The sequence below is a fragment of the Schistocerca nitens genome, chromosome 10 (assembly GCF_023898315.1).
Source record: "Schistocerca nitens isolate TAMUIC-IGC-003100 chromosome 10, iqSchNite1.1, whole genome shotgun sequence".
Lineage (NCBI taxonomy): Eukaryota > Metazoa > Arthropoda > Insecta > Orthoptera > Acrididae > Schistocerca > Schistocerca nitens.
Window position 1 is genome coordinate 86,927,935 of NC_064623.1, and position 288,358 is coordinate 87,216,292.

A 288,358-nucleotide genomic window follows, 5' to 3' on the forward strand; every position below is an offset into this window, starting at 1 on the left:
GGCAAACTTATTTAAATCACTTGACCAATATAAGGTAACTTTTTGCTTCCTGTTCTGTAGGTATACTTAAACCACTCATACACTATTCCATTTATACCATAGAATTGTAATTTCTGTAACATAATGTCATGGTTCACACAATCAAATACTTTGGACAAGTCACAGATAATTCCTATTGGTGACATTTTACTATTTAAAGACTCTATTATGTGGACAGTGAAATTGCATATTGTTGTCTCAGTGGAACAGCATTTTTGAAATCCGAACTGTGATTTACTAAGTATCCCATTACTGCTGAGATGGCTAACCACTCTTGAGTACATTACTTTCTCAAAGATTTTTGCAAATTCTGTAAGCAAGGATCCTGGCTGAAAGTTATTGACATCTGTGGTGTCCCCCTTTTTGTAGAGAGGCCTGACAATGGCATATTTTAACCTGTCTGGGAAAATACTTTGAGTTAGTGATGCATTACATATGTGACTCAGAACATCAGCTGTAATTGCTCTGCATTCTTTTAATAGTTCATTAGGGATGTCATCAACTCCAACAGAACATTTATTTTTCAAAGATTTAATAATTTTACTTATTTTGCAAGAGGTTGTTAGGTGAAACTTAATTTGACCAAATTTTTTCAAAACAGACTCTTCCACATACTGTCTGGCTTTTTCTTTTGAACTGTTCTCATCACTTTTTTCTCCTACACTTAAGAAATGGTTGTTAAATACATTAGCTACTTGTGTACTGTTGGTTAGGATGGTCTCATTCTCTTTAATAGTAATACTACCTACCCCAGTGGTTACTTTTCCTGTCTCCCATATTGATTTTATTTTATTGCTGGAGTTGTTAATTTCTTCTCTAACATACATATTTCCTGATTTCCTTACAACTTTTCTCAGTATGTTACAATGATTTTTATAGTGAAAAACTACTTCTGGATCTTTACTAGCTCTAGCTGTCTCATACAGTTTTATTTTTCTTTCTGAAGACACTTTAATACCTGTAGTAATCTGAGGTTTCTTTGAGAAGTGTGTGGTGTTACATTTAGTAATTTTCTTTGGGAAACAATGTTCAAAAAGGGATATTAATTAATCAAGAAATATGTTGCATTTATCACTAGCATTTGGCTCATTATATACATCTCCCCAATTAACATTTCTTAAGCTTTCTCTGAAGTTGTGCTTCCTCTGAAGTTGATATAACAGGGGTGACCGGAGCAACAGCCAGGCTGGGCTTCAGACCGGCTTCGGAACTATTATGTCTCTGGCTGGAAGAACAGATGGCTTCTCCCATCAAGAGCAGTTGCAGTCTACAGTCCGGCCTCAGAGGCCAAAGACAGTGGTTGAGTGTGTGAGTTGTACTTATGTTAACGTTTGTGTGTTTTCCACTTTAGAAGAAGGCCTTTTGGCCAAAAGCTTAAATGAATAGCAGTCTTTTTTTTTTTTTTTGGTGCCTGTCTGTGATTTCATCTCCTCTATATGATGAGTAGAAATCTATCCTTTTCATAATATTGCCTTGATTCCATTCTGAACTTCCAGCTGAGAATGCCATTTACACATTGACAAACCAAATTTTAAAAGTATTAAATAACAAAATAGTGCAGTTTATATTTTCTATGAGCTATCTGAGGCATTTAACTGTGTGGCTCATATATTTATCTTAGATCACTGAAGGTTTTATAGAATTGATGTTATAGCCAACCAACAAACAATGTCACGTATACACAAAAGAATGCAGAAAGTTGTATATAATATGCAGCCATTTTAAGTAGGATTATTCTGACTGGGAGAAATTGATTAAGGGATTTCACAAAGGGGTTTCACAAAGCTCGTTTATGTAGATGACACTTGTATTGTAATCAATCCAAAAATCCTTAAAGCAGCAGAACAAATGGTAAATAGCATTCTCAGAAGTATTAGTGAGTGATTTACAGTGAATGGTCTAACTCTTAATTTCCAAAAGACAAAACATATTTTGCTCCACACATCTAGAGGTATGATACCAATGACAACTGTAACACACAATGAGGAACCATGTCTAGGGTGGAAACTTCAAAAACATTTATGTTTCCATATTGATGAGAATGTAAACTGGAAAAAAATACCTTTTGCAACACATGTTCAGCCACATTTGCACTTCAGATTATTACAAATCTTAGGGATAGACAAACCATTAAATTGGCATATTTTGTGTATTTTCATTCAATATTGTCAGATAAAATAATGTTCTTTAAGAAAGATGGTCTTCATTGAGCAAAAACATGCTGTGAGAATAATATGTGGTGCCCAACTATGATCATCTTCTAGACATCTGTTTAAGGAGATAGTAAAAATGCCTCATGCCTCACAGTATATTTACTTCATCATGAATTTTTTTGTAAATAATCCCTTGCAGTCAAAAGGAACAATGACGTTCATAATGATAATACCAGACGAAAAAATGTACATTCATTACTCCACATTAAGGTTGTCTTAAGCACAAGGTGCACAATGCTCCCACCAAAGTTTCTGATCATTTAGCAAATGATATAAAATGTCTGAGGGACAGCAAAGTTAAATTTGAAAACAAACTGAAAAAGCTTCTCCTGTCTACTCCTTCTGTTCCATACAAGAATTTCTATTTTAGTAATGTAAAAAAGGTGGTGGATATGAACTACTAACTCATATTTGTATTAGAAAAAATAAAAATGATCAGCTTGTAGCCATATTTACATTAGAATGTGTAATGTAGGTAAAACAAATCCTTTCACATCACTACCATTATTCACACAAATGATCTATGGAACATGAAGTTAACTAACTAAACACATCTGCCCTCATGTTTCTTATCCATTGTCAGATATGATAATCTGCTCCTTGCTGTTGGTCCAATTTCCTAAAATTTTCAAGACAGCAAAAGTGAAATTTGGTTTTTGGAAATGGGAGATCAATAAACAGGGTCCCATATTCGTCTCCAAATGAAGTTTATAGTGCACTCAATGACAAAAAGCATAAAACTGGGGTATATTTTGATCTCACATAGTACATTGATTCTGTCAACTGTGAATTACTTTTGGCACAACTTGCACAGTTTGGAAATAGGGTAAATGCAACAGTTGGTTTGGATCACACTACACAGAGCACAAAGAGCTGTAATAGCCTCAAAAAATGTTGCAAGCATACAGTCAAAGCATTTGTAAGACAAGGCATTCATAGATCTACAGGTTATAGGAGATGATTACGATGAATAATCGTTTGGTCAATGTTCAGTAGAACAATGTTTATCGCTGATAAGAGAACACATACATAAGCATCTGAATGCATTTGAGTCACTAGACTGACTACTGGTCAAAGAGTCTATTGTGCCAGAGCTGTGTTGACCACCAGTGATAACCTACAGAGTAGTATTCCCATAGAGCTCCCTCCTCGCCAGAGCATTGCAAGGGAATACAAGCATGGGGTCAGCAACCACTGAAGCGATGGGTAATGACATGTATGACCTGTCGTGCCATGCCTTAACTTTTGTGAGACACGACTGGACTGTTTCTTGACATTATGATGGGAATGGTATAAGCACTGAGCAGATTGTATGGCTGTGACTGACAAGGGAAGCATCGACTGTGTCCACACAGGACACTGGTGGTATAATAAAAGGGATGGGTGGGGTGCCTGTAGCGAGGATGTCAGGCTGTGGAGGCCATACATGGCAGAGAGAATTTGGCGTGGTCAACCTTCCAATAGGCATGTTGGAAGTTCATTTTATTGGAGAACTTTATTATATGTTGGGTTTTGTCATCATTTCTTTGTTGTAACATCAAATTGTTATATCCCACAGTTTTTATTATTAGTGGATTGCATATATCAAATTAATTTTTTTTGTTTTTTTTTTATGTCCGAGGGAAAATACAACATTACATATTTTGCAACATTTTGTTTTGCATTGCTTTTTTTCGTTTATTTTTTCACAATTTACATGCTATTGTTGTGTTACATCTTAAACATTTTTGGGACACATTATTTTATTTTATGTTTTTGAAGACAACTGAAGCATTTTTTATTTCTCAGTTTTTGTTATACCTCTGGTGATCATAACAAAAATGAAAACTTCAGTACAATAAAATACCTGCTGTAGTTTTATTGTGCTTACTCATTTTTATTACATTGTAAGCACATCACAGTCTGACTTGAATGAGAGCTGCATATAAATTTTCCACTGTTCTTACAGATTTGTCTAGGTTTCTTGGATGCAGGGAACACCTTTGTCTTTTGTTGGTGTGTTGGTGTTTACAGGTGTACTGTGTCTTTTAGGCTCATACTCATATCTAAGAGCAAGAAGACCACTGTGTGCTCCCTTTTGAAGGAACCTCCTATCAAATAGTATTCTGTTGAAGTAAGGATGCACAAGCTGTCATCCTAACTGCAACAGAAACTGCCACCTCTTCTGCTTTGAAGAGGGGCTTTGTGGGTGATAATACAACCATACCAAGTATCGTAGAACAGTACAACAGATCAATGCTTGGTGTTGTGTTTCATGCTACAGGTGCCCACAAGTTGATCACTGGTATCAACACACCCCTTGTGTTTGTTGTAATGCTCTATTACTTCTGGCTTCTTTTCATCACCAACTACAATTCTTGATAAGTGAAGGGGGGAGATATGTATAACTGCTGTTAATTTCTTTGGTGCATGTGATGCTAGTGATATGTAATCAGAAAAACCAAAAACAGATGAATTTACTTCTCTTGAACATTGTGGTTTCATCTCCTTAGAAATATCAATCTTGTTTTTCCTTAGAGTTCCAGCATAACTGGTCTTCACTGACAGCAATTCTCACACTAAAAGTCTTCTACTGAAACAATTGTCAGCTGCAATATTGTGGCGTTCATTGAACCACTTTTTGGTTAGATCTTCTATGACTCAGGAAACCTGATTTACTTCTCTCTGTTGGCCGGGTTGTTTTCTAAATCTGTCCATTCAGTGGAGATGTATTTCTGGAATGCCGAGGCCACCATATTTTTATACCCTCTTTAGCAGACTGGCTTTTCATATGTTGTTGAAATGGACATTTCTCGCTAAATAGTACAGGCTGTTAATCAACAGTTATTTAAAAGTCTAGACTGTGTATGGAAGAAAGCTGTGAACTGAACTTTTCCAAAATGTCTCTAAATACAACTAATTTATCATGAATCATACAATCTTCCCTTGTTTCCTTATTCTCAAACTGTGAAAATGTGTGATAGCTGGAAACCTTTTTAGGTGCATTATTGCCCTGAAAATAGGCCTACTATGTTTCTCACTCCAGAATTCACTCATGTGCTCCCTCCCTGACCCGTAGGTTCCAGAAGATATAAGCAATCCAATATAGGTCTCTAATTCTTCCCTATCTAGTTTCTCCCACACCTTAGGTGTACTATCAGGCTCTGAGAACTATGGGACTCAACATCTGTGGTCATCAGTCCCCTAGAACTTAGAACTAATTAAACCTAACTAACCTAAGGACATCACACACATCCATGCCCGAGGCAGGATTCGAACCTGCGACCGTAGTAGTCGCGCGGTTCCGGACTGAGCGCCTAGAACAAACTTGGCCACTGCAGCCGGCTGTACTATCAGGATAATCTTCATTCCACTTGTTATACACTCACCTACCCTCTTTGTTAGTTTTCCTTACCATGACTGATATTATTTTGGGGTAATTAGGAACTTTATGACTTCTTTTATTGAACTAGGGGTGTCACTTTAGGACCAGGTTTATCCCAAATTATTTTATGAGATGGAGTTTGGCACTCGGTGGGAGGTTCTTTAAACCAAATCATTCCATCTTTGCCAGTGCAATAATCTTTCATAGTGTTGTCATTACTTACTATTACATCATCATCACTATGAATGATATCATCTTCATTATCTTCCTCTTCCTATTCCATTACGTCACTGCCTTCATCTCTTCACTATCTGAGGGCAAGCATTCATCACTGTTCAGGTCAGAAATACTTTCATTATCAACATCAGCATCATCCCACATCTGAAGAAGAGTCTTATCAGCCTCTTTGGCACAAACAAGTTATCCTTCAAACCTAAACAAAAAATTAATACTATATTTACATTCTAACCTAACTTATGAGACAATAGTTTTGCCTCCCTACAATCCCCACACATTTCATAATTTATGACTTACTTACATCATAGAGAACAAATATTCCTTTCTTTTTATTAATAGTATCATACATATGTGAAAAAGTGTAAGATTTGAAAGCAAGTGTTGAGATTGTGCAGTTGTGTGGTAGCTAGGTGCTGAGGTGGGGCACAATGCACTGACGTGTGTGCTTTGCTGTGTGCCTGGGGTCAGTGCCAGTATGGGTGCTCGATAGGGTAAGGGAGGGGTGGGGCACGGATGCTTGGGCAGACATCAGGTAGGTGTGACTACTCAATGGGATCAGGGTCATGTGTGTGCTTTCACATTCTTTGTCTTGACGGTTGTGTGTCAAGGCTGTGGGCTGCTCACACACCAGGATGCAGGCTGTGGATGTCCATTTTATGTTGTGGTACCAGTGTGTTTCTCATGGATGCATTTGATGACTCATAGCAATCGACATAGCATTGGTGAATCACCAACAACTTATCAGGTAAGGAGACACACCTCTTGAGTGTGTCGATGGATGCACGATTGTCTTCCTGTTGTTTGTCTTAAATGGGCATTGTACCAGGTTTGGGTGGAGGTGCCAGGGCAAAAGATCCTGGAATGCAGCAGCCCATGTCAATGTGCAAGAGCATGGAATGTTGAACGACTGGGGAGAGATCAAAGCAATGTAAAACATTCAACCCCAGGTCTGGTTTTATTATGCCTTTAACGGAGTGTGTCCATATGAGGCAGCAAGATGGTGACAGTTGCAGAGTCTGTGTACTGTGATCCAGGAGCTGGCAGCAGTGCTGCAGGTTCATCCTTTGTCAATGAGGTGTGAAGTGGTGAAGGGGTAAGGATGGTGGTAATTGCTGAAACAACTGGTTTTAAGTTATAATGTTATTTTTTCGACACCAGTTTAACCTGACTGCTCAAAATAACTGGTTTCTGAAATGACCGATTTTCAATTTTTTTTGTTCCTATTATTTCCTGTAATAAACATAGAAATCAAACAAAGACTGAAAATTTTGACTCAGTTTGAAGATACATAGAATCAAACTATTAAGTTAAGTAGAAGAAAATTTTATCCATCCACCATTTGTTACTAGTCTTGAAAAGTGATACACCTACTTTCTATTTTTATTGTGCTTTATGAATAAATAGTTGTTAAGTTTCTAATTTATTACTGTTACCATAACCTCTTTCCTGCTTTATTATTTCATAGAAATGGCAGACAAAGCTTTAATCTTTCAAAGTAATTTAAGCGTCATACTTCATTGTTATGCCATTTCACAAGAACGTTTCCAGAATAGAGTTGATGCAGTTCTGCACTACAACATATGTCTGGCAATGACAGTGATATACTACACTCACTTTGGTACAGAAAGGGGTGAATTATGCTGCCACAAAAATCTTTGGTCATTTGCCAAATAATATTAAAAGTCTGACAAATAGTCAACCAACATTTAAAAGCAAATTAAAAAAGTTTCTGAATGACAACTCCTTCTGCTCAATAGATGAACTCTTAGATATGAAGTAGTAACTACAAAAAAATTAATTAATTAATTAATTATTTTGTGCAAAGTAAACTAATGTTAAAGTAACACATTCCACATCATTATGAACTGTCGTATTCATGATCTATGGAACAAGGATTAATGTATGTATGTATAGACCAGGTGGGGGCAAATCTTGCACACTGCTTGTACAAACTTACCTTAAGCTACGAAACACAGTAACATTATTGTCTGAGTAATGCTGTACCAACTCTTTTGCCATCTGTTTGTTGCTCATTTCTGTCAGCATCATTATTAAAATAGCCCTGATCACATTTCCTATTTTCTGTAATGACACAATATTTCAAAATACTGCAAATTCTGCATATAAAAGTTGCTTCTTATTAAGAAAGGTTTTTTAAAAAATGGGAACTACGGTTGATTGATATTTCAGTTTTTTTACTCAGTTATTAGTAAAAAATAAGAAACATGTTATAACTGAGACCAAACAAATACCAAAAAATACCAGTTATTTGGAACTAAAATACTGGTATCGGTTTTAACCAGACAATTTTCCTATCTCTAGTAGAGGATTGATGTCAGAACTTACGTCCGACATTAGGTGGTTTGTCGGAGGGGACGAGGCAGGTGGCACAGTTGAAAATGAGATTCTCGTAAGCTCACCTGACATGACCAGCAGTGGTGAGAGCACATCTGGAGCAGGCAAAGTCCAGTCACCATGCACAGTGTAGAATACACAGATGTCCTGTCCATTGCATTGCAGTGCTGGAAAAGTTCCATTTGATTGGCATCTGGGCACTGTTGTGAAACTGAAGGAAAACCCTGTTGGAAGTTCAGTCTTGTCAAATTGGTGAGCCAGTTGTGGGCACCATCGAGTAGTCACAAAACATGTGACAGTCACATGCAGTGTCATCAAACTGCTTCCATGCAGATACAGTTGCATGTGGGGCGTGGTTAGTAGGCGCACAGTTGTTTGTTTTGACTGGGTGGAGGTCGCTGTGTCTATATGTATGTTCCAAGACAACAGAAGAAGAGGTTTTGCTCAGGTGTCGTGTGGTCAGCCACGTCATGTGGGTGCGTGGGTGTGACCCAGTTGGTGGTGTTCTGCAAAGGCATGGGCACGGCTAGGTCAGTAGCATATTATGGCTGCATGGGCGTGACGCAATTGACAGTGTTCTGAGCAGGTGTGATTGTAGCGAGTCAGCGACATATAGCGGCCGTGCAGGCATGACACGGATGGGAAGGGTCTGTGCAGAGTCAGGTGTGCTGCAGTTGGTGATATTCCACACAGGGATGGGCATGACATGGGGCAGTTAGTGGTATTCCGTATCAGCGCAGCACATGCAGCTGGGAAGTGGGGGTTGTTGGCGTCGCACAAAGGACATTGCTCCAGCCAGGTACTGTGACATCCAAGTTGGAAGCAGTCGGGTGAAACTGGTTGGGTTAGTCCCACCACATGGAAGTAAGCATGCCTAAGCTGATACTGTGGTGCATAGCCTGCAGCATTGTTGCCGACAGCATGAGTGCATTGTCGGTGTTCGGTGAAATGTCCTCGATGTACTTGATTGTCCATTGTCCATGAAGGGCATTCAGCTGTGCCAAACGAGCATGAATCTGAGCAGATAAAATGTTGCAGCTTAGCAGGTGCATGGTATGGGAATGACAATGAGGTCCCCACAGTAAATTGTTTATTGCTTTCAATTGTTCGGGACTAGTTTTATATGTCGAACCACTGTATTGAAGCATGTCACTTACACTACTGAAGACTGTAGGTGGTCAGAAAGTCAGTTAAGAAGCTCTGCACTGTCCAGGTTGAAAACCATTGGCATTGTGTGCAAATTTCAGCATGCGACTGTTACAAAAGGGCCATTGTCCTAATGTAGTAAATGTACCGGTGAGAAAATTACCTCTTATGCTGTTGTCACAAATGTCATGGATGAAGAGACACTGTCCATCATGATGTGAGCTCTTCAGTAGTATTGTGAATGTGTAATTGTTAGAAATGATGAATATCTGTGCTATCACAAACATTAGGAGTCATCTGTGTAGTTTCACAGGGTATAAGAGATGATTAAGATGAAGATATACTCAGTCCTAATGCACTGTTCAACAATATTTATTACCAATAAGGGAATACATACATAAGATGCTGAAGGGGTTATCACAGTGCGTGCATACACTGCATCAGTTACTGGTTTATGCAGTCTGTCTGTAACTGTGGTGTCAGCACTTCAACCATCAACTGCCTAAAGATGGACACTGAAGTGCCGAAACTGGTAGCTACACAATAAATAATATCATAAGGACTGCTGTGGGTGTTTCATTTTCTTACAATAGTGAACGACTGTGGCCCCCAAGACCTCCAGTCAAAAGGATGGACATACAAAAACATACAAAAGCATCTAAACACATCTGATTCACTAGACTGACTACTGTTCAAAGAGCCTGTTGCACCGGAGCTGCATCGACCACCGACGATGATATCTTGTGGAGCAGTGCTCCTACACATTCTTCAAAGTTTCACACTTGGTCCACTTCTGTTTATTATATTTATCAATGATCTGCCCTGAAGCAATCAACAAGGTCTACCAGTAATGTCTGCTGATGACTCCAGTATACTGTATTGAAATCACTGTGCTAATGAACATTGTAACACAAGTTTTGATACATGCTTGAAGCTAGTACACTGGTTAAACACAAAGTGTTACTGAATAAAGGCAGAATTCTGTATATCAGTTTTCATCTGTCACATATAGTTTCATTGAGGATACGTTATGCCAGATTTTAAAATGTGCCTATAAACCAAGAGGTAACAAATAAATTCCTTGTAGTGTGTATAGCTGACACTCTGCAGTAGGGTATGCATTAAAAAAGTTAATAAACAGACCAACCAGTCAGTGCAATGCTTTTAATATCTTGAGTAAAGTCTGTAGCATTGAAACACTAAATGGGCATACTTTGCACTTGTACACTCAGTACTCACATATTGCAGTCCATGTTGTGGAATCTCACACAGAGAGATAGTTATGATGCAGAAGAGAATAATTAAGATAATGAAACAAGTGCCTCTCTCTTTCATCACTAAACATCTTTTTTCTGGAGTGCAATATCCTGCCAGATCTTATATTTATCTTCACAACACAGTATATTTTATTCATGAAAATTTACATATTTTTACAAAAATAAAAAATCATCAGACCCATCATTCCAACAAGGTATCTATTATTAGTCAACAACTATGTAAAGGCCGCCGCAGTGTTAGGCACAACAGGCTACCCAAAATCTTACAGCTGAATAGAGAAGGAGTCAAAACAAAAGTAAATGTGATGCTTCAGAAGAACTGCTTCTAAACAGTAGTAGAATTTATTGATGTCAGTCTAAAATGTCTCTGTAGATAAGAGGTCAGTACGGTTCACTGCCATGCACAGGACATGGGTTCGATTCCCTGTGTTGAAAAGGATTCTTCCCTGATAGGAGGACAGGAATGCACTCCAGTCACTCTCATGATGCCACTTGAGGAGCTACTTGAAAGAGAAGTAGCAGCTACAAGGATTGCAAAACCAGCAACAGCTGGCAGAGTGCCGCGCAGGATTAGCCGAGCGGTCTAAGCCACTGCAGTCGTGGACTGTGCGGCTGGTCCCGGCGGTTGTTCGAGTCCTCCCTCGGGCATGGATCTGTGTGTTTGTCCTTAGGATAATTTAGGTTAAGTAGTGTGTAAGCTTAGGGACTGATGACCTTAGCAGTTAAGTCCCATAAGATTTCACACGCATTTGAAAATTTTGAGCTGGCAGAGCAGTACGCTGGCTTCACGCCCCTCCATACTGCATCTGCAAGAGGCCATGTGGCAAAAAATGATAGCACGGGCAGTCAGTCTGAAGCCAGAATGGCAGTCTAAAATAACCACATGTTTATAGCTCATTTAGTTTATTCCACAGATGTAAATGTTATTTTTGACCCACTGAATTGCAGTCAGGAACAACGGAGAAACTGTTACACATTATAGCTCTTGGTCAAAGCCTAGTGCAGCAAAGAGAAACACCACATACGTACATGACTGTTACGCCTGGACTGGAATGCGACTGTTGTGTGAATAGCAATGTGGAATGTGGCAGGGAAGGGGAAGGGACAGCAAGGTATGGCTGGGAGTGGGGGAGAGAAGAGTGTTGTCTGGCTGGGCATCCAGGGCCTAGATCACAGCCACTTCCAATCTCAACCCCTTGCTACAGGGATCATATTCCAGTGAAAATTCCAAGTGCAAGACAGCCTAATCCATCCAGCAATTCCTGTTCCACACCTCTCATGGGCTTATCAAAGGCTGGGCCACCCGTGAAAACATCCGTGTTGCATACAAGCTCTGCCACAATCACTGCACAGCTTTTTATATTGGTACGACTACCAACCAGCTGTCCACCAGGACTAACAGCCACTGCCAAGCAGTAGCTGAGAGCAGAGTAGAACATCCAGTGGCACAGCATGCAGCCAAACTTAACATGCTTGATTTCAGTGGCTGCTTCACAGCCCAGGCCATCTGGATCCTCCCCTTGTAATGGGACTCACTCCTCTAGCACTGCCTTTTTTTCTTTATAGAAATACGTGATACCAAAAAGTATTTTAAATTTGTATAGATAGGTTAAAATTATCTCAATTGCTTCACTAAAATAATTTCATATGATTTTGAATGTGATGTATTATATTTAAGACTAAAATGTATAAAAAGAAATTAATTTGTTACACTCTGTATCTATGGTTAAAATTATTCTTTTACAAATATTTGAAATTATAAACTTTCTGGCATACTTAAAATTCATATTATTAATTGCACAATCAATTGCAAATTATTAAATTTATTTATGGACTTATTTATAAAATAATTATATAATTTGGTAAAATCCTTCTTTTGTCAAGAAAGCATGTAAAGTCATTTGCTTTGTAAATTCTTTGGAATATTGTGAGTACCACAGAATGTAAGGAGTAGTGGGCATGCCTCAGATGGAAACTGATTTATAATTTTAACAATGTGCATTTGTGTTCTGAAGTGGAAATTGTAAAGTCAGTGTGATATTGAAAAATGTGACAAAAAATAAAATTCAAGAGTAAAACAGGCGAACCTTCAAACATTATTCAGATCAACAGGAACATACAAAATCAAAATTTCAGCCTCAACAACTTTTACCCCTAAACGCGAGAACTGCAGCCAACAACAAGAGAAAATGAAGATAAGTAAAAAGTTTTTCTTTTGTATATCTTACGCCTCTCAAAGCTTTTGAAACTTTTAGAGACAGAGAAATTTAATGGTGATGTGTGGGAAGATAAGATTACACCCTCCATCACCAGCTTTTCTGAACTGTGCAGATGGGAGCTATGCTTAAAACACATTCTCCACTCCCAAAATTATCCCAACTTCAACATACAGTAATCTAGTTCCACACCTTTCACCCAACATTTTTGGCCTGCTCTGCCCTGTCACCACCTCTTTTTTCATGTCCCTCACCTGCGCTGTGTGCTGCTGTCTAACAATGCACCCACCTGTCCTTTTCCCTTTTGTCTTCTGCACTTCTCTCTTTTTCCGCTACCCTCATTTCTTACTCCCCAACCCTCATCCCTGCACTTCTGCACTTAGCAATCTCATCAGGCTGTGATCTAATCCCTTCATCGCCTGCCAGACAGTGCTCTTCTGTCCCTCCACCCATACCCTGTTATCCCTCCCCCTTCCCCACTCCATTCCAGATTGCTACTCACATGATAGTCACATTCTGGTCAGAGCTGCCAGTGCTAGCACTTGTGGGTGTATGAGGTGTGCTTGCTTGTGTGCATGTGTGCTTGTTTTCTTTGAAGCAGAAGGTTTTGACTGAAAGCTATAATGCATAACAGTCTTTAATTGTGCCTGTCTGCATAAATTTCCTCAGCATGTTATAGTCTTAGGTGGAGATTTCAATTTACCAGATATAGACTGGGACACTCAGATGTTTAGGACGGGTGGTAGGGACAGAGCATCGAGTGACATTATACTGAGTGCACTATCCGAAAATTACCTCGAGCAATTAAACAGAGAACCGACTCGTGGAGATAACATCTTGGACCTACTGATAACAAACAGACCCGAACTTTTCGACTCTGTAAGTGCAGAACAGGGAATCAGTGATCATAAGGCCGTTGTAGCATCCCTGAATATGGAAGTTAATAGTAATATAAAAAAAGGGAGGAAGGTTTATCTGTTTAGCAAGAGTAATAGAAGGCAGATTTCAGACCACCTAACAGATCAAAACGAAAATTTCTGTTCCGACACTGACAATGTTGAGTGTTTATGGAAAAAGTTCAAGGCAATCGTAAAATGCGTTTAGGCAGGTACGTGCCGAGTAAAACTGTGAGGGACGGGAAAAACCCACCGTGGTACAACAACAAAGTTAGGAAACTACTGCGAAAGCAAAGAGAGCTTCACTCCAAGTTTAAACGCAGCCAAAACTTCTCAGACAAACAGAAGCTAAGCGATGTCAAAGTTAGCGTAAGGAGGGCTATGCGAGAAGCGTTCAGTGAATTCGAAAGTAAAATTCTATGTACAGACTTGACAGAAAATCCTAGGAAGTTCTGGTCTTACGTTAAATCAGTAAGTGGCTCGAAACAGCATATCCAGACACTCCGGGATGATGATGGCATTGAAACAGAGGATGACACGTGTAAAGCTGAAATACTAAACACCTTTCTCCAAAGCTGTTTCACAGAGGAAGACCGCACTGCAGTTCCTTCTCTAAATCCTCGCACAAACGGAAAAATGGCTGACATCAAAATAAGTGTCCAAGGAATAGAAAAGCAACTGGAATCACTCAACAGAGGAAAGTCCACTGGACCTGACGGGATACCAATTCGATTCTACACAGAGTACGCGAAAGAACTTGTCCCCCTTCTAACAACCGTGTACCGCAAGTCTCTAGAGGAACGGAGGGTTCCAAATGATTGGAAAAGAGCACAGGTAGTCCCAGTCTTCAAGAAGGGTCGTCGAGCAGATGCGCAAAACTATAGACCTATATCTCTGACGTCGATCTGTTGTAGAATTTTAGAACATGTTTTTTGCTCGAGTATCATGTCGTTTTTGGAAACCCAGAATCTACTATGTAGGAATCAACATGGATTCCGGAAACAGCGATCGTGTGAGACCCAACTGGCGTTATTTGTTCATGAGACCCAGAAAATATTAGATACAGGCTCCCAGGTAGATGCTATTTTTCTTGACTTCCGGAAGGCGTTCGATACAGTTCCGCACTGTCGCCTGATAAACAAAGTAAGAGCCTACGGAATATCAGACCAGCTGTGTGGCTGGATTGAAGATTTTTTAGCAAACAGAACACAGCATGTTGTTATCAATGGAGAGACATCTACAGACGTTAAGGTAACCTCTGGCGTGCCACAGGGGAGTGTTATGGGACCATTGCTTTTCACAATATATATAAATGACCTAGTAGATAGTGTCGGAAGTTCCATGCGGCTTTTCGCGGATGATGCTGTAGTATACAGAGAAGTTGCAGCATTAGAAAATTGTAGCGAAATGCAGGAAGATCTGCAGCGGATAGGCACTTGGTGCAGGGAGTGGCAACTGTCCCTTAACATAGACAAATGTAATGTATTGCGAATACATAGAAAGAAGGATCCTTTATTGTATGATTATATGATAGCGGAACAAACACTGGTAGCAGTTACTTCTGTAAAATATCTGGGAGTATGCGTGCGGAACGATTTGAAGTGGAATGATCATATAAAATTAATTGTTGGTAAGGCGGGTACCAGGTTGAGATTCATTGGGAGAATGCTTAGAAAATGTAGTCCAGCAACAAAGGAGGTGGCTTACAAAACACTTGTTCGACCTATACTTGAGTATTGCTCATCAGTGTGGGATCCATACCAGATCGGGTTGACGGAGGAGATAGAGAAGATCCAAAGAAGAGCGGCGCGTTTCGTCACAGGGTTATTTGGTAACCGTGATAGCGTTACGGAGATGTTTAATAAACTCAAGTGGCAGACTCTGCAAGAGAGGCGCTCTGCATCGCGGTGTAGCTTGCTCGCCAGGTTTCGAGAGGGTGCGTTTCTGGATGAGGTATCGAGTATATTGCTTCCCCCTACTTATACCTCCCGAGGAGATCACGAATGTAAAATTAGAGAGATTAGAGCGCGCACGGAGGCTTTCAGACAGTCGTTCTTCCCGCGAACCATACGCGACTGGAACAGGAAAGGGAGGTAATGACAGTGGCACGTAAAGTGCCCTCCGCCACACACCGTTGGGTGGCGTGCGGAGTATGAATGTAGATGTAGATGTAGATGTAGAACTCAACAGGTCATCTTTATGGTGAGTATCAGTCTATCCTTTTCCTAAAATTGTTGTTATTCCAACCTGGAGTTTCCATTGTTTAAATGTTTTTTATTATTATACACCTTAAATAACCAAGTTAAATGTTTTCCTAAATACCATAAGTTGTTTTGCTGATTGATTTCAGTGTACAGCTGTAAATGTTGTTATTCTTATTATAAGTTAATAACAATTTTTATACTAATTGTAACCATGACTTTTCCCATGTCCATGTATAACAACAGGTAACAGGATTTCTGGATCAATAAAAATCAAATGAAATGCATAAATGTAATATAGCATTCAAATTTTTATTGTGTCTCTGTATATAGAGTTAATGTGTAAACAAATTGTACCTTTGTTTAAAGCTGTATTAATTTGATGTGTCTAATATCATTGCAAAATATGATTCTTGGACAAATAAACTACTCCATACCAGACACATCCAGAGGAATAATGGAACAGACCTTACTCTTACTCTTAGAAAAACTTGCATTATGTTATTTGAAACAAATAAAAATGACTAATAGATACCAGAAATAGAGATCAATTGGCATACACTGGATGAGGCTCCATATGTAAAGCACATGGGCATCCACATGGATAATGATCTGAGATGACACAAGCATGGGGATAAGTTAAAAACCAAAAATCTCAATTTGCCAGCCTTGGACTCAGAAATCTCTTTCACTATCGAACAGATAGGCTTATGGGAAATCGAGGTGGTGATACATCACAATACACAGGAAACATTCTCTGAAAACTACCTAAAACAGATAGTTAGGAACCCCACTCATGATGGAAATATATTGGATCTGACAGCAACAAAAATACTAGATGTCTTTGGGGATGTCTATATCAAAATTTCTGTCAGAAACCATGATGCAATTGTTGCAACAATTACCAAAGTACAGAGGACAACTAAAACAAGCAGAAAGATACGTGTGTTCAGTAAACAAGACAAAAAATCAGTAGTGTCATGTCTCAATGAGGAACTTGGAACTTTCAGCACAGGGCAGGAGCATGTAGAGGAATTATGGCTCAGGTTTGAAAGAACAGTTAACCATGCACTGGACAAATATGTACCTAGTACATCAGCTCATGATGGGAAGGAAAATCCATGGTATACAGTCACTGTAAAAAAAACTTATAAAGAAACGCAAATTACTGCATAATAGCTGTGAAACAAGGCAAAGGTTTGAAAGAACAGTTAACCATGCACTGGACAGATATGTACCCAGTACATCAGCTCATGATGGGAAGGAAAATCCATGGTATACAGTCACTGTAAAAAAAAAACTTATGAAGAAACACAAATTACTGCATAATAGCTGTGAAACAAGGCAAAGGTTTGAAAGAACAGTTAACCATGCACTGGACAGATATGTACCCAGTACATCAGCTCATGATGGGAAGGAAAATCCGTGGTATACAGTCACTGTAAAAAAACTTATAAAGAAACGCAAATTACTGCATAATAGCTGTGAAACAAAGCAAAAGGGTATAGATAGGGATAAGCTGAATGAAACCTTTTTGGCTGTCAAGAGAGCAGTGCATGATACCTTCAATGATTGCTGTAACAGAATATTGTCCACTGATATTTCACAAAACCCAAAGAAATTCTCATTGTATGTGAAGACTGTTAGTGACACCAAAAGATAATATCCAATACCTAGTGAATGAGATGGAACTGAAATTGAGGGTAGCAAGGCCAAGACACCCATCTTCATTCCTTCACAACCTCAACACTTTCTCTCCCATCCAATTCACGTAGTCCTCCTCAACCCAGTGTACCACCTTCCTAGATGTTGAGCTCCTCCTATCTGATGGCTCCATCTGCACCTCTGTCTACATTAAACTAACCAACCATCAACAGTAACTGCATTTTGACAGATATCATCCATTTCACACCAAAAAAGTCCCTCCCATGTAGCCTGGCTACCCGAGGACGACATATCTGCAGTGACAAAAACTCCCTTGTTCGGTATGCTGAGGGTCTCACCAAGGCCTTCACAGGCAGGCACTATCCCCCAGACCTAGTCCACAAACAGATCTCCCATGCCATTTCCCCTCACACTCCCAATCCTAGATGTTGAGCTCCTCCTATCTGATGGCTCTATCTGCACCTCTGTCTACATTAAACTAACCAACCACCAACAGTAACTGCATTTTCACAGATGTCATCCATTTCACACCAAAAAAGTCCCTCCCATGTAGCCTGGCTACCCGAGGATGACATATCTGCAGTGACAAAAACTCCCTTGTTCGGTATGCTGAGGGTCTCACCAAGGCCTTCACAGGCAGGCACTATCCCCCAGACCTAGTCCACAAACAGATCTCCCATGCCATTTCCCCTCACACTCCCAATCCTAGATGTTGAGCTCCTCCTATCTGATGGCTCCATCTGCACCTCTGTCTACATTAAACTAACCAACCACCAACAGTAACTGCATTTTGCACACCAAAAAAGTCCCTCCCATGTAGCCTGGCTACCCGAGGACGACATATCTGCAGTGACAAAAACTCCCTTGTTCGGTATGCTGAGGGTCTCACCAAGGCCTTCACAGGCAGGCACTATCCCCCAGACCTAGTCCACAAACAGATCTCCCATGCCATTTCCCCTCACACTCCCAATCCTCCCACCACCCCTAAGAACAAGCCATAAAGGAGTACTTACTTCATTACCCAGTACCACCCTGGACTGGAACAACTGAACCACATATTTCTGCAGGGCTTTGATTGCCTTTCATCGTGCCCTGAGATAAGGGCCATCCTATCCTACATACTTCCCACCCATCCTACAGCAGTGTTCTGCTGCCTACTAAACCTCTACAACATCCCAGTCCATTTCTATGCCACTCCCAAACCCAACCCCATCATCAAGGATCATATCCCTGTGGAAGGCCCAGGTGCAAAACCTACCCAATCCATCCACCCAGTACTGCCTATTCCAGTCCTGTCACAGGTTTATCCTACCCCATCAGGGGCAGGGCTACCTGTGAAAGCTGCCATGTCCTTTACCAGCTCTACTGCAATAATTGCATAGCTTTTTACATTTGTGTAACTACCAAGCAGCTGTCCATCAGGATGAACGGCCACTGCCAAACTGTGGCCAAGAGCAAAGTAGACCACCCTGTGACACAACATGAAGCTGAACATAACACACTTGATTTGAATGGCTGCTTCACTACCTGAGCCACCTGGATCCTCCCCTTCACCATCAGCTTTTCTGAACTGCACAGATGGGAGTTATCCTTACAACACATTCTATGCTCTCATAATTAACCCCACCTGAACTTATGGTGACATACTGCCCCCACACCCTCCACCCAACAGTTTCTACCCCATTATTGTCTCCCACCCTGTTTATTTACAGCCCTCTGCCAATACATCTGTTCATCTTTTCCTGCTCCTTTTTTTCACACCTCCATGCCCTATAACCTTCTGGTGCTGTGCCTGTTGGCAATCTAGTCTCTGCACACTCCATCAGACAGTGTTCATCTCTCACCTCACCTGTACACTACTATCCCTTCCCCTTAACCACCCACTCCAGATTGCTGCTTGCATCCTGTGTGATGTTGCATTCCAGATGTAGTTGGCAGTCGTTCTTGTATGAGGTGTGCTTGCTGGTGTGTGTATTGTGTGTGTGTGTGTGTTTGTGTGTGTGTGTGTCTTTACTGATGAAGGCTGTGGCTGAAAGCTATATGTCAGTGTCTTTTAATTGTGCCTACGTGCAACCTGACTTGTCTTGTTTACAATAAGTAGCTATCAGTCTTTTCCTACATTGTTTAGTTTAGTTTTGATTGATAGACATTTTTATTGTATGTAGACAATTTTAATTTTTGAGCTTTTATCATTTTGTTAGTACTTACTTGCCATGCATGCTTCTTGTGCAAGTATTATGTCATAATTTCTCCTGGATAATTAAACTGTTTCAATATTTTTACTTTCCTATTAATTACTGTTATATGGTTGATTACTAGTGGATCTTCTACCATTGTCTCAGTCTTTTCAAATGGAGTCCTAATTTTTGCACTGAATTTTATAGACTTGTTATTTGATTTATGGTTTTTTGAATGTTATTAGCTAGTAATGCTAAGTCATCTGCTGATCCCAAGCAATTTAAATTTATTTGATCTTTCTTGGTTCCAATTCTTGAGTTTCTATGATTTTCTTTGTACCATTTCCTCATCACATACTCCAGAGCACAGTTGAAAAGTAATGGCAATGTGTCATCTCCATGTCTTAACCCTGTTTTAATTGTAAATGGTTCGGATACTTCTCCTTTAATTTTACTTTAGATTTGATGTTTGTTCAGTAAAATTTATCTGTTTTTATTAATTTGAGATGGCGACTGAAATTTCTTAGCATCTTCATCATTGAAGATCTTTGGATACAGTCATAAGCATATAACTTGTTTTTGTCTTGGGTCTAAATCCTTCTTGATATTCTCCTAGATCTAGTTCAAGCTGATCTTCACAATGACTGTATAGAATTAGTCACATGACTTTATACATGATATCCAAAGGGCAGTTCCTCTGTAGCTATCAGGAATTGATTTGTTTCCTTTTTTGTATAATGGATGTATTGTAGATGTAATCCGATGTTCTGTTAGTTCTTTGTTTCAAATTTTCACTATGCACTGGTGTACTGATATCTTCACTGGTTCTGCTGCATATTTCCAAAGTTTTATAAATGTTTGATCTTCTACACTTGCGTTGTAGTTTTGAACTCTTTCGAAGCTCTATAGATTTCAAGGATTTGGATTTTCTTCCGCTGTTTCAATAGGGTATTCGTGTGTATTTTTTCTGTCGCTATGGGCCATCTTATTATTTTTATCCTTTAACATTGTTGGAGAGTCATTTCTTTGTAGTTGTCTCCTAACTATTTTATAATAATCCCTTGAGCTCGTTTTCTCACTGTTTGTTCCTATCATTAGAAGTATATCTTTCTGATGTTGGCGTTCAACACTTCTTACTGTTTTTTAGTTATCTTTCTTTGTCCTGTGAGTTCCGATTGTGATTCCTCAGTTTGATGACTCTGATACTTAACCAGGCTTCGTGTCTATCTACCTGTGTTTCATTACACTCACATTCCACCACTGGTGCTTTTCCTTGGATTCATTGGCGCTACCTGTTCAACAATTTGTTTCAGTTAGGCAACTATTTTCTCTAGATCAGCTGTTGTTTTTATACTCCTTATTTGTTCTTCATATTTCTTGTTATGTATCAGTTTAGGAGGGTCATAGTTTCTCTTATTTTTGGGGTCCCTCTCAGAACTTTCACATTGTAGATTTCCCTGTTGTAATTTTTATCCCTACAGACATGATCTAGTTGCCATTCTCCTTTTTCCAGTCTGGATTTTTCCAATTTTTGAGCTTATGTGGTGTTTCTGCAGAATTCAATTAGTTTCATGCCACTCCTTTTTGTTCTTTGTGCTGGCCATTTTCTTTTATGTCACTTTCCCTTCCTAATTGAGTGTTAAAATTTCCAATTAAAATTTTGGTGTGATTTTTATTTATGCTTGTTGTCATCTGATCTACAAGCTCCCAAAATTCATCCACATCTTTTGTGTTCTTTCTTATTATTTTTATCTTTACTTGGGATATGGGCACATATTATTGTGTATATTTAACTTGCAACATCGTCTGTTCTACTGGGTACACATCTGTCCAGTGCATGGTCAACTATTCTTTTAAACTTGAGCCATAGTTCCTCTGCATGCTCCAACCCTGTGCTGAAAGTTTCAAGTCCCTCATTGAGATATGATACTACTGATTTTTTATCTAGTTTACTGAACATAAGTATCTTTCTGCTTGTTTTAGTGGCCTTTGTACTTGGGCAACTGTCGCTGCCACAACTGCGTCATGGTCGCTGACACCAGTTCTGATGTGGACATTCTCAAAGACGTCTAGCCTTTATTTTGCAAGTAGATCTAATGTATTTCCATCATGAGTAGGATTCTGAACTATCTGTTCTATGTAGTTTTCAGAGAAGGCATTCTGCAATGTTTCACAGGTTGCTTTATCATGCCTACCACTAACAAAACTGGAATTTTCCCAATTGATTGTTGGATGATTAAAATCTCCACCGATGATAACAGAATGATTGGGGAACTGATGTTTTCTCTAAAGTTTTAGGTTACATCAGGAACTGAATCTGGTGGGTGTTATAAGAATTCAGTTATCATTTCATGCCCACTGCTGATATTGAGTCCTGCCCAAGTAATCTCTCAGTCAGCCTCAGTTTCTATTTTGGGGATTTGAGTTTCCTGTCTGTTACTATAAATACACCACCACCATTTCCCTATAATTTCAGTATACTCTTACATTTTCCCTAAAAGTCTCACTCCTATCAGTTTAGGTTTCAATAAGCTTCCTGTACCTAGTATTATGTGAGCTTCGCTGCTTTTCAGGATTTTAATACTTACACCTGTGGGAGGTATTTCTTTTGATCTTACACTGGTACTTCTAGGTTTCCTACAGCTGTTGTTACCTGGAATAGATGGAGAGTTGCCTAATCTAAATAACCCTTGTGTCCACTCTACATACAGTCAGCTACCTGAGTAGCAGCCTTTGACCCTATGGTGCAAGTCCAGGAAGTTGCAGCCTTGCTTGTCACAGAATCTTCAAAGTCTCTGGTTCAGTCCCTTCACTCAATTCTGGGGACAATGCTGCAAATTGTGAGCTTCATTGAAACTCTTTGCGTAAGGCTGGGCTTCTCAACATTCTCTGCCAGTCACCGGAATGACCCAAGTATGACCTCAGAATACAGACAACAAGCATCAATTGTTTCAACATGCGTCACAAACTGCAGTTGGTTGCACCCTGTTTTGTCAGTGGCTGCCAGGATAGCCTCTTCAGTATGTTGAATGAGGTCGCTAGGCATGCACACTGAGAGCACATGGTGTCCTTTCCTGCCCCTTGCTGCTATTTCTCTAAGGGGTACAATCATTTGCCATACGTTTGAACTGCCAGTGATTAATAGACCCCAACGCTTTTGCATTTGCCTCCTCTTGATATTGGGCAAAACAGGTTTCTCCAAAACAGCTGAAATGAGTCCCACTGGGTCAGTTTCAATTTCAGTGAAAGTCTATATATGTACACACTCAAGTACTAAGTTTTCTATGAAAATGAATGTATCTATGGATATAATAAAGTACAATCCCTATGCGTTTACACTAAATTTACGACACTCTCAGTAATATGGCACTTATGCTAATCTAGCATCCATGCAAGTGGGTACCCAAAAAAAATGGAATTATTGTTTAAAAGCTATATATTTTCAAATTTGTTTACAAACAATCTTACCTCCTTCAAAATATTCTCCATTACAACTAATAAATATGTCCCCCTGGTGCTTCCACTGTTTAAAACATTTTTTGTAGTCATCTTTAGAAATGGCTGACAGCGCCTCCCTCTTTTTTTCTTTGACTTCTCTAATATTGTCAAATCGGTGTCCTTTCATCCCCTGTCCACATGTGGAAATAAGAGAAAGTTGCATGGAGCCAGGTCAGGTGAGTGGGGCAGCGGAACCGTGCTACTTTTAGCCAAAAACTGTCTAACAGAGATGGCTGTGTGTGCAGGTGCGTTGTCGTGGTGGCAGAACCAGTCTCCTGTCTACCACAGATAGGGCCTTTTTTGACGAACACTGTTGTGCAGTGTTCTTAAAACTTCCAAATAAAAGGTGTGATTGACGGTCTGACCTGGTGATACAAAGCTATCAAATTTTTTCAATATTTTCATCGATTCAGGCAGTTGATGGATGTTCAGAATGAGGTTTGTCATCAGTCAACATGTCACCATTTTTAAATTGAGCAAACCACTTGTCCGCATGAGTTTTTTCCATAGTGTCATCTTGGTAACCTGTTTTCAACATTAAAACAGTTTCAGCAGAATTTGACTGAGTCGTAAACAAAATTTCACAGCTGCATATTGTTCAATTAAACTTTCCATCATAAAAAATGAAACAAGAACAGAACAGCACCAGAAAAACAATCATTGCAGATGAACAGTAAAAACCAGGATGATAAAACAGGTGGAACTGAACTGGCAATGAGTTGCGTTATACAGGCCTAGTGGCAGAAATGTGTTACTACACAAGCTCCACACACGGCAATGTTATTCCTTTTTTTTTTGGGTACCCCCTTGTACGTGCAAGGAATGGCCAGATTAGCAACAGCCTGGTGTCCTCCCTTACAAATTCTATATCCCTGTGATTCTATTGGATCATCATCAATATTTCTCATTTCTTGAAGTTCTGTTATTAGACTCCATTTTGCCTGTCAAAATTTTGAGTTTCCCTGGTCATGTGATGGAATTTATGTTGTGTGTTGCTATGTAGTTTACCTGTTCTGTCTTGAGTCTAACTTTTGATCTTCTGTCAGTCCTGGGCGTTTTCATATGTTCTGTCCATCTAAGTTATCTTTAAATTGACTATTCGCCATATCTTAGTGCAGTATTCCTTGACAATTGCCAGGTGGTGGATTTTTCCTTAAAAGATTTACTTCCATGCTTGGCTTTCAGAGGTGGTCAACTTTGTGAAGAGCATGCACCGAGTTACAGCTATGGTTGTTAACTCTAGGGGTAGTCGTATTTGGTCTGCAAGAGCTGTTTTATTTCCCCCAATCTGCCAGCAAGCCAGTATGGACCTTCTGTGTGCCACTTGGGACACGCCAAATCCGAGTATCACTTTTCCACCTGCTTTGAAAGTGTAGCAGGTTTGTGGGCATCTAGGACCATAATATTTATTTTTACTATGCCTGCATGTATGCATGTCTGAAGGAACAGACATTGCTGATGAAGCCATATGAAATATTATGAAACTTATTTGCTGATTGTGGATTCTTTGCCATCAGCTGTATTAGATGTAGAAACTACCAGTCCGAGATGCTGGAGTTGGTGGTCATATGTGCATGAGGTGTGCTTTCTTTACAGTAAGTAGCAATCTCTCTTTTTCCTGTAGTGTTGATATTCCTACCTGAAGTTTCCATTGTTTGATTAAACTACATATTAGTGACACATGAAAGTCAGTGCCAGACCAGGACCCGAATCTGGAATTCCCATTTGTCACAAGTAGTCACCTTTTAACAACTTCAGCCGTCTGTCCATGCTTCCCGGACTGGCTCAAACCTCCATACGTTGCATGGCACATGCATAAAGGTCTGAAGGAAAAAATATTGTAAAAATAAAATTTACAAACCTAGACAGGCAAAATAAATATTCCTCAATCTGCCTATTGAGGGAACCCGAATAATATTGCAAGCATTATGCGGTGTAGACAGTGTGGCATATGGACGTTTGGGTAGTTCCAGGAGGCATGTTACCCCAATCATGGGCTGAATAGTAAAAGATCCACTTCACAACAGGATACATACTGGAACTGGCAGAACTTTGTCAAATATAGGAACAATTTGAAAGAGCATTTCTATCTAAATACTGATCAAGATGCCTGTAGAAGAGGCTTTTGAAACAGATACTCAATCCAGATCTCTTTTGTGGTAAACAGAATGGTCTATGGAAATATTTTGAGAAACACTGAAATAAAACTCATTTCTGGTATGAACCTAGTTCTCATAAAGATGTATCAAGAATTCTGAATGGGAGTTGCTATTTGGGAGAAATTAGTACATGTACCGGGTGATGACTTAGAACAGTTCATATCAATACTAGACTCCATAGACCTGATACAAGAAGTCTTAAAAGTCAGTAATAACAATAGTAATGACAACAATAAGGCACCATCACCAAATCAGCTCCAGATGCGGAACCAGAGCTCTGCTCGGACAAATGGCTATAGTGCTGCCCACATGACACCACTGTCCACATCACCTGGGTATGACACACAGTGTAATGACCACCACCTGCTAAATTTGAATAATAATAGCAGGAGAAAATGTAATAATCAGTATCATCCTGGTTATCAAGTTAACAGGAGCAGATAGTTATATGGGAATAATGGCAACAGTTACTGGCATTTGCATAATGCAAATCAGAACCAAGGAAATGTGAATAATACTCACCTGCAAAAAAATCTGATGAACAATGGTCCATCTGATACTAGCTGGCAGAATCAGGGCACTTCAGTAAATATCACTGAGGTGACCAATAAGCGACAATTGACAACTATAATGAAATTGACTCATGAAACCCTGCAATGGTGGTCATTTCATGGATTTGGGGCAATCAAGGCAATCACATTAACCTGTTAAGATATAATGAAGGTATCAATATAAGAGATGAACTGAGTATGGATAAACACACATGTTCTAATAACACACAAGTATTAGTTAAAACTTTAATCGACACCGTAGTTGGAAAAATTCCTACTTCATTTGTTTTAGAAACAGGTGCCTCTGTTAACGTTATGTCACAGCACTTATTCAATAAGATTAAAGAGATGAACAAAGTGGCAGCTTACTCATTACAGAACTGGGGTATAACTGGAGCTTTAATTGCAACCTGTCAAGAAGCAGACACAAGTAGATGCCATGACAGGAAGTCGAGTAATGTTATGCCTGTTCTAAATTTTGGAGGTCATTCAGTGCTTGCTTGTCATGCAGTTTTTTCCAAGAAAAGTGCACAAAGTAAGACTTTTCCTTGAGTAAATGCCATTTGTGCACCAAAGGCAAAGATATTATCGTTTATTTAATGCAAACTGAAGTTGCACATGGCAAATATTAAGAGTGTATCAAGGTAAAATTCCAGAAAACAAAGAGTACATCTGTAAATAATTCTCTGAGTTGCTATAGTAAGAATGAGGACAACAAAGCTTACATCCTTGACAAAGTAATAGAATCTATTTATCTCAGTTCTGAACAACAAATTTAAGAAGCATGCTTATGAAGTATTTTCATGTATTTCATGAGAAATGATGTGTAATAAATATGTATGTTTACCACATGGATGAGATGGTACACGAGACATTTTGCTGAGAATCCTACTCTGTCCTGTGGGCAAAACAATAGGTTATCACCTGAGAAATAAAATGAATGCATGGTTGTGTACTGCTAGATTCATCAGTGACCATTTCATTGTCTGGCCTAGCCTATGGGTGTATGAAATTGTTTCTTTATTGTGTTCCCCTAAGGAGTTCAATACTCTACAAAGAAATAGCAAACTTCTTTATTGATGACACAATTTTTGTACAGATGCAATGTATCTGAATTAAAAACTATTTCTTGTCTCTAAGATGAGAAAGACACAAGAACACATACTCTCTGTTGGCTCAGAATAATTCACCATCGATATCAGTGATGGTCGAAGTAGAGAGGATATAAAATGTAGACTGGCAATGGCAAGGAAAGCATTTCTGAAGAAGAGAAATTTGTTAATATCGAGTATAGATTTAAGTGTCAGGAAGTCGTTTCTGAAAGTATTTGTATGGAGTGTAGCCATGTATGGAAGTGAAACATGGACGATAACTAGTTTGGACAAGAAGAGAATAGAAGCTTTCGAAATGTTGTGCTACAGAAGAATGCTGAAGATTAGATGGGTAGATCACATAACTAATGAGGAGGTACTGAATAGGATTGGGGAGAAGAGACGTTTGTGGCACAACTTGACTAGAAGAAGGGATCGGTTGGTAGGACATGTTCTGAGACATCAAGGGATCACCAATTTAGTATTGGAGGGCAGCGTGGAGGGTAAAAATCGTAGAGGGAGACCAAGAGGTGAATACACTAAGCAGAATCAGAGGGATGTAGGCTGCAGTACGTACTAGGAAATGAAGAAGCTTGCACAGGATAGAGTAGCGTGGAGAGCTGCATCAAACCAGTCTCAGGACTAAAGACCACAACAACAACAATCAGTGCCCCTGGTGGGTGACATTGAAAGCCAATTGACAGCTGCACTGTAATGATACTTATACATCTGTGCGCACATGACACAACTCTGCACTGCCCTAGACTGTGAGAGAAACTGAAGTTCAGACATTACATCAGCCCTGTCAGGGAAAGTGGAGCATTGTACAGATAGCACATCAGAAAGTGTACCTGCCATACAGATCTCGTTGTGTGTGCGAACAAATGTTCTGTGATGGGTGATAACGGTGTTGATACTGGTGCTGACCGGTGTGGTCAAGGGGTGTCAGGTAGTCAGTTGACATGTGGAACATATGCTGGTTTTACCCAGTCTATGGAGACTGTGATAGGCTTGCTGTTTACCGGTATCTCAAAGGTACTTTCCCCTCACTGCAGCACCTGGTGGAGTCCAGTGTACAGTGAAGATCTGGCACCACACACACAGAGCATGATGTGGGTGCATGTTGGTAGGTCCTGATGCATGTAGACAACAGTGGTGCCATCCCTTGAAAGTTGATGTGGGCAAAATTGTGCAACATGTTGCCTCAGTCGAAGCAGAAAGTCACTATGATCGATACCAGGTAACTGTGATGGTTGTGCTTCTACAAACCCTCCAGGCAGGCACACAATTTCACCATAAACAAATTATGCTCGTGATTCATCTAAATCGAGTTTATATGTCATGTGTAGGCCCAGTAATATAACTGGTAATGCTGTCATCCAATCCAAATCTTGGCTCACTATTTCCGCTTTGACTGCGCAATGCCTGCGCTCTATCATACTGTTACTGGCCGGGTGGTAGGTGGTGGTCCAACAGTGCACTGTGCCACACAACTTTGTTAGTTGGAAGAACAGAACAGCTATGACTTGAACTGGCACCAATGATCAGTCCTTATGTGCAATGGCCAACCAAAGTAAGAAATCCAACTTGATGTGAAGCTGGATGCCAATGTTTCCGTAGATATGTTATTCACTGGGGTTGCTTCATGCCAGCAAGTAAGATGACTGATCGTGGTAGGGATATATCATTCTCTGCTGGAGGAAGGTAGTGGACTCACAAATCGATTTGGATGTATGCAAATCACGCATTAATAATTGGAAATTTCCCAACCGATGCATGTGTGTGATGATCTTGCTCCATTGGCATCTGACACACATGCCAGTCCATTCACCGCAGTCTTTTTGTATTTCAGCCACACAAAGTGGTGGAAGACTAGGTGAACTGTTGACCTGATGCCAGGATGACTTATTTGTGCAGGTCGTCAAAGGTAGGATTGCGAAATGCTACTGGTAAGAATGGCCTCAGTTTTCCAGATTTGGCATCAGCACCAAACACATCGGCTAACCTCAATTCCAGCACAGTTTATGGATTGTTGAGATAGTTTTGAAGCTCTTGATCAAATGTCTGTGCCTCAGCAAGTTGGCTCCAGTGCGTGAGCTGTTTGAAATACCATAGATGTAAGACAGGTAAATGGCCACCACGTTGCCAATACCCAATACATTGTACTGAATTGCGCTATGAAAATGAATTGGTTGTGCTGGCAAGGTGAGCAATTGTTGTTTTTCTGTCAAAATGGATACATCAATGACTTGACGTCTGTAAGGATTGTGAACTCCTTTTCTTCCATTTGTGGGTAGAAGTTTTTATTGCCTTATATACGGTATTAAGAGGAATTCCAGTAGTCTAGTTCTGCTGAGATGATTACAGCTTATGGGAGTAGAAGTCCAAAGGTTGCCACATGCCCTCATGTAGACTGTTGTAGAGCAGCCCTGTTTGATATTTGACTGGCGTCAACTACCAGTACGAAGGATGTTTCTAATTCTGGATGAGCGAGGGGCACTGCATCCGCTATATATGCTTCACTGCTTCAAAGGACAAACTCATGGAGTCAGTACACTGTGTTGGTGAAGTCCCATTGATTTTCAGTCTGGGGAGTATGCTGCCCTTGACGCAGCCCCTAGGAGTACCAAACTTGGTATGTCATGATACTGTACATTATATCAATATCACCATTTCATCGCTGTCTCGGAGATGCTGTGTCCCATCGCTCGTGCATCGACTATAGCACAACGTTAAAACGCACTTAAATCTTGATAATCTGCAATTATAGCAACAGTAACCGATCTAACAACTGCGCCAGACACTTCTTGTCTTATATAAGCGTTGCTGATTGCAGTGCCGTATTCTGCCTGTTTACATATCTCTGTATTTGAATACGCACACCTATACCAGTTTCTTTGGCACTTCAGTGTAATTTGCAAATTCCATACAACAGTTCCAGTTCATGATGCACCACGAACTGATACGCCCACAATTTTCACAGAACCAAAGCTTGACAACATTTCGACATTAAGTTGTGGTGTCCAACAAAATTAGTCAGGATATTATCGCAAGAGGCTGAAGTATCTCACATGGCAGCACATAAAGCTATTATCAAAGAACTGGGGATGCACCCGTAGAAACAACTGCTGTGCACAATTACATTACATGGACCATGCGAAACGAATAGCATATTGTGAATGATTTCAGCAATTTGTTACCCAATGTGGAGTTGGTGTTATAGATCGAAACTTTTCCAGTAGTGAGGCTTGGTTTCACCCATCTGGCTACATTAATTCCGAAAATTCACAAACTTGGTCATCATAGAATCTACATGCCTTAAAAGAAACGCCGTTGCACGCAGCGGAATGTAGCTTGCCATAACGCGAGTGCAAATTATAGAGCCGATCGTTTTGGATAGGCCTACTACCGTCACCTTCGATATATATTAATCGCAGATTATTTATCGATTTATTGCCCTGCTGATTGAAAATCAAATCAATCATCCATTTTTCCAACAAGACAACGCTATTGGTCATATGACACACCAGTCCCTACGACTTTTAGATGAAATCTTTGAAGCCTGAGTAATTACGAAAGGTCTTTGGCCGCTGTGGGGTGCAACTGAAACATTTGGGTATCAAAATAACTCAAAGACAACAGACGAAGTGGAGACGACGGTAATTGATTACCTGCAATCGATAACACGAGAAACACTGGTAAGTGTGTTCCTGAATGAATGTAAACGTGTTGAACTATGCCTTCAAGAAAGAGGAAAACATTTCCAGCGCCTACTGGGATACTGGTGAGTACAGTGTATTTAATTGTAATTAATATAATAATTAATTTCATTGTTATAGTTGTAATAATGTTGATTCCTATCTCCCAACAAAACTGCAGCCACTAACAGTGAATTCCGGCACCTAGCTTATACAGTGACATGAATGTGCTGCCAACCTTACGCTCTCCACATGTCTAGATTCGCGGAGCTCAATGTTGCGGACAGACATTACAGACGAACAGTATTATTAACTTTATCACATAATATGAATGCCATATAATATCGTCCTCTGACACAATTGCACTATGTTCAGGCAATCTACGTATGTAAACTTTGAAACTGTCTTTTTTGGCGATGCTTGGTTATAATAACCTAGGAATTATCTTGTTAATTTTGATATGTTTGCATGTAAATGATATGGTAAACTTTTTAATTAATGTACAAAAGAAAAATGTATAAAATCTTTGAGTTTTTCAGTATTCTTGAGAAAAGTCTCACTTAGGATCTGAGGAAGATTAGGATATCATACATTTTACAAATATATCTCATATTTTTTTGTTTAGACAAGAAGAGAATAAAAGTTTTCGAAATTTGGTGCTACCGAAGAATGTTGAAGATTAGGTGGGTAGATCATGTAACTAATTTGGAGGTACTGAATAGAATTGGGGAAGAGAGGGATTTGTGGCACAACTTGTCTAGAAGAAGGGGTCGGTTGGTAGGACACATTCTGAGGCATCAAGTCACCAATTTAGTACTGGAGGAAAGTGTGGAGAGTAAAAATCGTAGAGGGAGACCAAGAGATGAATACACCAAGCAGATTCAGAAGGATATAGGGTGCAGTAGTTATTTGAAAATGAAGATCTTGCATAGGATAGAGCAGCATGGACAGCTGCATCAAACCAGTCTCTGGACTGAAGACCACAACAACAACAACAACAACAACAACATAGTTTTCTTTCTATTACTTGTTCTCCATCTTTGAGGTTGCCTTTGATATGTGTCTGTCAAAACACCACCACAACAACAACAACAACATAGTTTTCTTTCTGTTACTTGTTCTCCATCTTTGAGGTTGCCTTTGATATGTGTCTGTCAAGTGAACAATGTATGTAATGTAATCATTAATATGCAAGAAATGGCTGTTTTGCTACATTTCAGGATTACATTTTTGTAGAGAAAGGAGTTCCATTTCAGAGGTTTTGACTTAAAACAATGATGTAGAGGCAGTTTTTATTGTTTAAATAGATATAAATTAATACACAATAAGCGAAATAAAGTTCCACATCATTCTACAATACATATGACATAATGTAAGATTAAAACACAATAACAGATTATTATGTACACATTAAAAGTACAATAAAATAATTATAAATATTGTTAAGAAGTAAACAACAACTTGTGATCACTATATACATATATGGAGTCAATCATGACATTCTTCACCGGTTCTGTAGTTGTGCAGGTAGACAGCCCAATTAATGAGTCATGTAGTTTATTTTGATTTTTCAAAAAAAAAAAAACTAACAGAGTTCGAATTATTCACACAGGCTGCTAAAGCACTTTTACTGTGAAAGCTTTTTGCATAGTTAGTGGAATGTCGAATGTAACAATTTTAATAATTAACATTATCATAAATTGAGAAATATTCTGAGGAATGTACTTTCAGTCTTTGTGTTTAACGCTCGTGCTTCTTATGGAAAATCAATGAGAAAACGTACAGCAAGTAATAAACATGGAACGTGGGTGTAATCTAGCTTTCATTCTGCTGTCGTACGGAAAAAGGGAGAAAAAGAAAGAAGAAGGGAAAGTAACGAATGTGAAAGAGTGGTCAGCTGCTTCTCATTGTCTGTCGACTTTGTTCGCAGCTTATAGCCATACATTGGGTGCTCACAATGTATTGTACATCACTGGTTTACTAGAAACCCTGAGCGGAGATTCGTACTGCAAGACAGTGATAATACTCCAAACGCTCTCATTGCATAAATAATGATCTGAGAGATGGAAGACAATTTTGAGCTGTAAAGATGATTAATAAGTTATTAGAGAGCCTGAAACACACAGAGGAATAATCAATGTGGATGAGTGAAATAACTGTGCCCAGAAGACGGTGCTGGACAATTATGAATGGATCAGCGTATCAGATTTATCCATGATTTAGAAAACAACACCAACAGGCAGAAATGTTACAATAATTCACAGTGCATACAGGCCGGATTGGTAGGCATCTATTCCACAGGTATGAATGACATTCTCCACATCCTGTTGACTGGCAAATTGCGTTAGCAAGTAGGGCTTGGAATGAAACCTTACTCCGTCAAATACGACAACTTACTTACCTCCATGTGGCTACATTAGAAAGTGTCTCAAAATAATTTAATATCTCTTCAATTAAAGCATACAGACATAAAATTTTTGTCTCAGAATAATGTACACAATCGGCAGAACAGAACAATGTACAAACTGTTTGTTGCAGGATTGTTACCAAACGTGATTGAGGTGCAGTTGGACAAGCGCGCTTACTCTTAAAAATTCCTCCCCCATCTTCTTGAATAAAAGTTTAATATTCACTTTCGAAATAATAGTAATTTCCACAGTTACAGCGAGGTACTGCCTGCCAATGATCGTCGAACAATGTAGCCAGAATAGGAGCTCGAAGCCAGGAATCATTCCTGATGAAATGAATTATAATAAGGTCGTTGTCGATCATGCATTGTGGAGGAAGATAGCCATTTTGAATTTTAAAGCTTCGAGATAGGCGACTCCTCGAAAACTGTGCATTTGTGTACTTTAACTAGAGAAATATCCAGCAACAAGGTTGTGTACACTATTTTGAAAAGACTATGTGTATGCCAACACATCATCAGTCAATGTACGCACAGTGTTTTTGAGTTGCGACCTCAACTGAAGAGTTTCGAAATATGGCCGTTGGGGCTCTGGGGTCGCTGTACTGCACATGCGCGCAGAGCACCTTCAACTGTTGGCTATACACAAACGCTATTACAGTTTCTTTCGCTGGCAAGAACATTTAGTTATACGCGTGTAAAATGGCTCAGCCGATTGAAAATATCGCCGATTATGAAATACGCGCTGTTACTCGTTTCTCAAATGCGAGAGACGTGAAAGCAGCCGAAATTCATCGGCAGATTAGAAAAGTATAGAGAGGAAACGCTATGAGCGCTAGGATGGTTAGAAAGTGGCGTAGAGAATTTAAAGGCGGCCACACAGGTGTGCACAGTGGGCGACCATCCGTGATTACTGATGACCTGATGCAGGAAGTCGATAAGAAAGTTTTAGATGATGGACACTACACAATTTCATCATTATCTCATGCCTTTCCTCACGTTTTTAGGAGTGTTCTGTATGAAACTGTGACGGACCGCTTAAATCGGAAGTTGTGTGCACGCTGGGTTCCAAAACTGTCGATTTCGTTGCACGAACTCAATCCTTTAGCCAGTGCATTTACGTGCCTCAAGAGGTACAGTGAAGAAGGGAATAAGCCAGACTATCAGTAGTGACGAAACATGGGTTTCTCCCTTCACCAGACTCAATACAATAGTACTTAAAAGCTTCTGCAAACAATTTCAGCCTGAAAAAAATATGTGAACAGGGAGACTATCAGTAGTGACGAAACATGGGTTTCTCCCTTCACCAGACTCAATACAATAGTACTTAAAAGCTTCTGCAAACAATTTCAGCCTGAAAAAAATATGTGAACAGTGTTTTGGGGGACAAGTAGGGTATTTTGCTAGTCCATTTTTTTTTTTTTTGTATCGGATTAACACAGTCAATGCAGACAGTTACTGTGAAATCTTAAAGCACCTGCGTCATGTAATCTGAAACAAAAGACGTGGCGCTCTCAGTATCCCATCGTACATTATGGCTGGGAACAATCTGGTCACCCTCTGTGTACACCTGAGTTAGCATCTAGAGTCTATCGCTTGTTCTTACACGTAGTGAGGCAGCTTGCTGGTCATCGCTATGACGAAGATGATGGTAAAACGCCAGTACAATACTGGTTAAAAAATCAAGCGCAAGAATTCTGTGAGGGTGGATTTCAGAAGCTGGTCGTACAATATGGTAAGTGCCTTGATATAGATGGAAATCATGTTGAAAAGTAGGTTATTGTCCATGCTTTCATGTAAAAATAAAGTTGTCGCAATATTGTTTTTATTTTCAGTAGTTTTTAGGACAGGAAGATCATTGTGTCAAACATGTGTTAAACCCAAAGCCCTTAATCAGATAAAAGAAACTTTGAGCCCAGAGTTTCAAGTACCCTATGCTGATTTTTTAAAAAAAAGCCTACGATTCCCCCCAATAGAGATACACTATTCAAAGTCCTAGAAGAACTTGGAGCTGACAATAAAACAATGGCAATCATTTAGCAAACTTATACAATTTTTAAATTTAAATTTTTAGGTGTAATATCAAAAACTTTCGAAATTGAAACAGGCATGAGATAGGGAAATGGGCTGTTTCCATTATTATTGCATTGCGTTTTGGAAATTTAATATGAAAATGGAGGAAAAGAACAGAAGAAGGGGGCATAAATAAGGTAAAGCTTGTAAGGAAGAGAGAGAACTTTTAAATGGACTGCTTAGTTTTTGCGGACGATTTATCAATTTTAGCAGAGAGCCTACAAGGAACAATGAAACAGATAAACATTCTGCACGATGTAGGACAAAAGAAAATCTGGATTACAAATTTCACTTGATAAAACTGTATACATGACCAGCGTTAAATGTGCACCAAAACATATGGAATCAAAATATGCAAAAATAAAGAAAGTTTAGAGATTAAATACTTAAGACAAATAATTCAGCTAAATGCTCTGGACAAAGCATCTGACATAAATAGAGCCAGAAAAACGGAAATGGAGTTCCACTTAACACAGGACACATGCAATAAGAAATCCTTATCTCTTAATACTTTACGAAATTGAATCATTGCATTGTGGTGATTAAAACTGTGCGTCTTTATGTCTCATCTCCATAAGCACAGCCAAACAGTTAAATGATTTGGAGAAGAAAGAATAATTCGAAAAATTTGGGTCTAAAGTATGAAAGTGGGATGTGGAAACTGAGAAGCAACAACGATGTGTGTGTATAAAAAAACTGAAAATGTAATAAATACAACGAGAAAGCTGAGGATTACACTTTATGGCCACTTTAAAAGAATGGATTAGAAGAGGGTGGCAAAAGAATCAAACATTTGTGACAAAAACCCAAATTTCGTGGTTTATAGAAGTAAGAAAAATCTACAGGAGTTGGGAGTAACAGATGGAGACAGTTTACCAAACCTCCATATTTCAGACACTCAGATCGGTATTCGGTACCATTCGTTGTATATCGGTAGAGTATCAAGGAAAACACCGGTTTAGTTCGTGCTGTATGCTGTCGTCCTGTAGAACATGCGTAAACGGTAACTAAAAGTAATATCAGAACTACAGAGCACAGGAAAAGCGTTTCTGTGAGCGTAGGTCAGTTGGTAGAGGGTGATGTTCTGAAGATCTAGCGTTCAAACCCCACTGGTGACAATTTTTTTTTAATTGTTCACGTGTGGAATTTTTATATGGGAGATCTTTATCTTGACATGTAAAAGGACTTTTCGGAGTTTATAACAATGTTTTTTCGGCAATCTACTTTCGCTTCGTTAGTTTACAGCAGTGAACCTATAGAGTACATTTGAATAGATAGGTGCGGTGTTCTGTTACACATGTCCGACAGAACGCCACACTAGCTATGCAAATGTGCTCACACGTTTGCTACTGTCAACTAACGAAGCGAAAGCAGACTGCCGAAAGAACATTACTACTATCTCCGAAAAGTCCTTTTACATGTCAGGAAAATGTTCTCCCAGAAATAGTTCCACGCGTAAGCAGTTAGAAAAAATGTCGTCGATGGGGTTTGAACGCGGGACCTTTAGAAGAACGACATTACGCTCTACCAACCGACATACGCGAGATCTCCTAAACCATCCCTCACAGATACGCTTTTCCTGTGTTCTGTAGTTCTGGTGGCACTTTTAATTACTATTTACCCATGTTCTACAGGACAACAGCATACAACACGAACTAAATCGGTGTTTTTCTTGATACTCTATAGACGTACAACGTTTGGCACCGATCTCAGTTTCTGACATCTGGAGGTTTGGGTGCAAGAAAAGGTAAAGAATATGATGACATAAATCAGCTGATTCACGTCGATCTGAGTTTGCTAAATTCGAATAATAATAATAATAATAAAAGTTTTTGAACACGAAATATGGAAAAATAAAAAAAATTTCTCAGTTTAAATACTTGGGGGAAATAATGCAAGAAAACTGTCTGGAAAAAGCTGCAAACGAAGTTTGCTATCAAAAAAATGCCAACTGCATTCAGATTAGCACAAAATATTTATAGTAAAAAATCACTTTCTAAATTCAGTAAACTTAGGAATTACGGCGCTGTAATCAAACCTCAGTGTCTTTATGGGACAGGAACTTTAATTTTAAATAGAAAGAGGGATATTGAAGAAATTCAAAAGAAAGATAATTAGGGAAATACTAGGACCCAATTACTGACGGAGAAACTTATAGGCTGAGAAGTAATAAGGAAATAGAAGAGTAGACAGACATACATGGTGACATGAGAAAACGAAGACTTAAATGTAATGGCCGCATTAAAAGAATGACAGCCACTATGTTGACAAAATAAATAGTAGAATTCTACGAAAACAGAAGCAAGGCCAAAACTGAGCCAGTTAAAAGGATTGCTGCGATTAAGGAGGACCTTAAAGTAGCTGATATAACTCAGGCAGACGTTAGAGATAGAAAAATATTCAGGCAAAAGATATGTGATTGGAAAGTTGGTCAGAGAGAAATAAGAAAACGGACTGGAACACCGTGGTGTGGTGAAAGAAAGAGACTTCATTCTTAAAGGATGAAACAAATTTGGACAGGAAGGAAGGCCAACCAACAAAATCGACACTGATTGCTTGCACCTCGCGTGGACCTATTGGGCCCATACGTAAATAATAATAACAATAATAATTGTTTTCATTTTATTTGAGAACGGCTCTTTCTTTAGAAAGGCGCCTCGTGGAATAGAGAGACAGTCGTGCCGGAGGACATCGGCGGAAAGCGCCTTCAAGAAGTTCCCGCGAAAGCGGCATCGCATTAGCACATAAGGCGAACGCCTTTGTAATGGCCGCGGAAAGAGAGACGTCTAGAGAAGTCGTTACGGACACGGCGGTATTTAGCTGTCATAAGTCTGATGGACTGCCTCTACAGCCAGGAGGCAAGCGGCCGGAGGAAACTGAAAGTGAAACACATCGAGTTTCTTGGCTGCCTTCCGGTTTCGGAGAAAGCGCAGAGAGAAAGCAATGCGTTTTCCCAGCCTGCGTTATTCAGGAAGCGGGCCGTTTGCATATTTTACGGGATTGGTTCCTCGCTGGAGGCCATCTCCCAGCTTCCAGGCTTCCTTATTCACTCTCAGCTTTCTCTCGTTCTGAGGAATGGTGTTCTTAGCGACTCCGCTAGTTAAATATCAAACTGATGAAATACTATGAGAACACTGAGATTTGTCTTAAAAAGCCATGGTTCTAAAAACAAATGAGATTTGTTCGTATAAGGAACACGTTTTAAAGCGTATTAAATGCAGCCGGAAGCAAAATAAAGTTTGATGCGTTTTCATTGTAATTGTGGTACGCACTTTAACGCCATTGAGTCATATCGGGTCATTTCGTATTCTTTCCCACAGTAATTTAGTGCCGAAAAACATAAATCAGATCAAATCGTATTATGTACACCGTAGCCTACGGATCAAAAGGTATTATGTTCAGGACATGTTTCCCAGCTTGCTGTTCCCACGCATAGTGGAATATACGGTAGGAGTACCGTGGACATTCCAGCATCTTGCATCTTACCATCTTGTGATTACTTTTTGGTTCCAAATAGTGAAGATAAAATGCGTGGAAGCAATTTTTCATCACCTGACGAAGCAGCGGAATATTATAAAAGCCTGTTCTCTGAAGCTGTCTAAGGAAGAGAGAGAGACATCATTGCTTTAAGGATGGTTTCATAGAATGCAAAAAAATGTATTTTTGGTAAAGCGGGATATTCTGAAAAACAATAAAATCATTTATTTAAAAAAAACTAATCCTTGATTGATTTTTTAAGAAAAATTTTAATGCCGCCCTAGTATTTTCGGGTTATCGACCAAAGCCTGAAGACCACACCGCTTCAGTCCACCGTGTTAATGTCGCCATCACGATATCAGTATAGGTAACGGTGAGTAAAGCAGTGTAGGTTACAAGATTACTGGTGACCATACGCAGCACATGAAGTGGTTTAATATTTAGAGAAGCGATATGAAATACGATGAATACGTGGATTCAGTAGTAGGGGATGGTTCTGGGAGAGCACAATGCACCTCTATACGAAATCGCATACGGGACGCTAGCACGGCCAATTCTTGAGCATTACTCAACGATCGGAAAGTCATTTATGTATGAAGAAACAAAGAAAAGGAAATTAATGGAGACGAAACGTGCCAAGATCAAACTAGTTCCTCCGTTTACATGCCTCAGTGAAACCTTGACGAAAATGGAATCGAAACAAAAGCAAACGAAGTTAGATGCCAGAAGGTGGAAAGTGCATACCGATTTACCCAAAATGTCTACAACAGGAAATGTATCTAAAGCACATGAAATAAAGTTATTATATAACAGTAATTAAACTAGAATGTCTCTATGGATCTATTTTGAACAGTAAAACAGTAACTGAAAACATTGAGCCGAAGGTATGCATAATCATAAGAAATGGCTCTGAGCACTATGGGACTTAACATCTATGGTCATCAGTCCCCTAGAACTTAGAACTACGTAAACCTAACTAACCTAAGGACATCACACAACACCCAGCCATCACGAGGCAGAGAAAATCCCTGACCCCGCCGGGAATCGAACCCGGGAACCCGGGCGTGGGAAGCGAGAACGCTACCGCACGACCACGAGATGCGGGCATAATCATAAGAAACTTACTCGATCCAAAACTTGTAGACTAACAAAAGTGACTCTGAGGCAAACAGAAAATAGAAACAATACCAGTACACAAATGAATTTAGAAAACACATGTTAAGATTCCATGGAGACATTAACACAGCAAGCCCAGACAGACTTGCAAAAGAAACAGTCGACTTCTGCGGCAACGGGAGTGAAGCCGAGACGGACAAGGCGGAATGGATTGGCGATATCAAAACTGATCTTATATTGACAGGAACTGCACCAAAAGACGACCGACATTGCTTTATCTTTCGGTCCAAAAGTCACAAACGGCACGTTGACCAACAGAAAAAACCAAAGAAGAAAACTGGAACAACACGCTCTGAAGTGAGAGAGCTAGTCCACAGGAAGAGAATGAAAGAAATACGGCCACAAGGGAAGGCGAATGTCCACTTCTAAGTGCTTCCTGTAGTCCTAGTGAGCTTATTCGCAAATAACACAACAGACATCGATCGTATTCAGAGACGCGAAGTTTGGGTCGTGGCAGATCTGTATGTCCCCGTACGAAATGCAACGGAATGGCTGTCAGAAAAAGAACGGCGACGTTGTTGGCAGGCAGTCCTGCCCGATAGTTAGAGAATCATAGCAAAACTGGAGATTCACTATAATAAGGTTACCTCTTTGTCTAGCGTGACAACACACTTACGATGACAGGTGGGGCAGACGAAAGCGTTACAACTTTCAGACAGAAAGTCAGTGACATAGTCATCAAACTTTGCAAAAATTATTAACGTATTAATAAGTCAAGAAAAAAAATTGAAGATGCAGCAGTGATTATTATGTCTGTCTTCTACAGATGTGAAAGGTGGTAGGTCGCCCGACATATTCTGCAGATCCCATGGTCACATGGGATATCACATGAAAATGCGTGGAAAGCTACTGAGAGGAGACTATTCACTTTAAAAATAAATAGGAAAAAATGGAGATAGTCAGGAAGTATGCTTAGGAAGCCAGTTGGTGCTGTTGAGGAGGGATTCCTAAACTGAGAGTGCAACAGATATCAGAAAGGATGGAAACGTCTGGAAATGCGCTGTTGATGAGGAATAATTCCAGGAGGCGAAATAAATGGCAGAAATGAAAGTCACGGCCAAATGCAGAGTCATCTGGAGATCTCTGTGAATGGCCTATGCTCCCCAAAACTGTCAGGAAGTCATGATGATGTAATAATGATGATCATTAGGTGGGGAGATATAATTATTATAATGAGGATGTAATAGTAAGGATGGCGATGATGATGATGATGATGGTAATGTAATGGTAATAGTAATGATGATGATGTAGTTCTCATAATGATGATGATGACGATGTAATAACGACAATAACGATGCAATTTTGCTGATGTACTGTTAATGTGATGATATAATGATGATGATGATGTAATGGAAGTGATGATGATGATGATGTAATGATGATGATGATGTAATGATGATGATGGTGTAATTACGATGATGATGTAATGAGGATGATGATGTAATGAGGATGATGATGTATTGATGGTGATATCTGCAGTCAGCTTGTTGCAAATGATGATGCAATAAGAGTCATGATGATGTATTGATGATGATGACGTAATGGTCATGATGATGATGATATATTGATGATGATCACACTTGCATGCAGCTGGTTCCAAATCGAGAGCCCAGTAATATTTCCCTGTAATAGATGAAATGTACATACTTTGAAGTTACTATATTTTATGTCCAATTTATGTACATGCATTTTATATCTGAGGTCATTTTTTACTTCTAAGTTTGCGACAGAAGGGTCTTTAAACAACTCAGTTGTTGTGTCACCAGCTCTCGCATTCTATCAGTCAGCAGGCCTGGAGTAAAAAGGGAAAAAAGTCAAAGAAAGAGAGAGAAAATAGTTTTAGATGCGAGATTACACTTTGTTCAACTAAAACAGTTCGCATGTCTTGTGTCTCAGAACACCACAATCTGTAGTTCTGAAATGGAGGGTCAGCTGGATGGGATGTTGTCTACACTTGTCGCAACAGTGACTTTTGTTGTGTCTGAGATGATGTTGAGGGCGAATGGCGAATCCGTCCGTGAACAAGAATTCTAACAACACGTCTGAGATTGGCTTTCTCATGGGAAATTCCGTTAGGAAGCTAGTTGCGTTGAAGATTCATTACTGTACGTGCACTATCGGCGAGTGTCTGAAACGGTAGAAATCGAAATACAGTGACAGGTGTAGAGCGCTCTCTGGCTGCTACTATTGTAAGCTTGCATCCAACACAATGTTAAATGCGACAAACATGCCGATAAATAAGATGTTGCAGAACTCTGTTGCATTTAACATTTTAATGCTTTTCATTTCTATTTGTACTGACGTAGGCGCATGAAACATTGAGTCGTCTGCTAGCTAACGTTGCCAGCGACCAGCGATAAATACCTGTCAATGCCATTCGATTTCTGTCGAGGCAGCCTGATCGTGGTAGAGTCTTCTTAGAGAACAGTAAAAATATTTTAGTGCGTTTGCGTGTCTCCTGGTTCGTGTCGTACAATACGAGCTGCAAACAGCCTTATTTCTCCCAAGGAACAGTTCTGCTGAATGTGATGCAGTGGACGGACTTTCTTGCTTTGAGTAAGGACGGATGGACCTGCTCGTGCTTACTGTACGTGTCACAGTAAATTCTCCTCTTCCCTTGTGCAGGGCATTTCTCAGTTGCGAGCGTTAGAGTCAACCGAACATCAGTCGCGGTAGAGAGGCTCCAGTTCGCTAGGTTATCAGAACACAACACAGTGTGCACCATTGGCCAGTCGCTATTAGCGTCTCTGACACAGGCGGTGGAAGCACTCCGCCGCCTTCTCGATCGTCTCGCGTCACCGCCTTCTCGTGGCCACCTCAATGCAGCCTCGACAAGTCGCTGGGTGGCGCCATCTACCGCGGTCCCGGCAGAGACGAGCAGGAGAATGCCGAGCAGTCCCCCCTCCTCACGGCCGACATCACGTCGTTCAGGTGGTGCGTCACGGAAGCGTCGCCACGGACCCTGTGAACAAACAAAAGACGTTTTTAGAACGTTTTCCGCAAACAGCTCGGCACAGTTTCAATGTACAATAAATTGAATTGAATGAAATTTTATTTTCGTTTAACTATTACAGCAATTGACAAAGGCAAGTTACATATATACAAGTTGTACAGCATATATACAGGGTGTTACAAAAAGGTACGGCCAAACGTTCAGGAAACATTCCTCACACACAAATAAAGAAAATATGTTATGTGAACATGTATCCGGAAACGCTTAATTTCCATGTTAGAGCTCATTTTAGTTTCGTCAGTATGTACTGTACTTCCTCTATTCACCGCCAGTTGGCCCAATTGAAGGAAGGTAATGTTGACTTCGGTGCTTGTGTTGACATGCGACTCATTGCTCTACAGCAACGTAGCATCAACAGGTTAGTGTTCATCACGAACGTGGTTTTGCAGTCAGTGCAATGTTTACAAATGCGGAGTTGTCAGATGCCCATTTGATGTATGGATTAGCACGGGGCAATAGCCGTGGCGCGGTACGTTTGTATCGAGACAGATCTCCAGAACGAAGGTGTCCCGACAGGAAGACGTTCGAAGCAGTTGATCGGCGTCTTAGGGAGCACGGAACATTCCAGCCTATGACTCGCGACAGGGGAAGACCTAGAACGACGAGGACACCTGCAATAGACGAGGCAATTCTTCGTGCAGTTGACAATAACCCTAATGTCAGCATCAGAGAAGTTGCTGCTGTACAAGGTAGCGTTGACCACGTCACTGTATGGAGAGTGCTACGGGAGAACCAGTTGTTTCCATACCATGTACAGAGTGTGCAGGCACTATCAGCATCTGATTGGCCTCCACAGGTACACTTCTGCGAATGGTTCATCCAACAATGTGTCACTCCTCATTTCAGTGCAAATGTTCTCTTTACGGATGAGGCTTCATTCCAATGTGATCAAATTGTAAATTTGGACAATCAACATGTTGTGCAATCACGTCATCAACACAGATTTTCTGTGATCGTTTGGGCAGGCATTGTTGATGATGTCTTGATTGGGCCCCATGTTCTTCCACCTCCTCTCAATAGAGCACGTTATCATGGTTTCATACGGGATACTCTACCTGTGCTGCTAGAATATGTGCCTTTACAAGTACGACAAAACATGTGGTTCATGCACGATGGAGCTCCTGCAAATTTCAGTCGAAGTGTTCGTACGCTTCTCTACAACAGATTCGGTCACCGATGGATTGGTAGAGGCGGACCAATTCCATGGCCTCCACGCTCTCCTGACCTCAACCCTCTTGACTTTATGGGGGCATTTGAAAGCTCTTGTCTACGCAACCGCGGTACCAAAGGTAGAGACTCTTCGTGCTCGTATTGTGGACGGCTGTGATACAATACGCCATTCTCCAGGGCTGCATCAGCGCCTCAGGGATTCCATGCGATGGAGGGTGGATGCATGTATCCTCGCTAACGGAGGACATTTTGAACATTTCCTGTAGCAAAGTGTTTGAAGTCACGCTGGTACGATCTGTTGCTGTGTGTTTCCATTCCATGATTAATGTGATTTGAAGAGACGTAATAAAATGAGCTCTAACATGGAAAGTAAGCGTTTCCGGGCACGTGTCCACATAACATATTTTCTTTCTTCGTGTGTGAGGAATGTTTCCTGAAAGTTTGGCCGTACCTTTTTGTAACTCCCTGTATACGAGTTATACAAGTTATACAGCATATATACATGGGTTGAAGATCAATATGTCACTACTGGTTTTCCATAAAATACAATATTTAAAATCAAATAATATGAAAAACATTGCATCATAAATTACTCAGTTAAAGAAATTATGCTGTACTCTCCAAACTGGTACCACTATGATATTTTACAGTCATAAAATTCCTGAAGTGAGTAGCAAGGATTTGCAGCTGACCAACTGAATAATTTTTCTTTAAATAAATCAAATGTAGCTTCTATCCATTCTAGTGGCAGTTTGTTAAACATCTTCATACCCACCACTTTGTAGCTGTTCAGTGACTTGGATAATCTGTAGTAAGGTATGTCAAGATGGCTACTATTTCTGGTTCCATGAGAGTGTACATCTCTTCTACGCTGGTCTTCTGGTAAGTTGCTCTTTATATGCAGTAGGGCAGTGTAAATATACATGTTTATAACAGTTAATATTTTTAAGTTGATAAACAGTGGTTTGCAATTGGCCAGTTTATCACTGTTTGTGATAATTCGAATTACTTTCTTCTGAAGTACCAAAATGTCCTGAAGGGGTGAGCTATTGCCCCATATTAAAAGCCCATAAGATATAATGCTTTGAAGAAAAGCAAAGTAGGCCGATCTTACATAGGCTGCAGGTACATGGTTTTTTATTTGTTAAGAAGTGTATTGAATTGCACAATTAATTGATTGCAGAAATCTCTCAGAACAATGTGTGTTGTTAAACTACCGTCAATAGTTTCACATTTTCCTGTGTCAGAGAGGGAGACACCACTATTATGAGTATGCCTGCAACAGACCTGGCGTTCGCCGTGCCTAGCTGACGTGACGTCACGAACAAGCGCCGAGGCCTTCCTTTGAGTCGGTGGTTGCCTCTACGCACTAGCCAGACTCCTGTGGCGGTCAACACTTTCTCCTGCTGAACTTGAACGGCACGCGCTTTCTCTGCCGACACGCCTGTGGAATGCGGCGTCTTCGAGCGAAGCAGACCGTCTTTTTGTTTACGTCACTTTCTACCTCTCTGTCCGTCTCACGACCTGCAGGATCCTAGAGTGTACTCTACGCCCACATACACAGGCATGCAAACCGTTTAGAACGAACGTAACTACCGCATGGTCTGTCACTGTCAAGTAACAAAGCTCGATGAAACTTGGACCATGCATAAGAAATACTTACATGGATATGGTGTCTGTTCTTTCGGACATACACATACATCATGACCTGCAGCCGTCTAGAGCGAAATTAGAATTAAATTAATACCGTCAGCTGCGAACGGGCGTTGATATAGATCAACGGGGGCAGGTGAAAATGTGTGCCCCGACCGGGACTCGAACGTGGGATCTCCTGCTTAGACGGCAGACGCTCTATCCAGCTGAGCCAGCGAGGGAACAGAAGATAGTGCGACTGCAGGGACTATCTCGCGCACACCTCCCGCGAGACCCACATTCTCATCTTGTATGTCCACACACTACATTCGTGTGTCCCACCCCATATCCATATAAGTACACAGGGTGAGTCACCTAACGTTACCGCTGGATATATTTCGTAAACCACATCAAATACTGACCAACCGATTCCACAGACCGAACGTGAGGAGAGGGGCTAGTGTAATTGCTTAATACAAACCATACAAAAATACACGGAAGTATGTTTTTTAACGCAAACCTACGTTTTTTTAAATGGAACCACGTTAGTTTTGTTAGCACATCTGAACATATAAACAAATACGTAATCAGTGCCGTTTGTTGCATTGTGAAATGTTAATTACATCCGGAGATATTGTAACCTAAAGTTGACGCTTGAAACCTCCGACGTTCAGTTGCTTGTTGTAACAAACACGGGCCGCGGTCGGCGAGCAGCATCTGCAGAGACATGTTTACGATGACGACCGTGTTTACGAGTGTGGCTGTAGTACACTGTTGTGGTTTGGTCTAGTTGTCGCAGTGTCCGCATGTAGCGCTTACTGCTATTGTTATTCTGCATTCGTCTCCGCACGCAGACCAACTGTAGTACATCGTGTTACCAGACGTCTGTGATAGTGTAGTGTTGTAGGAACTGTGACCAAGGTGTATTCGAACTCTAAAAACGCGGAGATGATACTCATTTATGGCGAGTGTCGACGAAATGCAGCTGAAGCCTGCAGGGTGTATGCAGAACGGTACCCGGACAGAGAGCATCCAACGTGCCGCACATTGCAAAACATCTACCGCCAACTGTACGCAACAGGTATGTTCGTAGCGCGCAAACGGGTCCGTAACAGGCCCGTCACAGGAGAAGCGGGTGCAGTTGGTGTGTTAGCTGCTGTTGCCATGAACCCACATATGAGTACACGGGACATTGCGAGAGCCGGTGGACAGAGTCAAAGTAGTGTCATGCGCATACTGCATCGTCACCGCTTTCACCCGTTTCATGTGTCGCTACATCAGCAATTACATGGTGATGACTTTAATCATCGAGTGAAATTCTGTCAGTGGGCATTAACAGAGAATGCGTTGCAGTTCTACCTGTTTACCGATGAAGCGGGATTCACAAACCACGGGGCACGGGGTAGTGAATCTACGGAACATGCATTACTGGTCCGTGGACAATCCTCGCTAGCTCAGACAGGTAGAGCGACAGCGACCGTGGACTGTAAATGTATGGTGCGGAATCATTGGCGACCACCTCATTGGTCCTCACTTTATTGCAGGGGCCCAAACAGCTGCAACATACATCGCGTTTCTACAGAATGATCTGCCAACGTTGCTCGAAAATGTCCCACTGGAAACGCGTCGACGTATGTGGTATCAGCATGATGGTGCACCTGCACATTCCGCATTTAACACTAGGCCGACCCTTGACAGGATGTTCGACGGGCGTTTCATAGGGCGTGGGGGATGCATAAATTGGCCAGCCTGTTCTCCTGATCTTACACCTCTGGACTTCTTTCTGTGGGGTACGTTAAAGGAGAATGCGTACCGTGATGTGCCTACAACCCCAGAGGATACGAAACAACGTATTGTGGCAGCCTGCGGCGACATTACACCAGATGTACTGCGGCGTGTACAACATTCATTACGCCAGAGATTGCAATTGTGTGCAGCAAATGATGGCCACCACATTGAACATCTATTGGCCTGACATGTCGGGACACACTCTATTCCACTCCGTAATTGAAAACGGAAACCACGTGTGTACGTGCACCTCACCCCTCATGGTAATGTACATGTGCGTCAGTGAAAAAGACCAATAAAAAGGTATTAGCATGTGTACGTAATGTGCTGTTCCAGTCTCTTCTGTACCTAAGGTCCATCACCGTTCCCTTTGGATCCCTACGTAATTCGGTGCTCTCCGATACACACGATCCAACAGCGGAGGAGTGGTACTCAAGCGTCAACTTTAGGTGACCATATCTCCGGATGTAATCAACATTTTACAATACAACAAACGGCACTAATTACGTATTTGTTTATATGTTCAGATGAGCTAACAAAACTAACGGGGTTCCATTTAAAAAAACGTAGGTTTGTGTTAAAAAACATACTTCCGTGCATTTTTTTATGGTTTGTATTAGCGAATTACACTAGCCCCTCTCCTCACGTTCGGTCTGTGGAATCGATTCGTCAATATTTGATGTGGTTTACGAAATATATCCAGCGGTAATGTTAGGTGACTCACCCTGTATAGTTCTGGCAACACCGGCCATGACCTCCTTCTTCTCTGCGGGACTTGGTAAGAATGTCTTCCACGAATAACGAGTGTGTTGGGGTGGGACACTACGAATGTCGTGTGGGGGCATACAATGTGAGAAGTAAGCAGGAGATCCCGTGTTCGAGTGCCGGTCGGGGCACACATTTTCTCCCGTCCCCGTTGATATATATCAACGCCCGTGAGCAGCTGACGGTATTAATTTAATTCTAATTTCATACATAAGTAAAAGCTATCTGAGAGAAATACGGAAGGAGACGAACAGAAATGAGACTGTCATGTTGATGTTGAAGCTTTTTTGTCTGTGTTTGCTTTAACAACAACATAGGTTTTTGAATGGGGTCCGCCTTTAGTAAAACAGGATTTTGTTTTTTTGTCCCAGACATGTTTCACTGCAGTTGCAGCAGCATCAGTGTTTTTTTATTGTTATGGCTGTTAAACATAAGGAACGTTCTTTACTGTTTAAATACATACAAACATTCGTTTCTAAATCCTAATTACAGTTTTTTGAGGAGCGCGCGCGCACACACACTCACATACACACACACACACACGCACTGAGAAATTCAAAACAATCGCCAATGACACCTTCAACTGTTCCACTGTCTGCCATCTTGTTTTCACACCTTCTACTGCTCCACTGTCCGCCATCTTGCTATCACAGCTGATAGACAGTGACAGTGACAACTCAAAACTGAACTTGACAATGAAGAAGATGGAAAAAAAAAACAAAAAAAAGAAACCGTAAATGAAACATAATGTAAATAGATACACACACACACACACACACACACACACAATATATGGTTCAAATGGCTCTGAGCACTATGGGACTTAACTTCTGAGGTCATCAGTCCCCTAGAACTTAGAACTACTTAAACCTAACTAACCTAAGGACATCACACACATCCATGCCCGAGGCAGGATTCGAACCTGCGACCGTAGCGGTCGCGCGGTTCCAGACTGTAGCGCCTAGAACCGCTCGGCCACCCTGGCCGGCTGTGAGGTGATTATGATGTGCTTGGTGCACAGTAGGGCAATCCTCCCTTGTGGCGGCCAGACGTGGCTGAAGAGTACCTTGTCGAAGAGAATGTCTTCCCGCACGCTACCATGCAGTCCAACATCGGGCCACTGTCACATCTGGATGCCCCACAAATCTACATATTGCACAATTCGACCAGCTGGTGAAATGGACATACAATGGGGCTCCTTTCAAACTCCGCCAGGTGCTGATAACGATATCTCACACAAGTACTCGATATTTCCCGTCCTGGCATGCTTCACGCTATTTACACTGATCAGCCAAAACATTACAACTACCTAATAGCCGGTAAGTCCACCTTTGTCACAGATAACAGTGGAAACGCATCGTTGCATGGGAGCAATGACGCCTTGGTAAATCATTGGAGGGAAGTAGAACCATATCTGCACACACATGTCACCTATTGTCCTAAATTTCGTGGAGGAGGGTGATGAGCTCTGATGCCACATTCAGTCACATCCCACATCTGTCCGATGGGGTTTAGATCTGACGAGTTGGGAAGCCAGCATATCAATTACAAATCGCCGCTGTGTTCCTCGAACCAATCCATCACACTCCTGGGCTTGTGACATGGCGCATTATCTTGTTGAAAAACGCCACTGCCGTCAGGAAACGTGATTGTCATAAAGGGGTGTACGTGTTCTGAAATCAGTGTACGATACTCCATGACCATCATGGGTCCTTGCATTAGTTCCACTGTACACGTGGATGCCCACGTGAATGTTTCCCAGAGCATAATGGAGCCGCCACCAGCTTGTTTCTCTCCCGCAGTACAGGTGTCAGGGAGCTGTTCCCCTGGAAGATGACGGATTCGCACCCGACCGTCGGCACGATCAAGAAGGTATCGGGATTCATCACACCAAGCAATGCTCTGCCACTGAGCCAACCTCCATTTCCGATGGTCAGATGCCCATTTCAGTCGTATTTGCTGATGTAGTGGTGTTAAAGCTGTCAACGGCCTTGCCGCAGTGGTAACACCAGTTCTCATTGGATCACTGTGTTAAGTGCTGTCGGGTTATGCTAGCACTGGTCCGACACGTGTCCCATCGGGGATGGACGTGGCAGTCTTGCTGGCAACAGGAGTACCGCAACATGGCACAGAGAGTTCATACAGACGTGTACTGTGAGTGGGCGAGCATTGTCCTGTTGGAAAATGGTACCACGATAGCGTCACATGATAGGTAACTGTTGTGTACATAGTTCCGCGTAGTCAGCGCGTACACAACTTTCCCACTACAGCGCGAGCGCGCCGCTAAGCACAACAGCGCATGCGCAGCGCTCGTCCGTCTCCGCACTACGAGATGGCGTTGTCTTAGAGACGGACCAAATTCTGCTTCCGCCGATCCGCGTATTAATATGTAACGCAGCCAATGAGATTGCTGCTAATGTAGAACCTTTTCTCCTCGCGGATCACACTCGCGCAGTGATACCTGAACGCTCGAGGTATTATAACGAGTGTACAGACCTCTGATTAGGCAGTCTGCCTTAGTCTGCATTAGTCTGCAGTCAAGTTTCAATCTGCGCCTAATAAGATTATCCTATTCCTGCTCATAGCCATGAAGAGAAATGTATAGACACTTTTGTCAAGTATCAGAGATATGTGAGAATAAGAACAACGTACCAAGACCAAAGGAACTTCAGATTGTCAATTGTAAACAGCATCCAGAATCAAGTTACTTAAAATCTATGATTTTTATTATTTTAATAAATATGTGTGAATATTAATCAAGTTCTGTTTGAAGTTGGTCACCGTCAATCTGCTACTCTAAGCGTGCAAGTGGCATTTCTATCGTCTGACCTAACGGCAGAAGATACACACGCCGCGATAAGATCACGAGACATATTGCTGACACTCGCCTACTTCGTTAGAGCGACAAGTCAAATAATCTGATGGTGTGTGTACCGAAGATCTTACAGTACGCACACCACAGTAACACACGAGGACTCAGTATGTTCTTGAGGTACTATAGGGCCGTCAGAGCTCCGTCAGTCATTACCTGATGGTTCGTCACACCCTGATGCTATCAATTGCTCCACACGCCTCTCCAAAACAGTAGACCAGTGAAACCTCTGCCAAGGCTGTTGATGATGGACATGCAGGGTAGTGCAGAACCGCATTCATTGCTCAAAACAATGCGTTGCCCTTCATCAGGTCTGCCGGGCACTGTTGGAAAGCAGAGTGCAGTCAGCCATTGTGAGGCAAACTGAGGAGGTACTCGATTGAGAAGTAGCGGCTCCGGTTTTGGAAACTGACAAACGGCCGGGAGAGCGGAGTGCTGGCCACATGCCCCTGCATATCCGCATCCAGTGACGCCTGTGAGGATTACATGGCGGCCGGTCGGTACCTTTGGGCCTTCATGGCCTGTTCGGGAGGAAGTTTCAGTTTTTAGTGGTGTTAACGTTGGCACACGGATGGTTCATCGGCAGTGTAGGTCCATCGTTAGGAGTTTCCGGTGCACTGTGTTCAGACACCCTTGCACTCTTCCCAGCATGTTAATTCCGCCACAGTTCGCCGCCTGTCCTGTTTTACCAGCGTGCCCAGCCTACGATGTCCGACATCTGTAATGATGGGTGGCCGCCCAGCCGTACGACGTATGGTCGTGGTTTCACCTTCGTTTGGCCAAGTGTAGAAGACACTCACCACAGCACTCGTGAAACACCCGACAAGTCGTGCAGATCTCGATATGCTCCTGCCGAGCCTCCAGTCCATCACAGTCTGCCCTCGGCGAAACTCAAATAGATCGCCTGCCTTCCCCATTCCACACATGGACAGCACGCCCACTGATACTACATGCACCGTGTGTGCGTGCCTGACTAGCAGTCATTCCTCGCCAGGTGACGCTGCTGTCATTATTTATACAGACAAGGAGACGGCACGACCATTGCCTTTTTAATCAGAATAACAAAGTCTATTGAAAAACATTCAGTTTTTATACATATAATAATTATAAACAAGAACCGCACTGGTAAATATCGTAAAAACAAACAAAGCAATAATTTTTGCGACATCTTGCGCAACATATAAAAGCGGATTTTTTTTACAATCACAGTGCGTTTGCAATAAATCTGTACAAAAACATGCCCCATTAACAATTACGAAAATGTTTCGAGTTTCTGACAATTTTGAGGCAAACCATGCATATTGAATAATGTCTCGGAATATTGGTGACGATAATTGATGGTGAATTATAGAATGAATTTTTGTACAATCTTCCCGGGAATTAATTTCACGATTCTCCTGTAACAATGCGCTGCAATTTTGCAAGCAATAGAAGAAAAAAATAAAGTGCCGGAAGAGGAATCGAACCCGAGACCTTTCGCGTAAGGGTCCGAGCGCTAACCATGTATTTTTTTTTTAACAAGATTTTTTTTTAAATCTCATTTTGTTCGTTTTCGTTCGTTGTATCTGCTCTGGGCGGACGTCGAAAGACACCTGTTTCAGTTCGTTGTTGATCCAATAACTCACCTTTCTTTTTTACAGAGGGCATCTATCCCTCTGACCGAACACGCTGAGCTACCGTGCCGGCATCTAGGCCAGACGGCAGCTCGGCAGTGTACTAACATTTTATACTCATAAGGCACCTAAAAAACTTTGGATCGATTTTTCCCGGGATTTTCCGGGTAGTGCGTCCTAATATTTTAACCACGTGAGGTGTTAGGGGTCCTCTTTCACCACACAAAATTGCGGACGAATCCCCGACCCCACGATCGTGCTGTCTCCGTGTGAGAGTGTGTGGGTGGTCATAGCGATCTCGCTGATCAGTTCGCTTAGCCTACCACGCTTGGTATCAACGCTAAACACAAACAACGCTAATGCATTCTGGTGTCCGTTGTATGTGTCACAGAACTGCGCCTCTAATCACTAACACATCCGATCGTGGATGTACGTGTGTGGAGATGCATTAACGTCTGACCATGTCTTCTGGGTGCTTCACTTGTTTTCTCAGGCAGTGTAAATGGCTTGATATTATATTGGATCCATGAAATATATTTGCAGACGCCAATGTGGACAACCGTCACCTGTGTAATGGAATGACGACGATGGAAAGTTTTGCCGGACCGGGACTCTAACCCGGATTTCACGCTTATCTTTTATTTGAAAGTTTTAAGAAGATTGCACAACAGTCTCGGTGAAAAAAGACCCCGATCTGTGTCAGACAGGAGACTGGTTCTTCCACGATGATAATGCACCTCCACACACCGCCATCTCTGTTAGACAGTTTCTGGCTAAAAATGGCATGGTTCCGTTGCTCCACGCACCTTATTCGAGAGACATGGCTGACAGTGAGAGATTTTCTTATTTCCACGCACGAAGAGGGACTGAAAGGACGCCAATCTGACAAAACTGAAGAAGTCAAGAAAAAAGCGAGGGAGGTGCTGTCAGACATTTCTAAAGATGACTACAAATAATGTTTCAAGCAGAGGAAGCACCGGGGGATATTAGTTGTAATGGAGAGTATTTAGAAGGGGATAAGGCTGTATTGTAAACAGTTTGAAAATACATAGCTTTCAAGAAACGGTTCTGTTTTTTCTTGGGCACCCCTCGTACAGTATATGTTAGGCGTATAGGTACAAATATTGTGATAGCTGATACCTTAATATTTACCCACTTATGTGTATTAGTTGTTATTTCTCTGTGTCTAACAGCCCTCTCGCAGGCATATCACATAATAGGCTATCTGACATACTCTGCACCGTCGTAACTGCCTCTTGAAGTAGACTCCGCCTATCAGTACAGCCAACCCGTGTTGCATCCATGCATCCACACTTCAATCGCCTACTGCACAGGGAAAATGAACAGTAATTGCTTGCTTTTGCCACAGATACTTAGAGATACTAGCCAATCTAAAAACATACCGCTAATAATAGCTGCAATTATTAGTCTGCATATGAAGTAAATACTGATCCAACGTTATTAATTGCACTGTCCTTAGACATGAACAGAAATACACTCCTGCAAATTGAAATAAGAACACCGTGAATTCATTGTCCCAGGAAGGGGAAACTTTATTGACACATTCCTGGGGTCAGATACATCACATGATCACACTGACAGAACCACAGGCACATAGACACAGGCAACAGAGCATGCACAATGTCGGAACTAGTACAGTGTATATCCACCTTTCGCAGCAATGCAGGCTGCTATTCTCCCATGGAGACGATCGTAGAGATGCTGGATGTAGTCCTGTGGAACGGCTTGCCATGCCATTTCCACCTGGCGCCTCAGTTGGACCAGCGTTCGTGCTGGACGTGCAGACCGCGTGAGACGACGCTTCATCCAGTCCCAAACATGCTCAATGGGGGACAGATCCGGAGATCTTGCTGGCCAGGGTAGTTGACTTACACCTTCTAGAGCACGTTGGGTGGCACGGGATACATGCGGACGTGCATTGTCCTGTTGGAACAGCAAGTTCCCTTGCCGGTCTAGGAATGGTAGAACGATGGGTTCGATGACGGTTTGGATGTACCGTGCACTATTCAGTGTCCCCTCGACGATCACCAGTGGTGTACGGCCAGTGTAGGAGATCGCTCCCCACACCATGATGCCGGGTGTTGGCCCTGTGTGCCTCGGTCGTATGCAGTCCTGATTGTGGCGCTCACCTGCACGGCGCCAAACACGCATACGACCATCATTGGCACCAAGGCAGAAGCGACTCTCATCGCTGAAGACGACACGTCTCCATTCGTCCCTCCATTCACGCCTGTCGCGACACCACTGGAGGCGGGCTGCACGATGTTGGGGCGTGAGCGGGAGACGGCCTAACGGTGTGCGGGACCGTAGCCCAGCTTCATGGAGACGGTTGCGAATGGTCCTCGCCGATACCCCAGGAGCAACAGTGTCCCTAATTTGCTGGGAAGTGGCGGTGCGGTCCCCTACGGCACTGCGTAGGATCCTACGGTCTTGGCGTGCATCCGTGCGTCGCTGCGGTCCGGTCCCAGGTCGACGGGCACGTGCACCTTCCGCCGACCACTGGCGACAACATCGATGTACTGTGGAGACCTCACGCCCCACGTGTTGAGCAATTCGGCGGTACGTCCACCCGGCCTCCCGCATGCCCACTATACGCCCTCGCTCAAAGTCCGTCAACTGCACATACGGTTCACGTCCACGCTGTCGCGGCATGCTACCAGTGTTAAAGACTGCGATGGAGCTCCGTATGCCACGGCAAACTGGCTGACACTGACGGCGGCGGTGCACAAATGCTGCGCAGCTAGCGCCATTCGACGGCCAACACCGCGGTTCCTGGTGTGTCCGCTGTGCCGTGCGTGTGATCATTGCTTGTACAGCCCTCTCGCAGTGTCCGGAGCAAGTATGGTGGGTCTGACACACCGGTGTCAATGTGTTCTTTTTTCCATTTCCAGGAGTGTATCTACACTTATACCCCTACCACACTGTGAGGTTCCCTGCTGTTTTGGGGTGGCATTATGTGGGGCCGACGTACTCGGCTGGTGGTCATGGAAGGCGCCGTAACGGCTGTGCGATACGTGAATGACACCCTGCTTTATTTACAGCCTGACTTTCAGGCACCCAAACAATGTAGAAACCATTTTTGATTTGTTCGTGCGGGCTTTGTTCATCGTATTACGTGACTGTTCTGAGGACATTACGTGGACGTGTGCAACGAAGGACACCAGGTCTGTGGAAGAATGGCTCATGGAATCTTCGTCAGGACAACGCGTCGGCCCATAATGTGACGTCTGTGAAGCGGTTTTTGGCGAAAACTAAAATTCCAGTGATGGTACATCCACCGTATTCGCCTGACCTAGCTGACCTAGCACGATGCGACTTCTTTCTGTTCCCAAAACTGAATGCTGCGTTCAGAGGAACCAGGTTAGAGTCCGCGAAGGAAAAAGCGAACAGCGTAACAGAAAAAGACTTGCAGCACTGCTTTCAACAGTGGAAAATTTGCATGGAACGGTGCAGGTGTCGGGGACGGGACTATATTGAAGAGGATAACATTTCAGTTGTGTAAGTTTTTTCAATAATGAATTACAGCATGATTCCGGTTTCTCTATTGCCACAACTCGTATTCCCCCCCTCCCCCCCCCCTTGCCGCCCGCCAAAAATCACCCTATTATATGAGTCAAGGGATGGACAGTCACTTACCCGTCTACTGATGACGATAAACCAAACCTTGACTTATTACAGACCGCCCATAACGAAACTGAGCGCCGACCGCGTTATCGAATTTTTTCCCCATTTGCCTCCACATGATCTGAGCTGGACTGTGCCATACGCGGTCGCCATTCCCGGAATCCTGCTGAAGTTTGAGACTCCCTCCACTACATTTCTACACTCACCAAAAATTGGAATAGAGATCAACGTAAACATCATTTACGCCCTTTTTATTGCTCATGAAAACCACACATTGCGTGTTGTACCACCATACCGCGAGACCTTCAGAGCTGGTGGTCCAGATTGCTGTACACACCGGTACCTCTAATGCCCAGTAGCACGTCCTCTTTCATTGACGCATGCCTGTATTAGTCGTAGCATACTATCCACAAGTTCATCAAGGCGTTGTTGCTCCAGATTGTCCCACACCCCGACGGCGATTCGGTATGGATCCCTCAGAGTGGCCGGCCGCAGTGGCCGAGCGGGTCTAGGCGCTACAGTCTGGAACCGCGCGACAGCTACGGTCGCAGGTTCGAATCCTGCGTCGGGCATGGATGTGTGTGATGTCCTTAGGTTAGTTAGGTTTAAGTAGTTCTAAGTTCTAGGGGACTGATAACCTCAGAAGTTAAGTCCCATAGTACTCAGAGCCATTTGAACCCTCAGAGTGGTTGGTGGGTCAGGTCGCCCATAAACAGCTCTTTTCAACCTATCCCAGGTATGTTCGATAGGTTTCGTATCTGGAGAACATGCTGGCCACTCTTGTCGAGCGTTGTCATTATCCTGAAGGAAGTCATTTACGAAATGTACATGAGGGGGGCGCAAATGCCTCGCCAATATGCTTCCGACATGTTTGTACTATCGGTCAGAGGATGGCATTCACGTATCATGACCACCCTAAAACAGCACCTTGCTGCATCCGCTGGAGGGTGTGTCTAAGGCGTTCAGCCTGACCGGGTGGCTTCCGTACACGACGATTGTCTGGTTGAAGGCATATGCGACACTCATCGGTCAGAGAATGTAATGCCAATCCTCAGCGGTCCATTCGGCGTGCTGTTGGGCCCATTTGTACCGCGCTGCATGGTGTCGTGGTTGCAAAGTTGGACCTCGCCATGTACGTCGGGAGTGAAGTTGCGCACCATGCAGCCTATTGTGCACAGTCTGAGTCGTAACACGACGTCCTGGGGCTGCACAAAAAGCGTTATTCAACATGGTGGCGTTGCTGTCAGGGTTCCTCCGAGCCATAATCCGTAGGTAGCGGTCATCCACTGCAGTAGTAGCCCTTGGGCGGCCTGAGCGAAGCATGTCATCGACAATTCCTGTCTCTCTGTGTCTGCTCCATGTCCGAACAACATCGCTTTGGTTCGAGACGGCTGGACACTTCCCTTGCTGAGAACCCTTCTTGGCACATAGTAACAATGCGGACGCGATCGAACCGCGGTACTGACCGTCTAGGCATGGTTGAACTACAGACAACACGAGCCGTGTTCCTCCTTCCCGGTAGAATGAATGGAACTGATCGGCTGTCGGACCCCCTCCATCCTATAGGCGCTGCTCATGCACGGTTTACATCTTTGGGCGGGTTTAGTGACATCTCTGAACAGTCAAAGGGACTGCGTCTGTGATGCACTATCCACAGTCAACGTCTATCGTTAAGAGTTCTGGGAAGCGGGGTGACGCAAAACTTTTTTTTTTTGATGTGTGTAATGAAACTCATCAAAACGAGTTGTTTAATTCTTTATCTAGCAAACCGAGTATGCAGGATTCCTAAACACAACAATTTCCGACAGGAAGTTTGATATCAGCGCAGGGTGAAAATTTCATTCTGAAACATCCCCCAGCCTGTGGCTAAGCCATGTCTCCGCAGTATCCTTTCTTCCAGGAGCGCTAGTTCTGCAAGTTTCGCAGGAGAGCTTCTGTGAAGTTTAGAAGGTAGGAGACGAGGTACTGGCTATTCACAATATACATAAATGATCTTGCGGATAACATCGGAAGTTCACTGAGGCTTCTTGCGGATGATGCTGTGGTATATCGAGAGGTTGTAACAATGGAAAATTGTACTGAACTGCAGGAGGATCTGCAACGAATTGACGCATGGTGCAGGGAATGGCAATTGAATCACAATGTCGGCAAGTGTAATGTGCTGCGTATACATAGAAAGAAAGATCCCTTATCATTTAGCTACAATATAGCTGGAAGCAGATAATTCTATAAATTATCTGGGAGTAGGCATTAGGAGTGATTTAAAATGGAATAATCATATAAAGTTGATCGCCAGTAAAGCAGATGCCAGACTGAGATTCATTGGAAAAATCCTAAGGAAATGCAATCCGAAAACAAAGGAAGTAGGTTACAGTACACTTGTTCGTCCACTGCTTGAATACTGCTCAGCAGTGTGGGATCCGTACCAGATTGGGTTGATAGAAGAGAGAGAGAAGATCCAACGGAGAGCAGCGCGCTTCGTTACAGGATCATTTAGTAATCGCGAAAGTGTTACGGAGATAAACTCCAGTGGAAGACTCTGCAAGAGAGACGCTCAGTAAATCGGTACGGGCTTTTGTTGAAGTTTCGAGAACATATCTTCACCGAGGTATATTGCCCCCTCCTACGTATATCTCGCGAAGAGACCGCGAAGATAAAATTAGAGAGATTAGAGCCAACACAGAGGCATACCAATAATCTTTCTTTCCACGAACAATGCGAGACTGGAATAGAAGGGAGAACCGATAGAGGTACTCAAAGTACCCTCCGCCACGCACCGTCAGGTGGCTTGCGGAATATGGATGTAGATGTAGAAGTAGAAGATGGTTGTAGACGTAGATGTAGAAGTAGAGCTTTGACGACGGGTCGTGAGTCTTGCTTGGGTAGCTCGGTTGATAGAGCCCTTGCCTTCGAAAGACAACGTTCCCGAGTTCGAGTCTCAGTCCGGCACACAGTTTTAACCTGCCAGGAAGATTCACCTCATTGAAAGTGTCCCTGGCAGGGTGAAAGACGTCGTAAAGGCAAAGGGTTGACACGCTGATAGTTGATTTTGACCAGATAGCGTATTTATTCACTGCTAAGTTTTTTTGTTTTTTTTTTTCCTAAATAATATCAGTTGCCCGCGAAACGAGGTCACGTGTTTGAGTCCCAGTCCGTCAGACAATTTTAATCTGCCAGGATGTTTCAACGGAAGAGCGAAAAGCAACTTTAATTTGGTCGGCGAGCGTACCGGGGCCACATTACAAAATTCATGAGCAGAGCCAGGCTGAACCTGGCGGGCCGCGGTCGCACCCCGCTTCGACGCGGACACGGATGTGCTGCAGAACCTGCCGGCTCGGAATGCGGCGAGTCGACCGGCGAACCGGCTGAGTGACGGCTGCTCAAGGCCGCCCGCCGTGCGGGTGAGCGCCAGCCTGTTGCGATATCTGGACTGCGCATGCGTGGCGCCGACCCGTTGCGATACCTGGAGAAACCGGGCGACCCACTTGGCAAGGCCGCTTCGCCTCGGTTCGATGCCCCCTCGCGGAGCTGCCTGCTCGCGGGAGTGGTCCTCTGTTGATAAACGGCGACAAGAGGTCCCGTTTCCCTATCGCCTGGCTTCTGTCTCCGCCTTTGAACGCCATCTCTCATTTCTTCTCGGTGTGACTGGTACATGTACACGAATATGATGCGAGTCACACTTTCACTACTGGCCATTAAAATTGCTACACCACGAAGATGACGTGCTACAGACGCTAAATTTAACCGACAGGAAGAAGATGCTGTGATATGCAAATGATTAGCTTTTCAGAGCATTCACACAAGGTTGGCGCCGGTGGCGACACCTACAACGTGCTGACATGAGGAAAGTTTCCAACCGATTTCTCATACACAACAGCAGTTGATCGGCGCATGGCTGTAACGGATCCTGCAGCCACGTCTCGATCCCCGAGTTAACAGATGAGGACGTTTGCAAGACAACAACAATCTGCACGAATAGTTCGACGACGTTTGCAGCAGCATGGACTATCAGCTCGGAGACCATCACTGCGGTTACCCTTGACGCTGCATCACAGACAGGAGCGCCTGCGATGGTGTACTCAACGACGAACCTGGGTGCACGAATGGCAAAACGTCAGTTTTTCGGATGAATCGAGGTTCTGTTTACAGCATCATGATGGTCGCATCCGTGTTTGGCGACATCGCGGTGAACGCAAACTGGAAGCGTGTATTCGTCATCACCATACTGTCGTATCACCCGGCGTAATGGTATGGGGTGCCATTGGTTACACATCTCTGTCACCTCTTGCTCGCATTGACGGCACTTTCAACAGTGGACGTTATATTTCAGATGTGTTACGACCCGTGGCTCTACCCTTCATTCGATCCCTGCGGAACCCTAGATTTCAGCAGGATAATGTACGACCACATGTTGCAGGTCCTGTACGGGCCTTTCTGGATACAGAAAATGTTCGACTGCTTCCCTGGCCAGCACATTCTCCGGATCTCTCACCAATTGAAAACGTCTCGTCAATGGTGGCCGAGCAACTGGCTCGTCACAATACGCCAGTCACTACTCTTGATAAACTGTGGTATCGTGTTGAAGCTGCATGGGCAGCTGTACCTGTAAACGCCATCCAAGCTCCGTTTGACTCAATGCCCAGGCGTATCAAGGCCGTTATTACGGCCAGAGGTGGTTGTTCTGGGTACTGATTTCTCAGGATCTATGCACCCAAACTGAGTGAAAATGTAATCACATGTCAGTATAATATGTTTGTCCAATGAATACCCGTTTATGATCTGCATTTCTTCTTGGCGTAGCAATTTTAATGGCCTGTAATGTAATTGTTTATGTTTTCACTTGCTATCAATATTGGTGCCGTGACTCTTCTTTCGGTAAAAAAAAAAAAATGGCCAGGTGCGACTAGGACTCGCGCACTGTGGGCTCCGCAGAAACTTAATTATGTATACAGGTAGTTTATGCCAACGGCCTTGCCGCAGTGATAACACCGGTTCCCGCCAGATCACTGAAGTTAAGCACTGTGGGGCTGGGTAAGCACATGCATGGGTGACAACCGAGCGGGGTGCACTCAGCCCATGTGAGGCAAACTGAGGAGCTACTTGATCGAGAAGCAGCGGCTCCGGTCACAATAACTGACGACGGCCGGCAGAGCGGTGTGCAGATCACGTGCTCGTCCAGTGATGCCTGTCGCCCAAGGATGACATGGCGGTCGGTAGGACCTGATAGTTCTTCATGGCATGTTCGGGCGGAGTTTAGTTGTTATAGACAGTTTACCCGATCCGGGAATCGAGAATCTCGATCATTTTCGGCCGTTATCGACTTCGACACTGGTAAGATATCGGTACCAGCGATTCCAAGATTTTGGAGAATATCGTAAAGTCAATAATATGAATGTGACAAAGTCATGCAGGAGGCGGGCGACCATTATTCTATCATATATGGATATGGTTGGTGTCTGTTCTTTCGAACATGTCCGAAAGAACAGACACCATTGATGACCTGCAGCCGTCTAGAACGAAATAAGAATTATATTAACATCGTCAGCTGCTCACGGGCGTTGATATACATCAACGGTGACATTGGAGATACAGTTAATAATATTGAGAATTATAAACCAATACGCAAAGATTAACTTACGAAAGAATTATGATTTAGTACAAAATACTATAAGCTTCATTAGCAGAGGTATCCCTGATCACAGAATGCAAATAACTGTTGTTTATTTTCGCAGTAAGAAATACGTTTTTGACCTGAGACGTCAACTGTTTTATAAAAATAATTAAATTCAGAATCTTTTTGTACATTTTGGAATGCGTAAGTGCTATAATTAAGAATTAGGATTAATTAGGTAAAATAATTTAATGATAAGCGCAACGCTGTTATTATCGGAGTAACGATTTACGATAAGTCAATATTACGTGGTAGAGTACGACTGTAAAGTATAATTTTCATTAATAGTACTTCGGGATAAATTCCAGTGTCAGATTCCACGCGTCAGCTTTGAGCAATGACGTCATACCTAAAGGAAAGGCGCTACGTATAGGCAACCACTACGAAAAATTATTAAATACTATAGTTACAGCTTCCAAATTTTTCTCTTTTTCATAATAATGAAGATCGCAGTACCATATGCAGAAATCCTGTGACACTTTAGCGCACACACTGTTATTAAAACGATCTAAATAACGAACCGTGGAATGGTTGGTATCGGTAACTAGAGTAATCTATATAGGCCAGTTCCAGTTACAGATTCCAGAATTTGTTGGACCCTACTTTTTTTCAATTTAAGTTGCTTGTGTACTCGTCCCGCTAGATTTAATAATTAGTATTAAAAGTTAACGCCGATTCATAATATTATGACTTCACCATGCGCTATGCTGTGCTGGATTTAAAGGTTCTCTCTGTTTTTCTTACTCGCATAAATTACGATAATAATTTGAGTCATAGATACTTCTCGTTTTCTATTTTTATTTATTTTCGATACCTTTAATTCTTGTCGGTATAATTTGTGGCCAAGTAATTAATCAAGTGGACTGTGTTTGTAATTTTATCGTAGGCTACATTCGTTTGTTTATGAATACGATCAGTTGCTTTCAAAGACTGCCTCTATGTAGCGTCTCTTCCTTTGGTATGACGTCATTGCTCAAAGCCAACGAGTGGAATCAGACACTAGAATTGACCAGTACTTTATACGATACACTCGTTTGCGGTGTGCTAATGATCTCTGTAATTATTTATGAGCTTAATTAAAAAAGGATCCATGAGACCGGCATAATATTATAGTGTTGGAAACATTATCTACCTATTCGATCAGTTAAGCGAGTGCTGATTGTTTTCTGAACTGCTATTACAGTGTTTCCAAGAACCTGTTATCTTATGAGAGATTACGCTGACATCTATTGCTCTCCATAAATTATTAGCAATTCGTTGTATTTATATTTTCTTTCTCGATTTGTACTAGGTTGGGGCGACGCCTGAGCGTTTTATCAGGGCTAGATACTTGGAAACACATAGACGGCAATTCCAGGACAGTGCACAATCTGTTATAAAAGAACAGTAATTAAGAGTTTATATCTGCGATGAAAACTGGATTTTTGTACGCGGTATATAATTAGAAACAAGAGTGAGTGCATTTTTCAGAAAAATGACAGATATGTATTAATTAGCATATATTTAACAAATTTTATATTTATATAATGTAGATATTCTAACTGAAGGGAAAAACACAAAAAAAAATAATAATAACCCGAGCGAGACTCGAACCGCCCATCTGACGATTACCATTCTGCAGCGCTACTGATTTTTACCCACCTTTATGTTTTTTGCGCTTCGCGGAAATCCTCGTAGAATATGTTTAAAAAACCTCGGACGAGGTAGACGAGCTTCCTACTGCAGATCCACGGTGCTCGTCGGAAAACTGAACTGACATCAGGCTACTGAACACCCTCGGAAAACTTCAAAGTCTTTTTTCTTCCAAATTTTTGAGAGTTGTGTCGACCGCTTCGCTTGATTGATACTTGAGTTCTGAACTTCAGTGCCGTAAAAGAAAATTACAAAAAATCGATTGCATGTGGTCTGTTTCTTATTTTTCAGTTTTAAACATGGCTGTCAGGCAGGTGTACCAGTTCCTTTGGCTCTCCAGTGTATATGCTGGCATAAGGTCAACCCTATGCTTGGCTGGACGCTTATCAACCCTATGAGGTACCAAAAGCAATGATATAACATGTATCTTAAAATTTTCTCCTTCTACCTAAAGAGCTGGGGGGATAAAGTCGATAGGATGTTGATGAAAAACTCGAGCCTGTTTTTCGTTTAAGTCGATATCCCTTTGTCAATAGTCAGCGTGACATAAAAGTCGCCTTTACAAACAATCGGAGCATTTAAATACAATAGAACGACATATTTGTGTCTACATAGCGAGACTTCTTGAAGAATCTTCTCATGTCTGTTCCTGCGGAAAGTCGCAGCAATTTCACCTGTGAGATCAGACATGACTCAAACCACAAGACGCGTGTTTTGAGTTCATAAGCATGCCGTTGAGCGCCCTAATGTCAACATCATCACCGTGATCAACACAACAACAAATTGATAACGCCAGAAAACAGTGAGAACACACAAACTGCAGTGACACATATCGAAATACAGACATTAATTGTTGAATATCTATCGTTAATTGCAAATAAAAATTCAGTTATTTAGAAACTCTTGGCAACCTTGTGTTCGTTCAAAAACAGTCTTTCTCTACTTCCATTGTACAGTTACGCGGATAAATAAATGTTTTTAAGATTTTTCGGAAGCTTGCAAACGTATATTTTTTAGAGATTTCGTAAGTTACAAGTGTTGTGCATAACTTATTTCGTAATAAATCGGCAGCCGGCCGCTGTGGCGGAGCGGTTCCAGGCGCTTCAGTCCGGAACCACGCGGCTGCTACGGTCGCAGGCTCGAATCCTGCTTCAAATGGCTCTGAGCACTATGGGACTTAACATCTGTGGTCATCAGTCCCCTAGAACTTAGAACTACTTAAACCTAACTAACCTAAGGACATCACACACATCCATGCCCGAGGCAGGATTCGAACCTGCGACCGTAGCAGTCGCGCGGTTCCGGACTGAGCGCCTAGAACCGCTAGACCACCGCGGCCGGCAATCCTGCTTCGGCCATGGATGTGTGTGATGTCCTTACGTTAGTTGGGTTTACGTATTTCTAAGTCTAGGGGACTGATGACCTCAGATGTTATGTCCCATAGTGCTTAGAGCCATTTGAACCAATAAATCGGCGTTTCTGATTGATCTTATCTTGAACTTACTGTTCAACGAATCGTTCACCTAGGATTTCAGTGTTTATCAACGTGAACAAACGTACATTGTTGAGAATTTTCGCAACTCGCGTGTTTAGGCCATATCCTATTTTTGTAGTAAATCGGCGATTGTGTTTGAGTTGCTGTAACACTCATCGGAACAGAAGTCCCATGTACCTTTCCCTTTCAACAAGAGTGTATATTACTAGAATGAAATTTTCACTCTACAGCGGAGTGTGCGCTGATATGAAACTTCCTGGCAGATTAAAACTGTGTGCTGGACCGAGATTCGAACTCGTGACCTTTGCCTTACGCGGGCAAGTGTTCTACCAACTGAGCTACACAAGCGCGACTGACGCCCCGTCCTCACAGCTTTAATTCCTCCAGTATCTCGTATCCTACCGTCTGTGGCTAAGCCATGTCTCCGCATATCCTTTCTTCCAGGAGTTTTAGTTCTGCAAGGTTCGCAGGAGAGCTGTGATGTTTGGAAGGTAAAAGACGAGGTACTGGAGGAATTAAAGCTGTGAGAACGGGGCGTGAGTCGTGCTTGGGTAGCTCAGTTGGTAGAGCACTTGCCCGCGAAAGGCAAAGGTCCCGAGTTCGAGTCTCGGTCCGACACACAGTTTTAATCTGCCAGGAGGTTTCATAGGAGTGTATATTATCTACTATTTCCGGGCCTTATCTTCAATAGAATTACCTCCTCTATGCCAACCAGATTGGATTCCGGAAACAGAGATTATGTGAAATTCAACTCGAACTTTTCTCACATAACATTCTGAAAGCCACGAATCAACGCAGGAAGGTTGAGTCAGTCTTTCTAGCTTTCCAAAAAGCATTTGGCTCAGTGGCACATCTAGGCTTAACATCGTAACTACGATCATACGGAGCATCAAGCGGTACTTGTGACTGCACAGATGATATTTTGGCATGGAGGACGCTGCATATTACTCGTATCTTGGATGCAGACAGCCATCGACAGATGTAGAAGTTACTTTAGGTATGATCCAGAGAAGTGTGTTGGGACTCTTGCTGCTGGAAGCCATTTCGGCTATTTTTCGACTGTGACCGTCTTACGAAATACACTACTGGCCATTAAAATTGCTACACCACGATATGACGTGCTACAGACGCGAAATTTAACCGACAGGAACAAGATGATGTGATATGCAAATGATTAGCTTTTCAGAGCATTCACACAAGGTTGGCGCCAGTGGCAACACCTACAACGTGCTGACATGAGGAAAGTTTCCAACCGATTTCTCATACACAAACACCAGTTGACCAGCGTTGCCTGGTGAAACATTGTTGTGATGCCTCGTGTAAGGAGGAGAAATGCGTACCATCACGTTTCTGACTTTGATAAAGGTCGGATTGTAGGCTATCATGATTGCGGTTTATCGTATCACGACATTGCTGCCCATGCTGGTCGAGATCCAATGACTGTTAGCAGAATATGGAATCGGCAGGTTTGGGAGGATAATACGGAACGTCGTGCTGGATCGCAACAGCCTCGTATCGCTAGCAGTCGAGATGACAGGCATCTTATCCGCATGGCTGTAACGGATCGTGCAACCACTTTGCAAGACAACAACAGACTGCACGAACAGTTCGACGATGTTTGTAGCAGCATGGACTATCAACTCTGAGACCATGGCTGCGGTTACCCTTGACGCAGCATCACAGACAGAAGCGCCTGCGACCGTGTACTCGACGATGAACCTGGGTGCACGAATGGCAAAACGTCTTTTTTTCGAATGAATCCAGGTTCTGTTTACAGCATCATGACGTTCGCATCCGTGTTTGGCGACATCGCGGTGAACTCACATTGGAAGCGTGTATTCGTCATCGCCATACTGGCGTATCACCCGGCGTGATGGTAGGGGGTGCCATTAGTTACACGTCTCGATCGCCTCTTCCTCGCATTGATGACACTTTGAACAGTGGACGTTACATTTCAGATGTGTTACGACCCGTGGCTCTACCCTTCATACGATCCCTGCGAAACCCTACATTTCAGCAGGATAATGCACGGCCGCATGTTGTAAGTCCTGTACGGGCCTCTCTGGATACAGAAAATGTTCGACTGCTGCCCTGGCCAGCACATTCTCCAGATCTCTGACCAACTGAAAACGTCTGGTCAATGGTGGCCGAGCAACTGGCTCGTCACAATACGCCAGTCACTACTCTTGATGAACTGTGGTATCGTGTTGAAGCTGCATGGGCAGCTGTACCTGTACACGCCATCCAAGCTTTGTTTGACTCAATGTCCAGGCGTATCAAGGCCGTTATTACGGCCAGAGGTGGTTGTTCTGGGTACAGATTTCTCAGGATCGATGCACCCATTGAAAATGTAATCACATGTCAGTTCTAGTATAACATATTTGTCCAATGAATACCCACTTATCATCTGCATTTCTTCTTGGTGTAGCAATTACTAAGTTTTCTCTTCTTCCACAGGATAACCACAGCATTCATGAAAAGACTATGTAACATCAGTACGATCATATTGTTGGTTGGATTTGGGGAAGGAGACCAGACAGCGTGGTCATCGGTCTCATCGAATTAGGGAAGGATGGGGAAGGAAGTCGGCCGTGCCCTTTCAGAGGAACCATCCCGGCATTTGCCTGGAGTGATTTAGGGAAATCACGGAAAACCTAAATCAGGATGGCCGGACGCGGGATTGAACCGTCGTCCTCCCGAATGCGAGTCCAGTGTGATCGTATTGTGATATTGTTTTTGTAATGCCATTTAGCCTGAAGATGAGGTATTCCCTCGAAACATGTCGCAAAATAAATAAATAATACAATAGTTAACGAAGTTTGTGACTGGTAGCGGTAATTTGAAAAACCTTTAATCTTGCTGTTAATGTTGTATATTAATGAGTTTGCAGGTAATAGTAGTGACCTCAGAGTTTTCGCAGATAACACAGTTATCTGTACTGAAATAGTGTCTGAAAATGCTGCACAAATATTCAGTCAGACCTTGATAAGATTTCAAAGTGGTGCAAAGACTGGCAGCTTGCCTTAAATATTCAGAAATATAAGTCTTTGATTACAGTATGAATGGACCAACTCATACAAGATACATGGTTGTAACACTTTGTTGGAATATGAAACGGAAAGAAGATCACGTAGGTTCAGTCGTGGGTAAAGCAGATAGTAGACTTCGATTTATCGTAGAATACTGGGGAAGTCTGCAAAGGAGATTGCTTACATATAGCTCGTGCGACTGGTTCTAGAATACTGCTCAGGTTTGTGGGACCCGTACCAAATAGGACTGACGGGGGATACAGAGAAGGGCAGCACGAATGGTCACAGGTTTGATTAACCCATGGGAGAGGGTCACAGGGATACTGAAGGAACTGAACTGACAGGCTCTTGGACGGTAACTATCCCGTGAAAGTCTACTAACAAACTTGCGAGGACCGGCTTTAAATGATGACTCTAGGAATATACTACAACCCCCTACTTATCCCTCACATATGGATCGTGAGGATAAGATTAGAGTAATTACAGCATACACAGAGGCATGTAAACAATCATTGTTCCCGTACTCCAGACGTGAATGGAACAGGAATTTGCCCCAGTAACCGGTACAGTGGAAAGTACCCTGTGCCATGCACTTCACAGTGGCTTGGAGACCAGAAAGCAGCGAACTGTCGCTGTCCGAACTCCAGTTATTTGAAGCACAAAGTAATTGCTTGTGCAGTGTGGAGGAATGCACATGTCTGCTTGTCAAGTTTGCCGCTGCGTGTGTGGTTGTATTTACTATTCCATACAGTCTGGACACGTCACTCAAATAAGTAATGGTTCCGAAACAATTCCCGTTTGGGTGAAAGGCTCCCAGCGGCGTCATTAGCGATTTTTGTTCGTTGCCACAGCACCGGCTGCGTCTGGGGTCTGCTCGTGTCAGACGTGCGCCGGCGAGAAACGAGGCGGCATTGTTCAGATGGGGCAGTGGATCGGCAATTAGATGTCGTGCAAACAGGCGTGTGAAGCGGGGCGGGCACAAGGCGAGCGGAAGTGGAAGGAAAGCGCAGATGGCGGAGAAGCGAGGAAGACAATTAAGGGAAGGGGAGAGAGTTCACCCACATTCCTCCAGGTTAGGTGGTGGGAGGGAGGTTGGGGGGGGGGGGGGACGCTATCCAGCCACGGGTGAAGACGACGCGATGATTGGGTTTCGAATTTTGGAAACGCCACTGGGCTGTGCCCATCTGACTCCATAGTACGCTTGGGGTTCATGAAAATGGGGGCTGCAGCCGTGTGCGTGTGTGTCCCTTGTAAATGTTTGTGTTTGGCGTTTGTGTGTGTTATTACTCCCTAAAGCCTCTTTCGCACGATCGACTTTCTTTTCTCAGTTGGCTACTCGAGACAAGCGCATTACCGCAGCGCCTCTGGCGTCTTGTTGCCGTACTGAGTCTCGTCGGTTCTGAGTAATCATATTCGTTCCAAGTTAGCAGTAAAGTGGCGGTGTTGCGAGAGCTGTCTGCTGTGCAGTTTGGTAGCTGCATGGCAAAAGTGAGGTTACGAGAGTCTATTCTTTTTCCATAAATATCGAAGTACAGCAACAAACAGTGACAATAGACTTTATTAATGACCAAAGGAAAATTCATAATGGAAGTTCTTTGTACAGGTCGTCTGGTAAATTCTCCACACCTCTCAGAATTGAAAGAATAGTAAAAGTGTCATCCAACATATCAGCACATATACACACATCAAAAAAGGTTTTGCATCACCTCGGTTCCGAGAGTTCCGGAACCTGTACAGAAAATTTGAATAGAGATCACCATAAACAACATCCACGCCCTTTTTTTTGCATCTGAAAACCACACATTGCATGTTGTACCACCATACAGCGTGACTTTCAGAGGTCCAGATTGCTGTACATATCGGTACCTCTAATGCCCAGTGGCACGTCCTCTTACATTGATGCATGCCTGTATTCGTCGTGGCATACTATCGTCAAGTTCATCAAGGAACTGTTGGTCCAGTAGAGCACTTGCCCGCGAAAGGCAAATGTCGCGAGTTCGAGTCTCGGTCCGGCACACGGTTTTAATCTGCCAGGAAGATCCATATTAGAGCACACTCCGCTGCAGAGTGAAAATATCATTCTGGATACAGTTGGTCCAGATTGTCCCACTCCTCAACGGCGATTCGGAGTGGTTGGTGGCTCATGATGTCCATAAACAGCCCTTTTCAATCTATCCCAGGCATGTTCGATAGGGTTCATGTGTGGAGAACGTGCTGGCCACTCTAGTCAAGCGATGTCGTTATCCTGAAGGAAGTCATTCACAAGATGTGCACGATGGGGACGCGAATTGTCGTCCATGAAGACGAATGCCTCGTCAATATGCTACCGATATGGTTCCACTATCGGTCGAAGGATGACATTCATGTATCGCACAACTGTTACGGCGCGTACCACCAGCGGCGTACGTCGGCCCCACATAGTGCCACCCCAAAACATCAGGGAACCTCCACCTGCTGCACTCGCTGGACAGTGTGTCTAAGGCGTTCAGCCTGACCGCATTGCCTCCAAACACATCTCCGACAATTGTCTGCTTGAAGGCATTTGTGAGGCTCATCCGTGAAGAGAATGTGATGTCAACCCTGAGCGGTCCATTCGGCATGTTGTTGAGCCCATCTGCTCCGCGCTCCATGGTGTCATGGCTGCAAAGAGGGATATCACTATGGACGTCGGGATTGAAATTGAGGACACTAGTATGTAGGAAAAAATACCAAGACCTTGTGTAACTGTCCAGTGCGCAACGAAATCAAAGCAGTCTACAAAGATTAAGAAGACATGAAAACCCAAAATCTATTTCTATAATAATAGTGAGCTCATCCAGAACAGGTTGTAACTTCCACTGTTAGCAAATGTTGCCACAGTCCCTTGTCTCTGTACATGCACAGCATACTCAGAAACTTAGAACTCCGCACTCGGCACAACCTATAGATCGTTGACAACTGTAGATACACTCACATCGTGGTTGGTTGCTGGTCTAAACCTAGACACGAAAGGTGCATGCACTTCGAGTAGTCCTTTTTGACCAGAAAGTCGCTCGTGTAAAACAGGCTTAATGTGTTGCATAAATTTTGGTGGTTTGTGCGAAGCTTCAGATGGTTTTTGGCCCAAATGTTGAATGACGAGGTGAGGCGATGCCTGTGATTATTTAAAAAATTTAATTGATTCATGCTTTATGAGTGAGTAAATGGTGGGCTGGTTCAATAAGTCTCATATGCGAGTGCATTTTGGATGTACCTGTTAGCACCTGAAATGATCTGGAAAGTTTTGTTCTGGAGGCGTTGTAGGTTTAGGAGGGTTGTGTCTGGTGCCACAGGCTTGAGCCATACAGGATGACCAGAAGTATGAGCTGGTGGCAGAGGAGGAGTTCGCATTGCATGGCAAATCCTTCACCCTTCAAGAGAGGATACAGCCAGTACAAGAGAGTGCAACCTTTATTCGTTGTTTTAATTATGTGCTTGCACCGTGCGAGGTGCCTATCAGTTTTGAGGCCCAGGTAGAATGCGCACAGAATAATGTGGCCGCCAGATGTACAGTCAGCAGGGCATGCAAAGCTGAGAGTCATAGTGGTGGGGGTACAGGCACGTGCTGTAGGGGAAACAAGCGCTGGAGGGGAAGTGCCATTATGAACTGCAGCCTAAACACAAATTTTTTGTAAATATTAAGTGGAGCTCTTCCACACTCACACTTGCACGGTGACCTTTCAAAAAGTTCTACTCCGTTTTGGTTACTAACTAAGAAGGTCTCTGCTGAAAATGTAACAAAACAGCGATTTACTTTTTCCTGGTTACTTAACCATTTGTAACTTTCAGGGAAGCGTCATGAGTGGAAAATTTTGAGTAAATCCCACACATTTCTCTCGTTGCCATGTAAAAATTTGCTTCTTTTGCCAAAACACCTCACCAGTGTCACCTCACTACCATATTGTGGAGATGTAATTGCAAGAGAATTGTCAAACAGTGGCCTGTTAAGTGAGGAACTGAGGAAAAATAAGGTCAATAGCTTATGAAAAAGTACATCCTTAATACAATCATAAATGTATAATGTCTTCACTTACGTTGTTCCTAAATCCATAATATTTCTTGTTTCACCAGCTGTGGCTGGTCCTTGAAAATTACATTGTCTCATCAAAAAGTTCTGTATTTTGTAGAATAATGAAGATTTGCGTAATACCCATATGGCAAAATACCCTCTCCCTCAAACGATTTTATAGAAATCAGTTTCTGACATGCTATCCACTGGGCCATCTTACCACTAAATCTGACGTGGGTGCGGTGGGGAGTTTCCCTTGTGAGTGTATGCATTTGCAATACAATTTTTATCTGTTCTCTTAGGCTCCTGCCTAACGACACCCTCGTAAACTGCGACATATTCGAATATAAACAACCAAATATTTGTGGCGAGCAGGATGTCATTTCCGCTCGTTTCATTGGCAACAGACGCTCGGAAATCGAGATATTTTACGATAAAACGGCCAAATACTTGTGATAACCAAGAATAGGAATGTCATTGCTTGTCGTTTCACAACTATCAGTTTCATCCATTATTTTCTAGTCAGATAGAAGTCACAAAATCGAAGAAATTCATACCTCTATATATATATATATATATATATATATATATATATATATAACGTTACCGCTGGATATGTTTCGTAAACCACATCAAATACTGACGAACCGATTCCACAGACCGAACGTGAGGAGAGGGGCTAGTGTAATTGCTTAATACAAACCATACAAAAATGCCGGAAGTATGTATTTTAACACAAACCTACGTTTTTTAAATGGAACCACGTTAGTTTTGTTAGCACATCTGAACATATAAACAAATACGTAATCAGTGCCGTTTGTTGCATTGTAAAATGTTAATTACATCCGGAGATATTGTAACCTAAAGTTGACGCTTGAAACCTCCGACGTTCAGTTGCGTGTTGTAAAAAACACGGGCCACGGTCGGCGAGCAGCATCTGCAGGGACATGTTTACGATGACGAGCGTGTTTACGAGCGTGGCTGTAGTGCACTGTTGTGGTTTGGTCTAGCTGTCGCAGTGTCCGCATGTAGCGCTTGCTGCTATTGTTATTCTGCATTCGTCTCCGCACGCAGACCGACTGTAGTAGACCGTGTTACCAGACGTCTGTGATAGTGTAGTGTTGTAGGAACTGTGACCATGGTGTATTCGAACTCTGAAAAGGCGGAGATGATACTCATCTATGGCGAGTGTCGACGAAATGCAGCTGAAGCCTGCAGGGTGTATGCAGAACGGTACCCGGACAGAGAGCATCCAAGTGCCGCACATTGCAAAACATCTACCGCCAACTGTACGCAACAGGTATGGTCGTAGCACGCAAACGGGTCCGTAACAGGCCCGTCACAGGAGAAGCGGGTGCAGTTGGTGTGTTAGCTGCTGTTGCCATGAACCCACACATGAGTACACGGGACATTGTGAGAGCCGGTGGACTGAGTCAAAGTAGTGTCATGCGCATACTGCATCGTCACCGCTTTCACCCGTTTCATGTGTCGCTACATCAGCAATTACATGGTGATGACTTTAATCATCGAGTGCAATTCTGTCAATGGGCATTAACAGAGAATGCGTTGCAGTTCTACCTGTTTACCGATGAAGCGGGATTCACAAACCACGGGGCACGGGGCAGTGAATCTACGGAACATGCATTACTGGTCCGTGGACAATCCTCGCTGGCTCAGACAGGTAGAGCGACAGCGACCGTGGACTGTAAATGTATGGTGCGGAATCATTGGCGACCACCTCATTGGTCCTCACTTCATTGCAGGGGCCCAAACAGCTGCAACATACATCGCGTTTCTACAGAATGATCTGACGTTGCTCGAAAATGTCCCACTGGAAACGCGTCGACGTATGTGGTATCAGCATGATGGTGCAACTGCACATTCCGCAATTAGCACTAGGCTGACCCTTGACAGTATGTTCGACGGGCGTTTCATAGGACGTGGAGGACGCATAAATTGGCCAGCCCGTTCTCCTGATCTTACACCTCTGGACTTCTTTCTGTGGGGTACGCTAAAGGAGAATGTGTACCGTGATGTGCCTACAACCCCAGAGGATATGAAACAACGTATTGTGGTAGCCTGCGGCGACATTACACCAGATGTACTGCGGCGTGTACGACATTCATTACGCCAGAGATTGCAATTGTGTGCAGCAAATGATGGCCACCACATTGAACATCTATTGGCCTGACTTGTCGGGACACACTCTATTCCACTCCGTAATTGAAAACGGAAACCACGTGTGTACGTGTACCTCACCCCTCATGGTAATGTACATGTGCGTCAGTGAAAAAGACCAATTACAAGGTGTTAGCATGTGGACGTAATGTGCTGTTCCAGTCTCTTTTGTACCTAAGGTCCATCACCGTTCCCTTTGGATCCCTACGTAATTCGGTGCTCTCCGATACACACGATCGAACAGCGGAGGAGTGGTACTCAAGCGTCAACTTTAGGTTACAATATCTCCGGATGTAATTAACATTTTACAACGCAACAAACGGCACTGATTACATATTTGTTTATATGTTCAGCTGTGCTAACAAAACTAACGGGGGTCCATTTAAAAAAACGTAGGTTTGTGTTAAAAAAACATACTTCCGTGCATTTTTTATGGTTTGTATTAGCCAGTTACACTAGCCCCTCTCCTCACGTTCGGTGTGTGGAATCGATTCGTCAGTATTTGATGTGGTTTACGAAATATATCCAGCGGTAATGTTAGGTGACTCACCCTGTATATACTTTCTTGAACTGGCGATGCTTCTATCCACAAAACAGCACAGTTTTAGAAAGTATAGTTTGTGCAAAACTCAGCTTGGTCTTTTCTCATGGTGAACTATGTGTGCTGGCATGCTGGCGTAAGCTATGCCAGCACAACGGTTAGCAAAGAATTTGCGAGAAGATCGATAATGGCGCTGAATCAAGCACACCTATCAGGAGAGAGGCCAAAGACAAACTCGCAAGCAACGCACCGCCAACGCCCTCTGTTGGACCAGAGGGCCCAGTCAGTCACAGGCAGTCAGCCCAGTCACAGTCAGAGACAGTCACAATCACCTCAGTTACCGTCTCAGTTACTATTCTAGCAGCTCAACTGGCCCCACAAGGGCTGAGTGCAACCTGCTTGTGAACAGAGTTCGGCAGACAGAACGGGACGTTGTTTTGGGGGACTGCTGCTGAGAAAATTTTGAGAACCTGCATTTGGAGCTGACTGCAGAACGATCCTATCGCTGGCAACATACATTTCACGTAAGAACCCTGAGGATAAGGTACGAGAAATTAGGGTTCATATGAAGGCTTGTAGACAGTCGTTTTTCCCTCTCCCTGTTTGTGAGTGGAATGGGAAAGTGGATGACTCGTAGAGGTGGAGGGTACCTCCCACCACGCAATGTCCGGTTGCTTGCGGAGTATGTATACAGATGCAGAACTGTGCGCTCAGGGCGTTAGGGCTCGTGGTACTCACAGCGCGAGGAAGGCGGCCATCCTCTTCTCCATGAAGAGCGCGGCGTCGTGCGACTGCGACAGCAGCGCCTCGCAGAAGAGCCTCTTGGCGCAGGGCGTGTGCGCCCACGCCGCCGGTCCGCTGGCGCCAGCCACCCGCTGGGCAGCGCTGTGGTCGCGGCTGGCGCCACTCCACGCCTCCTCCAGGAACCTCTCCTGCGCGTCCTCGCCGCCGAACGCAGGAGCGCCACCAGCTGCCGCCGCACCCGTCCACAGCCCGTAGTTGAAGCTCGGGACGCTGGACCACAGATCAACAGAGGAGCCACATTACCAACAAAGCTGTTCATTATACGAAGTCTTTCAAGTCATTTATCTGTACGCGAGATGCCTGTTAACTTGTTTCTTGGGTCCTTTGGCGACGTTCGTTTGACACTTTTCCTGACTTTTCGCCCCTGGGACAGCGCAGTTGCCTCTACGCCGATTTTGAAATGGCTCTGAGCACTATGGGACTTAACATCTGAGGTCATCAGTCCCCTAGAACTTAGAACTATTTAAACCTAAACTAACCTAAGGACATCACACACATCCATGCCCGAGGCAGGATTCGAACCCGCGACCGTTGTGGTCTCGCGGTACCAGACTGAAGCGCCTAGAACCGCACGGCCACACTGGCCAGCGACGCCGATTTTGTATAGCGCCATTGTGCCTAGCACGGTATGCACCGACAAGATAAAAGTCATGGGATACCTCCTAATAACGTGTCGAACATCTTCAATTTTTGTAGTCCTGCCTTCCTCAGTTGTGTGTAATATTACGGTATATTGATAATTTTTACTTATGGACCGTCTGACAGCAACTGAATGAAACACAGTTTTAGTGCCATACGCATTTCGCCTTTATTTTCTGCAAGGCATCATCAGTGGCAGGTTGCGTGAACAATTTCTTACATATTGCGCTCCTGTTGCATTTTTGTTGTTGTTCTTCTTCTTATGAATGCCAATTTGCGGGTTTTTCCCCCACATTCCACAGCACTATGAACTGAATGCTTGTTTTAACGTTTTTCAAAAACACTGCATCAAAACAAGCATTCAGTTCATAGTGCTGTGGAATGTGGGAAAAAAACCCACAAATTGGCATTCGTAAGAAGAAGAACAACACCAAAAATGCAACAGGAGCGCAATATGTAAGAAATTGTTCACCCAACCTGCCACTGATGATGCCTTACAGAAAATAAAGGCGAAACGCGTATGGCACTAGTGTTTTATTCAGTTGCTGTCAGACGGTCCATAAGTAAAAATTATCAATATACCGTAAGTGTCGAACCTCCTTTCGCCTGGCAGCAGCTCGATGTGGCATGTACTCAGCAAGTCTTTGGAAGTCCCCTGCAGAAGTATTGAGCCATGCTGCCACTATAGCCATCCATAATAGCGAAAGTGTTGCCAGTGCAGGATGTTGTGCACAAGTTGACCTCTCCATTATGCCCCCTAAATGTTCGATGGGATTCATGTTAGGTGATCTAGGTGGCTAAGCGATCGCTCAAATTCCTCAGAATGTTCTTCAGACCGTTGCAGACAGTTGGGGCCCAGTATCATGACGCTTTGTGATCCATAAAAATTCTGTCATTGGCTGGCTGCAAATGGTCTCCAAGTAGCCGAACATGGCCATTTAAAGACAGTGATCGGTTCAGTTGGACCAGAGGTCCCAGTTTATTTCATGTAAACACAGCCATTACGAGGATGCACATTGTTTTGTGTCAGCACAAGAGCCAACACCGTGTTACAAGTGGAGGCCGAAATGCACGCGTTTTAGCTCACGCAGGCTAGCGTGGGGAGGGAAGAACTATACTGACGTGAGGTCTGGAACATGACAAGGAATGAGAATTCGGAAAACGGACGTAATTAGTTTGATACTTTAATCCATTAATGATGAACGTCGCTCTTGACTGTACATGATTCACAATATTATCTGTTCAGAAGACATTCTTGACGATAGTAATTATAGTAACTGAATATGGCGCCTTGCTAGGTCGTAGGAAATTACGTAGCTGAAGGCTATGCTAAACTGTCGTCTCAGCAAATGAGAGCGTATGTAGACAGTGAACCATCGCTAGCAAAGTCGGCTGTACAACTGGGGCGAGTGCTAGGGAGTCTCTCTAGACTAGACCTGCCGTGTGGCGGTGCTCGGTCTGCAATCACTGATAGTGGCGACACGCGGGTCCGACGTATACTAACGGACCGCGGCCGATTTAAAGGCTACCACCTAGCAAGTGTGGTGTCTGGCGGTGACACTACACATTGTCTTATTGACAACTTGTGTGCATGGCTTCATGGTGTTTGTACCATACTCGAACCCTACCACCAGCTCTTACCAACTGAAATGGAGACTCATCTGACTGGGGCAAGGTTTTAAGAAGTCTAGTGTCCAACCAATATGTTGACAACCCCACAATAGGCGCTGCAGGCGACGTTGTACTGTTAGCAGACACAATCGCATCAATCCTCTGCTGCCATATCCGATTAACGTCGCACTGTTCTAACGGATACGTTCGTCGTATTTCACGCAGTGTTGCTTGTCTGTTAGCACTGACAACTCTACATAAATGCCGCTGCTGTCGGTCGTTAAGCGAAGGCCGTCGGCCACTGCGTTGTTCGTGCTGAGAGGAAATGCCTGAAATTTGGTATTCTCGGCACGCTCTTGACACTGCGGATCTCGAAATATTGAATTCCCTAACGATTTCCGAGATGGAATGTCCCATGCCTGTAGCTTCAACTACCACTCTGCGTTCAAAGTCTATTAATTCCTGTCATGCGGCCACAATATTGTCGGAAACATTTTGACATGAATCACCTGAGCATAACTGACACCTCCGCCAATGCACTGCCCTGCTGTACCTTGTATACACGATACTGGCGCCGTATGTACGTGTGCATATCCCTACCCCCTGACTCAGTCTACGAGGTGCGATAATAAAGTAATGAGACTGATTTTCTTTGCAAGATGTGGCAACCCTGCAGGCTTGCGTAGGCGCAATATCTTTGACCTTGGTCCATAAGCTGCTTCTAGTCCAAGCGGCACATCGATTTAACTGCTCAGTCGTGAGCTGTCCTGTAATAAGTTAACACGTGTTTGTGTCTCTCGTCATGGAAATGGAACCGCATAATATTGCGCAATGGTACGCCATTTATTTTTGCGTTAAATTGGGTGAAAACGCAACGAAGAATTACGGCAAGCTTCAGAAGGCTTTTAGAGAGGAGGTTATGTCAACAGCTCTAGTTTTCGTTGGCATAAAATGTTTAGTTAAGGCAGAACGAATGTTGAAGATCGAAGACTGCACTGGACGACCATCAACCTCGGGTGCTTCTTTGATTCCAAGCGAATTGTTCATAAAGAGTGGGTGGCTCCTGGACAAAGAGTTAACCAATATTACTACAAAGAAATTTTAGAAAGACTTCGCAAAAGAGTTCTTCGTATCCATGCCAACATTGCTGATAATTGGATTCTGCATCACGATAATGCGCCATCCCATACTGCTCTGTCAGGACAGCAATTTTTAATCTCAAAACAAATTTCAGTGCTGCCACAGCCACCTTATTCACCAGATATCGCTCTGCGCGACTTTTTTTATATTTCCAAGGGTCAAAATGGCGGTCAAGGGACACCATTTTCAAACAACACAAGATATCCAAAAAGCTGTGACGAGGGTCTTGGAGGATATTACAGAAGATGAATTTCAGAAATGTTACCATCAATGGCAGAAGCGCTGGAAAAAGTGTGTGCAGTCAGAAGGGAACTACTTTGAAGGAGACATCACTACACTTGACTAAAACGGTAAGCAACTTTTTTTCACATCATACTCATTACTTTATTGTCGCACCTCGTTTATCAAATTTGCTTAAGTATATCATGAAAATGACTCGTCCGAATTGTAGGTAGTTCCCGCAATAGATCAGAAATTGCTTCATTATTCGTTTCGCAACTATAATCGAATCGGCAGTGTGGTGGAGACTGAAGAGTCCTTGAACCCAAGTTGTCAACAAGGCGCTGTGCAAGCTGGTGATGGCTGGATAATGGTGTGGGCTGTGTTTACATAGAATGAACCAATCACTGACTGTAAATGTTTGTGTTCTGTAACTTGGAGACCATTTGCAGGCATTCATGGACTTCATGTTCCCAAATAACGATGGAATATTTTATGGATGGCAACGCGCCATGTCACCGGGCCACAATTGTTCGAGATTGTTTTGAAGAACATTCTGGCCAATTCGAGAGAATGATTTGGCCAGCCAGATCGCCCAACACGAATCGTCGAACATTTATGGAACATAATGGAGAGGTCAGTGTGTGCACAAAATCTTTCACCGGAAACACTATCGCAGTTATGGACGGCTGTAGAGAGCATGGCTCAATATTTCTGCATGGGGTTTCCAACATCTTGTTGAGTCCATGCCTCGTCGAGCTGCCGCGCTCCGGCGGAAAAAAGGAGGTCAAACACTGTATTAGGAGATATCCCATGACTTTCGTCACCTCAGAGTAGGTGTCTCAATTTTACTGCCATAGATAAACGGTAGAAAGTAGAAAGTATATGTGTAGTGAGTGGATTGTTGGACAAGGAAGATCTTCGTACATTGATTTCACCAGCCGGAACCTCCACAACACTGAATCAAGCGTTAATACTAGTTTGGAAACAAAAATGTAATTACTGGTAACTTGTGTAATCAGCAAATGGTAAAGATCTTTTAAAAGTAATGTAGTTTTGCGATCTAAACGTAACAGAATCCTTTTGTTTTTTACCGCTTAGTAAATTTCATTTTACCCCTCATTGGGTAACTACCCCGACGTTGTGAACCACTGATCTAAGCAGTTGGCCAACAAAAATCGAATTTCAAAGGTTCAGACAATATCTTGTACAATATATTGGACAACCTTCGATCTTGTGCGCAGACGGTCAGTAATACTGCATAATATTATTGACAGTCTAGAGGCCGCTTTACACGATTTTGAGTCAGAAGAACAACTTCTTTGTTCTTAGTGATTTCTTCGGTGCCATAACTTTAAAATGCCGAGTTTCGTATGTAAGTAAGAAATATTACATTTTTATTTTATCTTTACGAACAACTGATGACATTTTCTATATTCTAGGCTATTACAATGTCTAGCAGCAGTAACAACACTGACAAGTTAAAAATATCACATCTGATGTTCAGGTCGTTCCAGAAAAAGCAGATAGCATATAAACTTAAGTTCTTATGTTTTTTTCTTTAGCATGCAAAGATGGATCAGTCAGGACATTAAATGGATGAAAATAACTCGAAGGAAGGCGTAGAGAAACTCAAAGTAATATTTTTAGCATGTTGCAGCAGAGTCAGCAACTGAAAAGTGTACTTATATTAAATTTCAGAGTCCAGTTGCATACGCTGTAATAATGTAGCCCTCTTCAGAAATGTCACAATATAAAATTAAAACATGCCAGATATTGGCCTTGTCATACTTAAAAATATTAGTAGTGCAGTACTTAGTCATAAGACTATGTACTGTAGTACATGTTCGATAAATATGTCTTCTCGAGGAAGAGGAATCTTGTCGACTGTTAAAAGTCGATTCCACTGGCCAATTTGAGGGTGGTTTTGAAAGATTACTTGTGCTCGTCTAGTCGGTTACAAACCCCAGGCTATACTTCCAGTGAGAAAGCCAAAAATTTTATTTTCAAAACGTATTTTGAGCAACATTAGGAAATAGGAAGGATGAAAACAAGGAAAGAAATCCCTTAACGTGATCAAATGTGCTTAGTATGTAAGGAAAATATTGTAGATGAAGTCAGATCTAGTTAGCCTTTCTCAATGTTTGCGGCTTGTTCTTTCTCTTCGAGGAGTATTCATTGATAATTTTTGTTGATGTACAGTGGGATTTTCTCAGTCTTGTGACTATTCTCTGTTGCGATTGTTTCGTATGGGGCTATAAATAAATTTTGTTGTAAACGTTTCCTAGACTTATTTCGTAACTCGCTGGGAACCCTGGGTTTAACCATATGAGAACGTAATTTTAGATCGTTAAATCAAAGAATTCGAAACGACTAGAAAAGATGTCCTCCTACTTTATAGTTTTTTATTCTGGCTAATTTGTGTACTGTTTGGATACAAAATTAATCTATCTATAATTATTAATTGGATTACTATCAGTCGTTTGTGTTACAGTAAATTTTGTATACTTCTTGTCAAATTTACTTCCTGAGATGCGGCACATTTTGAAACTCACCTAATGAGACACTGTATATTAAAAATAGCCATTTAAGAATTTTGCCCTCCGTCCGAACAGGCCGTGGAAGGCCCAACGGTACAGACTGTCTGCCGTGTCATCCTCAGCCCACAGGCGTCTCTGGATGCGGACATGGAGGGGCATCTGGTCAACACACCGTTCTCCCGGCCGTACGTCAGTTTACGAGACCTTAGCCGCTGCTTCTCAATCAAGTAGCTCCTCAGTTTGCCTCACAAGGGCTAGGTGCACCCCGCTTGCCAACAGCGCTCGTCAGACCGAGCGGTCACCCATCCGAGTGCTAGCCCAGCCCGACAGCGCTTAACTTCGGTGATCCCCATGTTACCACTGCGGCAAGGCCGTTGGTCGAATTTTACCCCTCTTGGGAAATTTCTGTGGACACCAATGGTTGCAACTGAAGAGGACAAGCAGTGCTTCAGAGAAATGTGCAGTTTAGACAATATATTCTGATTGAAGTTAAAATCTTCTGGGTTGTTGGGCAGCGTCATGTTTCTTCTAAAATGTTCGACGTTTCGACCCCTCTGCTGGGATCTTCCTCAGGATCTTTTGGTGTCCACTACTGCTAGAACACTGTCTGAGACGAGTGTCGCGTCCACTTATAAAGGGGGAGTTTTCTGGCGTTCGTGCTGGAGAAGTGATAGCATCGGTTAAAATTCAAATGGCTACCATTGGTGTGCCATAGTCATAGGCTAATATTGACCTCTGATGCAGAAGAAGGGGCGTTGGTAGCTCATCGCCTGTGGATACCATTCGCGGTCAATCGTCATTGGATAGAAAGGCTCTATTCCACACATATGCTCGAGAAGAGTTATTGGTTGAAATGCCTGCTACCGCTATTGGTTGGTCATCATCAGTGGCTAGATTCGAAACGGACTAAGCAAGAGACGGGCAATGTTTACCCAAAATATTATTGTCCGCCAGGGTGACTTGCAGCGCGATGTTTATGCCACTCACACACCGCGGCCGCGTATTTACTTCCTTGATGGCGGGGAGCCACGATGCCGGAAACCTATAGCCGTCCTCTCTGTTGAAATTAGATGCATTTTTAGTAATTTCAACCGCTTCACGGGCCGTTCTTCTATAAATGTTTGTTTCTCTAGCCAGTACATGTACGTTATAAAAATCGATGTCAGAGCCATCCAATTTGAATTTTAACCAATGCTATCACTTGTCCAGCACGCAGAATGTCAATGGTGAGAAGTCTTCCGAAGTAAGAGTGATTTCAGGTGTGCCGCAGGGGAGTGTCGTAGGACCGTTGCTATTCACAATATACATAAATGACCTTGTGGATGACATGGGAAGTACACTGAGGCTTTTTGAGGATGATGCTGTGGTATATCGAGAGGTTGTAACAATGGAAAATTGTACTGAATTGCAGGAGGATCTGCAGCGAATTGACGCATGGTGCAGCAGGGAATGGCAATTGAATCTCAATGTAGACAAGTGTAATGTTCTGCGAGTACATAGAAAGAAAGATCCCTTATCATTTAGCTACAATACAGCAGGTAAGCAACTGGAAGCAGTTAATTCCGTAAATTATCTGGGAGTACGCATTAGGAGTGATTTAAAATGGAATGATCATATAAGGTTGATCGTCGGTAAAGCAGATGACAGACTGAGATTCATTGGAAGAATCGTAAGGAAATGCAATCCGGAAACAAAGGAAGTAGGTTACAGTACGCTTGTTCGCCCACTGCTTGAATACTGCTCAGCAGTGTGGGATCCGTACCATATAGGGTTGATAGAAGAGATAGAGAAGATCCAACGGAGAGCAGCGCACTTCGTTACAGGATCATTTAGTAATCGCGAAAGCGTTACAGAGATGATAGATAAACTCCAGTGGAAGACTCTGCAGGAGAGACGCTCAGTAGCTCGGTACGGGCTTTTGTTGAAGTTTCGAGAACATACCTTCACAGAGGAGTCAAGCAGTATATTGCTCCCTCCTACGTATATCTCGCGAAGAGACCATGAGGATAAAATCAGAGAGATTAAAGCCCACACAGAGGCATACCGACAATCTTTCTTTCCACGAACACTACGAGACTGGAATAGAAGGGAGAACCGACAGAGGTACTCAAGGTACCCTCTGCCACACACCGTCAGGTGGCTTGCGGAGTATGGATGTAGATGTAGATGTAGATGTAGAACGCCAGAAAACTGCCACTTTATAAGAGGACGCGACACTCGTCTCAGACAGTGTTCTAGCAGTAGTGGACACCAAAAGACCCTGAGGATGATCCTAGCAGAGGGGTCGAAACGTCGAACATTTTAGAAGAAACATGACGCGGCCTAATAACCCAGACGATTTTAACTTCAGTGACAACGGCCACGAAAGCCTGCAGACTTACATAATATATTCTGATGGTACACCCAAGAACCTTTCGAGCAAGAAGTAAAGTGAAACTTCCTAGCAGATTAAAACTGTGTGCCGGACCGAGACTCGAACTCGGGATCTTAGCCTTTCGCGGGCAAGTGCTCTACAATCTGAGCTACCCAAGCACGACCCACGTCCCGTCCTCACAGCTTTACTTCTGCCAGTACCTCGTCTCCTACCTTCCAAACTTAACAGAAGCTCTCGTGCGAACCTTGCAGAACTAGCACGCCTGAAAGAAAAGATATTGCGGAGACATGGCTTAGCACAGCCTGGGGGATGTTTCCAGAATCAAATTTTCACTCTACAGCGGAGTGTGCGCTGATATGAAACTTCCTGGCAGATTAAAACTGTGTGCCGGACCGAGACTCGAACTCGGGACCTTTGCCTTTCGCGGGCAAGTGCTCTACCAACTGAGCTACCCAAGCACGACTCACGCCCCGTCCTCACAGCTTTAATTCTGCCAGTACCTCGTCTCGTACCTTCCAAACTTTACAGAAGCTCTCCTGCGCACCTTGCTGCGAACCTCCCCATCGCACCCCCCTCAGATTTAGTTATAAGCTGGCACAGTGGATAGGCCTTGAAAAACTGAACACAGATCAATCGAGAAAACAGGAAGAAGTTGTGTGGAACTATGAAAAAAATAAGCAAAATATACAAACTGAGTAGTCCATGTGCAAGATAAGCAACATCAAGGATACTGTGAGCTCTGGAGCGCCGTGGTCACGTGTAGTGAAAATTTCATTCTGGAAACATCCCCCAGGGTGTGGCTAAGCCATGTTTCCGCAATATCCTTTCTTTCAGGAGTGCTAGTTCTGCAAGTTTCGCAGGAGAGCTTCTGTAAAGTTTGGAAGGTAGGAGACGAGGTACTGGCAGAAGTAAAGCTGTGAGGACGGGGCGTGTGTCGTGCTTGGGTAGCTCAGTTGGTAGAGCACTTGCCCGCGAAAGGCAAAGGTCCCGAGTTCGAGTCAGTCGTGCTTGGGTAGCTCAGTTGGTAGAGCACTTGCCCGCGAAAGGCTAAGGTCCCGAGTTCGAGTCTCGGTCCGGCACACAGTTTTAATCTGCTAGGAAGTTTCACTTTACTTCTTGCTCGAAAGGTTCTTGGGTGTACCATCAGAATATATTATGTAAGTCTGCAGGATTTCGTGGCCATTGTCACTGAAGTTAAAATACTAAATCCGAGGGGGGTGCGATGGGGAGATTTCCTTGTAAGAAGTAGTTTAAGAGTGAGAATATCTGAGGGAAATGACAGTTACCTCGGTGCTAAACTGAAGAACCCTTCGAGCGATAAGGGAAGTGTTTTGCGGTGAGAGTATCTGCGGAAAGTGAGATTTACCTCAGTGCCGGTGTAGACCTCTTGGTCCTAACTGGTGTACCCGGTGCCTCCTCGAGCACCAGAATGACGTCGCGGTCGCGGTCGCCGGAGGCCCTCTTCGGGCGCTGGTCGGAGCCGTCGGAGCCCGGTCGGTAGACGACCAGCTGCTGGGGGTCCGCGAGCGACTCCGCGACGGCCTGCAGGGCGCGCTTGTGCTCCAGCGGCAGGTCGGCGCCGGCGTCGTCGCCGCTGCGGCGCAGGGGGTCGACGTCGAGGAAGCGGCCGACGGCGACCGCCCCCAGGCCGAGCGCCGCCCCGCCGGCCACCAGCCCCAGCGCGGGCAGCAGCGCCGGGTGCGCCGCCGCCACCGCCGCCACGCCTCCCATCTTGTCCTGGAAGCCCGAGCCCGAGCCCGGGGCCTGGACGCCGAGCCCCAGGTTGTGCGAGATCTTGTGCGTCGCCTCCACCAGCGGCTCCATCACTGGCCGCGTCAGGTCGGACATCCTCTCCACCCCGATCTGCACCTTCTCCCTGATGGCCTCAGCTACCTGCAGTCAACAGCCACTTCTGTACTGTTTCGTCCTAGATGTCTCTAGGGTGCTTTTGCTGGGTATACGAGGGTGAGTCAAATGGAAACCTTTTTAAATATTATTTACTGTGCAGAAGTGGTACAAAGCTGTATCACTTTTCAACACAATGTCCCCCATGCTCAATGCAAGTCCTCCAGCGCTTACAAACTGCATAAATTCCTTTAGAAAAAATTTCTTTTGGTACTCCGCGCAACAACTCATGCACTGCGTGGCGTACCTCTTCGTCAGAACGCAACTTCTTTCCTCCCATTGCGTCTTTGAGTGGTCCAAACATGTGGAAATCACTTGGGCCGAGGTCTGGTGAGTATGGTGCACAAGGAAGACACTCAAAATGCAGGCCTGTGATTGTTGCAACTGTTGTATGGGCAGTGTGGGACCTTGCTAAAGGATACCCGCTGACAGCAATCCACGTCTCTTTGATTTGATTGCAGGCCGCAGATGATTTTTTAGGAGATCTGTGTATTATGCACTGGTGCCAGTGGTCCCTCTAGGCATGTAATACTCCAAAATGACGCCTTTTTCGTCCCAGAAGAGTGTCAGCATAACCTTCACTGCTGATGGTTCTGTTCGAAACTTCTTTGGTGTTGGTGATGGGGAATGGCGCCATTCCTCTCTCGCTCTCTTCGTTTGCGGTTGGTGGAAGTGAAGCCAGGTTTCGTACCCAGTAACGATTTTTGTAAGGAAGCCATCACCTTCTCGTTCAAAGCGCCGAAGAAGTTTTTCACAAGCATCAGCACGTCGTTCCCTCATTTAAGGAGTCAGCTGCCGTGGCACTCATCTTGCAGACATCTTGTGAAACTGGAGCACATCATGCACAATGTGGTGTGCTGAGCCATGACTAATCTGTAAACATGCTGCAATGTCATTCAGTGTCACTGGGCTGTTTTCCTTCACTATGGCTTCAACTGCTGCAATGTTCTGTGGAGTCACAACTCGTTGTGCCTGACCTGGACGAGAAGCATCTTCCACTGAAGTCACACCATTTGCGAAGTTCCTACTCCATTCGTAGACTTGCTGCTGTGACAAACATGGATCACCGTACTGAACCTTCATTCTTCGATGAATTTAAAAAGGTTTCACACCTTCACTACCGAAACACCGAATAACAGAACGCTGTTCTTCCCTGGTACCATCTTTATACTGCTACTCCGACGGTATATGTCATCTGCACTATGCTGCCACCTACAGGCCATTCTGCACGCTGTTTGTAGCATGCTTACCAACTTATAGGATAACGACGCGAAATTTCGATTTGTTATTACTAGTTTAAGGTTTTCATTTGACTCGCCCCCGTTCTTATAGTGATGAAGGGTTCACCACTCTCACGACCATACAAAATTTTAATTACAAGTCAGATCAGAAAATACAATAAAATAGTTATAATTACATGTCACATCGTAACGTAAGAACTGAGCCGGGTTCTGTATGCAAGATAGCCCGCGAGTGCGACACGGGAAGTTAAACAGGGTACTGGAGGCACCATCTTCAAGTGTGGGCAAATACGCCTGCAAGCAGTATGCTTGAGACCTCGCCAGCAGCACCGAGGGTCGAGATCAACAGAATGGTAGGGCACTTTCCGAGACGCATAATGGAAGAATCCCAATTTAGAATGATAGTCGACCATTAAGACGATCACACGTCGAGGAAAGCTTCCAAGAGAATATTCTCAACAGATACTGAAGAAGACCGCGTGCAGCCAGAGTAGATGTACAGTGAAGAGCCAAAGAAACTGGCCCCCGCGAGCAGAAGTGCCGCAGCACGATGTGAGCGTGGGCTCGATTAATGTCTCGAGTAGTGCTGGAGGGAACTGACACCATGAATCCTGCAGGGCTGTCCATAAATCCGTAAGAGTACGAGGGGGATGTACATCTCTTCTGAACAGCACGTTGCAAGGCATCCCAGGTATGCTCAATAATGTTCATGACTGGGTAGTTTGATGGCCAGCGGAAGTGTTTAAAAGTGTTTAAACTCAGAAGAGTGTTCCTGGAGCCACTCTGTAGCAATTCTGGACTTGTGGGGTATTGCAGTGTCCTGCTGGAGTTGCCCAAGTCCATCGTAATGCACAATGGACATGAATGGATGCAGGTGATCAGAGAGCATGCTTACGTACGTGTCACCTGTCAGAGTGGTATCTAGACGTATCAGAGGTCCATATCACTCCAACTCCACACGCCTCACGCCATTACAGAGGCTCCACCAGCTTGAACGGTCCCCTGTTGACACGCTGGGTCCATGGTTTCATGAGCTTGTCTCCGTACCCGTACACGTCCATCCGCTCGATACAATTTGAAGCGAGACTCGTCCGAGCAGGCCCCATCGCTCGTACCCCGACTATAACACGACGTTCAAACTCAGTTAAATCTTGATAATCTGCCATTGTAGCAGCAGCAACCTATCGAACAGCTGTGCCAGACACTTGTTGTCTTATGTAGGCGTGGCCGACCGCAGCCCCGTATTCTGCCTGTTTATACAGGGTGAGTCACCTAACATTACCGCTGGATGTATTTCGTAAACCACATCAAATACTGACGAATCGATTACACAGACCGAATGTGAGGAGAGGGGCTAGTGTAATTGGTTAATACAAACGATAAAAAATGCACGGAAGTATGTTATTTAACACAAACCTACGTTTTTTTTAATGGAACCTAAAGTTGACGCTTGAGTACCACTCCTCCGCTGTTCGATCGTGTGTATCGGAGAGCACCGAATTACGTAGGGATCCAAAGGGAACGGTGATGGACCTTAGGTACAAAAGAGACTGGAACAGCACATTACGTCCACATGCTAACACCTTGTAATTGGTCTTTTTCACTGACGCACATGTACATTACCATGAGGGGTGAGGTACACGTACACACGTGGTTTCCGTTTTCAATTACGGAGTGGAATAGAGTGTGTCCCGACAAGTCAGGCCAATAGATGTTCAATGTGGTGGCCATCATTTGCTGCACACAATTGCAATCTCTGGCTTAATGAATGTCGTACACGCCGCAGTACATCTGGTGTAATGTCGCCGCAGGCTGCCACAATACGTTGTTTCATATCCTCTGGGGTTGTAGGCACATCACGGTACACATTCTCCTTTAGCGTACCCCACAGAAAGAAGTCCAGAGGTGTAAGATCAGGAGAACGGGCTGGCCAATTTATGCGTCCTCCACGTCCTATGAAACGCCCGTCGAACATACTGTCAAGGGTCAGCCTAGTGCTAATTGCGGAATGTGCAGTTGCACCATCATGCTGATACCACATACGTCGACGCGTTTCCAGTGGGACATTTTCGAGCAACGTCAGATCATTCTGTAGAAACGCGATGTATGTTGCAGCTGTTTGGGCCCCTGCAATGAAGTGAGGACCAATGAGGTGGTCGCCAATGATTCCGCACCATACATTTACAGTCCACGGTCGCTGTCGATCTATCTGTCTGAGCCAGCGAGGATTGTCCACGGACCAGTAATGCATGTTCCGTAGATTCACTGCCCCGTGGTTTGTGAAACCCGCTTCATAGGTAAACAGGTAGAACTGCAGCGCATTCTCTGTTAATGCCCATTGACAGAATTGCACTCGATGATTAAAGTCATCACCATGTAATTGCTGATGTAGCGACACATGAAACGGGTGAAAGCGGTGACGATGCAGTATGCGCATGACACTACTTTGACTCAGTCCTCCGGCTCTCGCAATGTTCCGTGTACTCATGTGTGGGTTCATGGCAACAGCAGCTAACACACCAACTGCACCCGCCTCTCCTGTGACGGGCCCATTTGCGTGCTACGACCATACCTGTTGCATACAGTTGGCGGTAGATGTTTTGCAATGTGCGGCACGTTGGATGCTCTCTGTCCGGGTACCGTTCTGCGTACACCCTGCAGGCTTCAGCTGCATTTCGTCGACACTCGCCATAGATGAGTATCATCTCCGCCTTTTCAGAGTTCGAATACACCATGGTCACAGTTCCTACAACACTACACTATCACAGACGTCTGGTAACACGGTGTACTACAGTTGGTCCGCGTGCGGAGACGAATGCAGAATAACAATAGCAGCAAGCGCTACACGCGGACACTGCGACAGCTAGACCAAACCACAACAGTGCACTACAGCCACACTCGTAAACACAGTCGTCATCGTAAACATGTCCCTGCAGATGCTGCTCGCCGACCGTGGCCCGTGTTTGTTACAACACGCAACTGAACGTCGGAGGTTTCAAGTGTCAACTTTAGGTTACAATATCTCCGGATGTAATTAACATTTTACAATGCAACAAACGGCACTGATTACGTATTTGTTTATATGTTCAGATGTGCTAACAAAACTAACGTGGTTCCACTTAAAAAAACGTAGGTTTGTGTTAAAAAACATACTTCCGTGCGCGGTTCTAGGCGCGCAGTCCGGAACCGTGCGACTGCTACGGTCGCAGGTTCGAATCCTGCCTCGGGCATGGATGTGTGTGATGTCCTTAGATTAGTTAGGTTTAAGTAGTTCTAAGTTCTAGGGGACTGATGATCACAGCAGTTGAGTCCCATAGTGCTCAGAGTCATTTGAACCATACTTCCGTGCATTTTTGTATGGTTTGCATTAAACAATTACACTAGCACCTCTCCTCACGTTCGGTCTGTGGAATCGGTTGGTCAGTATTTGATGTGGTTTACGAAATATATCCAGCGGTAACGTTAGGTGACTCACCCTGTATATCTCTTATGTTTGAATACGCATGCCTGCACCAGTTTCTTTGGCGCTTCAGTGTAAAACTAAACAAAAGTTCAGAGAGCTACAGATTAATCAACAATGACTATCAGGAGATTCGGCGTACAATTTTGGTTGACACACGGTAACTGCAAACGAAGTTGTAATTTTTAGTATTCATCGGAATAGCATTGAAGAGAGACTGCCCATCTCTGTCTCAAAGAACTAAGTTAGGGAAATTTCAATGAATAGCTGGAGCACGTTACTGATCGGTACTTGTCTCTTGTACTATAAGGAAAGTGGCCTTGACTGATAGTGAATTATTTTAAAGTTTTGATGATTTATGAACTAGGCCAAGTGGCCAGTAGTTACCAGACCGAGTGGCAGTGAAGGCGCTCATCTCTAATAAAGTTCCTTCCTAGTGATTATTGAAGGCATCTGAAATCCTATTAAGAAGTTTTGGCCTGACACCTCAATGAAACGCTACTGATGGAACAATAATCTTTTTTTTTTTTTTTGGTCATCAGTCTACTGACTGGTTTGATGCGGCCCGCCACGAATTCATTTCCTGTGCTAACCTCTTCATCTCAGAGTAGCACTTGCAACCTACGTCCTCAATTATTTGCTTGACGTATTCCAATCTCTGTCTTCCTCTACAGTTTTTGCCCTCTACAGCTCCCTCTAGTACCATGGAAGTCATTCCCTCATGTCTTAGCAGATGTCCTATCATCCTGTCCCTTCTCCTTATCAGTGTTTTCCACATATTCCTTTCCTCTCCGATTCTGCGTAGAACCTCCTCATTCCTTACCTTATCAGTCCACCTAATTTTCAACATTCGTCTATAGCACCACATCTCAAATGCTTCGATTCTCTTCTGTTCCTGTTTTCCCACAGTCCATGTTTCACTACCATACAATGCTGTACTCCAGACGTACATCCTCAGAAATTTCTTCCTCAAATTAAGGCCGGTATTTGATATTAGTAGACTTCTCTTGGCAAGAAATGCCTTTTTTGCCATATTGAGTATGCTTTTGATGTCCTCCTTGCTCCGTCCGTCATTGCTTATTTTACTGCCTAGGCAGCAGAATTCCTTAACTTCATTGACTTCGTGACCATCAATCCTGATGTTAAGTTTCTCGCTGTTCTCATTTCTACTACTTCTCATTACCTTCGTCTTTCTCCGATTTACTCTCAAACCATACTGTGTACTCATTAGACTGTTCATTCCGTTCAGCAGATTATTTAATTCTTCTTCACTTTCACTCAGGATAGCAATGTCATCAGCGAATCGTATCATTGATATCTTTTCACCTTGTATTTTAATTCCACTCCTGAACCTTTCTTTTATTTCCATCACAGCTTCCTCGATGTACAGATTGAAGAGTAGGGGCGAAAGGCTACAGCCTTGTCTTACACCCTTCTTAATACGAGCAGTTCGTTCTTGATCGTCCACTCTTATTATTCCCTCTTGGTTGTTGTACATATTGTATACTACCCGTCTCTCCCTATAGCTTACCCCTACTTTTTTCAGAATCTTGAACAGCTTGCACCATTTTATATTGTCGAACGCTTTTTCCAGGTCGACAAATCCTATGAAAGTGTCTTGATTTTTCTTTAGCCTTGCTTCCATTATTAGCCGTAACGTCAGAATTGCCTCTCTCGTCGCTCTACTTCCAAACTGATCGTCCCTAGCGCATTCTCAATTTTCTTTTCCATTATTCTGTATATTATTCTTGTAAGCAGCTTCGATGCATGAACTGTTAAGTTGATTGTGCGATAATTCTCGCATATGTCAGCTCTTGCCGTCTTCGGAATTGTGTGGATGATGCTTTTCCGAAAGTCAGATGGTATGTAGCCAGACTCATATATTCTACACACCAACGTGAATAGTCGTTTTGTTGCCACTTCCCCCAATAAACTAGTTGACGAAAAGCATTAATTTGCTACGCCAGCAGGTCAGTTCTGCCAAGTCCATGAAAATTACCATTCTGCTGTAACCGAACGCCCATCCCATCCAAGGAGGTCTCCTCTCTCTCCCCTCCGCTCTGAAGGTTGATAAACAAACTAAATAAACCGATATTGCCGCTATTTTCCTGACTGCGCCACGCGGATAGCACCGAAGTCAAAACGAAAATAAAAGTGTAGGGAAACTGTGCCGTTAAGGTACACCATTTCAATAGATTACACTCAACTGGATCATATTGTAGGGAATGTTCTTTGGGCAGAACTTCTTATGACTGTATTATGGAGCGTATGCTTGTAGTGGTACGAGTACGCCTTTAGCACAAGCGGCTGAATTTGACGTGACATATCTTGTCGACTCATGTCGGTCTCCCAGTAAGAGCAGGCTGAGGGGTTTGGGTGGTTCGGTGAATTTTACGTACTATTAGTTGACACAGGCGGGACGATGGATTACAATGCTAATTCACCTGTGGCTCCGTCTCACACAGTGATGGGTCCTGGAATGCCTGGGGATAGTGTGGGTATTCTGGAACCCTGGTTCTAGCAGCCAGGGACTCGTTTCCAATGACATAAGTAATGTTGGCATAGGTTATAGATCTAGAATTACGCAACAGAGCCTTCGTGAAGAATATAACTTTCTCAACCCCGATGTGTTCCAGTGGTTAACATGAGGGACTGCCTGTAAGGTATTTGCTGCAGTGCTGCTGTAAATGATCAACAAATTTAGTAATATCTTTTATTGGTTTTAGGTGGTTTTTTCTTTGTTAATTTTATACTAACGAACTCAGCAGTGACTCACAATTGCTAAATGTGTATGCGAAACGGATATACACAGGTTGTTACAAAAAGGTACGGCCAAACTTTCAGGAAACATTCCTCACACACAAAGAAAGAAAATATGTTATGTGGACATGTGTCCGGAGACGCTTTCTTTCCATGTTAGAGCTCATTTTATTACTTCTCTTAAAATCACATTAATCATGGAATGGAAACACACAGCGTGACTTCAAACACTTTGTTACGGGAAATGTTCAAAATGTCCTCCGTTAGCGAGGATACATGCATCCATCCTCCGTCGCATGGAATCCCTGATGCGCTGATGCAGCCCTGGAGAATAGCGTATTGTATCACAGCCGTCCACAATACGAGCACGAAGAGTCTCTACATTTGGTACCACGGTTGCGTAGACAAGAGCTTTCAAATGCCCCCATAAATGAAAGTCAAGAGGGTTGAGGTCAGGAGAGCGTGGAGGCCATGGAATTGGTCCGCCTCTACCAATCCATCGGTCACCGAATCTGTTGTTGAGAAGTGTACGAACACTTCGACTGAAATGTGCAGGAGCTCCATCGTGCGTGAACCACATGTTGTGTCGTACTTGTAAAGGCACATGTTCTAGCAGCACAGGTAGAGTATCCCGTATGAAATCATGATAACGTGCTCCATTGAGCGTAGGTGGAAGAACATGGGGCCCAATCAAGACATCACCAACAACGCCTGCTCAAACGTTCACAGAAAATCTGTGTTGATGACGTGGTTGCACAATTGCGTGCGGATTCTCGTCAGCCCACACATGTGGCGGTGAATCGAGGAAGTACAGTTCATACTGACGAAACTAAAATGAGCTCTAACATGGAAATTAAGCGTTTCCGGACACATGTCCACATAACATCTTTTATTTGTTTGTGTGTGAGGAATGTTTCCTGAAAGTTTGGCCGTACCTTTTTGTAACACCCTGTATATGTGCTATTTGTGGAAAATGTTTCAGGATTCTGCCGTCGGCTCCTCGTCGAACTCCGCCCATTTTGACGGTAGAAATTCGAAATCTTAATAAATCATTTGGAACATGAATGAAAGCGAAGCCTTTCCTATTGTTTTTTACTGTTTTTAAAGCTTTTTAAATTTTTTTTACACGATACTATTAATTTCAGAATATACAGCGTTTTCATATACACACATCAAAAAATGTTTTCCATCACCTCTGTTCCGAAGGTTCTGGAACCTGTACAGAAAATTGGACTATAGATCAACATAAACATCATTTACGCCCGTTTTGTTGCTCATAAAAACCACACATTGCTGGTTCTACCACCATACAGCGAGACCTTCAGAGGTGGTGGTCCAGACTTCTGTACACACCAGAACCTCTAATACCGAGCAGCACGTCCTCTTGCATTGATGCATGCCTGTATTCGTCGTGGCATACTGTCCACAAGTTCATCAAGGCACTGTTGGTCCAGATTGTCCCACTCCTCAACGGCGATTCGGTGTATATCCGTCAGATTGGTTGGTGGGTCACGTGGTCCACAAACAGCCCTTTTTCATTCTATCCCAGGCATGTTCGATAGGATTCATGTCTGGAGAACACGCTGGCCACTGTAGTCGAGCGATGTCATTATCCGTAGCCGTGGTCTGCGAGCTGATAGTCCATGCTGTTGCAAACGTCGTCTGTTCATGCAGATGGTTGTTGTCTTGCAAACGTCCCCATCCTCTGACTCAGGGATCGAGACGTGGCTGCACGATCCGTTACAGCCATGCGGATAAGACGCCTGTCATCTCGACTGCTAGTGATACGAAGCTGTTGGGATCCAGCACGGCGTTCCGTATTACCCTCCTGAACCCACCGATTCCATATTCTGCTAACAGTCATTGGATCTCGACCAACGTGGGCAGCAAAGTCGCGATACGATAAACCGCAATTGCGATAGGCTACAATCCGACCTTGATCAAAGTCGGAAACGTGATGGTACGTATTTCTCCTCCTTACACGAGGCATCACAACAACGTTTCACCAGGCAACGCCGGTCAACTGCTGTTTGTGTATGAGAAATCGGTTGGAAACTTTCCTCATGTCAGCACGTTGTAGGTATCGCCACCGGCGCCAACCTTGTGTGAATGCTCTGAAAAGTTAATCATTTGGCTATCACAACATCTTCTTCCTGTCGGTAATATTTCGCGTCTGTAGCACGTCATCTTCGTGGTGCAGCAATTTTAATGGGCAGTAGTGTATTTAATGGTGTAAACGCATACAGTTGACAGTACACGATACTAGAAGCCAAAACGTCTCAGTAAACATAGGGTCGAAAATGCATACCTTAAGAGCTACGAGCAATTTTTCATCTTTGATACTGGGAAACAAGTCTCCTCTACTGCAGGTTCTTTGCTTTCCATGTTTTGGGAAGTGGTAGTATGGACTAAAATAAGAAAAAAATGTCCAGCAAAACATGTGCTCTAAAACGCATACCTTGCAAGTTACGAGCACTTGATCAATAGAAGAGTTGTGTTTCAAAGTAGCAAAGATGAACAAGTGCTCATAGCTGTTAAGGAATGTATTTTAGAGCAGATGCTGTAAGCGTATTGTCATATCGCTGGCTTAATTGTGGGGTATCTTTGCGGGCAGCCGCGTCTGTAGATTCGAGCGCGGGACACGCATCTGTTATGTTGAGTAGTGTGTAGCTCTGCATGTGAGAGGCATTGTTAGTTGGAAGTTGAAGTCTTGCTACAAGTGCTATTAAAGTGATAAAATAAGAAAATGATTCAGAGTAATGTGCGTCAAGAAGTAATTGAAAATGAGCAGTGCCGTCAATAACGCATTTATGCATCCACTCGTTGCGTGTCGCACAGCATCGATCATCCGCACCAAGTTCGGTCTCCTAGAATGAACTGATGTGAATCAGTAAAAATTAGTTACCATAAAAGAGTGCAGTCAAGTGCCAGTGTCTTGTAGCGAGCGTGAGAACGTGCGTTCGGTCATCGCGTTCCGCATTATCAACAATCAGCCGCGCCGCAACTGTTATACGCACGCTCGTACAAGTGAGAACCGAGAACTGAAAAATTAACTTTACGAACAGTGTTATATCATTACTAGCGTCAAGGAGGACAATTACCAGATATCTGTATGTGTGACGAGTGTAAGAACTTTCGTTCGATCATTCGGCGCCGGCCGAAGTGGCCGTGCGGTTAAAGGCGCTGCAGTCTGGAACCGCAAGACCGCTACGGTCGCAGGTTCGAATCCTGCCTCGGGCATGGATGTTTGTGATGTCCTTAGGTTAGTTAGGTTTAACTAGTTCTAAGTTCTAGGGGACTAATGACCTCAGCAGTTGAGTCCCATAGTGCTCAGAGCCATTTTGATCATTCGGCTTCCGCATCATCAACAATCACCCGCGTCGTGCCGGTTACGCATACGCTCGTCTGAGTGATATTGTGGATTGATAATCATCAAGATTGTTAATTGGGATAAACATTTACGACTTAGAGTGCTAACAGTGCAACCTGTGATTTCCTTATCGTCTCAGAATATAGACTTTCATACCAGACGTAGAACAGTGTTGCGTTTTAAGGTTGAGTGGCTCCCCTAAACCCGCTTGCATATCTCGATAGATAATTTCAGGCAAGCCGGCAGCAGTGTGGAGCAGAAGAGTACGACCACCGCGGGATTACCAGGTACGTGGTGTGGACAGGGTGCACGGTCGAAACGACAACCAGTTTAAGTACCCCCACCCACTCCCGGGCGTGTTACAATGTGACTTTGCAGTAGAAGAGATTTGTTTCACAGTATGGAAGATGAAAAATTGCTCGTAGCTCGTAAGGTATGCATTTTCGACCCTATGTTTACTGAGACATTTTTTGGTTCTAGTATCGTGTACTGTCAACTGTATGCGTTGTAAGTAGGCTGTTTAGGTTATTATATTGGTAACGCCACATAGCGCTCTGAAAATCACTGGCTGTGCTGTGTGCAGTCTGTGGCTGGTTTGCATTGTTGTTGGCTATTGTAGTGTTGGGCAGTTGGCTGTTAACAGCGCGTAGCGTTGCGCAGTTGGAGGTGAGCCGCCAGCAGTGGTGGATGTGGGGAAGTGAGATAGCGGATTTTTTTAGAGCGGATGATCTTGACGTGTATCCATCAGAAACAGTACATGTGTAAGAATGGATGTCTTAGCTGGCAGTAGTGGCGCTCGCTGTATTGCAGTAGTTCGAGTAACGAAAATTTTTGTGAGGTAAGTGATTTGTGAAAGGTATAGGTTAATGTTAGTCAGGGCCATTCTTTTGTAGGGATTATTGAAAGTCAGATTGCGTTGCGCTAAAAAAATATTGTGTGTCAGTTTAAGCACAGTTTGTATAATTGTTCTAAGGGGACGTTTCATATGTCGACCCTTAGCTGAGGATACCTCACTGGAATCTTCTGATTTTTTCTTGTAGTTTGTGCAATTAGTGCAGCCTTTGTTTATTGCTAGCGCGTAATTGTAGAGAGAATTTCCTTTGTAGTTGTAGTTTTTCATTGTTGTACAGTAAAACACTTGTGGCATGCATGTAGATTTGCACCAAGTATTTCGCAGCTGCGCTTGCAATTAACGAGATATTATTTTCAGTGCTATGTTAATGTGTTCTCTTATTTTGCCCTTCAAATTGTGCTTTTCTGCGTTGTCGTGTGAAATATTGTGACAATAATGGTGTGTGAAAAGCGTAATACTAGGCTCCAAAGTAAACTGAGAAATGACAGTGAAGACGAAAGCAGTGTGTTAGCGCCACCGTATAATGAATTAACTAATGTTCAAACTAGTAATTTGGTGATTGTGGATAGGGAAATGGAGCGGTCTGCAAATAATGGTGTAGGCAGTGAAACAATTAGTGAACAGGGAAGCATTATCGATCGATCGGTCGGCAACAGCTTGCCTCAGGAATCCGAAATGACAGGACACAATCTTGCAAATACTGTAGATTCAGGTTTTGGGGCCTCACCGTTTTCTCAAATAAGTCAAAACACATTTTATGCTTGTCAAAATGTGAATGCTGCCGGTGCAAATGCACTGCCGAAATGCATAGAGGAACAGATTCCACACACTAATACATTATTACTGCAATTAATGCAGCAAATGAAACAAAATCAGAGACAAACACAGCAACAGTTAACACAATGGAACAAAACCTTCAAAAGTTAGACACAATGGAAGAAAATCTTCAAAAGTTAGACACAATGGAACAACAACAATGCAAACCAGCCACAGACTGCACACAGCACAGCCAGTGATTTTCAGAGCGCTATGTGGCGTTACCAATATAAGAACCTAAACAGCCTACTTACAGCGTTTACGCCATTAATTATGATACACCCTGCATGCAGACGACAGTAGTATCGTGTACACGAGGTATAAAAGTGCAGTGCATTGGCCGAGCTGTCATTTGTACTCAGGCGATTCGTGTGAAATGGTTTTCGGCATGATTACGACCGCACGACGCGAATTAACAGACTCTGAAGTGGCAGTAGGAGCTGCAAGCACGGGACAGTCCATTTCGGAGATGGTTAAGGAATTCAGTATTCCGAGATGCAGAGTGTCAAGAGTGTGCCGAGGATAAAGGATTTCAGGCATAGCCTCTCACTATGCACAACACGGTAGTCGACGGCCTCCATTTAACAACCGACAGCAACAGACAAGCAACAATTCGTGAAATAACCACAGAAATCAGTGCTGGACGTACGACAGATGTATCCATTTGGACAGTGCGGCGACACTTGTCGTTAATGAGCTACGGCTTCAGACGACTGAGGCGAGTGCCTTTGCTAACAGCACGACGTAACCTGCAGCGCCTGGGCCTGTGACAAATCGGTTGGAGCCTAGACGACTGGGAAACCGTGTCGTGGTCAGATGCGTCCCGATTTCATTTCATAAAAGATGATAGGGTCCGCGTGTGTCGCAGACACTACGAAGCCACGGAAACAAGTTGTCAATAAGGAACTGTGCGAGCTGGCGGTGGCTCCATAATGGTGTGGCGTGTGTTTACATGGAAGAGACCGGGTCCTCTGGTCCAACTCAGCCGATCATTGACTGGAGACCACTTGCGGCGATTCGTGGTCTCCATGTTCCCGAACAACGACGGAATTTTTATGGACGACAATGCGCCATGACACCAGGCCACAATTGTTGTTTGACAAACATTCTGGACAGTTCGAGCGAATGGTCTGCCAGCCATATCGGCCGACATGAATTGCAGCGAATGCATATTAGGCATAATCGGGAGATCAGTTCGTGTACCAAATGCTGCAGCAGCAACAGTTTCACTATTATGGACGACTATAAAGACGGCATGGCTCAGTATTTCTGCAGGAGGCTTCCAACGACTTTTTGATTCCATGCGACGTTGAGCTGCTGCACTATGACTGGAAAAAGGAGGTCCGACACCATTTTAGGAGGTATCCCGTGACTTTTGTCTCCTTAGTGTACATAAAACTCCGCTCTTTTCAAATATTCATGTACGAGTGGCGTCCGAGAGATGGCACCACCGGCGAGTATCGAGGTCATGTTTAGTTAGAAGAAAAAAAAAATAAATAAAAAATAAAAGATTCAAAATGCTCTGAGCACTATGGGACGTACCTTATCAGTCCTCTAGAACTTACAAGGGAACCTCCCCATCGCACCCCCCTCAGATTTAGTTATAAGTTGGCACAGTGGATAGGCCTTGAGAAACTGAACACACATTAATAGAGAAAACAGGAAGAAGTTGTGTGGAACTATGAAAAAATGAGCAAAATATATAAACTGAGTAGTCCATGCGGAAGATATGCAACGCACCGCAGCGTCGTGGTCCCCTGGTTAGCGTGAGCAGCTGCGAAACGAGAGGTCCTTGGTTCAAGTCTTCCCTTGAGTGAAAACTTTAATTTTTTATTTTCAGTTTATGTGACAAACTATTATGTTTTCATCAGTTTTTTGGGAGTCATCACATCCACAAGAAAACCTAAATCGGGAAAGGTAGAAGAATCTTTTTACCCATTCGCCAAGTGTACAAGTTAGGTGGATCGACAACAAATTCCTGTCATGTGACGCACATGCCGTCACCAGTGTCGTATAGAATATATCAGACACGTTTTTCCGTGGAGGAATCGGTTGACCTATGACCTTGCGATCAAATGTTTTCGTTCGTCTACTAATCGCACGGTTTTGCGGTGCGGTCACAAAACACAGACACTAAACTTATTACAGAGAACAGAGACGTCAATGAACGAACGGACAGATCATAAATTCGCGAAAATAAAGAAATTAAAATTTTCAGTCGAGGGAAAACTTGAACCAAGGACCTCTCGCTCCGTAGCTGCTCACGCTAACCACGTGACCACGGCGATACTCGACTAACGCTCTCCTTGATGTTATATATGTTGCGCATGGACTACTCAGTTTCTATATTTTGCTTATTTTTTCGTAGTTCCACATAACTTCTTCCTGTTTTCTCGATTGATCTTTGTTCAGTTTTTCAAGGCCTATCCACTGTGACAACTTATAACTAAATCTGAGGGGGGTGCGATGGGGAGGTTCCCTTGTTAGAACTACTGAAACCTAAGGACATCACACACATCCATGCCCGTGGCAGGATTCGAACCTGCGACCGTAGTGGTCGCGCGGTAGTTAGTAGCATCTTTGGAAAGAACGCACACCAAGTATCAGCCATATTGGTCTATTTGTTTGCGTTTGACATTCGTGTGAATCAAGGGAGTCGTGTGATTGTCAAGAAATGGACGAAAAAGAATTCCGTGCGGTGATTAAACATGACTTTATGAAAGGCAAAACGCCTCAGGAGACTAAAGAGAAGCTTGATAAACATTACGGTGACTCGACACCTTCGATTAGAACAGTTTATAAGAGGTTTCAAAATTTTCGGAGTGGCCATTTGGGCACAAGTGATGCTGAACGTTCTGGACGCCCTGTGGAGGTTAAGACTGCAGAAATCATTGACAAAATCCATGATATGGTGATGGATGACAGAAGAGTTAAGGTGCGTGAGATTGCTGGTGCTGTGGGCATCTCGAATGAACGGGTACATAATATTTTGCATAAACATTTGGACATGAGAAGGCTATCTGCAAGATGGGTTCCGCGATTGCTCACGCTTGACCAAAAACGGAATCGTGTGAAGTGTTGCAAGGATAGTTTGCAGCTGTTCAGGAAGAATCCGCAGGACTTTAAGCGTCGTTTCGTCACTGTGGATGAAACATTGATACATTACTATACTCCTGAGACTAAAGAACAATCTAAATGAAAGGTTAACAAAGGAGAATCTGCACCAAAAAAGGCGAAGACTATTCCTTCGGCCGGAAAGGTTATGGTGACTGTCTTTTGGTATTCGCAAGGGATAATCCTCATCGACTATATGGAAAAAAGGTAAAACTATTACAGGTGCATATTATTCATCGTTATTGGACCGTTTGAAAACCGAGCTGCAAGAAAAACGCCGGCGATTGGAACGCAAAAAAGTCCTTTTCCATCACGACAATACACCAGCACACACCTCAGCAGCTGTGGTTGCAAAATTAATGGAAATAGGATTCCAACTCGTTTCACATCCCCCCTATTCTCCAGACTTGGCTCCCTCGGACTACTGTTTGTTCCCCAATTTGAAGAAACGGCTGGCGGGACAAAGATTTTATTCAAACGAGGAGGTGATTGCAGCAACTAATATGTATTTTGCAGACTTGGACAATTCCTACTATTCGGAAGGCATCAACAAATTAGAACAGCGTTGGGCGGAGTGTATAAGTCTAAAAGGAGACCCTGACGAAAAAAACGTAAGTAGTTTTTATTTTTGCACGGACTTTTCAAACACCCCTCGTACAGAAAGGAAATTATCGTGAAAGCCACAGGAAAGAAATCAGTGTTTGATGAACAGCCCTCGTAAGTAGCCAAACTGCTCTCTGGCCAAGAGCCAAAAAGTTCGCCCATTTGAGTTGTACCTTCTGGCTGCGTCTGCTGTGCGGTCCAGTGACCGTGTCGACCTACCTATCGATTCGATTAATCGATTCCACCTCCGTATCGCTACTCCTTCGTAGAATGTCGCCGGCGTTACTTGGTAGGGGTGCAGTAGAACGTTTCCTGAACAGTCACAAAACGGTCTTATCCGTCGTTGGAGTGAAGGCTGAATACGCAGAGTAAAACTGACTCCGTCACCAAATTTCATCTGTATCTACATACACGCGGAATCCAGCGTACGGTGCGTGGAGGAGGGTACCCTGTACCACTACTAGTCATTTCCTTTCCTGTTCCTCTCGCAAATAGGGCAAGAGAAAAACGACTATGTGCGTCCGTATGAGCACCAATTTATCTTATCTTCGTGGCCCTTAGGCGAAATTTATGTTGACGGCACCAGAATCGCTCTGGAGTCAGCTTATAATTCCGGCTCTCTAAATTTTATCAGTAGTGTTTCTCGGAAAGAAATTCCCCTTCCCTCTAGACATTCCCACTTGAGTTCCCGAACCATCTCCATAACACTTGTATGTTGTTGGAACATATCGGTAACACAACTAACAGCCCACCTCTGAATTTCTTCGATGTCTTCGTTTAATCCGACCTGGTACAGACTCCAAACACTCGGTCAGTACTCGAGAATAGGTCGCACTAGCTTCCTATGAGACAGATGAACCACAGTTTTCTAAAATTCTCCCAATAAACGAAAGTCGACCATTAGCCTTTCCTACCACAATCCTCACATGCTGGTTCCATTTCATATCGCTTTGCAACGTCACGCCCAGATAATTAAACGAAGTGACTGTGTCAAACTGGACACTACTAATGTGGCATCCGAGCATTGCGGGTTTGTTTTTCCTACTCATACGCATTAACTTGTAGTTTTCTGCACTTACAGCAAGCTGCCATTCCTCACTTCAACTACAAATTCTGTGTAAGTCGTCTTGTAGCTACCTACAGTCACTCATCTTCGACACCTTCCCGTACACCACAGCATCATCAGAAACAGCCGCAAATTTCTTTTCACCCTTATCGCTGATGAACGATCTTCATCGAGGACAACACAGGGGGGCCTACTATTTGAGAAGTCTTCAAGTTACTCACGTATCTGGAAACCTATTCCGTATGCTCGTGCCTTCGTTAACAGTCTGCAGTGGGACAACGTGTCAAATACTTTCTAGGAATCTAGAAATTTGGAATCTGGCTTTTGCCCTTCATCCATAGTTTGCAGTTGTTGTTGTGATCTTCAGTTCTGAGACTGGTTTGATGTAGCTTTCCATGCTACTCTATCCTGTGCAAGCTTCTTCATCTCCCAGTACCTACTGCAACCTTCTGAATCTGTTTAGTGTATTCATCTCGTGGTCTCCCTCTACGATTTTTACCCTCCACGCTGCCCTCCAATACTAAATTGGTGGTCCCTTGATGCCTCAGAACATGTCCTACCAACCGATCCCTTCTTGTCGTCACGTTGTGCCACAAACTTCTCTTCTCCCCAATTCTGTTCAATACCTCCTCATTAGTTATGTGATCTACCCATCTAATCTTCAGCATTCTTCTGTAGCACCACATTTCGAAAGCTTCTATTCTCTTCTTGTCTAATCTATTTATTGTCCACGTTTCACTTCCATACATGGCTACACTCCATACAAATACTTTCTTCTTCGACCATCATCAGTTATTTTGCTCCCCAAATAGCAAAACTCCTTTGCTACTTTAATTGTCTCATTTCCTAATCTAATTCCCTCAGCATCACCCGAGTTAACTCGACTACACTCCATTATCCTCGTTTTGCTTTTGTTGATGTTCATCTTATCCCCTCCTTTCAAGACACTGTCCATTCCGTTCAACTGGTCTTCCAAGTCCTTTGCTGTCTCTGACAGAATTACAATGTCATCGGTGAACCTCGAAGTTTTTATTTCTTCTCCATGGATTTTAATGCCTACTCCGAATTTGTCTTTTGTTTCCTTCACTGCTTGCTCAATATACAGATTGAATAACATCGGGGAAAGGCTACAGCCCCGTCTCACTCCCTTCCCAACCACTGCTTCCCTTTCATGCCTCTCGACTCTTATAACTGCCATCTGGTTTCTGTATTTCTGTACAAATTGTAAATAGCCTTTCACTCCTTGTATTTTACGCCTGCCACCTTCAGAATTTGAAAGAGAGTATTCCAGTCAACATTGTCAAAAGCTTTCTCTAAGTCTACAAATGCTAGAAACGTAGGTCTGCCTTTCCTTAATCTAGCTTCTAAGATAAGTCGTAGGGTCAATGTTGCCTCACGTGTTCCAACATTTCTACGGAATCCAAACTGATCTTCCCCTCTACCATTTTTTCCATTCGTCTGTAAAGAATTCGTGTTAGTATTTTGCATCCGTTACTTATTAAATTGATTGTTCGGTAATTTTCATATCTGACAGCACCTGCTTTCTTTGGGGTTGGAATTATTATATTCTTCTTGAAGTCTGAGGGTATTTCGCCTATCTCATACATCTTGCTCACCAGATGGTAGAGTTCTGTCAGTACTGGCTCTCCCAAGGTCGTCAGTAGTTCTTGTTTCGACTCAGTTTGCAGTATATCATTTGAAAAAAGGGCAAGCTGAGTTTCGCACGAGTGATTTCGCACCATGTGATTCGTGGGCGTAAGCTTTCCGGTCCCAAGAGAGATTATTATATTCGAACTGAGAATTTGTTCAAGCATCCTGCACCAAACCGATGCTAGGGATATTGATCTGTGATTTTGCGGGTCCGTTCTTCTGTCCTTATACGCAAGAGTTGCCTGCGCTTTTTTTCCTGTCGCTTGTTGGTTTGCGCTTTGCGAGAGATCCGAGAAAATGCAAGCTAGATAAGGGGCCAATGCCGTGGCATTGGTATTACATCTTTGTAAAACAGAATTGGGATTCCATCCGAGCCTGGCGACATATTCATTTTTAGTTGTTTCTCTACACCAGGGATGATTATTACTATGTCGTCCGTACGGGAGTCTGTTCGATATGGTCAAACGACGGTATATTTGTACGATTCTCCTGTGTGAACGGTTTGCTAAGCGCGACGTTTAAGACTTCAGCTTTTGTTTTGCTATCTTGAACTGCAACATCAGACTGGTCAACGAGTGACTGGTTCGAAGCGTTAGAGCCGCTTAGCGAATGAACGTTGCAGCTTGATTTTTTTCGAGATGATGATTAAAAGTTTCTGGCAAAGTTGTTGTGGAAATGGACTATGCACGTCACCTACACGGTCTAGGCCAGGGATCCCCAAACTATTTTGGACAAGTGACCCATTTTCCAAAATGAACTGCTACCTCAAACCCCCATGGCCAAATTACCTACTTTTAAGATCAACCCCCTTATTCATAATGGTCCGCTAACTCAAAACAGCTGCTACAGAGTGTTATTTTTCATTCTGACTTAGGTCAATAGAAGAAGACAAAGTGAGAATTAGCAATGCTTTAAGTTAGCAGACTATTATGAATAAGAGGGCTTATCTTTAGTTTTTTCCTATTGATACTAAATACCTAGGCACTAAGGTACCAATTGGAAAACTTTGCACTTGGTTAAGTGAGTAAAGTTGACTTCATTTTCTCATCAAAATTTAACAAAATAAAAAGACGTACGCTCGAACTCATTGTCTTGCACAAACTTGTCCAAACAGACTTGCCGAGTTTTTCATCTTGTACAAACTTGAGACTACAACAATGCTATTTACTACAAAAATATTAATTATTCTTAGTATACGTAACACAACATAAACAATACAGTACCTACCTATCTTGAAAGTTTTAAATAAGAACTTGTGTTAATTCTATAGGGGTCGATTTTTAGATCTCGTCGACCCCCAAAATCAGTTTTCGTTTATGTCGACCCCTCGGAAACCGATATCGACCCCAAGGGGTCTATATCGACCACTTTGGGAATCCCTGGTCTAGGCGGTATGGCAAAATTTCTGGTATTACATTAAAATTTCTTCCAACTTAAATTTTTGTGTGCAGTGTTGGTGTACAAAGCTAAGTACAGAGCAACATTATCGCCTTAACAGAGGTTGTTCGTTCCCATAAAATGCGCTGACTGACAAGCAAGTGTGCGCCGCTTCAACAGCCAATAAGGAGCGTGGGAGAGAAGTCACATGATGGGTCCCGGACGCTGCTGGAGGATCGCTCCGAGTTAAGACTCTCCAGCTCCAGCCTGCAGCTCCGGACTCCAGCTGGACATGACGCGTACTCTCTCCTGTCTCCCCATCTACATCTACACTACGCAAGCGAATTAAAGGACTACTTTTTCAAAACCACTGTATTGCCTCCCGGTGCGACGCGTAAGTTTGAAATTTGTTTCAAAGGTGCCTACAGACTTCCTCTGTAAAGGTGCAAAAGCGTGCCGCCCTGCGCAGTCAGCCTTTGGCTCGGATACGCTTCAAACAGCATCAGGTGACACATGCTGAAGTAAAGGCCACACATCAGGAGTTCATGTGAGCTGTAGTGTGAGTTAAGGACGTCGCACTGGTACGAAATTTCACCACAATTCTGCCCAACGCCACCACGGACGTGTCACGCGGTGATAAGGTCGTCACATCCTCTCTCACCCAGATTTCACCTCTTCTTTTGATGTCTTTGCGATGGAGGTGAGAACCACGACATCCAGCGTTGAAATTAACCTGTTTTCTTGTGGGTAAGCGAGGAAAACATTACAGACAGACCGCGGCTCATAAGGAAAACTCCCCACCGCACGATCGTCACATTTAATGGTAAGACGACCCAATGGACAGCCCGTCAAAAACACTGATCAAGCATAAAAACAGGGCGAACTGTGAAAAATGAAGCAAAATAGAAACAGTGAACGGTCCAAGATCAAAGCAAAATAACTGATGATGGTTGAAGAAGAAAGTATTTGTATGGAGTGTAGCCATGTATGGAAGTGAAACGTGGACAATAAATAGATTAGACAAGAAGAGAATAGAAGCTTTCGAAATGTGGTGCTACAGAAGAATGCTGAAGATTAGATGGGTAGATCACATAACTAATGAGGAGGTATTGAACAGAATTGGGGAGAAGAGAAGTTTGTGGCACAACGTGACGACAAGAAGGGATCGGTTGGTAGGACATGTTCTGAGGCATCAAGGGACCACCAATTTAGTATTGGAGGGCAGCGTGGAGGGTAAAAATCGTAGAGGGAGACCACAAGATGAATACACTAAACAGATTCAGAAGGTTGCAGTAGGTGCTGGGAGATGAAGAAGCTTGCACAGGATAGAGTAGCATGGAAAGCTACATCAAACCAGTCTCGGAACTGAAGATCACAACAACAACTGCAAACTATGGATGAAGGGCAAAAGCCAGATTCCAAATTTCTAGATTCCTAGAAAGTATTTGACACGTTGTCCCACTGCAGACTGTTAACGAAGGCACGAGCATACGGAATAGGTTTCCGGATACGTGAGTAACTTGAAGACTTCTCAAATAGTAGGCCCCCCTGTGTTGTCCTCGATGAAGATCGTTCATCAGCGATAAGGGTGAAAAGAAATTTGCGGCTGTTTCTGATGATGCTGTGGTGTACGGGAAGGTGTCGAAGATGAGTGACTGTAGGTAGCTACAAGACGACTTACACAGAATTTGTAGTTGAAGTGAGGAATGGCAGCTTGCTGTAAGTGCAGAAAACTACAAGTTAATGCGTATGAGTAGGAAAAACAAACCCGCAATGCTCGGATGCCACATTAGTAGTGTCCAGTTTGACACAGTCACTTCGTTTAATTATCTGGGCGTGACGTTGCAAAGCGATATGAAATGGAACCAGCATGTGAGGATTGTGGTAGGAAAGGCTAATGGTCGACTTTCGTTTATTGGGAGAATTTTAGAAAACTGTGGTTCATCTGTCTCATAGGAAGCTAGTGCGACCTATTCTCGAGTACTGACCGAGTGTTTGGAGTCTGTACCAGGTCGGATTAAACGAAGACATCGAAGAAATTTAGAGGCGGGCTGTTAGTTGTGTTACCGATATGTTCCAACAACATACAAGTGTTATGGGGATGGTTCGGGAACTCAAGTGGGAATGTCTAGAGGGAAGGGGAATTTCCTTCCGAGAAACACTACTGATAAAATGTCCAAGACCAAGCAACTCTTGCTGCCGTGGTCATGTGGTTGGTGGGTTGGCTGATTTGGGGGAGCAGACCAAACAGCGAGGTCATCGGTCCCATCAGATTAGGGAAGGATAGGGAAGAAAGTCGGCCGTGCTCTTTCAAAAGAATCATCCCGGAATTTGCCTGAAGCAGTTTAGGGAAACAGAAAACCTAAATCAAGATGCCCGTTTGCGGAACTCGCGGACTTCGAACGTGGTCAGGTGATTGGGTGTCACTTGTGTCATACGTCTGTACGCGAGATATCCACACTCATAAACATCCCTAGGTCCACTGTTTCCGATGTGATAGTGAAGTGGAAACCTTGAAGGGACACGTACAGCACAAAAGCCTGCAGGCGGACCTCCTCTGTCGACTGATAGAGACCGCCGACAGTTGAAGGGGGGTCGTAATGGGTAATAGGTAGACATCTGTCCAGACCATCACAGGATCCACTGCAAGTACTATGACAGTTAGGAGGGAAGTGAGAAAACTTCGATTTCATGGTCGAGCAGCTGCTCATAAGCCACACATCACGTCGGCAAATGCCAAACGACGCCTTGCTTGGCGTAAGGAGTGTAAACATTGGACGATTGAACAGGGGAAAAACGTTGGGTGGAATGACGAATCACGGTACACAATGTGGTGATCCGATGGCAGGTTGTGGGTATGGCGAATGTCTGGTGAACGTGTGTAGTGCCAACAGTAAAAGTCGGAGGTGGTGGTGTTATAGTGTGGTCGTGTTTTTCATGGAGGGGGTTGCACCCCTTGCTGTTTTGGCTCTATCACAGCACAGGCCTACGTTGATGTTTTAAGGGCCTTCTTGCTTCCCACTGTTGAAGAGCAATTCGGGGATGGTGATTACATCTTTCATCACGATCGAGCACTTATTCATAATGCACGGCCTGTGGCAGAGTGGTTACGCGACAGTAACATCCCTGTAATGGACTGGCCTGCACAGAGTCCTCACCTGAATCCTATAGAACGCCTTTGGGATGTTTTCGAACTCCGACTTCTTGCCAGGCCTCACCGACTAACATCAGTACCTCTCCTGAGTGCAGCACTCCGTGAAGAATGGGCTGCCATTCCCAAAGAAACCTTCCAGCACCTGACTGAACGTATGTCTTCGAAAGTGGAAGCTGTCATCAAGGCTAAAGCCGTCGGCACACGGGCCGTGCTGTCGAACGTCAACGTTGAGCGTGCCAAGTTCAACGTGCTGCTGAACGCTCAGAAACGATGCGACTTGTGAATACGGTACGTGGGCCCCAACGTGGTATACGCGATCGCAACGCACTCCAGCGGCACTTTGAGGGATGTTTCTAGTTCGTAAAGGACACTGTTTACTCAACGGTCGCGCGTAAAATTCCCATGTTAGCTCTATTAAAACGCACATTTCCTCCATCGTCCGCCAAAAGGAACGTATCATGTCCAACACAGGCTTATAAAAGTTCCATTGCAAACAGTGCGGTACAAGTTTGGAATACTTCTCCGCATGAGATAAACATTATTTCATCATTTCCACATTTTAGTAAAACCCCGAGGTCAGTCTTACTTGATCACTGTTCCTACCCAGTAGCAGAATCTTTGCAACATGTGAGTTACGAAGCATGAAAGAAAGCGGAGCAAAATATCTTTATACAAGTAGCGCAAGCTGTCCTGTAGATTAAGCCAATCAAACAAAGTCACCCCTCAAAAAAAGATGAACTTATATTTACATAACATCAAATATTATAGCATATACTTATTTTAAACTAATAATAAAGTATGAGAAACTAATAAAAACGCGAATGGTAAGAAAAAAAATTGGAAGTGTTACGACGCGAACCACCGCCTCAACAAAAGCTCATTTATGGACAGAGACGCTACTCATTACGCTAAACCAAGAACATGCTTCTTGTACTTAATCATTTGTGTTAGCCCTTCCTAAAAATGTTAATCGTAGATAATTATGTTACTAACTGAAATTTAATTATAACAAATTGTACCAAGAACAATGCGCTTTTTGGGTGGATCTTCAGTGTGTCGCTGCCTTCAAATATCCTACTCTCAAATACGCAAGTTACAATAACTCTTTTGCCACGAATATGATGCTTCTCATTAATTTATTGGAAAGAATCACACAACTAACAACGGGTTTTCCAGTGATTATCAATTTGATGGTGCTCAGAAACGGCATATATACATATAGGCTTGAAATGAATGCCAATATGGCGCCTCACACCTCTGTACTGATGGGTGACGGCGTGCGTGTGACGTAGGTGGCGTTGTGCCACCTCATTGGCCAAAGGTCAGACGCACGGTCAGAATATCTGACATGCCAGATACTGCTCTGCACGTTCGGAAAGACTCCCGAGCGTGCTATTCCACGCTATGACGTCAGAAACTCGGCACGCTCAACGCTCAACGTTCGGATGCACGGTCCGTGTGCCGACGGCTTAAGGATGGGCCAACACCATATTGAATTCCAGCATTACCGATGGAGGGTGCCACGAACTTGTAAGTCATTTTCAGCCAGGTGTCCGTATACTTTTAATCATATAGTGTAGTTCACACCCCGTTTATTTATTTATTTATTTTAAATTTCTGTGAGAGGTGTACGAGGCATCTGGCCTGCTCTCACTTTTCATGACACTTACTTGCGACGGTAATATATTCCTACCGGATGACTCATATTCTATAACCAATGTATAACAACTGTGAAGACTACAGAGGAACAGACACGTCAGTGACCGGAAGGAGAGTTCGCACATTTGTGAAAAAAGACATGCTGTGCGAGGGAGGTCCCCCGCTTTACAGTACAATACCGTAACCACACAAGCACAACGCAATGGTTCTCACGTGTCGCTCGGTGTTGTACATCTTCAGCTTGAAGAGTTCACTGCTTCTATTTTGCTCCTTTTTTCACAGTTCAGTACAGTTTCCTTGCTTCATCTGTGTTCAGTCATAGGTCAAGAACTTCTCGAGATATTATCTTACAATAGTTCCCGTGTACGTCTGAATGTCTATTAGACTACCGTATAAGTGCAGTACATCGGTCAAGACGTTTTTGAGACTCTGGCAACAACCTCAAACAACGACCTGTGCTTGTACATTAGTAAAGATTTTATATGGCCGGGTATATGGAATATATATTAAAAATCGTACCCTAATAACCTTTCTCCTATATATACAGCCAGTGTCTGAACGTTTATTAGAATACGGTGAAAAAATATGAAATAAATCGATTAAGAACTTTTCGTGATTTTTGGTAACAACGTTAATCAGCGAGTTGTCTTTATATAACAGTGTAGAATTAAGCTGCATCACTATATCGACTATATCACTTCTAAGTCTTGACTGGAATTCTGAAGTCTATATTCCGTCTTATTATTTGCACTTTGTTGCGACATTAAAACTGCAACATTCACTGAGGACTTCGAATGCCTAATTGTTGGCATTCCATCTCGGGCACACACAGTTGTATACTGTGCACCAGTATACGGCCTGTAGCTCTGAAAGGAATTATTTTATTAGAAAAGTGCTCCCTACAGATAACCTCAACGGAATTCGACCTGATCAGGACCTGGTCTGCACCTGTACGAGACTATAATGGTGGTGGTGGTGATAAGTTCCTATGGGACCAAACTATTGAGCTCATCGGTCCGTAGGCCTACACACTACTTAATCTCACTTAAACTATCTTATGCTAAGGACAACACACACACCCATGCCCGAGGGAGGACTCGAAACTCAGACGTGGTGCCTCAGGCCACGCGGCTATAATGAGTGAAGAGCCAGATAAATAAATACCTTCTCCCAGAAGGGGCGCTCTTCGACCCTCTGCACGACGGGGTAGTAGTAGGCCGGCTTCCCGTGCAGGGCGAACCTGTGCAGGTGGAGGCTGTCGCCGCCGTCCACGTAGCCGCCGTACGGGAAGCGGCGGACGTACTTGTCGCTGGCGAGGCCGTAGGTGTCCGGGTCCTGCAGCCGGCCCTTGGGTGGATGCTGCTGCTGCTGTGGCGGCGCTGCCTTGCCGCGGGGCTCCTCGGGCCTGGACGTGGTGATGTCCACCGTCTCGGGGTCGGCCACCTCGAAGCCTCCGACGTAGGGGCTGCGGTCGCTGTGGATGTCGTCGGCGAAGTAGGACAGCGCCAGGGAGTTGCCAGCGGTGCGCTCCGAGTCCTCGCGGTCTGCCTGCCGGCCGCCTCCCCTCCTGGCGCTGGAGTCACCGCCGTGGGTGTGGCTCTGACCCTGCGTCTGGGTCTGGGGCTGGGGTTGGGGGTGGGTCGCCCTCCTGCGGTCGAGGTCCTCGTCGCGCTCCACCTCAACGTCACTCAGCGAGCCCTCGTCCTCCGTGTCCTCGCCGTCCTCGTCCTTCTTGCGGACCACTTTGGCCGGCTGCACCCCGAGTTCTGGGTGTGCGTAGTGCAGTACGGGCGGGCGCACGCCTTCCTCGAAGGACAGCACCTTGAACGACAGAGACACGTTTTGCGACGTCATCAAATGGGTCTGAGCACTGTGGGACTTAACATCTGAGATCATCAGTCCCCTAGAACTTAGAACTACTTAAACCTAACTAACCTAAGGACAACACACACATTCATGCCCGAGGCCGGATTCGAACCTGCGATCGTAGCAGTCGCGCGGTTCCAGACTGAAGCGCCTAGAAACGCTCGGCCACACCGGCCGGCGCGACGTTATCACCAGTAAAAGAAGGTGCCATTTTCCTCTTTTGCTGTACTAATTTTAGAGATCTTAGAGACATTTCAGTCTCATCTTTATCTACAATATGGATGGACGCTGAAGAAGTGAATTAAAAATTTGTACCACAGCCAGGACTCAAACCCAGGTCTCCTCACTTAAGTTTTATTTTGTTGATTTCATGTTGTTCATTACTGTTCGTTCTATTTGTTGGGGGCGGAGTCCCATGACTCTTGTTCAAGTTCATTGCTGATGCATTAACTCAGCCTTTTATTAACAGAACGCAGCATGTCATTTTCAATGGAGAGAAGTCTTCCGAAGTAAGAGTGATTTCGGGTGTGCCGCAGGTTGTAGGACCGTTGCTATTCACAATATACATAAATGACGTTGTGGATGACATCGAAAGTTCACTGAGGCGTTTTGCGGATGATGCTGTGGTATATCGAGAGGTTGTAACAATGGAAAATTGTACTGAAATGCAGGAGGATCTACAACGAATTCACGCATGGTGCAGGGAATGGCTATTGGATCTCAATGTAGACAAGTGTAATGTGGTGCGAATACATAGAAAGATAGATCCTTTACCATTTAGCTACAAAATAGCAGGTCAGCAACTGGAAGCAGTTAATTCCATAAATTATCTGGGAGTAGGCATTAGGAGTGATTTAAAATGGAATGATCATATAAAGTTGATCGTCGGTAAAGTAGATGCCAGACTAAGATTCATTGGAAGAATCCTAAGGAAATGCAATCTGAAAACAAAGGAAGTAGGTTACAGTACGCTTGTTCGCCCACTGCTTGAATACTGCTCAGCAGTGTGGGATCCTTACCAGATAGGGTTGATAAAAGAGATAGAGAAGATCCAACGGAGAGCAGCGCGCTTCGTTACAGGATCATTTAGTAATCGAGAAAGCGTTACGCAGATGACAGATAAACTCCAGTGGAAGACTCTGCAGGAGAGACACTCAGTAGCTCGGTACGGGGTTTTGTTGAAGTTTCGAGAACATACCTTCACCGAGGAGTCAAGCAGTATATTGCTCCCTCCTACGTATATCTCGCGAAAAGACCATGAGGATAAAATCAGAGAGATTAGAGCCCACACAGAGGCATACCGACAATCCTCCTTTCCACGAACAATACGAGACTGGAATAGAAGGGAGAACCGATAGAGGTACTCAAGGTACCCTCCGCCACACACCGTCAGGTGGCTTGCGGAGTATGGATGTAGATGTAAATGTATTACGGAGGGCAGCTAACCCTCTGACCGAACACACTGAGCTACTGTGCCACCATACTAGGCAGGAATGCTGAACGTTACACCGCTGCATGGCCAGCACTGCATGAACGGCATAAGCCCAGTACCCTCCCCAACACAAACTTCATATCTTCAGCTTATTTTCCCCTTATTTCTTTCTTTCTTTCTTTCACTGGTGCCATGTCCCACGCTGGCGCAGGGGCGGCATTGTTAGGAGCGGATTAGGCAAGGTTAGTGGAAAGGGGTGGCCGGATGCCCTCCCTGCCGCCACCCCGTTCTCTCCCCGGGATGGAATTAGTGTACCCCTGCTGTCTGCGACTAGTATAATTCGTGGAAGAGTGCGAACGTGTTCAGATGTCTGCGAGTCGGGTAACTGAGGCGGAATGTGGGGACCAACCCGGTATTCACATAGCGGGATGTGGAAAACCGCCTAAAAACCACATCCAGGCTGGCCGGCACACAGGCCCTCGTCGCCTGTTGGGCGGATTCGATCCGGGGCCGGCGCGCCTACCTGAGTCCAGGAAGCAGCGCGTTAGTATGCTCAGCTATCCTGGTGGGTCTTATTTTCCCCTTCATTTTCCATAAATATCGTAGATAAAGGTGAGACTCAAATGTCTCGAGGGGGCTTTAGTTATATGATCACCTACACCTGAGGTACAGGATCTCCCCATTACATCCAACACTGGGGTGCTATTCCGGCGCTGGAGAGCCCCGGCAATGGCGACGATCTGAGAAGGGGAAAATAAGCTGAAGATATGAAGTTTGTGTTGCGGAGGGTGTTGGACTTGGGCAGTCTATGCATGCAATACTAGCCATAGTGCGGCAGTGGTGTGATGGTCTGCATTTCGTCTTAGTAAGCAAGGGCACTCCAACTCCTAGCCACGGCAGAAATTTTAGTTCATTTCTGCAGCTTTCACCACTGTATTAATTTTATTTATTCACAACTAGTTTCAGCCTTCTAGTCCATTCTCAAGTCATTTTGTGGTTCTGTACAAAATAGAATATACTATATTACCTCCACTTCTCACAAATGGTACAACCAAAGCACTATAGTACTTCACTCTAAGACAAAAAAGGGGCAACATTAAGGAGTCATGCAAATTCGTCAGACATTGATATTCATACATTTGTCGGCGGTAAATACAAACTGTTAACTTTGGCAGCCAACAGATGAACATTCGACGCTGCAGCGCAGTTTCACTGCACAGCTGGCAAGGATGCTAAATAGGTGGCATGTCGATAGCGGGGTAGAAACTCTTTGCGAATTAAATTACATATAGTCAGTTGGACAGTAATTATGCCTCGCACACAGGTGCCTGAACAATACATGCAAGTGTCAGCATTTGACAGACGACATGTAGCTGGGCTCAAAGTTGGTTCGAATAATTAGCTAATCGCTCGACATTTGAATAGGAGCGATGCCACTATTCACTCACGCTGACAGGAATGGGTGAACCGTGGCCGAACAAAGCATGAAGAAGTGAGTGGTAGGCCTAGAGACACGACAGAACGTGGCGACCGATAAATCGTTAGGCACTCAGAGCCTTGGGTTCATCATTATCATCGATCAGACCTCCAACTGGTACTTCACTGACCACAAGGACTATTAACAAGTGGCTCACAGAAAGGGGGCTGAACTCACTGCGCCCCTTATGCTGACTACCTTTGACCTCGGTACACCAGCAAGCCCGTTTGCAGTGGTGTCGGCAACATTCGGCCTGGAATCTCGTTGACTGGAATAGACTGGTCTTCATGAGACCAGTGAAAACGTGTCTGGGAACGCATCACACTGCGGATACCAACCTGACTGTTGTCCACCATACAGCCTGCCAACCAACCGTGGTGGTTTGGCATACCGTTCCATTTCAGGGCATAACTGCTTCGGTTGTTATCCACAGGACCCGTGCAGCATAGATGTACATCGATGGTACTCTACGCCCCATTTTGTTGCCGTTCATGCGAAGACATTCTGGGGTTACAATACACCGAGGTGATGCCCACTTGCCAAACCCTACTTTCGGCAGCAAGGTCGCCGGATCTTTCCCAAATTGAGAACGTTTGGAGCGTTTCCAACCATCTCGGGATTTTGACGATCTAACGAGCCAGTTGGATAGAATTTGGTACTATGTCCCTCACGAGGACATCCAAGAGCTCTGTCAATCAACGCCACATAGCCGCCGTACACACGTGTTACTGACTTTCTGAATTTGTGAAGCTTTTTTTCTTGAATAAACCTCCCAAGTACTCTGAAACTGTAATACTTTTTTTGTGTGTACGAGTACATCACATCTACCGTTCTCGGTCGCATTTGGGTAGTATCATCATGGTCAATCTCCTTTTTATTTTTATTTTTTTTAAGAATATCCTTTACACCAACGTCAGGAATAAAGAGTGATGCTCACTCGTACAGCACTGATACGTTAATACAACAAAGGACCAAATCTGCAAGTTGTTCAATAGATATTTTCAGGAGGTGGTGCAGCACAGCTTTTTTATATTCGCAACACGTCATATACTACTGGCCATTAAAATTGCTACACCACGAAGATGACGTGCTACAGACGCGAAATTTAACCGACAGGAAGAAGATGCTGTGATATACAAATGATTAGCTTTTCAGAGCGTTCACACAAAGTTGGCGCCGGTGGCGACACCTACAACGTGCTGACATGAGGAAAGTTTCCAACCGATTTCTCATACATAAACAGCAGTTGACCAGCGTTGCCTGGTGAAACGTTGTTGTGATGCCTCGTGTAAGGAGGAGAAATGCGTACCATCACGTTTCCAACTTTGATAAAGGTCGGATTGTAGCCTATCGCGATTGCCGTTTATCGTATCGCCACATTGCTGCCCGCATTGGTCGATATCCAATGACTGTTAGCAGAATATGGAATCGGTGGGTTCGGGAGGGCAATACGGAACGTTGTGCAGGATCCCAACGGCCTCGTATCACTAGCAGTCGAGGTGACAGGGATCTTATTCGCATGGCTGTAACGGATCGTGCAGCCACGTCTCGATCCCTGAGTCAACAGAAGGGAACGTTTGCAAGACAACAACCATCTACACGAGCAGTTCGACGACGTTTGCAGCAGCATGGACTATCAGCTCGGAGACCATGGCTGCGCTTACCCTTGACGCTGCATCACAGACAGGAGCGCCTGCGATGGTGTACTCAACGACGAACCTGGGTGCACGATTGGGAAAACGTCATTTTTTTGAATGAATCCAGGTTCTGTTTGGAGCATCATGATAGTCGCATCCGTGTTTGGCGACATCGCGGTGAACGCACATTGGAAGCGTGTATTCGTCATCGCCATACTGGTGTATCACCCGGCGTGATGGTATGGGGTGCCATTGGTTACACGTCTCAGTCACCTCCTTTTCGCATTGACGGCACTTTGAACAGTGGACGTTACATTTCAGATGTGTTACGACCCGTGGCTCTACCCTTCATTCGATCCCTGTGAAACGCTACATTTCTGCAGGATAACGCACAACTGCATGTTGCAGGCCTCTACGGGCCTTTCTGGGTACAGAAAATGTTCGACTGCTGTCGTGGCCAGTACATTCTCCAGATCTCTTCCCTATTGAAAACGTCTGGTCAATGGTGGCTAGCAACTGCCTCGTCACAATACGCCAGTCACTACTCTTGATGAACTGTGGAATCGTGTAGAAGCTGCATGGGCAACTGTACCTGTACACGCCATCCAAGGTCTGTTTGGCTCAATGCCCAGGCGTATCAAGGCCGTTATTACGGCCAGAGGTGGTTGTTGTGGGTACTGATTTCTCAGGATCTATGCACCCAAATTGCGTGAAAATATAATCACATGTCAGTTCTAGTATAATATATTTGTCCAATGAATATCCGTTTATCATGTGCATTTCTTCTTGGTGCAGCAATTTTAATGGCCAGTAGTGTATTACTGCCTTGAGATGCTGGTAAAGTACTGTTTCATAGATGCAGTATTTCATTCCACATAAATGACATTAGGGTGTACTGCTGCAGCAAAATTCAGCCCAAATGTCATTTATCCTTTCACCTGGAGTTTTAGTTCCCCCGCTGACGCTTTCTTTTATTTCCGTCAGTGATATAGCTTGAACATTAGGGGCGAAAGACTACATCTCTGTCTTACACCTTTTTAGTCCGACTTTTCGTTCTTGCTCGTCCTGTCTTATTGTTGTCTCTTGGTTCTTGTAGATATCGTGTATTAGGTGTGTTTCCAGTAGCTTACGTTTATTCTTCTCACAGTTTAGAATATCTTACACCATTTTATGTTGCCGAATGCTTTTTGCATGTGGACAAATACTATGAACGTGTCTCCATTTCTCTTGTCTTGCTTCCATTATCAATCACAACCCGAGTACTGCCTCTGTCGTGCCTTTACCTTTCCTAAAGCTAAACTGATCGTCATGTATACCCACAGACATAAATGATCTACCTTTTGCAGGATATACAGATTTAAGCATACCAAGAAACAAATGAGTAGTTATCTTTGACATGGCATATAAATTATTGTACACCCAGAAAGAAAAGAGCAGCTACTTTCAAATGATAGAGCACACCCAATCAGTCGTCCTTTCCCTGCAGGTCTTATTCGGAAAAACTAGATTTCGGCTAGTGCCTAGCCATTATCAATGCACCATTTCATAGTATCAATGTCTGTTCTAGCACGTCAGTCCCCTGTTGTTCACGTTTCTGTCAGAGTAGTGTTGAAACAACTGTGGCAGAAGCCCGAACATTAGGGAACTGATGTACTGGAACAGGCATTGATACTATGAAATGGTGCATTGATAATGGCTAGGCACTACCCTAAATATAGATTTGCCGAGTAAAACATGCAAGAAAAGGATGACTGATTGGATGTACTCTGTCATTTGAAAGTCATATCACAGAGTGCATCCACGCTCGTAATGGAAGGTAACCTGATGGAGCTACTACTTTTGTGAGGCCGTACAGAATGAAGTACAGTCGTAAACTAATGAGCAGGTACCTTTGATGTGGTCGAGTACAGACAGAAATGAATTACCTGCCTTTGGTAAAATATACAGAGTTAAACACACCAACAAACAAATGATCAGCAACCTTTGGCTGGGTGTGTAGAGTTAAATACACCCACAAACTACTGAGCAGATGCGTTTAGCAGGGTATACAGAGTTAATCATACCCAGAAACAAATAACTGGGAACCTTTGGCAGGGTATACAGAGTTAAGTATACCCTCCAGTTAATAAGCATCTACTTTGGGAGGGTATACGAAGCTAACTACATCCACAAGTAAAGAAGCCGCTACCTTTGCCAGGGTATGCACAGTTAAATACACCCAGAAATAAATCTGCAGCCATTTTTGGCAGAATATACAGAGGTAAGTGCACCAAAAAAATAAGCATCTACATTTGGGAGGGCATACAGAGTTAAATACACCCAGAAACAAATGGGCAGCTATCTTTGGCAGGGAATACCTAAATACATCCAGAAACAAATGAGCAACTACCTTTGGGAGGTTATGCAGAGTTAAATACACCTAGAAACAAATAAGGAGCTACATTTGGGTGGGTATATAGGGTTAAATACACCCAGAAACAAATGAACAGATACATTTGGGACGATATACAGAGTTAAATACATTCAGGAACAGAGAAGCAGTTACAAGCTTTGGCAGGGTATGCAGAGTTAAGTACATCCAAAAAATAATAAGCATCTACCTTTGAGAGTGTATACAGAGTTAAATACACCCAGAAACAAATGAGCAGCTATCTTTGGCAGGGAATACCTAAATACACCCAGAAACAGATGAACAGATACATTTGGGAATATATACAAAGCTAGATACATCCAGGAACAAACAAGCAGTTACAAGCTTTGGCAGGGTATGCAGAGTTAAGTACATCCAAAAAATAATAAGCATCAACCTTCGAGAGGGTATACAGAGTTAAATACATTCAAGAGCAATCAAGCAGCTACCTTTGGCAGGGAATGCAGAATTAAGAACACCCAAAAAGTGATAAACAGCTACTTTTGGGATGGTATACAGAGTTAAATACAGCCAGGAACAAATAAGCAGCTATCTTTAGGAGAGTATAGAGAGCTCAATACATCCAGGAATAAACAAGCAGCTACAAGCTTTGGCGGGGTATGCAGAGCTAAGTACACCTGAAAAATAATAAGCATCTACATACAGGAGGGTATACAGAGTTAAAAACATCCAAGAACAAACAAGCAGCTACCTTTTGCAGGGTATGCAGAGTTAAGTACACTCAAAAAATAATAAGCAACTACCTTTTGGATGGTACACAGAATTAAATACAGCCAGGAACAAATAAACAGCTACCTTAGGAGGGTGTACGAGCTAAATACATCCAGGAACAAACAAGCAGCTACAAGCTTTGGCATGGTATGTAGAGCTAAGTACACCCAAAAAATAATTAACATCTACCTTGAGAGTTAAATACATCCAAGAACAAACAAGCAGATACTTTTGGCAGGGTATGCAGAATTAAGTACACCCAAAGAGTGATAAGTAGCTATCTTTGGGATGGCTTACAGAGTTAAATACAGCCAGGAACATATAAGCATCTACCTTTAGGAGGGAATACAGTGTTAAATGCATCCAGGAACAATTGAAATGCTACCTTTGGCAGGGTATGCAGAATTAAGCACATGAGTCGCCTAGATGCAAAACTATCCATGTCCTCCATAACCGGTTTTGAGAAAAAGTGGAAAAACTGTTTTCACTGGGTAAATACACACTGCCCTACACTGTATGTTGTATACATAAGTATGGATTAGTACAAAACCATTTGGGCTATTGAAAAAAAATCAGGAACTCAATGCATGTAAGATATAAGCAAAATAAAAATGGACTTGGACAGTTTTGCATCTGACTTTGCAGATGGCCACTTTTGCATGTAACTGAAATGGACATGGACAGTTTTGAACCTGACTAGTTGTACATGAGGAGAGGATATGGGGTGAACATAAAACTGTGTATTCAGTTTTAATTTCTTTTAATATTTCTGAAGGTACATGGTGTAACAACTGACAAACTGCAATGTCTTCATCTTCTCCTGCTAGGCATTCTGATTCAACTGATGCCCCTGACCCGCTGGAACCTAGTAATGTCATGTACCACGACAGGGATTCACGTTCCCTCCAGGACTCACCATAGTGTTTCTCGAGGGGTTTTGAAACATCCTCCAGTTTCTTTTCATTAATAGGAACAACCGTGTTCGTAATGCAGCTCGAGTTTATGTGTCCTAAGTGTTGCCCACGTTTGCATACGGACACTGGTAGGTTGGTTTCAGAATTATAATTAGGCTCCCCTTGGACTTTTATAGCATTCTGAGAATGTGTATAACTTTCAGATTAAACAGCTGTAATACACCACACAAGTACAATGTTTACATGCTTATGGTAGCCATCTCGCATTACAGTCACATGACCTCAGCCTTCAATGCGATTTGTCAAAAGGGACAAGGCAAGTTTTGCATCCAACTTACTGATGGACATGGACAGTTTTGAATCTAACCACACCTTTCGTGAGCTGTTTTCTATAGGACATGGAGAGCTTTTAGCATAAATAGCATTTCAAGCATGTGTAAAATGTCATGCTCTACAATCCAGAGTTGCCAACTCAATTTTTTTTAAAAAGTGGACATAGTTTTGCATCTAAGCGACTCACATGCAGAAGCACCTGGTGTTGTATGCAGGGTGAAGCACACTCAGAGAGACATGAGCACCCAGCTGTGGTGGGTATGTAGGATGGATGGGGCAGCTAGCTGTCTACCTTTGGCGGCTTGATCTGCTGTGGGGCTGCAGCGTACAGTGCCGCCGTGGGGTAGACCTGCGCGCCGGGGTGGTGGAGCAGCCTGGCCCTGAACTGCTGGTACTGGGTGGCGGCCGGGTCAGACCTCCTGGCGTGGATGCCGAAGGCGTGCCTCCTGTTGACGGCGCTGATGTAGTCCAGCAGGCGGTCCCTGTTCGGGTCGCGCTCCAGCGTCGCCACGCGCTGCAGGATGGGCTGGAAGCCGTCGTCTCCCTGCCCTGCGGTGCCCGCAGCTTCCGGTGCTGGGGTTGGCCTGGCCGGTTCCCAGCCAGAGTGGTCCGCCGATACCGACCTGAAACAATGCAACAACCGTAATGATCCCTCTTCTCACGTTCAGAAGCTGTGCACCTTAAAATACGACCGCGACCCGGTGTCGCCACCCAGACTGAGTGGCATAATGTGGGTCTATGTTGAAAGGCATAAACACAGGGTAAAAGTTTGTAAGAAAAATTTACATACCGGTATTTTTAGGTTAGACAGTCTCGGGAAAGCACAAAAAGGGCTCCAGTCTCAAAGGGTACAGGGCAGAGGAACGACGACAATCGACCAAGCAACAGTCGGTATTTTAGTAGTAAATTGTCGTAGCTGTGTTGGAAAACAAGGCAAAAAAAGAAATAGTCTACCTCTGTAACGAGATATATGACAAAGCGAAATGGCCTGAGGACTTCGCTGCAACAGTTATGATACCAATAGAGAAAAAGAGAAATACTAAAAAATGTGAAGAGCACCGGACCATCAGTCTAATTTCTTATGCAGCTGAAGTCTTGCTGAGAGTGTTGAACAGGAGGTTATATGGCAAGCTAGATAGAGAGATTGTAGAGGAGCAGTTCGGATTTAGAAGAGGAAAAGGAACAAGAGATGCTATTGGCCTGCTAAGAACTATAAGGGAAAGATATATGGAAAAGGATAGAGAAATCTTTGCTGTTTTTATAGATTTAGAAAAGGCTTTTGACAGAGTTCAGTGGAACAAGCTGATGGATATCTTGAAGAGGAAAGGAGTAAAGAGAGACGACTGATACAGAATCTATATTTACACCAGAAAGTAAGGATAAGGATTGGAAATGAAATGTCAGAAGGAAGCAGCAGTGGACGAGGTGTTAGACAAGGTTGTTGCCTTTCCCCGCTGTTGTTTAACGTATACCTTGAAGAGATTATTGCGAAAAGTTTAGATGGGAAAAGAGGAATATGTATTGGTGGAAAGAGAATAGAATCTATAAGATTTGCTGATGACATGCTATTAGTGGCAGAAAGTGAGCGGACAGTGAATAACATGCTCAAAGATCTGAATAAAGCTTCTGTGGAATATGGGATGCAAATAAACACAGCAAAAACAAAGAGTATGGTCATCAGTACAAGACGCAGACTGTCCAATATTAAAATAGGAGAGTCTACCATTAGGCAAGTAAGTCAATTTAAATATCTCGGAAGCACAGCAACTGAAGACTTGAGATGTAATCAGGAGGTGAAAACTGGAATTGCCATAGCGAAGGAGGCATTCAACAGAAAGAGGAGACTCTTATGTGGAAAATTAGATAAAGGACTAAGGAAAAGGATTGGCAAATGTTTTGTCTGGAGTGTTGCACTATATGGGCCAGAAACATGGACACTGAGACGAGAGGATGAAAAAAGGTTAGAAGCATTTGAGATGTGGATGTGGAGGAGAATGGAGAGAATAAGCTGGATGGAAAGAGTGAGTAATGAAAGAGTATTGGAAAGGGTTGGTGAGAGAAGATGTCTGCTGAAGGTTGTAAGAGAAAGGAAAAAGAACTGATTGGGACATTCATTGAGGAAGACTGAGAGGAAGAAGGAGATACAAGATGACATAAAGGGAAGAGGAAAAATTATGCAGACCTGAAGAGGATGGCAGAAGACCGGACAGCCTGGAGAACTACCATGTGAAAACCTGCCTTTAGGCAGAACACTGATGATGATGATGATGATGATGGAAAAGTACCAGAGCTTCAAGCACTGAAGTTGAAATCGTTATAGGAACAGAAAGGTGCCTAAAGCCGGAGATAAATTCTGCCGAAATTTTTACAGAGGTACAAACTGTGTTCAGAAAGTATAGATTAAATAAAGTAGGCGGTGGTGTGTTTCTGTCTGTGGGTAGTAGTTTATCTTGTAGTGAAGTTGAGATAGATAGGTTCTGCGAATTACTGTGGGTAGAGTTTACACTCAACAGCCGTAGCAAAATAATAATTGGCTCCTACCGACCCCCCGACTCAGATGATATAGTAGCTGAACGGTTCGAAGAAAACTTGAATCTCATTACAAACAAGTATCCCACTCATACAGTTATAATTGGTGGAGACTTCAATCTACCCTCGATTAGTTGGCGAAAATACATGTTCAAAGCCGGTGGTAGACAGAAAACATCTTCCGAAATTGTACTAAATGCTTCCTCTGAGAATTACTTTGTACAATTAGTTCATGAGCCCACACGAATTGTAAATGGTTGCGAAAACACACTTGACCTCTTAGCCACAAATAATCCTAATCTAATAGAGAGCGTCATGGCGGATACAGGGATTAGTGAACACAAGGTCATTGTAGCGAGGCTCAAAACCATATCAACCAAAACCACTAAAAATAAACGCAAAATGTATCTGTTTAAAACAGCACATAAAAATTCGCTTGATGCCTTCCTAAGAGAGAGTCTCTATTCCTTCTAAGCTAATTACGTAAGTGTAGACCAGATATGACTCAAATTCATAGACACAGTACCGACAGCAATAGATTCATACCCCATAAGTTAATAAGAGACGGGACTGATCCACCATAATACACAAAACGCGTCAGAACACTGTTGCAGAAGCAACGAAAAAAGCGTTCCAAATTCAGAAGAACTCAAAATCCCCAAGACTCGTTAAGTTTAACGGAAGCTCGAAATTTAGTGCGGATGTCAATGCGAGATGCTTTTAATAGTTTCCACAATGAAACATTGTCTCAATATATGGTAGAAAACCCAAAGAGATTCTGGTCGTATGTAAAGTACAGCAGTGGCAAAAAACAGTCAATACCGTCACTGCGCGATAGCGATGGAAATGTTACCGACGATGGTGTCACTAAAGTGGAGTTACTAAATACAGTTTTCCGCAATTCCTTCACGAAAGAAGACGAAGTAAATATTCCGGAATTCGAAACCAGAACAGCTGTTAGCATGAGTGACATAAAAGTAGATAGCTTAGATGTTGCAAAACAACTCAAATCACTTAAGAAAGGCAAGTCTTCCGGTCCAGATGGTGTACCAATCAGCTTCCTTTCAGAGTATGCTGACACAATAGCACCTTTCTTAGCAATCATATACAACCGCTCACTTGACAAAAGGTCTGTTCCTAAAGACTGGAAAGTAGCACAGGTCACACCAATATTCAAGAAAGGAAATAGGAGTAACCCATTGAATTACAGATCCATATCACTGACCTCAATTTGCAGTAGGACTTTGGAGCATATACTGTACTCGAACATTATGAATCACCTTGAAGAAAATGGCTTATTGATACATAACCAACACGGATTCGGAACACATCGTTCTTGTGCAACGCAGATCTCTCTTTATTCGCATGAAGTAATGAGTGCTGTCGACAAGGGATCTCAGATCCATTCCATATTCCTAGATTTCCAGAAGGCTTCTGATACCGTTCCTCACAAGTAACTATAATCAAATTGCGTGCATATCGTCTACAAAATCATCAGACGATCAATTCCAATTACAAAATTATCTAGAGAGAATTTCTGTATGGTGCGAAAAGACGAGGTCATCCACATGGGTACTAAAAGAAATCCGATAAATTTTAGGTATACGATAAATTTCACAAATCTAAGGGCTGTCAATTACCTATGAATTACAATTACGAGCAACTTATATTGGAAAGACCACATGGATAATATTGTGGGGAAGGCGAAACAAAGACTGCGCTTTGTTGGCAGAACACCAGAAGATGCGAAAGACCCACTAAAGAGCCAGCCTACATTACACTTGTCCGTCCTCTGCTGGAATATTGCTGCGCGGTGTGGGATCCTTGCCAGGTAGGATTGGCGGAGGACATCGAAAAAGTGTGAAGAAGGACAGCTCGTTTCGTCTTATCGCGCAATAGGGGTGAGAGTGTCGCTGATATGATACGCGACTTGGGGTGGCAGTTACTGAAACAAAGGCGGTTTTCTTTGCGGCGAGATCTATTTACGAAATTTCAATCACCAACTTTCTCTTCCGAATGCGTAAATATTTTGTTGACACGCACCTACGTAGGGAGAAACGATCATCATAATAAAATAACAGAAATCAGAGCTCGAACGGAAAGATTCAGGTGTACCTTTTTCCCACGCGCCGTTCGAGAGTGGAATGGTAGAGAAGTACTATGAAAATGGTTCGATCAACCCTCTGCCAGGCACTTAAGTGTGAATTGCAGAGTAACCATATAGATGAAGCTGTAGATGTATTGAGCCAGAGATGGTCAAATGTAGTATCGATTGTGTAGTAGCGTCGCTGCTCAACAGCGATCGCTGGTTCAAGGTGTTATGGGTAATGTGTTAGAGTAACTCTAGATAGAGAGAGAGGTATGGAAGACATGCAAGTGTAAAAATGTAAAGAGTAACTTTAGATAAAAGATGTATGAAGGACTCTCAAGAGTAAAGACGTGTTGTATTTGATGTGTGTTGGGTATATACTTACTCGCTACGGGCAGTAATGGTTTTTATTTGCAAGATACCATACTGGAAATAATTAAGGTAAAGAAAGTTGTTTGTTACCAATGCAATGGGCATATTCGCAAGTGATGATTGAGACAATGTATAGCACTCGCATCCAATGATTTTGTAAGCCTAATTGTTAATGTATAATTAGTTTATTGTGTGTTAATTGTCAGAATTATTAACTTTCAAACAGTCAAGATACAAGTTTTAAAGTTAGTATCTTACTGCTACTTACCCCAAGTCAATACTAGTTGCCAGACCCATGTCATTTTTGATTAAGAATTTTGCTCGAAAAGTTATTGTCTCAGTCATATTCGATTTACGTAAAATGTATGCTAAGCAATAGTCTTGCACAATGCAACTGTACTATGCAATTTAAAGTACTAACAGAGAGCAGTGCAAAGAGCGATAGCATTCATTAAGTACAGGGACCATTTTTTTCAGATTGCCAAAGTTTTATTTCATTACCAGGGTCAATTTCAAAGCAATAGTATTGCAACCGATTCAGTTTTGTGTTACGCAAATTTATGCAGTTTTGGTTTGGTTTAAAGTTATTGATAGTTTACATTCTTGCAGTCAGAAAAGATCAGTACAGGGCAAAGCGCATAAGTGACGAGATAAAACATGCATTCGAAGGCCATTCCCATTCTAACAGATGTGCTGCAGACTACTGCCAGCTACGTACTTTCAGTCACATTAAAAACTTGCTCCGGACACTGCGAGAGGGCTGTACAAGCAATGATCACACGCACGGCACAGCTGACACACCAGGAACCGCGGTGTTGGCCGTCGAATGGCGCTAGCTGCGCAGCATTTGTGCACCGCCGCCGTCAGTGTCAGCCAGTTTGCCGTGGCATACGGAGCTCCATCGCAGTCTTTAACACTGGTAGCATGCCGCGACAGCGTGGACGTGAACCGTATGTGCAGTTGACGGACTTTGAGCGAGGGCGTATAGTGGGCATGCGGGAGGCCGGGTGGACGTACCGCCGAATTGCTCAACACGTGGGGCGTGAGGTCTCCACAGTACATCGATGTTGTCGCCAGTGGTCGGCGGAAGGTGCACGTGCCCGCCGACCTGGGACCGGACCGCAGCGACGCACGGATGCACGCCAAGACCGTAGGATCCTACGCAGTGCCGTAGGGGACCGCACCGCCACTTCCCAGCAAATTAGGGACACTGTTGCTCCTGGGGTATCGGCGAGGACCATTCGCAACCGTGTCCATGAAGCTGGGCTACGGTCCCGCACACCGTTAGGCCGTCTTCCGCTCACGCCCCAACATCGTGCAGCCCGCCTCCAGTGGTGTTGCGACAGGCGTGAATGGAGGGACGAATGGAGACGTGTCGTCTTCAGCGATGAGAGTCGCTTCTGCCTTGGTGCCAGTGATGGTCGTATGCGTGTTTGGCGCCGTGCAGGTGAGCGCCACAATCAGGACTGCATACGACCGAGGCACACAGTGCCAACACCCGGCATCATGGTGTGGGGAGCGATCTCCTACACTGGCCGTACACCACTGGTGATCGTCGAGGGGACACTGAATAGTGCACGGTACATCGAAACCGTCATCAAACCCATCGTTCTACCATTCCTAGACCGGCAAGGGAACTTACTGTTCCAACAGGACAATGCACGTCCGCATGTATCCCGTGCCACCCAACGTGCTCTAGAAGGTGTAAGTCAACTACCCTGGCCAGCAAGATCTCCGGATCTGTCCCCCATTGAGCATGTTTGGGACTGGATGAAGCGTCGTCTCACGCGGTCTGCACGTCCAGCACGAACGCTGGTCCAACTGAGGCGCCAGGTGGAAATGGCATGGCAAGCCGTTCCACAGGACTACATCCAGCATCTCTACGATCGTCTCCATGGGAGAATAGCAGCCTGCATTGCTGCGAAAGGTGGATATACACTGTACTAGTGCCGACATTGTGCATGCTCTGTTGCCTGTGTCTATGTGCCTGTGGTTCTGTCAGTGTGATCATGTGATGTATCTGACCCCAGGAACGTGTCAATAAAGTTTCCCCTTCCTGGGACAATGAATTCACGGTGTTCTTATTTCAATTTCCAGAAGTGTATAATCAGCTTAACAGCTCATGCATCCGAGTTACTGCCAAGAATAATATACAGAAGAATGGAAAAGAAAACTGAGGATTTGTAACATGCTGCTCAATTTGGCTTTAGGAAAGGTAAAGACATCAGAGAGACGGATCTGACGTTGCGGTTGATAATGAAAGGAAGACTAAACGAAAATCACGGTTTTGTCTGCATGGAAACATCGTTTGACTATGTAAAGTCTTGCACAATGTTCGAAATTATGAGAAAAATAGGGGTAAGCTCTAGGAAAACCTGAGTAGTATACAATGTCTACAAGAGCCAAGACGGAACAATAGCACTGGAAGATCAGGAACAAAGTGCCCTGATCAAGCAGAGTGTACGACAGAGATGTGGCCTTTCGCCCTTACTGTTCAGTCTCTACATCGAAGAAGCTTAATAGAAGCTTAAAAGAAAGGTGCAAGAGTGCAAAGTGAAAGGATATCAATGATAAGATTGGCTGATGGCACTGCTATCCGCAGAGAAAGTGAAGAAGAATTACAGGATATGTTGAATGGAATGAGAAGTCTAATGAGTAAATAATATGGATGAAGGGTAAATCGAAGAAAGATGAAAGTAACGAGAAGTACCAAAAATGTGAACAGCGTGAAACTTAACATCAGGATTGGTGATCAGGATGTAGATGAAGTTAGAGAATTCTACTACCTAGGCAGCAAAATCACCCATGACGGACGGAGCAATGAGGATATAAAAAGCATAATAGCACTGGCAGTAAGACCATTCCTAGCCAAGAGAAGTCTACTAGTTTCAAATATAGGCCTTAATTGGAGAAAAAAATTTCTGAGAACGTACGTTTAAAGCACAGCACTGTATGGTAGTGAAACATGGACTGTGGGAAAACCGGAAATTAGGTTGACGGATACAGTAAGAAATGAGGAGATTTCCCGGAGAAAGGAATGTATGGAAAACACTGAAAAGAAGAAGGCACAGAATGGGAGGACATCTGTTAAGACATCAGGACCGAGCGAGGTAGCGCAGTGGACTCGCGTTCGGGAGGACGACGGTTCAATCCCGCGTCCGGACATCCTGATTTAGGTTTTCCGTGATTTCCCTAAATCGCTCCAGGCAAATGCCGGGATGGTTCCTTTGAAAGGGCACGGCCGACTTCCTTCCTCGTCCTTCCCTAATCCGATGAGACCGATGACCTCGCTGTCTGGTCTCCTCCCCCAAACAACAACCCTTGCGGCAACAATAAGACATCAAGGAATGGCTTCCGTGGTACTAGAGGGAGCTATATAGGGTAAAAACTGTAGAGCAAGACAGAGACTAGAATACATCCAGCAGATAACTGAGCACGTAGGTTGCAAGTGCTACTCTGAGCTGAAGACGTTGGTGCACCAGAAGATTTCACCGCAGTAAGCCAGTCAAAAGACTGATGACATACACAGTATGGAAGATTACACTTTTTCATCGTTGCAGTAGTTGTTACATGCATTTCCCAAAGCGGAATGGTTTACGACCAGCAGCGGTCATACAAGTTTCGCGAAACCACACCCCGCAATTATACCTGATCCATTTCCCTCTCTTCACTCATCAAAGGTAGCAACCAGAAGGTACGCTTTCTTCCTCCAAGTCAGATTTTGGTGATGATGATGAAAATTAATCGTCTTCTGGATTTCGAGGCTTCTCTTGAATATCCAACGCATTTCTGCAGCCCTTGACTTTCTTTCCTTGTCTGTTTTCAAATTCCGATATATTCTTCCATCTTGCACGGTTGAGATAAACTAGTGAAGCCACATGGGAAGCTGAATTTTTCTCTTCCCTCGTTTTTGTGGTACAAGGATGGTTTTCGTTGGCAGTGGTAAAACAGAAGAAAACGGTAAACATGATGTTGCTGAACTCCGACTTCTCGAATTCCTTGAAAGATCAGTAGGGGGACCTTGGTTTACGTCTGATTCTATGATATCAGAGAGGGGCATCACTGAGGAATGCGGACGAAGGAAGAAATTTGTGTGATGGTAGTTTGTTGGGCTAAAGGGAAACGTTCCATCCATTCAGATACCTTCACAGTATTTCCTACATCCATATCTCCAGACCGCCTCAGCAAATCTTTTATTGGCGGCCAAGGGATCATTGTGTATAATTAGGCTACATGGATTCTTTAACAAAAAATAATACATATTCCTATTTAGAAAGCCCTTCGATGACCGTTTCGTATAATCACATTCCCTTGAATTTTTTAAAAATGTGAGCGGTTCCTCTAATTTGTAACAGATACCGCTAGTTGTTTTGTTGACCGATCTGGTGGATCCCATACAACTTGTAGCGGAAAGATATGTAACTAGCATTCACGCATTTCAGCAATATACCTCATTTTAAACAGATTTAATATGACGTGCCGGATTATTATAAACAATACAGTCTTACCTCTTCTATTTTCTTCTGGGTGATCCCTGTCTGGGTTATATACAGAGGGGTCCAAAAAGATATATCCACTGTTTCAAAGTCCATGACTTGCAAACTAATTGACGGAGTTGTCTTGTTTTGGTGAACGTGTAGCTTAAAGTCCAACTTAAAGATATCACTGTAGGTGTTCGAAATGGTCACCATTAACATCCACACACAAATGATGCCGCCGAACTGCAGCACGAACTACTGACTGCAACCCTTTTTATTGCTCATGAAAACCACACATTGCATATTGTTCCACCATACAGCGAGACCTTCACAGGTGGTGGTCCAAATTGCTGTACACACTGGTACCTCTAATACCCAGTAGCACGTCCTCTTGCATTGACGCATGCCTGTATTCTTCGTGGCATACAATCCACAAGGTCATCAAGGCACTGTTGGTCCAGCTAGTCCCACTCCTCAACGGCGATTCGGTGTAGATCCCTCACACTGGTTGGTGGGTCATGTCCTCCATTAACAGCCCTTTTCAATATATCCCAGGCATGTTAGATAGGGTTTATATTTGGAGAATATGCTGGCCACTCTAGTAGAGCGATGTCGTTATTCTGAAGGAAGTCATTCACGAGATTTGGGGGTGCGAATTGTGGTACACAAAGACGAATGCCTCGCCAATATGATGCCGATATGGTTGCGCTATCGGTCGGAGGATGGCATACACGTATATTACAGCCGTTACGGCACCTTCCATGACCACCAGCGGCGTACGTCGGCCCAACATAATGCCATCCCAAAACAGCAGGTAACCTCCACCTTGCTGCAGTCGTTGGACAGTGTCTCTAAGGCGTTCAGCCTGACCAGGTTGCCTCCAAACACGTCTCCGACGATTGTGTGGCTGAAGGCATATGTGACACTCTTCGATTCATTCGGCATGTTGTTAGGCCCATCTGTACCGTGCTGCATGGTGTCTTGGTTGCAAAGTGGGACCTCGCCATGGACGTCGGGAGTCAAGTTGCGCATCATGCAGCTTATTGCGCATACTTTGAGACGTAACACGACGTCCTGTGGCTGCACGAAAAGCATTATTCAACATGGTGGCGTTGCTGTCAGGGTCCCTCCGTAGGCAGCTGTCATCCACTGCAGTAGTAGCCCTTGGGCGGCCTGAGCGAGTCATGTCATCGACAGTTCCTGTCTCTCTGTATCTGCTCCATGTCCGATAACATCGCTTTGGTTCACTCCGAGACACCAGGACACTTCCTTTGTTGAGAGCCCTTCCTCGCACAAAGTAACAATGCGGACGCGATTGAACTGCGGTATTGACAGTCTAGACATGGTTGAACTACAGACAACACGAGCCGTGTACGTCCTTCCTAGTGGAGTGACTGGAACTGATTGGCTGTCTGACCTCCTCCGTCTAATAGGCGCTGCTCATGCGTGGTTGTTTACATCTTTGGGCGAGTTTAGTGATATCTCTGAACAGTCAAAGGAACTGTGTCTGTGATACAATATCCACAGTCAAGGTCTATCTTCTGGGGACCGGGGTGATGCAAAACCTTTTTTGGTGTATGTAATTTAGGACCTGTTAAAGACAAGATTAATTTCTTCAGCTTTGGAATATGTTACCAAAGTTTGTTGTTCAATTATTTTTTTCTGTGTACAACTGTTGTAATTGTCTATAGTTTATTAGTTTAGCATATCACAAATTTTATCTTAGTTAAATAATCTTACGTCGCATTTACAGTGAAAATAATTCCTCTTGTTTTTTTCCTAATTCTAACATTAACATTTTTAGTCTCCGGAAATAGAGATACACTGTGCATGCACTAATTTAGAATCTTTGATCCAATAAAATTTCACTCCACCACATACTTATCTTTGTACCTGATGATGGCGTAACAACCGAAAACCGGTTCGTGAAACAAATAATGGATACTATAGAATTTTACCCCAGTGTTGCGTGAAATTCATTCACTACGTTCAGCATTTTCAGTGTTGCTCTTCTTGGAGAACGCTAGCTTCACACCATGTCAGCCATAGTCGTTCTATCGCAACACGAAATTCAGATGATTAATTTCAGAAGCCAAGTGGTTCTCCTAACATATACTTTTCTCCCCGTGTACCAATGTATATAAAACTGTTCTCTTCTGGAATGGGTGTCAAAAGCTCTGGGCGCTACGATATGAATCAGTGTGTGTCGGCTTGCGGTTCTCTACTTGACAGAGTCGTCCATCCGACTTTCGTTGTACAAAAATATCTAAAAAGGCAGCCTTCCTTTTTCGTCTGTTTCGAAAGTGAACTCGATGTTCGGTTTCATCTTGTTCAAATGTTCAAACTGGTCTCGGTAGGTCCAGCGGGACCGACCGGCCGCCACGTCATCCTTAACCCTTAGGCGTCATCCGATGCGAATATGGAGGGACATGTGGTCTGAACACCGCTCTCCCGTCGTTGTCAGCAAGTAGCCACTCAGTTTGTCTCACATAAGCTGAGTGCACCCCGCTTGCCAACAGTGTTCGGCAGACCGGATGGTCACCCATCCGAGTGTTAGCCAAGCCCGAGGGAGCTTAAATTCGGTGATCTGACGGGAACCGGTGTTACCACTGCGGCAAAGACGTTGGCTTTACGCCGTATGGCCAAACCATAAACGTGTCATCGAGATGGCGCTAAAATGAAGACGGATGAAGGGGAGCCAACTGTTTACAAAAGTTCCTTGTGGAGGACACACTGAAACTGTTGGCGGAGCATTTTCCTGAAACGATACAGTTATTCCGACATGTTATGACGACCAAGTACTTGTTGTATGGTGGTAATTTTTGTGAAATGACGGGCAGAATGACTGTTGCTAGTCTCCAGCAGTGGCGAACCTTTTTTATGGAACATTTTGATGAACGTGCATTAAATTCGGTTCCCATTCGTCCATCTTCACTTATTGATGTAATGATTGTAAGTAGGCCAAATGCCTTCAAGTCGAAGTGACGTTGTAACTAATTCATGTCACTATGCTTACATGTTCCGTTTTTATATCTTGCCACAGCTACACTACCCCTGTTAAGAGGTCCATGACTAAGGAATTTTTTGCTAGCGCACTCGAGCAGATGTAATTTCGATGGATTGCTCACGCGCTGCCTGGGATATGTAAGCTATAAGAGAATCTCAGACCAGAGAGCAGTGTTGACTGCAGTAGGAACTATGTGGTAGTAGGAGTAAGTAGTAGCTAGCACCGAGCGAGGTGGCGCAGTGGTTAGACACTGGACTCGCATTCGGGAGGACGACGGTTCAATCCCGCGTCCGGCCATCCTGATTTAGGTTTTCCGTGATTTCCCTAAATCGCTCCAGGCAAATGCTGGGATGGTTCCTTTCAAAGGGCACGGCCGACTTCCTTCCCCATCCTTCCCTAATCCGATGAGACCGATGACCTCGCTGTCTGGTCTCCTTCCCCAAACCAACCAACCTAGTAGCTAGCAGTATGGTGTATCGAGTTGGCAGGGCCGGTCGTGGGGACCGATGGCGGTGCCTGAGCGATGTAGTATAAGGTAAAAGCAGCCTCGCGCATATGTACTATTGTTATATCAAGTCCCATGTAAATATTTTTAAAGAAAATCTAATAATAATAATCTTTCTCATAAAAAGTTACTTTTGACAATCATTCATTTCAATTTATAGAATTTACTAAATTCTCCAATCCATGGTCATTCCGATTATTGTAAAGAAAAATCAGTTGTTTCTTTTTATACGTGACAAATCTATCGGCCAGCATTGCACTGGGCTGTGCCAGAAAAATTTCTTATAGGAGCAGATATATACGCGTTATCCGGCGACTTGATTGAGGTAAGAATTTTCAATTTATTCAGTATGGTCTTTCAGGCCCATGACGCAGCACCGCTGACGTCCAAATTTACCAGTTTAGATTCACAGTCAGTCAATTAGTGAAAGGTTATAAGTGAGTCACATTTTTTATTAGGAGGTTAGTCATATTTTATTATTGGTAGGTTACGGAATTTATTTATTGGGAGGTTACGCTGAATGTGAATGCTATACATATTATTATTTTATCTGTTGGGAAGTTACACCCCCACAACCGTCCAGATATATAATACAGGTATACCTTATGATGGTGAATAGTTAGGCAATTTGAAATCTGTCATGGCAAACACAAATTGAAGAATCACAAAAGATCGCTGGTTGCAGTAATTTCTAGAAACGTTTGTTCGCTGATTGTTTTCACTTGCAAAATGTCCTGTCCGCTTTTCCCAGTTTTATATAGATTCAATGAAACCTGAGGACCATTTAAACCCTCACATGCAGAGCCATTCAGTCTAAACCCCAGTGTACCAGTGAAAGGATAAAACTGGGGCTCATTTGTATGTGGCACCCGAATATGATTTTGTAAACAATGTATGTCTTTGATAGGCTTTATATCGCAGACCCAGAGATACTGATAGTGTTGGAGTAAGACAGCGCTTGGCGCACAGTTGTAGGTAGCTGTCTGTGAGGGAAAGACGACGGAGTAGGCAGTTTTCGTAGTGTGCTGTATGAAGTCACCAACTGTTAGATTAATGTAGGTATTTCAGTATTGTTGAACATGGGAGAAGAAGTCTTCATGCAACCAAGGTAAAGATGTTAAATCATTACGATTTCTGTTTTTGCCAGCGAGTTAGTATAGACAAGTTGGATGATGATTTTCAATTGTTGAGTAACCCCAGAATGTACGTGAACTGTTTTGATAAAAAGGCTAGTTCGATATTTCACTTTTGTAATGTTTCTAAGATTTGTTAACAGAGCCATATGTAATTTGATGATCTGAGTTTATGTTGGATTGTTGTTGTGGTCTTCAGTCCCGAGACTGGTTTGATGCAGCTCTCCATGCTACTCTATCCTGTGCAAGATTCTTCATCTCCCAGTACCTACTGCAACCTACAGCCTTCTGAATCTGCTTAGTGTATTCATCTCTTGGTCTCCCTCTATGATTTTTACCCTCCACGCTGCCCTCCAATACTAAATTGGTGATCCCTTGATGCCTCAGAACAAGTCTTACCAACCGATCCCTTCTTCTAGTCAAGTTGAGCCACAAATTTCTCTTCTCCCCAGTTCTATTCAGTACCTCCTCATTAGTTACGTGACCTACCCATCTAACATTTAGCATTCTTCTGTAGCACCACATTTCGAGAGCCTCTGTTCTCTTCTTGTCTAAACTATTTATCGTCCATGTTTCACTTCCATACATGGCTACACTCCGTACAAATACTTTCAGAAACGACTTCCTGGCACTTACATCTATACTCGATGTTAACAAATTTCTCTTCTTGAGAAACGCTTTTCTTGCCATTGCCAGTCTGCATTTTATATCCTCTCTACTTCGACCATCATCAGTTTTTTGCTCCCCAAATAGTAAAACTCCTTTACTACTTTAAGTGTCTCATTTCCTAATCTAATTCCGTCAGTATCACCCGACTTTATTCTAATACATTCCATTATCCTCGTTTTGCTTTTGTTGATGTTCATCTTATATCCTCCTTTCAAGACACTGTCCATTCCATTCAACTGCTCTTCCAGGTCCTTTGCTACCTCTGTTGGATTAGTGAAGCCAAATAATACGTGCTGTTTAAATCTCATTGTTTGTGAATCAGTTGTGAGTAATGTAACCTCAATTGTCAGATGTTTTTGAGAAGGCAAACTTAACTTGCAATATAATTTTGCTAAGAAACTTAGTGTTAGTAATTCAACATAATCAGTACCGCCTCCCTGTCCAGGACATATTTTTTAAAGAAACTGAATTTTCTTATATGTTCTCGTTTATCAGGAAATGAATTACATGTGCATTTCAAAATATTATGGCCAGCATCGCACACTGCTGAACCTGTACCTAGCATATTTTTGTTTTTCATGAGAGACCAGAATATATCGCGTTCCACCGTTGCTGCTTTAGAGGTAAGACAATTTAATTTATTTGTGATGTGCACAGGGACCAAAGTTATCAGTTTTGAACAGGGCCAGTTGATTCAGTGCCTAAGGGGAGTGACTGTATTTCTTTATTGGTATTGGGAGTTGCATTGCCCAATCAATTACTGTAAAGTTTTGCTAACAATAACACAGAGTAAAAACATCACTTGCGCTTACAACACGCAACACGAAAATTCGAATTCAGTACCCATTGCACAGATCAGATCGAGCATTATTTCATATGTTTAAAGAACGTTTCACCAGGAACAGGCCCTTTATTTTTTTCAAGTGCGCTAGTAATCTTACGGACTAGTCAGAAGTATCTGGACAATTCTCTGTGGAAATCAGCAGCAGATGTGACAAGATGGCGTCCTGCCAGCATAAAAAGAGGCGGGGAATATTATGCTGTCAGTGGAGAAGAAGTAACAGCAAAGAAATGGTTCAAATGGCTCTAAGCACTATAGGACTTAACATCTGAGGTCACCAGTACCCTAGAGTTAGAACCACTTAAACCTAACTAACCTACGGACAACACACATATCCATACCCGAGGAAGGATTTGAAGCTGCGACTGTAGCAATCGCGCGGTTTCAGACTGAAGCACCTAGAACCGCTAGGCCACCGCGGCCGGCAAATGGGAAGGACCAACCACAGCTAAGTCAAGACGAAGGAGACCTTGTGTAGTGATGGGCAGGGACCGTCGAGCATTGGGTGGTGCGATCAGTGGATGGAATCATTCGTGAGTTCTGAAGTGCTACCAGCAATTCAGCGATGACCGTGCGTAGGAAGTTAAGAAGAAGGGGATATAATGGTCTAGGACCTCCTCTTAAGCCACACACTTCTATAATCAATGCTAAGCAACGCTTGAGGTCGTCTAAGAGGAACACCAGTAGACTGTATGTAGGTATGAATTAAACCAGGGATCTAGAAACCATGGAGAGGCTTCGTCCCGTCATAGCCCTCAGTGGTTCACATCTCCACAACAGGCCACAGCAGCCCACCCACCCCACCACCGCCCCACACAGAACCCAGGGTCATTGTGCGGTTCGGCCCCCAGTGGACTACACCCACCCCCTCCCCCTTGGGAGCGTCTTATACCAGTCGAGTGTAACCCCAAATGTTTGCATGGACAGTGTTTGTGCAGCAATCGCTGGCACAGTGCAACTGAGGCGGAATAAGGGGACCCAGCCTGCTTTCGCCAAGGTAGATTGAAAAGCGCCTTAAAAACCATCCACAGACTGACCAGCACACCTGACCTTGAAACCAATCCGCCAGGCGGATTCATGCTGGGGACCGGCATGCCTTCCCACTCCGGAAGCAGGGACCAAACTGATAAGGTCATCAGTCCCTAGACTTACACACTACTTAAACTAACTTATGCTAACAACAGCACACACACCCATACACGAGGGAGGACTCGAACCTCCGGCGGGAGGGGCCGCGAAATCCGTGTCATGGTGCCTCAAACCGCGCGGCGACTCTGCGCGGTTTTTTGTCTCTGCTTCGACGGTGTATAGATGGAATAGTAGAGGCAAAAAGTGTACATTTCTATCCTACACCCCTTATAATCAGAACACGTTCGTTCTCAGTCTTCCATTTTTATTGACCCTCTGTGGTTCTTATACTTAAACTAACTTATGCTAAGAACAACACACACACCCATGCCCGAGGGGGGACTCGAACCTCCGGTGGGAGGGGCCGTGCAATCCGTGATGTGGCACCTCTCACTCTGTGGCCACTTCGCGTGGCCGGGCTAGTAGACAGTAATTGTCTGGAAACGAGTGGTTTGGAGTGATGAATTATGCTATATACTTTGGCATGGATGGGTCTGGATCTGGTGAATGTCTGGAGAACCTTACTGCAATCACTGTTCTGACAACAGTGAAGTATGGGGGAGGTATGGAGTTGTTCTTAATGGTTATGGTGCTGTCGCCTAGTTGCGATTCAGAACACAGTAAACGTGGAAGGATAGGAACACTTTTTCAGTATTGTGCACTGCATACAGTAGCGGAATAGTTCAGGGACGAAGATTCTTTCTATCAGCATCACAGTGCACCCTGTCATAAAGTGGTATATGTGAGGCAATGCTTTGTTGTCAGTAACACCTCTGAAATCGACAGACCTGCTCAGAGTCCCTACCTGAACCCCATGGAACACATCTGGGATGAGTTAGGTCGTCGACTTCGCTCCGGATCTCACCACCCAACACCACTACCTTGTCAGACCCAGGCTCTTCAGTAAGAGTGGGCTATGATTCCTCCACACACATTGAGACCCTTGATTGAAAGCGTCTGCTATAGAGTACAAGACGTCATAATGGCATTGAATAGACCACGAAATACTAATGTCCACTAAGCCCGCGGCTGGTCCCGGCGGAGGTTCGAGTCCTCCCTCGGGCATGTGTGTGTGTGTGTGTGTTTGTCCTTAGGATAATTTAGGTTAAGTTGTGTGTAAGCTTAGGGACTGATGACCTTAGTAGTTAAGTCCCATAAGATTTCACACACATTTGAACATTTTTAAACTAAGCTCGCCCAGCTGGTCACGCGGTCTAAAGCGCTGCTTCCCGAGCGGGAACGCGTGCCGGTCCCCGGCACGAATCCGCCCAGCGGATTATTGTCGAGGTCCGGTGTTCCGGCCAGCCTGTGGATGTTTTCAAGGCGGTTTTCCGTCTACCTCGGTGAAACCGGGCCGGTTCCCCTTATTCCGCCTCAGTTACACTATGTCGGCGATTGCTGTGCAAACACTGTTTCCAGGTACGCATACACCATAATTACTCTACCACGCAAACATTTGGGGTTACTCTCGTCTGGTATGAGACGTTCCTGGCGAAGGGGGGGGGGGCAGCTCCACTGGGGGCTGAACCGCACAATAAACCTGGGTTCGGTGTGGGGCGGCGGTGGGGTGGGTGGACTGCTCTGGCCTGTAGTGGGGTTGTGAACCACTGAGGGCTACGGTGGGACGAAGCCACTCCGTCGTTTCTAATATGTGGTTAGCTGGACAGAGTACACTGAAGGCTTATACAAGGGAGAAGACTTGTCTGATGGCGAGATGGCGTCCTGCCAGCCTAAAAGGAGGCAGCGAATATTATGCTATCAATGGAGAAGCAGTAACAGCAAATAGGAATCGACAGAGAAGAGATAGGGGATGCAGTATTAGAATCAAAATTTAAAAGAGCTTTGGGCCAGCCAAGATCAAATAAGGCAGAAGGGATGGATAACATTGCATCGGAATTTCTAAAATATTTCGGGGAAATGGGCAACAAAACTTTCGGAAAAACGTCATCCGCAAAATCTAGAATATTGCAAGAGCTGACAATTTTCGCACAGCCTAAGAACTCAGTGCATCCAACTTTCCGACAAGAATAATGTACAGAACACCGTAAAGGAAAACTAGGGATCTGTTAGATGACGATTAGTTGCCTGTAGGGAAGGTCAAGGCACCAGAGAGGTAACTGTGACGATCTGTTTGAGAATGAGGGCAAAGTGGAGAAAAATCAAGTCACGTTTATAGAATTTGTCGATCTCGAAAAAGCGTTAGACTATGTAAAACTGTGCAGGATGTTCGCAAAATATGGGAAACCAATAAGGAAAGACTTACAAAAAGCAAGAGGGAACAATAAAATTGGAAGACCAAGAACGAAGTGTTCGGATTAAAAAGAGTGTAAGGCAGGGTTGTAGTCTGTCGCCCCTACTGTTCAATCCGCACGTCGAACAAGCAATGATGGAAATAAAAGAAGGGTTCAGCAGTGGAATTAAAATTCAAGGTGAAAGGGTATTAATGATACCATTCGCTGATGACATTGCTATTCTGAGTGAAAGTGAAGAAGAATTACATGATGCGCTGAATAGAATGAACAGTCTAATGAGTACAGAATATGGACTGAGAGTAAATCGAGGAAAGACGAAAGTAATGAGAAGTAACAGAAATGAGAACAGCGAGAAACTTAACATCAGGATTGGTGGTCACGAAGTAGATGAAGTTAAGGAATTCTGCTACCTACACAGCAAAATAACCAGCGACGGACGGGGCAAGGAGGACATCAAAAGCAGACTAGCATTGACAAAAAGGGCGTTCGTGGCCAAGAGAAGTCTATTAGTATCAAATATAGGCCTTAATTTGAGGAAGACATTTCTGCGAATGTACGTTTGGAGTACAGCATTGTATGGTAGTAAATCATGGACTGTACGAAAACTGGAACAGAAGAGAACCGAAGCATTTGAGATATGATGCTACAGACATATGGTGAAATTTAGGTGGACTGTTAAGGTAAGGAATGAGGATATGACGGTTTGCCTTTAGAAAAGGTAAAGGCACTAGAGAATTCGGACGTTGCAGTTGATAATGGAAGCAAGATTAAAGAAAAATCAAAACACGTTCATAGGGATTGTTAACCAAGAAAAAGCGTTAGACAATGTAAAATGGTGCAAGATGTTCGAAATTCTGAGAAAAATAAGGATAAGCTATAGGGAGAAACGGTTAACACACAATATGTACAAGAACCAAGAGGGAATAATAAGAGTGGACGACCAAGAATGAAATGCTTGGATTAAAAAGTGGGTAAGAAAGGGACGTAGTTTTTCGCCCCTACTGTTCAATATGCACACAGAAGAAGCAGTGTGGGAGATAAAAGAAAGCTTCAAGAGTGGGGTTAAAATTAGGGGTGGAAGGTAATCAATGATAAGATTTGAAGATGACGTCGCTATCCTGAGTGAAAGTGAAGAAGAGTTACGGGATTGCTCAATGGAATGAAAAGTATAATGAGTACAGAATAAGGACTGAGACTAAATCGAGGAAAGACGAAAGTAATGAGGAGTAGCAGAAATGTGAGCAAAAAAAAAAAGGACAGAGCAAGAAGGACATAAAAAGCAGTGTAGCACTTGCAAAAAGGAATTCCTGAGCAAGAGAAGTCTGCTAATATGAAATGTAGGTCTCAATTTGAGGACGAAATTTCTGAGAATGTAAGTTTAGAGCACAGCATTCTATGGTAGTGAGACACAGACTGTGTGGAAATCGAAACAGCAGAGAATCGAAGCCTCTAAGATGCAGTGCTACAGAAGACTGTTAGGAAGACTGATAAGGTGAAGAATGAGGAGGCAAAATGGACGAGGAAAGGAGCATATCGAGAAAAATGACAAGAAGGGACAAAATGATAGGAAATCTGATAAGACATCAGGGAATGATTTCTATGGTATTAGAGGGACCTGTAGAGGGTAAAAACTGGTAGACGAAGACAGAGATTGGAATATGTCCAGCAAATAATCGAGAACGTAGGCTGCAGTTGAGACTATGAGATGAAAAATTGGGCGCAGGAGAGGATTCGTGGCGCGCTGCATCAAAACCTTTCAGAAGGCTGAAGACTAAAAAGAAATGTGTCCAGATACTATTGGGCAGATAGTGTAGTTTGAATGTTTGGGGAGGTTTGACACTTGAGGTAAAATTTTGGATGAGACTGGGTCTTGCATGGGTGAGATGCGACGTTACTGGAGTATGGGGATGGTGACGGGGTGGGATGGGGTGTCGGCTGCCCTACCTTGCAGGGTTGGCGGCGTCCCAGACGTTGGGCACGAGCACGTTGTCGACGACGCGCGCGTTGCGCCACGTCTGGAAGCGGTCGTACTCGTCGTCGGGCACGCGCACGCCGTGCACCACGGGGATGCCGTCGGCGCCCACCTTGAGCACGCTCTTCTGGCGGCGCCACCAGTCCTCGGAGGAGTCCTTGCTGGCCGAGGCGTCGCCGGCCACCAGCAGCTTCCCGGAGCTCACGAAGACCGGCGCCGGTACCCCGAGGGGCTGCGACACCAGCCGCTCCTGCCGGCCGCCGGTCGACGCCGCCGGGGGGTCGTCCTTGAAGACCAGGCCCACCGGGGACACGCGGATCGACACGCTGGAACCTGGTGACAAGCAAAGCCGGTCTCAATCTCGCTGCAGCCACTGCCTGTGGTGAGATCCTGGAACACTATGTGATCAAAAGCATTCGGACACCCCCAAAAACATACGTGAGAGAGCAGAATTGGATGCCCCGCAGAACTCATGGACTTCGAACGTGGTCAGGCGATTGGGAGTCACTTGTGTCATACGTCTGTACGCGAGATTTCCACACTCTTAAACATCCCTAGGTCCACTGTTTACGATGTGATAGTGAAGTGGAAACGTGAAGGGGCACGAACAGCACAAAAGCGTACAGGCCGACTTCGTCTGTTGACTGACAGAGACCGCCGGCAGTTGAAGAGGGTCGTAATGTGTAATAGGCAGACATCTAGACAGATCATGACACAGGAATCCAAAACTGCATCAGGATCCACTGCAAGAATTATGATAGTTACGTGGGAGGCGAGGAAACTTGGATTTCGCGGTCGAGCGACTGCTCATAAGCCACACTTCATGCCAGTAAATGCGAAAGGACGTCTCGCTCGGTGTAAGGAGCGTAAACATTGGACGATTGAACAGTGGAAAAACGTTGTGTGGAGTGACGAATCACGGTAAACAATGTGGCAATCCGATGGCAGGATGTGGTCTCGGTATGGCTAATGCCCGGTGAACTTCATCTCCCAGCGTATGTATTGCCAACAGTAAAATTCGGAGGCAGTGGTCTTATGTTATGGTTGTGTTTTTCATGCGGCTGGTCGCGGCGGAGGTTCGAGTCCTCCCTCGGGCATGGGTGTGTGTGTGTTTGTCCTTAGGATAATTTCGGTTAAGTGGTGTGTCTCGAGTGATGACCTTTAGCAGTTAAGTCCCATAAGATTTATCACACATTTGAACATTTTTTTTGTTTTTCATGGAGGGGGTTGCGCCCCATGCTGTTTTGCGTGGCACTATCACAGCACAGGCCTACACTGATGTTTTAAGCCCCTTCTTGCTTCCCATTGCTGAAGAGCAATTCGGGCATGGCGATTGCATCTTTCAAGACGATCGAGCACCTTTTCGTAATGCGGAGTGATTACATGACAATAGCATCCCTGTAATGGACTTGCCTGCACAGAGTCGTGACCTCAATCCTATAGGACACCTTTGGGATGTTTTGGAACGCCGACTTCGTGGCACGCCTCACCGACCGATATCGACACCTCTCCTCAGTGCAGCACTCCATGAAGAATGGGCTACCATTCCCCAAGAAACCTTCCAGCACCTGATTGAACGTATGTTTGCGAGAGTAGAAGCTGTCATCAAGGCTAAGGGTGGGCCAACACCTCACTGAGTTACAGCATTACTGATGAAGGGCGCCACGAACTTTTCAGCCATGTGTCCGGATACTTTTCATCACATCGTGTACCACACAGCACAATGTAATGAAGCAAGTGAACACAGAAGCAATTAGTTGAAGGCAGGGGCCGACGAGATTTCGGCTGTCCCGGGCACGAGTGGCAGGCCGCTGAGCCTCGCTGCACGTTTCCCCCACCACCACGCTACTCTGTCTGAGTGCGAGGGGGTGCAAGAGGGGAAAACTGCGAACGCGTCACATTTAAACGGCAGTGCAGCAACACTGCATAGGCTCTGTCTTATATTTCACATCTCTCAACACTATAGATGAAAAGAAAACAATTTTTCAGTATTGTTGAACTACACTCCTGGAAATTGAAATAAGAACACCGTGACTTCATTGTCCCAGGAAGGGGAAACTTTATTGACACATTCCTGGGGTCAGATACATCACATGATCACACTGACAGAACCACAGGCGCATAGACACAGGCAACAGAGCATGCACAATGTCGGCACTAGTACAGTGTATATCCACCTTTCGCAGCAATGCAGGCTGCTATTCTCCCATGGAGACGATCGTAGAGATGCTGGATGTAGTCCTGTGGAACGGCTTGCCATGCCATTTCCACCTGGCGCCTCAGTTGGACCAGCGTTCGTGCCGGACGTGCAGACCGCGTGAGACGACGTTTCATCCAGTCCCAAACATGCTCAATGGGGGACAGATCCGGAGATCTTGCTGGCCAGGGTAGTTGACTTACACCTTCTAGAGCACGTTGGGTGGCACGGGATACATGCGGACGTGCATTGTCCTGTTGGAACAGCAAGTTCCCTTGCCGGTCTAGGAATGGTAGAACGATGGGTTCGATGACGGTTTGGATGTACCGTGCACTATTCAGTGTCCCCTCGACGATCACCAGTAGTGTACGGCCAGTGTAGGAGATCGCTCCCCACACCATGATGCCGGGTGTTGGCCCTGTGTGCCTCGGTCGTATGCAGTCCTGATTGTGGCGCTCACCTGCACGGCGCCAAACACGCATACGACCACATTGGCACCAAGGCAGAAGCGACTCTCATCGCTGAAGACGACACGTCTCCATTCGTCCCTCCATTCACGCCTGTCGCGACACCACTGGAGGCGGGCTGCACGATGTTGGGGCGTGAGCGGAAGGCGGCCCAACGGTGTGCGGGACCGTAGCCCAGCTTCATGGAGACGGTTGCGAATGGTCCTCGCCGATACCCCAGGAGCAACAGTGTCCCTAATTTGCTGGGAAGTGGCGGTGCGGTCCCCTACGGCACTGCGTAGGATCCTACGGTCTTGGCGTGCATCCGTGCGTCGCTGCGGTCCGGTCCCAGGTCGGCGGGCACGTGCACCTTCCGCCGACCACTGGCGACAACATCGATGTACTGTGGAGACCTCACGCCCCACGTGTTGAGCAATTCGGCGGTACGTCCACCCGGCCTCCCGCATGCCCACTATACGCCCTCGCTCAAAGTCCGTCAACTGCACATACGGTTCACGTCCACGCTGTCGCGGCATGCTACCAGTGTTAAAGACTGCGATGGAGCTCCGTATGCCACGACAAACTGGCTGACACTGACGGCGGCGGTGCACAAATGCTGCGCAGCTAGCGCCATTCGACGGCCAACACCGCGGTTCCTGGTGTGTCCGCTGTGCCGTGCGTGTGATCATTGCTTGTACAGCCCTCTCGCAGTGTCCGGAGCAAGTATGGTGGGTCTGACACACCTGTGTCAATGTGTTCTTTTTTCCATTTCCAGGAGTGTATTTTTGAATTTTGAATTTGTGGTAAAATCTTATGGGGCCAAACTGCTTAGGTCATCGTTCCCTAAGCTTACACACTATTTAATCCAACTTAAACTAACTTACTCTGTGGACAACACACACACCTATGCCTGAGGGAGGACTCCAACCTTCGACACTGGGAGCCGTGCAGACCGTGACAAGGTGCCCTAGACTGCGTGGCTACCCTCCATGGTGAATTATTTTTGATGCAATGAAGATATGCACATAATTTTTATCTGATAAAAAGTGTCATTATTCAGACAGAAGCAGAGAAGTTCACAGATTTTCGTACTCAGGTTGCCACATAATCGGACTTATTCAGTTTCATAATGCAAAAACGCTCTTTCAAACACACATGTCGCTCGAAATACTGTAGCAATTTTACAAACTCTTTATGAAGACATGGAAACTACCTGACGAAAGCAGTGTAGAACACCTTGCAGTGTCTTAATATGGCCAGCGTGCAGTCACGTCCACTTAAAATCCGAGGTCAGAAATCCATTCCAGATGCACTCCTTTTTCCTTTTGAACTTTAAATCGAAAAATCGTACCAGGCATGCCCCTTTACTTAACCAACGTACTTTGCAGTAATATATGAACTTTCCATCTTCTTTGTTCAGTTTCACTGAAAACTGTCGCATCTGACACCCTGAATGAACTTCAGAAATTTTGCTATTCGTACCACCAATTTCTTCATGTGCTCCGTGCATGTAAATTTAGCACAAACTGCTTTTGATATACATACCAATGAATCCCATCTGTCGATCGGTGTGTCTTTACTCTTTCGTCGCCAACTAAATCTTTAAATTCTTTGTACGTGGTATTGTAAAGTCGTTTTATAGCACACTTGTCTGCCCACGGTAGCTGAATGGTCAGCGTCACGGATTGTCAGTCCTCTGGGCCCGGGTTCGATTCCCGGCTGGGTCAGGGAATTTTCTCCGCACAGGGGCTGGGTGTTGTCTTGTCCTCATCATCATCCTCGTCGACTGCTGGTCGCCGAAGTGGCGTCAAATTGAAAGACCGGCACCTGGCGAACGGTCTGCCAGACGGGGGGCCCTACCCATAAGATTAAAAAAAGTAGCAAATTTGGAGCACCCGTCTCTTTTTTTCTGTTGTTTGAGTCATCAGTCTCTGGTTTGATGTGGCACATCACGAATTTCTCTCTTGTGCCAACCTCTACATCTCCGAGTAGCACTTGCAACCTACGTCGTCCATTAATTGCTGGATGTATTCTGTTGTGTACATAGTTCCGCTTAGTCAGTGCGTACACAACTTTACCACTAGAGCGCGCCCCGCTAAGCACAACAGCGCAGGCGCAGCACTCGTCCGTCTCCGCACTACGAGATGGCGCTGCCTTAGAGACGGACCAAATTCTGCTTCCGCCGATCCGCGTATTAATATGTAACACAGCCAATGAGATTGCTGCTAACGTAGAACCTTTTCTCCTCGCGGAACACACTCGCGCAGTGATACATGAACGCGCAAGGTATTATAACGAGTGTACAGACCTCCGACCAGTCAGTCTGCATTAGTCTGCATCAGTCTGCATTAGTCTGTACCAGTCTAGAGTCAAGTTTCAGCCTGCGCCTAATAAGATTACCATATTCCTGTACACAGCCATGAAGATAAATGTATAGACTGTCAAGTATCAGAGATGTGAGAATAAGATTAACGTACCAAAACCAAAGGAACTTCAGACTGTCAATTGTAAATAGCATCCAGAATCAAGTTAAGTAATTTTATGCTTGTTATCATTTTAATAAATATGTGTGAACATTAATCAAGTTCTGTTTAAAGTTGGTCACCATCAATCTGCTACTCTAAGCGTGCAAGTGGCATTTCTATCGTCTGACCTAACGGCAGAAGATAAACACGCCACGATAAGACCACGAGACATATTGCTGACACTCTCCTACTTCATTAGAGTGACAAGTCAAATAATCTGATGGTGTGTGTACCGAAGGTCTTACAGTACGTACACCACATATTCCAATGTCTGTCTTCCTCTACACTTATTGTCCTCTACATTGTGTTGCCACTAGAGACGGAGTAACAGCTGAATGGGTCCATGAGAAGGGTTCAGTAACTGCGAACATGGGTTTATCATTGGATGTCGCCTGAGTAAAAAATCTATCAGGGACATTTCAACCCTTCTAAAGCTGCCCGAGTCGACCGTCGTGATGTGACTGTGAGGTGAAAAAGCGAAGAAACAACCACAGGTAAAGCAAGAGCAGGCTATTCTCTTGCACTGACGGGCAGGAATCGTCGAGCATTGCGGACGGTGGCTGTAAAAAATCGCATGTGATCAGTGGCAGAAATGGCTCGAGTGTTCCGAAATGCTACCAGCAGCCCAGCTGGTACAATGAATGTGCGTGGGGAATTAAAAAGAACGGGACACAATGATGGAGCACCTGCTAATAAGCCGAACATTTCTGAATTAAAGTTCAGCGACGTCCTTGGACAGTGGATGATTGGAAGCGAGTGATGTGGACTATGAGTCACGCTATACCCTGCGGGAGTACGACTGAAGTGTTTGGGTTTGTCAAATGCCTGCCATCAGATGTAGCGCCAACAGTGAAGTTCGGAGGACACGATGGTACGCTACAGGGAAGTTTTTCGTGATTAAGGTGAGGTCCTCCTTTACTAAATTTTTTTAATTTTTTTTTTTTTTTTTTTTTGAGTCATCAGTCTTCTGGCTGGTTTGATGCGGTCCACCACGAGTTTCTCTCTTGCGCCAATCTCTTCATCTCAGAGTAGAGCTTGCAACCTACGTCCTCGATTACTTGCTGGGTGTTATTCCAATCTCTGTCTTCCTTTTACAGTTTTTCCCCTCTACAGTTCCCTCTAGTACCATGGACGTCATTCCCTCATGTCTTAACAGCTGTCCTATCATCCTTCTCCTTGCCAGTGTTTTCCATACACTCCTCTCCTTTCAGATTCGGAGCAGAATCTCCTCATTCGCACCTTATCAGTTCACATTATTTTCAATATTCGTCTGTAGCACAACATCTCGAATGCTTCGATTCTCTTCTGTTCTGGTTTTTCCACAGTCCATGTTTCACTACCAGACAGTACTGTGCTCCAAACGCACTCAGAAATTTTTTCCTCAAATCGAGGCTTATATTTGATACTAGTAGACTTCTCTTGTCGAGGAATGCCCTGTTTGCCATTGTTAGCCTGCTTTTGATGTCCTCCTTGCTCCGTCCATCATTGGTTATTTGCTGCCTAGGTAGCAGAATTCCTTAACTTCATCTGCTTCGTGACCATCAATCCTGATGTTAAGTTTCTCGCTGTTCTCATTTCTGCTACTTCTCATTACTTTCGTTGTCGTCGATTTACTCCCAGTCCATGTTCTGTACTGTCAAACAATGAAAAATCCAGGCAGTGTGGTTTCAGTTGCCTGAGACTGCAGTTGTGTGTGCGAGTTGCGTTTGTGTGTGTGTGTGTGTGTGTGTGTGTGTGTGTGTGTGTGAATGTATGTCTGTCGTCTATTGTTGACGAAGGCCTTAACACATGAAAGCTTTATTGTGAGAGTCTTTTTGTTGTGCGTGTCTGCAATGCAGCGTCTCCGCTATATGGTGAGTAGCAACTTTCCTTTTCATAATTGTTACATATTCTGTACCGGTTAGACTCTTCAGTCCGTTCAGCAGATCATGTAATTCTTCTTGACTTTCACTCAGGACAGCAATGCCATCAGTGAATCGTATCATTGATATCCTTTCAACTTGAATTTTAATTTCACTCCTGAACCTTTCTTTTATTTCCAACATTGCTTGTTCGATGTACAGGTTGAACAGTAGAGGCGAAAGGCTACATACCTGTCTTATACCCTTTTTAATCCGAGCAGTTCGTTTCTAGTCGTCCACTGTTATTATTCCCTCTTGGCTCTTCACACATTGTACCAGGTGATCAAAAAGTCAATATAAATTGAAAACTTAATAAAACACGGAATAATGTATATAGAGAGGTAAAAATTGACACACACTCTTGGAATGACATGGGGCTTTATTAGAACAAAAAAAAAAAAAAGACACCCCATATTGCTAGACGCGTGAAAGATCTCTTGCGCGTGTCGTTTGGTGATGATCGTGTGCTCAGCCGCCACTTTCGTTATGCTTGGCCTCCCAGGTCCCCAGACCTCAGTCCGTGCGATTATTGGCTTTGGAGTTACCTGAAGTCGCAAGTTATCGCGATCGACCGACATCTCTGGGGATGCTGAAAGACAACATCCGACGCCAATGCCTCACCATAATTTCCGACATCCTTTACAGTGCTGTTCACAACATTATTCCTCGACTACAGCTATTGTTGAGGAATGATGGTGGACATATTGAGCTTTTCCTGTAAAGAACATCATCTTTGCTTTGTCTTACTTTGTTATGCTACTTATTGCTATTCTGATCAGATGAAGCGCCATCTGTCGGACATTTTTTGAACGTTTGTATTTTGTTGGTTCTAATAAAACCCCATGTCATTCAAAGAATGTGTGTCAATTTGTACCTCTCTATCTACATTATTCCGTGATTTATTCAGTTTTCAAATTTATACTGACTTTTTGATCACCCAGTATATTTCCAGAATGAGATTTTCACTCTGCAGCGGAGTGTGCGCTGATATGAAACTTCCTGGCAGATTAAAACTGTGTGCCGGACAGAGACTCGAACTCGGGACCTTTGCCTTTCGCGGGCAAGTGCTCTACCAACTGAGCTACCCAAGCACGACTCACGCCCCGTCCTCACAGCTTTACTTCTGCCAGTACCTCGTCTCCTACCTTCCAAACGTTACAGAAGCTCTCCTGCGAACCTTGCAGAACTAGCACTCCTGAAAGAAAGGATATTGCGGAGACATGGCTTAGCCACAGCCTGGGGATGTTTCCAGAATGAGATTTTCACTCTGCAGTGGAGTGTGCGCTGATATGAAACTTCCTGGCAGATCAAAACTGTGTGCCGGGCCGAGACTCGAACTCGGGACCTTTGCCTTTCGCGGGCAAGTGCTCTACCACTTGCCCGCGAAAGGCAATTCCCGAGTTCGAGTCTCGGTCCGGCACACAGTTTTAATCTGCCAGGAAGTTTCACCCGGTATATTACCCGTCTCTCCCTATAGTTTACCCCTATTTTTCTGATAATTTTCAACATCTTGCAGCATTTTACATCGTCGAACGTTTTTTCCGCGTCGACAAATCGTTCTATTTTTAGTCTTGCTTCCATTATCAACTGCAACGTCAGAATTGCCTCTCTGGTGCGTTTACCTTTCCTAAAGCTGCTTATTCCAGTGCATAATATGTATAGGGATTTCTCATCTCTCTCATTTTTAAATGCGTATGACGATAGGTCGCTAGACTGAGTCTTTCGGTGCAAACAGCTGTGGGATCTGTGAACGTACTTAATAGCACGAACAAATAGCAAAGGGTAAACAGCGCTGAAATCACGATTCTGCCGAACTGAAGTGAGTTATGCGGACCGAGAAATGCCACACTGCATCACTAATGGCGCTGTTCCCAGAACTTACGAGGAGGAACGAAGCCCAGACAGTCCGAGCCTTGGTCCGCCCCTGCACACATGAAATCTGAAATGGCCAGACCTGCGTTAGGTAATGTGCCAGGGAGAATGTTGTATTATTTGCCTTCCAGCACTGACAATGACAGGCGTGTGTGCCTCGCGCCTATTGGCTGCTACAGTTAAAATTTCAAATGAAAGGAACATACACTCCTGGAAATGGAAAAAAGAACACATTGACACCGGTGTGTCAGACCCACCATACTTGCTCCGGACACTGCGAGAGGGCTGTACAAGCAATGATCACACGCACGGCACAGCGGACACACCAGGAACCGCGGTGTTGGCCGTCGAATGGCGCTAGCTGCGCAGCATTTGTGCACCGCCGCCGTCAGTGTCAGCCAGTTTGCCGTGGCATACGGAGCTCCATCGCAGTCTTTAACACTGGTAGCATGCCGCGACAGCGTGGACGTGAACCGTATGTGCAGTTGACGGACTTTGAGCGAGGGCGTATAGTGGGCATGCGGGAGGCCGGGTGGACGTACCGCCGAATTGCTCAACACGTGGGGCGTGAGGTCTCCACAGTACATCGATGTTGTCGCCAGTGGTCGGCGGAAGGTGCACGTGCCCGTCGACCTGGGACCGGACCGCAGCGACGCACGGATGCACGCCAAGACCGTAGGATCCTACGCAGTGCCGTAGGGGACCGCACCGCCACTTCCCAGCAAATTAGGGACACTGTTGCTCCTGGGGTATCGGCGAGGACCATTCGCAACCGTCTCCATGAAGCTGGGCTACGGTCCCGCACACCGTTAGGCCGTCTTCCGCTCACGCCCCAACATCGTGCAGCCCGCCTCCAGTGGTGTCGCGACAGGCGTGAATGGAGGGACGAATGGAGACGTGTCGTCTTCAGCGATGAGAGTCGCTTCTGCCTTGGTGCCAATGATGGTCGTATGCGTGTTTGGCGCCGTGCAGGTGAGCGCCACAATCAGGACTGCATACGACCGAGGCACACCGGGCCAACACCCGGCATCATGGTGTGGGGAGCGATCTCCTACACTGGCCGTACACCACTGGTGATCGTCGAGGGGACACTGAATAGTGCACGGTACATCCAAACCGTCATCGAACCCATCGTTCTACCATTCCTAGACCGGCAAGGGAACTTGCTGTTCCAACAGGACAATGCACGTCCGCATGTATCCCGTGCCACCCAACGTGCTCTAGAAGGTGTAAGTCAACTACCCTGGCCAGCACGATCTCCGGATCTGTCCCCCATTGAGCATGTTTGGGACTGGATGAAGCGTCGTCTCACGCGGTCTGCACGTCCAGCACGAACGCTGGTCCAACTGAGGCGCCAGGTGGAAACGGCATGGCAAGCCGTTCCACAGGACTACATCCAGCATCTCTACGATCGTCTCCATGGGAGAATAGCAGCCTGCATTGCTGCGAAAGGTGGATATACACTGTACTAGTGCCGACATTGTGCATGCTCTGTTGCCTGTGTCTATGTACCTGTGGTTCTGTCAGTGTGATCATGTGATGTATCTGACCCCAGTAATGTGTCAATAAAGTTTCCCCTTCCTGGGACAATGAATTCACGGTGTTCTTATTTCAATTTCCAGGAGTGTAGATGCGTGAATGCGCCTTATAGAGAGGGCCGTCTTCAAATGTGGTACATATTTGCAAGGAATATGAAATAAAATTATGCTGTTGTACAATGCAATGAGTGGAGAGAAATGACATTCAGAGCTTTGAGCTTTTAGCAAACATTTGTAACCGTGTGTCATAGTTAAACGCATTACTCAATGTAAGTACACTGAAGCGCCAAAAAAAAAAAAAAAAAAAAAAAAAAAAAAAAAAAAAAACTTGGGTACGCATGGTTATTCAAATGTAGATATACGTAAACAGGGAGAATAAGGCACTGCAGTGGGCAACGCCTATATAAGACAACAGGTGTCTGGCGCAGTTCTTAGATCGATTACTATTGCTACAATTGCAGCTTATCATGATTTAAGTGAGTTTGAACGTAGTGTTATAGTCGGCGCACGAGTGATGGGACACAGCATTTCCGAGGTAGCGATGAAATGGGCATTTTTCCGTACGACCATTTCACGGGTGTACCGCGAATATCAGGAAGCTGGTGGAGGCTCTGTAATGGTGTGGGGCGTGTCCAGGTGGAGTGATATGGGACCCTGATACGTCTAGATACGACTCTGACAGGTGACACGTATGTAAGCATCCTGTCTGATCACCTGCATCCATCCGTGTCTATTGTGCGTTGCGACGGACTTGGGCAATTCCGGCAGGACAATGCGAGAATTGCTACATAGTTGCTCTAGGAACACTCTTCTGAGTTTAAACACCTCCCCAGACATGAACATTATTGAGTATATCTGGGATGCCTTGCAACGTGCTGTCCAGAATGGATGTCCAACCCCTCGTACTCTTAAGGGATTTATGGACAGCCCTGCTGGATCCATGGTTTCAACTCCCTCCAGCACTACTTCAGAGATTAGTCGAGTCCATGCCACGGTGGGCTGCGGCACTTCTGCGTGCTCGCGGGGGCCCCACACGGTATTAGGCAGGTGTACCAGTTTCTTTGGCTCTTCACTGTACAGTTACTGGTATTAATCAGTTACTCGTCGAGTCACTGAGACAACACAATAATAATTCGTGAGGCAGTTACAGTCCCACAGTTTTCGAGTCGCTGAGAGTGGCAGAACTGTGAATCAGGTATCAGTCGACACAAAGTGCTTCGAATGGTGCCGACTTTTAAGGATCAATCCTTTGGGCCTGGGAGCCGGCAGCCATCTTATCGCACCTTTACAATATCTCATCTGTAAAACATTCACGACGTGCTAATTTATCTAGGTTAACAATCAATAACAAGGTCGCTCGAGGGTTTCAATGACGTTAGCCGCATCTTGGCGTTGAAGTGTATCAATGGTAGCAGGCGAAAACTAGTGTCGAACCCAGACTTACCGCTCAACACGAACGGTCCCCTTAACCGCCTCGTCCATACGAGATTGCCTTCGTTCCAACCCCAGTTCCCATCCTGTCACTCACTACAGACGTGGTGACAGCCACCGATTATCCCTTTATCTGATATTTGTTCTTTTTTAAATATGATACCTAAATACAGGGTGTTTCAAAAATGACCGGTATATTTGAAACGGCAATAAAAACTAAACGAGCAGCGATAGAAATACACCGTTTGTTGCAATATGCTTGGGACAACAATACATTTTCAGGCGGACAAACTTTCGAAATTACAGTAGTTCCAATTTTCAACAACAGATGGCGCTGCAAGTGATGTGAAAGATATAGAAGACAACGCAGTCTGTGGGTGCGCCATTCTGTACGTCGTCTTTCTGCTGTAAGCGTGAGCTGTTCACAACGTGCAAGTGTGCTGTAGACAACATGGTTTATTCCTTAGAACAGAGGATTTTTCTGGTGTTGGAATTCCACCGCCTAGAACACAGTGTTGTTGCAACAAGACGAAGTTTTCAACGGAGGTTTAATGTAACCAAAGGACCGAAAAGCGATACAATAAAGGATCTGTTTGAAAAATTTCAACGGACTGGGAACGTGACGGATGAACGTGCTGGAAAGGTAGGGCGACCGCGTACGGCAACCACAGAGGGCAACGCGCAGCTAGTGCAGCAAGTGATCCAACAGCGGCCTCGGGTTTCCGTTCGCCGTGTTGCAGCTGCGGTCCAAATGACGCCAACGTCCACGTATCGTCTCATGCGCCAGAGTTTACACCTCTATCCATACAAAATTCAAACGCGGCAACCCCTCAGCGCCGCTACCATTGCTGCACGAGAGACATTCGCTAACGATATAGTGCACAGGATTGATGACGGCGATATGCATGTGGGCAGCATTTGGTTTACTGACGAAGCTTATTTTTACCTGGACGGCTTCGTCAATAAACAGAACTGGCGCATATGGGGAACCGAAAAGCCCCATGTTGCAGTCCCATCGTCCCTGCATCCTCAAAAAGTACTGGTCTGGGCCGCCATTTCTGCCAAAGGAATCATTGGCCCATTTTTCAGATCCGAAACGATTACTGCATCACGCTATCTGGACATTCTTCGTGAATTTGTGGCGGTACAAACTGCCTTAGACGACACTGGGAACACCTCTTGGTTTATGCAAGATGGTGCCCGGCCACATCGCACGGCCGACGTCTTTAATTTCCTGAATGAATATTTCGATGATCGTGTGATTGCTTTGGGCTATCCGAAACATACAGGAGGCGGCGTGGATTGGCCTTCCTATTCGTCAGACATGAGCCCCTGTGACTTCTTTCTGTGGGGACACTTGAAAGACCAGGTGTACCGCCAGAATCCAGAAACAATTGAACAGCTGAAGCAGTACATCTCATCTGCATGTGAAGCCATTCCGCCAGACACGTTGTCAAAGGTTTCGGGTAATTTCATTCAGAGACTACGCCATATTATTGCTACGCATGGTGGATATGTGGAAAATATCGTACTATAGAGTTTCCCAGACCGCAGCGCCATCTGTTGTTGAAAATTGTAACTACTGTAATTTCGAAAGTTTGTCTTCCTGAAAATGTACTGTTGTCCCAAGCATATTGCAACAAACGGTGTATTTCTATCGCTGCTCGTTTCGTTTTTATTGCCGTTTCAAATATACCGGTCATTTTTGAAACACCCTGTATGTACACACACCAGTAAGTTGGTTGTTTTTGCTGCGTGCATGAACTGTCTTCCCACAAACACGTCACAGACTTTACAACCTGATGCTGTTTTGCATGATCAAAACTGCACTACTGAGTGGACTACACCTGTCACTACAGACTCGTCGTTTTGTCTCCATGTATCCACACTTCAACACCTGACCCGCTGCCCAGCAGAAAATAAGCAGTAATAGCTCCCCTTACGACATGTACTTAGAGATGCTAACCAGCCTAAAACATTCTAATCCTAATAGCTATAACTATTAGACCGAAAATGAAGTAAATGCTAATGTATGTTGTTCAGTACACTCTACTCATTACCACCAAGAATAACTCTAGCTATAACTATTAGACCGAAAATGAAGTAAATGCTAATGTATGTTGTTCAGTACACTCTACTCATTACCACCAAGAATAACTCCGAAAGTATGGTGGCTGTTGTTCAAGTGTCTCTGAGCACTATGGGACTTAACTTCTGAGGTCATCAGTCCCCTAGATCTTAGAACTACTTAAACCTAACTAACCTAAGGACAACACACACATCCATGCCCGAGGCAGGATTCGAACCTGCGACCGCTGTGGTCTCGCGGTTCCGAAAGTATGGTAGGAGCTGAAAAGTATGTGGGACAAAAGTTGCATGGGACAGCGGGGCCATAATATGACGTTGGTGTTTTGTTGCTAGGTGGGGTCGCTTCAGAGATATGAAGATCAACTTTGCTTTTTTAAATGGGATGCTATAGTTTGAACACTAAGGTCTCTGAAGGCCACAAAGGTGGCACGAACGTCCATTTATGGAAGGTGTCCGAAGTATTGGTATCAATACAGTGCTGCAATCTTCTTATCATAGACTGAGTGGTATTCCTTCTCACTTCGCCACATCGAAGCACATGCTCTGACAATTCTCTCTCGCATATCTTCAGGTGTAGTTGGAACGTCTTTATAAACAATGTCTTTTACGAATCCCCACAAGAAAAAATACAGAGGCGTCAAGTCTGGCAAACGAGCCGGCCACGACACATCTCGTCCGCGTCCAATCCAACGATTTGGGAATTGTCTCTGCAACTCATTTCTTGACATCCGCGAAAAATGTGCCGGACACCCATCGTGTTGATACAACATTCCGTTCCCTGTTTCTAAACGTATTTCTTCCAATAACAGACTTACTGTTTCTTGCAGGAATGTGGTGTACTTCCTACCATTAAGGTTTCCTTCGATGAAATAGGGGCCTATAGTTCTGTTCCCCAGAATCCCACACCATACATTCACCGACCACGGTTTTTGGTGAGCAACTTGCCGCAGCCAACATGGATTTTCAGTTGACCAATAATCCATGTTATGCAAATTAACATTTCCATGGTTTGTGAATGTAGCCTCGTCAGTAAATAAAATCAAATTAATAAATGTGTCATCCCTCTGAATCTGAAGTTGAGCCCATCGGCAGAATTCAATGCGACGCATGCAATCCGTTCCCGGTAATTCTTGGTGGAGACTGATGTGGTAAGGATGATGTCTATGGCGATGCAGAACACGAACAACACTACTCTGGCCCATGCCAGATTCCCTTGTGATTTGACGCTAATTAATACAAGGATCTCGAACCACAGTGGCAAGAGTACCAATTTCCGTTTCCTCGTTAGTAGTTTTCCTTTGCCGGATATGTTTCCGATGCTTTAAAGATACAGTTGTTCTCACTTTATCATACACATACACTCCTGGAAATGGAAAAAAGAACACATTGACACCGGTGTGTCAGACCCACCATACTTGCTCCGGACACTGCGAGAGGGCTGTACAAGCAATGATCACACGCACGGCACAGCGGACACACCAGGAACCGCGGTGTTGGCCGTCGAATGGCGCTAGCTGCGCAGCATTTGTGCACCGCCGCCGTCAGTGTCAGCCAGTTTGCCGTGGCATACGGAGCTCCATCGCAGTCTTTAACACTGGTAGCATGCCGCGACAGCGTGGACGTGAACCGTATGTGCAGTTGACGGACTTTGAGCGAGGGCGTATAGTGGGCATGCGGGAGGCCGGGTGGACGTACCGCCGAATTGCTCAACACGTGGGGCGTGAGGTCTCCACAATACATCGATGTTGTCGCCAGTGGTCGGCGGAAGGTGCACGTGCCCGTCGACCTGGGACCGGACCGCAGCGACGCACGGATGCACGCCAAGACCGTAGGATCCTACGCAGTGCCGTAGGGGACCGCACCGCCACTTCCCAGCAAATTTGGGACACTGTTGCTCCTGGGGTATCGGCGAGGACCATTCGCAACCGTCTCCATGAAGCTGGGCTACGGTCCCGCACACCGTTAGGCCGTCTTCCGCTCACGCCCCAACATCGTGCAGCCCGCCTCCAGTGGTGTCGCGACAGGCGTGAATGGAGGGACGAATGGAGACGTGTCGTCTTCAGCGATGAGAGTCGCTTCTGCCTTGGTGCCAATGATGGTCGTATGCGTGTTTGGCGCCGTGCAGGTGAGCGCCACAATCAGTACTGCATACGACCGAGGCACACAGGGCCAACACCCGGCATCATGGTGTGGGGAGCGATCTCCTACACTGGCCGTACACCACTGGTGATCGTCGAGGGGACACTGAATAGTGCACGGTACATCCAAACCGTCATCGAACCCATCGTTCTACCATTCCTAGACCGGCAAGGGAACTTGCTGTTCCAACAGGACAATGCACGTCCGCATGTATCCCGTGCCACCCATCGTGCTCTAGAAGGTGTAAGTCAACTACCCTGGCCAGCAAGATCTCCGGATCTGTCCCCCATTGAGCATGTTTGGGACTGGATGAAGCGTCGTCTCACGCGGTCTGCACGTCCAGCACGAACGCTGGTCCAACTGACGCGCCAGGTGGAAATGGCATGGCAAGCCGTTCCACAGGACTACATCCAGCACCTCTACGATCGTCTCCATGGGAGAATAGCAGCCTGCATTGCTGCGAAAGGTAGATATACACTGTACTAGTGCCGACATTGTGCATGCTCTGTTGCCTGTGTCTATGTGCCTGTGGTTCTGTCAGTGTGATCATGTGATGTATCTGACCCCAGGAATGTGTCAATAAAGTTTCCCCTTCCTGGGACAATGAATTCACGGTGTTCTTATTTCAATTTCCTGGAGTGTATTTACATGTACGACGTGTAGGGTGAGTACGTTGAGGATATTTTTCAGAGTATTAAGTCTCTAGCTCTCACTGAATTTCGTTGGCATTTTCCGTAAATGAGAAGCATATCGAAGGAATATATCATTCACATTCGCTTGATTCGACGATGCTAGTCTTACCGATCCTATTAGTGTAGTATTGCGAAACTGTCGAATGGCGTTTACATGTCAATGGCACGTTAGATGGATGCGCCGTATTCGGTGAATATTTACTATTTGTACGGTATACGAGAGAGAATTGTCGGAGCATGTGCTTCGATAAGTGCCGAAGTGATAAGGAATACCACTCAGTCCATGATAAGAAGATTGCAGCACTGCATTGATACCAATTGTCATCACTTCGGACACCTTCTGTAAATGGACGTTCATGCCACCTTTGTGTCATTCGATGACCTTCAAAAACCTTACTGTTACACATCATTGGATTCGTCTCAATAGCCGCTATTAGAAAATAAGTACCAAACTACTGCATCCCATTTAAAAAGACAAAGTTGACCATATCTCTGAAGCGACCCCACCTAGAACAAGAAACCAACGTCGTATTACGGCCCCCGTTGTCCCATGCAACATTTGTCCCAGTTATTCTAGGTGTCAATAGTTAGTGACTGACACTGTATATAATACCTATACATATGTGGCCTGAGGTGCTGCTCCATAATGCCAGTATTGGCTCTTGAGCAAAAGAGTCTGACGATCACTGGTGCTGTGAAACCGTCCAACATGTTTGCAGTCGTAGGGGATACGAAACGCACTTCCATATGCCATGGTTCACACTGACATAATTTTATACAAGTTACGTAGAGGTACCCACCGGTGGGCTTGACTTTTTGACACCCTCTATACGGTTATATAAGTTAAGACCCAGGTATCACACACTGCAGCCATCCATACTGGTGGGCCCTCATTCGCGTTTAATTGACGAAAAAAAAATTCAGAATTTTGTGTGAAACTCAATAGCGTTAAAAAAGTTGTATTGAACGGTTTGGTAGCGCGGTATAGTGGATAGGGTAGTAGCTATACATACAGGAGATTATGGGTTCGAATCTCGTCAAGTGCAGTAAATTGGTTTTTTTTATTTTTAAATGTTTATCAAAATGACTTTGATCATCATTTTTATTCAATTAATTGATCTAAATGTAATTTTTTATTTCCATTCCTTTCTCACATCATTTTAATCATACGCCAGCTTCTTCATTTGCTCTCATTTTTCTTCCTGTCATTCTTTTTCCCCTTGAAATCTTTGGCCATGTGTTTTTCATTAATTTTAAGTATTAAATTCGATTTGTTCTCTTTCGTTTCATCATCCTGGTTCTTCATTCACATTATGGCTTTCATTATATCTGTTTCTCATTTTGTTTCAATTTCTTTACTTATAAGCCCTTCTTTCAAATAAATTTTCATCTGCATCATTTTGTCCATAATACAATAGGTATTTAGGTTATGCTTTAAATGTTTGCATGACGATTAACACGCAAAAAGTTACACATCCGGCAAAGAGAAGTACGTTTTTCACACCACTACACAGTCAAGACAAGCAGATTATTTGGTCTTTTGTATTTTAATTTATAGATCGTAATTTTCAAATAACTGAATATTATGATAGATAAATATAATTCATTTCATATTCACAAAAATTCAGATTGGGAAAAAGAATGATACATAGAAAAAATGAAACAAATGAAAGTAGTTTATATGGTGATTAACATAATGTGACAAAGAAATAAAAATAAAAAATTACGTTCAAACTAACTGAATAAAAATAATGATCAACGTAATTTCGATAAGGATTTAAAAATAAAAACTTTTATTTTACCTGACGATATTCGACGTCACCATCACGTGAAGCTATTATCGTATCCTATATACCACGCAACCAGACTATGTAAACTGACTTTTCTAACCTTACTGAGAATCACGCAAAATTTCGAAATTTTTTTCGTCAATTACTTGTAAACGATGGTCGACCAGGTTGAATGGCTGCAGGGTGTGATACGTGGGATCTTAACCTACATCAACTTATATTTGAAAGGCAACCCCCCGCCCCCCCTTGTTACTAAAAAAACTTTTTGTAACCAAGATAGCATAAGTACTTTTTTATTTCCGATTGCCGGTTTCGACAGGCGCTGCTGTCATCTTCTGGTCTTCAGAAATGTTTGTTACACAACCTGTTCATCGTGAATTGGAACCTCATGCTAAGTCGTCCTATTAGTTGGTAAAAAGCAGCGCATTATGCAAATTGTTAGAAATAAAACTACAGTGAAGAAGCACGTTGTCCTCGTTGGCATTTCCGTATATGCAGCGCTCTTAAAAAAGTCTTAATAAGATGGCCAAATGCGAGTACCATTCAGGCACTGAGTGCTCCATCCAAACTTAATTATATACATAAACAGTTTATCCATTCCGAGAATCGGCAATCTCGACCACTTTTATCTATTATTGACATTGATACTGGCAAGTTATCGATCGGTCCCAGCGATACCGAGATTTTCGAGAATGTTTTACTTTCAATAATATAAATCTGACGTAACATCATGCAGGAGGCATTATTACAATTATTATTACAATAATCTGTATTTATAGTCTAGACTAGTCTGCGAATGTTTGTTTCACTTACAGCTTGAAACGCCAAAGCCATCTTCAGTAATCGCTCCTGCCTATCTGATGATGGATAAATTCTAAAACACGTCATATGAAAGTCCTTTGCTAATGTTTGACTTTCACCATTGCGACTTAAGGGGCTCCGGAACGCCCTATACTTGCAATGTTAAAATAACGCTTATAAATTACATCTTTCCTCACAAAGTATTTGAGGTAGGAAGTTGAACTTTTTACAGATTATTTATTGGAATATGGGCTACAACTTAACACAGGGATTTTACAAAATTTTAGTTCAGTTATTAAAGATGATTTTTTTTCAATTGTAATGAAAATTCACAACATTTTTTTGCAATTTTTTATTTATATATTCAAAAATATACAGTTTTTTTGGAAAAAGGCTGTGTTAAATTATGCAGAAGGTACTGTGTAACACTTACTGAACGTTTGAAACAAATATGTTTGTAAGATCCTTAGAAAACATGTAATTAGTATGAGAAAATAAAAGTTTTGGGAATCGAGCGACAAAGATTGGATTAACTTTTTAGTGCATTCCAGGTCCATAGGATGGATTATCTTCATCCTCTGCAAACTCCTCCTCCAGCTTCCTCTTGTTCCTCCTCCTGTTTACTCTTGCTAGTATTTCTAGACTCTTTACAGCCCTGTCTGCAGCCCGAAGGCGTTCCTTGTCTAAAGCAAGCATCGCTCGTACCATGTTAGAACCTATCTTCATTCCCATATTTCTAAATACCTTGCACCTTACAATGTTGCCATCATTGAAAGTCGCAACAGCATAATACACACCAAAGTGAAGTGTTTCTATTCCAACAAATACAGTCTTGGGGATTCTCGACCATATAACACTATTTACACTTTCATTGGGGTTTTGAGTTTTTCCGTGAATACACTTTTTCAACAGTTCAGGTGCTGCTAAGTCTCTGAAAATAGGTTTTATCACCTCCATTATTGCATGAGGCAGACTATCCTTATGAGTGTACACTTCACAAGTTAGCAATCCTTTGTTATATTTACACCAACTCTCTTCTTCTTTGGGACACAAGCTATGTTGGGGATTTTCATCGTCTTTATTGTTTACAGTAATAACACATACCTTTGGCTTTCCAACATTTCTCCTTTTCTTAAAAGCCTTCAGAGGATTTCTAATAACTTTACTTTTACTCATTATTATACTTCAACAAAACAGAGACTCAAGAAACAGAATTAATTACGAATATTTTCGAGATAACGACAGAGTAAATAAACACGAAACAATCGACAATCACACCAGCGATATATATTGAACCATCACAGGTTAGCCACAACACATACTTTATCTCACATCACTAAAATGTACCTGATGAACACGGACGTTAATAATAACACCATTTGACAGCAGTTTAACGGCGCCACAGTGGGTCACGCCCATGTAGAACGCATTTCAAAAAAGATTTAAAAATAGTTGTAGTCTTCGGAATTGAATAAATTATATATCTATTAAAAGGTAATAGTCTGCAGATTCAGAAATCGCAAAAAAGTAAAAATTGAACTTTTCATGATTTTGAGCCTTTCCGGAGCCCCTTAATCAGCTTGAATGCAGAACCTCTGATAACAAATACTAACATACTAAAAGATTAAATAACTTAGCTATTGCGAATAAAACACGAGCAGGTCTTTCAAATGTGAGCTCGCAAACAGCAATCACAGTTTATCATCGGTGAAGAGCGGCATCATGGACTAATTATTAAATTGCTTATCCTGCCTCAGCATGTCGCCTATATAAATATTAAAAAGAAGCGGAGAAAAACTGCATCCTTATCTTACTCTCAAATTTGTAGTGGTCTTAGATTTTCCGTTTCCTGCAATGGCGGCTTTTGATCCTCGGTACATGTTTCCTGCTACCTTTAATATGTGCAGATCATTGTCTTCCGTAGCTTTTCTGTATTTACTCCCTCTTTAATGACCACATTGTTGACGGAACTTTTCTTCGTTTCTTCCCTGTGTACTTTATCGAAAGCTTCACCATAGTCTATGAACAGTTGATGTGGCTCTAAACTGGCCACTCTGTGTTTCTCAACGAAGTGTCTAATAGTGAACGAATTCTCCGTGTACTATGATTACTCTCACTCGACAAGAAACGAATTTACAAGGGAGGCACTCCAAAAGAAATGCACACTATTTTTGTAAAAATACAGTTTTCATTCTGCATATGAGAAAGTTTTACAGTGTGTAGATACATCCTTCCTGCTTGTTTTCAAACTTAGTTCAACCTATTCCCGTGAGTGGCGCCGTCACAGCATGTCTTCGATATGGCTGCAATACTTGACGTTCCTCAGAAGCAACGTGCTGTCATAGAATTCCTGTGATGTGAAAACGAGACAATGGGAAACATCCACAAGAGGTTGAAAAAGGTGTATGGAGGTGCTGCGGTCGATAGCAGTACACTTAGTCGGTTGGCAAGCAGGTTACGTGATGAAAGCGGGCACGGCAATATTGAGGATTGTCCTCGCAGCGCAGGCCTCGTACTGCACACACTCCAGGCAATGTGCAGAGTTAACGAACTGGTGACTGCTGACATCACAGTGAACGAATTGTCGCCGGCCGGAGTGGCCGAGCGGTTCTAGGCGCTACAGTCCGGAGCCGTGCGACCGCTACGGTCGCAGGTTCGAATCCTGCCTCGGGCATGGATGTGTGTGATGTCCTTAGGTTAGGTTTAAGTAGTTCTAAGTTCTAGGGGACTGATGACCTCAGCAGTTAAGTCGCATAGTGCTCAGAGCCATTTGAACCTTTTTTTGAACGAATTGTCACGTCATGTTGGGATAGGGGAAGAAAGTGTTTGCAGAATACTGAAAGGGTTGGCGTTAAAAAAGGTTTGTGCCAGGTGGGTTCCCAGGATGTTGAGAGTGGCTCACAAAGAAAAGAGAAAAACGGTATGCAGCGAACTTTTGGAATATGATGGAGAATGGTGGAGATGAATTTCTTGGAAGAATTTTGACAGGTGATGAACCATGGCTCCATCATTTTTTCGCCAGAGACGAAGAGGCAATCAATGGAGTGGGGGTAATCCAAATTGACCCAAGAACAAAAAAAAAATCAAAACCACACCTGCTGGAAAAGTTATGGCTATGGTGTCTTTCGATTCCGAAGGACTCTTGCTTGTGAACATCATGCCAAGTGGAACCACCATAAATTCTGATGCATATGTGACGACACTGAAGAAACTTCAAGCTCGACTGAGTCGTGTTCGACCACATCGGCAAAAGCAGGATGTTTTGCAGTTGCACGACAATGCACGGCCACATGTCAGTCAAAAAACCATGGAAGCGACCACAAAACTCGGATGGACAACACTGAAACACCCGCCTTACAGTCCTGACCTGGCTCCATGTGACTATCACCTCTTTGGGAAACTGAAAGACTCTTTTCGTTGAACAAGGTTTGAAGATGAGGACTTCCTTGTGCACGCTGCCAAACAGTGGCTCCAACAGGTTGGTGCAGAATTTTACTGTGCGGGTATACAGGTGCTGGTTCCAAGATGACGTAAGGCAGTTGAGAGGGATGGAAATTATGTGGAGAAATGAAAATATTGTTCCTGAAGGATGTATCTACACACTGTAAAACTTTCAAACATGTAGAATAAAAGACGAATTTTTAAAAAAAATAGTGTGCATTTCTTTTGGAGTGACTCTCGTAGATGTTATGAATAGATCACAGAATATCGAGTATATCTACACAGGTGTCCAAAATTAAAGCAAGAAATCGCTATTTCCCCGTGTTGTACGTAACTCACAGTGTAATCATACAAAATGTCAAGAGACGTCCGTACAATCGCGTTCTTCACGAAAGATGTCATTCCGGACAATGAACAACCACGTCAACAATGACATCAGGGCACCTATCAAACGCACCTATCTGACATCGCAGCATCCCCTGGAGATGTTGTATCGAGACACACAGTATACAGAAGGCTTCGGCATAGTAGCGTTTATTGTCGGAGACCTGATGTATGTGTACCTCTGATGCGCTTTGACAGAAGCGAACGTCTAGAGTGGAGTAGTCAATATCCACCTAGATGGTCGAACAACGGGCCAATGATGTTTTAGCAGATGAGCCCCGATTTGGTCTGGAGAATGATTCTCGACGCATTCGCATCTTGAAGGAAAGTGGAACGTGATTTTGAAATCCAGAATTTGTGGAAAGGGATCGATATCGAGGAGGATCCTTAATGATGTAGGCAGGCTACGTTGACCACTCGAACACCTCTTCACGAAATTGTGCGGGTGAATCGGAAAGGTTTAACTGCTGTCAGGTACCGCGACGAGATCTCGGGACCTCACGTGCGGTTGCTGCGCGGTGCTGTGGGCCCAGACTTCGTACTGATGGATGATAATGCCCGACCTCACAGAGCAAGAGCGGATGATGTTTTCTTGGAAACGACAGATACTGCACGCATGACGTAGTATGCTCGCTCTCCCGATTTGAATCCCTTGCCGGCCGAAGTGGCTGTGCGGTTAAAGGCGCTGCAGTCTGGAACCGCAAGGCCGCTACGGTCGCAGGTTCGAATCCTGCCTCGGGCATGGATTGTGATGTCCTTAGGTTAGTTAGGTTTAACTAGTTCTAAGTTCTAGGGGACTAATGACCTCAGCAGTTGAGTCCCATAGTGCTCAGAGCCATTTGAACCATTTTTTGAATCCCTTAGAGCAGGGGCGGGCAAACGTTGCACGCGGCTCATGAGCGCACAGCGCTGCACGTGTGCTGCTCGCGTGCAGGCGTCGACCGGGGCTGTGGCGACAGCCGGCAGGTTGCGGCAGTGTAGTGCCAGGCTAAGCTGCGGACGTTGATGCGAAGCGAGCACTATGTAGTGAGCGTTGTATTTCAAGAAACGGAGAAGTGGAGATTTGCTGTCTTTTAAAAAGTAATGGGAAAATCATTTTTTCTTTGTGCAAAAACGTGAAAATTCGAAATGTTTAATATGTGGCAGTATTCTCGCTGGTCAACGGAAGTTTAGTATTGAAGGCCATTATAATAAATTTCACACGGACGAGTACAATTTATTGTCGGATTCTGAGCGGATGGGGAATTGACTGAGCTTAAGAAGAGCGATCTGACGATACCAGATGAATCTGTCGTAGTTGGCCGGCCGGAGTGGCCGAGCGGTTCTAGGCACTACAGTCTGGAACCGCGCGACCGCTATGGTCGCAGGTTCGAATCCTGCCTCGGTCATGGATGTGTGTGATGTCCTTAGGTTAGGTTTAAGTAGTTCTAAGTTCTAGGGGACTGATGACCACAGCAGTTAAGTCCCATAGTGATCAGAGCCATTTGAATTTGTCGTAGTTGCTGTTGTCATGAGAGATCTGCGACTTTCTCTCGTCATGTCTCTCATCTAACTGATTTAACATTTTATGGAGCACTGTTTTCAAGTTTTCAGGACGATAACAATAATAGCCCAGCGGTATGTGCAAGTTATAAGACTGCGCTTAACATAACGAGAGCTGGAAAACCATTTGCTGAATTAATAAGTCTCGGTTAAGAGCAAACATCAGTGATGAAAATTTACGTAACTGTTTGTGTTTGTCTGTATGTAGAAATTTTGTTCGAGATATTAAACGTATTGTAAACTCCACCTCTGATAATTAAATAAAACGTATCGTAGGTAATAGGTACTCTTTCAAACCATGATTTCCTTCAAGCACTCCTACTAACCTTATTCATTCACTCAATAAAGCAAGCTAGGAAACAAAACGCATTACAGAGGAAGGAGCGGACAGTGGGGATGGGAGATAAGCGGGTGGCCAGCTTGCCCCTGTGTGCACGCGGAACACCTGTTAACTGCACGCGTGCAAGTGCACCGCACATGTGCAGGATTCCTGCCCGCCCCTGCCTTAGAGCATGTTTAGGCTGCACTAGGGAGACGGATTGCATCACGTCAGCATCCACAAAGGACTCTCCAAGACTTGCGAACAGCTGTGCAAGAAGAATGGGCATTACTGCCTCAACACGAATCTGATGACATCATTCACAGCATGCACCATTGGTAGCGCATGCTGCTGTTGTGCATATAGCAGTTGTTCACGTTCTGTATTCTTTACATTGTTCCTACTTTTACACTGTTTTGTGGCAAAATAAACGCAACTTTGCAAAATTTCCGTACACCAGTGTATATCACAGGGAACAATCAGCGTAGTTACGCCTCTCAGAACATTCAAGATAATGGCAGTAATTACCCAGGTCCAGAATGGAACATCAGAGAAGGACTGTGGAAGGGATCCAGTCAAAGTGATGAAGGCGGTGGTATTGCGGTTTCCCTCAGCTGCGTCAAATGTTGCCTTCTGATTTCCCAAGACTCTGCTCACAGAACGAATAAAACGAGAATACGACCACGTGGATGTAATGAAAGCGGTGAAGTAATGACAGCGGTCACGAACTCTGTACAAATTGCGCTGTCGAGGAAACGAGGTCTGGGCGAAATTCCAGACCTCAGATGAATTCAGCGTGGCCTGGTGGCCGCGAACATGACTGCTAGTGTGGTAAGAGAAATTACACAGTAAAGCGGAAGAGTGCTTTGTACCGGATTTAAATTACCTCAGTTTACTTATTTTTTTAGAGTACTCTTCCTTGACACAGATACGAGAACTACCGCAGCAAGGTCACTTAATCTCCCCCAACTCGAAATAAAAACAAGAGAGTGCGATCTGCAATTTGGTTTACACTTACTGAGACTATCCGGAGGTTACAACTAGGTACACTTTTGTAGCTCATAAGCAGTACGGGGGATGGTACTTCATGCCAGCCTTTCTCGTGTTTGACATGTCTTATTTCACAGACATGGTATATGACACAGTATTAGTGAACCACAGGTATAACCTCTTATTCGACGTAAGGGTTAGACTGTTTGATGACATTTACCTGTTGCGAAGTTTTTTGAAGGATAAGTAAAGACGTGCATCCTCAGCGAAGAGATCCGTCACTCTAAACATTCTGCCCCGTTTTAGATTTACAACTGCAGCTACACGACTACTCTACAACTCACACTGTGATTGGGAGAAGGTGCTTCAGACTGTCTCCACCACTTCACTCTCAAATACGAGGCGTCTTTTTTAAGTAAGTACCGTTTTAAAATTAAAAAAAAAAGACATGCTAAGATATCTCAATAATTTTGTTTTTACATGAAAACCTGTACCTTAATCTATGCACTGACGCCATTACAGTCTGATTCTTCCTTGTTTACGTTGTGTACTGAGTGTTGAAGATGCCTCAGATAATCGCGAGTCCCGCCGACTGTGAAGTACGGGCTGTTATAAGATTTCTTAGTGCTAAAGGCCTAAAAGCGATCGATATTCATCTGTGCAGTTTACGGAGAAAACATTACGAGTGATGGAATGGTAAGAAAGTGGGTGAGAGCATTTAAAGATGGCCGCACAAATGTGCATGATCAACAACGGAGTGGGCGTCCTTCGGTCGTTAATGGAAGTTTGGTGCAGGAAGTGGACAATAAGGTGAGAGAAAACAGACGCTTTACGGTTTCCTCCTTGCGGGATGACTTTCCTAATGTTTCTCGTAGTGTTTTGTATGGCACTGTGACCGAGCACTTGAATTACCGAAAACTGTGCGCACGTTGGGTACCGAAAATGTTGACGGATGTGCACAAAACCAAACGTTTAGACATTGAATTGACTTTGCTTAAGCGGTACCACAACGACGGTGATGATTTATTAAGCCAAATTGTTACGAGCGATGAAACATGGGTGGCCTACGTCACACCAGAATCAAAGCAACAGTCCATGGAAGTTGAGCAAGGGCATCGTTTTGCTGCGAGACAATGCCCGTTCGCATGTGGCGAATCAGACCAAAGATCTCATCACATATTTTCGGTGGAAAACTGTAGATCATCCTCTGTACAGCCCCGATTTTCCTCCCAGTGACTATCATCTGTTCCTGCACTTGAAGAAACACGTGGGCGGTCAGCGTCTTCAAGACGATGACGAAGTCAAAACAGTGGTGATGCAGTGGTTAACAAGTCAGGGGGCAGATTTATACGAGGAGGGTATTCAAAAACTGGTACAACGTTATGACAAGTGCCTCAATATTGACGGAAATTATGTAGAAAAGTAGATTAAGGTACAGGCTTTCATGTAAAAATAAAACTATTGAGATATCTTAGCACATCTTTTTTAAATTTCAAAACGGTACTTACTTAAAAAACACGCCTCGTATCACGTGCGATGAATAAACGCCAAAATCTTCAGTCAAATGAAACTACACTCATATTCAGAAAAGAACAGAACACCTTGAACGAGTAGAGATAGGACGTTCGTATTCACAGGCCATGTACGTGGGCAGTTCAATAAGTAATGCAACACATTTTTTTTCTCGGCCAATTTTGGTTGAAAAAACCGGAAATTTCTTGTGGAATATCTTCAAACATTCCCGCTTCGTCTGGCATAGTTTCATTGACTTCCGACAGGTGGCAGCGCTGTACGGAGCTGTTAAAATGGCGTCTGTAACGGATGTGCGTTGCAAACAACGGGCAGTGATCGAGTTTCTTTTCGCGGAAAACCAGGGCATCTCAGATATTCATAGGCGCTTGCAGAATGTCTACGGTGATCTGGCAGTGGACAAAAGCACGGTGAGCCGTTGGGCAAAGCGTGTGTCATCATCGCCGCAAGGTCAAGCATGACTGTCTGATCTCCCGCGTGCGGGCCGGCCGTGCACAGCTGTGACTCCTGCAATGGCGGAGCGTGCGAACACACTCGTTCGAGATGATCGACGGATCACCATCAAACAACTCAGTGCTCAACTTGACATCTCTGTTGGTAGTGCTGTCACAATTGTTCACCAGTTGGGATATTCAAAGGTTTGTTCCCGCCCTCGTTGTCTAACCGAAAACCATAAAGAGCAAAGGAGAACCATCTGTACGGAATTGCTTGCTCGTCATGTGGCTGAGGGTGACAATTTCTTGTCAAAGATTGTTACAGGCGATGAAACATGGGTTCATCACTTCGAACCTGAAACAAAACGGCAATCAATGGAGTGGCGCCACACCCACTCCCCTACCAAGAAAAAGTTTAAAGCCATACCCTCAGCCGGTAAAGTCATGGTTACAGTCTTCTGGGACGCTGAAGGGGTTATTCTGTTCGATGTCCTTCCCCATGGTCAAACGATCAACTCTGAAGTGTATTGTGCTACTCTTCAGAAATTGAAGAAACGACTTCAGCGTGTTCGTAGGCACGAAAATCTGAACGAACTTCTCCTTCTTCATGACAACGCAAGACCTCACACAAGTCTTCGCACCCGAGAGGAGCTCACAAAACTTCAGTGGACTGTTCTTCCTCATGCACCCTACAGCCCCGATCTCGCACCGTCGGATTTCCATACGTTTGGCCCAATGAAGGACGCAATCCGTGGGAGGCACTACGCGGATGATGAAGAAGTTATTGATGCAGTACGACGTTGGCTCCGACATCGACCAGTGGAATGGTACCGTGCAGGCATACAGGCCCTCATTTCAAGGTGGCGTAAGGCCGTAGCATTGAATGGAGATTACGTTGAAAAATAGTGTTGTGTAGCTAAAAGATTGGGGAATAACCTGGTGTATTTCAATGCTGAATAAAACAACCCCTGTTTCAGAAAAAAAATGTGTTGCATTACTTATTGAACTGCCCTCGTATATTAGTGTGTTCTGCAGAAACGATGAGCATTTGAACCACGTCGGCCCGTGGGTTAACATCGACATTGTGGCGCAACACCAACTACAGGCAAAATGTGCCCGCGGCTCTGGTTGTCGCTGTAAACCGAAGGTAATGGATGAGTGTGACGTGAGCAGGCGCGCAGGGTGCCCCGCAGACGTACGCACGAACCGCACCGCCAAGTGAGTGAGTTTGAAAGGCGGAGCATTATTGTCATGAGCGAATGTGCTGCTCGTGTGGGACTCAAGTGTTTCGGCAGTGCAACGGGTGTGTGCAGAATGGTTCACGGAAGGCCGTAGAACACGACGAGATGGGTCAGGTCGCACAACCCAGACCCCCCCCCCTCCCCCTCCATCGAGAAAATCGACACGTCATCCGAACGGCATTTGCAGGACAAATCTGCGTCCCTCTTGGCTCTGGCGCAACAGTGGTACAGTATAACACATTGTACGCTAGCAGAGGTGACAGTCCACGACCGTTTATTATGGTATGGGTTACGTGCGCATCGTCCACTACCTACCTTTAACGACTGTGTAGAAACGCGCTAGAGGTCAGGTGTGTATGGAACTATGTCATTATGGAACATATTTTGTGTTGAGACATAATGACCTTTCTAGACTCTTAGAAGCTCATCTTCAGAAGCCAGCACGGTTTTAGGAAACAGCAGTCATGCGAGACACAGCTGGCCCTCTTTGTGCATGATATACAACAGGCTCTAGATACCGGCTCCCAGGTTGATGCCATATTCCTCGACTTTCGAAAGGCGTTCGACTCAGTTCCGCACTGTCGCTTGCTCTATACGATGACATATATGACATATACGGTTGAATAGAAACTTTTCTAACAGACAGGGAGCAGTATGTCATCCTGAATGGGGTGACTTCAGCAGAAACAAGCGTAACTTCAGTTGTGCCCCAGGGCAGCGTAATAGGTCCGCTCCTTTTTACGATCTGCACAAACGATCTGGTTGATGGTATTGACAGCGGCATTAGACTGAAGAGGGCCCATTGAGTTCCCTCCAAGGTAGGCAGTTCTAACAGCTATGGACTTTTACTTGTGGGGAACTGTGAAAGATAACGCCTATCGACGCAAGTCACGCACGCTGGAGGAACTTCTCCAGGAAATTACAGCGACATGTGCAGCGATCTCGACTGTAACGTTGACTGACGTAGTTGCGGCGACAGCTCGTCGTTCTGCTACGTGTATAGCCGCCAACGGTGAACATTTTGAACGTTTAAAGTAACCATGTGCTAAACTAAAGGTTGTACAACATCCGTGATCAATTATTAAATGTAAAATAAACACTTAAGTAATACTTTTCGTTCCTTAAAGTGTGTATACACTTTGCTGCTGGTATCTGTGTTATGACCGCTCCCCTCCGCGGGTGGCGTTATGGGCACGTGACGCCGTAAAAAAGTATGTAAGCGAAGATCTGCGAATGGGCTACTATACTGTGATTAGCTCCTTTGATAAAGGGCACATTATTATTATGCAGAGCCTGTGAACGAGTATCCCGAAAACGGCGAAGGTGGTCGAGTGTTCACGTGCTACTGTCGTGAGCATCTACGGAAAGAGGTAGGACAGTGAAAACTGCCGGCCGCGGTGGCCGAGCGGTTCTAGGCGCTTCAGTCCGGAACCGCTCTGCTGCTACGGTCGCACGTCCGAATCCTGCCTCGGACATGGATGTGTGTGATGTCCTTAGGTTAGTTAGGTTTAAGTAGTTCTAAGGTCTAGGGGACTGATGACCTCAGAGGTTAAGTCCCATACTGCTCAGAGCCATTTGAACCATTTTTTTTAAAATGAAACTAACATTACGCGCTAAATGGTTCAAATGGCTCTGAGCAGTATGGGACTTAACATCTGGGGTCATCAGTGCCCTACAACTTAGAACTACCTAAGCCTAACTAACCTAAGGACATCACACACATCCATGGCCAAGGCAGGATTCGAACCTGCGACCGTAGCGGTCGTGCGGTTGCAGACTGAAGCGCCTAGAACCGCGCGGCCACTCAGGCCGGCCAGAACGTGGGGTTCGGAGGCTTGCCCACTGTGTAAAGTAGGATAGATGGTGATCTGTGGCATCTCTGGCGAAAGGGCACAATGCTATTATAGTCCGATCCACAAACGACGTCAGTTGGCGCATGTCGAGGCACGAACGAGGATTGCGTTGTTGACGATTCCAAACGATAGTTATATGCGAGTGCAGGCTTTCTCGGCGAATTTCATATGTGAAGTCTTCACGGGTTGTCAGCCGAGTAGCGTCATCGTCTCGTAGCAACGTTTCGATGGAATGTGTCTCCATCATCTCCATGTAGACGCATTTCATCGAAACGTTGCTACGAGCCGACGACGCTACTCGGCTGACAACCCGTGAAGACTTCATACACCAAACGATAGTTGCCGTACATGCATACGCGGGCTTTCCGCTTGAAGAAAGTATACGTCCTGCACATTAAGTCTCTCGGTTGCTTATGCGGACTGTATCACATACCACCAAACTCAGCGACTACAGCTCGCAACAAATGGAATAAAACCCGCTAAAGAAACGTTTAATGCTCGCATTAGCTACGGCATTCAGAGCAGAGCGCTCGGAACACTACTGAACATTCATTGGCTGTCAGCGAATACGTGATGTAGGTGCAACTCTGCAATTCACTTTTAAGTGCTTGGCAGAGGGTTCATCGAACCACAATCATACTATCTCTCTACCATTCCACTCCCGAACAGCGCGCGGGAAAAACGAACACCTATGTAGGTTGGGCTCAACAAAATATTTTCGCATTCGGAAGAGAAAGTTGGCGACTGAAATTTCGTATATAGATCTCGCCGCGACGAAAAACGTCTTTGCTTTAATGACTTCCATCCCAACTCGCGTATCATATCTGCCACACTCTCTCCCCTATTACGTGATAATACAAAACGAGCTGCCCTTTTTTGCACCCTTTCGATGTCCTCCGTCAATCCCACCCGGTAAGGATCCCACAACGCGCAGCAATATTCTAACAGAGGACGAACGAGTGTAGTGTAAGCTGCCTCTTTAGTGGACTTGTCCCCTCTTCTAAGTGTCCTGCCAATGAAACGCAACCTTTGGCTCGCCTTCCCCACAATATTATCTATGTGCTCTTTCGAACTGAAGTTGTTCGTAATTTTTACACCCAGGTACTTAGTTGAATTGACAGCCTTGAGAATTGTACTATTTATCGAGTAATCGAATTTCAACGTGTTTCTTTTGGAACTCATGTGGATCACCTCACACTTTTCGTTATTTGGCGTCAATTGCCACATGCCACACCATACAGCAATCTTTTCTTATCGCTTTGCAACTGATGTTGGTCTTCGGATGACCTTACTAGACGGTAAATTACAGCATCATCTGCGAACAACCTAAGAGAACTGCTCAGATTGTCACCCAGGACATTTATATAGATCAGGAACAGCAGAGGTCCCAGGACGCTTCCCTGGGGAACACCCGATATCACTTCAGTTTTACTCGATGATTGGCCGTCTATTACTACGAACTGCGACCTTCCTGACAGGAAATCACGAATCCAGTCGCACAACTGAGACGATACCCCATAGGCCCGCAGCTTGATTGGAAGTCGCTTGTGAGGAACGGTGTCAAAAGCTTTCCGGAAATCTAGAAATATGGAATCAACTTGAGATCCCCTGTCGATAGCGGCCATTACTTCGTGCGAATAAAGAGGTAGTTGCGTTGCACAAGAACGATGTTTCCTGAAACCATGCTGATTACGTATCAATAGATCGTTCCCTTCGAGGTGATTCGTAATGTTTGAATACGGTATATGCTCCAAAACCCTACTGCAAACCGACGTCAATGATATAGGTCTGTAGTTCGATGGATTACTCCTACTGCCCTTCTTAAACACTGGTGCGACCTGCGCAATTACCCAATCTGTAGATACAGATCTATCGGTGAGCGAGCGGTTGTGTATGATTGCTAAGTAGGGAGCTATTGTATCAGCGTAATCTGAAAGGAACGTAATCGGTATACAATCTGGACCTGAAGACTTGCCCGTATCAAGCGATTTGAGTTGCTTCGCAACCCCTAAGGTATCTACTTCTAAGTTTAATGGAAACGTGTAGGTTTTTGGATGAATCACACGTTTGTTACGTCCAGGGTCGTATCCACAAATGCTGTCGTCGAGGTGAACGGCGGCGTACCACGGATGCAGGGTGGTGGGAGCAGTATAATGGTATGGGTAATATTCTGCTGCGCTTGCGTGGGAGCTTTAGTAGCGATGGAAGACACGCTGACAGCTGCGAACCACCTGCATCCCTTCAGGCTTCATGACTTCCCCGACGGCGATGCCTTTTCTCAGCAGTGCAGTTGTCCGCGTCTAGGAGCCAGAAGCGAGCTACAGTGCTTTGAGGAGCATTATGCTGAACTCGCATTGATGTCTTCGCGACCAAATACGCCTGATGTGGATCCTATTGAAATAATCTGGGGCGCCATCACCGTATAAGCAAATCAGCGGCCAGTTGTTTACGCCAATTACATGACCTGTGCATAGGCATCTAGTGCAACATACCTCGACAAATGTAGGAACAAACTGTCGGACCGCTGATACGCAGAATCAGAGATGTATTTCGTTCCAAAGACGGACATCAAAAAAAGTTAGGCATCACCCTGGTTCCCAGAACTCCGGAAGATAGACGTTGACCGTGCATATTATATCACAGACACAGTCCCTTTGAATCTTCAGAGATGTCACTAACCCGAACAAAGGTGCAAACAACCGTGCATGAGCAACGCCTATTAGACAGAGAGGGTCCGACAGCCGATAAGTTCCAGTCATTCCACTAGGAAGGGTGTACATGGCTCGTGTTGTCTGTAGTTCAACCACGTCTAGACGGTCAATACCGCGGTTCGATCGCATCCGCATTGTTACTTTGTGCCAGGAAGGGCTCTAACAAGGGAAGTGTCCAGGTCTCTGAGTGAACCAACGTGATGTTGTTCGGACATGGAGGAGATGCAGAGAGACAGGGAGTGTCAATATCATGTCTCACTTAGGCTGCCTAAGGGCTACTACTGTAGTGGATGACCGCTACCTACGGATTATGGCTCAGAGGAAACCGGACAGCAATAATGCTTTTTGTGCAGCCACAGGACATAGTGTTAAGACTCAAACTGTACGCAATAGGCTGCATGATGCGCAGTGTCTCTCCCGACGTCCGTGGCGAGGTCCATCTTCGCAACCACGACACCATGCAGCGCGGTACAGATGGGCCCAACAACATGCCAAATAGACCGCTCAGGAATGGCATCACGTTCTCTTCACCGATGAGTGTCGCATATACCTTCAAGCAGACAATCATCAGAGACGTGTTTGGAGGCAATGCAGCCAGGCTGAAGGCAGACACACTGTCCACTGAGTGCAGCGAGGTTGAGGTTCGCTGCTGTTTTGGGATGGCGCTATGTGGGGCCGACGTACGCCTCTGGTGGTTATGGGTAGCGCCGGAACGGCTGTACGGTACATACACGTGAATGCCATTCTCCGACCGATAGTGCAACCATTTCAGCAGCATATTGGCCTCCCCATCGTGCACATCTTGTGAATGACTTCCTTCTGGGTAACGGAATCACTCGACTAGAGTGGCCAGCATGTTACCCATATATGAACCCTATCGAACATGCCTGGGATAGATTGGAAAGGGCTGTGCCGGCCGCGGTGGCCGAGCGGTTCTAGGCGCTTCAGTCCGGAAGCGCGCGACTGATACGGTCGCAGGTTCGAACCCTGCCTCGGGCATGGATGTGTGTGATGTCCTTAGGTTAGTTAGGTTGACGTAGTTCTAAGTTCTAGGGGACTGATGACCTCAGATGTTGTCCCATAGTGCTCAGAGACATTTGAACCATCTGAAAGGTTCAAAATGGTTCAAATGGCTCTGAGCACTATGGGACTTGACATCGGTGGTCATCAGTCCCCTAGAACTTAGAACTACTTAAACCTAACTAACCTAAGGACATCACACACACCCATGCCCGAGGCAGGATTCGAACCTGCGACCGTAGCAGTCGCGCGGTTCCGGACTGAGCGCCTAGAACCGCTAGACCACCGCGGCCGGCATGACATCTGAAAGGCCTGTTTATGGACGACGTGACCCACCAACAACTATGAGGGATCTACACCTAGTCGCCGTTGAGACGTGGGACAATCCTGACCAACAGTGCCTAATGAACATGTGAGTAGTAGGCCACGGTGAATACAAGCGTGCATCAATGCAAGAGGAAGTGCTACTGGGTATTAGAGGTTCCGGTATGTACAGCAATCTGTACTGCCACCTCTGTAGGTCTCGCTGTACGGTGGTACAACATGCAATGTGTGGTTTTAATGAGCAATAAAAAGGGCGGAAATGTCCTCCCTATATAAGCGGGCATTGCACGCCAACGGAACCATTCGGCTGTGAGCTCTGTCTGCAACAGCACTGAAGCCACTATGCCCCGTCGACGTGTATATCGTCAACGTCGCCATCGCATGCCAGTTTGCAAACACATAATGAGCCTCGAGAATGAACTTGGAAGTAATGGCAGTGCACAAAGTGTCATATTAAATGGACCCATTTTTTTCCGTGGATGTCGAGTTAATTTCAGTCTTGACTCTGGCACAGGGAGTTCTGGAAGTGGGTAGTTTACTCTAGCTATCGTCCGATGTGAGAATGCCTCTCTACCTGGATTGGAATCGTTCGCCGACCGAGATGTTATCGCCTACAAGACCTGGCATTGTGGAATAGATGCTAAGTCCCAATCCAGACATATACACTCCTGGAAATTGAAATAAGAACACCGTGAATTCATTGTCCCAGGAAGGGGAAACTTTATTGACACATTCCTGGGGTCAGATACATCACATGATCACACTGACAGAACCACAGGCACATAGACACAGGCAACAGAGCATGCACAATGTCGGCACTAGTACAATGTATATCCACCTTTCGCAGCAATGCAGGCTGCTATTCTCCCATGGAGACGATCGTAGAGATGCTGGATGTAGTCCTGTGGAACGGCTTGCCATGCCATTTCCACCTGGCGCCTCAGTTGGACCAGCGTTCGTGCTGGACGTGCAGACCGCGTGAGACGACGCTTCATCCAGTCCCAAACATGCTCAATGGGGGACAGATCCGGAGATCTTGCTGGCCAGGGTAGTTGACTTACACCTTCTAGAGCACGTTGGGTGGCACGGGATACATGTGGACGTGCATTGTCCTGTTGGAACAGCAAGTTCCCTCGCCGGTCTAGGAATGGTAGAACGATGGGTTCGATGACGGTTTGGATGTACCGTGCACTATTCAGTGTCCCCTCGACGATCACCAGTGGTGTACGGCCAGTGTAGGAGATCGCTCTCCACACCATGATGCCGGGTGTTGGCCCTGTGTGCCTCGGTCGTATGCAGTCCTGATTGTGGCGCTCACCTGCACGGCGCCAAACACGCATACGACCATCATTGGCACCAAGGCAGAAGCGACTCTCATCGCTGAAGACGACACGTCTCCATTCGTCCCTCCATTCACGCCTGTCGCGACACCACTGGAGGCGGGCTGCACGATGTTGGGGCGTGAGCGGAAGACGGCCTAACGGTGTGCGGGACCGTAGCCCAGCCTCATGGAGACGGTTGCGAATGGTCCTCGCCGATACCCCAGGAGCAACAGTGTCCCTAATTTGCTGGGAAGTGGCGGTGCGGTCCCCTACGGCACTGCGTAGGATCCTACGGTCTTGGCGTGCATCCGTGCGTCGCTGCGGTCCGGTCCCAGGTCGACGGGCACGTGCACCTTCCGGCGACCACTGGCGACAACATCGATGTACTGTGGAGACCTCACGCCCCACGTGTTGAGCAATTCGGCGGTACGTCCACCCGGCCTCCCGCATGCCCACTATACGCCCTCGCTCAAAGTCCGTCAACTGCACATACGGTTCACGTCCACGCTGTCGCGGCATGCTACCAGTGTTAAAGACTGCGATGGAGCTCCGTATGCCACGGCAAACTGGCTGACACTGACGGCGGCGGTGCACAAATGCTGCGCAGCTAGCGCCATTCCACGGCCAACACCGCGGTTCCTGGTGTGTCCGCTGTGCCGTGCGTGTGATCATTGCTTGTACAGCCCTCTCGTAGTGTCCGGAGCAAGTATGGTGGGTCTGACACACCGGTGTCAATGTGTTCTTTTTTCCATTTCCAGGAGTGTATATATATATATATATATATATATATATATATATATATATATATATATATATATGCCTTGTATACCCGCTCCTGTCGTAAAGTTAGTAATGATGAAAAAATACATGTATGGATGAAAGGACTTGGTGTACTTGCTGAGAATGTAACTTGTAAGTAGGCTGTTTAGGTTTTTATGTTGGTAACGCCACGTAGCGCTCTATATGAAAATCACTGACTGTGCTGTGTGAAGTCTGTGGTTGGTCTGTATTGTTGCAATATTGCTATTGTAGTGTTGGGCAGTTGGATGTTAACAGTGCGTAGCGTTGCGGAGTTGGAGGTGAGCCGCCAGCAGTGGTGGATGTGGGGAAGTGAGATGGCGGAGTTTTGAGAGCGGATGATCTGGACGTGTATCCATCAGAGACAGTAAATTTGTAAGACTGGATGCCATGAACTGCTATATATGTTATGACTTTTGATCTCTATTAAGGTAAATACATTGTTTGTTCTCTATCAAAATCTTTCATTTGCTAAATATGGCTATCAGTAGTTAGTGCCTTCAGTAGTTAGAATCTTTTATTTAGCTGGCAGTAGTGGCGCTCGGTGTATTGCAGTAGGTCGAGTAACGAAGATTTTTGTGAGGTAAGTGATTTGTGAAACGTATAAGTTAATGTTAGTCAGGGGCATTCTTTTGTAGGGATTTTTGAAAGTCAGATTGTGTTGCGCTAAAAATATTGTGTGTCAGTTTAAGCACAATCATTCATTAATTTTTCTAAGGGGACGTTTCAAACTTTAACTGGTGATGTAACCCTGTACCACAATTATTAATAAAGTGTGATCTGTAGCGTCAGCCATCAACTGGGGAGCGTACATCGCGAACCGGGGGTTCAAGGATGCAACAGTTTGAAAGAAATTCAAAAGCATATTGCTGCACAGCCCACTGAGCGCCTAGCAAGTCGGTGACACAAAGCGCCCGACTCGGCTTTGCGCCAAGAGATAAGGACGGCGCACCAGCAGGAGCGCGCTGCTACAGCTACTACAGCGCGTGTACGGGATAACGCCCTCATTCTGGTGCCTGCAGAGTCTAAGTCCCTTATCAGCTGCGATACGTAAGCAAGGTCGTTCGCTCCCTATATAAGAGGGCAGCGCGCGCCAGCGGAACCGTTCCGCTGTGAGCTCTGTCTGCAACAGCATTGAAGCACTATGCCTCGTCGACGTGTATATCGTCAACGTCGCCATCGCATGCCAGTTTACAAACACATAATGACCCTCGAGAATAAATTTGGAATTAATCGCACTGCACAAAGTGTCATATTAAATGGAGCCATTTTTTCCGTGGATGTCGAGTTAATTTCAGCCTTGACGCTGGCAGAAGGAGTTCTGGAAGTGGGTGGTTTACTCTAGCTATCGTCCGATGTGAGAATGCCTCTGTACCTGGATTGGAATCGTTCGTCGACCGAGATGTTATCGCCTATCTACATCTACATGACTACTCTGCAATTCACATTTAAGTGCTTGGCAGAGGGTTCATCGAACCACAATCATACTATCTCTCTACCATTCCACTCCCGAACAGCGCGCGGGAAAAACGAACACCTAAACCTTACTGTTCGAGCTCTGATTTCTCTTATTTTTTGATGGTCATTCCTACCTATGTAGGTTGGGCTCAACAAAATATTTTCGCATTCGGAAGAGAAAATTGGCGACTGAAATTTCGTAAATAGATCTCGCCACGACGAAAAACTTCTTTGCTTTAATGACTTCCATCCCAACTCGCGTATCATATCTGCCACGCTCTCTCCCCTATTACGTGATAATACAAAACGAGCTACCCTTTTTTGCACCCTTTCGATGTCCTCCGTCAATCCCACCTGGTAAGGATCCCACAATGCGCAGCAATATTCTAACAGAGGACGAACGAATGTAGTGTAAGCTGCCTCTTTAGTGGACTTGTCGCATCTTCTAAGTGTCCTGCCAATGAAACGCAACCTTTGGCTCGCCTTCCCCACAATATTATCTATGTGGTCTTTCCAATTCAAGTTGTTCGTGATTTTAACGCCCAGGTACTTAGTTGAATTGACAGCCTTGAGAATTGTACTATTTATTGAGTAATCGAATTCCAACGGATTTCTTTTGGAACTCATGTGGATCACCTCACACTTTTCGTTATTTGGCGTCAATTGCCACCTGCCACACCATACAGCAATCTTTTCTTATCGCTTTGCAACTGATATTGGTCTTCGGATGACCTTACTAGACGGTAAATTACAGCATCATCTGCGAACAAACTAAGAGAACTGCTCAGATTGTCATCCAGGACATTTATATAGATCAGGAACAGCAGAGGTCCCAGGACGCCTCCCTGGGGAACACCTGATATCACTTCAGTTTTACTCGATGATTTGCCGTCTATTACTACGAACTACGACCTTCCTGACAGGAAATCACGAATCCAGTCGCACAACTGAGACGATACCCCATAGGCCCGCAGCTTGATTGGAAGTCGCTTGTGAGGAACGGCGTCAAAAGCTTTCCGGAAATCTAGAAATATGGAATCAACTTGAGATCCCCTGTCGATAGCGGCCATTACTTCGTGCGAATAAAGAGGTAGTTGCGTTGCACAAGAACGATGTTTCCTGAAACCATGCTGATTACGTATCAATAGATCGTTCCCTTCGAGGTGATTCGTAATGTTTGAATACGGTATATGCTCCAAAACCCTACTGCAAACCGACGTCAATGATATAGGTCTGTAGTTCGACGGATTACTCCTACTGCCCTTCTTAAACACTGGTGCGACCTGCGCAATTATCTAATCTGTAGATACAGATCTATCGGTGAGCGAGCGGTTGTGTATGATTGCTAAGTAGGGAGCTATTGTATCAGCGTAATTGAAAGGAACGTAATCGGTATACAATCTGGACCTGAAGACTTGCCCGTATCAAGCGATTTGAGTTGCTTGGCAACCCCTAAGGTATCTACTTCTAAGTTTAATGGAAACGTGTAGGTTTTTGGATGAATCACACGTTTGCTACGTCCAGGGTCGTATCCACAAATGCTGTCGTCGAGGTGAACGGCGGCGTACCACGGATGCAGGGTGGTGGGAGCAGTATAATGGTATGGGTAATATTCTGCTGCGCTTGCGTGGGAGCTTTAGTAGCGATGGAAGACACGCTGACAGCTGCGAACCACCTGCAGCCCTTCAGGCTTCATGACTTCCCCGACGGCGATGTCTTTTCTCAGCAGTGCAATTGTCCGCGTCTAGGAGCCAGAAGCGAACTACAGTGCTTTGAGGAGCATTATGCTGAACTCGCATTGATGTCTTCGCGACCAAATACGCCTCATATGGATCCTATTGAAATAATCTGGGGCGCCATCACCGTATAAGCAAATCAGCGGCCAGTTGTTTACGCCAATTACATGACCTGTGCATAGGCATCTAGTGCAACATACCTCGACAAATGTAGGAACAAACTGTCGGATCGCTGATACGCAGAATCAGAGATGTATTTCGTTCCAAAGACGGACAAAAAAGGTACGCACATCAAAAAAAGTTTTGCATCACCCTGGTTCGCAGAACAGCTGAAGATAGACGTTGACCGTGCATATTATATCACAGACACAGTCCCTTTGAATCTTCAGAGATGTCACTAACCCGAACAAAGGTGCAAACAACCGTGCATGAGCAACGCCTATTAGACAGAGAGGGTCCGACAGCTGATAAGTTCCAGTCATTCCACTAGGAAGGGTGTACATGGCTCGTGTTGTCTGTAGTTCAACCATGTCTAGACGGTCAATACCGCGGTTCGATCGCATCCGCATTGTTACTTTGTGCCAGGAAGGGCTCTAACAAGGGAAGTGTCCAGGTCTCTGAGTGAACCAAAGTGATGTTGTTCGGACATGGAGGAGATGCAGAGAGACAGGGAGTGTCAATGTCATGTCTCGCTTAGGCTGCCTAAGGGCTACTACTGTAGTGGATGACCGCTACCTACGGATTATGGCTCAGAGGAAACCGGACAGCAACGCGACCATGTTGAATAATGCTTTTTGTGCAGCCACAGGACATCGTGTTACGACTCAAACTGTACGCAATAGGCTGCATGATGCGCAGTGTCTCTCCCGACGTCCGTGGCGAGGTCCATCTTCGAAACCACGACACCATGCAGCGCGGTACAGATGGGCCCAACAACATGCCAAATAGACCGCTCAGGAATGGCATAACGTTCTCTTCACCGATGAGTGTCGCATATACCTTCAAGCAGACAATCATCGGAGACGTGTTTGGAGGCAATGCAGCCAGGCTGAAGGCAGACACACTGTCCACTGAGTGCAGCGAGGTTGAGGTTCGCTGCTGTTTTGGGATGGCGCTATGTGGGGCCGACGTACGCCACTGGTGGGTATGGGTAGCGCCGGAACGCCTGTACGGTACATATACGTGGATGCCATTCTCCGGCCGATAGTGCAACCACTTCAGTAGCATATTGGCCTCCCCATCGTGCACATATTGTGAATGACTTCCTTCTGGGTAACGGAATCACTCGACTAGAGTGGCCAGCATGATCTCCAGACATAAATCCTATCTAACTTGCCTGGGATGGATTGGAAAGGGCTGTGCCGGCCGCGGTGGCCGAGCGGTTCTAGGCTCTTCAGTCCGGAAGCGCGCGACTGATACGGTCGCAGGTTCGAACCCTGCCTCGGGCATGGATGTGTGTGATGTCCTTAGGTTAGTTAGGTTGTAGTTCTAAGTTCTAGGGGACTGATGACGTCAGATGTTGTCCCATAGTGCTCAGAGACATTTGAACCATCTGAAAGGTTCAAAATGGTTCAAATGGCTCTGAGCACTATGGGACTTAACATCGGTGGTCATCAGTCCCCTAGAACTTAGAACTACTTAAACCTAACTAACCTAAGGACATCACACACACCCATGCCCGAGGCAGGATTCGAACCTGCGACCGTAGCAGTCGCGCGGTTCCGGAGTGAGCGCCTAGAACCGCTAGACCACCGCGGCCGGCATGAAATCTGAAAGGCCTGTTTATGGACGACGTGACCCACCAACAACTATGAGGGATCTATACCTAGTCGCCGTCGCCGTTGGGACAATCCTGACCAACAGTGCCTAATGAACATGTGGGTAGTAGGCCACGGTGAATACAAGCGTGCATCAATGCAAGAGGAAGTGCTACTGGGTATTAGAGGTTCCGGTATGTACAGCAATCTGTACTGCCACCTCTGTAGGTCTCGCTGTACGGTGGTACAACATGCAATGCGTGGTTTTAATGAGCAATAAAAAGGGCGGAAATGTCCTCCCTATATAAGCGGGCAGTGCACGCCAGCGGAACCATTCCGCTGTGAGCTCTGTCTGCAACAGCATTGAAGCACTATGCCTCGTCGACGTGTATATCGTCAACGTCGCCACCGCATTCCAGTTTACAAACACATAATGAGCCTCGAGAATAAACTTGGAATTAATCGCACTGCACAAAATGTCATATTAAATGGAGCCATTTTTTCCGTGGATGTCGAGTTAATTTCAGCCTTGACGCTGGCAGAAGGAGTTCTGGAAGTGGGTGGTTTACTCTAGCTATCGTCCGATGTGAGAATGCCTCTGTACCTGGATTGGAATCGTTCGTCGACCGAGATGTTATCGCCTATCTACATCTACATGACTACTCTGCAATTCACATTTAAGTGCTTGGCAGAAGGTTCATCGAACCACAATCATACTATCTCTCTACCATTCCACTCCCGAACAGCGCGCGGGAAAAACGAACACCTAAACCTTACTGTTCGAGCTCTGATTTCTCTTATTTTATTTTGATGGTCATTCCTACCTATGTAGGTTGGGCTCAACAAAATATTTTCGCATTCGGAAGAGAAAATTGGCGACTGAAATTTCGTAAATAGATCTCGCCACGACGAAAAACTTCTTTGCTTTAATGACTTCCATCCCAACTCGCGTATCATATCTGCCACACTCTCTCTCCTATTACGTGATAATACAAAACGATCTGCCCTTTTTGCACCCTTTCGATGTCCTCCGTCAATCCCACCCGGTAAGGATCCCACAACGCGCAGCAATATTCTAACAGAGGACGAACGAGTGTAGTGTAAGCTGTCTCTTTAGTGGACTTGTTGCATCTTCCAAGTGTCCTGCCAATGAAACGCAACCTTTGGCTCGCCTTCCCCACAATATTATCTATGTGGTCTTTCCAACTGAAGTTGTTCGTAATTTGAACACCCAAGTACTTAGTTGAATTGACAGCCTTGAGAATTGTACTATTTATCGAGTAATCGAATTCCAACGTGTTTCTTTTGGAACTCATGTGGATCACCTCACACTTTTCGTTATTTAGCGTCAACTGCCACATGTCACACCATACAGCAATCTTTTCTAAATCGCTTTGCAACCGATACTGGTCTTCGGATGACCTTAATAGAGGGTAAATTACAGCTTCATTTGCGAACAACCTAAGAGAACTGCTCAGATTGTCACCCAGGTCATTTATATAGATCAGGAAGAGCAGAGGTCCCAGGACGCTTCTACATCTACATCTACATTTATACTCCGCAAGCCATCCAACGGTGTGTGGCGGAGGGCACTTTACGTGCCACTGTCATTACTTCCCTTTTCTGTTCCAGTCGCGTATGGTTCGCGGGAAGAACGACTGTCTGAAAGCCTCCGTGCGCGCTCGAATCTCTCTAATTTTACCTTCGTGATCTCCTCGGGAGGTATAAGTAGGGGGAAGCAATATATTCGATACCTCATCCAGAAACGCACCCTCTCGAAACCTGGCGAGCAAGCTACACCGCGATGCAGAGCGCCTCTCTTACAGAGTCTGCCACTTGAGTTTGCTAAACATCTCCGTAACGCTATCACGGTTACCAAATAGCCCTGTGACGAAACGTGCCGCTCTTCTTTGGATCTTCTCTATCTCCTCCGTCAACCCGATCTGGTACGGATCCCACACTGATGAGCAATACTCGAGTATAGGTCGAACGAGTGTTTTGCAAGCCACCTCCTTTGTTGATGGACTACATTTTCTAAGGACTCTCCCAATGAATCTCAACCTGGTACCTGCCTTACCAACAATTAATTTTATATGATCATTCCACTTCAAATCGTTCCGCACGCATACTCCCAGATATTTTACAGAAGTAACTGCTACCAGTGTTTGTTTCGCTATCATATAATCATACAATAAAGGATACTTCTTTCTATGTATTCGCAATACATTACATTTGTCTATGTTAAGGGTCAGTTGCCACTCCCAGCACCAAGTGCCTATCCGCTGCAGATCTTCCTGCATTTCGCTACAATTTTCTAATGCTGCAACTTCTCTGTACACTACAGCATCATCCGCGAAAAGCCGCATGGAACTTCCGACACTATCTACTAGGTCATTTATATATATTGTGAAAAGCAATGGTCCCATAACACTCCCCTGTGGCACGCCAGAGGTTACTTTAACGTCTGTAGACGTCTCTCCATTGATAACAACATGCTGTGTTCTTCCCTGGGGAACACCTGATATCACTTCAGTTTTACTCGTGATTTGCCGTCTATTACGAGGTGCATTCAAGTTCTAAGGCCCCCGATTTTATTTCTCCAGACTGGAAAGAGATAGAGACATGCGCATTCTTTTAAAATGAGGCCGCGTTCATTGTCAATACGTCCCAGAGATGGCAGCACCGTACGGCAGATGGAATTTTACCGCCAGCGGCGAGAATGAGAACTGTTTTAAATGCTTAAAATGGTGACGTTTTCCTTACTTGAACAGCATGCAATCATTTGTTTTCTGAATTTGCGTGGTGTGAAACCAATTGAAATTCATCGACAGTTGAAGGAGACATGTGGTGATGGAGTTATGGATGTGTCGAAAGTGCGTTCGTGGGTGCGACAGTTTAATGAAGGCAGAACATCGTGTGACAACAAACCGAAACAACCTCGGGCTCGCACAAGGCGGTCTGACGACATGATCGAGAAAGTGGAGAGAATTGTTTTGGGGGATCGCCGAATGACTGTTGAACAGATCGCCTCCAGAGTTGGCATTTCTGTGGATTCTGTGCACACAATCCTGCATGACAACCTGAAAATGCGAAAAGTGTCATCCAGGTGGGTGCCACGAATGGTGACGGACGACCACATGGCTGCCCGTGTGGCATGTTGCCAAGCAAGATGAGACGTGGATGCCATTTTTCAATCCAGAAACAAAGGGCCAGTCAGCTCAATGGAAGCACACAGATTCACCGCCACCAAAAAATTTCGGGTAACCGCCAGTGCTGAAAAAATGATGGTGTCCATGTTCTGGGACAGCGAGGGCGTAATCCTTACCCATTGCGTTCCAAAGGGCACTACGGTAACAGGTGCATCCTACGAAAATGTTTTGAAGAACAAATTCCTTCCTGCACTGCAACAAAAACGTCCGAGAAGGGCTGCGCGTGTGCTGTTTCACCAAGACAACGCACCCGCACATCGAGCTAACGTTACGCAACAGTTTCTTCGTGATAACAACTTTAAAGTGATTCCTCATGCTCCCTACTCACCTGACCTGGCTCCTAGTGACTTTTGGCTTTTTCCAACAATGAAAGACACTCTCCGTGGCCGCACATTCACCAGCCGTGCTGCTATTGCCTCAGCGATTTTCCAGGGGTCAAAACAGACTCCTAAAGAAGCCTTCGCCGCTGCCATGGAGTCATGGCGTCAGCGTTGTGAAAAATGTGTACGTCTGCAGGGCGATTACGTCGAGAAGTAACGCCAGTTTCATCCATTTCGAGTGAGTAGTTAATTAGAAAAAAAATCGGAGGCCTTAGAACTTGAATGCACCTCGTACTACGAACTGCGACCTTCCTGACACGAAATCACGAATCCAGTCGCACAACTTGCCTATGTTGATGTCTATTTCATTTCTCGGTACCGAGGTGATGCAAAACTTTTTTCGATGTGTGTATTAAGCAGGTGGTCATAATGTTTCGGCTATCAGCATACGCTATAGGCGGCAGCGAGCGGCGAGTCGGTACGAACCGTCAGTGGAGTCCTGGGGCTGGAGGAACAGAGATTTGGCCGACGGCGAAGGCGACGCCTGCTCGCCGAAGACGACCTTGACGGGCCGCGGCACGACGTCGAGCGTCGACGCCTGGTGGTGAGGGTCGGCGAACGTCAGCTTGCCCCTGACCGCGACGCTGCGGTCCGAGCCGCCGGCGTCGGCGACGGTGAGGGCGGGCGACGCGACGCTGACGGGGCGCGGCGGAGGCGGCGTCGCCGCCTTGGCGCCGCGGCGCTTCACCAGCAGCGTCGCGACGTCGCCGGAGCGCGTGCGCACCGCCAGCGTCTCCGTGCCGGCCGGGTCCAGGCTGCGCGACACGTGCAGCGCCGTGCGCGTCACGGACGCGCCGCCGCCCGAGGTCGTGCCGCTCGCGCTGGTGGTCGTGGTCGTGGTCGCGGAGGCAGTGGTGGTGGAGGTCTTGGTCGCCGCCGTCGGCGACGGCAGCGGCGGTGACGCTCCGGGGTCAGCGTCGGCCGCCAGAGACGGCGATAGAGCTGCGAGGAGCAGCGCCGCGGCGACGTACGTGGGCCGCCTCATCGCTTCCTGCCAACACCACCACCACTGTCAGTCTCTGTGTTCTCGTAGCGTTTTAGCTGAGCCACAAAATTACGGGAATTGAATTGTTCAAAATAACACTCATAATCGCATTTTTTATTTTGTCGCCAACCAGTTTCAACCCGCGATGGGGTCATCTTCAGGGCTATTTACACCATTTGGTCGCTCACTGCAGTCGTCACCGTGCCTGTGCACTGCCTTGAAGATGACCCCATCGCGTGTTGAAACTGGTTGGCGACAAAATAAATACAGTAGAGCGTCGATTATCCGAACGTCGGTCAACCGAAGGACCGCTTAACCGAACTGTGTACTCGCTCGCACCTGTTACTCTCCATCACCCCCCTCACTCCCAAACCAAGTTTCCCACAGTAGTCGCCGCACTGGGCCACCGCTGGCGGAACATTGCTTCTAGTGGGGGCTTCACAAGGCGCTGCTGACCGGCCAAGCCACCAGTCGCTGGTCGCTGTGTTTCAACAATCAGCACACTCCTATCGCCTTGGCACTGGCAGTAGAAGTAGCGGCAGTATCAAAGCTGTTCACAGCAACAGCTGCGCCAGCTTGGAGGCGTGCCGCTCCGCGCAGTTTGAAGGATTTGAAGGATTGCGCCCCCCCCCCCCCCCCCACCCTCCCCTCAAGAAGAGCTTCTCACGGTCCAAACAGTCACCTTCTGATCTCTGTTACGACCACTTGTGTGCTGCTGCGTGAAGAAGTGAACTTGACGATACAAAATGCTGAAATGTAAACGTGTTGTCCTTTCTATCAGGGACAACTACGAGATTATTACTGTATATTCCTACTGAAGTTGCCTTTGTATGTTACTTTGTAATACTAAAAGAGATGCCTCTTTTTATGAATAAATTTACTGTACACTACTTCTTTTTGGCAAATAAAAATGTACAGTTCGATTATCCGAACAAACCAGTTTTCCGAACACCCATGTCCCCCAATTATTTCGGATAATCGACGCTCTACTGTAATGAAATTGTGACTGTCATTTTGAACAATTGGTTATAAGTAAACCAATCGCTGTTATTTCCCTGCAGCTACGTTGTCTAAAAATTTATATGGGAATTCAGCTGCAAATGTATGAATGGGAATACTGAGACATCCCACATGAAGTGGCGGCTGCTCTATAAGAGCACAAGAGCACGTGAACCCGCTGACTTTTGACACCTTTCCGAGTTGTTAGTTATTTTTCTTTGAATGCTGTTAAACACAATGTAGATGCTGTAATGTGAAATATTCGGCGTTAAATCTACTGTGCTGTACTTCATTGTTACTCCTCTACACTCCGTGGAACTTAGTATCACGGTCGCGAGCACACTTTGGGTTGTGCACGTTTTAAGGAGCCTTTGCGCATGCCCAACTGGCGTGACGTCATTGCCATACAGGCCAAAGACGTACGGATTTGATAAACAGCATGCATGGCTCAAGGCGTGCACTGCTAGCCCTTAGCACTCAACTAAAAGTTTACAGCAGTGCCACCAGATGGTAGCACATTGCAGCCAACTCTTGTTCTCCTTCGTTTCGCACAAATCCCGCTAGATGGTAGCACACTTCACAGATGTACCAATTCACCCCGTATACACCAGGTGGTTATAATTAAACTTTCATTTAACACGTTATACACGGAGACTAATTACTGTATGAGTACCAAACTTGGTAGCATTAATGTCGAGAGTATAGGGTGCTGGATTCCCATGCATCACAGTGCCACCGTCCAGTTCCAACTATGGCCACCAGCTGCCATGATCAGTCATCCTGATGTGTAGTCTCGCGCACACCTGACCAGTTGCAGTGCACTTGTTGATGTGTCGACATGAGCTTGGACAAACGGAGCAGGGCATTATTGATGAAGCTCTGTTAACAAAACAACAGTAATGGTGCAGCTGCACTTCGAGAATATTACAGAGAGGATTACAGAAGGGTCCTCTTTCTCCACCTACTGTGCGCAGCATGATTGGAAATTCGAAGCAACTGGAGAACTGGGCGTAGCTTCAGGAAGAGGCCAACGACCGGTTACACCAGAGGTGGTTGACGAAATCGCTGTTGCTATGGCAGGCAACGCTGCGCCCAATTCCCGATCGTCAGGCAGTCCGTGTAGTGTGTCATGACAGTTGAACATCCCGTGGTCCATTGTATGGAAGGTGCTTCAAACCATTCTCAAATGGTATCCATACAAGGTCCATATCGTACAGCAGCTTGCACCACAGGACGCACAACGACGATCTGACTTCGCTGTCCACATTCTCGCAAGGATTGAAGTTGACGAGGGCTGGCCCTGGACCATCCCATGGACAGACGAATATCATCTTTCTCTGACGGGATGAGGTGAACACACAGAACTGCTGAGTGTGGGGATCTGATGATCGCGATCTGATGATCACACAGTTGAGCGCCCCAAAAAACAGACATCTTCACCGTTAAAAGAGATGAGACCTGGTGCTACAGTATGAACTAGACACCAGACGACAGTGAATCGCATGGACTTTGTCTTCTCTGCATCCAAAAAGAGTTGGCTCCCAAAATTCAAGAACAAGACGATGATCATCCCATTTTTCTACCTAAAGGAAAGGGGAGGGGGTGGGGGCGGGACGATGAACACCATGCCACTGACTGTCACTTGGTGGGATGACATTGGCAGCACCAGGTCTCATCCCCTGTGATGATGCAGATGTCCAACAATATTCGATACGTAGAAGAACCAAGAGGGAACAATAAGAGTGGAAAACCAAGAAAGAAATGCTCAGGTTAAAAAGGGTGTAAGACAGTGACATAGTCTTCCGCCCCTTTTGCGCAATCTATATATAGAAGAAGCAATGACGGAAATAAAAGAAAGATTCAAGAGTGGAATTGAAATTCAAGGTGAACGTATATCAATGATAAGATTCGCTGGTGACATTGCTTTCCTCAGTTAAAGTGAAGAATAATTGCTGGATGTGTTGAATGGAGTTAACAGTCTAAAGAGTACAGAATATGGATTGAGAGTAAATCGAAGAAAGACGAAAGTAATGAGAAGGAGCAGAAATGAGAATAGCGAGAAACTTAAGGGGGCTAGGGCGTCACGCAGAAGAGGCACCACAGGACATTTTAATTTCCACTGTCTATACTTTTACAAATAAATTCATAAAACTTTGTCAGCATGACCAGGAAAGATTCAGGATTCACACTCATAGCAGTGAAAGTTAAAAAACATAACAAAATAAATTTCTTTTACATGTGAAATTTCATCATTTTTCACTTATTATTGGCTGCATTTGTTATATGTACACTGCTATACACTATGTGTACACTGCTATATGTACACTTTTCTTAAGTAAAAGAGATTCTTCCATGAATTTTGCACAGCATACAAACCATACTTACAGCTGTATGAAACTCTAGACTTTATTTAATTTATGAAAAAAGGAATGAGCTGTTACATTTTAAACTTCATGTTTAGAAAAAACTCAAATTTTATAGTTAATTTTTTCTTTTTTTACCCCAGTTTTTAATAGATTTCGAAAATTCTGGTTTTGCGCTAAGGAATTTGTGTTTAATAAGCATCCAAAGTTTGAAACAAGTAGGATTCTTATTTTGCATGTTACATTTGAAATGTAGAAATTTGTGTTTTAAGGAAAATGACCGTTAAAGTTTCTGCTTGTATTTGGCATTCTTTTAGAACTGTCTACCACCATAAGCACGAACTTTTTCATTTTCTAAATCAGTTTTCTTCCTTTTCACATTCCTATGATGCACTCTTCTTAATTTTATCACCTCCAAAAAAGACTTATCTGTTTTCGCTACACACTCTCTCTCTCTCTATCGCATACAAAGGTTTGGTGCAGTTCACTCCGGGCTTAATTCCCATTTTCTCGAAAACATATTTCCTGCATTGCAAACCACCAATAAAACATGAAGCTGCATCATAAACAACAACAGCAAGAGCATTTATTCCCACAAAAATGGTTTTTTGGCTATCTTCCCCATACAGCTTGGTAAAAACTTTCAGTAGGGTTTTGGGTACAGCCATGAAGACATTTCTTCAATAAGTTTTCATTTGCAAGCTCCCTGAATATAAGTTTGATGGATTCCATTACAGTAGTTGATACAAAATTCCTGTGATGATATTCTTCACCACCATCATTTGACATTTGGTAGCCACACCATGATTCACTTCCTTTTGGGCACAAGTTGTGGATAGGGTTATTGTTTGTGGACATTTTTTGGAAGTGTAAGGCCCCAACTCCTTGCTTCATAATTTTCAAGCCCCCTGTGTTCCTTGTTATTGCCAAATCAAAATCATTTCGAAATTCACAACACCACACTACAAGCTTTTCAAAACAGAGAACAAACAAAATCAATGTCTATAGCAGCAGCAAAGGTAGTCTTTTGTTTCACATATGACAATCCCTACATCTACATCTACATGATTACTCTGCAATTCACATTTAAGTGCTTGGCAGAGGGTTCATCGAACCACAATCATACTACGTATCTCTCTGCCATTCCACTCCCGAACAGCGCGCGGGAAAAACGAACACCTAAACCTTTCTGTTCGAGCTCTGATTTCTCTTATTTTATTTTGATGATCATTCCTACCTATGTAGATTGGGCTCAACAAAATATTTTCGCATTCGGAAGAGAAAGTTGGTGACTGAAATTTCGTAAATAGATCTCGCCGCGACGAAAAACGTCTTTGCTTTAATGACTTCCATCCCAACTCGCGTATCATATCTGCCACACTGTCTCCCCGTTTTTGCACCCTTTCGATGTCCTCCGTCAATCCCACCTGGTAAGGATCCCACACCGCGCAGCAATATTCTAACAGAGGACGAACGAGTGTAGTGTAAGCTGCCTCTTTAGTGGACTTGTCGCATCTTCTAAGTGTCCTGCCAATGAAACGCAACCTTTGGCTCGCCTTCGCCACAATATTGTCTATGTGGTCTTTCCAACTGAAGTTGTTCGTAATTTTTACACCCAGGTACTTAGTTGAATTGACAGCCTTGAGAATTGTACTATTTATCGAGTAATCGAATTCCAACGTGTTTCTTTTGGAACTCATGTGGATCACCTCACACTTTTCGTTATTTAGCGTCAACTGCCACATGCCACACCATACAGCAAGCTTTTCTAAATCGCTTTGCAACTGATACTGGTCTTCGGATGACCTTACTAGACGGTAAATTACAGCATCATCTGCGGACAACCTAAGAGAACTGCTCAGATTGTCACCCAGGTCATTTATATAGATCAGGAACAGCAGAGGTCCCAGGACGCTTCCCTGGGGAACACCTGTTATGACGAATCCAGTCGCACAACTGAGACGATACCCCGTAGGCCCGCAGCTTGATTAGAAGTCGCTTGTGAGAAACAGTGTCAAATCCCTGGAGCAAATATAAACATTCGAATTCTAGAGAGGGAAATACACTTAAGTATGACAGGAGAATATGTGCAAAGGGGTGTGGCTCTGCATCTTGGTACACTTAAGAAGAAATAACGACCGAGTGAGGTGGCGCAGTGGTTAGCACACTGGACTCGCATTCGGAAGGACGACGGTTCAATCCCGCGTCCGGCCATCCTGATCTAGGTTTTTCCGTGATTTCCCTAAATCGCTCCAGGCAAATACCAGGATGGTTCCTTTGAAAGGGCACGGCCGACTTCCATCCCCGTCCTTACCTAATCCGATGAGACCGATGACCTCACTGTTTGGTCTCATCCCCCCAACCAACCAACCAACCAAGAAATAACGTACATTGTAATCTCTCAAATATATATGTTTTATACATCAAACTATTCAGGAAGATGTGCGCTACAAAATAGGCGTATTTTTGTGAACTCAAATTTTTATAAATTTTTGACGTCCTAACCAGTTAACATCAGGACTGAAGATCACGAAGAAAACGAAGTTAAGGAATTCTGCTACCTAGGCAGCAAAATAACCCATGACTGATGCAGCAAGGAGGAGAGAAAAGGCAGACTAGCACTGGCGAGTTCCTTGGATTAGGGAAAGATGGAGAAGGAAGCTGCTGTACTCTTTGTAAGGAACCATCCCGTCATTTGGCTTAAGCGATTTAGGGAAATCACGAAAAAAACCTATATCAGGATGGTCGGATGCAAGTTTGAACCGTCGTCTATCGGAATGCGAGACCCGTGTGCTACCTACTGCACTTGGAGCGGTATTGGCGCTCCGTACCGCTATACAGCCTTGTATTGCAGACACTCTACAGCGGTTTTCACAGCAACACTGCCGCAACCACACATTGCAGTAAAATATGGCCTGTGCAAACGGAAATATCGAATATTCTTCACCACTGGAAACACAGCGGTAATACATCGGCAATTGCACTATGTGATCAAAAGTATCCGGACACCCCCAAAAACATACGTTTTTCATATTAGGTGCGTTGTGCTTCCACTTACTGCCACGTACTGCATATCAGCGATGTCAGTAGTCATTATACATAATGAGAGAGCAGAATGGGGCGCTCCGTGGAACTTACGGACTTCGAACGTGGTCAGGCGATTGGGTGTCACTTGTGTAATAGGTCTGTACGAGAGATTTCCACTCTCCTAAACATCGCTAGGTCCACTGTTTACGATGTGATAGTGAAGTGGAAACGTGAAGGGACACGTACAGCACAAAAGCGTATAGGCCGATCTCGTCTGTTGACTGACAGAGACCGCCGACAGTTGAAGAGGGTCGTAATGTGTAATAGGCAGACACCTATCCACAGCATCACACATGTATTGCAAACTGCGTCACGATTCACTGCATGTACTATGATAGGTAGGAGGTGAGAAAACTTGGATTTCATAGTCGAGCGGCTGCTCATAAGCCACACATCACGCCGGTAAATGCCAAACGAAGCCTCGCTTGGTGTAAGGAGAGTAAACATTGGACGATTGAACAGTGGAAAAACGTTATGTGGAGTGACGAATCAAGGTACACAATATGGCGATCGATGGCAGGGTGTGAGAGCGGCGAATGCCCGGTGAACGTCATCTGCCAGCGTGTGTAGTGCCAACAGTAAAATTCGGAGGCGTTGGTGTTATGGTGTGGTCGTGTTTCTCCTGGAGGGAGCTTGCACCCCATGTTGTTTTGCGTGGCACTATCACAGCACAGGCCTACATTGATGTTTTAAGCACCTTCTTGCTTCCCATCGTTGAAGAGCAATTCGGGGATGGCGATTGCATCTTTCATCACGATCGAGCACCTGTTCATAATGCACGGCCTGAGGCAGAGTGGTTACACGACAATAACGTCCCTGACCTGAACCCTATAGAACACCTTCTGGGTGTTTTGGAACGCCGAATTTGTACCAGGCCTCACCGACTAACATCGATACCTCTCCTCAGCGCAGGACTCCGTGAAGAATCGGCTGCCATTCCCCAAGAATCTTCCAGCACCTGATTGAACGTATGCCTGCGAGCGTGGAAGGTGTCATCAAGACTAAGGGTGGACCAACACCATATTGAATTCCAGTATATCCGATGGAGGGCGCTACGAACTTGTAAGTCGTTCTCAGATGGTGGCCGGATACTTTGGGTCACATAGTGTACTTGCAAAAGTCCGATCAGTTCAAAATGGTTCAAATGGCTCTGAGCACTATGGGACTTAACATCTGAGGTCATCAGTCCCCTATAACTTAGAACTACTTAAACCTAACTAACCTAATGACATCACACACATCCATGCCCGAGGCAGAATTCGAACCTGCGACCGTAGCAGTCACACGGTTCCGGACTGCAGCCCGTAGAACCGCACGGCCACCGCGGCCGGCAATCGATCAGTAATATGCCCGTTCATACGCCTGTATTGCCGTGTACTGCTGCCAAATAGCTGCAATGTTGGCGAGAACACTATTGCGGAAACACTTTGCAGTAAAATATGGTTCGGCAATTCGAAACATTCTCTATCCTTGGTGGTCGGCGCCGCTAACATCTCGGAACAACTAACTGAAGGAATCTGGTCCATCAACAAGACTGCCCATCCATTCCGCAATATTGTTCTGTATTGCAGCCATATTTCAGCAATGTTTGGGGCTACCCTATTGCTGCCACTCAATGCAGCAAAATTTAGCCAGAGTGCCCTCACCTTTAGGAGGGGCAACTCTCGCGTCAGGCTGGGGAAAGCGGACAGCAGCGGTGAGGGGCCGACTTCGCGGAACGCTGACTGCCTGCTCTCTCTCTCTCTCTCTCTCTCTCTCTCTCTCTCTCTTCCTTCCTGCTTCCTCACGCATCTGCGGGGCCGCCTGCTATGTGGACCGAGACACGTGACCCCTTCACGGCTAGAACAGGGACGCCAGCCACGTACATGCGCTGCCGAGGAAGCTATTAAGCCTGTCTTACACGACGCGCCTAAACAGTAGACCTATGCACCAGTGCTCCAAGTGTGCATATCTGTAACCACAGGCTAGTTCATGTAGACCTGTTACATCTTCCACGCGGGATATACCTGGCGCCCATGGGCAGTAGACAGTAGACAGTAGACAGTGATAAACTGCGAAACGCCAACAGAACTGTCTGACCTCTTGTAAAGTCATTCGTTCTACCGCGCGAAACACAATGGGGACCGTGTGACATATTGGAGCATCATCCGTTCGAATTATTTATGTGACTCAAGGTTCCTATTTCATAAGAAATTATTTTTTATCATTATTTATTAAGTAATCGCTCTTCTCTTATGTAGGTTCCTATTGTTCTGAATTACAGACTCAGCAGTTAGTTTTATATTACGAGACTTGGTTACACAGGTATATGTATTTATGCAGCATTTTGGACATGGAGGACGCACTTGTTTTTGTAGGTATTGCCCTGGCAGTGACAGTAAATCTTTGGATTGGGGCAGAACGACGACGAAAACAAAAAGTCCGACGTTGTTGAGTTCGGTCCTGGCTGAAAAGAAGGGACAAAGGTAGGGGAGTATATTTACTGCTTATGCAAGAACTGAGGCCCAAAGATCCGCATGAATTTCGGAGCTTCGTGAGGATGGACATGGCCTGTTTCGAGAAGCTGCTGTCTGTGATAGAAGATGGAATTAGCAAGTCGGACACAGTCATGAGGGAGGCTGTCTCACATTATCGAAAGTAACAATTAAGTCATATGTTTATACGTTTTGTGATCATACCAGACTATATCACAAATAAAATACCGGTAAACGCCCTGTTACGTTGCAGGCTGGTTGGAACATTACGTCTCCTTGATGAGATTTTCACTCTGCAGCGGAGTGTGCGCTGATATGAAACTTCCTGGCAGATTAAAACTGTGTGCCCGACCGAGACTCGAACTCGGGACCTTTGCCTTTCGCGAGCAAGTGCTCTACCAACTGAGCTACCGAAGCACGACTCACGCCCGGTATTCACAGCTTTACTTCTGCCAGTATCTCGTCTCCTACCTTCCAAACTTTACAGAAGCTCTCCTGCGAACCATGCAGAACTAGCACTCCTGAAAGAAAGGATATTGCGGAGACATGGCTTAGCCACAGCCTGGGGGATATTTCCAGAATGAGATTTTCATTCTGCAGCGGAGTGTGCGCTGACGAGATACTTGCAGAAGTAAAGCTGTGAGTACCGGGCGTGAGTCGTGCTTCGGTAGCTCAGTTCAGTCAGCCTTCGGCGGCGCAGCGGTTCAGACGGTGTTTACGTCCCTGCCGCACGTCTGCGCGAGAGGTGTTTACGTTACGTGTGTAGCGGTGTGTCGCGGTAATACATAGAACGAATCATGGCCTTGTCGTTCCGCAAATCGACACTAAAATTTAGTTTTGCTAACGAATATGCTCGACCGAAGGCTTACGAGATCGAACGTTATTTACGGGACGAGGTGAAAATCGAACCTGACGTTCTAGTTGGTATACACTTATCTATAGTCAGCAGCGTGGTTTATGTCAAGCTTATAAATGAAGCGGCATGTGACGAACTACTAATTCGACACCGACAAGGACTTCGTTTCTGTCATTCGGACGGGAATGTTGGAGCGGTAACAGTTGAACACGCCGGCATGGGACTCCGAACGATCCGCGTCTTTGAGCTTCCATTCGAAGTGCCAGAAGAATTGGTGACAGACGCCCTGCGTCCTTACGGAACGGTCCTATCCCACGTGGCTGAAAAATGGGCGAGTTTCAAGACGTATCCTGTCCTCAATGGCGTCAGACAAATACGGATTGAACTCCGAAAACACGTCCCGTCATACTTGTACATCGCCGGTTGTAGGGCGATTGTCATTTACGACGGACAACCAAGGACGTGCTCTGGATGTGGGAAGGAGGGACACATACGTTCTGAGTGTGCTCACCGAAGGTTATTACAGCTGCCACGGGATGATCCACCCCTCACGCCGCATCCGACTGTGCTCCCCATGACTTACGTCGCCGCATTACGCGATGACGTGGGCCGCGAGACAGACGCGTCCCAGAACACACAGACAGCGGCGGATCGTGACGAGCCACAGAAAGACGACGTTGCGCTGGACCGCCTGCAGCAGTCACAGGACGCCCTCTCTTCGGTTCCGCTTGCGGCCCCTTCCGATAAGGCACTTGGAGACGTCGATAATACGACGGCACACGGTTCTGACGTCCCCCACGAACAACTGGAGACCATGCTGACCTCTGATTCCGAGGCTCGGCAACGTAAACAACGCTCACCAAAACGCCGGAAGAAGCGCCGCCTCACGGTGGAGAACGACCACTCTGATCTGGCAGATACTTCTGAGCAGTTTACGGGTACAGAACAGACGACCATGGATACGGAAGAACTGCCTAGCGTGGATGCAACGGTGGCCAGCGGGACGGCGACACGACCTACCGCTGATGATGCTCCAGACACAGCGAAGGAGCTCAATAGACGGCAACAGGCTACTGAGGAGGCTACGTCGCCTGCACCGCACGACAACGATGGGACACTAGGGGACTGGTCAGAAGAGCCACCACCGTGGGGGTCAGATGATGCCGGAGGAACTGCTCCCACGCACTCTCCCGGTGTTAGATCGGCAGAGTGCACGGAATAATGGCAGACCATATGAGGGGACGGCGGGGGACGTTAGTCCGACAGCAGCCTATGTACGGCAAAATTAGCGACCGTACGGTACCCTATCTACGTAGACCGCCATGCAACAAGCTTATCGGATAGGGTCTGTTAACATCAATAGCATTGGGACGCCGGTCAAAATCAAGATGCTCAGTGACATGATAAAGGCTGCGGATTTAGACATCGCACTATTACAAGAAGTTCGGGTACTTCCCCCTCGGACTTTTACGGTTACGACGTTTACTGTTCCCCCTGTGACGAGAGAGGCGTTGGCACAGCTATATTATTAAAGGAAGGGATACGTGCAGACGACGTAGAGTATTTGCCTTCTGCCCGTGGTACGGCCGTGACCATAGGAGGAATACGTTTGATCAACATATACGCACCGTCAGGCTCGGATAAGAGAAGGGACAGAGCAGATTTTTACGCACATGAGGTTGCACCGTTGTTCCAGGGACGATACGATGGTTGCATACTCGGCGGAGATTTTAATTGTGTGCTTGACAGAAAGGACCAACAACCTAACTATACTACTAGCCGAGAACTTAGGGAGCTGGTCAACGGGATGGAATTAGTCGATACATGGGACCTGAAGTATCGCAACCAACCAGGATATACATTTTTTACTAGCCACTCCGCGGGCCGTTTGGACCGAATATACGTTTCAAGGGCGTTAGCAGTGTCGACGGTGGACGCAGAAATATGGCCGACAGCTTTTACGGACCACGAGGCATATATTTGTACGGTTAACCTTGATAGACAGCAGGTATGGAGACGGAGGGATAATTGGAAGATGAACGTCTCCCACCTGCGAGATGCAGAATGACGACGCATGGTGGAGGACGCGTGGCATGGCTGTCTCCGTCGCCGAAATTCTTTCGGTTCTATCCTGCAGTGGTGGATCGAGTGCGCGAAGCCAGCTTTACGGCGGACGTTAATAGGTTACGGGAAGGAGGTTTCTCAATGGCAGCGCACGACCAGTGAGTTTTACTTTACGGCTCTCCGGGAACTGTTAGCTCAACCACCTACACCAGAACGCCAAACGGCCGTCCACCGAGTTAAGGCGAAGCTGGTACAACTTGCGAAGCAGAGGATGGCAGGTACGATGATACGCGCGAGGTCGCAGGATTTCCTGCCCAACGAGGTTCCCTCGATGCATTATGTGATAGAGGAAAGACGAAGAAGACGCAGGAATTTAATACATGAGATCGATCTCGGCGATGGCCGTCGTTTTACAACACAAAGGGGCATAGCACAGGCGTTCACGGATCATTTTAGCAGATTCTATGCGAGCAACGGGGAGGGTCAGAGGGAGCTGGGGAACGTCCTGGAAGAGATCCCAGACGCGACGAGTGTGAACGGGGAAGCAGACGGGTTGTCTGAAATTACGTGTGAAGAGCTGGAGGAAGCGATTACACGAGGTGCTTGCAACAAGTCCCCAGGTCCAGATGGATTCCCTTTGGAATTTTACCGTGCCTTCGTGACCATTATGACACCGATGTGGCTATGTATGTTTAATGAGCTTCTGCGGCAAGAAGTACCGGTTCACATTCAATTCACGGAAGGGCTCATGATACCGATACCGAAGCCCCGTGGTGGCAAACGGCCTTGTGATTATCGCCCCTTGACCCTCCTTAATAGTGACTACAAGATCTTCATGCGCATCCTGGGAAGTCGTATCAAAAAGTCGCTGGAGCATCGAATACATGCCGATCAGACTTGTCTTGGCGGCATCAGTAATATCCACACAGCCTTGGGAGACTATCGTGACGTCGTCGCCCTCGCGGCTGCATGCCGCCTCCGGGGGGCGATGGTTGCTGTAGATTTCGATCATGCTTTTGATCGCGTGGATCATGTGTACCTCGCGGCGGTGATGAACAGGATGGGTGTCTCGCCATTACTGACCAATGCTGTGATGCGGCTGTTGCACGGCGCCAGATCAGCGATGGTGGTCAACGGAGGGAGAACTGAGTATTTTCAGATCGTAAGATCAGTGAGACAGGGTTGCCCCTCGTCGATCCTCCTTTATGCGATCGCCTTGGACCCGTGCCTCGCAGGCCTTCGCCGCCGTCTTACCGGGATCTCCCTACGGCATTTATCATTCAAATGCAGAGCATACGCGGATGATATTGTGTTCCTCGTGCGGAATGAGAGGGAGACTCAAACAGCACTGGATTGGCTACAGACGTATGGGATGGCAGCTGGAAGTGTGGTCAGCTACCGAAAATCACAATTCATGCATGTGGGGCGTGGACTAGAACCGGGAACGGAAGGGCCCTTACCTGCGGTGGAAACCCTCCGCTGTTTGGGTATCACCTTTCATAAAGCGACAGCGGGAACGGCTGCGGACAACTACCGAAGACTGTTACTCAGAGTCCGCACGGCAGTACGACTAAACGCCCTACGGTCGATGGATATGCTGCAGCGAGTGTTACTCGTCAACCTTTATCTCGCGCCCATGATGTGCCACCTGACACACCTTCTCCCCTTGACGCGTACGATGGCTATGAGGATTCAGGCGGCTTTTGGGTACTATGTGTGCCTGGGACAACTCTTTAAGGTACAGTACAACACGCTTACCCTCCCAGCGCGGGAGGGGGGCGTTGGTTTAGTGAACGTGCACGAGAAGGCGCGTGCCATGTTTATTAATACTATGCTCAAACGGTGGCGCAACAGGAACCACTCGCTTACGGGGACGATCATCGAAGAACTCGTACCAACATCGCATCTTCCTCCAGTCAGTGTCGGCCATATATCGCCCCCTTTAACGTATGTGCGCACGTTCATCGTGGAACACAGTTACGTTGGAGAGCGTTTACCGACGACCCGACGGTCGACATCGAAGGACGTGTACCATCTGCTTCTTCGACAGATCGCCCGGAATAGGGTGGAACGCAAACATCCAGCTGTTAATTGGCACGTGGTGTGGCGCACGGTCCACCACCCCCACCTACCTACATCAGTCAGATCAACATGGTACATTGTCGTCAACCGAAAATACCCTACAAACGATAGAAAGTACGCAATACATTTGGCGGATTCGCCCTTGTGTCAGCAATGCGGCGTGCTGGATACGGACGACCATCGGCTGGTCTGCGGCGAGGCATTGGCTGTCTGGACTCTCGCAAGAAAGATAATAGCGTTCATGCGGCGCACTATCTATACAGCAGTCTCTTCTGACATAGTATTTTTTCCAGAGGAAACGTATTTTCCGCGTCATAAGACGAACGCGGTGACGTGGATCACAGGTATGACGGTCCATTACATCTATAGAGACTCACGTACGAACTTACTGCACGTCCTGGATTACTGGCAATACTTGCAAGATGGACACACAACACTATTACGGCTATGAAAGTACAAGGATTGGTATGCCAATTTCCTAGTAACGGTTTTTGCGGACCCGCCATATACCTGGGGTGTGCCGGGTGCGCAAAGATGAGCGGCGGTGCTGTCGTTGTGAAACCGACCAAGTTAAAGTGACTAAGACACTATGCGAGTATGCGACCTACGAAAAACTTACGCTTGAACAGTTATCACACGGATGTATTTCAAATATTGTTTTCATATCCAACATACTTTTCTTTAGGGTGCCGGAGGTGGCCCCACTTCGATTTCGTTGTTATTTCATGCTGCACGGTAGGACGGCAGCGAGGATCCTTCCAGAACAGTTATCATGTGGCAGGACGTACTATGTTTATTTTGTGAATAATAAAGGTTTCTGTTTCTCCTACCTTCCTTCATATTAAATAAATAAATAAAACTCCTCAAAAAAAAAAAAAACAAAAAAAAAAGTTGGTAGAGCACTTGCCCGCGAAAGGCAAAGGTCCCGAGTTCGAGTCTCGGTCGGGCACACAGTTTTAATCTGCCAGGAAGTTTCATTACGTCTCCTTGCTACTGAGCCAGACTCTTATAAGAGTCTCGCTTTTATCCATAGAACAGCATAGCCCACCAATTCAAAAGTCGTTGTGGATATATGCACTGCAATTTGCGACACTTTGAAGGACCAATACTTAAAGGTGCACTTGTTATTTCCGAGCGGTTCTGGCGCTACAGTCTGGAACCGCGCGACCGCTACGGTCGCAGGTTCGAATCCTGCCTCGGGCATGGATGTGTGTGTTGTCCTTAAGTTAGTTAGGTTTAAGTAGTTCTAAGTTCTAGGGGACTTATGACCTCAGCAGTTGAGTCCCATAGTGCTCAGAGCCATTTGAACCATTTTGAACTTGTTATTTTTCCAAGTTTGGAATTAACGGAGGGGTCCAAAAAATGTATCCACTGTTTAAAAGTCCATAACTGGCAAACTAATTGACGGAGTTGTTTCATCTTTGGTAGTGTAACGGTTTGTAGTTCCGGCAATCGCCACACAAGCGTTGTATTGCGTCGTTTTGTTTTGGCAGATGACAGTCGCCATATACTCAGTGTTTTCTTCTTAGTTGCACCTAGTTACTCGAGTAAACATGGCTGGCGCAAGGCTTACATTCGATGAAAGGAAGTCAGTTTTGAAGTGGTATTAAAAGTACGAAAACATTAATGAGGTTCAACGGCAATGGCTAAATGAGAATCGTATAGGGCCACCGACACGTTTAACGAATCGTCGCATTCGAGACAAATTTGAAGCCGAAGGCTGTGCTAAAGATGAACACAAACGACGATCTGGACGACCTGTAACAGTAACAAGTCCAGCTAACTCCCGTCGTGTGTTACAACAATTCACTCGCTCACGACAGAAGTCTGTGAGACAGTGTGCCCGTGAAACTGGAGTGAGTCGCTCAAGTGTTCGACGAATTTTGAAGCCAGCAAAGTGGAAGTGCTAAATCCCACGACTGCTACTCGCAATGGACGAGGACGACCCAGATCGTAGAATGGAGTACTGCGAGTGGTTTACTAACATCCGAACGCCCATGTAGACAAAGCCGTGAATTTGCCAGGAGTAAGTATGTGGTGTGGGTTGTCTTACCGGGTCTTGATTGGGCCAGTCTTCTTTGACGGCACAGTTACCTGTTAGGTGTACCTTCAGAAGCTTCAGACATCCATTTTACCTGCCATCCGAGACTTGTATGGAGACGGAAGAGTTTACTTTCAACAAGATGGTGCCCCAGCCGACTACCAAAATCGTGTTATGGCGTATCTCGACGAAAATCTACCAGGAAGAGAGATAGGGCGTAGAGGTGCTGTGGAGTATCCACCACGTTCCCCAGACCTATCATCCTCTGGACTTTTACCTGTGGGGAACACTTAAGGACGTCGTTTATCGACAAAAGCCACGCACAATGGATGAACTTCGAGAATCCATCGTACATTCATGTGCAAATAGCCAACTGAACACGTTGCAGTCAGTAGTTCGTGCTGCAGATCGGCGGCATCGTTTGTGTGTGGATGTTAATGGTGACCATTTCGAACACCTACATTAAGCTACACTTTCACCAAAAATGAGACAACTCCGTCAATCAGTTTGCAAATTATGGACTTCTAAACAGTGGATACATTTTTTTGGACCACTCTGTATATATGTGCTATTCAGAGTTTTGCAGTCCTCGTCTGTCGCACTGTGCAAAACTGCACAGATTTTCTGGCCTATCACTTCCAGTTTCTCTTTTCTGGCATGCTGAAATACAGCAAGAGATGCAATCAAATCAAAAATGAACCTTCGTAAACTAAGGCATTGCGATACATTTCGAAAACCACCCTATAACGTTATTACTGAGAAAGAAACGATTGCCGACGTACCTTATTATGATACAGCGGGTCATACATACACCTTTCCTCGCTGTATGCGTGAATTAAGACGCTTAACGCCTCTTTGCTCCATTTGCTTTCTGGAATACGAAGCAATGAATAGAAAAAATGCTTTCACAAACAGCTAGTATAAAAGAGAGTCTACTGCAAAAAGAAGTTTTTTTCCGTATTTATGAAACCTACTTACTGAAAAAAAACAACACTGGCTGTCGCGCTAGACCAGTACCATTCGCGGCGGATCGTCTTGTTATACCGACTCTAAAGCGTTTCGCTAGTTGGCTCAGCTCGCAGTCATACAAGCTGAGACGTTGCCCAGTTGTGCTGGCTGCCTACTACGACGTGCGTTTGAAAACTTCTGTGAATGGTCCCGGAGAGTAAACGAAACAAAAGTTAAAACAAAATACCTTTACTGCCTTTCAAAGTAATTAGTCACAACACGCTTCTGGCATCGGCTGTAAGGTTTCGTAAACTATCAGAATACGGTTCTTGTGGAATTCCTCACGTTTTTTTTTCTGTTTTTTTTTCCGAAGTGTTCCCAGCAGCCCAGCTGGTACAATGACTGTGTGTGGGGAGTTAAAAAGAACGCGATACAATGGTGGAGCACCTGCTAATAAGCCAAACATTTCTGAATTAATTATGTTCAGCGATGTCTCCAGCCAGTGGATGATTGGAAGCGAGTGATGTGGACTATGAGTCACGCTACAACCTGCGGGAGTACGACTCAAGTGTTTTGGTTTGTCAGATGCCTGGACGACGTTGCCTGCCATCAGATGTAGTGCCAACAGTGACGTTCAGAGGACATGATGTTACGCTACAGGGAAGTTTTTCGTGTTTAAGATGAGGTTGCCCCTTTATTGACCTTTTTTTTTGGGGTTCATCAGTCTTCTGACTGGTTTGATGCGGCCGCCACGAATTCCTCTCCCATGCCAACCTCTTCATCTCAGAGAACTTGCAACCAACATTCTCAATTGAAACTTCCTGGCAGATTAAAACTGTGTGCCGGACCGAGACTCGAACTCGGGACCTTTGCCTTTCGCGGGCAAGTGCTCTACCGACTGAGCTACCCAAGCACGACTCACGCCCCGTTCTCACAGCTTTAATTCCGCCTGTACCTCGCCTCCTACCTTCCAAACTTCACAGAAGCTCTCCTGCGAACCTTGCAGAACTTGCACTCCTGAAGAAAGGTTATTACAGAGACATGGCTTAGCCACAGCCTAGAGGATGTTTCAATAATGAAATTTTCACTCTACAGCGGAGTGTACGCTGATATGAAACTTCCTGGCAGATTAAAACTGTGTGCCGGACCGAGACTCGAACTCGGGACCTTTGCCTTTCGCGGGCAAGTGCTCTACCGACTGAGCTACCCAAGCACGACTCACGCCCCGTTCTCACAGCTTTAATTCCGCCTGTACCTCGCCTCCTACCTTCCAAACTTCACAGAAGCTCTCCTGCGAACCTTGCAGAACTTGCACTCCTGAAGAAAGGTTATTACAGAGACATGGCTTAGCCACAGCCTAGAGGATGTTTCAATAATGAAATTTTCACTCTACAGCGGAGTGTACGCTGATATGAAACTTCCTGGCAGATTAAAACTGTGTGCCGGACCGAGACTCGAACTCGGGACCTTTGCCTTTCGCGGGCAAGTGCTCTACCGACTGAGCTACCCAAGCACGACTCACGCCCCGTTCTCACAGCTTTAATTCCGCCTGTACCTCGCCTCCTACCTTCCAAACTTCACAGAAGCTCTCCCGCGAACCTTGCAGAACTTGCACTCCTGAAGAAAGGTTATTACAGAGACATGGCTTAGCCACAGCCTAGAGGATGTTTCAATAATGAAATTTTCACTCTACAGCGGAGTGTACGCTGATATGAAACTTTCTGGCAGATTAAAACTGTGTGCCGGACCGAGACTTGAACTCGGGACCTTTGCCTTTCGCGGGCAAGTGCTCTACCGACTGAGTACCCAAGCATGACTCACGCCCCGTCCTCACAGCTTTAATTCCACCAATTACTTTCTGGATGTATTCCATTCTCTGACTTCCCCCACTGTTTTTACCTTTTACAGCTCCATGGATGTCATTCCCTGACGTCATAGCAGATGTCCTATCATCCCGTCCCTCCTCCTTGTTAGTGTTTTCCATACACGTCTTTCCTCGCTGATTCACTACAGAATCTCCTCGTTCCTTATCTTATCAGTCCACTTAATTTTCAAAATTAGTCTGTAGCACCACATCTCAAACGCGTCGATTCTCTTATGTTCTTGTTTTCTCACAGTCCATGTTTCACTACTATACAATGCTGTGCACAAACGCATATTCTCAGAAATTTCTTCCTCAAATCAAGACCTATATTTGGTACTAATGACTTCTCTTGGCCAGAAATGCCCTTTTGCCAGTGCTACTCTGCTTTTGATGTCCGCCTTGCTCCGTCCGTCAATGGTTATTTTGCTGCCTAGGTAGCAACTTCCTTAACTTCATCTACTTCGTGACCATCAATGCTGATGTTAAGTTTCCCGCTGTTCTCATTTCTGCCACTTTTCATTACTTTCGTCTTTCTTCGATTTACTCTCAATACGTACGCTGTACTCCTTAGATTGTCCGTACCATTCAGCAGATCATGCAATTCTTCTTGACTGTCTCTCAGGATAGCAATGTTGTAAGTGTTCTGTTTAGGTTTTTATGTTGGTAACGCCACGTAGCGCTCTGTATGAAAATCACTGACTGTGCTGTGTGCAGTCTGTGGTTGATTGGACTCATTGTTGGGATATTCGCTTGTGTAGTGTTGGGCAGCGCGTAGCGTTGTGCAGTTGGAGCTGAGCCGCCAGCAGTGGTAGAAGTGGGGAGAGAGACGCCAGAGTTTTGAGAGCGGACAATCTGGATGCGTGTCCGTCACATAAAGGAAAAAAAATAGTTCAAAAGGCTCTGAACACTATGGGACTGGGCTGGCACTATTGGCGCTCGCTGTATTGAAGTAGTTCGAGTAACGAAGATTTTTGTGACGTAAGGGATTCATAAAAGGTACCGTATAGGTTATCGTTATTCAGGGCCATTCTTTTGTGGGGTTTATTGAAAGTCAGATTGCGTCACGCCAAAAATATTGTGTGTTAGTTTAGTGTTGATCAGAATAAGTAAAGAGAGAAATGTCTGAGTACGTTCAGTTTTGCTCAGCTGTTTGAAAATCAAATAATGTAAGAGGTATACTAGCACAGTCATGCTTAATTTTCCTAAGGGAACGTTTCAATGTCATCAGCGAATCGTATCATTAATATCCTTTCAGCTTGAGCTTTAATTCCACTCCTGAACCTTTTTTTTATTTTCATCGTTGCTTCTTCGATGTACATATTCAACAGAAGTGGCGAACGGAGTACATCCCTGTCTTAGACCATTTTCAATCCGAGTATTTCGTTCTCGGTCTTCCACTCTTATTGTCCCCTCTTTGTTCTTGTACATGTTGTGTATTACCCATCTTTGCCTATAGCTGATCCAATTTTTGTCAGAATTTCGAACCATTTTACTCTGTCAAACGCTTTTTCCAGGTTGACATATCCTATTAACGTGTCGCGTTTTTCTTCAGTTTCGCTTCTATTACGAACCGCAATGTCAGAACTGCCTTTCTTGTGCCTTTACCTTTCCTAAAGCCAAACTGATCGTCACCTAACACATCCTCAGTTCTCTTTCCCACTCTTCTGCGTATTATTCTTGTCAGCAAGTTGGATGCACTAGCTGTTAAACTGCTGCTGCGATCATTCTCGCACCCAGCGGCTCTTGCAATCTTCGGAATTGTGTGGGTAATGTTTCTCCGAAAGTCAGATGGTATATCGCCAATTTCATACATCCTACACTCCAACGTGAATAGTCGTTTTTTTTGACACTCCCCCCAATGACTTTAGAAATTTCTATGGAAATTGATCTACCCCTTCTGCTTTATTTGATCTTAAGTCTTGCAAAATTCTTTTAAATCCTAGTTCTACTACTGCATCCTGTATCTCTTCCCTATCGAGTCCTGTTTCTTCTTCTGTCATGTCATTAGATAAGTTCTCCCCCTCACAGATGCCTTCATTGTACTCTTTCCACCAAATCACTCCCTCCCATTGATATTTAACAGTGAAATTTCCATTTCACTCACCAGTGGAAACTCCCGCGTGCATGTGGGCAATCGGCTGTCGTTTTATGGCAGTATAAGTAGCCCCATTACTGTGCACTTCCAACTTGTGGCTGTCTGGAAACTTTCGCTCGATTCGGCGTCCGCCACCTCGCTCTGGCCTTACTGCTGTGTGTCCTTTTTCCCCACCATGTGAGCACCCATCCAGGAGCGTAGCTTTTGTTGAGAGGGAAAGCAAGAGTGCGGCATTAAAATGCGGCCGATGTCTTGCCCGACGAAAGCGGCGCTTCGCGATCGAGAAAGTGATCCGCGAGAAGAGCGGCCGACTTCTTTTGTTCGGCGCGTGGCCTGCTTCTGGTGTGCATTGTGTGCGCCCCAGCCTGCGCTGTCCACGCGACAGAAGAAGGTGCCCACCGGCCGTGACGAATGCTCGCGCCTGCGCACGGCGGTGCGTGGCCGAGTGTCACGCAAACTTCTTCTCTTCTCCCCTTTCTGGCCCACCGTGTCCGGGAGCCCTAGTCTGTATCGTTCATACCGATCGGTGCAGTAGGTTAGCCTCGGTAGTGACGTCATTTTCGGTTCTTTATCCCAAGTTGCTATTCTGTAAGGTTCTGAGACCTGTTACTGATCGGCCCTCCTGCTGATTGGACCAAAAGGAAAAAAAGTTCAGTAAACATGAGCTCTAAAATGCATACCTCAACAGCTGTGAGCACTTGTTCAATCGAGATGTGTTTCATGTTAGCAAAGATAAACAAGTGCTCATACCTCTTAAGGTATGTACTTTAGAGCCCATATTTACTAGATATTTTTCGACGCTTGTAACTTTCGACTCGTTCAACTGCATAATTTTATGATTTTTAAAACTAAATATATAATGTATGGTCGGTTATGGTGTATTTTGTTGGTAGTCTCCAATTTTGAACTTTGAAATCATGGAACATGTGTTTTTTACAAATCAGCTGAGTTTTTTTCAAAGTCTTGACAATGTAACCTAGTTTTCAAATGGGAATTTGTGTCGCTTCCCAGTAGCTTCTGTTTAAAAATGTATTTACTGTAGAATTGGTTTTGGATAATATTTTGATTTAATTTAATTTCACTTACCGATTGTTGCTGTATTGTAGAGGAATAAGGTTACAGATTGACTACTGAATACGGTACTGTCAACATACATTCACTGGACGAATGTCGGATCGCTTCATTATTTGGTGTTTTTTTCCTATGTGAAATTTTATTTACATGTATTTCTTAAGAAGATGCGTTTGTGTCCGTCGAAACCATTGTCAAAGGTTGAATAAAACCAGCGTTTGTTGCACCCTGTTGGCTGCTTTGGATTCGTATACCAGTACTGACAAGATTTTCTCGATTACAACTCTTTTAAATGTCAGCAGTATATTTGTTCCTTAGCACATGACCGTTCTACACCTTGGAACATCTTTTCAGATTTGGGAAAACCTTACTTTTCTGGAGTAATTTTTGTAATTTCAGGGAAAAACTGCAGCATACAAAAAGTGAATTCCATGTGCATCTGTGTATATTAATAAATCTACATGACGAGTCTACAATTCACAAGTAAGTGTGTGGCTGAGGATTTATCGAACCACCTTCAAGTTATTGCTCTACTGTTCCACTTTCAGCGCTCTGGATAAACGAACACTTAATCTTTCCGAGCGAGCTCTGATTTCTCTTATTTTATTACGATGATCATTTTTCCGTTCGTACGTGGGCGTCAACAGATTTTCGCATTTCGTGGAGAAAGTTAGTTATTGAAATTTCTTGAAAAGATCTCGCTGCAACGAGGAGCGCCGTTGCTTTAATGACTAGCACCCCATCTCGCATCTCATTTCCGCGACACTTTCTTCCGTATTTCGCAGTAGTACAAAACTTCCTGCCTTTCTTTGAACTTCCTGTCTGCCATAAATCTCACACTGTGCAGCAATACTTCAGAAGAGGTAGGACAAGTGTTGTGTCTCTTCAGTAGACCTGTTGCATTTCCTAAACGTTCTGCCGATAAATCGCAGTCTTTGCTTAGCTCTCTCCACAACATTATCCATGTGATCTTTGCAGTTTAAGTGTTCGTCACTATAATCGTTAAGTATTTAGTTGAATACACAGCCTTTAGATTTGTGTGATTTATTTTGTAACCGGAACTTAATGGATATATTTTAGTACTATAGCGTCCCCAGTGCCATATTACGAAAAGACTTAAAAACAATATTTATAAAGAAAAGACATTCATAAATTGAATAATATATTTTTTTCATGTAGCCGTAAAACAATAATATCTCTGTCGAGAAATGCAAAGAAATGCAATGCAAAGAAATATAACAAAGTGATCTAAAGAGACGACAAGATACGCTCTTTTGTTAATTTTTTAGTCGTCTTCACTTCTTCTCTTGTCTTTATTGTGTATCGACGGACATCTTTCGAGTGCTAGCAAATGTAAGCATATTTGTATGAGTTAAGCATATAATATAATGATTTAATATTATTGTGCACTTTTAATTTGTAAGAGGTGATCCCGATTTCATGTCCGCCTTCCTTGAATTAACCTGCATTCAAGTAATTTACAGGTCAACAATCGCAGCGGCCGATGCAGCCAACGACGCCATTACGTGGCGATATTAACTTATGAAAAATTAGCGGAAGCGGAAAACTCGCCCGCTATTAACATAATATTAATTTTTCTCCACAGCCGCCCGACGTTGCAGAAAATACTTAGCTTTAAGATTCTTATTTTCAGTACCATAGCCGAGACCCAGAGCCAGGACTCCGACTACAATACAATGGTTAACGGAGGTAAGAAAAAATACTCTCGCGCGTGTGTGGGCCGCAATTGTAATTAATAACTAAAGATCTTTTGCTTTAAAGTGAATTGACTAGCCGAGGAAATTAATATGAAAGGTTTATTACATTGTTCAGCTTGTATGCTCATGTTTTAAGATGCAGCGAGTCTAACATTCATTAACGTAACAAATAATTTGAGATTAATATTGTTAAAAAGGAGAATTTCAGGAAAGCATTTAATCGTAAAATCAAAATTAAATGGATATATCATTTTTATTAAGGCCCACCACGTAAGTCGGCAACAATCAAATAATAATAATAACAATAATAATATATTAAATTACGACGGCCGACGGACGCGAGAGTACTCATATGGGTCTTCGCGTTTTCCATTATTTTGAGTCAACTGCCGGCTGTCACGCCATACAGATGTCTAAATAATTTTGCATTTGGTTTTGATCACCTAATGACTTCACGGGATGGTACATCGCTTCCGCTTTACTCAATGACTTTCTGTCAAGTAATACAAACTGTTACCTTTCTCACGGGAAATCTTGAATCCAGGAATGCAATTTGATTGTTAGAGGGCGCTTGTGACGAATGGTGTCAAAAACCTTCTGGAAATCTAGAAATATGGAATCAGTTTGAGCTCTCCTGTTGATAGGACTCACTCCTCTGTGTGAATAAAAAGGTAGTTGTGTTTCACAAGAACGATATGTTCTGAACCCATGTTGTCTGGCAATAGGTCGTTTTTCTCTGAGGTAACTCATAACGTTAGAACACATTATATGTTTCAGATCTTATCGCATATCGGCGTTAGTGATATTGACCTGTAATTCAGCGGATTACTCCTATGTCCTTTCTCGAGTATTACTGTGACCTGTGTATCTTTCCAGTCTTTGTGTACGGATGTTTCGTCGAGGGAGGTATGGTGTATTATATTAGCATACTCTGAGACTTTAATTCAAAATTGTAACAGCAAAATATATTAAACATCTAGTACAGGAGTGCTGGCTAGCGGTGAATATACACTACTGGCCATTAAAATTGCTACACCAAGAAGAAATGCAGATGATAAACGCGTATTCATTGGACAACTATATTATACTAGAACTAACATGTGATTACATTTCCACGCAATTTGGGTGCATAGATACTGAGAAATCAGTACCCAGAACAACCACCTCTGGCCGTAATAACGGCCTTGATACGCCTGGTCATTGAGTCAAACAGAGCTTGGATGGCGTGCACAGGTACAGCTGCCCATGCAGCTTCAACACGATTCCACAGTTCATCAAGAGTAGTGACTGGCGTATTGTGACGAGCCAGTTGCTCGGCCACCATTGACTAGACGTTTTCAATTGGTGAGAGATCTGGAGAATGGCTGACCAGGGCATCAGTCGAACATTTTCTGTATCCAGAAAGGCCCGTACAGGACCTGCAACATGCAGTCGTGCATTATCCTGCTGAAATGTTGGGTTTCGCAGGGATCCAATGAAGGGTAAAGCCACGGGACGTAACACATCTCAAATGTAACGTCCACTGTTCAAAGCGCCGTCAATGCGAACAAGAGGTGACCGAGACGTGTAACCAGTGGCACCCCATACCATCACGCCGGGTGATACGCCAGTATGGCGATGACGAATACACGCTTCCAATGTGCGTTCACCGCGATATCGCCAAACACGGATGCGACTATCATGATGCTGTAAACAGAACCTGGATTCATCCGAAAAAATGACGTTTTGCCATTCGTGCACCCAAGTTCGTCGTTGAGTACACCATCACAGGCGCTCCTGTCTGTGTTGCAGCGTCAAGGGTAACCGCAGCCACGGTCTCCGAGCTGATATTCCATGCTGCTGCAAACGTCGTCGAACTGTTCGTGCAGATGGTTGTTGTCTTGCACACGTCCCCATCTGTTGACTCAGGGATCGAGACGTCGCTGCACGATCCGTTACAGCCATGAGGATAAGATGCCTGCCATCTCGACTGCTAGTGATACAAGGCCGTTGGGATCTAGCACGGCGTTCCGTATTACCCTCCTGAACGCACCGATTCCATATTCTGCTAAGTCATTGGATCTCGACCAACGGGAGGACCAATGTCGCGATACGATAAACCGCAATCACGATAGGCTACAATCCGACCTTTATCAAAGTCGGAAACGTGATGGTACGCATTTCTCCTCCTTACACGAGGCATCAAAACAATGTTTCACCAGGCAACGCTGGTCAACTGCTGTTTGTGTATGAGAAATCGATTGGAAACTTTCCTCATGTCAGCACGTTGTAGGTGTCGCCACCGACTCCAACCTTGTGTGAATGCTCTGAAAAGCTAATCATTTGCATATCACAGCATCTTCTTCCTGTCGGTTAAATTTCGCGTCTGTAGCACGTCATCTTCGTGGTGTAGCAATTTTAATGGCCAGTAGTGTATATACATTGCCGGAAAAAAGTCAGTACACCTTTTTAGAGTTTCCAACTCACGCAACCTATATTGTTGTGGAAGTGTATATAGAGCATATGAAGGGCTTATTTCAATAGTTGTGCAAGTCCATTTTTGTTCATTCTGAGATACAGAGTCCTATAGTTAGAAGAGCACTGTTTTAACTTTAGGACTCTGTATCTCAGAATGAACAAAAATGGACTTGTACAACTATTGAAATAAGCCCTTCATATGAAATGATTAGATTTACATATCAGTAGCACAAGCGGTTTCTGATTCAGTCGATCGTACAGATGGTGAAAACTGTCCCGCGATAAGTTGTGCCACTCCTGCTCGACCTGTTCACGTGGTTCCGTAAGAGTTGTTGGTTGACGAGTCATCTCTCGTTCCATCATATCCCACACATGCTCGACTGAAGACAAGTCTGGGGGATCATGCTGGACAAGGAAGTTGCTGCATGTCTTCCAGAGCACGTTGAGTTTCACGGACAGTGTGTGGGCGAGCATTATCCTGTTGGAATATCTCATCATCTTCCTGTTGCACGAACGGCAAAAGAACAGTTATAACAACATTCTGCTAGTACCGAGCGCTGATTAGCGTCTCCACCAGAAACGATTGTGAGTTGTAGTTTATCACATGCCAGACAGTAAGGCCTGGACGGGGTGGGTGGGGGGTAGTATACCGTGGACGAATGCACCCTACGAGACAGTGTAACATTACGAGTCGAGATAGATGTAACGGAACTTGAATAGCGTATTTGCCTCTATTGGTTACGGTAGAGAGATCGATATTTCGGTCCTGTCTGTATATTTATGTATAATGTTGCCTGAATAAAGGCTGGGCGAGTGTAAAGCTATCGTTAAAAACGCACGCCGCGCGATTTGTTACGATTTGGTCGGTCATAATAATAATAACATGCTTTTGAATACAATTAAAATATAACGGCGATACCTTTTTAGTGTTATTGGAATAATATGTAGTAAATTAATGAGTAAGGTAGCCGATCCTATAAGAAGAGGTAAAATTGGGCATATTAAGATGTTTTGCTTTATATCGACGAAGCCGATGATACGGCGTCTTTTTTTCCGTTTACTCTTAGAAATAAACAAGTAAAGAAGTGCTAATTGTGCGTAGTGGAAAAATGTAGGGGCGAGTTTTAAATAACTACGGAATACAATCAGACTAACAAATTGACATTCAGTTACACGAAATCGCGGATAGCGAAGTGTGGTCATTAAATTGAGTACATCTACAGGGCGGTCAATTCCGGGATAAATCTATACGCATCTCACGAGGGACGCGGTATTGAGACCGTTTTTTTTTTTTTTTTAATTATATCGCGGAGAGCGGGCTTCAATTTATGAAAAGGAGAAAAACTGTATCATTATCATTGACTGTTGGTGTCAAGCAACCAAAACTGTTCATCAAAGGGTTTCGGTGAATGAGTGGTGAATGCGAAATAAAACTGTGAACAAAGCTATGTTAAATAAAACAGAAGAAACAAGACAGTTTGGTCGTATCTGTTATTATTCCGTGAACTGTAACATTTCTTCTCGTTGTACGAAGCGTTTATAGACGATCGTTATGACAATTTGCTTCGAAGGGATCTCGTTACGAGTTAAGTTTTGGGGACCTGGTCAAGAGGAGGTAGTTCGTAGATCCTAACTACAGCAGCTATTCTGGAATCAAGTGTTACCGTGACCGTTGTGTGTTGTCAATGACTTAAGGTTACCATATCTCTTTCTCTAAGATCGACGCGCCTTTCCTCTTGGTATAACGGTGTCTCACGGCAACAACGACAACGCCGACGACGAAGGAAGATACGGTAGAGCAGCACTCATGAGGTCTACATCGCACGCGCAGACGATCATCACGTGCATGCAGACAGAATCTGCTTTTGTCGCCTAAGACCACAGACTGCCATTCCATCTTCCAAGTGGTGCTCTGACACCAGTCGACGTTGCGGAGTGAGTGGAAGACAGGCTAGAGTTGTGCGTGCCCGTAGTCCCACTCCTGATAACCGGTTCACAACAACTGTTCTTGTTGGCGCGTCTGGGGTCACAAGCCCTCTTATCTATATCGTGCTAGCTGTACGATCTGCCACTGCTGTCCTTACAATACGACGATTCCTGGTGGGCGTCGGAAGCGTGGACGTCGAGAACCTCGTCTACGGGTGTGTGAACGTTCACCTGACCACTGATACCAGCACCGTTGCACAACTGACACAGCACATCAAATTCATGTGATAATTCTCCAAAAGGACAACCTACCACTCGGAAGGCCAAAATTTGAACCCTTTCAGACTCACTCAGATGGCTGCAGGAAACACCAGCCTGTCTCTGTGGGCTGGTTGCCTTTTTGCTTCACACTGCTCGCACCACACCGAGCCTTGTGGCTGTAGACACAGATGGTGCCTTGGTAGCTATGTCGCCAACCTATCTATTGACGGACAACGTTGAAACCATCATCATTGCATCTGCTATCCCTCAGGTGGAATCTACATCTACATCCATACTCCGCAAGCTACCTGACGGTGTGTGGCGGAGGGTACCTTGAGTACCTCTATCGGTTCTCCCTTCTATTCCAGTCTCGTATTGTTCGTGGAAAGAAGGATTGTCGGTATGCCTCTCTGTGGGCTCTAATCTCTCTGATTTTATCCTCATGGTCTCTTCGCGAGGGAGCAATATACTGCTTGACTCCTCGGTGAAGGTATGTTCTCGAAACTTCAACAAAACCCCGTACCGAGCTACTGAGCGTCTCTCCTGCAGAGTCTCCCACTGGAGTTTATCTATCATCTCCGTAACGCTTTCGCGATTACTAAATGATTCTGCAATGAAGGGCGCTGCTCTCCGTTGGATCTTCTCTATCTGTTCTGTCAACCTTATCTGGTACGGATCCCACACTGATGAGCAGTATTCAAGCAGTGGGCGAAGAAGCGTATTGTAACCTACTCCCTTTGTTTTCGGATTGCATTTCCTTAGAATTCTTCCAATGAATCTCAGTCTGGCATCTGCTTTACCGACGATCAACTTTATATGATCATTCCATTTTAAATCAGTCCTAATGCGTACTCCCAGATAATTTATGGAGTTAACTGCTTCCAGTTGCTGACATGCTATATTGTAGCTAAATGATAAGGGTTCTTTCTTTCTATGTATTCGCAGCACATTACACTTGTCTACATTGACATTCAATTGCCATACCCTACACCATGCGTCAGTTCGCTGCAGATCCTCCTGCATTTCAGTACAATTTTCCATTGTTACAACCTCTCGATATACCACAGCATCATCCGCAAAAAGCCTCAGTGAACTTCCGAAGTCATCCACAAGGTCATTTATATATATTGTGAACAGCAACGGTCCTACGACACTCCCCTGCGGCACACCTGAAATCACTCTTACTTCGGAAGACTTCTCTCCATTGAGAATGACATGCTGCGTTCTGTTATCTAGGAACTCTTCAATTCAATCATACAATTGGCCTGATAGTCCATATGCTCTTACTTTGTTCATTAAACGACTGTGGGGAGCTGTATCGAACGCCTTGCGGAAGTCAAGAAATACGGCATCTACCGGGGAACCCGTGTCTATGGCCCTCTGAGTCTCGTGTACGAATAGCGCGAGCTGGGTTTCACACGATCGTCTTTTTCGAAACCCATGCTGATTCCTACAGAATATGCCATCATCGCATCAAAATTGACGTTGCCCGGTCCCTCGCCGACGCAGGCCGTGTTGGGACTGGAGTACCAGTAACCAGGAGTCGTTCAGTGGATGGCTGGCAGGGTTAGCCAGCCGCTTCATGCATACGCAGCTAGACAGCGGGCGCGCCCGCGTGACGTAACCGCGCGGTGGGCACGTCTGCAAACAATGGCGCGTAAAGAGCCAGGTGCTCAGCTAACCGCGCGGCTGCTCAGCTATCGGTAGGAGCGGGCGGGGTTGAGCAACTCAGCCCCCAAATGTTGTCGCCGCGCCCTCGTCAATGGCTGGGCTCTCCAGCGACACGCGTCTCTTACCGCCGACACTGTCATGACTGGTTCCAGGGACAGGTGAAGAAAAAAACTTCGGCTTCTTTCATACAATGGCTCGTTTATTCATCACGTTCGATTGGTTCCATCAAGTAGGCAAACCTTTAGATATTTCAATGAATGACATTATACAGGGTGATTCAAAAAGAATACCACAACTTTAAAAATGTGTATTTAATGAAAGAAACATAATACACTCCTGGAAATTGAAATAAGAACACCGTGAATTCATTGTCCCAGGAAGGGGAAACTTTATTGACACATTCCTGGGTTCAGATACATCACATGATCACACTGACAGAACCACAGGCACATAGACACAGGCAACAGAGCATGCACAATGTCGGCACTAGTACAGTGTATATCCACCTTTCGCAGCAATGCAGGCTGCTATTCTCCCATGGAGACGATCGTAGAGATGCTGGATGTAGTCCTGTGGAACGGCTTGCCATGCCATTTCCACCTGGCGCCTCAGTTGGACCAGCGTTCGTGCTGGACGTGCAGACCGCGTGAGACGACGCTTCATCCAGTCCCAAACATGCTCAATGGGGGACAGATCCGGAGATCTTGCTGGCCAGGGTAGTTGACTTACACCTTCTAGAGCACGTTGGGTGGCACGGGATACATGCGGACGTGCATTGTCCTGTTGGAACAGCAAGTTCCCTTGCCGGTCTAGGAATGGTAGAACGATGGGTTCGATGACGGTTTGGATGTACCGTGCACTATTCAGTGTCCCCTCGACGATCACCATTGGTGTACGGCCAGTGTAGGAGATCGCTCCCCACACCATGATGCCGGGTGTTGGCCCTGTGTGCCTCGGTCGTATGCAGTCCTGATTGTGGCGCTCACCTGCACGGCGCCAAACACGCATACGGCCATCATTGGCACCAAGGCAGAAGCGACTTTCATCGCTGAAGACGACACGTCTCCATTCGTCCCTCCATTCACGCCTGTCGCGACACCACTGGAGGCGGGCTGCACGATGTTGGGGCGTGAGCGGAAGACGGCCTAACGGTATGCGGGACCGTAGCCCAGCTTCATGGAGACGGTTGCGAATAGTCCTCGCCGATACCCCAGGAGCAACAGTGTCCCTAATTTGCTGGGAAGTGGCGGTGCGGTCCCCTACGGCACTGCGTAGGATCCTACGGTCTTGGCGTGCATCCGTGCGTCGCTGCGATCCGGTCCCAGGTCGACGGGCACGTGCACCTTCCGCCGACCACTGGCGACAACATCGATGTACTGTGGAGACCTCACGCCCCACGTGTTGAGCAATTCGGCGGTACGTCCACCCGGCCTCCCGCATGCCCACTATACGCCCTCGCTCAAAGTCCGTCAACTGCACATACGATTCACGTCCACGCTGTCGCGGCATGCTATCACTGTTAAAGACTGCGATGGAGCTCCGTATGCCACGGCAAACTGGCTGACACTGACGGCGGCGGTGCACAAATGCTGCGCAGCTAGCGCCATTCGACGGCCAACACCGCGGTTCCTGGTGTGTCCGCTGTGCCGTGCGTGTGATCATTGCTTGTACAGCCCTCTCGCAGTGTCCGGAGCAAGTATGGTGGGTCTGACACACCGGTGTCAATGTGTTCTTTTTTCCATTTCCAGGAGTGTATAACCTTCTGTTATACATCATTACAAAGAGTATTTAAAAAGGTTTTTTTTCACTCAAAAACAAGTTCAGAGATGTTCAATATGGCCCCCTCCAGACAGTCGAGCAATATCAACCCGATACTCCAACTCGTTCCACACTCTCTGTAGCATATCAGGCGTAACAGTTTGGATAGCTGCTGTTATTTCTCGTTTCAAATCATCAATGGTGGCTGGGAGAGGTGGCCGAAACACCATATCCTTAACATACCCCCATAAGAAAAAATCGCAGGGGGTATGATCAGGGCTTCTGGGAGGCCAGTGATGAAGTGCTCTGTCACGGGCTGCCTGGCGGCCGATCCATCGCCTCGGGTAGTTGACGTTCAGGTAGTTACAGACAGATAAGTGCCAATGTGGTGGCGCTCCATCCTGCTGAAATATGAATTGTTGTGCTTCTTGTTCGAGCTGAGGGAACAGCCAATTCTCTAACATCTCCAGATACTGTAGTCCAGTTACAGTAGCACCTTCGAAGAAAAAGGGACCAAAAACTTTATTGGCTGAAATGGCACAGAATACGTTCACCTTAGGCGAGTCACGTTCATACTGAGTTGTTTCCCGCGGATTCTCAGTGCCCCATATACATTGTGACAATTGACTTTCCCGTTAGTGTGGAAAGTTGCTTCATCACTAAACATCTGATGAGCGGTCGCCATCTTAGCGTCAACTGACGCTGACGCCTAGTCAACAGCGCCTCAAGCGAACAAATGTACAACTAAATGAAACTTTATAGCTCCCTTAATTCGCCGACAGATAGTGCTTAGCTCTGCCTTTTGTCGTTGCAGAGTTTTAAATTCCTAAAGTTGTGGTATTCTTTTTGAATCACCCTGTATATACGCTGGAGCGCCAAAGAAACTTGTATAGCCATGTGCATGAAAATACAGAGATATGTAAACACGCAGAACACGGCGCTGCGGTCGGCAACGCCAATCTAAGACAACAAGTGTCTGGCGCAGTTGTTAGATCGGTTACTGCTGCTACAATGGCTGGTTATCAACATTTAAGGGGGGTAGGACGTCAAACGGGCCGACTTGGAACGGGAGAGGCATCACAGGTCATTTTAATTTCCAGTGTCTATAAGTTTACACATAAATTCATAAAACTTTGTCAGCAACACCAGGAAGGATTCCGGATTCTAATGCATTGCAGTGGAAGTTCGAAAACAATACAAAATAATTTTTTTTACGTGCGAAATTTCATCATTTTTTCACTTACTAATGGCTGCATTTGTTGCTATAGGTACACTTTTCTTCATCAGTTAGAGAGATTTTTCGATGAATTTTGCACAGCATACATGCCATACTCACAGGTGTATGAAACTCTAGAATTTATTTAATTTATGAAAAAACGAATGAACTGTTGTATTTTAAACTTCATGTTTAGAAAAAAAACATATTTTATAGTTAATTACCCCAATTTTTACCACAGTTTTTAATAGATTTGGAAACTTTTAGAGTTTCATCACCTTTAAGTATGGTTTGTATGCTGTGCAAAATTCATCGAAGAATCTCTTTTACTTATAAAGAAAAGTGTACCTATAGCAACAAATACTGCGATTGGTAAGTGAAAAAAATGATGAAATTTCACTTTAAAAAAAAATCATTTCGTTATGTTTTCGAACTTCCACTCCTATGAGTGTGAATCCTGAATCCTTCCTGGTCATGAATTTATTTGTAAAAGTATAGACACTGGAAATTAAAATGTCCTGTGGTGCCTCTCCTGCTGCAAGTCGGCCCGTTTGACATCCTACCCTACCCCCCTTTAGTGATTTTGAACGTTGTGTTACAGTCGGCGCATGAGCGATGCGACACAGCATCTCCTAGGTAGCGATGAAGTAGGGATTTTCCCGTACGACCATTTCACCGTGAATATCAGGAATCGGGCAAAACATCAAATCTCCGACGTCGCTGCAGACGGAAAAAGATCCTGCAAGAACGGGACCAACGACGACTGAAGAGAATCGTTCAAGGTGACAGAAGTGCAACCCTTCCGCAAATTGCTGCAGATTTCAATGCTGGGCCATCAACAAGTTTCAACGTGCGAACCAGTCAACGAAACGTCATCGATATGGGTTTCGGATCCGAAGGCCCACTCGTGTACCCTTGATGACCGCACGACACAAAGCTGTTCCGTCGACGGGTGATGTTTGAAGCGGTCGCTGTAGCAAGTAGATATCTAGTAATAACAGTACTGCTGGCCCCTGCTTCGATCACAAGCGAGGTAGAGTATTCCTACTCGTCGGTCAGGGGCCTGAAGATGGCGCAATAAAGCGCCGAAACTGGTTGCCTAATAAAATGTTGAAAATTGACGACTGAAAAGTGTTTAATTTGACCTTCACTTTCCTTTTACTGTTAAACTTTCTTCTTGCCAAATTTCACGATCCTACAGTATAGTTTTTGATGAGTGGGTTAGCAAGTTTCGACATGTGTGACATAAATGGCCGAATCTTTTGATTGAATTGACTTAGAAGCTAAGATATTTTATATCTCCAACGGATCATAGACTTTAGCGTGCGACATAAATTTTAACTTGATACGCCATCATGTTCCACAGAAAAAGCGGTCGTAAGAGACGAACAGGCAGAGATGGATAGAAAATGATAAAAATATATTCTTTTCGTGTGATATACTTTTTTCCTGTTTTTTGCTTTACTTTTAGCGTGAAACTGTTCGTCTTTGCAGATTTCGTGATTCTAGGTCAACCGGAAGTACTCTAGAGGTATGGAGATAGTAACTATTCTCGAAAGAACGGATACCATTGATAACCGTGCAGCTTCTCGAGAATAAATGGTAATTAATCCAAACCCTCAGCTGCCGAGAGGTGGTGTTGATATACCTCAATGAGGACAGCTGAAAATGTGCGCCCCGACCGGGACTCGAACCTGGGACTCCTGCTTACATGGCAGATGCTCTATCTGTCTGAGCCACCGAGGACACAGATGAATATCGCGACTGCAGGGACTTATCCCTTGCACGCTTCCCGTGAGACCCACATGCCATGTAAGCAGGAGATCCCGGGTTCGAGTCCCGGTCGCAGCACACATTTTCAGCTGTCCCCACTGAGGTATATCAACAACACCTGTCAGCAGCTGAGGGTTTGGATTAATTATCATTTACTCTATAGGTCTTCATGAGTGAGTTTACGAGTGTCAAGATAAGTGACAGACGCCCGTTTATTTTGACTGCATTGATTTAGAAGCTTCAAATTTTTACACCTCCAAGGGACTATAGGCCTTAGTACGTGCCATAAATTTTAACGTGATGCGCCAATCTTTTCAAGAGAAGGGGTCGTAACAGACGGACAGACAAAGAGGCAAACGGATAAAAAATAATAAATTTTTTTCTGTTATATAATTACAAATGAACAATTTTCGGATTTTTCTTTTGATTCTAGTGTGAAACTTTGCTTCTTTGTATCATGATTCTACGACAACGGGGAGTATCCTGCAAGTTTTGATGAGTGTCAAGGTAAGTGACAGAAATGGCCATATCTTTTGACTGCATTCAGTTACAAGCTCGAGTTCCGTACACCGACGAGGAACCATAGACCTCATTGTGTGTCATAAATATCAACTTGATACGTGTATCTCTTTCTGAGGAAAGTGTTCTTAAGCACCGGACAGACAGGCTCATGGACAACAAAGTCATCCTATAAGAGTTCCGTTTTTAGCAGTTGAGACTGGAATGTTGCACAGGTGACACCAATATTCAAAAAAAGTAGTATGAGTAACCCACTCAATTACAGGCCCATATACGAGGGCGGTTCAGAAAGTAACCTCCGATTGGTCACAGTGCGGGTTGTGGCGGGAGTAGCGACGCCATCTGTGCGTTCACGCACTCAACAGGTCAGTCGGCATCAAGCCGTGGTCGAGTGAACGTCGTACCTGCGCTAGTTTAGTTTTTGTGGCAGTTTGAAATGTGTGCTGCAATAGAAAACCCCGCCAAATGTGAAGTGCGTGCTGTCATAAGGTTTTTTACAGCCAAAGGATATTCTGCAGCAGCTATTCATCGTGAGCTTTGTGCCGTGTACGGACCAAGAGTTATGAGTGAAGGAGTTGTCCGTGAATGGGTACGTTTATGTAAAAGTGGACGAGAAAACGTTCATGATGATGAGAGGAGTGGTAGACCATCATTGGTGACTGACGAACTCGTTCAGACAGTTGATGCAAAAGTTCGTGAAAATCGACGTTTCTCAATGTCGGAGTTGTCTACTGGTTTTCCACAGATTTCTAAGACTCTCTTGTACGAGATAGTGACAGCAAGATTGGGTTACCGTAAGTTCTGTGCACGATGGGTGCCCAAAATTCTTACCGACCACCACAAAACTCAAAGAATGATGGCCTCTGCATTAGACTTTCTGTCACGTTATGAGGACGAAGGAGAACCATTGTTAAACAGAATCGTGACCGGTGACGAAACCTGGATTAAGTACGTGAACCCTGAGACAAAAGAACAATCAAAGATGTGGGCACATTCAAATTCGCCTACCAAACCACGAAAAGCCTCGCAAGATTTTTCTGCCAGAAAACTGATGGCAACGGTGTTTTGGGATGCCAAAGGGGTGTTGTTGGTTGAATTCATGGAACGTGGTACGACCATTAATCAAGACGTGTACTGTGAAACAATAAAAAAGTTACGACGGGCTATACAGAACAAACGCCGTGGTATGCTGACTTCCGGTATCGTTTTTTTGCACGATAACGCCCGTCCTCACTCTGCTCGCAGAACAACGGCCCTTCTTGAGTCCTTCAAGTGGGACGTTATCAACCATCCACCTTACAGCCCAGACCTGGCGCCAAGTTCTTATCACCTCTTCATGCATTTTAAGAAATGGCTCGGGTCACAGCGCTTTGATGACGACGAAGAGCTCAAAGATGCGGTCACAGGCTGGCTCCAGGCACAAGCGGGTGATTTTTATGCAGAAGGAATTTCAAAGCTTGTGAAGAGATACGATAAGTGCCGCAATCGCTATGGAGACTATGTAGAAAAATAGTGCAAAGATGTAGTTGTAAGATGTATATATTAAAATATTTTTATTTAACTTGGTGTATTTTTTTAAATCAACCGGAGGTTACTTTCTGAACGGCCCTCGTAGTTAACGTCGATAAGTAGCAGGATTTTAGAACATATATTGTGTTCGAACATTATGAATTACCTCGACGAAAACTATTGACACACAGTCAACATGGGTTTAGAAAACATCGTTCCTGTGAAACACAACTAGTTCTTTATTCACATGAAGTGTTGACTGCTATTGACAGGGGATTTCTGGATTTCCGGAAGGCGTTTGACACTGTACCACACAAGCGGCTCGTATTGAAATTACGTGCTTATGGAATATCGTCTCAGTTATGTGACTGGATTTCTGATTTCCTGTCAGAGGGGTCACAGTTCGTAGTAATTAACGGAAAGTCATCGAGTAAAACAGAAGTGATTTCTGGCGTTCCCCAAGGTAGTGTTATAGGCCCTTTGCTGTTCCTAGCGATTTGGTAGACAATCTTAGCAGCCGTCTTCGGTTGTTTGCAGATGACGCTGTCGTTTATCGAGTAATAAAGTCATGAGAAGATCAAAACAAACTGCAAAACGATTTAGAAAAAATATCTGAATGGTGCGAAAAGTGGCAGTTGACCCTGAATAACGAAAAGTGTGAGGTCTTCCACGTGAGCGCTAAAAGGAATCCGTTAAACTTCGGTTACACGATAAATCAGTCTAATCTAAAAGCCGTAAATTCAACTAAATACCTAGGAATTACAATTACGAACAACTTAAATTGAAAGGAACACATAGAAAATGTTGTGGGGAAGGCGAACTAAAGACTGCGTTTTATTGGCAGGACACTTAGAAAATGTAACAGACCTAGTAAGGAGACTGCCTCCACTACGCTTGTCCGTCCTCTTTCAGAATACTGCTGCGCGGTGCGCGATCGTTACGATTGGACTGACGGAGTACATCGAAAAAGTTCAAAGAAAGGCAGCACGTTTTGTATTATCGCGAAATATGGGAGAGAGTGTCACAGAAACGATACAGGATTTGGGCTGGGAATGGTTAAAAGAAAGGCGTTTTTCGTTGCGACGGAATCTTCTCACGACATTCCAATCACGGACTTTCTCCTGCGAATGCGAAAATATTTTGTTGACACCGACCTACATAGGGAGGAACGATCACCACGATAAAACAAGGCAAATCAGAGCTCGTAGGGAAAGATATAGGTGTTCATTCTTTCCGCGCGCTGTACGAGATTGGAATAATAGAGAATTGTGAAGGAGGCTCGATGAATGCTCTGCCAGGCACTTAAATGTGATTTGCAGAGTATCCCTGTGGATGTAGATGTACGAAACCCTAAAAATAGCTCAGGGTGGTCACTAAATCTTAGTCGGACCATTCTGTTTTTACCCTCAGAAAGTTTCATTCTACCCCTACTGGTGGTAATTACCCACAGTGTTGGGGATCACCGTTGTAGTGCAACCTAGGGGCGATATCTTAAGTGGTATGCGGAGCGGTATAGAACAGGATGCGTCGCCTTTTTATCGCCGCCGTACAGCACTTACGCCTTTGAGCGCTCTTCTGGGAGGATAAGCAAAACACTGGGGATGTGGGCGTGGTGGCTGGAAGTGTGCCGCACTACGCGAAAGCGGTTTTCACTGCCGGCGGAGGTCACGAGAGGAGTGAATGGTTGGAGGGGGCTGGAGGAGGGGCAGCCAGAGTTGTCGAAGCGCCGGGAAGACGAAGCATGCGCGGTCCGCTGGCCCGCCCCGTGAACGAACAAACTTGTTTGTCGACGCACCCTCGTCTAGCCGCGGGTTTCTCAAACGAGCCCGTACACATACAAACGGAGTCTGTAAGTTTAACCTCACTCTTTGAAGCAGAAACTGTTCGTATCTTGACAGTAGTGAGAATGGCCACAGATGCAGACAAAAGCAGTCCTGGAATTGACTTTCGCGTTGTGTTTGAAGAAGAAGAGGAAAGGAAACAAGACATTGGCCCAGGGAGTGGATTACAATAAGAAATTTACCCACGAAAATTTTCTAAAGGAAATATTACACTCAGGACCCGATGATTACACGAATTTCTCTTCGAATGGAAAATGCAACTTTTAAAAACTACGATGGTGAGTCAGATGAAAACCTTAAATTTGTAATAACAAATCGAAATTTCGCGCCGTTGTCCTGTAAGTTGGTAAGCGTGCTACAAACAGCGTGCAGAATGGCCTGTAGGTGGCAGCATAGTGCAGATGCGCACATACCGTCGCAGTATCAGTATAAAGATGGCCGCCCCACTTGCGTCTTGCACCAGCGAAGAACAGCGTTCTGTTATTCGGTTTTTGCGTAGTGAAGTTGTGAAACCTATTGAAATTCATCGACGAAGAAGGTTCAGTACGGTGATGCATGTTTGTCACAGCAGCAAGTCTACGAATGGAGTAGGAAGTTCGCAAATGGCGTGACTTCAATGGAAGATGCTTCTCGTCCAGGTCAGTCACAACAGGTTGTGACTCCACAGAATTTTGCAGCAGTTGAAGCCATAGTGAAGGAAAACGGCCGTGTGACACTGAATGGCATTGCAGCATGTTTACAGATTAGTCATAAAAAAATTAAACTTATCACTCGAGGGAAGACTTGAACCAAGGACCTATCCTTCTGCAGCTGCTCACGCTTACCACGGGACCACGGCGCTCCTGAGCTCACATTATCCTGGATGTCGCCTATATTGCGCATGGGATACTCAGTTTGCATATTTTGCTTATTTTTTCATAGTTCCACACAACTTCTTCCTGTTTTCTCGATTGATCTGTGTTCAGTTTTTCAAGGCCTATCCACTGTGCCAACTAAATCTGATGGGGGTGGGATGGGGAGGTTCCCTTGTAAATCATTAAAGTACGACATGAACAGCAGCGGTTCTGTTACACTCACTCGCCTAAGATACAGCAGACGTTACTTCAGCGTCTGCCGAGGACGTGCCATCCAGGATGGCTCCTGGCGGTGCTCCGTATTGCTGGCGCGTCGCCTGCCCGTTAGACGAGCCGTTGTTGGCGCCAGTGAAAGTTGGCGCGCCAGCGGCCGCGTGTAGCGGACCGGCGCGGCGACCGCGTAGGCAGCTGGTGCCAGGGACATTGGCAGTGGGCAGCGGCTGTGGCCGGCGAAAGTGCTGCAGTTCAGAGCTAGCTGCAGCTTAAGCGGCAGACCGCCTGCGTCGCCGAGTCCCAGACACAGCGGGGCAGCCAGGTTCCCGCTGCGGGAGGGGAAACGCTAGATTCACCTCGGTAACACTCTTACGTCGTCACGATCAAGTGTACATGTACCGGCCAGGGTAGCTCAGCGTGTTCGGTCAGAGGGCTACGTGCCCTCTGCAATAAAAAAAACTGAGTTAATCGATCATCAACGAACTTAAACGGGTGTCTTACGACGTCCGCCCCGAGCAGATGCAACGAACAAAAGCGAACAAAATGACATAAAAAAAAGAGCGCTAAGGCGCTGCTTCCTGGACTCAGGTAGGCGCGCCGGCCCTGAATCGAATCCGCCCGGCGGATTAACGACGAGGGCCGATGTGCCGGCCAGCCTGGGTGTGGTTTTTAGGCGGTTTTCCACATCCCGCTACGTGAATACCGGGCTGCTCCCCATGTTCTGCCTCAGTTACACGGCTCGCAGACAATTGAAACACATTCGCACTGTCATACAATGAAGGCTTTCACGACCGGATGGTACTGTTGTTGATACTTCTTCCGGGTTATATGGCCTTGCTCCATGGAATACTTCTATTCCTAACGTTTCGTCCAATACTACGTTGTACATCTTCAGAGGTATGGCTGGTCCTGTTGACCACGGCCATATAACACGGAAGAAGTATCAACAACACATTTACACTAATTCCATGGATTACACTCGACGCAGACAGTAGGGGTACACACATTCCATCCCGGGGGAGTGCGGGGTGGCGGCAGGAAGGGCATCCAGCCACCCCTTAACCATTAACATGCCAAATCCGATTAACGATGGCTGACCCTGCGTAACTGTGGGACAAGGCTCAAGCGATAGAACAGAATAGATCAAGTGTAGATGAGCGGTTTCGAACGTCGAGGACACTTCTCCACTTTCGTGGTCGTATCGAGTCTGAGGGCGGTGAGTTTCCCGTGGAACGGCCATCCGTCTCGAAAATAGTTCAGATGGCTTTAAGCACTATGGGACTTATCATCTGAGGCCATCAGTCCCCTAGACTTAGAACTACTTAAACCTAGCTAACATAATGACATCACACACATCCATGCCCGAGGCAGGATTCGATCCTGCGACCGTAGCAGCAGTGCGGTTCCAGACTGAACATCCATTTCGTGTTTACTGGTAGGTATCACCACAGTGAGCCTACAGTCGCACGTTTTCGCTTGGTCATCGTTCTGCTGATACACGCCACTACCGAGCCAACGGTTTTGCAAAAGCAGTCAACCGATCTGAAATAGCGTGACTGGTTGCTGTTTTCAGTAACAAATTTTTCCAAGCATGAAAGCAATGTGGGTCAACGGCTTTGCCGCAGTGGTAACACCGGTTCCCGTCAGATCACCGAAGTTAAGCGCTGTCGGGGTGGGCTAACACTTGGATGGGTGACCATCCGGTCTGCCGAGCGCTGTTGGCAAGAGGGGTTCACTTGAGGAGTTACTTGATTGAGAAGTAGCGGCTCCGGTCTCGTAAACGGACAAAACGGCTGGGAGAGCTGTGTGCCCCTCCATATCCTCATCCAGTGACGCCTCTTGGTTGAGTACGACACGGCGGCCGGTCGGTCGCGTACGACCTTCATGGCCTATTTGGGAGGAGTTTAGTTTTTATAAAAGTAATGTGAGGATAACAAAGTTATGTCCTTTTCATAAATGGTCTGCGAATACTCAATCATTGTGTGTGCCTCTTTAGTATTAAAAAATTGAACTTCTTGGCTGCGTATTAGTGTATAAGTCACATCTTCCCTCATATTATTCGATTTGACATGTTTATTGACTTCGTTTTAATTGAGATAAATATTCAAGAAAAGTAGTACGAGTATTCCACTAAATTAGAGGCACGTATTATTAATGTCGATATGCAGCAGGATTTTGGGGCACATTTTACGTTCGAGCAATATCAGTTACCTTGGAGAAATGAAATGATCGCGTGATATAGTCGGTGGATTGGTCAAGATGGTTTGGTAGTGTGACCACCTCGTTCACTGGACCTGAACCCATTAGATTTCTGGTTACGGGGACATTTAAGGCCATTGGTGTAGCTCCAACCCATCGACAATGTGCAGACGTTACAGGTGCCAGGTGTATTTCAGAGAGTTGCTGACTCACTGTGAAGAAAGGCGAAGCAAGTGTCTGGATATGTGGTAAACCCATGCAATACCGGCCATAGGGTCTACTTCTAGGTAAGAAGCAGTTCGGAATAAGATCACAGTTTTGCGCATAGATCAACAGGTATTGGCTTGCCTCCAATTTTTACCACTATACTCCGTTCATCAGAAGAATAAACCTGATGTAAACAAACACAAACGCGATGATTGGTCAGAAGCCGCAGCACTCGTACGGTGGTGTTGTTACGCTCTTGAAAGTAGGTCCTACATATGTATTAGTTATATTACTACTAAGTTAAATGAAACTTTAAGGTATTCAAATGTATTAACAGCCATAAACGTTTTTCTTAATACGCTTTAACTATGTAGTTTTTATTTCGAAAGTCATGTACAGCCACAGCCTCTGTACTTTTCTGCTCTGATTGTCGCGCTGTTAATACGCAGTGCGAAAATCGCTGAGGCTGCTTTCTATTACGTAGTGAAACACGCGTGTGGGACACAGTTAAAAAGTGGTGAGAAATAGCCTGTTCTTAATGTTTTTCATAAATTTACGGAGGTAATCAGCTTTGAAGTTTTCCCAGCGTTGTATACAATGCAGTAGATAAAGTTCCACATTGAATTTGTAGGACAGTCGATATCGTAATGGAATGAGGGCCAAATGCGATATTCGTGCGTTGCTTCAAACCAGTTGGATTTTTGTTCTCGTTCAATTTGAAATACAGTACCTACATCTCGTAATTATAAAACTCATCATTATTTTTTTATGAATAATGCACTTCTTCTTCTTTCTAATTGCATATTGGACGCATAATTCCTGTTTGCATTTCAAATACAAATTCTTAATTATCGATGTTTTATGACAGAATGTTCATAAAAAATGTTTAAATTAAGAAAACATAACAATGTATTTTTTAGGGCAAAAATGAAAAACCAAATCCTCTTTATTTGGATTATGTTCATCGTTTCATACCACAGAAGTAGATAAGTATCGTAGAAACATGAAAAACAATCATTTTCACAGTATTGAGCACGCCATACAAATGCTGCATTTATACATTTGCCACTGAACATTAGAATACGAACTTAGCAGAACTCATCTGGAACCAAGTCCGAGAAATAACAAGACTGTTAAGCTGCCAGATGTACTGGAACTAAAGCACGTAGTTTTTTCACACTTCCCTGCCCAACGCTCTGGTTCAAATGGCTCTAACAAGGGAACCTCCCCATCCCTCCCCTCAGATTTAGTTATAAGTTGGCACAGGGATAGGCCATGAAAAACTGAACACAGATCAATCGAGAAAACAGGAAGAAGTTGTATGGAACTATGAAAAAAATAAGCAAAATATACAAACTGAGTAGTCCGTGTGCATGATGTGTCACATTAAGGGACCTGTTCACTGAGGAGCACCGTGGTCCCGTGGTTACCGTGAGCAGCTACGGAACGGAAGGTCCCTGGTTCAGCCCTCCCTCGAGTGAAAAGTTTTAATTTTTTATTTTCAGACAATTATCAAAGTTCATGCACTCAGACATGATCAACTTTGCTCTCCAGAATTCCAGGACATGTTCAGATTTGCTTGGACACATGCAGGATTTGACGGTCTACACACGGAAAAACTTGAAAACGTTAAAAACGTTTGTTTTGACAGAGCACAGGGAAAACTGTGCGACTGTGAAACTGTTGCATTCATTTGTTGCAGTTTATGTGACAAACTCGTATGTTTTCATCACTTTTTTGGGAGTGATTATCACATCCGCAAGAAAACCTAAATCGGGCAAGGTAGAAGAATCTTTTTACCCATTCGCCAGGTGTGCAAGTTAGGTGGGTCGACAACATATTCGTCATGTGACGCACATGTCGTCACCAGTGTCGTATAGAATATACTAGACGTGTTTTCCTGTGGAGGAGTCGGTTGACCTATGACCTTGCGATCAAATGTTTTCGGTTCCTATTGGAGAAGCACGTCCTTTCGTCTATTAATCGCACGGTTTTGCCGTGCGGTTGCAAAACACAGACACTAAACTTATTACAGTGAACAGAGACGTTAATGAATGAACGGTCAGATCGTAACTTTGCGAAAATAAAGAAAGTAAAATTTTCACTCGAGGGAAGACTCGAACCAAGGACCTCTTGTCCCAGAGCTGCTCACTCTAACCACGGGACCACGGCACTCCTCAGCTCAGGTTCTCCTTGATGTTGCTTATCTTACACATGGACTAATCATTTGTATATTTTGCTTATTTTTTCATAGTTCCACACAACTTCTTCCTGTTTTCTCGATTGATCTGTGTTCAGTTTTTCAAGGCCTATCCCTGTGCCAACTTATAACTAAATCTGAGGGGGGTGCGATGGGGAGGTTCTCTTGTGAGAAAGCTAGGAAACGTTTCAGTGTGTAATGGATTACGAATGGGACATGGGCAGAAAAGCTCATAGTCGTGAGAAACGCATATGTGGAAACTTTCTGACAGTTTAAAACTGTGCGCTGGACCGAGACTCGAACTCGGGACCTTTGCCTTTCGAGTTTCGGTCCGGCACCAATTTTAATCTGCCAGCGATCACTTCGCTGCAGAGTGAAAATTTTATTCTGGAGGCATAATGTGGATTTTACTATCAAATACCACTTACACAATTTGTTCAGTATGAACACCGGAGACGTCGACGAGATACAGCGCCAGATTTGCATCTGGTGGCGAAAATTAGAACTATTTTTTTCCAGCATTAATCGGTTCCGCATTAAGGCGCTAGCATATCTATTACGTTTCGCTGACATACTATAATTACAGCTCACAATGGACTTCTGTGAGTAGCTGCACTTTAATTGTAACCGCCCTGTACTTCGTGCAGGAATATGGGTAGCTCGACGTTCAAGAAATGCTGTGGGACAGCTGATCGGGACGTGCAGAATGGAGGGGATATTGACGGACTGAGAGACTGCTCGGAAATAAGAGGTTGCCGCTGAGGCTGCGAGAGCCGACCACCTGTTGCCGCTGGTGCCGGGACGGTACCTCTGATGTTTAAGGTATGTGCCAGTTAAGGCGCTCAGCTCCATTCCGCGTGACTGATCGAGGAGTCGGCACCGCCGCTAAGTGGAGAAAGTCTGAAGGAGATGCGGCCGACGTATCTCATTACAGGGTCGGGCGGACTGAGCTGTTGTAGCCAACAGGTGGATGAAGTCACACACCGCGTCATGTCGCTGGAAAGAGGCCAGATGTCGATCAAGGCGGATTTCTCAGAACTGATGACCGAGTCTGGTCGTTCAAGAGTGTTGGGCATGGCGGACGGCGCATTTTTGATGAAGACAGAAAAGGCTTCCGGTTTCGGTGTAAAGTAGTGGAAACCACACATTCGAAGAGCTGACTTTCTCGCAAAGCGGCGTTTGACACTGGAAGACCGAAACACACACAGAAGAATGGAAAAGAAAAATTGAGAATCTGTTAGCTGACGACCAGTTTGTGTTTCGAAAAATTGCGGTCACCAGACAGTCAGTTCTGACCTTGTGGTTGATAATGGAAGCAAAACATAAGAAAAATCAAGATGCTTTCATAGGATCTGTTGACCTAGAAAAAGTTTTCGACAGTGTTAAATGATGCACGATGTTCGAAATTTTGAGCAAAAAACGGTAAGCTGTAGGGAGCACCAGATAATATGCAATACATATAAGAACCACAGAGGGTCAATAAAAATGGAAGACTGAGAACGAACGTGTTCTGATTATAAGGGGTGTAGGATAGAAATGTACACTTTTTGCCTCTACTATTCCATCTATACACCGTCGAAGCAGAGACAAAAAACCGCGCAGAGTCGCCGCGCGGTTTGAGGCACCATGACACGGATTTCGCGGCCCCTCCCGCCGGAGGTTCGAGTCCTCCCTCGTGTATGGGTGTGTGTGCTGTTGTTAGCATAAGTTAGTTTAAGCAGTGTGTAAGTCTAGGGACTGATGACCTCAGCAGTATAGTCCCCAAGGAACTCGCACTCATTTGAATATTTTTTTTTTTTTGAGCAGTGACAAAAATTAAAGTTAAAAAGCAGAATTAAAACTGAGGGTGAATAGATACCTATCATAAGATTCACTGATTACATTGCTATCCCCCATGAAAGTCAAGAAGAATTACAGGTCGTGCTGAACAGAATGAATAGTCTAACGATAACAGAAGTTGCAAATGGCTCTGAGCACTATGGGACTTAACATCTGTGGTTGATGACCTCCCCTGGAACTTAGAACTACTTAAACCTAACTAACCTAAGGACATCACACACATCCATGCCCGAGGCAGGATTCGAAGTTGCGACCGTAGCAGTCGCGCGGTTCCGGACTGAGCGCCTAGAACCGCTCGGCCACCACGGCCGGCTGACAGAAGTTGCATTGAGAGATAACCGAAGGAAGACGAAAATAATGAGAACTACCAGAAATGAGAATAGCGAGAAACTTAACATGAGAATTGGGGGCCAGGAAGTAGAAGCAGTCAAGAAATTCTGTTACCTTGGAAGCAAAATAATACTTTATCGAGGAACCAAGCAGGACATAAAAACCGGATTAGCATTGGCAAAGAGGGCGTTCCTGGCCAAGAGACGTCTGCCAGTATCACATACTGGCATCAGTCAAATGTTCAAATGTGTGTGAAATCTTATGGGACTTAACTGCTAAGGTCATCAGTCCCTAAGCTTACACGCTACTTAACCTAAATTATCCTAAGGACAAACACACACACTCATGCCCGAGGGAGGCCTCGAACCTCCGCCGGGACCAGCCGCACAGTCCATGACTGCAGCGCCCCAGAGCGCTCGGCTAATCTCGCGCGGTGGCAACCGTCTGTGGAAGAAATTTCTGAGGATGTACGTTTGGAGCGCAGTAATGAAAGGCAGTGAAACCGACCGTGGGGAAGCCTGGACAGAAGAGAATAGAAGCAGCTGAGACATGATGACGCAGAACGCTGTTGAAAGTTGGATTGATTGGTAAGATAAGGATTGACGAGATTCTCCGCAGTATCGGTGAAGAAAGGAACACGTGGAAAACACTGACTTGAAGAAGGAACACGATGATAAGACATGTGTTTCATCGAACAAGGTTGATGGTACAAGAGGGAACTGTAGACGGTAAAAGCTCTGCCATTCATCTCTCTGGACCATGGGAGTGATCACGCCCATACGGAAAGTAGAGGTTATCGAGGATCCATAGGTGGGCTAATGAACTGACCCTCTGGGAACTATGAAGTCTGTCTAGTGAGAGTGAATGCCTATTACGTCAAATCAGTTGTATGAAACATCCCCTTTGGATGTAAATAATGACTGATCTCGTAAAACTTCTTCGTTACTTGATTTTCAAACTCCAGAGTGAAACTGAACGTACCGAGACTGTTTTCTGTTTACTTATTCTGATCATCACTCAGCTGGCACACAAAATTTTAGCGCCACGCAATGTGACTCTCAGTAATCCCTACAAAAGAATAGCCCTGACTAACAATAACCTATACCCTTCATGAATCACTTACCTCACAAAATCTTCGTTACTCCAACTACTGCAATACAGCGAGCAGCACTACACTGGTGAGTAACTCCAACGACGAATCCAACCAGCCACAGACTCTACACAGCGCAGTCAGCCATTTTAATACAGAGCGCTACCTGGCGTTACCAACATAAAAACCTAAACAGCCTACTTACAGTTGCTACAGTTGAAGACTGTGTTGAGCAGACGAAGAGGTCTTGCAGCGAGAGTGAACTGGAAAGAGCGCTGAGGGTTATGAGAATCCAAATCATTTATTAAATGAAGGTAAAAATCTTGCAAGATTTTAGGAAGCACCATGTTCCTCTTCAATTTCTTCTACACGTTTCGACCCATCTGCTGGCATCCTCTTTAGGATATTCGCGGCCATCTGAACACTATCAAAGACCTGTGTCGAATTCATTCGTAAAACAGAGTTTTCACGCGCCTATTCTGGGGTTATTGCGTAACATTATTCTGGCAACGGTTGGTGGGCCATCGTAATTGGGCAGTAAGGGAGACAGGCAGCGCAAGAGAGGGAGGAATGTTCATCAAAATATTGGTCGTGCCAAACAGAGAGGTTCCTGGTCATTGTATGTATTCCTCGCGCACCCTCACTGCTTGCTTACTTCTTTCACAGCGAGGAAACCACGAAGCTGCAAGCCTGTACCCGTCTGCCTATGTAGGTGGGAGTCGACGAAATTCCTTATCATTCGGAGGTGGCGACCGGAATTTCGTGGAAAAACCTCTTCGCAACGAAAAACGCCTTTGACAAACTGCCTATTGGCTTCTGTCTCGGGTTCTTCGGCCGACGTTCAACTGTCAAACCACCACCCGAGCCAGAAAAGAGGCATGATTAGTACGCTCGTAACGAGAGCAGGACGAATATGTGAGCCGCAACACCTCAAACGAGAAATGCAACACCTGGAAACTGTCCTGAGGAGCAATGGTTACTCCACAAATTATATTAGAAGTGTAACAGAGCCCAACCCTCGGCGAAGTAAGGAACCGGAAAAAGAATTGTCGGGTACGGCCTTTCTGCCATACATTCCCAGAGTGACGGACAGAATCGGCCGTATATTGCGCAAACATGGCGTAAAGACGATTTTCAAACCGACAAGGAAGATCAAAGAGTGTCTTAGATCGGCGAAGGAGAAAAGAGACCCACTTGCAATGTCGGGAATATACCGCATACCATGCACATGCGGAAAAGTTTATGTCGGAATGACTGGACGATCCATTAACACCAGGATCAAAGAGCATAAGCGACATTGCAGGTTGGGGCAGGTGGAGAAATCGGCCGTGGCAGAGCACGCACTGAATGAGACCGACCATGTAATAAAATTCGCCGACACGGAAGTTCTGGCTGTAGAGAAGCACTATCACACGCGCTTGTTCAGAGAAGCTGTAGAAATACAAAAACACGCGAACAGTTTGAACAAGAAAGAGGAAAGCCTTAAGGTCAACGGATCCTGGCTTCCCGTACTGCAGCGAACGACCGTCGCAGGTAGCAAGAGGAGAACCGCACCGGAAATGACCGCGGAGAAGCCCTCGGACGTTGGCGCGCCAGGTACATATAGCCTGCGCCCGCGAGCTCAACATAAAAGACCAAAAGATATACTTGTAAGGGCATAACATCTATGGCCAAGCATACGCAAACATAACGGCACAGGCGAGCCCCTGTTAATCAGACGCTATTACTGGATATCCAGCTGAAATACACTGCCGAACAACTGGCACCACACAGGGAAGCCGTACCGTACACTGCATGCAAACAAGCTCCACACATCCCCCACACAGTGAGACGATCTATGGCCGATCTCCCACTACTGTATAACGATCTTGATTGTTCCAGGAATGTAGCAGCTGCAGCCACTGGGATACATCGCCATCGCTTGTCACGGTAATGATGCATGATACCCATACTAACAAATCCAACCTTGCATGAGCTATCGCAGCTAGTAAGCCACTACTGCTCTTACTACCCATCCCACTGTCGCAGAGGTTTTTTTCCCACGGCACGAGCCATGGCACTTTTTTCCCTCTGCTCTTCAAATCGCTACCCTCACTCGCGTTTCGTCCACTATCTATCACCTGATGGACCGTGTTAATGCGTAGTCTTACCCAGACGCACGGACAACATCACAGCCCAGCATCCTGTGATCCACTTACTAGATAACTAACATGTTTTACGGAGGTGACAGTAGAACTTTTGGTTTGGTCACCACGTTGGTGCGGGCGTGGAGGGGCCCCATCTCTCTTTAGCTCGGCTCCAGTTCACCACCGGCAATGGAGGGTGAAGCTTTGACAATGCCAGCCACTCGTGCTGGCGAAACGTCAGAAAAATCATTAGATGAACGTCGGCCGAAGAACCCGAGACAGAAGCCAATAGGCAGTTTGTCAACAAGTGGCCACGAAAGCCTCAACAATTTTGTAAAAACGCCTTTGTTTTAATTATTGCCACCTCTGCCTGCGTCACATATCCGTGATATTCTCCCTCCTATTACCTGATAATGCCAAACGAGCTTTCCTTCTGTGAGCTTTTTCGATCTTTCCTCCGGCAGGGTTGCCGTACCGCACAGCAGTACTCTAGAATAGGACAGACAAGGAAGTGTAGGCAGTCTCTTTAGTAGATCTGTTGCGTCCGCCAAGTGTTCCGCCAATGAAATGCAGTGTTCAGTTCGCCATTTGCATGTAATGGTTCCAATCAATTAAACTATTCCCTACGTGTTAAGTTAAAATGACAACCTTAAATTGTATGTGGCATACCGGATATCTCTTTTTTTTTCTTTTTAGCTCACGTCTTACCCCATTTACTGCTTAGGGTCCATTGTCAATATTCGCACTATACAGATGTCTCGTCTAAATCATTTTGCAGTTCTTTTTTATCTTCCGATGACTTTGCGGGGCGGTAAACAGTAGCATCATTTACAAACGAACTAAGTTGCTCCGATCCATGTTACGAAGCGGCTGAAAGCAGTAGCACAATCCCAGTTGCAGGTTGACAGTCTAAACAGCTCGCAGGAGCGACAAAAATTTAACTCTCATTATTTCAGATATTACTGACTGAATTCAAAATACTGTCATAATCTGCTCATGACGAGGTATGACCTTGTGTTGAAGGTGTGACGCAGTACTCACGTATTAAAATGGGAAAGTTGTGTACAATATTATGTCTTTTGGGGCAAAGTAATTGACGTCGCACAACTTATTCACAAGGGGATGGCACGAAGCTGGGATCACAGATTTACATCAAACCTTTAGTAAGCTATCAGAACAACATAAAGTGCAAACAGTAAGCTGCAGCACTCTAGCATGGTGGTCACGTGGTTAGAGTACGAACTACGTATGACGAACATGTATTAAGCAACGGTTCGACTCCAGCTCAGACTTAAACTAAATTTTTTTCATCACTGGTCATATTAGATAATTTACGACATTTGATGGGTAATATAATTAGAAAACCACGTGTATTACCATAAAGTGTTGCTGAATTTCACGTTATTTGACTACTTACTATTTTTAATTAAATTATTAGAACAAACATACTTATAACTATAGAAAAGTAAATGAAGAAAAGAATAGAGTTTTCCTAAAATTGTATGGCTGTCGTGATTTGAGAAATCACTCACAGAGGCAGTCTGGTAAGGTACCTGGAATTGGCAGGTCCCTTAGTGTAGGTGCAAATTTTTTGAATATCACAGAATTTACTCTGTAATGCAAAACTGAAGGCTTGAGCGGGAGTCGAACCGTCGTCCCGTCCACGTTCGTCTTACGAAGCTAGAAAGCTAACCACTTTTTTATTTTTATTTTTATTTTGTTCATCTCGTTTTGTTCGTTATTTTTCCTTGCGTTTTTGTACGGGGCAGAAGTCCGATGACACCCGTTCAAATTCATAGTTGATCCGTTCCCTCAGGTTTTTTTTTTTTTTTATTACAGACGGCAGCTAACCCTCTGAGCGAACACGCTGAACTACCGTGCCGGCACCACTTAACCACTATGAACTGTATCGTCCAGAGCCTATGCACAGATATACTATGCTCTCTCACGCAGAAAAGGGTGCTCCGTGGAACTCACGGACTTCGAATGTGGTCAGGTGACTGGGTGTCACTTGTGTCATACGTCTGTACGCGTGAGTTCCACTCTCCTAAACAACCATAGGTCCACTGTTTCCGATGTGATAGTGAGGTGGAAACGAGAAGGGACACGTACAGCACAAAAGCGTACAGGCCAACCTGACAGCCGACAGTTAAAGAGGGTCGTGATATGTAATAGGCAGACATCTACCCAGACCATCACACAGAAATTCCAAACTGGATCAGGTTCCACTGCAAGTGTTATGACAGTTAAGTGGGAGGTGAGAACACTCGGATTTCATGGTCGAGCGGCTGCTCATAAGCCACACATCACGCCGGTAAATGCCAAACGACGCCTCGCTTGGTGTAAGGAAGGTAAACATTGGACGATTGAACAGTGGACAAACGTTGTTTGGAGCGATGAATCACGGTACACAATGTGGCGATCCGATTGCAGGGTGTCGGCATGACGAATGCCTGGTGAACATCATCTGCCAGGGTGTGCAGTGCCAACAGTAAAATTCGGAGGTAGTGGTGTTATGGCGTGGTCGTGTTTTTCATGTAGGGGGCTTGCACCCCTTGTTGTTTTGCGTGGCACTATCACAGCACAGGCCTACATTGATGTTCTAAGCACCTTCTTGCTTCGCAATGTTGAAGAATAATTCGGAGATGGCGACTGCATCTTTCAACACGATCGATCAGCTGTTCGTAGTCACACGACAATAACACCCCTGTAATGGACTGGCCTGCACAGAGTTCTGACCTGAATCCTATAGAACACCTCTGGGATGTTTTGGAACGCCGACTTCGCGCCAGGCCTCACCGAGCGACATCGATACCTCTTCTCAGTGCAGCACTCCCTGAAGAATGGGTTGCCATTCCCCAATAAACCTTCCAGCACCTGATTGGACGTATGCCTGCGAGAGTGGAAGCTGTCATCAGGACTAAGAGTGGGCCAACAGCAGACTGAATTCCAGCATTACCGATGTAGCTCGCCACAAACATGTAAATAATTTTCAGCCAGGTGTCCGGATAGTTTTTATCGTGTTACAAAAAGGTACGGCCAAACTTTCAGGAAACATTCCTTACACACAAATAAAGAAAAGATGTTATGTGGACATGTGTACGGAAACGCTTAATTTCCATGTTAGGGCTCATTTTAGTTTCGTCAGTATGTACTGTACTTCCTCGATTCACCGCCAGTTGGCCCAAAAAGGAAGGTAAAGTTGACTTCGGTGCTTGTGTTGACATGCGACTCATTGCTCTACAGTACTAGCATCAAGCACATCAGTACGTAGCATCAACAGGTTAGTGTTCATCTCGAACGTGGTTTTGCAGTCAGTGCAATGTTTACGAATGCGGAGTTGGCAGATGCCCGTTTGATGTATGGATTAGCACGGGGCAGTAGCCGTGGCGCGGTACGTTTGTATCGAGACAGATTTCCAGAACGAAGGTGTCCCGACAGGAAGACGTTCGAAGCAATTGATCGGCGTCTTAGGGAGCACGGAACATTCCAGCCTATGACTCGCGACTGGGGAAGACCTAGAACGAAGAGGACACCTGCAATGGACGAGGCAATTCTTCGTGCAGTTGACGATAACCCTAATGTCAGCGTCAGAGAAGTTGCTGCTGTACAAGGTAACGTTGACCACGTCACTGTATGGAGAGTGCTACGGGAGAACCAGTTGTTTCCGTACCATGTACAGCGTGTGCAGGCACTATCAGCAGCTGCTTGGCCTCCACGGGTACACTTCTGCGAATGGTTCATCCAACAATGTTTCAATCCTCATTTCAGTGCAAATGTTCTCTTTACGGATGAGGCTTCATTCCAACGTGATAAAATTGTAAATTTTCACAATCACCATGTGTGGGCTGACGAGAATCCGCAATTGTGCAATCACGTCATCAACACAGATTTTCTGTGAACGTTTGTGATGTCTTGATTGGGCACCATGTTCTTCCACCTACGCTCAATGGAGCACGTTATCATGATTTCATACGGGATACTCTACCTGTACTGCTAGAACATGTGCCTTTACAAGTACGACACAACATGTGGTTCATGCACGATGGAGCTCCTGCACATTTCAGTCGAAGTGTTCGTACGCTTCTCAACAACAGATTCGGTGACCGATGGATTGGTAGAGGCGGACCAATTCCATGGCCTCCACGCTCTGCTGACCTCAACCCTCTTGACTTTCATTTATGGTGGCATTTGAGAGCTCTTGTCTACGCAACCCCGGTACCAAATGTAGAGACTCTTCGTGCTCGTATTGTGGACGACTGTGATACAATACGCCATTCTCCAGGGCTGCATCAGCGCATCAGGGATTCCATGCGACGGAGGGTGGCTGCTTGTATCCTCGCTAACGGAGGACATTTTGAACATTTCCCGTAACAAAGTGTTTGAAGTCACGCTGGTACGTTCTGTTGCTGTGTGTTTCCATTCCATGATTAATGTGATTTGAAGAGAAGTAATAAAATGAGCTCTAACATGGAAATTAAGCGTTTCCGGACACATGTCCACATAACATATTTTCTTTCTTTGTGTGTGAGCAATGTTTCCTGAAATTTTGGCCGTACCTTTTCTTAACACCCTGCGGAACTGCTGTGGTCATGGGTCCCTAGACTTACACACTGCTTGAACTAATGCTAGAACAACACACACACTCATGCCCCAGGGAGGACTCGAACCTCCGTCGGGAGGGGCTGCGCAGTCCGTGATAGGACGCGTCAAACCGCGTGGCTTATTGACAGGAAATCACGAATCCGTTCGTACAACTGAGACAATACTGCATATGGCTACATAAACGTAGAAATCGAAAAATGGAATTAATTCACAAATTTACAGTCAGAATATGTCGAACGGTGGATTACCAGGCGACAAGTGAAGCTGTAAGTTGCTTCTACAACTGTGTACTTTTCGGTACTGTGTGCGTACTGTTGTGCGGCAGGTCGCCGACCTGTGAGAGAGAATTATGACGTGAGACTGGCGCTTTCTCCGGCCGTGCTCGCGAGCAATTAGATTGCGGCCAGCTAGCCGGCCATTGTGCTGAGTAGGCGGCAGCTCTTACCGCCAGCAGCGAGGAAAGTCAGCCGGAGCTGCATACAGGATGCGTTCACAAATAACGGAACCACCCGGGACTTAGTCATACACACAACACTCTCACACAGCGCTCCGGGAGACCAGCCGGCAGACAATGCGCAGTCCAGTCTCACCACATTTACGAATGATGATGAAATGGTGAGGACAACACAAATACCCAGTCCCCGGACAGAAATAATCCCCAACCTGGCCGGGAATCGAACCCAGGACCCTGTGATCCAGATGTAGCAATGCTAGCCAAATTTTTTTTCCTCTCTTCTTTGATATGGCCTTCGAAAGTTCAAGAATTTTATTCGAACTGACGTGGCATGAAAACCGAGCAGATTTTACTCAACTAAACCTGATGCACATAAGAGCACGGTACTTCCTGGCAGATTAAAACTGTGTGCCGGACCGAGACTCGAACTCGGTCCCGAGTTCGAGTCTCGGTCGGGCACACAGTTTTAATCTGCCAGGAAGTTTCATATTAGCGCACCTCCGTTGCAGAGTGAAAATCTCATTCTAAGAGCATGGTAGTCACTTTCTTATTAGTTACTGTCCACTTACGGAGACATCAATCGCATCCATAAAGGCTATAAAGATGCGCACAACTTATTGCTCGGTAAGCTGCTAAATTGATAAGGCAACAAATTGGTTACCTCCACTACAACACCGCAATTGATGGTAATAGATTCAAATGAATTCATATAAAAAATAGATCACCATCCCTGTAACAAGCTAGGTTATAATGGCCACAGTTAATTTGTTTACATTCATCTCCATGACTTAAATTAGCAAATAAAGGTGTTGCTCGGTAATTACCAAATATGACTTTAGTTATCATAATTTTAGACTTTTCTTCGACTACTCTCTCTGTTAGTATCATTGGTGGAATATTCACTGCTTACAACACAAAATTTAGTGATTCCAACCAAATAGACACTATTTCTGATACAAAATTAATTGATTTATATATATAATTCAATTACTGCAATATAAAATTCGCTGCTTATCGGTACAGATTTGATTAGTTTCGACATATATGCAACTGACTGCTTCTGACATAAAATTGGTTGATACTGGAGGAAAGTGATCACACGTTGGCGTACTTGCACAAAAATGATGAATTCGATGTTGTTTAGTATATACACAATAATTCACATACTGCTTTTAACATGAGGGACATACAAGATGCGTTGATGTTTTGCATATTCTACATATTCATGGATTATGCAGTCAGTTTCTCGGAGATGGCAAACAATATGTGGACGTCTGCACTGTCGTCTGTACTCCATATCACACCTCGTAACTGCACGTGCCGAAGGCCGGTATTACACTATCAAATTTCTTTGTCCAATATCTTTGTCAAATATCTTTGTCAAAGAAATTTTATGATGTAAATAGGGAACTTTGTCAAACGTCGTCAAATATTTGATCAATCTGTAGATTTGATCAAAGAAGTCGCTTGTCTTCTGTTCACTGCAATGTGACATGTTACCACGTGGAACGCTAGCATCGCTGCAGCGTTCTGTCGTCTGTAGTGTTTTTATAAACATTTCCGGTAAATTCAATTGGTCTGTACTGACCACTAAAAATTAATAGAGATGTATGAAGCTGATGAGGCGCTTTACAACGTGAGGCACCCTGAATAGCCTGCCGCAGTGGCCGTGCGGTTCTACGCGCTACAGTCTGGAGCCGAGCGACCGCTACGGTCGCAGGTTCGAATCCTGCCTCGGACATGGGTGTGTGTGATGTCCTTAGGTTAGTTAGGTTTAATTAGTTCTAAGTTCTAGGCGATTGATGACTTCAGAAGTTAAGTCGCGTAGTGCTCAGAGCCATTTGAACCATTTGAACCACCCTGAATACAAAAATAGATTAAGAGGATTGGAGACCTGACCTGACCTAACCTAACCTAACCTAACCTAACCCTCTCCTGTAGCAAGGAATCGGAGTGTTACAGTGAGCCTGTCTTCTGAAGATGTAGCAGTTCTTAAGTGAATATTGTGCTTTGTCATATGAGGTTACACTTCACTGAGCACATACAGAAATGTATGCTCATCCATTCTTAAGTAATTGATGTACGACTTGACATCCTCCACTGTAAGCTCACGCAACGAATTTTGTTGAATGCTTTTATCGTTGTAAAACCCACGGCTTCACCCAGGTACGTTTCCTTCCCTTTGGTTTGCTCTACTCACAATATTATCTATGTGATCGTTCCAGTTTAGGTTATTTGTAATCGTAATCCCTAAGTATTTAGTTGAATTTACAGCCTTCAGATTTGTGTGACTTATCGCGTAATCGAAATTTAGCTGATTTCTTTTAGTACTCATGTGAATAACTTCACACTTTTCCTTACCCAGGATCAATTGCCACTTTCGCACCATACAGATATCTTATCTAAATCATTTTGCAAGTCGTTTTGACCATCTGATGACTTTGCAAGACGGTAAATGACAGCACCATCTGCAAACAACCTAAAACGGCTACTCGGATTGTCTCCTGTGTCGTTAATATAGATCAAAAACAATAGAGGGCCTATAACACTTCCTTGGGGAACGCCGGATATTACTTTTGTTTTACTCGATGACTTTCCGTCTATTACTACGAACTGTGACCTTTCTGACAGGATATCACGAATCCAGTCGCACAAATGGTTCAAATGGCTCTGAGCACTATGGGACTTAACATCTGAGGTCATCAGTCCCCTAGAACTTAGAACTTCTTAAACCTAACTAACCTAAGGACATCACACACACCCATGCCCGAGGCAGGATTCGAACCTGCGACCGTAGCAGTCGCGCGGTTCCGGACTGAAGTGCCTAGCACCGCTCGGCCACCGCGGCCGGCTCCAGTCACACAACTGAGGCGATACTCCGTAGGCACGCAGTTTGGTTAGAAGACGCTTGTGAGGAATGGTGTCGAAAGCTTTCTGGAAATGTAAAAATATGGAATCAATTTGACATCCCCTGTCGATAGCACTTATTATTCATGAGTATAAAGAGCTAGTTGTGTTTCACAAGAACGATATTTTCTGAAACCGTGCTGACTATGTGTCAATAAATCGTTTTCTTCGAGGTACTTCATAATGTTCGAATACAGTATATGTTCCAAAACGCTACTGCAAATCGTCGTTAGTGATATGGGCCTGTAATTCAGCCGATTACTCCTACTTCCCTTTTTGGGTATTGGTGTGACGTGTGCAATTTTCCAGTCTTCAGTGACACAGAAATCCGGTCTCGGAAACTGTCACGTGGGCTGGATTGAGCGGAGTGATGAGCACATGCCCCTCCATATCGCCGGCCGGGGTGGCCGAGCAGTTCTAGGCTCTACAGTCTGGAACTGCGCGACCGCTGCGGTCGCAGGTTCGAATCCTGCCTTGGGCATGGATGTGTGTGATGTCCTTAGGTTAGTTAGGTTTAAGTAGTTCTAAGTTCTAGGGGACTGATGACCACAGCAGTTAAGTCCCATAGTGCTCAGAGCCATTTGAACCATTTTGAACCCTCCATATCCGCATCCAGTGACGCCTATGGACTGAAGATGACACGGCGGCCGGTCGGTACCGTTGGGCTTTCATAGCCTGTTCGGGAGGATAGTTTAGTTTTAGCGATACAGAAAAGTTGACTAGTCTAAAAGTATAGCTTCCAGTTGGAAATGAGCGTTCGGCATTGTGAGCTGGGAGTCCCCCATTCGGGAAAGTTCGACCGCCGGGGGCAAGTACTTATACCATTTCTTTTTTCCACATCGCTGAGAGATGCATGCTACGTTTTAGGGTAGACTGAAAAAGTCAGTGGTTCGACCGAGATTCGAACTCGCGAGGTTTCGGTTCCCAGGCACACGCATTACCGCTTTTTTTGTGTTCGCGCTCCGAAGCACTTATTTAAGGCAATCAATTAAAATAAAACAAAAAAGTAATTTCGACAAAAACAAAAGGGTTAAATAAAAAAACGTATATAAAGGAATATGGCGTTAATTTTAACGTTCACGCTTTTTTTCCTCCGTCGTGTGACATTTAAATCCAAACAAGACTGTCCTCAAAAAGGGGGGGATTTCAACTCATTCAACTCCTTGTCGATATTAGAAGAAAGCTCTCGATAACGTGGCATACTGAGCCTCGTCCAATGGGCTGTGGCCATATATTGCGATAAGGCACTCGGATCTTCGTCATATCCACTCACCATCACGTAGTGAACATAATGTCCAACAAGCCACATGATGGCATTGTTCTTCGATCGGGGAAAGAAGGCTGAATCGGGACGCACGAGAATCTCCCCTGAAATAGCCGCCTCCGACGTCCTGAGAAGAAAAGCCAGGTGTCGGCGAAGCCATTTCCAATGGCGCCACGAACTTGTGAGTTATTTTCAACGAGGTGTCCGGATACTTTTGATCACGTAGTTTATTTTTCTAAACGCTTGGCCATCTGGAGCTCCGTCTTGTATCACCTACATTTCTGGTCAAGTCTTGCATATACCGCTAAGGCCGGTATTACACTATCAAATTTCTTTGTCAAATATCTTTGTCAAAAATCTTTGTCAAAGATATTTGATTGTGTAATAGGAATTTTGTCAAATGTCGTCCAATATTTGATCAAATCTAGGGTCTCGCTGTAGATTTGATCAAAGAAGTTCTGTTCACTGCAATGTGACATGTTACCACATGGAGCGCTAGCATCGCTGCAGCGTTCTGTCGTCTGTAGTGTTTTTATAAACATTGCCAGTAAATACAATTGGTATGTGCCGACAACTGCAAAATTAATAGAGATGTATGAAGCTGATGAGGCACTTTACAAAGTTAGGCACCCTGAATACAAAAATAGATTTAGAAGATTAGAGACCTGACCTGAGCTAACCTAATCTAACCTAACCCTCTCCTGTAGCAAGGAATCGGAGTGTTACAGTGAGCCTGTCTTCTGAAGATGTAGCAGTTCTTATGTGAATATTGTGCTTTGTGATATGAGGATACACTTCACTGAGCACATACAGAAATGTATGCTCATCCATTCTTAAGTAATTGATGTACGACTTGACGTCTTCCACTGTCAGCTCACGTAACAAGTTTTGTTGAATGCTTTTATCGTGTCATCGTAAAACCCACGGCTTCACCCAGATTAGATTAGTTTTTCGTTCCATAGATCCGTGCTGAGGAGATCCTCGTGGATGTGGAACATGTCGATTTTTTTTTTAAGCTGAAATAACAATACTAATAGTATGAATAAATACAATACATCATTTGTTTCTATTAAAAATTTCGTCAATGGAGTAGGAGTTGGCCACTAGTAAGTCTTTCAGGCTCCTTTTAAACTGATCTTTATTTGTAATTAATTCTTTTAATTTTCGCTGGCAAACTATTGAAGATAAGTGTTCCTGAGTAGTGGACCCCTTTTTGAACTGAAGTAAGTGCTTTTAAGTCCTTGTGCAGATCATTTTCGTTCCTGGTATTGTATGTATGAACTGAGTTGTTTGTTGGAAAAAGAGATATATTATTTAGGACAAATTTCATTAAGGAGTAAATATACTGAGAGGCAATAGTTAGTATACCCAGTTCTTTGAAGAGGTTTCTGCAGGACGTCCGCGTATTTACTCCACAAATAATACGTATTACACGCTTTTGGACTCTGAAAACTTTTGTTTGCCTTGAAGAGTTACCCCAAAATATTGTACCATATGCCATTATGGAATGAAAGTAGGCAAAATATGCAAGCTTTCACATTTTTATGTTGCGTATGTCTGCTAACACTCGAATTGCAAATACAGATTTCTTAAGGCGTTTCTGCAGTTCTGTGGTGTTCTCCTCCCAACTGAATTTATTATCAAGTTGTAATCCCAGGAATTTAAGACTGTCAACCTCGTATGTATGGTTCCTTTTTTTCCCCCACTTCTTTTCCGCATGTGCACACAATAAAATTGCGGTACGTGCAACTGCTGCGGTTAATAACAAGTTGTTGTCAGCCATCTTGAACTTTGACGAAAAATTTGATGACAGTGTAATACCCCTTCTAGCGCTACGTCAAAGATCTTTGTCAAATATATTTGACGAAATATTTGATCACATCTTTGATCAAATCTTTGACAAAGAAATTTGATAGTGTAATACCGGCCTAACCGCTAATCTGGAAGAAATCGGTGACGACATGCAGGCGCGGTCGTCTTATGAGTCTTTATTTCGCATCCCTGCGGACAACTACACCCAGATATTTACAAGAGTGGATTGGATCTATTGTGAGTCACTGACGCTACGGTCACAGTCTATTGGACGCAAGCACACTTCCCATACTCCTCTTGTGCTTCGTATCGCCATTGTTCTCGGAAGCGCCCAGCTAGTTCCCTCTGGTACGCCTAGGGACGTCATTCGAACAAGTGTAGGCGCATTGTCGCCGCGTGTTTGCCCCGTTGGTAAACAATGGTGGATGTTATGCCGCAAGGTCGGGAAACAGAGGCTTCGGTTCCGCTACAATAGCGGCGTGGCCTTCGAGCGGCATGAGATCACGGCATCTGCTCGTGTGTGTGTGTGTGTGTGTCGACTACGTAGCTGCGCCGGTCTCGTGCACCCACGCACGTAAACATGTTGGTGCGCCGCACCCACGGAACTTTTAATTTGATAAAAACACTGTAAAATTAAATATTTCTCACTCGCCTTTATCAAAAAGTAATGAACACTGAGACGGAAGCTAAAATTTCTGACCTCCAAAACACATCTGTTTATACCAGATGTCTTTATGCAAAAGCAACCGAGCTTTCTCGAAGCCCCAGAATAACAGTCGCACTGTACTGTGAATGGAATCCTATTTTTCGGCTTGCTTTCATGTTTCCTTACAATACGCCAACTCTATTCGTCAACAATTGTTTTAAAATATCTGCTTGCCAATATTGAGCAATAACAAAAGGATAATCCGAGATACAATGGAGCCGATTATTACAGACTACCTCAATAGTTTTTTTTTTAACAAAACAGCCGCGTGTTTTAAGATTTCTTTGTTTTTACTTAATATGGATTCTTATAGTTTTGTTTGTTGAGGATGCGGGAGCTGAAATTGTAGACGGAGGAGGCATTACTGCATTAATAGCTATACACTAGTCATCACAAGAACAAACGTGATGTATTCTTCCGCGTTTCCCTGAATCGCATTGGATTGCGTTTCACGTGGAGTGGGAGACAATCTATGTCCAGTTCAGTCAAGTACGGTCACAAGAATACGTCTTTATGCTGTGTTACAAGCGAGCGATAATGCATTTCATCAGCTTTACCGGGGCATTAAACTTGTACGGCTCTGGCCAGGAACTGGTCCAACCAATTTGCAATGGTGTGAGCAGTTGCAGTTCACACGTAAAAAGAGGCGAGCAGAGAATGTCATCTAATTTTTCTCGAACTGTCATCTGCTACGCTGATAACGAATCAGTCAACAACAGAATCCACGAAGCCATCCAGGCGCCGCATTTTCTCCGCTTCTTTAATGCGGTGCGGTTCTACATCCCACCAGTGTTCGGGAGTGACGTCTGAAAAAGCTGCGTCTGGCAGCTTAACAGCAGTCTCCTTATTTCTCGGGCCATATTCCGTAACTTGGCTCCAGATCACTTCTGTTGCCGGCCGCTCTGACCGAGCGGTTCTAGGTGTTTCAGTTCGGAACCGCGCTGCTGCTACGGTCGCAGGTTCGAATCCTGCCTCGGGCATGGATGTGTGTGATGTCCTTCGGTTAGGTTTAAGTAGTTCTAAGTTCTAGGGGACTGATGACCACAGATGTTAAGTCCCATAGTGCTTAGAGCCATTTGAACCATTTTCAGTTCTGTAATGCTACAGTGGCAAATGTAAAAAAGCAGCATTTGTATGATGAACTCGATGCTCTGAAAATGATTGTTTCTCGACACTTATGTACATCTGTGGTATAAAAAAGCAATGGACATAGTCCAGATAAAGAGTATCTGGTTTTTCACTTTTTCCTTCAAAAAGTAAACTATGTTTTCTCAATGTAAGCAACCTTATTTAACAGTCTTTCATAAAATATCGATAGTTAAGAATTTGTATTTGAAATGAAAACAGGAATTTCACGTACAGTATGTAATTAGAAACAAGAAGAAGTGCATTATTCATCAAAATGATAAGGAATTTTACAATTACGAGATGCACGTATTTCGAATTGAACTAAAAAAAAGAGTGAGGGAAGACTTGAATCAGCGAACCATGCACGGCAGGTACAAGCTGTTAGGCTACCCATAGCGCTATACATGTATTGTTAATTAGTGTCTCAACTGTATATAATACAGTGAATCGAAAAACTTCAGAGCCAGTTATCTCTGTGAATTTATGAAAAACGTTAAGAACAACCTATCTCTCGGCACTTTTTAACCGTGTTCCAGACTCGTGTCTCATTACGGAGCAGAAAGCAGCTTCAGCCATTTTGCACTGCGTATTAACAGCGTGACAATCAAGAGCACAACAATACAGAGGCTGTGGCTGTACATGATTTTTGAAACAAAAGCTAGATAAAGTGTGATCAAGAAAAACGTCATGGCTACTAATACATATGAATATCTTACAGTTTCATTTAACGTAGCTTAGTAACAATATGTTGTTTTTGTTGTTGTCTTCAGCCCACAGACTGGTTTGTTGCAGCTCTCCATGCTACTCTATCCTGTGCAAGCTTCTTCATCTCTCAGTACCTACTGCAACCTACATCCTTCTGAATCTGCTTATCCTTCACGCTGCGCTCCAATACTAAATTGGTGATCCATTAATGCCTCAGGGGTAACGGCCTTGCCTCAGTGATTACACCGGTTCCCGTGAGATCACCGAAGTTAAGCGCTGTCGGGCGTGGTCGGCACTTGGATGGGTGACCATCCAGGCCGCCATGCGCTGTTGCCATTTTTCGGGGTGCACTCAACCTTGTGATGCCAATTGAGGAGCTACTCGACCGAATAATAGCGGCATCGGCCAAGAATACCATCATAACGACCGGAAGAGCGGTGTGCTGACCCCACACCCCTGCTAACCGCATCCTCCATTGAGGATGACACGGCGGTCGGATGGTCCCGGTAGGCCACTCGTGGCCTGAAGACGGAGTGCTTTATTTAATGCCTCAGAATATACCCTACCAACCGATCCCTTGTTCTAGTCAAGTTGTGCCACAAATTTCTCTTCTCTCCAATTCTATTCAATACCTCCTCATTAGTTATGTGATCTACCCATCTAATCTTGAGCATTCTTCTGTAGCACCACATATCGAAAGCTTCTATGCTCTTCTTGTCTAAACTATTAATCGTCCACGTTTCACAGTAACAATATATCTCATATATAAGTAGGACCTACTTCTAAGAACGTAAAACATCAGTGTACGTGTACTACGGCTTCTGACCAATTATCGCGTTTGTGTTTGTTCACATCAGGTTTATTCTTATGATGAACATAGTTGAGGTCTGCTGACGGGATGCGTGAAACAAAAGCTCTTCGCCCGGCAAAAATTTTCACACTTTTCAAACGCTGCGCGATTACAGCACGCGCATGGAAAGCTAAAACATAAAACTAAGAATTGCTTCTATACACATCTCTTTGTTTATTTTACATGGGATTTTACAACGCACTCCATTACTTTTCTGTTGCTACTTGCTCTAATGAAAGTTACGTTGGTTGACGATAGGTAATACAATTTATGTTAGGGGGTCAGGACTTTTATTTTGCAGGCGGGCCTGTATCGCGTACGTTGTACCTCTGGGGCTGTCGGTTCGTCCATTTGAAGCCGAGTTTGATCTCATTTCTATTGCTTATAAGTCAGATGTGCTATCGACCGAGCTATGGTAGTCTCAACGTATGCTTATAGTACCGGTACGTTTTGCTTTATCACAGCACAGATCTTTGTGACACAGTCAGTGTTCGTGTTGTTGTTGTGGTCTTCAGTCCTGAGACTGGTTTGATGCAGCTCTCCATCCTACTCTATCTTGTGCAAGCTTCTTCGTCTCCCAGTACTTACTGCAATCTATATCCTTCTGAATCTGCCTAGTGTATTCATCTCTTGGTCTCCCTCTACGATTTTTACCCTCCACAGTGCCCTCCAATACTAAATTTGTAATCCCTTGATGCCTCAGAACATGTCCTACCAACTGGTCCCTTCTTCTTGCCAAGTTGTGCCACAAACTCCTCTTCTCCCCAATTCTATTCAATACTTCCTCTTTAGTTATGTGATCTACCCATCTAATCTTCAGCATTCTGTAGCACCACATTTCGAAATCTTCTATTCTCTTCTTGTCCAAACTATTTACCGTCCATGATTCACTTCCATACATGGCTATACTCTGTCTTACCATTATACACTCCTGGAAATGGAAAAAAGAACACATTGACACCGGTGTGTCAGACCCACCATACTTGCTCCGGACACTGCGAGAGGGCTGTACAAACAATGATCACACGCACGGCACAGCGGACACACCAGGACCCGCGGTGTTGGCCGTCGAATGGCGCTAGCTGCGCAGCATTTGTGCACCGCCGCCGTCAGTGTCAGCCAGTTTGCCGTGGCATACGGAGCTCCATCGCAGTCTTTAACACTGGTAGCATGCCGCGACAGAGAGGACGTGAACCATATGTGCAGTTGACGGACTTTGAGCGAGGGCGTATAGTGGGCATGCGGGAGGCCGGGTGGACGTACCGCCGAATTGCTCAACACGTGGGGCGTGAGGTCTCCACAGTACATCGATGTTGTCGCCAGTGGTCGGCGGAAGGTGCACGTGCCCGTCGACCTGGGACCGGACCGCAGCGACGCACGGATGCACGCCAAGACCGTAGGATCCTACGCAGTGCCGTAGGGGACCGCACCGCCACTTCCCAGCAAATTAGGGACACTGTTGCTCCTGGGGTATCGGCGAGGACCATTCGCAACCGTCTCCATGAAGCTGGGCTACGGTCCCGCACACCGTTAGGCCGTCTTCCGCTCACGCCCCAACATCGTGCAGCCCGCCTCCAGTGGTGTCGCGACAGGCGTGAATGGAGGGACGAATGGAGACGTGTCGTCTTCAGCGATGAGAGTCGCTTCTGCCTTGGTGCCAATGATGGTCGTATGCGTGTTTGGCGCCGTGCAGGTGAGCGCCACAATCAGGACTGCATACGACCGAGGCACACAGGGCCAACACCCGGCATCATGGTGTGGGGAGCGATCTCCTACACTGGCCGTACACCACTGGTGATCGTCGAGCGGACACTGAATAGTGCACGGTACATCCAAACCGTCATCGAACCCATCGTTCTACCATTCCTAGACCGGCAAGGGAACTTGCTGTTCCAACAGGACAATGCACGTCCGCATGTATCCCGTGCCACCCAACGTGCTCTAGAAGGTGTAAGTCAACTACCCTGGCCAGCAAGATCTCCGGATCTGTCCCCCATTGAGCATGTTTGGGACTGGATGAAGCGTCGTCTCACGCGGTCTGCACGTCCAGCACGAACGCTGGTCCAACTGAGGTGCCAGGTGGAAATGGCATGGCAAGCCGTTCCACAGGACTACATCCAGCATCTCTACGATCGTCTCCATGGGAGAATAGCAGCCTGCATTGCTGCGAAAGGTGGATATACACTGTACTAGTGCCGACATTGTGCATGCTCTGTTGCCTGTGTCTATGTGCCTGTGGTTCTGTCAGTGTGATCATGTGATGTATCTGACCCCAGGAATGTGTCAATAAAGTTTCCCCTTCCTGGGACAATGAATTCACGGTGTTCTTATTTCAATTTCCAGGAGTGTATAATCTATCTGATACCTTCTAGTATCTCCAGGATTCTTCCATGTATACAACCTTCTTTTATGATTCTTGAACCAAGTGTTAACTATGATTAAGTTATGCTCTGTCAAAATTCTACCAGACGGCTTCCTCTTTCATTTCTTACCCACAATCCATATTCACCTACTATGTTTCCTTCTCTCCCTTTTCCTACTCTCGGATTCCAGTCACTATTAAATTTTCGTCTCCTCAATATCTGAATAATTTCTTTTGTCTCATCATACATTTCATCAATTTCTTCATCATCTGCAGAGCTAGTTGGCATATACACTTGTACTGTTGTAGTAGGCGTGGGGTTCGTGTCTATCTTGGCCGCAATAATGCGTTCACTATGCTGTTGGTAGTGGCTTACCCGCACATCTATTTTTTTATTCATTATTAGACCTACTCCTGCATTACCCCTATTTGATTTTGTATTTGTAACCCTGTATTCACCTGACCAAAAGTCTTGTTCCTCCTGCCACCGAACTTCACTAGTTCCCACTCTATCTAACTTTAACCTATCCATTTCCCTTTTTAAATTTTCTAACCTACCTGTCCGATTAAGGGATCTGACATTCCACGCTCCGATCCGTAGAACGCCAGTTTTCTTTCTCCTGATAACGACGTCCTCTTGAGTAGTCCCCGCCCGGAGATCCGAATGGGGGACTATTTTACCTCCGGAATATTTTACCCAAGAGGACGCCATCATCATTTAATCATACAGTAAAGCTGCATGTCCTCGGGAAAATTTACGGCTGTAGTTTCCCCTTGCCTTCAGCCGTTCGCAGTACCAGCACAGCAAGGCCATATTGGTTAATGTTACAAGGCCAGATCAGTCAATCATCCAGACTGTTGCCCCTGCAACTACTGAAAAGGCTGCTGCCCCTCTTCAGGAACCACATGTTTGTCTGGCCTCTCAACAGATACCCCTCCGTTGTGGTTGCACCTACGGTACGGCCATCTGTATCGTTGAGGCACGCAAGCCTCCCCACCAACGGCAAGGTCCATGGTTCATGGGGGGGCAGTGTTCGTAAAAGATTATAAATGAAAAGTAACCAGTTTAGAAAAACGATATTCCCCCAGAAAACATATACTACGTTCCGCCTTTGGTATGCACCCACAGAGATTTTGGAAAGCCGGCGCCCTAGTGTGCGGTGGTTCCGTCTGTGTGCCTGGCTCGGCTACCCACTTGCGAGGTTTGCGTCCTTCGCTGGAAAACGTGACGCAGCCGCCAGCACGAGTGAGCCTAGCCTGGACTGGCCTGGCCTGCTGCCACAGATGCTGGAGAAAGCCGACGTCTGTTCGCAGGAACGCCGGTGCTCGCTACTCGCAGCGATCGTAAACCTCGGGTCGCTCCCTGCTGACAATGTGTGCACAGCGCGTCTGGATCACTGCACCACGTCACTAAATAACGAAATCCACGTGGTCCATTAAATTTCAAGAGTGGAACCGCATAAATTGTGTTTCTTATTCTTCGTTTAATACGAGGAACGTTCAATAATTCGTGGAGGTATGTTCTGTCTACGTAACTAATTGAAGGCAATTTGTTTAATGTCATACGCGTTTCGCCTCTTTTATTTGAGGAGCATTTCCAGTGGCCCATAATATATGTTTTTTTTACACATATAATAAATGTATTACTTGATAGTGCAATATGTTACTATATTACATTTTGTCATGGTTTTCCATTGTTTTTTAGCTTAGTATCGTTTTATGTCACGATCTTCACGTTGTTAGCCAATTTATGTGGTCCTGGAGATGTGGTCATTAGTCTTCGTGCTCCTGTTGGTCGATTTTCGGCGAACTTTCACACACATTTGGTTCAACACATCTTTTACATGACTTGCACTTTATATTTTGTGTTGGTTGGTTGGTTGGTTTATTTGAGGAAGGAGACCAGACTGCGATGTCATCGGTCTCGGGAAGGACGGGGAAGGAAGTCGGCCGTGCCCTTTGAAAGGAACCATCCCGGAATTTGCCTGGAGCGATTTAGGGAAATCACGGAAAACCTAAATCGGGATGGCCGGACGCGGGATTGAACCGTCGTCCTCCCGAATGCGAGTCCAGTGTCTAACCACTGCGCCACCTCGCTCGGTTTTTGTGTTCAACATGTGTGTGTTTTCGCTGTGTGTTGTTGGCAACTGTCTGTGCGTTTCTCTCTCGCCTTTTGTTTGTGTCTTGTGTGTGGTTTGACATTTTAATTTGTTGTGCGTGTGTGTGTGTGTGTGTGTGTGTGTGTGTGTGTGTGCGTGTGTGTGCGTGTGAAGAGACAGAGAGAGAGAGAAGTGGAGGAGTGGAAGTTTAATTAACTTTTTATTCTGGCTACACTCTCTAAAGTGCAAATCATGTATGTGATGTGTTAAATGAAATGTGGGTGAAAGAACGCCAAAAGTCGAGCAACTGCAGCATGGAGAATAATGAACATATCTGCAGCACAACCCAAATGGGCTAACAACGCTTGAAATCGTAGGTAGCACAGAACGCAAATTTCACATCACGAAATTTGTGCTACAGAAGTTGATTATAACCTTAAAAACAATAGACAAACATGGCAAAACGTAACATAGTAGCATATTGTAACTACCACATAATACATTTATTATACGTACAAAATGAAAAATGTATTACAGGCCACTGAAGATGCTTCAGAAATAAAAGAAGCGAAACACGTATGGCAATAAACAAACTGCCTTCAACTAGCTGCATAGACGGAACATAACTCCACGAATGTTGAAGCAAAACAGAAAAAATGACGAACTTTCAATAACTACGCTTCCCGCGCAGTGCATCCTTCATTGGGCCAAACAGATGGAAGACAGAAAGTGCGAGATTCGAGCTGTGGACTGCGTGAGGAAGGACAGTGCAATGAAGTTTTGTGATTTGCTCTTGGGTGTGTAGACTTGTGTGAGACCTTGCGTTGTCATGAAGAAGGAGTTCGTCTACACTTTTGTGGCGACGAAAACGCCAGTTGGCAGTTGATGGTTATCTGCGTATCCAGTAATGCTGGGAACTGATGTGATATATATAGGAACCATATCAACCCGTACCGTATCAACAACAGCCTGAAGATGACGCACTGAAGCGTTGAAACTGGTTGCAACAAAAAATAAATAAATAAATAAAATCATAAGGACGGCTGTAGGTGTTTTAAATTGTCACAATTTTCTAGCAATATTGGCAGATCATTTTGTAGAAACTCGCTGTATTTTGCAGCTGTTTGGGTGCCTTCAATGAAGTGAGGACCAATGAGACGGTCGCCAATTACTCCGCGTCATACATTTACATTCCACAGTCACTGTCGCTCTACCTGTCGAAGCCAGCGAGCATTGTCCACGGACCAGTAATACTTGTTTCGTGAATTCACTGCACCGTGGTTTGTGAAATCTGCTTCATCGGTAAACAGGTGGAATTGCAACGCATTCTCTGTTAATGCCCATTGACAGAAATTCACTCGATTATTAAAGTCCATGTAATTGCTGATGCAGTGACACATGATACGGGTGAAATTTGTGACGATGAAGTATGCGCATTGCACTGCCTCTAGCGATGTCACGTGAATACACCACCTACACCTGCTTCTCCTGTGATGTGTTTGTTACGGACCCGTTTGAGTGTTACGACCGTCCCTGTTACATACAGGGGCGGTGGCAAGAGGGTGGGGGGGCTATGGGGCTATAGCCCTCCCCGCACCCCAATGGAGCATCATATTACATTGAATAAAATGACTTCAGAAATCAGCGAATATATCACTCCAGTAGGTTCATTCATTTTTTAATAATTATGTAGCAATCTAGGTTGCAATGTATTTCAGACACGTTTTAACAAAAGAATATGAGTAGCAGATAGCTTACTATCTAAACCAATAAATGTCATTTAACTTAAAATGGGCGACTTATTATTTATTAATACACATTTTTTAACCTGATCTCCAAAACAGTTACCACAAACTTCTTTAGGCAAAACCAAATTTTACCAATTTTTCGGGGGAGGACCCGGTATGTTAAGCGACATCGATTCCTCCAAACCTTTATTGTATGATTAGAAAATTGCGGAACAATCACTGGAAGTAGATACTTCCATATCCAGAAGTATGCGTAGGGAGCTATTTGAAGCGGAGCGACCACACGAAATTAGTCGCGATTAAGGCAGATGCTAGACTTTCATTGAAATAATGTTGAGCAACGTAGTCCATCAACAATGGAAGTAGCTTACAAAACACTCTTTCCACCAATACTTGAACACCGATCATCAGTATGGGGGTTCGTACCAGACACTACTGACGGAGGAAATAAAGAAGATCCAAAGAAGAGCAACACGTTCCCTTACAGGTTTGTTCAGTAGGTGTCACGGAGGCGCTTAGCCAAATCATGTGGCAGACGCTCCAAGAGAGGCGTTCTGCACCACACCTATCAAGCACCATCTGTGCACATTTAGAATATAAGCTAAACGATTAGCACACTCGTAAATGACGCTAGCTCGCATTTTTTGATAAAAACACTTCCGCTGGGAACTAATGTTTGGGGCAACTAACATGGCGGACGTCGGCTTCAAATTTGTGATAACAACTTTTCTTCTTATACGCCATTTACAGCCACATCTGTACTCCGCAAGACTTCTTACAGTGTGTGGCGGAGGGTACTTTGTGTAGCAGTGTGACGTTTCTCTTCTCCTGTCAACCTGATGGTTCCTTTCGCGAGATATTCGTAGGAGGAGTCAATATACACCACTGGCCACTAAAATTGCTACACCACGAAGATGACGTGCTACAGACGCTAAATTTAACCGACAGGAAGAAGATGCCGTGATATGAAAATGATTAGCTTTTCAGAGAATTCACACAAGGTTGGCGCCGGTGGCGACACCTACAACGTGCTGACATGAGGAAAGTTTCCAACCGATTTCTCATACACAAATAGCAATTGACCGGCGTTGGCTGGTGAAACGTTGTTGTGATGCCTCGTGTGAGGAGGAGAAATGCGTACCATCACGTTTCCGACTTTGATAAAGGTCGGATTATAGCCTATCGCGATTGCGGTTTATCGTATCGCGACATTGCTGCTCGCGTTGGTCGAGATCCAATGACTGTTAGCAGAATATGGAATCGGTGGGTTCAGGAGGGCAATACGGAACGCCGTGCTGGATCCCAACGGCCTCGTATCACTAACAGTCGAGATGACAAGCATCTTATCCGCATTGCTGTAACGGATCGTGCAGCCACGTCTCGATCCCTTAGTCAACAGATGGGGACATTTGCAAGACAACAACCATCTACACGAACAGTTCGACGACGTTTGCAGCAGCATGGACTATCAGCTCGGAGACCATGGCTGCGGTTACCCTTGACGCTGCATCACAGACAGAAGCGCCTGCGATGGTGTACTCAACGACGAACCTGGGAGCACGAATGGCAAAACGTCATTTTTTCGGATGAATCCAGGTTCTGTTTACAGCATCATGATGGTCGCATCCGTGTTTGGCGACATCGCGGTGAATGCACATTGGAAGCGTGTATTCGTCATCGCCATACTGGCGTATCATCTTGCGTGATGGTATGGGGTGCCATTGGTTACACGTCTCGGTCACCTCTTGTTCGCGTTGACGGCACTTTGAACAGTGGACGTTACATTTCAGATGTGTTACGACCCGTCGCTCTACCCTTCATTCGATCCCTGGGAAACCCTACATTTCAGCAGGATAATGCACGACCGCATGTTGCAGGTCCTGTACGAACCTTTCTGGATACAGAAAATGTTCGACTGCTGCCCTGGCCAGCACATTCTTCAGATCTTTCACCAATTGAAAACGTCTGGTCAATGGTGGCCGAGCAACCGTCTCGTCACAATACGCTGGCCACTACTCTTGATGAACTGTGGTGTTGTGTTGAAGCTGCGTGGGCAGCTGTACCTGTATACTACATCCAAGCTCTGACTCAATGCCCAGGCGTATCAAGGCCGTTATTACGGCCACAGGTGGTTGTTCTGTGTACTGATTTCTCAGGATCTATGCACCCAAAATGCGTGAAAATGTAATCACTTGTCAGTTGTAGTATAATATATTTGTCCAATGAATATCCGTTTATCATCTGCATTTCTTCTTAGTGTAGCAATTTTAATGGCCAGTAGTGTATATACAAATTTTACAGAGATATACAGTAGGAATTGTAAGAATAGTTTTATTCGCTCCACAACTAATCCTTGACAACTTTTTGACCTTTGTAGAAATGAAGTAATTACGGTAAGTAGGGTTATTTGTACGTAGGGAGAGTTGTACTTACCGAATAACAAAAGTTCAGGTCGCTTGCAAGTGCGCGTCTCCCCTCTTTCCTGAAAAAAAAAATTTTCGTTTTTACACAACAGTAATAACATTCCTCATGAAATGCCCGCTACACAAATTACTAAATGTTGAATTTAAAAAAATGAAATTAGACAGGTTGTCGGGCTGATGTTATTCAGTAGCCCCAAATTGTCGACATGGAAAGGGAGCAAAGCCAATTTTTTAATTCAATACTATTTTATTGTGTTGTTATTTTTAGACCAATTTACTGCAAGAAATAAAATATATAGAGTGAAACGGGAATAAGGGTAGATACTTTAATGTCTGGTACCTTAATATGGACACACATTAGTGTGTTGGTTGCTTTCTCTCTGCATCGAAAAGTCTTGCCGAAGACATATCACTTAATTTACAACCTCATGTTTTCTGCGTGGTTGTAACTGCACCACTAAGTGGCAACCTCTTTCAGTACAGACTAACCATTTTGCGTTCATCCATCTATACTTGTACACCTGACTACTGCCCAGGGAAAAATAAGCATTAATGGCTTGATTAGTTTCGTCTTTCACAAATATTCTTCTAGCACAAGACATTTGTAATCTCCTTTGCATGAAGGTGATGACGATGTTTGGTTTGTGGGGCGCCCAACTGCGCGGTTATCAGCGCCCGTACAGAGTCCCTAGTCTAATTTCTTTTGACAATTCAATCTACTCACTCTCATAAATGATGATGATGATGATGAAGACAACACAAACACCGAGTCCCCGGACAGAGAAGATCCCCAACCACACAGGGAATCGAACCCGGGACCCCGTGATCCAGAGGCAGCAACGCTAGCCCCTAGACTTCGATCAGCGGACTCCTTTACATGAAGATAATTTGTATATATGAAGATGGTATCTGTTCTTTCGAACATGTCCGAAAGAACAGATACCATATATATATATATATATATATATATATATATATATATATATATATATAGTTGAGGCTCACCGGCCATCTGACCATGTTCTTCTGTGCGGGTGCACAAACAGTGCCAAAACTCTTACGGGAATCGGCGGTAAAGCCGCGAGTAATAATTATGATGGGCAGGGGCAGTATGAATATCGCGCGGGACAATAAGTTGCGAATGTGGGTCTCACGGGAGGCGTGCCAGAGATAAGTCCTTGCAGCCGCACTATCCTCTGTGTCCTCGGCAAGCCGGCATGGCAGCTCAGCGTGTTCGGTCAGAGGGTTTAGCTACCGTCTGTAGTAAAAAAACTGAGTGAATGGGTCAACGAATAACTTAAACGAGTGCCATCGGACGTCCGCCACGAACAAATTCAACGAACAATGTAACAATATAGAACAAAATGAGATGGCTAGAGTGTCTGGCATGTAAGAAGGAGATCCCGGGTTCGAGTCCCGGTCGGGGCACACATTTTCAACTGTCCCCGCTGACTTACATGAACTACAGCTACAGTATGCAGCTAAGGGTATTCATTTCATTGTAAGATAATTTGGGACAGGAACGTGGTAGCAATAATAGCGCTTTTTCATAGCAGTTGATGGAAATAAACTAGGATTTTTGACATTTATTTTAGTTTTGTCGGAAATAAATTAGGATTTTTGACATTTATTTTAGTTTTGTCGTGTATTTACCTATTGATAAATTGCCAGCTTGCACCTACACGATGAAGCGAACCATGTACAAGCAGCGTCTACACTAACTCTTTGCGCCTCATTACGACTCAAATCGTACATAGCCTCTGTGGAATAATCGACTAACAGACTAATTACAAACGCTAGAGTAAAAGAAAAAATAATAATATTAAAAAATTTCTCGAACTCGACTGTCCGTTCAGAAATTTTAGAAGTTTGCAGCAGAAACGCCAGTCGGTTACGAGTTTCATACATTAATAACGACAATACACATCACTGTTATCTATTTTATGTATTTCTTAGATTACGAGTTGTGGTTAAGTTATTTTTCAAGTGGACGCTGAATATCATGTAGAATCATCTACACTGACTCAGACGAACTCATTCAGCAAGTAGATCACTGCGTGAAGCGACCATACCTTGACCGTCTACTCGTCGTAACAAGACCGACAACCATAAGTGTCAGACGACACGAAAAATAAATAGACGTAGCTCAGTGTAGGGATAGCGTTTCTGCTCGCCTAGCGACACGGCTCAAGGCGAACCGTGTGTGACATTGAGGTATAGAGTAACTGGTAAGGCGTTGGCAACACTACACTCAGAGCGGGTCGGAATTAGTCGCTCCTACACTTGGCACGCACACTGCTTTCTCCTCCGTTGTGGTACCGCGAAACGAAAGTTAACAGCTGAGTCTGCTTCGTATGTGCTACACTTTCCAACAGTAAACACACACACACACACACACACACACACACACACACACACACGAGGGTACAATAAATATTACAGAAAACAAAGTTGCCCCTTTGTTCTGCCTATCACTGACAAGCGGACCCTCCATACTGTAAATCACCGATTTTGATGCGCTTCAGATATGTTGTACAGACACTTACCCCACCTCGCCATCCGGTTTTTTTGCGACCGGCTTTGGTTTTTAAGAACATCGATTTTGAAGTTCACTGCGCGCTTTGTTTACCCGTAACATTAGATATATTGCGAGCAAGTCAGCGTAGCGCAGCGGTAAAGGTTCGCGGCTACCGCGCTGGAGGTACCGTGTTCGAATCCTCCTCCTATATGTTTTTTTTATGTATGCAAGAACCGTCCGGAAAATTTGGTCCCAACGTTCAAAAACAAGTAGACGAATTATCTGGGCAATACAGAAATGAAGTCGTGTCCTGTACGAAATCCGGAAAGTTCACGAAATTGTTGTACGAAGAATTTTTGCGTTCTGTAATTCAACCGTACTTGGGACAGAATTTTTTTTGGTACTGTATCGATTCGTGGGGAGGGCAAACCGATTCATCTTTATACGATGATCTGTTCATTGATGAAAAGAAAGCGAGCACCTGCACTCTAGAAGTGGTCCCACCAAAGTGCACTCCTTATTGCCAGCCCTGCAATGTTTACTTTTACCGACAGGTGAAAATTTTCCCGAAAATTATTCAGAATGCTCCCAACGTGATGAAAGACAATAGAGAGATCGCTTCTAGGGAAGATTCGATAAAACTACATTCGCTAATCCTACATCAATTCAGTGCACCTAATTTTGAAAGCATGATTAGATACGCATGGTTCGCATCGAAATTAGCGGATGAAAGAGAAATCTTTTTGAATGCAAAAGAATTGTGTTTCCCCGGTACCGCTCATGAAGAAACTGTGCGCCTGTAAGACGTTTGGTTTCATAAAATGCGCGTGGTGCTGCGAAAATTTATGCTTCGGTTGTTCCTACAACAAGTTCAAAATGGCTCTGAGCACTATGGGACTTAACATCTGAGGTCATCAGTCCCCTAGAACTTAGAACTACTTAAACCTAACTAACCTAAGGACACCACACACATCCATGCCCACGGCAGGATTCGAACCTGCGACCGTAGCGGTTCCAGACTGTAGCGCCTAGAACCTCTCGGCCACATCGGCCGGCTATGATAAGTATAATCCACAATATTGTTCTGGCACATCTAGCAATGTGGACGATGAAAAATAATATTTTGTAATATTGTTTGATAGAAAAAAATTAATAACTGAATATACGAGGGCCGTTCAGAAAGTAACCTCCGGTTGATTTCAAAAAATACACCAAGTAAAATAAAAATATTTTAATATATACATCTTACAACTACATCTTCGCACTATTTTTCTACATAGTCTCCATAGCGATTGAGGCACTTATGGTATCTCTTCACAAGCTTTGAAATTCCTTCTGCATAAAAATCTCCCGCTTGTGCCTGGAGCCAGGCAGACGAAACCTGGTGACGAAACCGGTGACGAAACCTGGATTAAGTACGTGAACCCTGAGACAAAAGAACAATCAAAGATGTGGGCACATTCAAATTCGCCTACCAAACCAAGAAAAGCCTCGCAAGATTTTTCTGCCAGAAAACTGATGGCAACGGTGTTTTGGGATGCCAAAGGGGTGTTGTTGGTTGAATTCATGGAACGTGGTACGACCATTAATCAAGACGTGTACTGTGAAACAATAAAAAAGTTACGACGGGCTATACAGAACAAACGCCGTGGTATGCTGACTTCCGGTATCGTTTTTTTGCACGATAACGCCCGTCCTCACTCTGCTCGCAGAACAACGGCCCTTCTTGAGTCCTTCAAGTGGGACGTTATCAACCATCCACCTTACAGCTCAGACCTGGCGCCAAGTGATTATCACCTCTTCATGCATTTGAAGAAATGGCTCGGGTCACAGCGGTTTGATGACGACGAAGAGCTCAAAGATGCGGTCACAGGCTGGCTCCAGGCACAAGCGGGTGATTTTTATGCAGAAGGAATTTCAAAGCTTGTGAAGAGATACGATAAGTGCCTCAATCGCTATGGAGACTATGTAGAAAAATAGTGCAAAGATGTAGTTGTAAGATGTATATTTTAAAATATTTTTATTTAACTTGGTGTATTTTTTGAAATCAACCGGAGGTTACTTTCTGAACGGCCCTCGTATCTTTATAATTTCGCACACCTTACACTGTTTGTTGCTATTCTTTGAAAAAAAAAAATTGAAAAATTCCGTCGATTTTGAAAATATGAGACGCCCCAACTGTGCTCATGTCAGGGGTTGCACTGTGGTGGAGAGTTTCTTAAACACGTTTATTGCGTGCCAGACGACGACACAGCGAGTAGGACGCCATGGTTGAGCCGGACACAGTACGTAGAGGTTAATACAAAATTTCTTGTGTTTGGAGTTTTTGCGACATCGGTGTTGAGACAATATTTCAGCTTAAAGGGGAGTGGATATTACTGCACTCTTTTATTGTTGTTATTTGTGACGTTATTACCTATAATTATTGACAATTAGGTTCATTTTCCAACGAAAGTTGTTAGCAAGTGCGTGCTTCTTTGTGTAAGATGGCAAAATTCCTAATATGCGATAGTATGGGGATCCAAATACGCGACAGTGTCGCACATTACGATACCTATCCCATCTTGGGGGGAACTCGTTCTCTCACGATTTGTTATATGTAATTTACGCAGTACTGTCATGAGATAACAATATTTCATCATTTATTGTAGTAAAATTTTGGCAACTGCGTTTATTTTAATTCGATTAAATTATCATAAACAGGAATTACTTTGACTAGTCTTATGATCAGAAATTGGAATGTTTTCTGGAACTTGATGGACGGTGCACCTGCAGGATCAATATAAGCTTGTCATCCAAGTGGCTGGATACAGACTCACATTTTTACTCAGTGGTTTGATCATTTTGTGAGTCATGTAAAGCCATCTTCAAATGACCCTGTCATTTTGATTCTTAATGGGCATTATTCCCACACAAAGAATCTCGATGTGTTAGACAAAGCACGTGAAAATAATGTTCATATTGTATATTTGCCACCTCACTCAACGCATAAAATGCAGCCACTTGACGTCGGATTTATGGGGCCTTTGAAAACCTACTATCCCCAAGAGATAGAAACGTGGTTGGCAAGTAACCCAGGTCGTGTTATCACCCCATTATTAATAGCCGACTTATTTGGGGCAGCTTACAACCGAGCAGCAACAATGGAAGCACCTGTGAATGCCTTCAGAAAAACAGGTATCATCCCATGCAACAGAAACATCTTTAGGGAACATGAATTTTCAATTCATCACCATGCTAACGCTCTTCAGGAAAGAGATGCCAAAAACGAAAATAAAGCTACTGATGGTAATGGTCAAGCTGTCAGCCCGGCAGACATCAGACCTCTCCCACACATCGCAAAACCACCTGGAGTTAGTCAAATAGCTCAAACATCGCGTTCGTGCTCTGCTGCGTTACCAACTTCAACTCCTTATGTGAAGCAATTGCAAGAATCTAAACAGAAGAAATCAGAGGCTGAAGCTAAGAAAGCAGTCAGAAATTTGTTTGGGGAGGAGAGTGGAAAATCTTCCAATCGTAGACCTAAAGCAGAAGAATCGTCTAGTGACTCGGCATCCGATGTCAATCTTGATGACAGTGGGGATTCAGACAGCAGTGATGACGATGACGCAGAGTGTCTGTTCTGTAGTGGGCGCTTTTCTGAAGACAAACACAGGGAGAAATGGGCACAGTGCACGAAATGTTGTCGCTGGGCTCATGAATATCGCGGTGTCACAGAAAGACAATTTTGTTTGCCCTGGATGTCGTAAATATAAAACCAAGTAGTGTGAAACGAATGAATGATAACAGAAATGAATGAACATGTAAAAATTGTACATTCATATGTCATTATTATGTAATAAAATAATTAAAGCAAAATATTATTACTGTCTCATATTAGGAAACCTTGATCTCATTTCTACGAAATGCCTTGGGTAAATGGTTCAAATGGCTCTGAGCACTATGGGACTCAACTGCTGTGGTCATAAGTCCCCTAGAACTTAGAACTACTTAAACCTAACTAACCTAAGGACAGCACACAACACCCAGCCATCACGAGGCAGAGAAAATCCCTGACCCCGCCGGGAATCGAACCCGGGAACCCGGGCGTGGGAAGCGAGAACGCTACCGCACGACCACGAGATGCGGGCAAATGCCTTGCTTGTGAAGATTTAATCTCTGAAAGATTGTTTATGATTGCAAATTGATAATTGTATGATAAAATTAAATAATGCAAGATCTTATTACCATCATAAAAATACAACTGCACTTAGTTTTAGGTCTTTCAAGTGGGTTTTCAAAAGTGTGTCAAGTGTGTCTCATATTAGGCACCTTTCCTCTACCTCCACCGCAGTAGCCGTGAACCTTCACCGCTGCGGTACGCTGACTTGGTTGGAATATCTGTAATGTTACAGGTACACAAAGTGCACAGTGAACTTCAAAATCGATTTCCTCAAAAATCAAGGCCCGTCGCAAAAAAAAAAAAAAAAAAAAAAAAAAAAAAAAAAAAAAAAACGCATAGCCAGGTACTCAGGGCAAGTGCCTGTACAACATATTTGAAGCGCATCAAAATCCGTGATTTACATACAGTATGGAGGGTCCCCTTGTCAGTGTTGATGTTCGGCCACTGTCACTGGAGGATTGCGAAACGGGAAAATAAAAGGAAAGAAACTCTTTGTGCTGTCACTAAACCGTAATGGCCGATAAAGTTTCCGTCGTTTCTGGAGCGCACACGGAAGTAATGAAAAAGTCATATGCAGACGGCGATGCTATCGCGTACGGAAGGCATAAAAGTGCAGCGTGTTGCCGGAGATGTCATTTGTACTCAGGCGATCCCTGTAAAAAGATTTCCGACCTGTTTATGACCGCACGACGGGAGTTTAACAGAGCCTGAACGCGGAATGGTAGTTGGAGCTGGAAGCATACGACATTCCATTTCGGAAACTGTTATGCAATTGATTATTCCAAGATGAGCAGTGTCAAGAGGGGCCCGAGAATACAAAATTTCAGGTATTTCTTCTCACCACGGACAAGGCTGTGGCAGACAGACTTCACTTAACGACCGAGAGCAGCTAACGGATCAGCAACACTGCATGAAATAACCGCAGATATCGATGTGGGACGTACGACTAACGTACCCGATAAGGCTGTGAGGCGACAACTGGCGTTAATGAGCTGTGGCAGCAGACGACCGATGGGAGTGCCTCTGCTAACAGCGCGACATCGCCTGCAGCGCCTCTGCTGGGCTCGTCACCAAATCGGCTGGAACCTAGACGACTGGGAAAACATGGCCTGGGCAGATGAGTCCCTATTTCAGTTGTTTACAGCTGACGGTAGAGTTCGAATGTGGCGCAGACCCACGAAGCCATTGACCCAAGTTCTCAACAAGACACTGTGGAAGCTGGTGGTGACTCCATAATGGTGTGAACTGTGTTTAGATGGAATGGACTGGCACTTCTGTGTGTTCGGCAACTTGGTGACCATTTGCAGCCATTTAGGGACGCGATGTATCCAAACATCAGTCCCATAGAACTATTGCGTCATAATCGAGAGGGCAGTTCATACACAAAATCCTGCACTGTCAACGCTTTCGCAATTATGGATGGCTGTGCAGGCAGCAGTTTTGCTATTTGGGGAGCAAAATTACTGATGATGATCGAAGTGGAGAGGATATAAAATGTAGACTGGCAACGGAAAGGAAACCGTTTCTGAAGAAGAGAAATTTGTTAACATCGAGTATAGATTTAAGTGGCAGAAAATCTTTTCGGACATGTACATCTACATCTACATGTGAAACGTCCCCTTTGAACAATTATACAAGACTGTGCTTATCCTGACACACAATATTTTGTTAGCGCAACGCAATCTGACTTTCAATAATCCCTACAAAAGAATGGGCCCTGACTAACATTAAACCATACCTTTTACAAATCACTTACCTCACAAAAATCTTCACTACTCAAGCTACTGCAATACAGCGAGCGCCACTACTGCCAGCTAAATAAAAGATTCAAACTACTGAAGGCACTAACTACTGATAGGCGTAGTTAGCAAATGAAAGATTTTGATAGAGAACAACCAATGTATTTACCTCAATAGTCATAATATATAAAGCAGTTCATGACAAATTTCAAAACTCCGCCATCTCTCTCCCCACATCCACCACTGCTGGCGGCTCACCTCCAACTGCGCAACGCTACGCGCTGTTCACAGCCAGCTGCCTAACACTACAATGGCAGACAACAATGCAAACTAGACACAGACTGCACACAGCACAGCCAGTGATTTTTATACAGACCGCTACGTAACGTTGCCAATAAGAAAACATAAACAGCCTACTTACACATGGATACTCTCCAAATCACATTTAACTGCCTGGTAGAGGGTTCATCGAACCACCTTCACAATTCTCTATTATTCCAGTCTCGTATAGGGCGCGGAAAGAACGAGCACCTATGTCTTTCAGTACGAGCTCTGATTTCCCTTATTTTATCGTGGTGATCGTTTCTCCCTATGTAGGCCGGTGTCAACAAAATATTTTCCCATTTGGAGGAGAAAGTTGGTGATTGGAATTTCGTGAAAAGATTCCGTCGCAACGAAAAACGCCTTTCTTTTAAAGATTTCCAGCCAAAATCCTATATCATTTCTGTGACACTCTCTCCCATATTTCGCGATAATACAAAACGTGCTGCCCTTCTTTGAACTTTTTCGATGCGCTCCGTCAGTCCTATCAGGTAAGGATCCCACACCGCGCAGCGGTATTCTAAAAGAGGACAGACAAGCGTAGTGTTGGCTGTCTCCTTAGTAGATCTGTTACATTTTCGAAGTGTCCTGCCAATACAACGCAGTCTCTGCTTAGACTTCACCACAACATTTTTTTATGTGTTCTTTCCAATTTAAGTTGTTCGTAATTGTAATACCTAAGTATTTAGTTGAATTTGCGGCTTTTGCATTTGACTGATTTATCGTGTAACCGAAGTTTAACGAGTTCCTTTTAGCACTCATGTGGATGACCTCACACTTTTCGTTATTTACGGTCAATTGCCACTTTTCGCACCATTCAGATATCTTTTCTAAATCGTTTCGCAGTTTGTTTTGATCTTCTGATGACTTTATTAGTCGATAAACGACAGCGTCATCTGCAAACAACCTAAGACGGCTGCTCAGATTGTCTCCCAAATCGTTTACATAGATAAGGAACAGCGAAGGGCCTACAACAGGACCTTGGGGAACGCCAGAAATCACTTCTGTTTTACTCGATGACTTTCCGTCATGACAGTATTTGTATGGAGTGTAACCATGTATGCAAGTGAAACATGGACGATAACCACGTAGTTTAGGCGAAAAGAGAATAGAACCTTTCGAAATGTGGTGCTACAGAAGGATGCTGAGGATTAGATGGGTAGATCACATAACTAATGATGAATTATTGAATAGAATTGGGGAGAAGAGGAGCTTGTGGCACAACTTGAGTAGAAGAAGGGATCGGTTGGTAGGACATGTTCTGAGGCATCAAGTGATCAGAAACTTAGTACTGGAGGGCAGTGTGGAGGGTAAAAATCGTAGAGGGAGACCAAGAGATGAATGCACTACGCAGATTCAGAAGGATGTATGTTGCAGTAGGTACTGGGAGATGAAGAAGCTTGCACAGGATAGAGTAGCATGGAGAGCTGCATCAAACCAGTCTCTGGACTGAAGACCACAACAACATGGAGCCGGGATGGCTGAATATTTCTGCAGTGGACTTACAACTACTTGTTGAATACATGCCACGTCTGGTGGCAAAAGGACGTCCGACCCTATGTCAGAAGATATCCCACGACTTTTGTACCTTCACTGAACGTTTCCGAAACGGTAAAATAAAAGGAAAGAAGCTCTTTCCCTGTGTGTAAGCCGTAAGGGGCGACCAAAAATCTTCCGTTTGAGAGGGATGTTGCAGCGTATGTGCCACGTAGAGCGATGCAGGTGTATAAGCATCGACATGTAGGCAAGGGATTAGTGTCGCATTCGTGTCTTTCCGACGTGCGTGCGGCGAATGCGGACATCTGAATTACGCCGACGTTATTACTAAATGTGTCCAAACAGGACCAATGCGCTGTTATTCTTTTCTTGCCTGCTGAAGGACAGACACCGGTAGACATACAATGGAAGATGAAGAATGTGTATGGGCTAGCGCGTCTGTCGAAAACCACCGTTTTGAAATGAAAACTTCGACATGGGCTGCTGCTGCTTCATGACAACGCGTGTCCGCATATCGCAAATGTCGTGACGCGAAAGTTACGCCAACTGAAGTCGGAGACAGTAGAGCTTGAGGCTTGGTGTAGCCTCAAGCGCTAATTACGCCAGCGGTGCTTTAAATAGGCCTTGCAGGGCCGACGAGGATGTGCAGCAGCCAGTTCCGGACTTCTTCACGCAGCAGGAGACGGTGTTTTACCAAAAGGGTATCTTCAACCTCGAGCGTCGGAGGGATTCTTTGCCACAATGCCCTCGGCGATTTCGCGTGATTGGCATACCGGTTCTGGGCTGCACGGCTTTGAAACAGAAACTTTTTCATCGCCCCTTACGAGGGAAAAAAAAAACGGAGTAACATTGCCGTGGGCAGAGCTTGTGTAGTACGCATTTCTGCCGCTAGGAGCTTACACCGCTACTCGTTGCCAGTTCAGTGTCGCCTGTGTCGTCGACCTGGCTTCTTCTGTTCATGTGCAGTGATTGTTTTCGCTAGCGCGGTTTTTTTCTTGTTTCGTTTTTTATGATGGCAAGTTAAAGTACACAACGTACAGCTATGAAATTTTGTTTTCTACCTGGTAAAAATGCTGCTGAAACTGTTTTAATGTTGGACGCAGCTTATTAAGATCACGATACGGGAAATATCCAGGTGTAGGAGTGGTTTGCATGATTTAAAAATGGCAACATGTCGATTGACGATCAACTTCGTTCTGGACGTCCATCAACTGCCCACATCGACGAAAATACTGAAAAAATTCGAGAGCAAAATTTTATACATGGCTGCACGTTCAGAGACCGTGGATAGTTACAATTGAAAGAAAACAGCCCTCGGTCACTATTTTCGTTAAAAATAGTGACCAAGGGCTGTTTTCTTTCAATTGTAAAATTCGAGAGCTTGTGCTCACGCGCTTTTGACAGACCTATTATTTGGAAGTTTTAAGAAGATTACGCAACTGTGTTCATCAAAAAAATAAAAAAAAAAAACGGTTTGTGGCAGACAGGAGACTGGTTCTTCCAGCACGACAACGCACCTGCACATACAGCCATCTCTGTTAAACAGTTTTTGCCTAATAATGGCATGGTTTTCGCTGACCCACGCACTTTACTCGCCTGACCTGGTTCCTTGTGACTTTTTCTTACTCCCATGCATGAAAATAGGCTTGAAAGGACACCAATTTGACAAAATTGACGAAGTCAAGAAAAAAACGAGGGCGCAGCTGTCAGCCATTTGTAAAGATGATTTCAAAAAACGTTTCGACCAGTGAAAGCACCAGTGTGACAAATGTATTAGCTGCAATGGAGAGTATTTTGAAGGAGATAAGGTTGTTTTGTAAACAATTTGGAAATACATAGCTTTTAAAAAATAATTCAGGTTTTTCTTTGGGTTCTCCCTTGTATATTGTAAGTAGGCTGTTTAGGTTTTTATGTTGGTAACGCCATGTAGCGCCGTATATGAAAATCAGTGACTGTGCTGCGTGCAGTCCGTGGCTGGTTTGCATTGTTGGAATTTGCTATTATAGTGTTGGCCAGTTGACTGTTAACAGCGCGTAGCGTTGCGCAGTTGGAAGTGAGCCGCCAGCAATGGTGGATGTGGGGAGAGAGATGGCGGAGTTTTGAGAGCGGATGATCTGCATGTGTGTCCATCAGAGACAGTAAATTTGTAATACTGGATGTCATGAACTGATATATATATATATATATATATATATATATATATATATATATATATAATGACTTTTGAACACTATTAAGGTAAATACATTGTTTGTTCTCTATCAAAATCTTTCATTTGCTGACTATGCCTATCAGTAGTTAGTGCCTTCAGTAGTTAGAATCCTTTATTTAGCTGGCAGTAGTGGCGCTCGCTGTATTGCAGTAGTTGGAGTAACGAAGATTTTTGTGAGGTAAGTGATTCATGAAAGGTATAGGTTATGGTTAGTCAGGGCCATTATTTTGTAGGGATTATTGAAAGTCAGATTGCGTTGCGCTAAAAATATTGTGTGTCAGTTTAAGCACAATCATTTACAATTTTTTCTAAGTGGCGTTTCAGTATCTACTAAACAAGTATACTCCAAAAGCCATCCTTCGGTTTTCGTTGGAGGCTACTACTAATGCTTCTATCACCTCCCTCCTTTCCATTTCCAATCGCTAATGGTACGTGCAAAGAACAGAACTGAACGTTAACTGAAAATCCGTCTTGCGGAGACAGAAAAAAGTTATTGAAAATGTATGGCCTACTAACATCAACAGTAGGTGCAGGATCGAGAAAGTATGAAATCGGTGCCAAGTCTCTGAGATGCAGAAAAAACAATACATATCATGTTAATTTCTAGAATACCGAGAATCTCGTGATATGCGATTAACCTTTCACAACACAGCGTTGGTCTGACATATACATTGCTTCAAGGAAGGCTTTCATTTACTACCGCATACACTATCTGATCAAAAGCCTCATCTCAGTAAGTGAAATTTACAGGCTCCCCAGCTCTGTAAATGATGATGATGTTTCGTTTGTGGGGCGCCCAACTGCGCGGTCATCACTCCCAATTCTTACACAGTCCATTTTTTTTTCACAATGCGATCTAGACGCCGTCATAAATGATGAAGATGATGATGAAATGATAAGGACGACACAAACACCCAGTCCCTGGGCAGAGGAAAACCCCAACCTGGTGGGGCATCGAACCCAGGACCCCATGATCCAGAGGCAACAACACTACCCACTAGACCACAAGCTATGGACCCGCTCTGTAAAGTAGGATAAAAGGAGATATGTGGCAGATATGACGAGAGAGTGCAATGGCAGTGCAAGAACAAGTGTTTTGGAACACTCTGTTCAGTGCATGATGTTGCATGCGGAGCTGCAGCAGAGTCTAAGTGTTCCCATGTTGATCCAACGACATACTCAGTTACTGTCTGTAATCAATCTTTAAAACAGTTACGATCATCGTGATATACCATGGATCAACAGAAACGTGTAACGCGGTCGGGTGAATCACATTTCTCGTTAGTCCAGGTCGAGGGTCGTGTCCGGATACGACATCATTCCAGCAAACGGCTACTCGAACCATGCACACACCCTGGGTGTCGACAGGGTTGTGCAGTGTAATGCTATGAGAGACACATGCCTGGGTTTACAATTTACCTATGGTATGATTGGAACAACGTGGCAGCTGCACTATATATACAGGGTGAGTCACCTAACATTACCGCTGGATATATTTTGTAAACCACATCAAATACTGACGAATCGATTCCACACACCGAACGTGAGGAGAGGGGCTAGTGTAATTGGTAAATACAAACCATAAAAAAATGTACGGAAGTATGTTTTTTAACACAAACCTAAGTTTTTTAAAAATAGATCCCCGTTAGTTTTGTTAGCACATCTGAACATATAAACAAATACGTAATCAGTGCCGTTTGTTGCATTGTAAAATGTTAGTTACATCCGGAGATATTGTAACCTAAAGTTGACGCTTGAGTACCAAAAAAAAATGGCTCTGAGCACTATGGGACTCAACTTCTGAGGTCATTAGTCCCCTAGAACTTAGAACTAGTTAAACCTAACTAACCTAAGGACATCACATGCATCCATGCCCGAGGCAGGATTCGAACCTGCGACCGTAGCGGTCTTGCGGTTCCAGACTGCAGCGCCTTTAACCCGCACGGCCACTTCGGCCGGGGCTTGAGTACCACTCCTCCGCTGTTCGATCGTGTGTATCGGAGAGCACCGAATTACGTAGGGATCCAAAGGGAATGGTGATGGACCTTAGGTACAGAAGAGACTGGAACAGCACATTACGTCCACATGCTAACACCTTTTTATTGGTCTTTTCACTGACGCACATGTACATTACCATGAGGGATGAGGTACACGTACACACGTGGTTTCCGTTTTCAATTACGGAGTGGAATAGAGTGTGTCCCGACATGTCAGGCCAATTGATGTTCAATGTGGTGGCCATCATTTGCTGCACACAATTGCAGTCTCTGGCGTAATGAATGTCGTACACGCCGCAGTACATCTGGTGTAATGTAGCCGCAGGCTACCACAATACGTTGTTTCATATCCTCTGGGGTTGTAGGCACATCACGGTACACACTCTCCTTTAACTTACCCCGCAGAAAGAAGTCCAGAGGTGTAAGATCAGGAGAACGGGCTGGCCAATTTATGCGTCCTCCACGTCCTATGAAACGCCCGTCGAACATCCTGTCAAGGGTCAGCCTAGTGTTAATTGCGGAATGTGCAGGTGCACCATCATGCTGATACCACATACGTCGACGCGTTTCCAGTGGGACATTTTCGAGCAACGTTGGTAGATCATTCTGTAGAAACGCGATGTATGTTGCAGCTGTTTGGGCCCCTGCAATGAAGTGAGGACCAATGAGGTGGTCGCCAATGATTCCGCACCATACATTTACAGTCCACGGTCGCTGTCGCTCTACCTGTCTGAGCCAGCGAGGATTGTCCACGGACCAGTAATGCATGTTCCGTAGATTCACTGCCCCGTGCCCCGTGGTTTGTGAATCCCGCTTCATCGGTAAACAGGTAGAACTGCAACGCATTCTCTGTTAATGCCCATTGACAGAATTGCACTCGATGATTAAAGTCATCACCATGTAATTGCTGATGTAGCGACACATGAAACGGGTGAAAGCGGTGACAATGCAGTATGCGCATGACACTACTTTTACTCAGTCCACCGGCTCTCGCAATGTCCCGTGTACTCATGTGTGGGTTCATGGCAACAGCAGCTAACACACCAACTGCACCCGCTTCTCCTGTGACGGGCCTGTTACGGACCCGTTTGCGTGCTACGACCATACCTGTTGCATACAGTTGGCGGTAGATATTTTGCAATGTGCGGCACGTTGGATGCTCTCTGTCCGGGTACCGTTCTACATACACCCTGCAGGCTTCAGCTGCATTTCGTCGACACTCGCCATAGATGAGTATCATCTCCGCTTTTTCAGAGTTAGAATACACCATGGTCACAGTTCCTACAACACTACACTATCACAGACGTCTGGTAACACGGTGTACTACAGTTGGTCTACGTGCGGAGACGAATGCAGAATAACAATAGCAGCAAGCGCTACATGCGGACACTGCGACAGCTAGACCAAACCACAACAGTGCCCTACAGCCACACTCGTAAACACGGTCGTCATCGTAAACATGTCCCTGCAGATGCTGCTCGCCGACCGTGGCCCGTGTTTGTTACAACACGCAACTGAACGTCGGAGGTTTCAAGCGTCAACTTTAGGTTACAATATCTCCGGATGTAATTAACATTTCACAATGCAACAAACGGCACTGATTACGTATTTGTTTATATGTTCAGATGTGCTAACAGAACTAACGGGGTTCCATTTAAAAAAACGTAGGTTTGTGTTAAAAAACATGCTTTCGTGCATTTTTGTATGGTTTGTATTAAACAGTTACAGTAGCCCCTCTCCTCACGTTCGGTCTGTGGAATCGGTTCGTCAGTATTTGATGTGGTTTACGAAATATATCCAGCGGTAACGTTAGGTGACTCACCCTGTATATTACTGCGGCCAATCTCCACACTTTCATGAGTGATGTCTTTCTCAAAGACACTGACTGGCATTGGACCACTGTTGGTGTCACAAACTTGCAACTGTGTTGCAGCGGTTAGGGGAGTGTGGTGGTGAAATGCTGATGTCTTCGCCACCAAATTCGTCCGATGTGATGCTAATGAACAAATTTGGGGCGCTATCGGTCGCCAACTATGTGACCTGTGCGTGAACATTTGAGATCAGGAGTGGAGCACGCACGAGTCTAGTGATGAAGGTTGCATACCTTAGTGGCGCTGCTACGTGGGTGCTGTACTGGCCTCATTCCCTGTGTAATTCTGAGAACCTGGCGAGTCAGGAAGCAGTGGGGTGTTAGCACTTCCTATTCGTCAATTTGTTCTCACTTACTGAAGCACGTGGGGGTGTAAGGTAAATCGTGATTTAGTACGAAGTTAAATGCACAATTTTGCTGTTGTAATGTAGCACTGACACTTGGAAATGACTGACGGTTGGCAACAGATGGCCTCTAAAGCTGCTGTCTTTTGTGACATTGTTGCAAGAAGAAAATTAAGTGAAGCTCTGTGTACAAAAGTGCTCAGTTAGAGGAAGAGTGATATGTGAAATAAGTTCACCCTTCAGACGAAAATTGCACTGAGACTCGGCTGCAAACTACATGTTTATAGTCTTTCTTAGTCCATCTCTACCATGAGGACCGATATGCAGTCCGTCAAAGGATCATGGGCACAGAACAACATACGTACATGGTGGTCCTAAATTATATGTCAAAATGTAAAGGCAGGATAGAGGGGACCAAAATAAGCAGATCTGGTATAGGAATGTGCATGCGGTAATGATACATTACAGAGCTAGCTTGTACAGCAGTTTGAATCACAGGAAACTGAAAAGGCTTGTAAAGACAAAAGACATCAGAAATTTATTAATAGTTCACAAGGGGTGCTCCGTAGAGCGGCCACCGACAGTGACACACGATTCACAGCACAACAGACACGTGAGCAACTAGGTCTTCTTGAGATGTGACGGGGCTCTTGTAACCAGGCTCCTCGTATGACCCCACAAGATAAAATCCACGCAGGTGAAATCGGGAGAGCACGGTGGGCAGGGAACTGGACTGCCCAGTCCTATCCGCTGCTGGTCGCACACAGCATCCAGGTAATTCCTAATAGTTCAAATGGCTCTGAGCACTATGGGACTCAACATCTTAGGTTATAAGTCCCCTAGAACTTAGAACTACTTAAACCTAACTAACCTAAGGACATCACACACACCCATGCCCGAGGCAGGATTCGAACCTGCGACCGTAGCAGTCCCGCGGTTCCGGACTGCAGCGCCAGAACCGCACGGCCACCGCGGCCGGCTAATTCCTAATGTTTATACTGAAGTGAGCTGGGGCTCCATAATGCTGGAACTACATTCAAATGCGGATAGCTAGAGGAATATCGCCCACAAGTTCAGGTAAGGCCTCCTGTAGGAAGCTGTTGTATGTGAGGCCATTTAAATGACCAGGTACAATGTACGGTCCTACAAAAATTATTGTGCTCTGCCCAAACACTAATGGAAAACCTTTTTCGTTAGGCGTGTGCTGTTCTCCTATATGGGTTACCATGAACCCCGTGTTGTTCGACGTACAGAGGAATGGAAAATTGAGGATGCTCTAGATGACGATCAGTTTGGCTTTAGAAAAGGTAAAGGCACGAGAGAGGCAATTCTGACTTTGCGGTTAATAAGAGAAGCAAGACTAAAGAAAAACCAAGACGTTCATAGGATTTGTCGACCTGGAAAAAGCCTTCGACAACGTAAAATGGTGCAAGATGTTCGAAATTCTGAGAAAAGTAGTGGTAAGCTATAGGGAGAGACGGGTCGCATACAATATGTACAACAGCCAAGAGGTAATAATAGAGTGGACGAGCAAGAACGAAATGCTTGTATTAGGATGTAGCCTTTCGCCCCTACTGTTCAATCTGTACATCGAGGAAGCAATGATGGAAATAAAAGAAACGTTCAAGAGAGGAATTAAAATTCAAGGTGAAAGGATATCAATGATACGATTCGCTGATGAAATTGCTACCTTGAGCGAAAGTGAAGAAGAATTATATGAACTGCTGAACGGAATGAACAGTGTAATGAGTACAGAGTATGGATCGAGACGAAATCGAAGAGAGACTGAAGTAATGAGAAGTAGCGGAAATGAGAACAGCGAGAACAGGTTTAATGGTCAGGGAGTAGATGAATTTGAGGAATTCTGCTAACTAGGCAGTGAAATAACCAGTGACAAGCAGAGCAAGGAGAAAATAGAAAGCAGACTAGTACTGGAAAGAAGGGCATTCCTGGCCAAGAGAAGTCTACTAGTATGAAACATAGGTCTTAATTTGAGGAAGAAATTTCTGAGAATTTACGCCTGGTGTACAGCATTGTATGGCAGTGTAACATGGACTGTGGGGAAACCGGAACAGAAGAGAACCGAAGCATCTGAGATGTGGTGGTACAGACAAATGTTGAAAATTAGGTGGATTGTTAAACTAAGGAATGATGGAGGTTCTGTGCAGAATCATACAGGAAAGGAGTTTGTGGTAAACACTGATAAGGAGAAGGGATGGGATGTTAGAAAATCTGTTGAGACATGAGAGAATGACTTCTACAGTACTAGAGGGAACTGCAGAGGAGAAAAACTGTAGAGGAGAGGAAGACAGAGAGATTGGAATACATCCAGCATATAATTGAGGACGTAGGTTGCAAGTGCTACTCTGAGATGGAGGTTGGCACAGCAGAGGAATTCGTGGTGGGCTGCATCAAACGAGTCAGAAGACTGATGAAAAAAAAAAAAACATCGGAAACCTACCGAAGACATGTCGAGTCGAATCCGTGGTATGCAAAATCGATGCTGTAATAAATTTCATACGTGGGCGCACACTCTGTTATGCGGGTGGTCATAATTGCTAGGTTCATCAGTGTGTGTGTGTGTGTGTGTGTGTGTGTGTGTGTGTGTGTCGCTGCGGAGAAGTTGAAGGTCGTCCTGCACTGGTGTCCTTCACACAGCCGAGCCGGTAAAATGCTTTGCCACGTCGCCTGTTGTGGCGGTAATTAAACGGAGGCGTAGCCGATTCCGTGAATGAGGACGTGGTCTATGGCAGCGCGGCTGGAGACGTTGTGCAGGTGTTGTGAGGCGACTGGTGTTAGGGTCGCCTACCAGGACGGACGTGGCCCTGTGACACGACGCAGGGACCCAAGGTTAAGAGCGTCTTTCCTGCTGACAGGTGGGCGGGTGCAGATGGCTGCGTCAGGCGGGCTGGGACTTTCTAAACAGCTGCCGTCTATACGACAGCTGCGACACCGCAACAATATGTCACGTGTCTCCGTTCCGGCCCTGCCATTGCAGAGCCACCTGTGATTTGGTCGCACTGCAAGAATTTCTGAAGAGTCAACTGCGAAAGTTCAGGGTTATTCTAAATGATAGACCCGTCCTCAAAAATTCTTATGTATTCAAGTAGAAATCCAAAATCAACAAGCTTTACACCAATGAAAAGACGAAGTTTCATGGCTTTTTGGCTGGCGGCGGCGGGCTTGCGGTGATGGTTTCAGAAGCGGCCGGTAGAGTTCGCGCGGCAATAGGGCCGTCATTCCGTTTCACCGTCAGTTGAGTGAGGTGGCGACCGTTGAGTACAAGGTTTTCTGCGTTCTTGACGTCGTCAAAAGTGAGTCGCAAATTGCAGTGCAGCGCGCATTTCGTAACGAATTCGGTATTCAACCAACAGCTCGCAAAAGCGTTAACCGTTGGTTAAAGCAATTTAAACAGACTGGGAGTGAGTGCAAAGGAAATAGCACAGGCCGACCGCGTGTGTCAGAGGATGATGTCCGACGGATTCAAGAAAGTTTTGTGCACAGTCCCAGTAAGTCTACCAATAGAGCCAGTGGAGAACTTGGAATACCCCAACCAACTGTATGGAAAGCTCTTTGACGGCGGTTGCTGTGCAAGCCCTAACGATTAAAACTTGTGCAAGTTCTCAACCCCAATGACAAAGAGGAGCGTCTCGCATCCTGTGGTTGATAATGATGATGATAATGATGTCCCATACTCTGAGGAGCTTAAGAAACGATGTGGGAGATCTGCACTGCCGACTGGGCAAGGCCCTAACGGATGTGGTTTGCCATTGCCTTCCTCCGACCGTAATGGGGATGAATCATGATGATGAAGACAACACAACAACATCCAGTCATCTCAAGGCAGGGAAAATCCCTGACCCCACCGGGAATCGAATCCGGGACCTCATGCGTGGGAAACGAGAATGCTACCATAAGACCACGAGCTAGCAAAGATGGAGGATGACGTATTTCTATGGCCTGTAACTTTTAGCGCTGAAGTGGCGTTCCACCTTAGTGGAAGAGTCAACAGACATAATGTTTCCATACGGGTTTTGGAAAATACGTATTCACCATTGCAACACGCAAGAGACTCACCAGATCTGCGTGTTCTGTGCTGTATCCCGTACAAAGGATTATGGACCATTTTTCTTTTCGGAAAGAGCTATAACGGGAATCGTGTACCTGGACTTACTGAAACAATGGCTGTAACTGCAAGTTATGGAAGATTCCCAGGACCTCATTTTTCAACAGGATGGAGCTATGCCCTTCAGCACCATGATGTACGGGGCCCTACCTCAGCACTGGATCGGTCGCGGGGGGACTTGAGAACGTGGCTCTGCACTTTTGGCCACCGAGGCCTCCTGATCTCACACCCTGCGACTGTTTCTTATGGTGTTATGTGAAGGAAGCTGTTTACATCCCGCCTCTGCCAACCACTCTGAACGATCTGCGGAACCAGATCACTGCTGCCGTGCACTCAGTAACAGCAGATACGCTTTCGCGTGTGTGGAACGGCTTTGGCTGCCGCACTGATGTTTGCCGTGCAGCCAACGGGTGGCCACAATGACATTCACATTTCTAATTATTAAAAACTCATTAGTTACAAATTATCGTATTTATTAAATTGAAATAGAAACATTATGAAAAAAAAACTTTGAAACTTCCTCATTTCATTAGTATAAAGCTTGTTCATTTTGGATTTATACTTTCAATAAATACACTCCTGGAAATTGAACTAAGAACACCGTGAATTCATTGTCCCAGGAAGGGGAAACTTTATTGACACATTCCTGGGGTCAGATACATCACATGATCACACTGACAGAACCACAGGCACATAGACACAGGCAACAGAGCATGCACAATGTCGGCACTAGTACAGTGTATATCCACCTTTCGCAGCAATGCAGGCTGCTATTCTCCCATGGAGACGATCGTAGAGATGCTGGATGTAGTCCTGTGGAACGGCTTGCCATGCCATTTCCACCTGGCGCCTCAGTTGGACCAGCGTTCGTGCTGGACGTGCAGACCGCGTGAGACGACGCTTCATCCAGTCCCAAACATGCTCAATGGGGGACAGATCCGGAGATCTTGCTGGCCAGGGTAGTTGACTTACACCTTCTAGAGCACGTTGGGTGGCACGGGATACATGCGGACGTGCATTGTCCTGTTGGAACAGCAAGTTCCCTTGCCGGTCTAGGAATGGTAGAACGATGGGTTCGATGACGGTTTGGATGTACCGTGCACTATTCAGTGTCCCCTCGACCATCACCAGTGGTGTACGGCCAGTGTAGGAGATCGCTCCCCACACCATGATGCCGGGTGTTGGCCCTGTGTGCCTCGGTCGTATGCAGTCCTGATTGTGGCGCTCACCTGCACGGCGCCAAACACGCATACGACCATCATTGGCACCAAGGCAGAAGCGACTCTCATCGCTGAAGACGACACGTCTCCATTCGTCCCTCCATTCACGCCTGTCGCGACACCACTGGAGGCGGGCTGCACGATGCTGGGGCGTGAGCGGAAGACGGCCTAACGGTGTGCGGGACCGTAGCCCAGCTTCATGGAGACGGTTGCGAATGGTCCTCGCCGATACCCCAGGAGCAACAGTGTCCCTAATTTGCTGGTAAGTGGCGGTGCGGTCCCCTACGGCACTGCGTAGGATCCTACGGTCTTGGCGTGCATCCGTGCGTCGCTGCGGTCCGGTCCCAGGTCGACGGGCACGTGCACCTTCCGCCGACCACTGGCGACAACATCGATGTACTGTGGAGACCTCACGCCCCACGTGTTGAGCAATTCGGCGGTACGTCCACCCGGCCTCCCGCATGCCCACTATACGCCCTCGCTCAAACTGCACATACGGTTCACGTCCACGCTGTCGCGGCATGCTACCAGTGTTAAAGACGGCGATGGAGCTCCGTATGCCACGGCAAACGGGCTGACACTGACGGCGGCGGTGCACAAATGCTGCGCAGCTAGCGCCATTCGATGGCCAACACCGCGGTTCCTGGTGTGTCCGCTGTGCCGTGCGTGTGATCATGTACAGCCCTCTCGCAGTGTCCGGAGCAAGTATGGTGGGTCTGACACACCGGTGTCAATGTGTTCTTTTTTCCATTTCCAGGAGTGTACGAAGTTTTCAAAATGGGCCCATCATTTAGAATAACCCTGTAGTTAACGTCTACATCCTTACTGTGTGAGTGACTATGGAGTGCGTGACAAAGATTGTTTTTTATTGTACCACGCAGCAATGTCCTGTCTGTGGTGTATACGATATTGCAGTGCCAGTACTGTTCAGAAGTAAATGTAAGGAACAGGCACCGCGGCGAGTACAGCCATTATCAAATGCATGAAATATATGCCCAGTTGTGAATCCAAACTATCATTAGCTGTAGAATGGGATTACAACAATGAAGTTTTGTGCTGGAAATTTGGAAATTTGTATTAAGTTCCTATGGGACCAAACTGCTGAGGTCATCGGTCCCTAGGCTTACACACCACTTAATCGAACTAAATTACGCTAAGGACAACACACACACCCATGTCCGAGGGAGGCCTCAAACTTCTGATGGGGGGAGCCGTGCAGACCGTGGCAAGGCGCCCTAGACAACGCGGCTACTGTCCACAGCGGTTTCTACTGGACTGGCACTCGAACCCAGATTTTCCCCCATTATGCGAGCAGTCGCCTTAAAAGCTTCGGCCATCCGTGCTCGACCCACGGCCGTATGTCGTCGTTCCTGCATCACAACCTGTACGCGTACACACATCAGGTGATTTCCGTACAGGAGACGAAGGGGCGGACATTTTAACTGAAAGTAGCTGTCTGATGTCAGTGGATAAATACGATATTCAAATACCCGTGTAGTTGAGAAGAACGATGCAGTGTTCCTTCAGAATATCTGTATCCGAGTCCCACTCTGGCACAAATTTTCGCTATCATTCTGTTACACAGGTGACGGTTGTCCACATTCGGAACTCCGAATGCGTTTCATGTGCTCCTGTTGTGTCGTTCGATGAGAGGGGTGTCAAAACAAAGTTGGCACATCGTAACAAAACCACACAAGAGTATATGCTCATCAGTCACAACATTATGACCACCTATTGGCTGGAGGACAAATGTAAGGATGTAGAGGCTTATCTCACTAGGGGTAAGATAGATACTGCCTACAGGAAAATTAAAGAGACCTTTGGAGAAAAGAGAACCACTTGTATGAATATCAAGAGCTCAGATGCAAACCCAGTTCTAAGCAAAGAAGGGAAAGCAGAAAGGTGGAAGGAGTATATAGAGGGTCTATACAAGGGCGATGTACTTGAGGACAATATTATGGAAATGGAAGAGGAGGTAGATGAAGATGAAATGGGAGATATCATACTGCGTGAAGTGTTTGATAGAGCACTGAAAGACCTGAGTCGAAACAAGGCCCCCGGAGTAGACAACATTCCATTAGAACTACTGACAGCCTTGGGAGAGCCAGTCCTGACAAAACTCTACCATCTGGTGAGCAAGATGTATGAGACAGGCGAAATACCCTCAGACTTCAAGAAGAATATAATAATTCCAATCCCAAAGAAAGCAGGTGTTGACAGATGTGAAAATTACCGAACTATCAGTTTAATAAGTCACAGCTGCAAAATACTAACGCGAATTCTTTAGAGACCAATGGAAAAACTGGTAGAAGCCGACCTCGGGGAAGATCAGTTTGGATTCCGTAGAAATGTTGGAACACGTGAGGCAGTACTGACCCTACGACTTATCTTAGAAGAAAGATTAAGGAAAGGCAAACCTGCGTTTCTAGCATATGTAGACTTAGAGAAATCTTTTGACAATGTTGACTGGAATACTCCCTTTCAAATTCTGAAGGTGGCAGGGGTAAAATACAGGGAGCGAAAGGCTATTTACAATTTGTACAGAAACCAGATTGCAGTTATAAGAGTCGAGGGGTATGAAAGGGAAGCAGTGGTTGGGAAGGGAGTGAGACAGGTTTGTAGCCTCTCCCCAATGTTATTCAATCTGTATATTGAGCAAGCAGTAAAGGAAACAAAAGAAAAATTCGGAGTAGGTAGGACCACATAACTAATGGGGAGGTATTGAATAGAATTGGGGAGAAGAGGAGCTTGTGGCTCAACTTGACTAGAAGAAGGGATCGGTTGGTAGGACATGTTCTGAGACATCGAGGGATCACCAATTTAGTATTGGAGGGCAGCGTGGAGGGTAAAAATCGTAGAGGGAGACCAAGAGATGAATACACTAAGCAGATTCAGAAGGATGTAGGCTGAAGTAGGTACTGGGAGATGGAGAAGCTTGCACAGGATAGAGTAGCATGGAGAGCTGCATCAAACCAGTCTCAGGACTGAAGACCACAACAACAACATCTAACAGCGGACATGGCCCCTCTGCCACGCATGAGAGTGGCAGCTCGTCGTGGCATGGAGGCAATGAGACCTTGAAAGGTAGCTGGAGGCAGCTCTGGCACCACGTCTACACACACACACAGGTCACCTGATTCCTGTAAATTCCGGAAAGGGGGTTGCGATGAGTTCTGACATCACGTTCAATCACATTCTACATGTGTTCAGGCTCAGATCTGGTGAGCTGCGGCGCCAGAACATTACATGCAAATCGGTACTGTGTTTCTTGAAGCACTCCATGACAGTCTTGACCTTGAAACATGGCGCATTGCCGGCCGGTGTGGGCGAGCGGTTCTAGGAGCTTCAGTCTCGAACCGCGCGACCGCTACAGTCGCAGGTTCGAATCCTGTCTCGGGCATGGATGTGTTTGATGTCCTTGGGTTAGTTAGGTTTAACTAGTTCTAAGTTCTAGGGACTGATGATCTCAGATGTTAAGTCCCATCGTGCTCAGAGCCATTTTGAACATGGCGCATTATCGTGTTGAAAAATGCCACTCCCGCAAGATGACATGATCGTCATGAAGGTGTGTATGTGCTGTGCAACCAGTGTACCACACACCTTTACCACCATGATGCCTTACACGAGCTCCACTGGACTCAGGGTTGCTCACGTGAACGTTCCTCA

At 44.8% G+C, this 288,358-nt stretch overlaps 1 protein-coding gene and 1 pseudogene across 1 annotated transcript; one reads left to right on the plus strand and one right to left on the minus strand.

Moving 5' to 3' along the window:
- Positions 1-41,851: 41,851 nt before the first annotated feature.
- LOC126209900 (uncharacterized) lies at positions 41,852-189,972 on the minus strand. The gene is made up of 10 exons (XM_049939022.1): positions 189,400-189,972; positions 157,888-157,932; positions 145,122-145,125; positions 143,091-143,451; positions 122,436-122,766; positions 112,967-113,163; positions 112,507-112,915; positions 85,681-86,207; positions 75,726-76,001; positions 41,852-42,878 (listed from the first exon to the last, which is right to left on the minus strand). Exons 1-10 carry the CDS (start codon positions 189,970-189,972, stop codon positions 42,770-42,772), a joined length of 2,832 nt encoding a protein of 943 aa, XP_049794979.1. The 3' UTR covers positions 41,852-42,769.
- A 63,450-nt stretch (positions 189,973-253,422) lies between these two features.
- LOC126210935 (5S ribosomal RNA) lies at positions 253,423-253,540 on the plus strand (annotated as a pseudogene).
- Positions 253,541-288,358: the final 34,818 nt, after the last annotated feature.

Coding starts and splice junctions, on each gene's coding strand:
- LOC126209900 (XM_049939022.1), bottom strand. CDS start 189,972: ATGAGGCGGCCCACGTACGTCGCCGCGGCGCTGCTCCTCGCAGCTCTA. Junction 157,933..189,399: donor CTGACGGTTCGTACCGACTC/GCCGCTCGCTGC, acceptor CCTGCAAGAAAC/AGTAAGTCTGTTATTGGAAG. Junction 42,879..75,725: donor ATGGCCGCCTTCCTCGCGCT/GTGAGTACCACG, acceptor GTTTGTTCACAG/GGTCCGTGGCGACGCTTCCG.